The following is a 273174-nucleotide window of genomic DNA, read 5'->3' on the forward strand; positions in this document are numbered from 1 at the left end:
AGTGGACCGAATAAAGTGCAGGGCGCTGGACAGCAAACTGCAGACTAGGGCGCCCCAAGCCCGCACTCCCCACGGTGAAGTCAGCAAAGCAACCAGGGTCTGCCAGCGCAGAGGACCCGAGAAGCAGCAACAATGATCTCTTTTCTGCTCCCACCATTGCCAGCCCTAGCAGGAGTCCAGATTAGCTCCTGGGGTGTGTGTGCCTCTATGTACGTGTGTGTGTGTGTGTGTGTGTGTGTGTGTGATATTTCTTCCTGCCGCATAAGTGAGCCTGGATGCTTCAAGTAAGCAATGGTCATGCCATGCAAACAGCACAGTGAAAAGGGTAGTTTCTTTGGGAGTTGAGTGTGCACACAGAGTTTGTATCATGGGTCCAGGTGCAAACTTCCGGTTGTTCCCGTGGTTCATACCTGTTTTGTGAGGGGAATGGTCTTCCCTTGGGATATCAGCTCAAAGCTTATGGAGAGAAGGACTACACAGCTGTATGTTAGAGCCAGCAGCTCTGGGCATGGATGATTGGGCAAACCAAGTGAATTGCTTGAGGCTTCTGATGTGAAGGAAGAGACTGTGGACATAGGGATCCCAGGCCTGCAGAGTCAGAGTTCTGATTGCCTGCAGGGGCTGTGGGTGTTAGTGGAGCAGAAAGGTGCAGGGGCTGAGATGCCAGCTGCCTTCCCAAGACTATAGTAGGAGGGAGCAGAGAAGCACGTAGTGTGGCCCATCTTTGTTTCTGGCACGTCTTTCTGTCCAGACACCAGGCTACAGGGCAGACTTGATTCTTGCTCTTTAAAACCGCTTTAGCTATTCTAACTCTTTATATTTCCACTTCACTTTTTAAAAAGGTATATATATATACCCCTGGAAGTGCTAAAACTTTCTGTTTTCATTGGACAGTTTGCCTTCGTCATCTTCCAAATCAATACCTATGGATCTAACTCATTTAAATAACAGCAATAAACCAAAAAGCAAATTGACAATCTTGTGTTACGTGAATGCACTGAAAATGTACTTAACTGGTCCCTTGCCGTGTTTTCTAAATATTGTTATTACGTAATGCTGATGTCAACATTCTTAATATATATTTAGTTGCACAAATGTTCTCACACACCCGTTTTTTGTCACCTGGCTTTGCTTGGTAAAGACTAAAAGTCCAATTACATAGTCAAGTTTTCAGTCGTTTCCTTTATGGCTTCTGAGCCTTGTATTTTTGTGCTTTAGTAACATCTCAACTCTGAAATTACAGAATAAAACGTATTCCGTGCTTTTGTTCTTTCTGTTTTACTTTCACTGTTCCAGCTCACAGTTCACACAGCCCAGCCCCCTGCAGAATCTCCCTTGCTCAGGTTGGCCTGCGGCCCTGCAGTCTCGCGGGGAGGGCCTCTCCGCCGCGGCCTCCCGCTCTCCGCCCGCCCTCGTCTGCCGCCTGGGCCGCTCCGCGACGCCGCGTCGCGCTGTCCCGAGCGGGGAGTCCCCTCCGAGGCAGAGGCCCCGGGCGAGCTCGGGCGTTAGGGCGGTCGGCGCCGCTGCGGCCTGCCGGCGACTCGTCCCGGGGACACTCGAACCGGTTGTCGGGCGCCCCTGGCGGCCGCTTTCAGAGCGTTCCTGTCCTTCCGCGGCCTTCATAAGGACTGCTACTCAGCCGGCAAACGCGGTGCAGAGCTCCAGAGTCTGGCAGCACGGGCGGCGATAACAGCGGTGCTGCGGAGACCTGGGCCTGCTTGTTCCTGCTGAAGATTGGACCTGCAGTTCTGTGAGGCGGTCTCGTACCTCGGTGGTGGGTTGCCGCTTGTTCTGGTCGACCAGCATCTCTCCTCGTCCTTCCATCCGCGGGGCTTGGGAGCGCACAGGAAGAGGGTCTTCCGCGCCGGAGTGCCTGTGGCTCGGCGGCCAGGCTCCTGGGTCACCGTTAGGGGCGTTCGTCTCCCCTCCGCGGTCCTCCCGCTCCAGGCTCTGGGTCTTGGACAGCCTGGCCGAAGCCGTGCTCGCAGGGCTCGGCGAGCGCGCTTGGGCCCCGTCTCCGAACCTGGACGCGTCCTGCTCCCGCCAAAGTTGAACGTTTAGGCTTGCGTGGCGAGGACGGGCCGTGTATCTAGAAGCTGTGCGGCGATCCGAACGTTTCGTCCGCCTGGGGTACAGCTCGCGGCCAGGAGAGTGACGGTGCACCGCGCGGTGTCCTGGGTCCACATTTTCTTGTTTTCCCGCCTCGTCTGAGTAGCCGTGTGTCTCCGTCGGCAGACGGCGCAGGGTTCCCGCCTGCCGTCCCTGAATCCCGTGCGTCCTCCCCCGTAGTGGGGCCTTGCCGGAGGCGCGGAACAAAGCGTCGCTGGACTGCGCGCCCAGCCGGCACCGCGATCACCGGGCTCGCATCTCCCTGCGCCACGTCCTCGCCGCCTGGAGGCCCAGGTGCGCACCAGAGCCGGGCGGCGGGGTAAGCTGCTCCGGGACGGACGCTGTCGTGTCACCATACTCTGCGATCGTTCGTGAGCGGGCTTGCGTCTTCGCGGGGACCGCATGTAGTTTCTGCTGTTCTTGCGGGCTCGGGGGTTGTGTGAACCACACACGGGTCCCTCCCCGTGGGCGAGCAAGGAGGCCGCCCAACGCGCGGCTCTAGTCCTGCTCGGGCTCGGTGATCAGAGGCACCAAACAAGTGTTTGAGACCCAAAGAGTGGTCGGGGCCGTCCGCTGAGGGAACCAGGGTACGGACCCTGGCTCGGTCTTTGGTTCTGGAAGAGCCTCTGAACACAAGTGGACGGGAGGACGCTTAGGGGAGAGAAATGCAACCTGCGGCGAACTCGTAGGAAATGAGTGCAGTGGTGGTGCTGTACCTTCGCCCTGTGAGCAAAATTTGTCCAGGTAGCATTCATGCTGTTTGTTTGTAGCCGGCTGGTCACCACCAACAGGTCGACCAGGTGGCCAGACAACTTTGGTGCTTTCAATTTGGCTATACTGTAGGTTGTTGTGGATATGTCATACTAGGTTGTAGTAAATGAAGAATACTAAAATCTCCAATAATGAAAATTACTATTATGGTTATTACCATTGTGTGTAATTAGTGATAGTTTACCCACAAAATAGCTAGCTGCTCAGTTCAAGATGACCAAAGGAGTTTCAATATGTCTAAATATACGTTTGAAAGCAGAGGGAACTCCCTACAACCCACGAGGCCCTGCCCCATGCCCCGCAGCAACCATTCTGGAAATCCAGACCCCCAAATTCTGCAGCACTAGGCCTCACATTCTGGTCTTGGTCAGTGACTGTTTCCTCATTTATCCTTTCCAATTAGAAACAAATCGGCGGGAATATGTTCCTCTAAGCAATCCCTCGGGCGCCCCTGTTCCCGTCAGCCTGCCTCCAAATTCCCTACATCACAAGCTCTCAGCAGGACATGCCTTCCTTTTTTGCTACCACTCTTAAGTGTACCCCTTAAGGAAGTCCAGACACTCCTCCTTGAATTTAGAAGCAGAAATCACATTTCAAGAGAAAATTATACTTTTGAATCAATAGTTTAAAATCTAACCACACATTCCTTTGGAAGGAATGATGCTAAAGCTGAAACTCCAGTCCTTTGGCCACCTCATGCGAAGAGTTGACTCATTGGAAAAGACTCTGATGCTGGCAGGGATTGGGGGCAGGAGGAGAAGGGGACGACAGAGGATGAGAGGGCTAGATGGCATCACTGACTCGATGGATGTGAGTCTCAGTGAACTCCGGGAGTCGGTGATGGACAGGGAAGCATGGCGTGCTGCGATTCATGGGGTCACAAAGAGTCGGACACGACTGAGTGACTGAACTGAACTGATGAGATCAATGAATGTAATAATGTAACTCTAGATATGGAAAGAAGCAACAAGAGGGAATATTCTCCTGGGCCAAGAGGCTAGTAAGACAGGTATAGTCCTGAGACTTTTGCTACTTGCAATGTCTGGTCTAGTAACAGCATACAATGGCCTGTCAATGGAATCTTCATTAGACCTGAGACACAAGGGCCGTGAAATGCCCCCAAAGCATGGTCAAATATGTGGTTATGAAGGGACCCTGCTGACTGGAAGTTGGCACTTGCCAGCTGTCTCTACAAAGATTACATCGTGACCACTGCAAGCTGCTGACCTTGAAAGGAGTTCAAGGTGGAGATTAGAAATAAGGCACTCTGCTCTGGGAAAAACCCAGAAGAACCGGCCTTCAGGGAGTCGGATGTTTTCAGGTAAAGGTTTTTATGAGCCCAGCTTCTCACCTCTTCTTGCACCCAGAGAAACACTAATGTCATGACCCAATGTCTGGCCCTGGTTCTCCTGGCTAGCTCCTCGGGAGCTTTTCTGCTTCTCTCAATCTTTGGGCCATGTATCTTTAACTTTCTTGTTAAGTTTGTTTCTTCTAGAAAACAACAAATCTCCAAGTGATAGTTTCACAAGAATATTCCCTGGCCAACACCCAGATGACGCTGAAACGTGCCGCCTTATCGTTCCATGGACTCTCATCTCCCTCCGTAAATGCATCCTGGCAGAGAGCAGGCAAAGGGAACCTAGAGCCCCACAACGCCCCTCCAGCCTGAAGAAGCCAGAGTGGTCATCACCCCTTTCCCCTGAGACCGGGTTCCCAAATGCCTGAGAAGGGAAATAGGTAGATAATTAGACGTGAGCAGGGTACCAAAAGGGGCCAAAGAATTGGCCCTAATAATAGAGGAAGGAAGGTGGAGACCCAAGGACAGAAGAGCAGAGAAAACCAAGGGGGAACGAAATGCAGGAACAGAGAACCAGACCCTGATCGTCCTTCCCTCCCCCATGGTGTAACTACTAACGGATTTCAGGTCCTTCTGAGCAGTACAACCTGTCTCCCCTCCTAGCCCATAGGGAGAAGGTCTTTGCTTTACTCTCTGCCCTCCTTCTCATCCAATCAGCAATGACCCGCAAGACCCGTATCCTGCTCCCTGTACCCTGGGTATAAAATTGGACTAAGGGCCCCTGTTCAAAGACGGTTCTCTCTTGAGCTGGCCTGCTGTTCTAATAGCATCTCCCACGCTAAGAAACTTTATTTCCCTCTCACTCTGTCTCATGTCAGGAAATTCTTTTCCAACCAGCGCCAAGATCATGACAATTTTCCTTACTGTTGTTACAAAATACTGATTAAATTTTCCTATCTAAAATAGGAATGTCTGATTTACTTACAGGCATGACTATAACTGACACAGGAAACCCCACGAGGCTATCAGGGGATTTCTCAGAAGAAAACTACAGGCCAGGAGAGAGTAAAATGAAATATTCAGAGGGCAGAGCAATAAAAATTGCCAACCAGAAAAACTCTATTCACCAAGCTTATCCTTCAAATATGAAGGGAAAATAAAGATTTTCCTAAGGAAAAGCTGAGGGCGTTCATCACCACCAGATCTGCCTTGCAAAGAATGCTGAAGAAGTTCAAGCAGAATAAAAAAGATGCAAAGTAACACATGAACACACACAAAAGTATATAACACACTAGGTCAGGTAAAAATGTATAGTCAGATTTAGTTAATTCCAATTACTTAGAAGAATGGTATTAACAACTTCAAGTACAAAGGCTCAAGGAAAGGATGACTAAAAGTAACTACAGCTAATATACCTTATCACCAAACACACAGCATCAGAGAGAGAACCGGAACATCAGAACATTGCAGAGGAAGAGTTAAATGGCGGAGCCACTTTATTGGCTAAAAACGCCAGGTTGCCATCAGCACAAGACAAACTGTTTTAGGCATAAATTTTTAATGTAAGCTCCACGGTAACCACAGTAAAAATCTAGAGTAGATGCAAGGAATATAGAAAAGGGAAACAATACCCCAATGAAAAGCCACCAATTTACAAAAGTAGGCAGAAACAAAGGGAAAGGGAATCAATGGAGACAAAAAGCAACCAGAAAGCAATCACTCACATGGCAAGAGTCAGCTCTTATTATCAATACCCAGTGTAAATGGAAATAGAGTGGGTTCACCAATAAAAAGACACTGATGCTTAAAAAAAAAAGACCCAAGTATATGCTGTCTACAAGAAACTCACTTCAGCTTTAAGGATACACAAAGGCTCAAAGTGAGGGGATAGATAAAGGTATTTCACAGGAATGAAAACAGAAAGGAAGGCGGCATGCTGCTAAGTCGCTTCAGTCGTGTCCGACTCTGTGCAACCCCATAGACAGCAGCCTACCAGGCCCCTCCGTCCTTGGGATTCTCCAGGCAAGAACGCTGGAGTGGGTTGCCATTTCCTTCTCCAATGCATGAAAGTGAAAAGTCAAAGTGAAGTCGCTCAGTCGTGTCTGACTCTTAGCGACCCCATGGACTGCAGCCTACCAGGCTCCTCCGTCCATGGGAGTTTCCAGGCAAGAGTACTGGAGTGGGTTGCCATTGCCTTCTCTGGAAGGGGGGCATAGTAATTCTTATATCAGACAAAATAGACTTTAAGAAAAATGATAACAAACATCAAAGGAGGCCATTGTATGACAAAGGGTTAATACATGAAAAAGTATACACACACACACACACACACACACTTACATATGCAAATATATAAAACAACATTGGATCACCTAAGTATTTTAAGCAAATAATAACTGACCTATAGGAAAAAATAGACAACATTACAAAAATGAAGGGGGTTTCAACATCTCAGTCTTAGCAATGGATAGATCATCCAAACAGAAAATCAAGAATGACATGTTGGAATTAAACCAAACTTTAGACCAAATTAAATTAAGAGACATATATAGAACATTCCACCCAATGGAACCAGAATACACGTCTTCCCAGGTCTACACAAAACCTTCTCCTTGGACAGATAAGGTGATGGGCGGGACATGAGCAAGTTTAAGCAGAGGTCGTTGTTGTTGCAGATGCTGTTGTCACTCAGTGTGTCTGACTCTCTGAGACTCTGTCCATGGGATTTCCCAGGCAAGAGTCCTGGAGTGGGTTGCCATTTCCTTCTCCAGGGGATCTTCCTGACCCAGGCATCAAACCCAAATCTCTTGCATTGGCAGGTGGATTTTTTACCATCTGAGCCACCACAGAAGCCCCTAAGAAGTATATATTACATATATTACAAATAATTTTATTCCTTTAAAGACAGTGAAGTGCTGGCTTAAAATTATGCACAACCTACAAGTTTAGAGTTATGTTTTAAAAACAGGGAGACAGCACCTCAAGAAAACTGGAGGGGAGTGCTCTGAGGTGAGGGGGGAGCCAGGTTATATAGAAGTTTTGCACAAAGGGCAAGTAGTCAGAACATCAAAGATTATTGTTAATTAAAAGAAAGCCAGATATCTCAAGTGAATGAATTTAGCACTTTTCTATGTGTGGGAAGATGCAAGAGGCTGGCCTCACTGAAATCGTTCCTTTGATATGCATCTCAGCTGTTTGGGGACAGGATCCTGTGGTTTTGTCCTGGAAGGAATAGCAGCCTTTATTTATTTATTTGGCTGTGCCAAGACTGGGCTGTGGCACGTGGGACATGTTAGTTGTGGCATGTGGGACCTAATTCCCTGACCAGGGACAGAACCCAGGCCCCCTGCACTGGGGGCACAGTCTTAGTCTTGAAGTAGGATCTCATTTCCCCATCTAGGAAATGAACCCAGCTGCCAGTCCACCAGTGGCTAGAGGCCACAAGCTAAGTTCCTTGATTCTTACTCCATTTGAAAGCAAAAATGTTTCAAGGAGGCAAAAACTGCAGAACAGGTGCAAAGTTTTTTATATGGAGACACAGCGCAACACATAGGAGAGCACTCAGAAATAATTTATTTATGTCAGAAGCATGACAGTAACACACACTGGGAGAGGAGCACGGGTGTCCTGAATGGGGAGTGCAGTAAGAAGCTGATTTAAAATACTCGTATATGGAGAAGGAAATGGCAACCCATTCCAATGTTCTTGCCAGGAGAATCCCAGGGACGGGGGAGCCTGGTGGGCTTCCGTCTATGGGGCTGCACAGAGTCGGACATGACTGATGCGACTTGGCAGCAGCAGCAGCAGCAGACACAAAACATCACAACAGAAGTAAAGAGAAGAGATGCAAACTGAAACATATTTGAGAGTAAAAATTATATAACTGGAGATAAAAAGTAAGGTATGGACAGGAATGCCACCTACCTGTCTATTCTGGGCATCTGGGGGATGGTACTGACATTTCTGCAGGCTTTGGGGTAGATTACAATGTCATAAACTCAGTTCTGACCTGTTACCGTGAAGGTGGGAGTGGGACTTCCGTTTGTGTGTATCGTACACAACTCTCCTGAGATTCCTCTGGAGACCAGTGATAAAGCTACAGATACAGGCACGGCCATGTACTAGAAGGCAAGACGGAAGGCCACTATAGGCTCTGAGTCAGTGACTCGACACGCACCTTGGGTCCAGTGTCTTTCTAAACTTTTCACTATTACGCTTTGTGTATGGGCTCTATAAGTCTTCACTTTTGGCATAATATTAGATCAAATAAAGAAAAAAATAAGATCAGAAAAAAAAGAAAAAGAAAACACTCATATAGGAGTGTCCTGATATAGGGTCTTTGTTTAGATTTGGCCAATTACTTTGTTTCTTTTCTCACACCTGGCTGGTCCTTTGCCCCTAAGAGGCTTGTGCAAATTTCTGCTAATATGGATTCCACCACACAAGCCTGTAGGTGTATGTCCACACTTATGGGATGGGACTCCCTTCCCTTTCTGACCCTCAACAAGCCTTCCTGCACATGTGTGCACAGAGAAGTCCTCCTTGACCTAAGGAGTGGGCACTGTATCTCTACTTCAGCAGAGCTCAGTGTTTGCCACTAGCTTTGTCCTTGGAGTGTCTGGGTGAGAGCAAAGCTTCAACTTTACTCCCCTTGACAATCACCAGGTGTGCAGCCTGGGACCCATCTATATCCTACCGCATTTTCACATCTTGAGTTCCCCCAGGGCTCGCCATGGGGCATAGCTGCAGTCTGAAGGCTGCCAGAGGGCAGATAGTCTTTCCCTCCTGAGTCCCCTCAGGGCTTCACCAGCTCACCTTTGGCTGGTGGCTGCAATCACTGATGACTGTGAAATCATTTGTTACTGATATGGCAGGAAATATTCCATTTCTCAATGGGAAAGCAAAAGTATAATAAATTCTGATTCCTTAAAATATAAAACCTGTCGACTTAGCCACCATGAAGGATTTTAGCCCTTTTCTAGATACTAGGAGATACAAGAATTGGCCTTATAAACTTGACTCCTGAAAATATCTATCTGAAGACTTGTTCCACCAGTTTTTCCCAGAGCACAGGGGTCTTCATTTCTACTCTCCAGTCTGAACTGCTTTCAAGGGGTGTTGAAAATCAGCAGCTGCAGCAGCACATTATCTGATCCTTGTAGAGGTGGAAGGCAAGTGACCATTGCAAGTGCCAGTTTGCGGTTGACAAACCTAACATAGCGCGCTTTAATACATCTCTGCTTTACCTTTTCAGTATTTTCTCGACTACGTCCATGTGATATCTATGTCAGCTACAAATTGGCACTTGTGAGGAGCATTGGCCAGAGACTCACCTGCAACAGGGGATTTGCCAGCTGCCTCAGCGGAGATTGACCCTGTGTTGCTGAAGCTGTGGACCGTCAACTTCTGCTGAGGGGAACCTAGGGTGGAGAGCCAGGCACTCTGCTCCAGGGAAACTGCTGGAACAGGTCTTTTAGATAGTCAGATATTTTCAGGAACTGATTTCTTGATCCCAACTCTTACATTTCTTCATATCTAGAAAATCACTAAATCCCTTCATGGTGACATCAGCTCAGGACCAGCAGAAAACCTTTTGTAAAATAAGTGCTTGATTGCATTGAACTCCCCATTCACCAAAATCCTATATACTAACCTCCCCCTACTGCCTCTTTGGAGCAGTCTCTCAGAATTATCTCAGATACTGTCTCCTGGGCTCAGTCCTCGTTTTGCCCCAAATAAAATGTAGCTTGGCCACTGTCACATAGTGCGTATCTCCAGCTTTCTCAACGAGCTCTCTAATCTTTCCCATCCTGTTGCTTTCCTCTATTTCTTTGCATTGTTCAGTTAAGAGGATTTTCTTATCTCTCCTTTCTATTCTTTGGAACTCTGCATTCAGATGGGTATATCTTTACTTTTCTCTTTTGCCTTTCAATTCTCTTCTTTTCTCAGCTCTTTGTAAGGCCTCCTCTGACAACCACTTCTTTCTTTGGGGGATGGTTTTGGTCACTGCCTCCTGAAAAATTTTATGAACTTCTATCCATAGTTCTTCAGACACTCTATCAGACCTAAATCCCTTGAATTTATTTGTCACCTCCACTGTATACCATAGGGATTTGATTACATCATACCCAAATGTCCTAATGGTTTTCCCTACTTTCTTCAATTTAAGTTTGCATTTTGCAATAACGAGCTCATTATCTGAGCTGTAGTTAACTCCTGCTCTTGTTTTTGCTGACTGTATAGAGCTTTTCCATCTTTGGATGCAAAGAATATAATCAATCTGATTTTGGTATTGACCATCTGGTGATGTCCATATGTAGTCATCTCTTGTGTTGCTGGAAGAGGGTTTTTGCTATGACCAGCGCGTTCTCTTGGCAAAACTCTGTTAGCCTTTGCCCTGCTTCATTTTGTATTCCAAGACCAAACCTGTCTGTTACTCCAGGTATCTCTTGACTTCCTACTTTTGCATTCCAGTCACTACAAACAAAGCTAGTGGGGGTGATGGAATTCCAACTGAGCTATTTCAAATCCTAAAAGATGATGCTGTAAGAGTGCTGCACTCAATATGCCCCCCAAATTTAGAAAACTCAGCAGTGACCACAAGACTAGAAAAAGTCAGTTTTCATTCCAATCCCAAAGAAGGGCAATGCCAAAGAATGTTCAAACTACTGCACAATGGCACTTATTTCACATGCTAGCAAAGTAATGCTCAAAATTCTCCAAGCCAGCCTCAACAGTATGTGAACCAAGAACTTCCAGATGTTCAAGCTGGATTTAGAAAAGGCAGAGAAACAAGAGATCAAATTTCCAACATCTGTTGGATCAAAGAAAAAGCAAGAGAGTTCCAGAAAAGCATCTACTCCTGCTTTATTGACTACACCAAAGCCTCTCACTGTGTGGATCACAACAAAGTGTGGGAAATTCTTCAAGAGAGGGGAATACCAGATCCCGCTACTTGCCTCTTGACAAACCTGTATGCAGGTCAAGAAGCAACAGTTAGAACATGAAATGGAACCAACTGACTGGTTCAAAATTGGGATAGGAGTATGTCACGGTTGTATACTGTCACCCTGCTTATTTAACTTATATGCAGAATACATCATGCAAAATGCTGGGCTGGATGAATCACAAGCTGGAATCAAGATTGTCAGGAGAAATATCAATAACCTCAGATATGCAGATAACACCACCCTTATGGCAGAAAGCAAAGAGGAAAAAACGAGTCTCTTGATGAAGCTGAAAGAGGAGAGTGAAAAAAATTGGCTTAAAGCTCAACATGAAAAAAAATGATGATCATGGCATCTTCACTTCATGGCAAATAGAATGGAAAACAGACACGGTAACAGGCTTTATTTTCTTGGTTTCCAAAACCACTGTAGTTTGTTGACTGCAGCCATGAAATTAAAAGATGCTTGCTCCTTAGAAGAAAAGCTAGGATGAACCTAGACAGCATATTAAAAAGCAGAGAGACTTTGCCTACAAAGGTCCATATAGTCAAATCTGTGGTTTTCCCAGTAGTCGTGTATGGATGTGAGAGTTGGACAATAAAAAAGACTGAGCACAAAAGAATTGATGCCTTTGAACTGTTGTGCTGGAGGAGACTCTTGAGAGTCTCCTGGACAGCAAGGACATGAAACCAGTCAATCTGACAGGAAATCAACCCGGAATATTCACTGGAAGGACTGATGCTAAAGCTGAACCTCCAATGCTTTGGCCACCTGATGCAAAGAGCTGACTCATTAGAAAAGACCCTGATGCTAGGAAAGACTGAGGGCAGGAGGAGAAGGGGATGACGGAGGATGAGACAGTTGGATGGCATCATCAACTCAATGGACATAAGTTTGAGCAAACTTTGAAAGATGTTGAAGGACAGAGTGTGTGTACTTCATTCCATAGGGTCACAAAAGAGTCAGACACTACTGAGCGACTGAACAACAACCCCTATGATGAAAAGAACTTTTTTTTTTTTTCGTGTTAATTCTAGAAGGCCTTGTTCTTCTCTGGCATTAGTGGTTGGGGCACAGAGTTGAATTATTTTGATGCTGAATGGTTTGCCTTTGAAATGAACTGAAATCATTCTGTCATTTTTGAGATTGTACCCAAGTACTCCATTTCAGACTCTTTTCTTGACTTTGAGGACTACTCCATTTCTTCTAAGGGATTCTTGCCCATGGTAAAAAATATAATGGTCATCTGAATTAAATTCATCACAATCACAAATAACTGAAACAGAAGATGGAAGTGGAAAATCTATGGACTTTTAGCCATTTGAGAATAGGAGTCCAGAGTTAATGCCAAGGAATCAATAGACATCTGAAGCAATGGGATACAGCCGGCATACCTTGGAGCTTGTAAGGTAGGGAATCAAACTGTGCTTTTCCCTCATTTAGCAAATCTGTTGTAGCCCCGCATTCTGAGAAACAAACTCATTCAGAAGGACATTTCAGGGAGTCAGTTCAGTTCAGTCGCTCAGTTGTGTCCAACTCTTTGCGAGCCCGTGAACTGCAGCATGCCAGGCCTCCCTGTCCATAACCAACTCCCAAATCTACCCAAACCCATGTCCATTGAGTTGGTGATGCCATCCAACCATCACATCCTCTGTTGTCCCCTTTTCCTCCTGCCCTCAATCTTTCCTAGCATCAGGGTGTTTTCAAGTGACTCACCTCTTCGCATCATGTAGCCAAAGTATTGGAGTCTCAGCATCAACATCAGTCCTTCCAATGAGCACCCAGGACTGATCTCCTTTAGGATGGACTGGTTAGATCTCCTTGCAGTCCAAGGGACTCTCAGGGGTTTTTTTTCCAACACCACAGTTCAAAAGCATCAATTCTTCAGCACTCAGCTTTCTTTATAGTCCAACTCTCACCTCCATACATGAAGACTGGAAAAACCATAGCCTTGACTAGATGGATCTTTGTTGACAAAGTAATGTCTCTGCTTTTTAATAATGTTGTCTAGGTTGGTCATAACTTTCCTTCCAAGGAGTAAGCATCTTTTAATTTCACGGCTGCAATCACCATCTGTAGTGATTTTGGAGCCCATAAAAATAGTCAACCACTATTTTCACTGTTTCCCCATCTGTTTCCCATGAAGTGATGGGACCGGATGCCATGATCTTAGTTTTCTGAATGTTGAGCTTTAAGCCAACTTTTTCACTCTCCTCTTTCGCTTACATCAAGAGGCTTTTTAGTTCTTCTTCACTTTCTGCCATAAGGGTGGTGTCATCTGCATATCTGAGGTTATTGATATTTCTCCCAGCAATCTTGATTCCAGCTTGTGCTTCCTCCATCTCAGGGTTTCTCATGATATACTCTGCATATAAGTTAAATAAGCAGGGTGACAATATACAGCCTTGACATACTTCTTTTCCTATTTGGAACCAGTCTGTTGTTCCATGTCCAGTTCTAACTGTTGATTCCTGACTTGCATACAGGTTTCTCAAGGGCAGGTCAAGTGGTCTGGTATTCCCATCTGCTTCAGAATTTTCCACAGTTTATTGTGATCCACACAGTCAAAGTCTTCAGCATGCAGATAGTGGAGTGCAGTTTATTACACTGGCAGGCCCAAGGCACAGTCTCCTCTTAGCCAAGGACCCCGACCGACTTTTTTGAAAACCTTATATACCTTAAGTGTGAGTGAATGAAGTCGCTCAGTCGTGTCCGACTCTTTGCGACCACGTGGACTGTAGCCCCCCAGGCTCCTCCGTCCATGGGATTTTCCAGGCAAGAATACTGGAGTGGGTTGCAAGTGTACTCATCCCCAAATTCCTTAAACCTAGCCTGGAAAGTGTTAAAGGGAGATACAGTCAGGTTACAGCCATGATTCAAAATCAGAAGAGTCAGCTGGTTAGACATTGTAGCCTACACCAATGGGTGCCATAAAGCTTACAAAGGTGACCGACTATATAGGGGATTATTACAAGCCTTTTGGCAATGGGAAATCTTGGTATGGAATCTCATGTTTGTCAGTCTGGAAGGCCAGTTCAGCCAAAGGCATCTTATCCCCATGGCTACCAGGCACATAGTCCTGAGAGAGAAGACTCTTGAGAGTCCCTTGGACTGCAAGGAGATCCAACCAGTCCATCCTAAAGGAAATCATTCCTGAATATCCATTGGAAGGACTGATGCTGAAGCTGAAACTCCAATACTTTGGCCACCTGATGAGAAGAGCTGAGTCATTTGCAAAGACCCTGATGCTGGGAAAGATTGAGGGCAGGAGAGGATGACAGAGGATGAGATGGTTGGATGGCATCACTGACTCAATGGACATGGGTTTGGGCAGACTTCGTCTTGTCCTCAAGGCTGAGGGCGTGTCACCAGGCCCCCCTCCCACAATGAGCGTTTTCGAGATAGAATGGCACAAGGTGTGTCGTCCCCAGCCAGGAAACAATTGACATGAATACTGATCTGTTGAGCCATTAACAGCCCAAGGTTTGAGACAAAAGTAAGTCTCAAGCAGAACCGATTTGAAGAAAGTGAGATCCCAAAGCCAGTACATAGTTTCATTAGCATAGCTTAAGAAAAACATTTCCATAAGAAAACCGCATTGGTTAGCTCAAGGTTTGAGAAAAGTCAAGTTCAGAGGGAACCAGGTGTCCTCAACAGAGAAGGGAAAGGAGTCTGCCACTTGCAGTTCGTTTCTTCCTGCTGCTTTGGGACCTCTGGCCTTCCTACCCAGGCTGCTAACACTCTCAGTTGTTACCATTAGCACCACCTGGCAAGCTCTCTTCATTAACAGCCCAATACAAATAAAATAAAATGAGTTTCCAATAGCAAGCGATTCTTCTTGTTGATTTTCCTCCAGTCAGAGATTCTGGGACTCAGCAACCTTTAATTTGTGGATTTTCCATCCTCAACATGTGCTTTCAAATGCAGGCATGTTCCTTGGGCTTATTTCACTTCGTTGTAAAGGGGAAATGTATGGCACATCACGAGGCATGTTTTCATAGCCTGAGCGTACACACGGCAAATATCCCTTCCACATTCCATTTACTTGCTGGGAACCACTTCCATGTGAACCATCTGTCCTTAGGGCTCCAGAAAATGCGGGCCTTTCAGAGGCTGCAGGTGGGGCACCAGAAACAACTCCCCTTCGGAGCGGAGCCCTTGGTCCAGTGTCGGTGACTGTGCAGGGAGGCGGGCACGGGTGCGCTCGCTGTCCCTGGGCCTGCACATGCCCTCTGGCTGGTGCTGGGACAGGACAAGTGTCCTGGCCACTCCCGCTACAAGCTCGCCTGCCTCTGCCCACATCAGGAGCACAGGCCTCCTGAGACCACCCATGCCAACAACCCATCTATTGTTGCTGGAGTCAGAGAACACGTTTGCCTGTGCATGCGCTTATGCAGCTTTTTATCCAAGCCCTCTTGGTACAATTTGAAAACCAAAGCCTAGAAAGAGGCAGACTTGTCTGGAACACAGTATGTGAGCAGAAGCCAGTAGGAAAGTGAGGACCCCAGCTCCCTAAGCCAGTTCGCAGTCCTATCCATCATGCTTGGTTTGGAAGTGAGACCCTAAGTTCCTGGTGAACTCTACCAACCTGGCCCCACTTGGGCCATTACTCTCTCTGCATTTTCATGCTCACACAAGCAGGCACAAACAGAAATAGGGTCCACAGTGGGGACGATGTGAGATGGTAAAGGGAGAGAACACACCGTGTCAGGGCTGGGAGAGCAGGAAGGGCTGGAGGCAGGTCCGCCATGGAGCAGGGGCCTCCACACCCCGCTCCTGGCAACGGGCACTGCGTTCAGAAGTCCAAAGCGTGAGGGGGATTCTCCACGTTCCCCGAGTCCTGCCTGGGTGTGGGCCCTCTCCTCAGTGTTCTCCAGTGAACACGGTCTCAGTCCCACAGTCCACTTTTCTGGGCTGTTAAAACCAGGCTGAGCACACACTCCATTCCCCAGTATAGACGGTGCTACAAGACAGAGGGACTTGCTTTCCTTTCCTAAACATTGTGTGCTTGCTGTTGGGCCCCCCAAGCGTTCACTCAGTATGCTTGGGAAATCTGTCGACCTTGGTTCTCCACCATTGACCCCTGTGTCTGAGAGCTTGGAAAAATGCTTTCCACTCACAGAGGTCCCTCAGAGGAGAGAGGAGCTGAAGGAACAAGGGCTTGTGGTGAGCAGGAGAGGGCTCAGTTGTGGACCCAGAGTCAGGGTTCCAGAAAGAAGACCAGCCCTAACCGGATTCCAGAGGTTCTAATTTGAAAGTAGGGGGAAATTATTGCCCTGTCTGAGCCGAGGATGCAACATGAACGAACTAAACCCCAAAGAGAGGAGAGGAAATGACAAATGAGGAGATTCCTGGGTCTTTCCACAGCCTGCCTGAAGTACACTTTCACCTCGGGAACTCTGGAGAGCCTCCGCCTTGAAGACCTGAAAGAAGGTTCGGGTTAGTCCTGCAATGCTAGCGCGGGCCACCAGGAGGCACCCAGTCGGGGTTGCTGGCTGAGCTTTGCAGGAGCAACTGGAGAGAGAAAAAGGATGGTGGAGGTCATTCTGGCCATGCTCCCGCCTCAGAAACAGCACTCGCTTCCTAGTAAGAGTGATCATCTCAAGAGACCGACCTGGACAGAAGAGGAAGGGGAGCCCCAGGATCTTCACGTTTATTTACTCAGCCCCCAGGCTGTGAGAACTCACTCTATGCCAGGTGAGTCAGTGGTACAGAGAACAGTGCTGAAAATGACCAGCGGCCCGTCCTTTCAAGGAGCTCTCGGTTTGGAGTGAAGAAAGAGAAAAGTATGGAAGCCAGACAAGGGAAGGAAAAGAACAAGTGCTCTACTGAAAATAAAAAAGGGCTTTGTGAGGGAGGGCTTGGAGTCACTGGTCAAGAGGGTCTAAAAGGCCTTGCTGCGGTGACCAGGATGAAGGAAGGAGCTGGGCCTGCACAATTCTAGGAGAAGCACGTCTGAGAGCAGGCAGCCCTTACACAGAAACATGAAGGCAGAAGTGAGCTGCCCAGGTGAGGCTAGGAATGTTAGCGTTGCCTCTGGAGGGAGGCTGGTAGGAGATGGTGGTGAGTGGTGAAGTCAGTTCCTGGTTCCTGGTAGACGGTGCTTTCTGTTCCTCTCTGGCAGCATTACTCCAAGGCTGCACTAATAAACTTTGCCTATTAAACTCCTCACAGTCTGTGAGCTAGAAATGGCTTATGTGGGCGTTTCTGCCTCAAAGTCTCTTTGCTGCTGTGGTGGAGAACTCAGCTTATATTATTTTGGGGCTTCAAAATCATTGCAGATAGTGACTGTAGCCATGAAATTACAAGATGCTTGCTCCTTGGAAAAAGAGGTATGACTAATCAACTCAGCATATGAAAAAGCAAAGACAATACTTTGCCAACAAAGGTACTTTTAGTTAAGGCCATGGTTTCCCAATAGGCATGTATGAAAGAGAGAAATGGACTATAAAGAAAGCTGAGCGCAGAAGATCTGATGCTTGTGAACTGTGGTGTTGGAGAAGACTATTGAGAGCACCTTGGCTGCAAAGAGATCAAGCCAGTCCTTCAGAAAGCAGATGAGTCCTGGATGTTCACTGGAAGCACTGATACTGAAGGTAAAACTCCAATAAGTTGGACATCTGATGAATAGAACTGACTCATTTTAAAAGACCCTGATGTTGAGAAAAATTGAAGACAGGAAAAGAAGGAGACAACAGAGGATGAGATGGCAGGATGGTACCACCAACACAAAGGATATTAAACACACTAAATTCTGAGACTACGTATTGGATATGGAAGCCTGGCAAGTTCAGTACATGGGGTTGCAAAGAGAGGAATACGAGTTACCTACTGAACTGAAATGAACGAATTTCCCTCCTGGAGGAGGGTGACTGTTGCTTTCCTTCTCGGTGTGTAACATGTGTGTTTGTTTGCTCTCCTGTCCTGGATATTATGCTTCCCTTCCAGGACTATGGGGCTTTGACCGTCCACGGGTTTATCATAGTTGATGGGTTGATTCCGTTGATCTTTACTAGGAAAAAACGGCCCTGACGCCGCTCTCTTCCTTAGGCCATTTCACCCCTCAAATCTCCGAGTCACCCACCGCATTCCAGAACCCTACCGCTTTGTGCTTTATGATCCAAGTGCTCACAAACTTGCTGTCCTCTTGCCTCCTTCCCATGGCACGGAGAAGCGAGATCAGCCAGGATTTTTCTCTCTTTTGCACGGACTTCCACCAGCATAAGCCGAAATTCCCATTTCCTCTATCACGCCGCCCCAGTCGACATTCTTCTCCTTTTTCTCCTACTCCTTCTCCTCGTCATCCCCCTCCTGCTTCTCCTCCTCCTCCTCCTCCTTCTTCAGAGGGTGTGGATGGGGCAAGCAGTAAGTCCATTTGAGACGATGGGGCGGAGGAAAGATGCGTGGTGATGATGAGGGCGGACTGTGGGTGGCTCCGCTTCCTCGTGCAGGGCACGCTTGTTCGTGTTCTCGGGGGAGGATACTGCTCATCATTCTTTGTCCTCTCTACGTGCGGAGGGCATGGTGCGGCGTAGGTAGCCATGCGGGGGAAACAAGCCATCGGAACGTTCTCTGTGCCTTGCCACGCCGACTAGCGCAGTCAGGAGCCAGAGTTGGCCCTCGAGGTCGGAGATGTTCCATCGCAAATTCCCGGTCTGCCAAAGTTTGATGGAGGGTTTGGGGTTTGAAGCCATCAGCCAAGCCAAAGAAAGAAAAACGCAAGAGGTGGTCGATAAGGGGCCTCAGGTGCCCCTCCAGCGGGTCACGGGCCCATGAGGCAGTCGAGAAAGCAGCTAGGGGAGGACAGCTTCCCCACCGCCCCAGGCACTTTGGAGGCCGGCCGCATCTCCTCGCGTCCAGAGGCGTTTGCCCGGGGCCCAGCTGGATGAGACTGCCAGACAGGACGGGCAGAGTCGGAAGTCCAGTTGTCTTGCTATCACAATCTAGGGTAGGCTCGGGTCTTTCCTCAGTGCGGGGAGGACCTTTGCTTTCAGAAATGAACGTGGCGCGACATATCTCCACTCAGGCACCGGTGCGATGCTGGTGGAGAAGTTTCTTTGGGACTGGTTGGGTTGCCTTTCTCCCCTTGGCCTTCGTGTTGGTGCTGGTGGTGCTGGTGGTGCTGGTGGCGGTGCTCATGGCCTTGTGGATCGCTTCTCCTGTTTGGCACTTGGAGCTTCTCCAGCGTACTCCTTGCACCGGACATGGAGCCCCAGGGACCTTTGCGGACGAGCGTCGTGCCGGGGACGCGCGCATCCCCGCCTCATTCCTGCCGGACCCTCCGCCAAGTAGCACGAGGCCTCCCAAGGACAGACACCCATAAAGGCTGCTTGCCCGTCTTCTCCCCGGACGCCTCTCGACGTCTGGGCCATTTTCGAGAGCCTGACCGGCCGGAAGGAGACGGTTCATGGACCTGCACCCGCTCTTCCCTGCCCCCCGAAGGGCTCCCGAGATCTTCTCCTTGCTCGGCGGGCTGTGAGCGCTCTGTGAGGCGTCTCCAGGCCGCGTCACTCACCCGAGGCCAGCGGTGCGGCCAGGGAACGGAGACGGGGAACGAAAGGCAAACCCACACCCAAAGTCCCATCCCGAGAGGACTCTCCCACCCTCGCAGAAGTGGGAGGCCCTCGGACCGTGCCCAGGCCCGCTCATGCACCCCATCACCCCATCCTCTCCAGCGACTTCCCAGCAGAGCCAGCCCTCGAGAGCTCAGCCGCTCAGGCACGAGCCCGTCCCAAGTGAACACCGAGACCCCGGGCACACTCCAGGCCCCGCTTCTTCCCAGGAGGCTGCATCACGCACACGGCCGAGAGGAACTCGCTCCTCGTCGGAACTCTTGGTGCGTCACACAGGGCGTGCCGCACACAGCGTGTGCCTGGGCGTCTGCACGCATGTGCGTCAGAGCCGACCTACCGCCACAGCCCCAGAGACGGCCGCGGCTTCTTGTTCTTCCCCTTGGTGGCTCTGGCCCTCCCGCTGGCACAAGGGCCGTTGCCGACGTTCCTCGGCCCCGGAGGCGGGGTGTCCGTGCTGGGACGGTCGAGCCGCTCGTGCTCCTGTTGGGGCGGCGTGCGGTTTCTCCCTCCTCCGTGTTTGGACTGGTGAATCACGACCGCGCCGGCAGGCAGGGCAGACTGGACCTTCCGCAGCTCCAAGGCCGGCTTCGGTCGGCTGTGTCCTTGCAGGCGTCTCCACTGCTCTAAGCTCATCCCTTCGACCTCTGTGTCCCCCGGGGACTCCTCCGACCCAGGAGCTCTGCCGCTGGCGTCTCCTGCAGGCTGCCCGGGGTCTGTGGGGTCAGCCCCGACGGGGGCCGCTGCCCCTCCCCCAGCGCCCCCTTCCCACGCACCCTCCCGGGCGTAGAACAGGACGTAGGCGCTCTGGCTCAGGGCAGCGGTTTCGTCACAGGCGGTCACCTTGGCATCGTCCATCTTATACCATTGGCCGTTGCCCGCTCGGACGTAACAGAAGTAGTGTCCTCGCTCACAGCTCCACCCGGAGTGCACCAGCACGGCATAGAGCACGTAGCCCAGTGGCCCTGCCTTCCGCTCAGACGTGTAGGGCTGCAGGTCCAAGCACTGGGGATAGCGCACCTCCTGAGCCCTTTTGGCCCCGCTCACCGGTGTGAACCGCTTCAGCACCAGCACCAGGACCTGGGAGGTGCTGTGCAAAGTCAACCTCTTGGTGGCAGGCACCTTCCGGAGACAGACGCCACAGTCATAGGCATTGTCCGCGTCCAGCTTCTCGGGCTTCACCAGCTCTCTCAGAGCTTGCTCCACACTCTGAGCCGCCGTGATATCCAGGCTGATGTCCAGATAAGGGTCGAACGTGTCCGAGACACCGAGGCAGCGGAGACACTGGATCTGAGACCTCCAGGTCCCGCCGAAGATCTGACGGATGACGGTGGTGTCCTCGGAGGCATGGCCCGACGGCTGGGATGCACTCAAGCACCCTTGCTGCATGGCATTCAGAGTGAACACCAGAAACTCGTGGGCATCTTCCTGCTGGTGTCTGTGGAAGCCCGCCAGCAGGTCCTTGCGGGGCCGGATCACCTCTCCCGCGTGAAGGAGGGCTCGGGTCACGTGAGCTCGCATGGCACAGAGCGTGCAGGCGCTGCGGGCCGGACAGAGGGTGGCGTGCTGCTGGGACACCATCCAGCTGGCCAGGGGCGGCGTGTGGCTCAGACACTGCAGCGCCGCATTCACGTAGCAGGTGTTCCCCAGGTTCTGAAGCCCAGCCCCCACCCCCCACGGCCCCTTCCAACTCAGGGCGCCTTTCTGGCCAGGCGTCAGCCCTGCTGACCCAGGAGCCAAGTCACCCCGCTGGGGACGCCCAAGCGCCGGCGACGGCCCCTCAGGCACAGAGGGTCCCCGAAGGGCATCCGCACCAGCGGCGCTGGGCCCACAACCTTGCCCTCCGGGGAAGACGTCGAAGGGAGACGGACACACACCTCCCCCGTGCTCAGAAGCAGCCCCCGGGGCTCTGCACACAAGGCCCACGAGGGTTTCCATCTCCTACCTGCAGCTGCACGCCGACGCCTCCTTCCCTCAGACGGTCCGGCTCCAGAAAAGGGCCTGGGCCCCGCCCCCTCGGGCCTTTGGGGGCTTCCCCACAGCCCCACCCCCGCACGTGCAGGCTCCTCATTGGCTGAGGCGGCCGAGGGCGTGCCCACTCCCACTCCCGCCATCCAACCACCCACACTTTTCTCGGGGAATTCCCCTTGACGAGGCCCCACACGCACTTCCGACCTGACCCCCTGGACCAAAGGGCTCGGGATGCAAGTGATTCGGGGGCATTGGGCCTTCCAGCCTTGCCCGCTAGAGATTCACTGCGGGGCTTCCGAGTTCAGCACACAAATGCCGGCTGCACAGGACTTCCGTGGGCTCACCATTCACATCCTAACACACGTGTGGAAACATATGTCTGCCCACCGAACCTCTCCCCTTTAGGGGTCTCCCGACCCCAGACCCCTGCCTGAGGACAACCCCTCCCCGGACAACAATAAACCCTTGCCTCAACTTTGCGCTCCAGCGAGGTCCTCCCCAATTTCTATGCGTTCTCACTGGACACTCTTCTAGCGTTCAGGGTCCTAGCACCAAAAGATGCCAGCAGAGTGCCACATATGCTTTTCTCCCTTCAGGGCCGTTGCTCAAGACCCAAAGCGAGCTCATTTAGAAAGGCATAGGCTTCCTGCAACTTTGGATTCATTTCTGCAGCTCCTTTTCTCTCTCCGCTGCCCTTTTTTCTTCCTTTTCCTTCTTCCTTTATCATTTACTGTTTTTTTTTTTTTTTTTTCCCTGCTTGGTGGTTTTGGGTTTTATGAGTGGTTTTTTTTTTTTTTTTTTCCATTTATTTTTAAACTTTTTTTAAAAATTTTGTGTTCATTTTGTTATTTTTTTGTTGCTTTTATTCTCTTTCTCTCTTTTATATACACTAGTTGACTCATACAGTCGTCTTTCGAATTCCGGGGCTCAAAATGTGGTATAAATCAAGGTATAAAACAGGTTTCCCTCCTGGAGGAGGATGACTGTTGCTTTCCTTCTCGGTGTGTGACATGTGTGTTTGTTTGCTCTCCCGTCCTGGACATTATGCTTGCCTTCCAGGACTATGGGGGTTTGACCGTCCACAGGTTTACCATAGCTGGAGTGTTGATTCCGTTGGTCCTTACTAGGAAAGAAGGGCCCTGACCCCGTTTTCTTCCTTAGCCTATTGCACCCCTCCCACCTCCCGCTCCCCCCATCCCATCCTAGGAGCCTACCGCTTTGTGCTTTATGATCCAAGTGCTCACACCCTTGCTGTCCTCTTACCTCCTTCCCATGGCACAGAGAAGCGAGATCAGCCAGGATTTTTCTCTCTTTTGCACGGATTTCGCCCAGCATAAGGCCACCTTCCCATTCCCTCTGTCCCGCCACCCCAATCGACATTCTCCTCCTCCTCCTCCTCCTCCTCCTCCTCCTCCTCCTCCTCCTTCTTCAGAGGGTGTGGATGGGGCAAGCAGTAAGTCCATTTGAGACGATGGGGCGGAGGAAAGATGCGTGGTGATGATGAGGGCGGACTGTGGGTGGCTCCGCTTCCTCGTGCAGGGCACGCTTGTTCGTGTTCTCGGGGGAGGATACTGCTCATCATTCTTTGTCCTCTCTACGTGCGGAGGGCATGGTGCGGCGTAGGTAGCCATGCGGGGGAAACAAGCCATCGGAACGTTCTCTGTGCCTTGCCACGCCGACTAGCGCAGTCAGGAGCCAGAGTTGGCCCTCGAGGTCGGAGATGTTCCATCGCAAATTCCCGGTCTGCCAAAGTTTGATGGAGGGTTTGGGGTTTGAAGCCATCAGCCAAGCCAAAGAAAGAAAAACGCAAGAGGTGGTCGATAAGGGGCCTCAGGTGCCCCTCCAGCGGGTCACGGGCCCATGAGGCAGTCGAGAAAGCAGCTAGGGGAGGACAGCTTCCCCACCGCCCCAGGCACTTTGGAGGCCGGCCGCATCTCCTCGCGTCCAGAGGCGTTTGCCCGGGGCCCAGCTGGATGAGACTGCCAGACAGGACGGGCAGAGTCGGAAGTCCAGTTGTCTTGCTATCACAATCTAGGGTAGGCTCGGGTCTTTCCTCAGTGCGGGGAGGACCTTTGCTTTCAGAAATGAACGTGGCGCGACATATCTCCACTCAGGCACCGGTGCGATGCTGGTGGAGAAGTTTCTTTGGGACTGGTTGGGTTGCCTTTCTCCCCTTGGCCTTCGTGTTGGTGCTGGTGGTGCTGGTGGTGCTGGTGGCGGTGCTCATGGCCTTGTGGATCGCTTCTCCTGTTTGGCACTTGGAGCTTCTCCAGCGTACTCCTTGCACCGGACATGGAGCCCCAGGGACCTTTGCGGACGAGCGTCGTGCCGGGGACGCGCGCATCCCCGCCTCATTCCTGCCGGACCCTCCGCCAAGTAGCACGAGGCCTCCCAAGGACAGACACCCATAAAGGCTGCTTGCCCGTCTTCTCCCCGGACGCCTCTCGACGTCTGGGCCATTTTCGAGAGCCTGACCGGCCGGAAGGAGACGGTTCATGGACCTGCACCCGCTCTTCCCTGCCCCCCGAAGGGCTCCCGAGATCTTCTCCTTGCTCGGCGGGCTGTGAGCGCTCTGTGAGGCGTCTCCAGGCCGCGTCACTCACCCGAGGCCAGCGGTGCGGCCAGGGAACGGAGACGGGGAACGAAAGGCAAACCCACACCCAAAGTCCCATCCCGAGAGGACTCTCCCACCCTCGCAGAAGTGGGAGGCCCTCGGACCGTGCCCAGGCCCGCTCATGCACCCCATCACCCCATCCTCTCCAGCGACTTCCCAGCAGAGCCAGCCCTCGAGAGCTCAGCCGCTCAGGCACGAGCCCGTCCCAAGTGAACACCGAGACCCCGGGCACACTCCAGGCCCCGCTTCTTCCCAGGAGGCTGCATCACGCACACGGCCGAGAGGAACTCGCTCCTCGTCGGAACTCTTGGTGCGTCACACAGGGCGTGCCGCACACAGCGTGTGCCTGGGCGTCTGCACGCATGTGCGTCAGAGCCGACCTACCGCCACAGCCCCAGAGACGGCCGCGGCTTCTTGTTCTTCCCCTTGGTGGCTCTGGCCCTCCCGCTGGCACAAGGGCCGTTGCCGACGTTCCTCGGCCCCGGAGGCGGGGTGTCCGTGCTGGGACGGTCGAGCCGCTCGTGCTCCTGTTGGGGCGGCGTGCGGTTTCTCCCTCCTCCGGGTTTGGACTGGTGAATCACGACCGCGCCGGCAGGCAGGGCAGACTGGACCTTCCGCAGCTCCAAGGCCGGCTTCGGTCGGCTGTGTTCTTGCAGGCGTCTCCACTGCTCTAAGCTCATCCCTTCGACCTCTGTGTCCCCCGGGGACTCCTCCGACCCAGGAGCTCTGCCGCTGGCGTCTCCTGCAGGCTGCCCGGGGTCTGTGGGGTCAGCCCCGACGGGGGCCGCTGCCCCTCCCCCAGCGCCCCCTTCCCACGCACCCTCCCGGGCGTAGAACAGGACGTAGGCGCTCTGGCTCAGGGCAGCGGTCTCGTCACAGGCGGTCACCTTGGCATCGTCCATCTTATACCATTGGCCGTTGCCCGCTCGGACGTAACAGAAGTAGTGTCCTCGCTCACAGCTCCACCCGGAGTGCACCAGCACGGCATAGAGCACGTAGCCCAGTGGCCCTGCCTTCCGCTCAGACGTGTAGGGCTGCAGGTCCAAGCACTGGGGATAGCGCACCTCCTGAGCCCTTTTGGCCCCGCTCACCGGTGTGAACCGCTTCAGCACCAGCACCAGGACCTGGGAGGTGCTGTGCAAAGTCAACCTCTTGGTGGCAGGCACCTTCCGGAGACAGACGCCACAGTCATAGGCATTGTCCGCGTCCAGCTTCTCGGGCTTCACCAGCTCTCTCAGAGCTTGCTCCACACTCTGAGCCGCCGTGATATCCAGGCTGATGTCCAGATAAGGGTCGAACGTGTCCGAGACACCGAGGCAGCGGAGACACTGGATCTGAGACCTCCAGGTCCCGCCGAAGATCTGACGGATGACGGTGGTGTCCTCGGAGGCATGGCCCGACGGCTGGGATGCACTCAAGCACCCTTGCTGCATGGCATTCAGAGTGAACACCAGAAACTCGTGGGCATCTTCCTGCTGGTGTCTGTGGAAGCCCGCCAGCAGGTCCTTGCGGGGCCGGATCACCTCTCCCGCGTGAAGGAGGGCTCGGGTCACGTGAGCTCGCATGGCACAGAGCGTGCAGGCGCTGCGGGCCGGACAGAGGGTGGCGTGCTGCTGGGACACCATCCAGCTGGCCAGGGGCGGCGTGTGGCTCAGACACTGCAGCGCCGCATTCACGTAGCAGGTGTTCCCCAGGTTCTGAAGCCCAGCCCCCACCCCCCACGGCCCCTTCCAACTCAGGGCGCCTTTCTGGCCAGGCGTCAGCCCTGCTGACCCAGGAGCCAAGTCACCCCGCTGGGGACGCCCAAGCGCCGGCGACGGCCCCTCAGGCACAGAGGGTCCCCGAAGGGCATCCGCACCAGCGGCGCTGGGCCCACAACCTTGCCCTCCGGGGAAGACGTCGAAGGGAGACGGACACACACCTCCCCCGTGCTCAGAAGCAGCCCCCGGGGCTCTGCACACAAGGCCCACGAGGGTTTCCATCTCCTACCTGCAGCTGCACGCCGACGCCTCCTTCCCTCAGACGGTCCGGCTCCAGAAAAGGGCCTGGGCCCCGCCCCCTCGGGCCTTTGGGGGCTTCCCCACAGCCCCACCCCCGCACGTGCAGGCTCCTCATTGGCTGAGGCGGCCGAGGGCGTGCCCACTCCCACTCCCGCCATCCAACCACCCACACTTTTCTCGGGGAATTCCCCTTGACGAGGCCCCACACGCACTTCCGACCTGACCCCCTGGACCAAAGGGCTCGGGATGCAAGTGATTCGGGGGCATTGGGCCTTCCAGCCTTGCCCGCTAGAGATTCACTGCGGGGCTTCCGAGTTCAGCACACAAATGCCGGCTGCACAGGACTTCCGTGGGCTCACCATTCACATCCTAACACACGTGTGGAAACATATGTCTGCCCACCGAACCTCTCCCCTTTAGGGGTCTCCCGACCCCAGACCCCTGCCTGAGGACAACCCCTCCCCGGACAACAATAAACCCTTGCCTCAACTTTGCGCTCCAGCGAGGTCCTCCCCAATTTCTATGCGTTCTCACTGGACACTCTTCTAGCGTTCAGGGTCCTAGCACCAAAAGATGCCAGCAGAGTGCCACATATGCTTTTCTCCCTTCAGGGCCGTTGCTCAAGACCCAAAGCGAGCTCATTTAGAAAGGCATAGGCTTCCTGCAACTTTGGATTCATTTCTGCAGCTCCTTTTCTCTCTCCGCTGCCCTTTTTTCTTCCTTTTCCTTCTTCCTTTATCATTTACTGTTTTTTTTTTTTTTTTCCCTGCTTGGTGTTTTTGGGTTTTATGAGTGGTTTTTTTTTTTTTTTTTCCATTTATTTTTAAACTTTTTTTAAAAATTTTGTGTTCATTTTGTTATTTTTTTGTTGCTTTTATTCTCTTTCTCTCTTTTATATACACTAGTTGACTCATACAGTCGTCTTTCGAATTCCGGGGCTCAAAATGTGGTATAAATCAAGGTATAAAAAAGGTTTCCCTCCTGGAGGAGGATGACTGTTGCTTTCCTTCTCGGTGTGTGACATGTGTGTTTGTTTGCTCTCCCGTCCTGGACATTATGCTTGCCTTCCAGGACTATGGGGGTTTGACCGTCCACAGGTTTACCATAGCTGGAGTGTTGATTCCGTTGGTCCTTACTAGGAAAGAAGGGCCCTGACCCCGTTTTCTTCCTTAGCCTATTGCACCCCTCCCACCTCCCGCTCCCCCCATCCCATCCTAGGAGCCTACCGCTTTGTGCTTTATGATCCAAGTGCTCACACCCTTGCTGTCCTCTTACCTCCTTCCCATGGCACAGAGAAGCGAGATCAGCCAGGATTTTTCTCTCTTTTGCACGGATTTCGCCCAGCATAAGGCCACCTTCCCATTCCCTCTGTCCCGCCACCCCAATCGACATTCTCCTCCTCCTCCTCCTCCTCCTCCTCCTCCTCCTTCTTCAGAGGGTGTGGATGGGGCAAGCAGTAAGTCCATTTGAGACGATGGGGCGGAGGAAAGATGCGTGGTGATGATGAGGGCGGACTGTGGGTGGCTCCGCTTCCTCGTGCAGGGCACGCTTGTTCGTGTTCTCGGGGGAGGATACTGCTCATCATTCTTTGTCCTCTCTACGTGCGGAGGGCATGGTGCGGCGTAGGTAGCCATGCGGGGGAAACAAGCCATCGGAACGTTCTCTGTGCCTTGCCACGCCGACTAGCGCAGTCAGGAGCCAGAGTTGGCCCTCGAGGTCGGAGATGTTCCATCGCAAATTCCCGGTCTGCCAAAGTTTGATGGAGGGTTTGGGGTTTGAAGCCATCAGCCAAGCCAAAGAAAGAAAAACGCAAGAGGTGGTCGATAAGGGGCCTCAGGTGCCCCTCCAGCGGGTCACGGGCCCATGAGGCAGTCGAGAAAGCAGCTAGGGGAGGACAGCTTCCCCACCGCCCCAGGCACTTTGGAGGCCGGCCGCATCTCCTCGCGTCCAGAGGCGTTTGCCCGGGGCCCAGCTGGATGAGACTGCCAGACAGGACGGGCAGAGTCGGAAGTCCAGTTGTCTTGCTATCACAATCTAGGGTAGGCTCGGGTCTTTCCTCAGTGCGGGGAGGACCTTTGCTTTCAGAAATGAACGTGGCGCGACATATCTCCACTCAGGCACCGGTGCGATGCTGGTGGAGAAGTTTCTTTGGGACTGGTTGGGTTGCCTTTCTCCCCTTGGCCTTCGTGTTGGTGCTGGTGGTGCTGGTGGTGCTGGTGGCGGTGCTCATGGCCTTGTGGATCGCTTCTCCTGTTTGGCACTTGGAGCTTCTCCAGCGTACTCCTTGCACCGGACATGGAGCCCCAGGGACCTTTGCGGACGAGCGTCGTGCCGGGGACGCGCGCATCCCCGCCTCATTCCTGCCGGACCCTCCGCCAAGTAGCACGAGGCCTCCCAAGGACAGACACCCATAAAGGCTGCTTGCCCGTCTTCTCCCCGGACGCCTCTCGACGTCTGGGCCATTTTCGAGAGCCTGACCGGCCGGAAGGAGACGGTTCATGGACCTGCACCCGCTCTTCCCTGCCCCCCGAAGGGCTCCCGAGATCTTCTCCTTGCTCGGCGGGCTGTGAGCGCTCTGTGAGGCGTCTCCAGGCCGCGTCACTCACCCGAGGCCAGCGGTGCGGCCAGGGAACGGAGACGGGGAACGAAAGGCAAACCCACACCCAAAGTCCCATCCCGAGAGGACTCTCCCACCCTCGCAGAAGTGGGAGGCCCTCGGACCGTGCCCAGGCCCGCTCATGCACCCCATCACCCCATCCTCTCCAGCGACTTCCCAGCAGAGCCAGCCCTCGAGAGCTCAGCCGCTCAGGCACGAGCCCGTCCCAAGTGAACACCGAGACCCCGGGCACACTCCAGGCCCCGCTTCTTCCCAGGAGGCTGCATCACGCACACGGCCGAGAGGAACTCGCTCCTCGTCGGAACTCTTGGTGCGTCACACAGGGCGTGCCGCACACAGCGTGTGCCTGGGCGTCTGCACGCATGTGCGTCAGAGCCGACCTACCGCCACAGCCCCAGAGACGGCCGCGGCTTCTTGTTCTTCCCCTTGGTGGCTCTGGCCCTCCCGCTGGCACAAGGGCCGTTGCCCACGTTCCTCGGCCCCGGAGGCGGGGTGTCCGTGCTGGGACGGTCGAGCCGCTCGTGCTCCTGTTGGGGCGGCGTGCGGTTTCTCCCTCCTCCGTGTTTGGACTGGTGAATCACGACCGCGCCGGCAGGCAGGGCAGACTGGACCTTCCGCAGCTCCAAGGCCGGCTTCGGTCGGCTGTGTCCTTGCAGGCGTCTCCACTGCTCTAAGCTCATCCCTTCGACCTCTGTGTCCCCCGGGGACTCCTCCGACCCAGGAGCTCTGCCGCTGGCGTCTCCTGCAGGCTGCCCGGGGTCTGTGGGGTCAGCCCCGACGGGGGCCGCTGCCCCTCCCCCAGCGCCCCCTTCCCACGCACCCTCCCGGGCGTAGAACAGGACGTAGGCGCTCTGGCTCAGGGCAGCGGTCTCGTCACAGGCGGTCACCTTGGCATCGTCCATCTTATACCATTGGCCGTTGCCCGCTCGGACGTAACAGAAGTAGTGTCCTCGCTCACAGCTCCACCCGGAGTGCACCAGCACGGCATAGAGCACGTAGCCCAGTGGCCCTGCCTTCCGCTCAGACGTGTAGGGCTGCAGGTCCAAGCACTGGGGATAGCGCACCTCCTGAGCCCTTTTGGCCCCGCTCACCGGTGTGAACCGCTTCAGCACCAGCACCAGGACCTGGGAGGTGCTGTGCAAAGTCAACCTCTTGGTGGCAGGCACCTTCCGGAGACAGACGCCACAGTCATAGGCATTGTCCGCGTCCAGCTTCTCGGGCTTCACCAGCTCTCTCAGAGCTTGCTCCACACTCTGAGCCGCCGTGATATCCAGGCTGATGTCCAGATAAGGGTCGAACGTGTCCGAGACGCCGAGGCAGCGGAGACACTGGATCTGAGACCTCCAGGTCCCGCCGAAGATCTGACGGATGACGGTGGTGTCCTCGGAGGCATGGCCCGACGGCTGGGATGCACTCAAGCACCCTTGCTGCATGGCATTCAGAGTGAACACCAGAAACTCGTGGGCATCTTCCTGCTGGTGTCTGTGGAAGCCCGCCAGCAGGTCCTTGCGGGGCCGGATCACCTCTCCCGCGTGAAGGAGGGCTCGGGTCACGTGAGCTCGCATGGCACAGAGCGTGCAGGCGCTGCGGGCCGGACAGAGGGTGGCGTGCTGCTGGGACACCATCCAGCTGGCCAGGGGCGGCGTGTGGCTCAGACACTGCAGCGCCGCATTCACGTAGCAGGTGTTCCCCAGGTTCTGAAGCCCAGCCCCCACCCCCCACGGCCCCTTCCAACTCAGGGCGCCTTTCTGGCCAGGCGTCAGCCCTGCTGACCCAGGAGCCAAGTCACCCCGCTGGGGACGCCCAAGCGCCGGCGACGGCCCCTCAGGCACAGAGGGTCCCCGAAGGGCATCCGCACCAGCGGCGCTGGGCCCACAACCTTGCCCTCCGGGGAAGACGTCGAAGGGAGACGGACACACACCTCCCCCGTGCTCAGAAGCAGCCCCCGGGGCTCTGCACACAAGGCCCACGAGGGTTTCCATCTCCTACCTGCAGCTGCACGCCGACGCCTCCTTCCCTCAGACGGTCCGGCTCCAGAAAAGGGCCTGGGCCCCGCCCCCTCGGGCCTTTGGGGGCTTCCCCACAGCCCCACCCCCGCACGTGCAGGCTCCTCATTGGCTGAGGCGGCCGAGGGCGTGCCCACTCCCACTCCCGCCATCCAACCACCCACACTTTTCTCGGGGAATTCCCCTTGACGAGGCCCCACACGCACTTCCGACCTGACCCCCTGGACCAAAGGGCTCGGGATGCAAGTGATTCGGGGGCATTGGGCCTTCCAGCCTTGCCCGCTAGAGATTCACTGCGGGGCTTCCGAGTTCAGCACACAAATGCCGGCTGCACAGGACTTCCGTGGGCTCACCATTCACATCCTAACACACGTGTGGAAACATATGTCTGCCCACCGAACCTCTCCCCTTTAGGGGTCTCCCGACCCCAGACCCCTGCCTGAGGACAACCCCTCCCCGGACAACAATAAACCCTTGCCTCAACTTTGCGCTCCAGCGAGGTCCTCCCCAATTTCTATGCGTTCTCACTGGACACTCTTCTAGCGTTCAGGGTCCTAGCACCAAAAGATGCCAGCAGAGTGCCACATATGCTTTTCTCCCTTCAGGGCCGTTGCTCAAGACCCAAAGCGAGCTCATTTAGAAAGGCATAGGCTTCCTGCAACTTTGGATTCATTTCTGCAGCTCCTTTTCTCTCTCCGCTGCCCTTTTTTCTTCCTTTTCCTTCTTCCTTTATCATTTACTGTTTTTTTTTTTTTTTTCCCTGCTTGGTGTTTTTGGGTTTTATGAGTGGTTTTTTTTTTTTTTTTCCATTTATTTTTAAACTTTTTTTAAAAATTTTGTGTTCATTTTGTTATTTTTTTGTTGCTTTTATTCTCTTTCTCTCTTTTATATACACTAGTTGACTCATACAGTCGTCTTTCGAATTCCGGGGCTCAAAATGTGGTATAAATCAAGGTATAAAAAAGGTTTCCCTCCTGGAGGAGGATGACTGTTGCTTTCCTTCTCGGTGTGTGACATGTGTGTTTGTTTGCTCTCCCGTCCTGGACATTATGCTTGCCTTCCAGGACTATGGGGGTTTGACCGTCCACAGGTTTACCATAGCTGGAGTGTTGATTCCGTTGGTCCTTACTAGGAAAGAAGGGCCCTGACCCCGTTTTCTTCCTTAGCCTATTGCACCCCTCCCACCTCCCGCTCCCCCCATCCCATCCTAGGAGCCTACCGCTTTGTGCTTTATGATCCAAGTGCTCACACCCTTGCTGTCCTCTTACCTCCTTCCCATGGCACAGAGAAGCGAGATCAGCCAGGATTTTTCTCTCTTTTGCACGGATTTCGCCCAGCATAAGGCCACCTTCCCATTCCCTCTGTCCCGCCACCCCAATCGACATTCTCCTCCTCCTCCTCCTCCTCCTCCTCCTCCTCCTTCTTCAGAGGGTGTGGATGGGGCAAGCAGTAAGTCCATTTGAGACGATGGGGCGGAGGAAAGATGCGTGGTGATGATGAGGGCGGACTGTGGGTGGCTCCGCTTCCTCGTGCAGGGCACGCTTGTTCGTGTTCTCGGGGGAGGATACTGCTCATCATTCTTTGTCCTCTCTACGTGCGGAGGGCATGGTGCGGCGTAGGTAGCCATGCGGGGGAAACAAGCCATCGGAACGTTCTCTGTGCCTTGCCACGCCGACTAGCGCAGTCAGGAGCCAGAGTTGGCCCTCGAGGTCGGAGATGTTCCATCGCAAATTCCCGGTCTGCCAAAGTTTGATGGAGGGTTTGGGGTTTGAAGCCATCAGCCAAGCCAAAGAAAGAAAAACGCAAGAGGTGGTCGATAAGGGGCCTCAGGTGCCCCTCCAGCGGGTCACGGGCCCATGAGGCAGTCGAGAAAGCAGCTAGGGGAGGACAGCTTCCCCACCGCCCCAGGCACTTTGGAGGCCGGCCGCATCTCCTCGCGTCCAGAGGCGTTTGCCCGGGGCCCAGCTGGATGAGACTGCCAGACAGGACGGGCAGAGTCGGAAGTCCAGTTGTCTTGCTATCACAATCTAGGGTAGGCTCGGGTCTTTCCTCAGTGCGGGGAGGACCTTTGCTTTCAGAAATGAACGTGGCGCGACATATCTCCACTCAGGCACCGGTGCGATGCTGGTGGAGAAGTTTCTTTGGGACTGGTTGGGTTGCCTTTCTCCCCTTGGCCTTCGTGTTGGTGCTGGTGGTGCTGGTGGTGCTGGTGGCGGTGCTCATGGCCTTGTGGATCGCTTCTCCTGTTTGGCACTTGGAGCTTCTCCAGCGTACTCCTTGCACCGGACATGGAGCCCCAGGGACCTTTGCGGACGAGCGTCGTGCCGGGGACGCGCGCATCCCCGCCTCATTCCTGCCGGACCCTCCGCCAAGTAGCACGAGGCCTCCCAAGGACAGACACCCATAAAGGCTGCTTGCCCGTCTTCTCCCCGGACGCCTCTCGACGTCTGGGCCATTTTCGAGAGCCTGACCGGCCGGAAGGAGACGGTTCATGGACCTGCACCCGCTCTTCCCTGCCCCCCGAAGGGCTCCCGAGATCTTCTCCTTGCTCGGCGGGCTGTGAGCGCTCTGTGAGGCGTCTCCAGGCCGCGTCACTCACCCGAGGCCAGCGGTGCGGCCAGGGAACGGAGACGGGGAACGAAAGGCAAACCCACACCCAAAGTCCCATCCCGAGAGGACTCTCCCACCCTCGCAGAAGTGGGAGGCCCTCGGACCGTGCCCAGGCCCGCTCATGCACCCCATCACCCCATCCTCTCCAGCGACTTCCCAGCAGAGCCAGCCCTCGAGAGCTCAGCCGCTCAGGCACGAGCCCGTCCCAAGTGAACACCGAGACCCCGGGCACACTCCAGGCCCCGCTTCTTCCCAGGAGGCTGCATCACGCACACGGCCGAGAGGAACTCGCTCCTCGTCGGAACTCTTGGTGCGTCACACAGGGCGTGCCGCACACAGCGTGTGCCTGGGCGTCTGCACGCATGTGCGTCAGAGCCGACCTACCGCCACAGCCCCAGAGACGGCCGCGGCTTCTTGTTCTTCCCCTTGGTGGCTCTGGCCCTCCCGCTGGCACAAGGGCCGTTGCCGACGTTCCTCGGCCCCGGAGGCGGGGTGTCCGTGCTGGGACGGTCGAGCCGCTCGTGCTCCTGTTGGGGCGGCGTGCGGTTTCTCCCTCCTCCGTGTTTGGACTGGTGAATCACGACCGCGCCGGCAGGCAGGGCAGACTGGACCTTCCGCAGCTCCAAGGCCGGCTTCGGTCGGCTGTGTCCTTGCAGGCGTCTCCACTGCTCTAAGCTCATCCCTTCGACCTCTGTGTCCCCCGGGGACTCCTCCGACCCAGGAGCTCTGCCGCTGGCGTCTCCTGCAGGCTGCCCGGGGTCTGTGGGGTCAGCCCCGACGGGGGCCGCTGCCCCTCCCCCAGCGCCCCCTTCCCACGCACCCTCCCGGGCGTAGAACAGGACGTAGGCGCTCTGGCTCAGGGCAGCGGTCTCGTCACAGGCGGTCACCTTGGCATCGTCCATCTTATACCATTGGCCGTTGCCCGCTCGGACGTAACAGAAGTAGTGTCCTCGCTCACAGCTCCACCCGGAGTGCACCAGCACGGCATAGAGCACGTAGCCCAGTGGCCCTGCCTTCCGCTCAGACGTGTAGGGCTGCAGGTCCAAGCACTGGGGATAGCGCACCTCCTGAGCCCTTTTGGCCCCGCTCACCGGTGTGAACCGCTTCAGCACCAGCACCAGGACCTGGGAGGTGCTGTGCAAAGTCAACCTCTTGGTGGCAGGCACCTTCCGGAGACAGACGCCACAGTCATAGGCATTGTCCGCGTCCAGCTTCTCGGGCTTCACCAGCTCTCTCAGAGCTTGCTCCACACTCTGAGCCGCCGTGATATCCAGGCTGATGTCCAGATAAGGGTCGAACGTGTCCGAGACGCCGAGGCAGCGGAGACACTGGATCTGAGACCTCCAGGTCCCGCCGAAGATCTGACGGATGACGGTGGTGTCCTCGGAGGCATGGCCCGACGGCTGGGATGCACTCAAGCACCCTTGCTGCATGGCATTCAGAGTGAACACCAGAAACTCGTGGGCATCTTCCTGCTGGTGTCTGTGGAAGCCCGCCAGCAGGTCCTTGCGGGGCCGGATCACCTCTCCCGCGTGAAGGAGGGCTCGGGTCACGTGAGCTCGCATGGCACAGAGCGTGCAGGCGCTGCGGGCCGGACAGAGGGTGGCGTGCTGCTGGGACACCATCCAGCTGGCCAGGGGCGGCGTGTGGCTCAGACACTGCAGCGCCGCATTCACGTAGCAGGTGTTCCCCAGGTTCTGAAGCCCAGCCCCCACCCCCCACGGCCCCTTCCAACTCAGGGCGCCTTTCTGGCCAGGCGTCAGCCCTGCTGACCCAGGAGCCAAGTCACCCCGCTGGGGACGCCCAAGCGCCGGCGACGGCCCCTCAGGCACAGACGGTCCCCGAAGGGCATCCGCACCAGCGGCGCTGGGCCCACAACCTTGCCCTCCGGGGAAGACGTCGAAGGGAGACGGACACACACCTCCCCCGTGCTCAGAAGCAGCCCCCGGGGCTCTGCACACAAGGCCCACGAGGGTTTCCATCTCCTACCTGCAGCTGCACGCCGACGCCTCCTTCCCTCAGACGGTCCGGCTCCAGAAAAGGGCCTGGGCCCCGCCCCCTCGGGCCTTTGGGGGCTTCCCCACAGCCCCACCCCCGCACGTGCAGGCTCCTCATTGGCTGAGGCGGCCGAGGGCGTGCCCACTCCCACTCCCGCCATCCAACCACCCACACTTTTCTCGGGGAATTCCCCTTGACGAGGCCCCACACGCACTTCCGACCTGACCCCCTGGACCAAAGGGCTCGGGATGCAAGTGATTCGGGGGCATTGGGCCTTCCAGCCTTGCCCGCTAGAGATTCACTGCGGGGCTTCCGAGTTCAGCACACAAATGCCGGCTGCACAGGACTTCCGTGGGCTCACCATTCACATCCTAACACACGTGTGGAAACATATGTCTGCCCACCGAACCTCTCCCCTTTAGGGGTCTCCCGACCCCAGACCCCTGCCTGAGGACAACCCCTCCCCGGACAACAATAAACCCTTGCCTCAACTTTGCGCTCCAGCGAGGTCCTCCCCAATTTCTATGCGTTCTCACTGGACACTCTTCTAGCGTTCAGGGTCCTAGCACCAAAAGATGCCAGCAGAGTGCCACATATGCTTTTCTCCCTTCAGGGCCGTTGCTCAAGACCCAAAGCGAGCTCATTTAGAAAGGCATAGGCTTCCTGCAACTTTGGATTCATTTCTGCAGCTCCTTTTCTCTCTCCGCTGCCCTTTTTTCTTCCTTTTCCTTCTTCCTTTATCATTTACTGTTTTTTTTTTTTTTTTTTCCCTGCTTGGTGTTTTTGGGTTTTATGAGTGGTTTTTTTTTTTTTTTTTTCCATTTATTTTTAAACTTTTTTTAAAAATTTTGTGTTCATTTTGTTATTTTTTTGTTGCTTTTATTCTCTTTCTCTCTTTTATATACACTAGTTGACTCATACAGTCGTCTTTCGAATTCCGGGGCTCAAAATGTGGTATAAATCAAGGTATAAAAAAGGTTTCCCTCCTGGAGGAGGATGACTGTTGCTTTCCTTCTCGGTGTGTGACATGTGTGTTTGTTTGCTCTCCCGTCCTGGACATTATGCTTGCCTTCCAGGACTATGGGGGTTTGACCGTCCACAGGTTTACCATAGCTGGAGTGTTGATTCCGTTGGTCCTTACTAGGAAAGAAGGGCCCTGACCCCGTTTTCTTCCTTAGCCTATTGCACCCCTCCCACCTCCCGCTCCCCCCATCCCATCCTAGGAGCCTACCGCTTTGTGCTTTATGATCCAAGTGCTCACACCCTTGCTGTCCTCTTACCTCCTTCCCATGGCACAGAGAAGCGAGATCAGCCAGGATTTTTCTCTCTTTTGCACGGATTTCGCCCAGCATAAGGCCACCTTCCCATTCCCTCTGTCCCGCCACCCCAATCGACATTCTCCTCCTCCTCCTCCTCCTCCTCCTCCTCCTCCTTCTTCAGAGGGTGTGGATGGGGCAAGCAGTAAGTCCATTTGAGACGATGGGGCGGAGGAAAGATGCGTGGTGATGATGAGGGCGGACTGTGGGTGGCTCCGCTTCCTCGTGCAGGGCACGCTTGTTCGTGTTCTCGGGGGAGGATACTGCTCATCATTCTTTGTCCTCTCTACGTGCGGAGGGCATGGTGCGGCGTAGGTAGCCATGCGGGGGAAACAAGCCATCGGAACGTTCTCTGTGCCTTGCCACGCCGACTAGCGCAGTCAGGAGCCAGAGTTGGCCCTCGAGGTCGGAGATGTTCCATCGCAAATTCCCGGTCTGCCAAAGTTTGATGGAGGGTTTGGGGTTTGAAGCCATCAGCCAAGCCAAAGAAAGAAAAACGCAAGAGGTGGTCGATAAGGGGCCTCAGGTGCCCCTCCAGCGGGTCACGGGCCCATGAGGCAGTCGAGAAAGCAGCTAGGGGAGGACAGCTTCCCCACCGCCCCAGGCACTTTGGAGGCCGGCCGCATCTCCTCGCGTCCAGAGGCGTTTGCCCGGGGCCCAGCTGGATGAGACTGCCAGACAGGACGGGCAGAGTCGGAAGTCCAGTTGTCTTGCTATCACAATCTAGGGTAGGCTCGGGTCTTTCCTCAGTGCGGGGAGGACCTTTGCTTTCAGAAATGAACGTGGCGCGACATATCTCCACTCAGGCACCGGTGCGATGCTGGTGGAGAAGTTTCTTTGGGACTGGTTGGGTTGCCTTTCTCCCCTTGGCCTTCGTGTTGGTGCTGGTGGTGCTGGTGGTGCTGGTGGCGGTGCTCATGGCCTTGTGGATCGCTTCTCCTGTTTGGCACTTGGAGCTTCTCCAGCGTACTCCTTGCACCGGACATGGAGCCCCAGGGACCTTTGCGGACGAGCGTCGTGCCGGGGACGCGCGCATCCCCGCCTCATTCCTGCCGGACCCTCCGCCAAGTAGCACGAGGCCTCCCAAGGACAGACACCCATAAAGGCTGCTTGCCCGTCTTCTCCCCGGACGCCTCTCGACGTCTGGGCCATTTTCGAGAGCCTGACCGGCCGGAAGGAGACGGTTCATGGACCTGCACCCGCTCTTCCCTGCCCCCCGAAGGGCTCCCGAGATCTTCTCCTTGCTCGGCGGGCTGTGAGCGCTCTGTGAGGCGTCTCCAGGCCGCGTCACTCACCCGAGGCCAGCGGTGCGGCCAGGGAACGGAGACGGGGAACGAAAGGCAAACCCACACCCAAAGTCCCATCCCGAGAGGACTCTCCCACCCTCGCAGAAGTGGGAGGCCCTCGGACCGTGCCCAGGCCCGCTCATGCACCCCATCACCCCATCCTCTCCAGCGACTTCCCAGCAGAGCCAGCCCTCGAGAGCTCAGCCGCTCAGGCACGAGCCCGTCCCAAGTGAACACCGAGACCCCGGGCACACTCCAGGCCCCGCTTCTTCCCAGGAGGCTGCATCACGCACACGGCCGAGAGGAACTCGCTCCTCGTCGGAACTCTTGGTGCGTCACACAGGGCGTGCCGCACACAGCGTGTGCCTGGGCGTCTGCACGCATGTGCGTCAGAGCCGACCTACCGCCACAGCCCCAGAGACGGCCGCGGCTTCTTGTTCTTCCCCTTGGTGGCTCTGGCCCTCCCGCTGGCACAAGGGCCGTTGCCCACGTTCCTCGGCCCCGGAGGCGGGGTGTCCGTGCTGGGACGGTCGAGCCGCTCGTGCTCCTGTTGGGGCGGCGTGCGGTTTCTCCCTCCTCCGTGTTTGGACTGGTGAATCACGACCGCGCCGGCAGGCAGGGCAGACTGGACCTTCCGCAGCTCCAAGGCCGGCTTCGGTCGGCTGTGTCCTTGCAGGCGTCTCCACTGCTCTAAGCTCATCCCTTCGACCTCTGTGTCCCCCGGGGACTCCTCCGACCCAGGAGCTCTGCCGCTGGCGTCTCCTGCAGGCTGCCCGGGGTCTGTGGGGTCAGCCCCGACGGGGGCCGCTGCCCCTCCCCCAGCGCCCCCTTCCCACGCACCCTCCCGGGCGTAGAACAGGACGTAGGCGCTCTGGCTCAGGGCAGCGGTCTCGTCACAGGCGGTCACCTTGGCATCGTCCATCTTATACCATTGGCCGTTGCCCGCTCGGACGTAACAGAAGTAGTGTCCTCGCTCACAGCTCCACCCGGAGTGCACCAGCACGGCATAGAGCACGTAGCCCAGTGGCCCTGCCTTCCGCTCAGACGTGTAGGGCTGCAGGTCCAAGCACTGGGGATAGCGCACCTCCTGAGCCCTTTTGGCCCCGCTCACCGGTGTGAACCGCTTCAGCACCAGCACCAGGACCTGGGAGGTGCTGTGCAAAGTCAACCTCTTGGTGGCAGGCACCTTCCGGAGACAGACGCCACAGTCATAGGCATTGTCCGCGTCCAGCTTCTCGGGCTTCACCAGCTCTCTCAGAGCTTGCTCCACACTCTGAGCCGCCGTGATATCCAGGCTGATGTCCAGATAAGGGTCGAACGTGTCCGAGACGCCGAGGCAGCGGAGACACTGGATCTGAGACCTCCAGGTCCCGCCGAAGATCTGACGGATGACGGTGGTGTCCTCGGAGGCATGGCCCGACGGCTGGGATGCACTCAAGCACCCTTGCTGCATGGCATTCAGAGTGAACACCAGAAACTCGTGGGCATCTTCCTGCTGGTGTCTGTGGAAGCCCGCCAGCAGGTCCTTGCGGGGCCGGATCACCTCTCCCGCGTGAAGGAGGGCTCGGGTCACGTGAGCTCGCATGGCACAGAGCGTGCAGGCGCTGCGGGCCGGACAGAGGGTGGCGTGCTGCTGGGACACCATCCAGCTGGCCAGGGGCGGCGTGTGGCTCAGACACTGCAGCGCCGCATTCACGTAGCAGGTGTTCCCCAGGTTCTGAAGCCCAGCCCCCACCCCCCACGGCCCCTTCCAACTCAGGGCGCCTTTCTGGCCAGGCGTCAGCCCTGCTGACCCAGGAGCCAAGTCACCCCGCTGGGGACGCCCAAGCGCCGGCGACGGCCCCTCAGGCACAGAGGGTCCCCGAAGGGCATCCGCACCAGCGGCGCTGGGCCCACAACCTTGCCCTCCGGGGAAGACGTCGAAGGGAGACGGACACACACCTCCCCCGTGCTCAGAAGCAGCCCCCGGGGCTCTGCACACAAGGCCCACGAGGGTTTCCATCTCCTACCTGCAGCTGCACGCCGACGCCTCCTTCCCTCAGACGGTCCGGCTCCAGAAAAGGGCCTGGGCCCCGCCCCCTCGGGCCTTTGGGGGCTTCCCCACAGCCCCACCCCCGCACGTGCAGGCTCCTCATTGGCTGAGGCGGCCGAGGGCGTGCCCACTCCCACTCCCGCCATCCAACCACCCACACTTTTCTCGGGGAATTCCCCTTGACGAGGCCCCACACGCACTTCCGACCTGACCCCCTGGACCAAAGGGCTCGGGATGCAAGTGATTCGGGGGCATTGGGCCTTCCAGCCTTGCCCGCTAGAGATTCACTGCGGGGCTTCCGAGTTCAGCACACAAATGCCGGCTGCACAGGACTTCCGTGGGCTCACCATTCACATCCTAACACACGTGTGGAAACATATGTCTGCCCACCGAACCTCTCCCCTTTAGGGGTCTCCCGACCCCAGACCCCTGCCTGAGGACAACCCCTCCCCGGACAACAATAAACCCTTGCCTCAACTTTGCGCTCCAGCGAGGTCCTCCCCAATTTCTATGCGTTCTCACTGGACACTCTTCTAGCGTTCAGGGTCCTAGCACCAAAAGATGCCAGCAGAGTGCCACATATGCTTTTCTCCCTTCAGGGCCGTTGCTCAAGACCCAAAGCGAGCTCATTTAGAAAGGCATAGGCTTCCTGCAACTTTGGATTCATTTCTGCAGCTCCTTTTCTCTCTCCGCTGCCCTTTTTTCTTCCTTTTCCTTCTTCCTTTATCATTTACTGTTTTTTTTTTTTTTTTTTTCCCTGCTTGGTGTTTTTGGGTTTTATGAGTGGTTTTTTTTTTTTTTTTTTCCATTTATTTTTAAACTTTTTTTAAAAATTTTGTGTTCATTTTGTTATTTTTTTGTTGCTTTTATTCTCTTTCTCTCTTTTATATACACTAGTTGACTCATACAGTCGTCTTTCGAATTCCGGGGCTCAAAATGTGGTATAAATCAAGGTATAAAAAAGGTTTCCCTCCTGGAGGAGGATGACTGTTGCTTTCCTTCTCGGTGTGTGACATGTGTGTTTGTTTGCTCTCCCGTCCTGGACATTATGCTTGCCTTCCAGGACTATGGGGGTTTGACCGTCCACAGGTTTACCATAGCTGGAGTGTTGATTCCGTTGGTCCTTACTAGGAAAGAAGGGCCCTGACCCCGTTTTCTTCCTTAGCCTATTGCACCCCTCCCACCTCCCGCTCCCCCCATCCCATCCTAGGAGCCTACCGCTTTGTGCTTTATGATCCAAGTGCTCACACCCTTGCTGTCCTCTTACCTCCTTCCCATGGCACAGAGAAGCGAGATCAGCCAGGATTTTTCTCTCTTTTGCACGGATTTCGCCCAGCATAAGGCCACCTTCCCATTCCCTCTGTCCCGCCACCCCAATCGACATTCTCCTCCTCCTCCTCCTCCTCCTCCTCCTCCTCCTTCTTCAGAGGGTGTGGATGGGGCAAGCAGTAAGTCCATTTGAGACGATGGGGCGGAGGAAAGATGCGTGGTGATGATGAGGGCGGACTGTGGGTGGCTCCGCTTCCTCGTGCAGGGCACGCTTGTTCGTGTTCTCGGGGGAGGATACTGCTCATCATTCTTTGTCCTCTCTACGTGCGGAGGGCATGGTGCGGCGTAGGTAGCCATGCGGGGGAAACAAGCCATCGGAACGTTCTCTGTGCCTTGCCACGCCGACTAGCGCAGTCAGGAGCCAGAGTTGGCCCTCGAGGTCGGAGATGTTCCATCGCAAATTCCCGGTCTGCCAAAGTTTGATGGAGGGTTTGGGGTTTGAAGCCATCAGCCAAGCCAAAGAAAGAAAAACGCAAGAGGTGGTCGATAAGGGGCCTCAGGTGCCCCTCCAGCGGGTCACGGGCCCATGAGGCAGTCGAGAAAGCAGCTAGGGGAGGACAGCTTCCCCACCGCCCCAGGCACTTTGGAGGCCGGCCGCATCTCCTCGCGTCCAGAGGCGTTTGCCCGGGGCCCAGCTGGATGAGACTGCCAGACAGGACGGGCAGAGTCGGAAGTCCAGTTGTCTTGCTATCACAATCTAGGGTAGGCTCGGGTCTTTCCTCAGTGCGGGGAGGACCTTTGCTTTCAGAAATGAACGTGGCGCGACATATCTCCACTCAGGCACCGGTGCGATGCTGGTGGAGAAGTTTCTTTGGGACTGGTTGGGTTGCCTTTCTCCCCTTGGCCTTCGTGTTGGTGCTGGTGGTGCTGGTGGTGCTGGTGGCGGTGCTCATGGCCTTGTGGATCGCTTCTCCTGTTTGGCACTTGGAGCTTCTCCAGCGTACTCCTTGCACCGGACATGGAGCCCCAGGGACCTTTGCGGACGAGCGTCGTGCCGGGGACGCGCGCATCCCCGCCTCATTCCTGCCGGACCCTCCGCCAAGTAGCACGAGGCCTCCCAAGGACAGACACCCATAAAGGCTGCTTGCCCGTCTTCTCCCCGGACGCCTCTCGACGTCTGGGCCATTTTCGAGAGCCTGACCGGCCGGAAGGAGACGGTTCATGGACCTGCACCCGCTCTTCCCTGCCCCCCGAAGGGCTCCCGAGATCTTCTCCTTGCTCGGCGGGCTGTGAGCGCTCTGTGAGGCGTCTCCAGGCCGCGTCACTCACCCGAGGCCAGCGGTGCGGCCAGGGAACGGAGACGGGGAACGAAAGGCAAACCCACACCCAAAGTCCCATCCCGAGAGGACTCTCCCACCCTCGCAGAAGTGGGAGGCCCTCGGACCGTGCCCAGGCCCGCTCATGCACCCCATCACCCCATCCTCTCCAGCGACTTCCCAGCAGAGCCAGCCCTCGAGAGCTCAGCCGCTCAGGCACGAGCCCGTCCCAAGTGAACACCGAGACCCCGGGCACACTCCAGGCCCCGCTTCTTCCCAGGAGGCTGCATCACGCACACGGCCGAGAGGAACTCGCTCCTCGTCGGAACTCTTGGTGCGTCACACAGGGCGTGCCGCACACAGCGTGTGCCTGGGCGTCTGCACGCATGTGCGTCAGAGCCGACCTACCGCCACAGCCCCAGAGACGGCCGCGGCTTCTTGTTCTTCCCCTTGGTGGCTCTGGCCCTCCCGCTGGCACAAGGGCCGTTGCCGACGTTCTTCGGCCCCGGAGGCGGGGTGTCCGTGCTGGGACGGTCGAGCCGCTCGTGCTCCTGTTGGGGCGGCGTGCGGTTTCTCCCTCCTCCGGGTTTGGACTGGTGAATCACGACCGCGCCGGCAGGCAGGGCAGACTGGACCTTCCGCAGCTCCAAGGCCGGCTTCGGTCGGCTGTGTTCTTGCAGGCGTCTCCACTGCTCTAAGCTCATCCCTTCGACCTCTGTGTCCCCCGGGGACTCCTCCGACCCAGGAGCTCTGCCGCTGGCGTCTCCTGCAGGCTGCCCGGGGTCTGTGGGGTCAGCCCCGACGGGGGCCGCTGCCCCTCCCCCAGCGCCCCCTTCCCACGCACCCTCCCGGGCGTAGAACAGGACGTAGGCGCTCTGGCTCAGGGCAGCGGTCTCGTCACAGGCGGTCACCTTGGCATCGTCCATCTTATACCATTGGCCGTTGCCCGCTCGGACGTAACAGAAGTAGTGTCCTCGCTCACAGCTCCACCCGGAGTGCACCAGCACGGCATAGAGCACGTAGCCCAGTGGCCCTGCCTTCCGCTCAGACGTGTAGGGCTGCAGGTCCAAGCACTGGGGATAGCGCACCTCCTGAGCCCTTTTGGCCCCGCTCACCGGTGTGAACCGCTTCAGCACCAGCACCAGGACCTGGGAGGTGCTGTGCAAAGTCAACCTCTTGGTGGCAGGCACCTTCCGGAGACAGACGCCACAGTCATAGGCATTGTCCGCGTCCAGCTTCTCGGGCTTCACCAGCTCTCTCAGAGCTTGCTCCACACTCTGAGCCGCCGTGATATCCAGGCTGATGTCCAGATAAGGGTCGAACGTGTCCGAGACACCGAGGCAGCGGAGACACTGGATCTGAGACCTCCAGGTCCCGCCGAAGATCTGACGGATGACGGTGGTGTCCTCGGAGGCATGGCCCGACGGCTGGGATGCACTCAAGCACCCTTGCTGCATGGCATTCAGAGTGAACACCAGAAACTCGTGGGCATCTTCCTGCTGGTGTCTGTGGAAGCCCGCCAGCAGGTCCTTGCGGGGCCGGATCACCTCTCCCGCGTGAAGGAGGGCTCGGGTCACGTGAGCTCGCATGGCACAGAGCGTGCAGGCGCTGCGGGCCGGACAGAGGGTGGCGTGCTGCTGGGACACCATCCAGCTGGCCAGGGGCGGCGTGTGGCTCAGACACTGCAGCGCCGCATTCACGTAGCAGGTGTTCCCCAGGTTCTGAAGCCCAGCCCCCACCCCCCACGGCCCCTTCCAACTCAGGGCGCCTTTCTGGCCAGGCGTCAGCCCTGCTGACCCAGGAGCCAAGTCACCCCGCTGGGGACGCCCAAGCGCCGGCGACGGCCCCTCAGGCACAGAGGGTCCCCGAAGGGCATCCGCACCAGCGGCGCTGGGCCCACAACCTTGCCCTCCGGGGAAGACGTCGAAGGGAGACGGACACACACCTCCCCCGTGCTCAGAAGCAGCCCCCGGGGCTCTGCACACAAGGCCCACGAGGGTTTCCATCTCCTACCTGCAGCTGCACGCCGACGCCTCCTTCCCTCAGACGGTCCGGCTCCAGAAAAGGGCCTGGGCCCCGCCCCCTCGGGCCTTTGGGGGCTTCCCCACAGCCCCACCCCCGCACGTGCAGGCTCCTCATTGGCTGAGGCGGCCGAGGGCGTGCCCACTCCCACTCCCGCCATCCAACCACCCACACTTTTCTCGGGGAATTCCCCTTGACGAGGCCCCACACGCACTTCCGACCTGACCCCCTGGACCAAAGGGCTCGGGATGCAAGTGATTCGGGGGCATTGGGCCTTCCAGCCTTGCCCGCTAGAGATTCACTGCGGGGCTTCCGAGTTCAGCACACAAATGCCGGCTGCACAGGACTTCCGTGGGCTCACCATTCACATCCTAACACACGTGTGGAAACATATGTCTGCCCACCGAACCTCTCCCCTTTAGGGGTCTCCCGACCCCAGACCCCTGCCTGAGGACAACCCCTCCCCGGACAACAATAAACCCTTGCCTCAACTTTGCGCTCCAGCGAGGTCCTCCCCAATTTCTATGCGTTCTCACTGGACACTCTTCTAGCGTTCAGGGTCCTAGCACCAAAAGATGCCAGCAGAGTGCCACATATGCTTTTCTCCCTTCAGGGCCGTTGCTCAAGACCCAAAGCGAGCTCATTTAGAAAGGCATAGGCTTCCTGCAACTTTGGATTCATTTCTGCAGCTCCTTTTCTCTCTCCGCTGCCCTTTTTTCTTCCTTTTCCTTCTTCCTTTATCATTTACTGTTTTTTTTTTTTTTTTCCCTGCTTGGTGTTTTTGGGTTTTATGAGTGGTTTTTTTTTTTTTTTTTCCATTTATTTTTAAACTTTTTTTAAAAATTTTGTGTTCATTTTGTTATTTTTTTGTTGCTTTTATTCTCTTTCTCTCTTTTATATACACTAGTTGACTCATACAGTCGTCTTTCGAATTCCGGGGCTCAAAATGTGGTATAAATCAAGGTATAAAAAAGGTTTCCCTCCTGGAGGAGGATGACTGTTGCTTTCCTTCTCGGTGTGTGACATGTGTGTTTGTTTGCTCTCCCGTCCTGGACATTATGCTTGCCTTCCAGGACTATGGGGGTTTGACCGTCCACAGGTTTACCATAGCTGGAGTGTTGATTCCGTTGGTCCTTACTAGGAAAGAAGGGCCCTGACCCCGTTTTCTTCCTTAGCCTATTGCACCCCTCCCACCTCCCGCTCCCCCCATCCCATCCTAGGAGCCTACCGCTTTGTGCTTTATGATCCAAGTGCTCACACCCTTGCTGTCCTCTTACCTCCTTCCCATGGCACAGAGAAGCGAGATCAGCCAGGATTTTTCTCTCTTTTGCACGGATTTCGCCCAGCATAAGGCCACCTTCCCATTCCCTCTGTCCCGCCACCCCAATCGACATTCTCCTCCTCCTCCTCCTCCTCCTCCTCCTCCTCCTTCTTCAGAGGGTGTGGATGGGGCAAGCAGTAAGTCCATTTGAGACGATGGGGCGGAGGAAAGATGCGTGGTGATGATGAGGGCGGACTGTGGGTGGCTCCGCTTCCTCGTGCAGGGCACGCTTGTTCGTGTTCTCGGGGGAGGATACTGCTCATCATTCTTTGTCCTCTCTACGTGCGGAGGGCATGGTGCGGCGTAGGTAGCCATGCGGGGGAAACAAGCCATCGGAACGTTCTCTGTGCCTTGCCACGCCGACTAGCGCAGTCAGGAGCCAGAGTTGGCCCTCGAGGTCGGAGATGTTCCATCGCAAATTCCCGGTCTGCCAAAGTTTGATGGAGGGTTTGGGGTTTGAAGCCATCAGCCAAGCCAAAGAAAGAAAAACGCAAGAGGTGGTCGATAAGGGGCCTCAGGTGCCCCTCCAGCGGGTCACGGGCCCATGAGGCAGTCGAGAAAGCAGCTAGGGGAGGACAGCTTCCCCACCGCCCCAGGCACTTTGGAGGCCGGCCGCATCTCCTCGCGTCCAGAGGCGTTTGCCCGGGGCCCAGCTGGATGAGACTGCCAGACAGGACGGGCAGAGTCGGAAGTCCAGTTGTCTTGCTATCACAATCTAGGGTAGGCTCGGGTCTTTCCTCAGTGCGGGGAGGACCTTTGCTTTCAGAAATGAACGTGGCGCGACATATCTCCACTCAGGCACCGGTGCGATGCTGGTGGAGAAGTTTCTTTGGGACTGGTTGGGTTGCCTTTCTCCCCTTGGCCTTCGTGTTGGTGCTGGTGGTGCTGGTGGTGCTGGTGGCGGTGCTCATGGCCTTGTGGATCGCTTCTCCTGTTTGGCACTTGGAGCTTCTCCAGCGTACTCCTTGCACCGGACATGGAGCCCCAGGGACCTTTGCGGACGAGCGTCGTGCCGGGGACGCGCGCATCCCCGCCTCATTCCTGCCGGACCCTCCGCCAAGTAGCACGAGGCCTCCCAAGGACAGACACCCATAAAGGCTGCTTGCCCGTCTTCTCCCCGGACGCCTCTCGACGTCTGGGCCATTTTCGAGAGCCTGACCGGCCGGAAGGAGACGGTTCATGGACCTGCACCCGCTCTTCCCTGCCCCCCGAAGGGCTCCCGAGATCTTCTCCTTGCTCGGCGGGCTGTGAGCGCTCTGTGAGGCGTCTCCAGGCCGCGTCACTCACCCGAGGCCAGCGGTGCGGCCAGGGAACGGAGACGGGGAACGAAAGGCAAACCCACACCCAAAGTCCCATCCCGAGAGGACTCTCCCACCCTCGCAGAAGTGGGAGGCCCTCGGACCGTGCCCAGGCCCGCTCATGCACCCCATCACCCCATCCTCTCCAGCGACTTCCCAGCAGAGCCAGCCCTCGAGAGCTCAGCCGCTCAGGCACGAGCCCGTCCCAAGTGAACACCGAGACCCCGGGCACACTCCAGGCCCCGCTTCTTCCCAGGAGGCTGCATCACGCACACGGCCGAGAGGAACTCGCTCCTCGTCGGAACTCTTGGTGCGTCACACAGGGCGTGCCGCACACAGCGTGTGCCTGGGCGTCTGCACGCATGTGCGTCAGAGCCGACCTACCGCCACAGCCCCAGAGACGGCCGCGGCTTCTTGTTCTTCCCCTTGGTGGCTCTGGCCCTCCCGCTGGCACAAGGGCCGTTGCCCACGTTCCTCGGCCCCGGAGGCGGGGTGTCCGTGCTGGGACGGTCGAGCCGCTCGTGCTCCTGTTGGGGCGGCGTGCGGTTTCTCCCTCCTCCGTGTTTGGACTGGTGAATCACGACCGCGCCGGCAGGCAGGGCAGACTGGACCTTCCGCAGCTCCAAGGCCGGCTTCGGTCGGCTGTGTCCTTGCAGGCGTCTCCACTGCTCTAAGCTCATCCCTTCGACCTCTGTGTCCCCCGGGGACTCCTCCGACCCAGGAGCTCTGCCGCTGGCGTCTCCTGCAGGCTGCCCGGGGTCTGTGGGGTCAGCCCCGACGGGGGCCGCTGCCCCTCCCCCAGCGCCCCCTTCCCACGCACCCTCCCGGGCGTAGAACAGGACGTAGGCGCTCTGGCTCAGGGCAGCGGTCTCGTCACAGGCGGTCACCTTGGCATCGTCCATCTTATACCATTGGCCGTTGCCCGCTCGGACGTAACAGAAGTAGTGTCCTCGCTCACAGCTCCACCCGGAGTGCACCAGCACGGCATAGAGCACGTAGCCCAGTGGCCCTGCCTTCCGCTCAGACGTGTAGGGCTGCAGGTCCAAGCACTGGGGATAGCGCACCTCCTGAGCCCTTTTGGCCCCGCTCACCGGTGTGAACCGCTTCAGCACCAGCACCAGGACCTGGGAGGTGCTGTGCAAAGTCAACCTCTTGGTGGCAGGCACCTTCCGGAGACAGACGCCACAGTCATAGGCATTGTCCGCGTCCAGCTTCTCGGGCTTCACCAGCTCTCTCAGAGCTTGCTCCACACTCTGAGCCGCCGTGATATCCAGGCTGATGTCCAGATAAGGGTCGAACGTGTCCGAGACGCCGAGGCAGCGGAGACACTGGATCTGAGACCTCCAGGTCCCGCCGAAGATCTGACGGATGACGGTGGTGTCCTCGGAGGCATGGCCCGACGGCTGGGATGCACTCAAGCACCCTTGCTGCATGGCATTCAGAGTGAACACCAGAAACTCGTGGGCATCTTCCTGCTGGTGTCTGTGGAAGCCCGCCAGCAGGTCCTTGCGGGGCCGGATCACCTCTCCCGCGTGAAGGAGGGCTCGGGTCACGTGAGCTCGCATGGCACAGAGCGTGCAGGCGCTGCGGGCCGGACAGAGGGTGGCGTGCTGCTGGGACACCATCCAGCTGGCCAGGGGCGGCGTGTGGCTCAGACACTGCAGCGCCGCATTCACGTAGCAGGTGTTCCCCAGGTTCTGAAGCCCAGCCCCCACCCCCCACGGCCCCTTCCAACTCAGGGCGCCTTTCTGGCCAGGCGTCAGCCCTGCTGACCCAGGAGCCAAGTCACCCCGCTGGGGACGCCCAAGCGCCGGCGACGGCCCCTCAGGCACAGAGGGTCCCCGAAGGGCATCCGCACCAGCGGCGCTGGGCCCACAACCTTGCCCTCCGGGGAAGACGTCGAAGGGAGACGGACACACACCTCCCCCGTGCTCAGAAGCAGCCCCCGGGGCTCTGCACACAAGGCCCACGAGGGTTTCCATCTCCTACCTGCAGCTGCACGCCGACGCCTCCTTCCCTCAGACGGTCCGGCTCCAGAAAAGGGCCTGGGCCCCGCCCCCTCGGGCCTTTGGGGGCTTCCCCACAGCCCCACCCCCGCACGTGCAGGCTCCTCATTGGCTGAGGCGGCCGAGGGCGTGCCCACTCCCACTCCCGCCATCCAACCACCCACACTTTTCTCGGGGAATTCCCCTTGACGAGGCCCCACACGCACTTCCGACCTGACCCCCTGGACCAAAGGGCTCGGGATGCAAGTGATTCGGGGGCATTGGGCCTTCCAGCCTTGCCCGCTAGAGATTCACTGCGGGGCTTCCGAGTTCAGCACACAAATGCCGGCTGCACAGGACTTCCGTGGGCTCACCATTCACATCCTAACACACGTGTGGAAACATATGTCTGCCCACCGAACCTCTCCCCTTTAGGGGTCTCCCGACCCCAGACCCCTGCCTGAGGACAACCCCTCCCCGGACAACAATAAACCCTTGCCTCAACTTTGCGCTCCAGCGAGGTCCTCCCCAATTTCTATGCGTTCTCACTGGACACTCTTCTAGCGTTCAGGGTCCTAGCACCAAAAGATGCCAGCAGAGTGCCACATATGCTTTTCTCCCTTCAGGGCCGTTGCTCAAGACCCAAAGCGAGCTCATTTAGAAAGGCATAGGCTTCCTGCAACTTTGGATTCATTTCTGCAGCTCCTTTTCTCTCTCCGCTGCCCTTTTTTCTTCCTTTTCCTTCTTCCTTTATCATTTACTGTTTTTTTTTTTTTTTTCCCTGCTTGGTGTTTTTAGGTTTTATGAGTGGTTTTTTTTTTTTTTTTTTCCATTTATTTTTAAACTTTTTTTAAAAATTTTGTGTTCATTTTGTTATTTTTTTGTTGCTTTTATTCTCTTTCTCTCTTTTATATACACTAGTTGACTCATACAGTCATCTTTCGAATTCCGGGGCTCAAAATGTGGTATAAATCAAGGTATAAAAAAGGTTTCCCTCCTGGAGGAGGATGACTGTTGCTTTCCTTCTCGGTGTGTGACATGTGTGTTTGTTTGCTCTCCCGTCCTGGACATTATGCTTGCCTTCCAGGACTATGGGGGTTTGACCGTCCACAGGTTTACCATAGCTGGAGTGTTGATTCCGTTGGTCCTTACTAGGAAAGAAGGGCCCTGACCCCGTTTTCTTCCTTAGCCTATTGCACCCCTCCCACCTCCCGCTCCCCCCATCCCATCCTAGGAGCCTACCGCTTTGTGCTTTATGATCCAAGTGCTCACACCCTTGCTGTCCTCTTACCTCCTTCCCATGGCACAGAGAAGCGAGGTCAGCCAGGATTTTTCTCTCTTTTGCACGGATTTCGCCCAGCATAAGGCCACCTTCCCATTCCCTCTGTCCCGCCACCCCAATCGACATTCTCCTCCTCCTCCTCCTCCTCCTCCTCCTCCTCCTTCTTCAGAGGGTGTGGATGGGGCAAGCAGTAAGTCCATTTGAGACGATGGGGCGGAGGAAAGATGCGTGGTGATGATGAGGGCGGACTGTGGGTGGCTCCGCTTCCTCGTGCAGGGCACGCTTGTTCGTGTTCTCGGGGGAGGATACTGCTCATCATTCTTTGTCCTCTCTACGTGCGGAGGGCATGGTGCGGCGTAGGTAGCCATGCGGGGGAAACAAGCCATCGGAACGTTCTCTGTGCCTTGCCACGCCGACTAGCGCAGTCAGGAGCCAGAGTTGGCCCTCGAGGTCGGAGATGTTCCATCGCAAATTCCCGGTCTGCCAAAGTTTGATGGAGGGTTTGGGGTTTGAAGCCATCAGCCAAGCCAAAGAAAGAAAAACGCAAGAGGTGGTCGATAAGGGGCCTCAGGTGCCCCTCCAGCGGGTCACGGGCCCATGAGGCAGTCGAGAAAGCAGCTAGGGGAGGACAGCTTCCCCACCGCCCCAGGCACTTTGGAGGCCGGCCGCATCTCCTCGCGTCCAGAGGCGTTTGCCCGGGGCCCAGCTGGATGAGACTGCCAGACAGGACGGGCAGAGTCGGAAGTCCAGTTGTCTTGCTATCACAATCTAGGGTAGGCTCGGGTCTTTCCTCAGTGCGGGGAGGACCTTTGCTTTCAGAAATGAACGTGGCGCGACATATCTCCACTCAGGCACCGGTGCGATGCTGGTGGAGAAGTTTCTTTGGGACTGGTTGGGTTGCCTTTCTCCCCTTGGCCTTCGTGTTGGTGCTGGTGGTGCTGGTGGTGCTGGTGGCGGTGCTCATGGCCTTGTGGATCGCTTCTCCTGTTTGGCACTTGGAGCTTCTCCAGCGTACTCCTTGCACCGGACATGGAGCCCCAGGGACCTTTGCGGACGAGCGTCGTGCCGGGGACGCGCGCATCCCCGCCTCATTCCTGCCGGACCCTCCGCCAAGTAGCACGAGGCCTCCCAAGGACAGACACCCATAAAGGCTGCTTGCCCGTCTTCTCCCCGGACGCCTCTCGACGTCTGGGCCATTTTCGAGAGCCTGACCGGCCGGAAGGAGACGGTTCATGGACCTGCACCCGCTCTTCCCTGCCCCCCGAAGGGCTCCCGAGATCTTCTCCTTGCTCGGCGGGCTGTGAGCGCTCTGTGAGGCGTCTCCAGGCCGCGTCACTCACCCGAGGCCAGCGGTGCGGCCAGGGAACGGAGACGGGGAACGAAAGGCAAACCCACACCCAAAGTCCCATCCCGAGAGGACTCTCCCACCCTCGCAGAAGTGGGAGGCCCTCGGACCGTGCCCAGGCCCGCTCATGCACCCCATCACCCCATCCTCTCCAGCGACTTCCCAGCAGAGCCAGCCCTCGAGAGCTCAGCCGCTCAGGCACGAGCCCGTCCCAAGTGAACACCGAGACCCCGGGCACACTCCAGGCCCCGCTTCTTCCCAGGAGGCTGCATCACGCACACGGCCGAGAGGAACTCGCTCCTCGTCGGAACTCTTGGTGCGTCACACAGGGCGTGCCGCACACAGCGTGTGCCTGGGCGTCTGCACGCATGTGCGTCAGAGCCGACCTACCGCCACAGCCCCAGAGACGGCCGCGGCTTCTTGTTCTTCCCCTTGGTGGCTCTGGCCCTCCCGCTGGCACAAGGGCCGTTGCCGACGTTCCTCGGCCCCGGAGGCGGGGTGTCCGTGCTGGGACGGTCGAGCCGCTCGTGCTCCTGTTGGGGCGGCGTGCGGTTTCTCCCTCCTCCGTGTTTGGACTGGTGAATCACGACCGCGCCGGCAGGCAGGGCAGACTGGACCTTCCGCAGCTCCAAGGCCGGCTTCGGTCGGCTGTGTCCTTGCAGGCGTCTCCACTGCTCTAAGCTCATCCCTTCGACCTCTGTGTCCCCCGGGGACTCCTCCGACCCAGGAGCTCTGCCGCTGGCGTCTCCTGCAGGCTGCCCGGGGTCTGTGGGGTCAGCCCCGACGGGGGCCGCTGCCCCTCCCCCAGCGCCCCCTTCCCACGCACCCTCCCGGGCGTAGAACAGGACGTAGGCGCTCTGGCTCAGGGCAGCGGTTTCGTCACAGGCGGTCACCTTGGCATCGTCCATCTTATACCATTGGCCGTTGCCCGCTCGGACGTAACAGAAGTAGTGTCCTCGCTCACAGCTCCACCCGGAGTGCACCAGCACGGCATAGAGCACGTAGCCCAGTGGCCCTGCCTTCCGCTCAGACGTGTAGGGCTGCAGGTCCAAGCACTGGGGATAGCGCACCTCCTGAGCCCTTTTGGCCCCGCTCACCGGTGTGAACCGCTTCAGCACCAGCACCAGGACCTGGGAGGTGCTGTGCAAAGTCAACCTCTTGGTGGCAGGCACCTTCCGGAGACAGACGCCACAGTCATAGGCATTGTCCGCGTCCAGCTTCTCGGGCTTCACCAGCTCTCTCAGAGCTTGCTCCACACTCTGAGCCGCCGTGATATCCAGGCTGATGTCCAGATAAGGGTCGAACGTGTCCGAGACACCGAGGCAGCGGAGACACTGGATCTGAGACCTCCAGGTCCCGCCGAAGATCTGACGGATGACGGTGGTGTCCTCGGAGGCATGGCCCGACGGCTGGGATGCACTCAAGCACCCTTGCTGCATGGCATTCAGAGTGAACACCAGAAACTCGTGGGCATCTTCCTGCTGGTGTCTGTGGAAGCCCGCCAGCAGGTCCTTGCGGGGCCGGATCACCTCTCCCGCGTGAAGGAGGGCTCGGGTCACGTGAGCTCGCATGGCACAGAGCGTGCAGGCGCTGCGGGCCGGACAGAGGGTGGCGTGCTGCTGGGACACCATCCAGCTGGCCAGGGGCGGCGTGTGGCTCAGACACTGCAGCGCCGCATTCACGTAGCAGGTGTTCCCCAGGTTCTGAAGCCCAGCCCCCACCCCCCACGGCCCCTTCCAACTCAGGGCGCCTTTCTGGCCAGGCGTCAGCCCTGCTGACCCAGGAGCCAAGTCACCCCGCTGGGGACGCCCAAGCGCCGGCGACGGCCCCTCAGGCACAGAGGGTCCCCGAAGGGCATCCGCACCAGCGGCGCTGGGCCCACAACCTTGCCCTCCGGGGAAGACGTCGAAGGGAGACGGACACACACCTCCCCCGTGCTCAGAAGCAGCCCCCGGGGCTCTGCACACAAGGCCCACGAGGGTTTCCATCTCCTACCTGCAGCTGCACGCCGACGCCTCCTTCCCTCAGACGGTCCGGCTCCAGAAAAGGGCCTGGGCCCCGCCCCCTCGGGCCTTTGGGGGCTTCCCCACAGCCCCACCCCCGCACGTGCAGGCTCCTCATTGGCTGAGGCGGCCGAGGGCGTGCCCACTCCCACTCCCGCCATCCAACCACCCACACTTTTCTCGGGGAATTCCCCTTGACGAGGCCCCACACGCACTTCCGACCTGACCCCCTGGACCAAAGGGCTCGGGATGCAAGTGATTCGGGGGCATTGGGCCTTCCAGCCTTGCCCGCTAGAGATTCACTGCGGGGCTTCCGAGTTCAGCACACAAATGCCGGCTGCACAGGACTTCCGTGGGCTCACCATTCACATCCTAACACACGTGTGGAAACATATGTCTGCCCACCGAACCTCTCCCCTTTAGGGGTCTCCCGACCCCAGACCCCTGCCTGAGGACAACCCCTCCCCGGACAACAATAAACCCTTGCCTCAACTTTGCGCTCCAGCGAGGTCCTCCCCAATTTCTATGCGTTCTCACTGGACACTCTTCTAGCGTTCAGGGTCCTAGCACCAAAAGATGCCAGCAGAGTGCCACATATGCTTTTCTCCCTTCAGGGCCGTTGCTCAAGACCCAAAGCGAGCTCATTTAGAAAGGCATAGGCTTCCTGCAACTTTGGATTCATTTCTGCAGCTCCTTTTCTCTCTCCGCTGCCCTTTTTTCTTCCTTTTCCTTCTTCCTTTATCATTTACTGTTTTTTTTTTTTTTTTTCCCTGCTTGGTGTTTTTGGGTTTTATGAGTGGTTTTTTTTTTTTTTTTTCCATTTATTTTTAAACTTTTTTTAAAAATTTTGTGTTCATTTTGTTATTTTTTTGTTGCTTTTATTCTCTTTCTCTCTTTTATATACACTAGTTGACTCATACAGTCGTCTTTCGAATTCCGGGGCTCAAAATGTGGTATAAATCAAGGTATAAAAAAGGTTTCCCTCCTGGAGGAGGATGACTGTTGCTTTCCTTCTCGGTGTGTGACATGTGTGTTTGTTTGCTCTCCCGTCCTGGACATTATGCTTGCCTTCCAGGACTATGGGGGTTTGACCGTCCACAGGTTTACCATAGCTGGAGTGTTGATTCCGTTGGTCCTTACTAGGAAAGAAGGGCCCTGACCCCGTTTTCTTCCTTAGCCTATTGCACCCCTCCCACCTCCCGCTCCCCACATCCCATCCTAGGAGCCTACCGCTTTGTGCTTTATGATCCAAGTGCTCACACCCTTGCTGTCCTCTTACCTCCTTCCCATGGCACAGAGAAGCGAGATCAGCCAGGATTTTTCTCTCTTTTGCACGGATTTCGCCCAGCATAAGGCCACCTTCCCATTCCCTCTGTCCCGCCACCCCAATCGACATTCTCCTCCTCCTCCTCCTCCTCCTCCTCCTCCTTCTTCAGAGGGTGTGGATGGGGCAAGCAGTAAGTCCATTTGAGACGATGGGGCGGAGGAAAGATGCGTGGTGATGATGAGGGCGGACTGTGGGTGGCTCCGCTTCCTCGTGCAGGGCACGCTTGTTCGTGTTCTCGGGGGAGGATACTGCTCATCATTCTTTGTCCTCTCTACGTGCGGAGGGCATGGTGCGGCGTAGGTAGCCATGCGGGGGAAACAAGCCATCGGAACGTTCTCTGTGCCTTGCCACGCCGACTAGCGCAGTCAGGAGCCAGAGTTGGCCCTCGAGGTCGGAGATGTTCCATCGCAAATTCCCGGTCTGCCAAAGTTTGATGGAGGGTTTGGGGTTTGAAGCCATCAGCCAAGCCAAAGAAAGAAAAACGCAAGAGGTGGTCGATAAGGGGCCTCAGGTGCCCCTCCAGCGGGTCACGGGCCCATGAGGCAGTCGAGAAAGCAGCTAGGGGAGGACAGCTTCCCCACCGCCCCAGGCACTTTGGAGGCCGGCCGCATCTCCTCGCGTCCAGAGGCGTTTGCCCGGGGCCCAGCTGGATGAGACTGCCAGACAGGACGGGCAGAGTCGGAAGTCCAGTTGTCTTGCTATCACAATCTAGGGTAGGCTCGGGTCTTTCCTCAGTGCGGGGAGGACCTTTGCTTTCAGAAATGAACGTGGCGCGACATATCTCCACTCAGGCACCGGTGCGATGCTGGTGGAGAAGTTTCTTTGGGACTGGTTGGGTTGCCTTTCTCCCCTTGGCCTTCGTGTTGGTGCTGGTGGTGCTGGTGGTGCTGGTGGCGGTGCTCATGGCCTTGTGGATCGCTTCTCCTGTTTGGCACTTGGAGCTTCTCCAGCGTACTCCTTGCACCGGACATGGAGCCCCAGGGACCTTTGCGGACGAGCGTCGTGCCGGGGACGCGCGCATCCCCGCCTCATTCCTGCCGGACCCTCCGCCAAGTAGCACGAGGCCTCCCAAGGACAGACACCCATAAAGGCTGCTTGCCCGTCTTCTCCCCGGACGCCTCTCGACGTCTGGGCCATTTTCGAGAGCCTGACCGGCCGGAAGGAGACGGTTCATGGACCTGCACCCGCTCTTCCCTGCCCCCCGAAGGGCTCCCGAGATCTTCTCCTTGCTCGGCGGGCTGTGAGCGCTCTGTGAGGCGTCTCCAGGCCGCGTCACTCACCCGAGGCCAGCGGTGCGGCCAGGGAACGGAGACGGGGAACGAAAGGCAAACCCACACCCAAAGTCCCATCCCGAGAGGACTCTCCCACCCTCGCAGAAGTGGGAGGCCCTCGGACCGTGCCCAGGCCCGCTCATGCACCCCATCACCCCATCCTCTCCAGCGACTTCCCAGCAGAGCCAGCCCTCGAGAGCTCAGCCGCTCAGGCACGAGCCCGTCCCAAGTGAACACCGAGACCCCGGGCACACTCCAGGCCCCGCTTCTTCCCAGGAGGCTGCATCACGCACACGGCCGAGAGGAACTCGCTCCTCGTCGGAACTCTTGGTGCGTCACACAGGGCGTGCCGCACACAGCGTGTGCCTGGGCGTCTGCACGCATGTGCGTCAGAGCCGACCTACCGCCACAGCCCCAGAGACGGCCGCGGCTTCTTGTTCTTCCCCTTGGTGGCTCTGGCCCTCCCGCTGGCACAAGGGCCGTTGCCGACATTCTTCGGCCCCGGAGGCGGGGTGTCCGTGCTGGGACGGTCGAGCCGCTCGTGCTCCTGTTGGGGCGGCGTGCGGTTTCTCCCTCCTCCGTGTTTGGACTGGTGAATCACGACCGCGCCGGCAGGCAGGGCAGACTGGACCTTCCGCAGCTCCAAGGCCGGCTTCGGTCGGCTGTGTTCTTGCAGGCGTCTCCACTGCTCTAAGCTCATCCCTTCGACCTCTGTGTCCCCCGGGGACTCCTCCGACCCAGGAGCTCTGCCGCTGGCGTCTCCTGCAGGCTGCCCGGGGTCTGTGGGGTCAGCCCCGACGGGGGCCGCTGCCCCTCCCCCAGCGCCCCCTTCCCACGCACCCTCCCGGGCGTAGAACAGGACGTAGGCGCTCTGGCTCAGGGCAGCGGTCTCGTCACAGGCGGTCACCTTGGCATCGTCCATCTTATACCATTGGCCGTTGCCCGCTCGGACGTAACAGAAGTAGTGTCCTCGCTCACAGCTCCACCCGGAGTGCACCAGCACGGCATAGAGCACGTAGCCCAGTGGCCCTGCCTTCCGCTCAGACGTGTAGGGCTGCAGGTCCAAGCACTGGGGATAGCGCACCTCCTGAGCCCTTTTGGCCCCGCTCACCGGTGTGAACCGCTTCAGCACCAGCACCAGGACCTGGGAGGTGCTGTGCAAAGTCAACCTCTTGGTGGCAGGCACCTTCCGGAGACAGACGCCACAGTCATAGGCATTGTCCGCGTCCAGCTTCTCGGGCTTCACCAGCTCTCTCAGAGCTTGCTCCACACTCTGAGCCGCCGTGATATCCAGGCTGATGTCCAGATAAGGGTCGAACGTGTCCGAGACGCCGAGGCAGCGGAGACACTGGATCTGAGACCTCCAGGTCCCGCCGAAGATCTGACGGATGACGGTGGTGTCCTCGGAGGCATGGCCCGACGGCTGGGATGCACTCAAGCACCCTTGCTGCATGGCATTCAGAGTGAACACCAGAAACTCGTGGGCATCTTCCTGCTGGTGTCTGTGGAAGCCCGCCAGCAGGTCCTTGCGGGGCCGGATCACCTCTCCCGCGTGAAGGAGGGCTCGGGTCACGTGAGCTCGCATGGCACAGAGCGTGCAGGCGCTGCGGGCCGGACAGAGGGTGGCGTGCTGCTGGGACACCATCCAGCTGGCCAGGGGCGGCGTGTGGCTCAGACACTGCAGCGCCGCATTCACGTAGCAGGTGTTCCCCAGGTTCTGAAGCCCAGCCCCCACCCCCCACGGCCCCTTCCAACTCAGGGCGCCTTTCTGGCCAGGCGTCAGCCCTGCTGACCCAGGAGCCAAGTCACCCCGCTGGGGACGCCCAAGCGCCGGCGACGGCCCCTCAGGCACAGAGGGTCCCCGAAGGGCATCCGCACCAGCGGCGCTGGGCCCACAACCTTGCCCTCCGGGGAAGACGTCGAAGGGAGACGGACACACACCTCCCCCGTGCTCAGAAGCAGCCCCCGGGGCTCTGCACACAAGGCCCACGAGGGTTTCCATCTCCTACCTGCAGCTGCACGCCGATGCCTCCTTCCCTCAGACGGTCCGGCTCCAGAAAAGGGCCTGGGCCCCGCCCCCTCGGGCCTTTGGGGGCTTCCCCACAGCCCCACCCCCGCACGTGCAGGCTCCTCATTGGCTGAGGCGGCCGAGGGCGTGCCCACTCCCACTCCCGCCATCCAACCACCCACACTTTTCTCGGGGAATTCCCCTTGACGAGGCCCCACACGCACTTCCGACCTGACCCCCTGGACCAAAGGGCTCGGGATGCAAGTGATTCGGGGGCATTGGGCCTTCCAGCCTTGCCCGCTAGAGATTCACTGCGGGGCTTCCGAGTTCAGCACACAAATGCCGGCTGCACAGGACTTCCGTGGGCTCACCATTCACATCCTAACACACGTGTGGAAACATATGTCTGCCCACCGAACCTCTCCCCTTTAGGGGTCTCCCGACCCCAGACCCCTGCCTGAGGACAACCCCTCCCCGGACAACAATAAACCCTTGCCTCAACTTTGCGCTCCAGCGAGGTCCTCCCCAATTTCTATGCGTTCTCACTGGACACTCTTCTAGCGTTCAGGGTCCTAGCACCAAAAGATGCCAGCAGAGTGCCACATATGCTTTTCTCCCTTCAGGGCCGTTGCTCAAGACCCAAAGCGAGCTCATTTAGAAAGGCATAGGCTTCCTGCAACTTTGGATTCATTTCTGCAGCTCCTTTTCTCTCTCCGCTGCCCTTTTTTCTTCCTTTTCCTTCTTCCTTTATCATTTACTGTTTTTTTTTTTTTTTTCCCTGCTTGGTGGTTTTGGGTTTTATGAGTGGTTTTTTTTTTTTTTCCTTTATTTTTAAACTTTTTTTTTTAAATTTTGTGTTCATTTTGTTATTTTTTTGTTGCTTTTATTCTCTTTCTCTCTTTTATATACACTAGTTGACTCATACAGTCGTCTTTCGAATTCCGGGGCTCAAAATGCGGTATAAATCAAGGTATAAAAAAGGTTTCCCTCCTGGAGGAGGATGACTGTTGCTTTCCTTCTCGGTGTGTGACATGTGTGTTTGTTTGCTCTCCCGTCCTGGACATTATGCTTGCCTTCCAGGACTATGGGGGTTTGACCGTCCACAGGTTTACCATAGCTGGAGTGTTGATTCCGTTGGTCCTTACTAGGAAAGAAGGGCCCTGACCCCGTTTTCTTCCTTAGCCTATTGCACCCCTCCCACCTCCCGCTCCCCACATCCCATCCTAGGAGCCTACCGCTTTGTGCTTTATGATCCAAGTGCTCACACCCTTGCTGTCCTCTTACCTCCTTCCCATGGCACAGAGAAGCGAGATCAGCCAGGATTTTTCTCTCTTTTGCACGGATTTCGCCCAGCATAAGGCCACCTTCCCATTCCCTCTGTCCCGCCACCCCAATCGACATTCTCCTCCTCCTCCTCCTCCTCCTCCTCCTCCTTCTTCAGAGGGTGTGGATGGGGCAAGCAGTAAGTCCATTTGAGACGATGGGGCGGAGGAAAGATGCGTGGTGATGATGAGGGTGGACTGTGGGTGGCTCCGCTTCCTCGTGCAGGGCACGCTTGTTCGTGTTCTCGGGGGAGGATACTGCTCATCATTCTTTGTCCTCTCTACGTGCGGAGGGCATGGTGCGGCGTAGGTAGCCATGCGGGGGAAACAAGCCATCGGAACGTTCTCTGTGCCTTGCCACGCCGACTAGCGCAGTCAGGAGCCAGAGTTGGCCCTCGAGGTCGGAGATGTTCCATCGCAAATTCCCGGTCTGCCAAAGTTTGATGGAGGGTTTGGGGTTTGAAGCCATCAGCCAAGCCAAAGAAAGAAAAACGCAAGAGGTGGTCGATAAGGGGCCTCAGGTGCCCCTCCAGCGGGTCACGGGCCCATGAGGCAGTCGAGAAAGCAGCTAGGGGAGGACAGCTTCCCCACCGCCCCAGGCACTTTGGAGGCCGGCCGCATCTCCTCGCGTCCAGAGGCGTTTGCCCGGGGCCCAGCTGGATGAGACTGCCAGACAGGACGGGCAGAGTCGGAAGTCCAGTTGTCTTGCTATCACAATCTAGGGTAGGCTCGGGTCTTTCCTCAGTGCGGGGAGGACCTTTGCTTTCAGAAATGAACGTGGCGCGACATATCTCCACTCAGGCACCGGTGCGATGCTGGTGGAGAAGTTTCTTTGGGACTGGTTGGGTTGCCTTTCTCCCCTTGGCCTTCGTGTTGGTGCTGGTGGTGCTGGTGGTGCTGGTGGCGGTGCTCATGGCCTTGTGGATCGCTTCTCCTGTTTGGCACTTGGAGCTTCTCCAGCGTACTCCTTGCACCGGACATGGAGCCCCAGGGACCTTTGCGGACGAGCGTCGTGCCGGGGACGCGCGCATCCCCGCCTCATTCCTGCCGGACCCTCCGCCAAGTAGCACGAGGCCTCCCAAGGACAGACACCCATAAAGGCTGCTTGCCCGTCTTCTCCCCGGACGCCTCTCGACGTCTGGGCCATTTTCGAGAGCCTGACCGGCCGGAAGGAGACGGTTCATGGACCTGCACCCGCTCTTCCCTGCCCCCCGAAGGGCTCCCGAGATCTTCTCCTTGCTCGGCGGGCTGTGAGCGCTCTGTGAGGCGTCTCCAGGCCGCGTCACTCACCCGAGGCCAGCGGTGCGGCCAGGGAACGGAGACGGGGAACGAAAGGCAAACCCACACCCAAAGTCCCATCCCGAGAGGACTCTCCCACCCTCGCAGAAGTGGGAGGCCCTCGGACCGTGCCCAGGCCCGCTCATGCACCCCATCACCCCATCCTCTCCAGCGACTTCCCAGCAGAGCCAGCCCTCGAGAGCTCAGCCGCTCAGGCACGAGCCCGTCCCAAGTGAACACCGAGACCCCGGGCACACTCCAGGCCCCGCTTCTTCCCAGGAGGCTGCATCACGCACACGGCCGAGAGGAACTCGCTCCTCGTCGGAACTCTTGGTGCGTCACACAGGGCGTGCCGCACACAGCGTGTGCCTGGGCGTCTGCACGCATGTGCGTCAGAGCCGACCTACCGCCACAGCCCCAGAGACGGCCGCGGCTTCTTGTCCTTCCCCTTGGTGGCTCTGGCCCTCCCGCTGGCACAAGGGCCGTTGCCGACGTTCCTCGGCCCCGGAGGCGGGGTGTCCGTGCTGGGACGGTCGAGCCGCTCGTGCTCCTGTTGGGGCGGCGTGCGGTTTCTCCCTCCTCCGTGTTTGGACTGGTGAATCACGACCGCGCCGGCAGGCAGGGCAGACTGGACCTTCCGCAGCTCCAAGGCCGGCTTCGGTCGGCTGTGTCCTTGCAGGCGTCTCCACTGCTCTAAGCTCATCCCTTCGACCTCTGTGTCCCCCGGGGACTCCTCCGACCCAGGAGCTCTGCCGCTGGCGTCTCCTGCAGGCTGCCCGGGGTCTGTGGGGTCAGCCCCGACGGGGGCCGCTGCCCCTCCCCCAGCGCCCCCTTCCCACGCACCCTCCCGGGCGTAGAACAGGACGTAGGCGCTCTGGCTCAGGGCAGCGGTCTCGTCACAGGCGGTCACCTTGGCATCGTCCATCTTATACCATTGGCCGTTGCCCGCTCGGACGTAACAGAAGTAGTGTCCTCGCTCACAGCTCCACCCGGAGTGCACCAGCACGGCATAGAGCACGTAGCCCAGTGGCCCTGCCTTCCGCTCAGACGTGTAGGGCTGCAGGTCCAAGCACTGGGGATAGCGCACCTCCTGAGCCCTTTTGGCCCCGCTCACCGGTGTGAACCGCTTCAGCACCAGCACCAGGACCTGGGAGGTGCTGTGCAAAGTCAACCTCTTGGTGGCAGGCACCTTCCGGAGACAGACGCCACAGTCATAGGCATTGTCCGCGTCCAGCTTCTCGGGCTTCACCAGCTCTCTCAGAGCTTGCTCCACACTCTGAGCCGCCGTGATATCCAGGCTGATGTCCAGATAAGGGTCGAACGTGTCCGAGACACCGAGGCAGCGGAGACACTGGATCTGAGACCTCCAGGTCCCGCCGAAGATCTGACGGATGACGGTGGTGTCCTCGGAGGCATGGCCCGACGGCTGGGATGCACTCAAGCACCCTTGCTGCATGGCATTCAGAGTGAACACCAGAAACTCGTGGGCATCTTCCTGCTGGTGTCTGTGGAAGCCCGCCAGCAGGTCCTTGCGGGGCCGGATCACCTCTCCCGCGTGAAGGAGGGCTCGGGTCACGTGAGCTCGCATGGCACAGAGCGTGCAGGCGCTGCGGGCCGGACAGAGGGTGGCGTGCTGCTGGGACACCATCCAGCTGGCCAGGGGCGGCGTGTGGCTCAGACACTGCAGCGCCGCATTCACGTAGCAGGTGTTCCCCAGGTTCTGAAGCCCAGCCCCCACCCCCCACGGCCCCTTCCAACTCAGGGCGCCTTTCTGGCCAGGCGTCAGCCCTGCTGACCCAGGAGCCAAGTCACCCCGCTGGGGACGCCCAAGCGCCGGCGACGGCCCCTCAGGCACAGAGGGTCCCCGAAGGGCATCCGCACCAGCGGCGCTGGGCCCACAACCTTGCCCTCCGGGGAAGACGTCGAAGGGAGACGGACACACACCTCCCCCGTGCTCAGAAGCAGCCCCCGGGGCTCTGCACACAAGGCCCACGAGGGTTTCCATCTCCTACCTGCAGCTGCACGCCGACGCCTCCTTCCCTCAGACGGTCCGGCTCCAGAAAAGGGCCTGGGCCCCGCCCCCTCGGGCCTTTGGGGGCTTCCCCACAGCCCCACCCCCGCACGTGCAGGCTCCTCATTGGCTGAGGCGGCCGAGGGCGTGCCCACTCCCACTCCCGCCATCCAACCACCCACACTTTTCTCGGGGAATTCCCCTTGACGAGGCCCCACACGCACTTCCGACCTGACCCCCTGGACCAAAGGGCTCGGGATGCAAGTGATTCGGGGGCATTGGGCCTTCCAGCCTTGCCCGCTAGAGATTCACTGCGGGGCTTCCGAGTTCAGCACACAAATGCCGGCTGCACAGGACTTCCGTGGACTCACCATTCACATCCTAACACACGTGTGGAAACATATGTCTGCCCACCGAACCTCTCCCCTTTAGGGGTCTCCCGACCCCAGACCCCTGCCTGAGGACAACCCCTCCCCGGACAACAATAAACCCTTGCCTCAACTTTGCGCTCCAGCGAGGTCCTCCCCAATTTCTATGCGTTCTCACTGGACACTCTTCTAGCGTTCAGGGTCCTAGCACCAAAAGATGCCAGCAGAGTGCCACATATGCTTTTCTCCCTTCAGGGCCGTTGCTCAAGACCCAAAGCGAGCTCATTTAGAAAGGCATAGGCTTCCTGCAACTTTGGATTCATTTCTGCAGCTCCTTTTCTCTCTCCGCTGCCCTTTTTTCTTCCTTTTCCTTCTTCCTTTATCATTTACTGTTTTTTTTTTTTTTTCCCTGCTTGGTGGTTTTGGGTTTTATGAGTGGTTTTTTTTTTTTTTCCTTTATTTTTAAACTTTTTTTTTTAAATTTTGTGTTCATTTTGTTATTTTTTTGTTGCTTTTATTCTCTTTCTCTCTTTTATATACACTAGTTGACTCATACAGTCGTCTTTCGAATTCCGGGGCTCAAAATGCGGTATAAATCAAGGTATAAAAAAGGTTTCCCTCCTGGAGGAGGATGACTGTTGCTTTCCTTCTCGGTGTGTGACATGTGTGTTTGTTTGCTCTCCCGTCCTGGACATTATGCTTGCCTTCCAGGACTATGGGGGTTTGACCGTCCACAGGTTTACCATAGCTGGAGTGTTGATTCCGTTGGTCCTTACTAGGAAAGAAGGGCCCTGACCCCGTTTTCTTCCTTAGCCTATTGCACCCCTCCCACCTCCCGCTCCCCACATCCCATCCTAGGAGCCTACCGCTTTGTGCTTTATGATCCAAGTGCTCACACCCTTGCTGTCCTCTTACCTCCTTCCCATGGCACAGAGAAGCGAGATCAGCCAGGATTTTTCTCTCTTTTGCACGGATTTCGCCCAGCATAAGGCCACCTTCCCATTCCCTCTGTCCCGCCACCCCAATCGACATTCTCCTCCTCCTCCTCCTCCTCCTCCTCCTCCTCCTCCTCCTTCAGAGGGTGTGGATGGGGCAAGCAGTAAGTCCATTTGAGACGATGGGGCGGAGGAAAGATGCGTGGTGATGATGAGGGTGGACTGTGGGTGGCTCCGCTTCCTCGTGCAGGGCACGCTTGTTCGTGTTCTCGGGGGAGGATACTGCTCATCATTCTTTGTCCTCTCTACGTGCGGAGGGCATGGTGCGGCGTAGGTAGCCATGCGGGGGAAACAAGCCATCGGAACGTTCTCTGTGCCTTGCCACGCCGGCTAGCGCAGTCAGGAGCCAGAGTTGGCCCTCGAGGTCGGAGATGTTCCATCGCAAATTCCCGGTCTGCCAAAGTTTGATGGAGGGTTTGGGGTTTGAAGCCATCAGCCAAGCCAAAGAAAGAAAAACGCAAGAGGTGGTCGATAAGGGGCCTCAGGTGCCCCTCCAGCGGGTCACGGGCCCATGAGGCAGTCGAGAAAGCAGCTAGGGGAGGACAGCTTCCCCACCGCCCCAGGCACTTTGGAGGCCGGCCGCATCTCCTCGCGTCCAGAGGCGTTTGCCCGGGGCCCAGCTGGATGAGACTGCCAGACAGGACGGGCAGAGTCGGAAGTCCAGTTGTCTTGCTATCACAATCTAGGGTAGGCTCGGGTCTTTCCTCAGTGCGGGGAGGACCTTTGCTTTCAGAAATGAACGTGGCGCGACATATCTCCACTCAGGCACCGGTGCGATGCTGGTGGAGAAGTTTCTTTGGGACTGGTTGGGTTGCCTTTCTCCCCTTGGCCTTCGTGTTGGTGCTGGTGGTGCTGGTGGTGCTGGTGGCGGTGCTCATGGCCTTGTGGATCGCTTCTCCTGTTTGGCACTTGGAGCTTCTCCAGCGTACTCCTTGCACCGGACATGGAGCCCCAGGGACCTTTGCGGACGAGCGTCGTGCCGGGGACGCGCGCATCCCCGCCTCATTCCTGCCGGACCCTCCGCCAAGTAGCACGAGGCCTCCCAAGGACAGACACCCATAAAGGCTGCTTGCCCGTCTTCTCCCCGGACGCCTCTCGACGTCTGGGCCATTTTCGAGAGCCTGACCGGCCGGAAGGAGACGGTTCATGGACCTGCACCCGCTCTTCCCTGCCCCCCGAAGGGCTCCCGAGATCTTCTCCTTGCTCGGCGGGCTGTGAGCGCTCTGTGAGGCGTCTCCAGGCCGCGTCACTCACCCGAGGCCAGCGGTGCGGCCAGGGAACGGAGACGGGGAACGAAAGGCAAACCCACACCCAAAGTCCCATCCCGAGAGGACTCTCCCACCCTCGCAGAAGTGGGAGGCCCTCGGACCGTGCCCAGGCCCGCTCATGCACCCCATCACCCCATCCTCTCCAGCGACTTCCCAGCAGAGCCAGCCCTCGAGAGCTCAGCCGCTCAGGCACGAGCCCGTCCCAAGTGAACACCGAGACCCCGGGCACACTCCAGGCCCCGCTTCTTCCCAGGAGGCTGCATCACGCACACGGCCGAGAGGAACTCGCTCCTCGTCGGAACTCTTGGTGCGTCACACAGGGCGTGCCGCACACAGCGTGTGCCTGGGCGTCTGCACGCATGTGCGTCAGAGCCGACCTACCGCCACAGCCCCAGAGACGGCCGCGGCTTCTTGTCCTTCCCCTTGGTGGCTCTGGCCCTCCCGCTGGCACAAGGGCCGTTGCCGACGTTCCTCGGCCCCGGAGGCGGGGTGTCCGTGCTGGGACGGTCGAGCCGCTCGTGCTCCTGTTGGGGCGGCGTGCGGTTTCTCCCTCCTCCGTGTTTGGACTGGTGAATCACGACCGCGCCGGCAGGCAGGGCAGACTGGACCTTCCGCAGCTCCAAGGCCGGCTTCGGTCGGCTGTGTCCTTGCAGGCGTCTCCACTGCTCTAAGCTCATCCCTTCGACCTCTGTGTCCCCCGGGGACTCCTCCGACCCAGGAGCTCTGCCGCTGGCGTCTCCTGCAGGCTGCCCGGGGTCTGTGGGGTCAGCCCCGACGGGGGCCGCTGCCCCTCCCCCAGCGCCCCCTTCCCACGCACCCTCCCGGGCGTAGAACAGGACGTAGGCGCTCTGGCTCAGGGCAGCGGTCTCGTCACAGGCGGTCACCTTGGCATCGTCCATCTTATACCATTGGCCGTTGCCCGCTCGGACGTAACAGAAGTAGTGTCCTCGCTCACAGCTCCACCCGGAGTGCACCAGCACGGCATAGAGCACGTAGCCCAGTGGCCCTGCCTTCCGCTCAGACGTGTAGGGCTGCAGGTCCAAGCACTGGGGATAGCGCACCTCCTGAGCCCTTTTGGCCCCGCTCACCGGTGTGAACCGCTTCAGCACCAGCACCAGGACCTGGGAGGTGCTGTGCAAAGTCAACCTCTTGGTGGCAGGCACCTTCCGGAGACAGACGCCACAGTCATAGGCATTGTCCGCGTCCAGCTTCTCGGGCTTCACCAGCTCTCTCAGAGCTTGCTCCACACTCTGAGCCGCCGTGATATCCAGGCTGATGTCCAGATAAGGGTCGAACGTGTCCGAGACACCGAGGCAGCGGAGACACTGGATCTGAGACCTCCAGGTCCCGCCGAAGATCTGACGGATGACGGTGGTGTCCTCGGAGGCATGGCCCGACGGCTGGGATGCACTCAAGCACCCTTGCTGCATGGCATTCAGAGTGAACACCAGAAACTCGTGGGCATCTTCCTGCTGGTGTCTGTGGAAGCCCGCCAGCAGGTCCTTGCGGGGCCGGATCACCTCTCCCGCGTGAAGGAGGGCTCGGGTCACGTGAGCTCGCATGGCACAGAGCGTGCAGGCGCTGCGGGCCGGACAGAGGGTGGCGTGCTGCTGGGACACCATCCAGCTGGCCAGGGGCGGCGTGTGGCTCAGACACTGCAGCGCCGCATTCACGTAGCAGGTGTTCCCCAGGTTCTGAAGCCCAGCCCCCACCCCCCACGGCCCCTTCCAACTCAGGGCGCCTTTCTGGCCAGGCGTCAGCCCTGCTGACCCAGGAGCCAAGTCACCCCGCTGGGGACGCCCAAGCGCCGGCGACGGCCCCTCAGGCACAGAGGGTCCCCGAAGGGCATCCGCACCAGCGGCGCTGGGCCCACAACCTTGCCCTCCGGGGAAGACGTCGAAGGGAGACGGACACACACCTCCCCCGTGCTCAGAAGCAGCCCCCGGGGCTCTGCACACAAGGCCCACGAGGGTTTCCATCTCCTACCTGCAGCTGCACGCCGACGCCTCCTTCCCTCAGACGGTCCGGCTCCAGAAAAGGGCCTGGGCCCCGCCCCCTCGGGCCTTTGGGGGCTTCCCCACAGCCCCACCCCCGCACGTGCAGGCTCCTCATTGGCTGAGGCGGCCGAGGGCGTGCCCACTCCCACTCCCGCCATCCAACCACCCACACTTTTCTCGGGGAATTCCCCTTGACGAGGCCCCACACGCACTTCCGACCTGACCCCCTGGACCAAAGGGCTCGGGATGCAAGTGATTCGGGGGCATTGGGCCTTCCAGCCTTGCCCGCTAGAGATTCACTGCGGGGCTTCCGAGTTCAGCACACAAATGCCGGCTGCACAGGACTTCCGTGGACTCACCATTCACATCCTAACACACGTGTGGAAACATATGTCTGCCCACCGAACCTCTCCCCTTTAGGGGTCTCCCGACCCCAGACCCCTGCCTGAGGACAACCCCTCCCCGGACAACAATAAACCCTTGCCTCAACTTTGCGCTCCAGCGAGGTCCTCCCCAATTTCTATGCGTTCTCACTGGACACTCTTCTAGCGTTCAGGGTCCTAGCACCAAAAGATGCCAGCAGAGTGCCACATATGCTTTTCTCCCTTCAGGGCCGTTGCTCAAGACCCAAAGCGAGCTCATTTAGAAAGGCATAGGCTTCCTGCAACTTTGGATTCATTTCTGCAGCTCCTTTTCTCTCTCCGCTGCCCTTTTTTCTTCCTTTTCCTTCTTCCTTTATCATTTACTGTTTTTTTTTTTTTTTCCCTGCTTGGTGGTTTTGGGTTTTATGAGTGGTTTTTTTTTTTTTTCCTTTATTTTTAAACTTTTTTTTTTAAATTTTGTGTTCATTTTGTTATTTTTTTGTTGCTTTTATTCTCTTTCTCTCTTTTATATACACTAGTTGACTCATACAGTCGTCTTTCGAATTCCGGGGCTCAAAATGCGGTATAAATCAAGGTATAAAAAAGGTTTCCCTCCTGGAGGAGGATGACTGTTGCTTTCCTTCTCGGTGTGTGACATGTGTGTTTGTTTGCTCTCCCGTCCTGGACATTATGCTTGCCTTCCAGGACTATGGGGGTTTGACCGTCCACAGGTTTACCATAGCTGGAGTGTTGATTCCGTTGGTCCTTACTAGGAAAGAAGGGCCCTGACCCCGTTTTCTTCCTTAGCCTATTGCACCCCTCCCACCTCCCGCTCCCCACATCCCATCCTAGGAGCCTACCGCTTTGTGCTTTATGATCCAAGTGCTCACACCCTTGCTGTCCTCTTACCTCCTTCCCATGGCACAGAGAAGCGAGATCAGCCAGGATTTTTCTCTCTTTTGCACGGATTTCGCCCAGCATAAGGCCACCTTCCCATTCCCTCTGTCCCGCCACCCCAATCGACATTCTCCTCCTCCTCCTCCTCCTCCTCCTCCTCCTTCTTCAGAGGGTGTGGATGGGGCAAGCAGTAAGTCCATTTGAGACGATGGGGCGGAGGAAAGATGCGTGGTGATGATGAGGGTGGACTGTGGGTGGCTCCGCTTCCTCGTGCAGGGCACGCTTGTTCGTGTTCTCGGGGGAGGATACTGCTCATCATTCTTTGTCCTCTCTACGTGCGGAGGGCATGGTGCGGCGTAGGTAGCCATGCGGGGGAAACAAGCCATCGGAACGTTCTCTGTGCCTTGCCACGCCGGCTAGCGCAGTCAGGAGCCAGAGTTGGCCCTCGAGGTCGGAGATGTTCCATCGCAAATTCCCGGTCTGCCAAAGTTTGATGGAGGGTTTGGGGTTTGAAGCCATCAGCCAAGCCAAAGAAAGAAAAACGCAAGAGGTGGTCGATAAGGGGCCTCAGGTGCCCCTCCAGCGGGTCACGGGCCCATGAGGCAGTCGAGAAAGCAGCTAGGGGAGGACAGCTTCCCCACCGCCCCAGGCACTTTGGAGGCCGGCCGCATCTCCTCGCGTCCAGAGGCGTTTGCCCGGGGCCCAGCTGGATGAGACTGCCAGACAGGACGGGCAGAGTCGGAAGTCCAGTTGTCTTGCTATCACAATCTAGGGTAGGCTCGGGTCTTTCCTCAGTGCGGGGAGGACCTTTGCTTTCAGAAATGAACGTGGCGCGACATATCTCCACTCAGGCACCGGTGCGATGCTGGTGGAGAAGTTTCTTTGGGACTGGTTGGGTTGCCTTTCTCCCCTTGGCCTTCGTGTTGGTGCTGGTGGTGCTGGTGGCGGTGCTCATGGCCTTGTGGATCGCTTCTCCTGTTTGGCACTTGGAGCTTCTCCAGCGTACTCCTTGCACCGGACATGGAGCCCCAGGGACCTTTGCGGACGAGCGTCGTGCCGGGGACCCGCGCATCCCCGTCTCATTCCTGCCGGACCCTCCGCCAAGTAGCACGAGGCCTCCCAAGGACAGACACCCATAAAGGCTGCTTGCCCGTCTTCTCCCCGGACGCCTCTCGACGTCTGGGCCATTTTCGAGAGCCTGACCGGCCGGAAGGAGACGGTTCATGGACCTGCACCCGCTCTTCCCTGCCCCCCGAAGGGCTCCCGAGATCTTCTCCTTGCTCGGCGGGCTGTGAGCGCTCTGTGAGGCGTCTCCAGGCCGCGTCACTCACCCGAGGCCAGCGGTGCGGCCAGGGAACGGAGACGGGGAACGAAAGGCAAACCCACACCCAAAGTCCCATCCCGAGAGGACTCTCCCACCCTCGCAGAAGTGGGAGGCCCTCGGACCGTGCCCAGGCCCGCTCATGCACCCCATCACCCCATCCTCTCCAGCGACTTCCCAGCAGAGCCAGCCCTCGAGAGCTCAGCCGCTCAGGCACGAGCCCGTCCCAAGTGAACACCGAGACCCCGGGCACACTCCAGGCCCCGCTTCTTCCCAGGAGGCTGCATCACGCACACGGCCGAGAGGAACTCGCTCCTCGTCGGAACTCTTGGTGCGTCACACAGGGCGTGCCGCACACAGCGTGTGCCTGGGCGTCTGCACGCATGTGCGTCAGAGCCGACCTACCGCCACAGCCCCAGAGACGGCCGCGGCTTCTTGTTCTTCCCCTTGGTGGCTCTGGCCCTCCCGCTGGCACAAGGGCCGTTGCCGACGTTCTTCGGCCCCGGAGGCGGGGTGTCCGTGCTGGGACGGTCGAGCCGCTCGTGCTCCTGTTGGGGCGGCGTGCGGTTTCTCCCTCCTCCGTGTTTGGACTGGTGAATCACGACCGCGCCGGCAGGCAGGGCAGACTGGACCTTCCGCAGCTCCAAGGCCGGCTTCGGTCGGCTGTGTTCTTGCAGGCGTCTCCACTGCTCTAAGCTCATCCCTTCGACCTCTGTGTCCCCCGGGGACTCCTCCGACCCAGGAGCTCTGCCGCTGGCGTCTCCTGCAGGCTGCCCGGGGTCTGTGGGGTCAGCCCCGACGGGGGCCGCTGCCCCTCCCCCAGCGCCCCCTTCCCACGCACCCTCCCGGGCGTAGAACAGGACGTAGGCGCTCTGGCTCAGGGCAGCGGTCTCGTCACAGGCGGTCACCTTGGCATCGTCCATCTTATACCATTGGCCGTTGCCCGCTCGGACGTAACAGAAGTAGTGTCCTCGCTCACAGCTCCACCCGGAGTGCACCAGCACGGCATAGAGCACGTAGCCCAGTGGCCCTGCCTTCCGCTCAGACGTGTAGGGCTGCAGGTCCAAGCACTGGGGATAGCGCACCTCCTGAGCCCTTTTGGCCCCGCTCACCGGTGTGAACCGCTTCAGCACCAGCACCAGGACCTGGGAGGTGCTGTGCAAAGTCAACCTCTTGGTGGCAGGCACCTTCCGGAGACAGACGCCACAGTCATAGGCATTGTCCGCGTCCAGCTTCTCGGGCTTCACCAGCTCTCTCAGAGCTTGCTCCACACTCTGAGCCGCCGTGATATCCAGGCTGATGTCCAGATAAGGGTCGAACGTGTCCGAGACACCGAGGCAGCGGAGACACTGGATCTGAGACCTCCAGGTCCCGCCGAAGATCTGACGGATGACGGTGGTGTCCTCGGAGGCATGGCCCGACGGCTGGGATGCACTCAAGCACCCTTGCTGCATGGCATTCAGAGTGAACACCAGAAACTCGTGGGCATCTTCCTGCTGGTGTCTGTGGAAGCCCGCCAGCAGGTCCTTGCGGGGCCGGATCACCTCTCCCGCGTGAAGGAGGGCTCGGGTCACGTGAGCTCGCATGGCACAGAGCGTGCAGGCGCTGCGGGCCGGACAGAGGGTGGCGTGCTGCTGGGACACCATCCAGCTGGCCAGGGGCGGCGTGTGGCTCAGACACTGCAGCGCCGCATTCACGTAGCAGGTGTTCCCCAGGTTCTGAAGCCCAGCCCCCACCCCCCACGGCCCCTTCCAACTCAGGGCGCCTTTCTGGCCAGGCGTCAGCCCTGCTGACCCAGGAGCCAAGTCACCCCGCTGGGGACGCCCAAGCGCCGGCGACGGCCCCTCAGGCACAGAGGGTCCCCGAAGGGCATCCGCACCAGCGGCGCTGGGCCCACAACCTTGCCCTCCGGGGAAGACGTCGAAGGGAGACGGACACACACCTCCCCCGTGCTCAGAAGCAGCCCCCGGGGCTCTGCACACAAGGCCCACGAGGGTTTCCATCTCCTACCTGCAGCTGCACGCCGACGCCTCCTTCCCTCAGACGGTCCGGCTCCAGAAAAGGGCCTGGGCCCCGCCCCCTCGGGCCTTTGGGGGCTTCCCCACAGCCCCACCCCCGCACGTGCAGGCTCCTCATTGGCTGAGGCGGCCGAGGGCGTGCCCACTCCCACTCCCGCCATCCAACCACCCACACTTTTCTCGGGGAATTCCCCTTGACGAGGCCCCACACGCACTTCCGACCTGACCCCCTGGACCAAAGGGCTCGGGATGCAAGTGATTCGGGGGCATTGGGCCTTCCAGCCTTGCCCGCTAGAGATTCACTGCGGGGCTTCCGAGTTCAGCACACAAATGCCGGCTGCACAGGACTTCCGTGGGCTCACCATTCACATCCTAACACACGTGTGGAAACATATGTCTGCCCACCGAACCTCTCCCCTTTAGGGGTCTCCCGACCCCAGACCCCTGCCTGAGGACAACCCCTCCCCGGACAACAATAAACCCTTGCCTCAACTTTGCGCTCCAGCGAGGTCCTCCCCAATTTCTATGCGTTCTCACTGGACACTCTTCTAGCGTTCAGGGTCCTAGCACCAAAAGATGCCAGCAGAGTGCCACATATGCTTTTCTCCCTTCAGGGCCGTTGCTCAAGACCCAAAGCGAGCTCATTTAGAAAGGCATAGGCTTCCTGCAACTTTGGATTCATTTCTGCAGCTCCTTTTCTCTCTCCGCTGCCCTTTTTTCTTCCTTTTCCTTCTTCCTTTATCATTTACTGTTTTTTTTTTTTTCCCTGCTTGGTGTTTTTGGGTTTTATGAGTGGTTTTTTTTTTTTTTTTTTCCATTTATTTTTAAACTTTTTTTAAAAATTTTGTGTTCATTTTGTTATTTTTTTGTTGCTTTTATTCTCTTTCTCTCTTTTATATACACTAGTTGACTCATACAGTCGTCTTTCGAATTCCGGGGCTCAAAATGTGGTATAAATCAAGGTATAAAAAAGGTTTCCCTCCTGGAGGAGGATGACTGTTGCTTTCCTTCTCGGTGTGTGACATGTGTGTTTGTTTGCTCTCCCGTCCTGGACATTATGCTTGCCTTCCAGGACTATGGGGGTTTGACCGTCCACAGGTTTACTATAGCTGGAGTGTTGATTCCGTTGGTCCTTACTAGGAAAGAAGGGCCCTGACCCCGTTTTCTTCCTTAGCCTATTGCACCCCTCCCACCTCCCGCTCCCCCCATCCCATCCTAGGAGCCTACCGCTTTGTGCTTTATGATCCAAGTGCTCACACCCTTGCTGTCCTCTTACCTCCTTCCCATGGCACAGAGAAGCGAGATCAGCCAGGATTTTTCTCTCTTTTGCACGGATTTCACCCAGCATAAGGCCACCTTCCCATTCCCTCTGTCCCGCCACCCCAATCGACATTCTCCTCCTCCTCCTCCTCCTCCTCCTCCTCCTCCTCCTTCTTCAGAGGGTGTGGATGGGGCAAGCAGTAAGTCCATTTGAGACGATGGGGCGGAGGAAAGATGCGTGGTGATGATGAGGGCGGACTGTGGGTGGCTCCGCTTCCTCGTGCAGGGCACGCTTGTTCGTGTTCTCGGGGGAGGATACTGCTCATCATTCTTTGTCCTCTCTACGTGCGGAGGGCATGGTGCGGCGTAGGTAGCCATGCGGGGGAAACAAGCCATCGGAACGTTCTCTGTGCCTTGCCACGCCGACTAGCGCAGTCAGGAGCCAGAGTTGGCCCTCGAGGTCGGAGATGTTCCATCGCAAATTCCCGGTCTGCCAAAGTTTGATGGAGGGTTTGGGGTTTGAAGCCATCAGCCAAGCCAAAGAAAGAAAAACGCAAGAGGTGGTCGATAAGGGGCCTCAGGTGCCCCTCCAGCGGGTCACGGGCCCATGAGGCAGTCGAGAAAGCAGCTAGGGGAGGACAGCTTCCCCACCGCCCCAGGCACTTTGGAGGCCGGCCGCATCTCCTCGCGTCCAGAGGCGTTTGCCCGGGGCCCAGCTGGATGAGACTGCCAGACAGGACGGGCAGAGTCGGAAGTCCAGTTGTCTTGCTATCACAATCTAGGGTAGGCTCGGGTCTTTCCTCAGTGCGGGGAGGACCTTTGCTTTCAGAAATGAACGTGGCGCGACATATCTCCACTCAGGCACCGGTGCGATGCTGGTGGAGAAGTTTCTTTGGGACTGGTTGGGTTGCCTTTCTCCCCTTGGCCTTCGTGTTGGTGCTGGTGGTGCTGGTGGTGCTGGTGGCGGTGCTCATGGCCTTGTGGATCGCTTCTCCTGTTTGGCACTTGGAGCTTCTCCAGCGTACTCCTTGCACCGGACATGGAGCCCCAGGGACCTTTGCGGACGAGCGTCGTGCCGGGGACGCGCGCATCCCCGCCTCATTCCTGCCGGACCCTCCGCCAAGTAGCACGAGGCCTCCCAAGGACAGACACCCATAAAGGCTGCTTGCCCGTCTTCTCCCCGGACGCCTCTCGACGTCTGGGCCATTTTCGAGAGCTTGACCGGCCGGAAGGAGACGGTTCATGGACCTGCACCCGCTCTTCCCTGCCCCCCGAAGGGCTCCCGAGATCTTCTCCTTGCTCGGCGGGCTGTGAGCGCTCTGTGAGGCGTCTCCAGGCCGCGTCACTCACCCGAGGCCAGCGGTGCGGCCAGGGAACGGAGACGGGGAACGAAAGGCAAACCCACACCCAAAGTCCCATCCCGAGAGGACTCTCCCACCCTCGCAGAAGTGGGAGGCCCTCGGACCGTGCCCAGGCCCGCTCATGCACCCCATCACCCCATCCTCTCCAGCGACTTCCCAGCAGAGCCAGCCCTCGAGAGCTCAGCCGCTCAGGCACGAGCCCGTCCCAAGTGAACACCGAGACCCCGGGCACACTCCAGGCCCCGCTTCTTCCCAGGAGGCTGCATCACGCACACGGCCGAGAGGAACTCGCTCCTCGTCGGAACTCTTGGTGCGTCACACAGGGCGTGTCGCACACAGCGTGTGCCTGGGCGTCTGCACGCATGTGCGTCAGAGCCGACCTACCGCCACAGCCCCAGAGACGGCCGCGGCTTCTTGTTCTTCCCCTTGGTGGCTCTGGCCCTCCCGCTGGCACAAGGGCCGTTGCCGACGTTCTTCGGCCCCGGAGGCGGGGTGTCCGTGCTGGGACGGTCGAGCCGCTCGTGCTCCTGTTGGGGCGGCGTGCGGTTTCTCCCTCCTCCGTGTTTGGACTGGTGAATCACGACCGCGCCGGCAGGCAGGGCAGACTGGACCTTCCGCAGCTCCAAGGCCGGCTTCGGTCGGCTGTGTTCTTGCAGGCGTCTCCACTGCTCTAAGCTCATCCCTTCGACCTCTGTGTCCCCCGGGGACTCCTCCGACCCAGGAGCTCTGCCGCTGGCGTCTCCTGCAGGCTGCCCGGGGTCTGTGGGGTCAGCCCCGACGGGGGCCGCTGCCCCTCCCCCAGCGCCCCCTTCCCACGCACCCTCCCGGGCGTAGAACAGGACGTAGGCGCTCTGGCTCAGGGCAGCGGTCTCGTCACAGGCGGTCACCTTGGCATCGTCCATCTTATACCATTGGCCGTTGCCCGCTCGGACGTAACAGAAGTAGTGTCCTCGCTCACAGCTCCACCCGGAGTGCACCAGCACGGCATAGAGCACGTAGCCCAGTGGCCCTGCCTTCCGCTCAGACGTGTAGGGCTGCAGGTCCAAGCACTGGGGATAGCGCACCTCCGGAGCCCTTTTGGCCCCGCTCACCGGTGTGAACCGCTTCAGCACCAGCACCAGGACCTGGGAGGTGCTGTGCAAAGTCAACCTCTTGGTGGCAGGCACCTTCCGGAGACAGACGCCACAGTCATAGGCATTGTCCGCGTCCAGCTTCTCGGGCTTCACCAGCTCTCTCAGAGCTTGCTCCACACTCTGAGCCGCCGTGATATCCAGGCTGATGTCCAGATAAGGGTCGAACGTGTCCGAGACACCGAGGCAGCGGAGACACTGGATCTGAGACCTCCAGGTCCCGCCGAAGATCTGACGGATGACGGTGGTGTCCTCGGAGGCATGGCCCGACGGCTGGGATGCACTCAAGCACCCTTGCTGCATGGCATTCAGAGTGAACACCAGAAACTCGTGGGCATCTTCCTGCTGGTGTCTGTGGAAGCCCGCCAGCAGGTCCTTGCGGGGCCGGATCACCTCTCCCGCGTGAAGGAGGGCTCGGGTCACGTGAGCTCGCATGGCACAGAGCGTGCAGGCGCTGCGGGCCGGACAGAGGGTGGCGTGCTGCTGGGACACCATCCAGCTGGCCAGGGGCGGCGTGTGGCTCAGACACTGCAGCGCCGCATTCACGTAGCAGGTGTTCCCCAGGTTCTGAAGCCCAGCCCCCACCCCCCACGGCCCCTTCCAACTCAGGGCGCCTTTCTGGCCAGGCGTCAGCCCTGCTGACCCAGGAGCCAAGTCACCCCGCTGGGGACGCCCAAGCGCCGGCGACGGCCCCTCAGGCACAGAGGGTCCCCGAAGGGCATCCGCACCAGCGGCGCTGGGCCCACAACCTTGCCCTCCGGGGAAGACGTCGAAGGGAGACGGACACACACCTCCCCCGTGCTCAGAAGCAGCCCCCGGGGCTCTGCACACAAGGCCCACGAGGGTTTCCATCTCCTACCTGCAGCTGCACGCCGACGCCTCCTTCCCTCAGACGGTCCGGCTCCAGAAAAGGGCCTGGGCCCCGCCCCCTCGGGCCTTTGGGGGCTTCCCCACAGCCCCACCCCCGCACGTGCAGGCTCCTCATTGGCTGAGGCGGCCGAGGGCGTGCCCACTCCCACTCCCGCCATCCAACCACCCACACTTTTCTCGGGGAATTCCCCTTGACGAGGCCCCACACGCACTTCCGACCTGACCCCCTGGACCAAAGGGCTCGGGATGCAAGTGATTCGGGGGCATTGGGCCTTCCAGCCTTGCCCGCTAGAGATTCACTGCGGGGCTTCCGAGTTCAGCACACAAATGCCGGCTGCACAGGACTTCCGTGGACTCACCATTCACATCCTAACACACGTGTGGAAACATATGTCTGCCCACCGAACCTCTCCCCTTTAGGGGTCTCCCGACCCCAGACCCCTGCCTGAGGACAACCCCTCCCCGGACAACAATAAACCCTTGCCTCAACTTTGCGCTCCAGCGAGGTCCTCCCCAATTTCTATGCGTTCTCACTGGACACTCTTCTAGCGTTCAGGGTCCTAGCACCAAAAGATGCCAGCAGAGTGCCACATATGCTTTTCTCCCTTCAGGGCCGTTGCTCAAGACCCAAAGCGAGCTCATTTAGAAAGGCATAGGCTTCCTGCAACTTTGGATTCATTTCTGCAGCTCCTTTTCTCTCTCCGCTGCCCTTTTTTCTTCCTTTTCCTTCTTCCTTTATCATTTACTGTTTTTTTTTTTTTTTTCCCTGCTTGGTGTTTTTGGGTTTTATGAGTGGTTTTTTTTTTTTTTTTTCCATTTATTTTTAAACTTTTTTTAAAAATTTTGTGTTCATTTTGTTATTTTTTTGTTGCTTTTATTCTCTTTCTCTCTTTTATATACACTAGTTGACTCATACAGTCGTCTTTCGAATTCCGGGGCTCAAAATGTGGTATAAATCAAGGTATAAAAAAGGTTTCCCTCCTGGAGGAGGATGACTGTTGCTTTCCTTCTCGGTGTGTGACATGTGTGTTTGTTTGCTCTCCCGTCCTGGACATTATGCTTGCCTTCCAGGACTATGGGGGTTTGACCGTCCACAGGTTTACCATAGCTGGAGTGTTGATTCCGTTGGTCCTTACTAGGAAAGAAGGGCCCTGACCCCGTTTTCTTCCTTAGCCTATTGCACCCCTCCCACCTCCCGCTCCCCCCATCCCATCCTAGGAGCCTACCGCTTTGTGCTTTATGATCCAAGTGCTCACACCCTTGCTGTCCTCTTACCTCCTTCCCATGGCACAGAGAAGCGAGATCAGCCAGGATTTTTCTCTCTTTTGCACGGATTTCGCCCAGCATAAGGCCACCTTCCCATTCCCTCTGTCCCGCCACCCCAATCGACATTCTCCTCCTCCTCCTCCTCCTCCTCCTCCTCCTCCTTCTTCAGAGGGTGTGGATGGGGCAAGCAGTAAGTCCATTTGAGACGATGGGGCGGAGGAAAGATGCGTGGTGATGATGAGGGCGGACTGTGGGTGGCTCCGCTTCCTCGTGCAGGGCACGCTTGTTCGTGTTCTCGGGGGAGGATACTGCTCATCATTCTTTGTCCTCTCTACGTGCGGAGGGCATGGTGCGGCGTAGGTAGCCATGCGGGGGAAACAAGCCATCGGAACGTTCTCTGTGCCTTGCCACGCCGACTAGCGCAGTCAGGAGCCAGAGTTGGCCCTCGAGGTCGGAGATGTTCCATCGCAAATTCCCGGTCTGCCAAAGTTTGATGGAGGGTTTGGGGTTTGAAGCCATCAGCCAAGCCAAAGAAAGAAAAACGCAAGAGGTGGTCGATAAGGGGCCTCAGGTGCCCCTCCAGCGGGTCACGGGCCCATGAGGCAGTCGAGAAAGCAGCTAGGGGAGGACAGCTTCCCCACCGCCCCAGGCACTTTGGAGGCCGGCCGCATCTCCTCGCGTCCAGAGGCGTTTGCCCGGGGCCCAGCTGGATGAGACTGCCAGACAGGACGGGCAGAGTCGGAAGTCCAGTTGTCTTGCTATCACAATCTAGGGTAGGCTCGGGTCTTTCCTCAGTGCGGGGAGGACCTTTGCTTTCAGAAATGAACGTGGCGCGACATATCTCCACTCAGGCACCGGTGCGATGCTGGTGGAGAAGTTTCTTTGGGACTGGTTGGGTTGCCTTTCTCCCCTTGGCCTTCGTGTTGGTGCTGGTGGTGCTGGTGGTGCTGGTGGCGGTGCTCATGGCCTTGTGGATCGCTTCTCCTGTTTGGCACTTGGAGCTTCTCCAGCGTACTCCTTGCACCGGACATGGAGCCCCAGGGACCTTTGCGGACGAGCGTCGTGCCGGGGACGCGCGCATCCCCGCCTCATTCCTGCCGGACCCTCCGCCAAGTAGCACGAGGCCTCCCAAGGACAGACACCCATAAAGGCTGCTTGCCCGTCTTCTCCCCGGACGCCTCTCGACGTCTGGGCCATTTTCGAGAGCTTGACCGGCCGGAAGGAGACGGTTCATGGACCTGCACCCGCTCTTCCCTGCCCCCCGAAGGGCTCCCGAGATCTTCTCCTTGCTCGGCTGGCTGTGAGCGCTCTGTGAGGCGTCTCCAGGCCGCGTCACTCACCCGAGGCCAGCGGTGCGGCCAGGGAACGGAGACGGGGAACGAAAGGCAAACCCACACCCAAAGTCCCATCCCGAGAGGACTCTCCCACCCTCGCAGAAGTGGGAGGCCCTCGGACCGTGCCCAGGCCCGCTCATGCACCCCATCACCCCATCCTCTCCAGCGACTTCCCAGCAGAGCCAGCCCTCGAGAGCTCAGCCGCTCAGGCACGAGCCCGTCCCAAGTGAACACCGAGACCCCGGGCACACTCCAGGCCCCGCTTCTTCCCAGGAGGCTGCATCACGCACACGGCCGAGAGGAACTCGCTCCTCGTCGGAACTCTTGGTGCGTCACACAGGGCGTGCCGCACACAGCGTGTGCCTGGGCGTCTGCACGCATGTGCGTCAGAGCCGACCTACCGCCACAGCCCCAGAGACGGCCGCGGCTTCTTGTTCTTCCCCTTGGTGGCTCTGGCCCTCCCGCTGGCACAAGGGCCGTTGCCGACGTTCCTCGGCCCCGGAGGCGGGGTGTCCGTGCTGGGACGGTCGAGCCGCTCGTGCTCCTGTTGGGGCGGCGTGCGGTTTCTCCCTCCTCCGTGTTTGGACTGGTGAATCACGACCGCGCCGGCAGGCAGGGCAGACTGGACCTTCCGCAGCTCCAAGGCCGGCTTCGGTCGGCTGTGTTCTTGCAGGCGTCTCCACTGCTCTAAGCTCATCCCTTCGACCTCTGTGTCCCCCGGGGACTCCTCCGACCCAGGAGCTCTGCCGCTGGCGTCTCCTGCAGGCTGCCCGGGGTCTGTGGGGTCAGCCCCGACGGGGGCCGCTGCCCCTCCCCCAGCGCCCCCTTCCCACGCACCCTCCCGGGCGTAGAACAGGACGTAGGCGCTCTGGCTCAGGGCAGCGGTCTCGTCACAGGCGGTCACCTTGGCATCGTCCATCTTATACCATTGGCCGTTGCCCGCTCGGACGTAACAGAAGTAGTGTCCTCGCTCACAGCTCCACCCGGAGTGCACCAGCACGGCATAGAGCACGTAGCCCAGTGGCCCTGCCTTCCGCTCAGACGTGTAGGGCTGCAGGTCCAAGCACTGGGGATAGCGCACCTCCTGAGCCCTTTTGGCCCCGCTCACCGGTGTGAACCGCTTCAGCACCAGCACCAGGACCTGGGAGGTGCTGTGCAAAGTCAACCTCTTGGTGGCAGGCACCTTCCGGAGACAGACGCCACAGTCATAGGCATTGTCCGCGTCCAGCTTCTCGGGCTTCACCAGCTCTCTCAGAGCTTGCTCCACACTCTGAGCCGCCGTGATATCCAGGCTGATGTCCAGATAAGGGTCGAACGTGTCCGAGACACCGAGGCAGTGGAGACACTGGATCTGAGACCTCCAGGTCCCGCCGAAGATCTGACGGATGACGGTGGTGTCCTCGGAGGCATGGCCCGACGGCTGGGATGCACTCAAGCACCCTTGCTGCATGGCATTCAGAGTGAACACCAGAAACTCTTGGGCATCTTCCTGCTGGTGTCTGTGGAAGCCCGCCAGCAGGTCCTTGCGGGGCCGGATCACCTCTCCCGCGTGAAGGAGGGCTCGGGTCACGTGAGCTCGCATGGCACAGAGCGTGCAGGCGCTGCGGGCCGGACAGAGGGTGGCGTGCTGCTGGGACACCATCCAGCTGGCCAGGGGCGGCCTGTGGCTCAGACACTGCATCGCCGCATTCACGTAGCAGGTGTTCCCCAGGTTCTGAAGCCCAGCCCCCACCCCCCACGGCCCCTTCCAACTCAGGGCGCCTTTCTGGCCAGGCGTCAGCCCTGCTGACCCAGGAGCCAAGTCACCCCGCTGGGGACGCCCAAGCGCCGGCGACGGCCCCTCAGGCACAGAGGGTCCCCGAAGGGCATCCGCACCAGCGGCGCTGGGCCCACAACCTTGCCCTCCGGGGAAGACGTCGAAGGGAGACGGACACACACCTCCCCCGTGCTCAGAAGCAGCCCCCGGGGCTCTGCACACAAGGCCCACGAGGGTTTCCATCTCCTACCTGCAGCTGCACGCCGACGCCTCCTTCCCTCAGACGGTCCGGCTCCAGAAAAGGGCCTGGGCCCCGCCCCCTCGGGCCTTTGGGGGCTTCCCCACAGCCCCACCCCCGCACGTGCAGGCTCCTCATTGGCTGAGGCGGCCGAGGGCGTGCCCACTCCCACTCCCGCCATCCAACCACCCACACTTTTCTCGGGGAATTCCCCTTGACGAGGCCCCACACGCACTTCCGACCTGACCCCCTGGACCAAAGGGCTCGGGATGCAAGTGATTCGGGGGCATTGGGCCTTCCAGCCTTGCCCGCTAGAGATTCACTGCGGGGCTTCCGAGTTCAGCACACAAATGCCGGCTGCACAGGACTTCCGTGGGCTCACCATTCACATCCTAACACACGTGTGGAAACATATGTCTGCCCACCGAACCTCTCCCCTTTAGGGGTCTCCCGACCCCAGACCCCTGCCTGAGGACAACCCCTCCCCGGACAACAATAAACCCTTGCCTCAACTTTGCGCTCCAGCGAGGTCCTCCCCAATTTCTATGCGTTCTCACTGGACACTCTTCTAGCGTTCAGGGTCCTAGCACCAAAAGATGCCAGCAGAGTGCCACATATGCTTTTCTCCCTTCAGGGCCGTTGCTCAAGACCCAAAGCGAGCTCATTTAGAAAGGCATAGGCTTCCTGCAACTTTGGATTCATTTCTGCAGCTCCTTTTCTCTCTCCGCTGCCCTTTTTTCTTCCTTTTCCTTCTTCCTTTATCATTTACTGTTTTTTTTTTTTCCCTGCTTGGTGTTTTTGGGTTTTATGAGTGGTTTTTTTTTTTTTTTTTTCCATTTATTTTTAAACTTTTTTTAAAAATTTTGTGTTCATTTTGTTATTTTTTTGTTGCTTTTATTCTCTTTCTCTCTTTTATATACACTAGTTGACTCATACAGTCGTCTTTCGAATTCCGGGGCTCAAAATGTGGTATAAATCAAGGTATAAAAAAGGTTTCCCTCCTGGAGGAGGATGACTGTTGCTTTCCTTCTCGGTGTGTGACATGTGTGTTTGTTTGCTCTCCCGTCCTGGACATTATGCTTGCCTTCCAGGACTATGGGGGTTTGACCGTCCACAGGTTTACCATAGCTGGAGTGTTGATTCCGTTGGTCCTTACTAGGAAAGAAGGGCCCTGACCCCGTTTTCTTCCTTAGCCTATTGCACCCCTCCCACCTCCCGCTCCCCCCATCCCATCCTAGGAGCCTACCGCTTTGTGCTTTATGATCCAAGTGCTCACACCCTTGCTGTCCTCTTACCTCCTTCCCATGGCACAGAGAAGCGAGATCAGCCAGGATTTTTCTCTCTTTTGCACGGATTTCGCCCAGCATAAGGCCACCTTCCCATTCCCTCTGTCCCGCCACCCCAATCGACATTCTCCTCCTCCTCCTCCTCCTCCTCCTCCTCCTCCTTCTTCAGAGGGTGTGGATGGGGCAAGCAGTAAGTCCATTTGAGACGATGGGGCGGAGGAAAGATGCGTGGTGATGATGAGGGCGGACTGTGGGTGGCTCCGCTTCCTCGTGCAGGGCACGCTTGTTCGTGTTCTCGGGGGAGGATACTGCTCATCATTCTTTGTCCTCTCTACGTGCGGAGGGCATGGTGCGGCGTAGGTAGCCATGCGGGGGAAACAAGCCATCGGAACGTTCTCTGTGCCTTGCCACGCCGACTAGCGCAGTCAGGAGCCAGAGTTGGCCCTCGAGGTCGGAGATGTTCCATCGCAAATTCCCGGTCTGCCAAAGTTTGATGGAGGGTTTGGGGTTTGAAGCCATCAGCCAAGCCAAAGAAAGAAAAACGCAAGAGGTGGTCGATAAGGGGCCTCAGGTGCCCCTCCAGCGGGTCACGGGCCCATGAGGCAGTCGAGAAAGCAGCTAGGGGAGGACAGCTTCCCCACCGCCCCAGGCACTTTGGAGGCCGGCCGCATCTCCTCGCGTCCAGAGGCGTTTGCCCGGGGCCCAGCTGGATGAGACTGCCAGACAGGACGGGCAGAGTCGGAAGTCCAGTTGTCTTGCTATCACAATCTAGGGTAGGCTCGGGTCTTTCCTCAGTGCGGGGAGGACCTTTGCTTTCAGAAATGAACGTGGCGCGACATATCTCCACTCAGGCACCGGTGCGATGCTGGTGGAGAAGTTTCTTTGGGACTGGTTGGGTTGCCTTTCTCCCCTTGGCCTTCGTGTTGGTGCTGGTGGTGCTGGTGGTGCTGGTGGCGGTGCTCATGGCCTTGTGGATCGCTTCTCCTGTTTGGCACTTGGAGCTTCTCCAGCGTACTCCTTGCACCGGACATGGAGCCCCAGGGACCTTTGCGGACGAGCGTCGTGCTGGGGACGCGCGCATCCCCGCCTCATTCCTGCCGGACCCTCCGCCAAGTAGCACGAGGCCTCCCAAGGACAGACACCCATAAAGGCTGCTTGCCCGTCTTCTCCCCGGACGCCTCTCGACGTCTGGGCCATTTTCGAGAGCCTGACCGGCCGGAAGGAGACGGTTCATGGACCTGCACCCGCTCTTCCCTGCCCCCCGAAGGGCTCCCGAGATCTTCTCCTTGCTCGGCGGGCTGTGAGCGCTCTGTGAGGCGTCTCCAGGCCGCGTCACTCACCCGAGGCCAGCGGTGCGGCCAGGGAACGGAGACGGGGAACGAAAGGCAAACCCACACCCAAAGTCCCATCCCGAGAGGACTCTCCCACCCTCGCAGAAGTGGGAGGCCCTCGGACCGTGCCCAGGCCCGCTCATGCACCCCATCACCCCATCCTCTCCAGCGACTTCCCAGCAGAGCCAGCCCTCGAGAGCTCAGCCGCTCAGGCACGAGCCCGTCCCAAGTGAACACCGAGACCCCGGGCACACTCCAGGCCCCGCTTCTTCCCAGGAGGCTGCATCACGCACACGGCCGAGAGGAACTCGCTCCTCGTCGGAACTCTTGGTGCGTCACACAGGGCGTGCCGCACACAGCGTGTGCCTGGGCGTCTGCACGCATGTGCGTCAGAGCCGACCTACCGCCACAGCCCCAGAGACGGCCGCGGCTTCTTGTTCTTCCCCTTGGTGGCTCTGGCCCTCCCGCTGGCACAAGGGCCGTTGCCGACGTTCCTCGGCCCCGGAGGCGGGGTGTCCGTGCTGGGACGGTCGAGCCGCTCGTGCTCCTGTTGGGGCGGCGTGCGGTTTCTCCCTCCTCCGTGTTTGGACTGGTGAATCACGACCGCGCCGGCAGGCAGGGCAGACTGGACCTTCCGCAGCTCCAAGGCCGGCTTCGGTCGGCTGTGTTCTTGCAGGCGTCTCCACTGCTCTAAGCTCATCCCTTCGACCTCTGTGTCCCCCGGGGACTCCTCCGACCCAGGAGCTCTGCCGCTGGCGTCTCCTGCAGGCTGCCCGGGGTCTGTGGGGTCAGCCCCGACGGGGGCCGCTGCCCCTCCCCCAGCGCCCCCTTCCCACGCACCCTCCCGGGCGTAGAACAGGACGTAGGCGCTCTGGCTCAGGGCAGCGGTCTCGTCACAGGCGGTCACCTTGGCATCGTCCATCTTATACCATTGGCCGTTGCCCGCTCGGACGTAACAGAAGTAGTGTCCTCGCTCACAGCTCCACCCGGAGTGCACCAGCACGGCATAGAGCACGTAGCCCAGTGGCCCTGCCTTCCGCTCAGACGTGTAGGGCTGCAGGTCCAAGCACTGGGGATAGCGCACCTCCTGAGCCCTTTTGGCCCCGCTCACCGGTGTGAACCGCTTCAGCACCAGCACCAGGACCTGGGAGGTGCTGTGCAAAGTCAACCTCTTGGTGGCAGGCACCTTCCGGAGACAGACGCCACAGTCATAGGCATTGTCCGCGTCCAGCTTCTCGGGCTTCACCAGCTCTCTCAGAGCTTGCTCCACACTCTGAGCCGCCGTGATATCCAGGCTGATGTCCAGATAAGGGTCGAACGTGTCCGAGACACCGAGGCAGTGGAGACACTGGATCTGAGACCTCCAGGTCCCGCCGAAGATCTGACGGATGACGGTGGTGTCCTCGGAGGCATGGCCCGACGGCTGGGATGCACTCAAGCACCCTTGCTGCATGGCATTCAGAGTGAACACCAGAAACTCTTGGGCATCTTCCTGCTGGTGTCTGTGGAAGCCCGCCAGCAGGTCCTTGCGGGGCCGGATCACCTCTCCCGCGTGAAGGAGGGCTCGGGTCACGTGAGCTCGCATGGCACAGAGCGTGCAGGCGCTGCGGGCCGGACAGAGGGTGGCGTGCTGCTGGGACACCATCCAGCTGGCCAGGGGCGGCGTGTGGCTCAGACACTGCATCGCCGCATTCACGTAGCAGGTGTTCCCCAGGTTCTGAAGCCCAGCCCCCACCCCCCACGGCCCCTTCCAACTCAGGGCGCCTTTCTGGCCAGGCGTCAGCCCTGCTGACCCAGGAGCCAAGTCACCCCGCTGGGGACGCCCAAGCGCCGGCGACGGCCCCTCAGGCACAGAGGGTCCCCGAAGGGCATCCGCACCAGCGGCGCTGGGCCCACAACCTTGCCCTCCGGGGAAGACGTCGAAGGGAGACGGACACACACCTCCCCCGTGCTCAGAAGCAGCCCCCGGGGCTCTGCACACAAGGCCCACGAGGGTTTCCATCTCCTACCTGCAGCTGCACGCCGACGCCTCCTTCCCTCAGACGGTCCGGCTCCAGAAAAGGGCCTGGGCCCCGCCCCCTCGGGCCTTTGGGGGCTTCCCCACAGCCCCACCCCCGCACGTGCAGGCTCCTCATTGGCTGAGGCGGCCGAGGGCGTGCCCACTCCCACTCCCGCCATCCAACCACCCACACTTTTCTCGGGGAATTCCCCTTGACGAGGCCCCACACGCACTTCCGACCTGACCCCCTGGACCAAAGGGCTCGGGATGCAAGTGATTCGGGGGCATTGGGCCTTCCAGCCTTGCCCGCTAGAGATTCACTGCGGGGCTTCCGAGTTCAGCACACAAATGCCGGCTGCACAGGACTTCCGTGGGCTCACCATTCACATCCTAACACACGTGTGGAAACATATGTCTGCCCACCGAACCTCTCCCCTTTAGGGGTCTCCCGACCCCAGACCCCTGCCTGAGGACAACCCCTCCCCGGACAACAATAAACCCTTGCCTCAACTTTGCGCTCCAGCGAGGTCCTCCCCAATTTCTATGCGTTCTCACTGGACACTCTTCTAGCGTTCAGGGTCCTAGCACCAAAAGATGCCAGCAGAGTGCCACATATGCTTTTCTCCCTTCAGGGCCGTTGCTCAAGACCCAAAGCGAGCTCATTTAGAAAGGCATAGGCTTCCTGCAACTTTGGATTCATTTCTGCAGCTCCTTTTCTCTCTCCGCTGCCCTTTTTTCTTCCTTTTCCTTCTTCCTTTATCATTTACTGTTTTTTTTTTTTCCCTGCTTGGTGTTTTTGGGTTTTATGAGTGGTTTTTTTTTTTTTTTTCCATTTATTTTTAAACTTTTTAAAAAAATTTTGTGTTCATTTTGTTATTTTTTTGTTGCTTTTATTCTCTTTCTCTCTTTTATATACACTAGTTGACTCATACAGTCGTCTTTCGAATTCCGGGGCTCAAAATGTGGTATAAATCAAGGTATAAAAAAGGTTTCCCTCCTGGAGGAGGATGACTGTTGCTTTCCTTCTCGGTGTGTGACATGTGTGTTTGTTTGCTCTCCCGTCCTGGACATTATGCTTGCCTTCCAGGACTATGGGGGTTTGACCGTCCACAGGTTTACCATAGCTGGAGTGTTGATTCCGTTGGTCCTTACTAGGAAAGAAGGGCCCTGACCCCGTTTTCTTCCTTAGCCTATTGCACCCCTCCCACCTCCCGCTCCCCCCATCCCATCCTAGGAGCCTACCGCTTTGTGCTTTATGATCCAAGTGCTCACACCCTTGCTGTCCTCTTACCTCCTTCCCATGGCACAGAGAAGCGAGATCAGCCAGGATTTTTCTCTCTTTTGCACGGATTTCGCCCAGCATAAGGCCACCTTCCCATTCCCTCTGTCCCGCCACCCCAATCGACATTCTCCTCCTCCTCCTCCTCCTCCTCCTCCTCCTCCTCCTTCTTCAGAGGGTGTGGATGGGGCAAGCAGTAAGTCCATTTGAGACGATGGGGCGGAGGAAAGATGCGTGGTGATGATGAGGGCGGACTGTGGGTGGCTCCGCTTCCTCGTGCAGGGCACGCTTGTTCGTGTTCTCGGGGGAGGATACTGCTCATCATTCTTTGTCCTCTCTACGTACGGAGGGCATGGTGCGGCGTAGGTAGCCATGCGGGGGAAACAAGCCATCGGAACGTTCTCTGTGCCTTGCCACGCCGACTAGCGCAGTCAGGAGCCAGAGTTGGCCCTCGAGGTCGGAGATGTTCCATCGCAAATTCCCGGTCTGCCAAAGTTTGATGGAGGGTTTGGGGTTTGAAGCCATCAGCCAAGCCAAAGAAAGAAAAACGCAAGAGGTGGTCGATAAGGGGCCTCAGGTGCCCCTCCAGCGGGTCACGGGCCCATGAGGCAGTCGAGAAAGCAGCTAGGGGAGGACAGCTTCCCCACCGCCCCAGGCACTTTGGAGGCCGGCCGCATCTCCTCGCGTCCAGAGGCGTTTGCCCGGGGCCCAGCTGGATGAGACTGCCAGACAGGACGGGCAGAGTCGGAAGTCCAGTTGTCTTGCTATCACAATCTAGGGTAGGCTCGGGTCTTTCCTCAGTGCGGGGAGGACCTTTGCTTTCAGAAATGAACGTGGCGCGACATATCTCCACTCAGGCACCGGTGCGATGCTGGTGGAGAAGTTTCTTTGGGACTGGTTGGGTTGCCTTTCTCCCCTTGGCCTTCGTTTTGGTGCTGGTGGTGCTGGTGGTGCTGGTGGCGGTGCTCATGGCCTTGTGGATCGCTTCTCCTGTTTGGCACTTGGAGCTTCTCCAGCGTACTCCTTGCACCGGACATGGAGCCCCAGGGACCTTTGCGGACGAGCGTCGTGCCGGGGACGCGCGCATCCCCGCCTCATTCCTGCCGGACCCTCCGCCAAGTAGCACGAGGCCTCCCAAGGACAGACACCCATAAAGGCTGCTTGCCCGTCTTCTCCCCGGACGCCTCTCGACGTCTGGGCCATTTTCGAGAGCCTGACCGGCCGGAAGGAGACGGTTCATGGACCTGCACCCGCTCTTCCCTGCCCCCCGAAGGGCTCCCGAGATCTTCTCCTTGCTCGGCTGGCTGTGAGCGCTCTGTGAGGCGTCTCCAGGCCGCGTCACTCACCCGAGGCCAGCGGTGCGGCCAGGGAACGGAGACGGGGAACGAAAGGCAAACCCACACCCAAAGTCCCATCCCGAGAGGACTCTCCCACCCTCGCAGAAGTGGGAGGCCCTCGGACCGTGCCCAGGCCCGCTCATGCACCCCATCACCCCATCCTCTCCAGCGACTTCCCAGCAGAGCCAGCCCTCGAGAGCTCAGCCGCTCAGGCACGAGCCCGTCCCAAGTGAACACCGAGACCCCGGGCACACTCCAGGCCCCGCTTCTTCCCAGGAGGCTGCATCACGCACACGGCCGAGAGGAACTCGCTCCTCGTCGGAACTCTTGGTGCGTCACACAGGGCGTGCCGCACACAGCGTGTGCCTGGGCGTCTGCACGCATGTGCGTCAGAGCCGACCTACCGCCACAGCCCCAGAGACGGCCGCGGCTTCTTGTTCTTCCCCTTGGTGGCTCTGGCCCTCCCGCTGGCACAAGGGCCGTTGCCGACGTTCTTCGGCCCCGGAGGCGGGGTGTCCGTGCTGGGACGGTCGAGCCGCTCGTGCTCCTGTTGGGGCGGCGTGCGGTTTCTCCCTCCTCCGTGTTTGGACTGGTGAATCACGACCGCGCCGGCAGGCAGGGCAGACTGGACCTTCCGCAGCTCCAAGGCCGGCTTCGGTCGGCTGTGTTCTTGCAGGCGTCTCCACTGCTCTAAGCTCATCCCTTCGACCTCTGTGTCCCCCGGGGACTCCTCCGACCCAGGAGCTCTGCCGCTGGCGTCTCCTGCAGGCTGCCCGGGGTCTGTGGGGTCAGCCCCGACGGGGGCCGCTGCCCCTCCCCCAGCGCCCCCTTCCCACGCACCCTCCCGGGCGTAGAACAGGACGTAGGCGCTCTGGCTCAGGGCAGCGGTCTCGTCACAGGCGGTCACCTTGGCATCGTCCATCTTATACCATTGGCCGTTGCCCGCTCGGACGTAACAGAAGTAGTGTCCTCGCTCACAGCTCCACCCGGAGTGCACCAGCACGGCATAGAGCACGTAGCCCAGTGGCCCTGCCTTCCGCTCAGACGTGTAGGGCTGCAGGTGCAAGCACTGGGGATAGCGCACCTCCTGAGCCCTTTTGGCCCCGCTCACCGGTGTGAACCGCTTCAGCACCAGCACCAGGACCTGGGAGGTGCTGTGCAAAGTCAACCTCTTGGTGGCAGGCACCTTCCGGAGACAGACGCCACAGTCATAGGCATTGTCCGCGTCCAGCTTCTCGGGCTTCACCAGCTCTCTCAGAGCTTGCTCCACACTCTGAGCCGCCGTGATATCCAGGCTGATGTCCAGATAAGGGTCGAACGTGTCCGAGACGCCGAGGCAGCGGAGACACTGGATCTGAGACCTCCAGGTCCCGCCGAAGATCTGACGGATGACGGTGGTGTCCTCGGAGGCATGGCCCGACGGCTGGGATGCACTCAAGCACCCTTGCTGCATGGCATTCAGAGTGAACACCAGAAACTCGTGGGCATCTTCCTGCTGGTGTCTGTGGAAGCCCGCCAGCAGGTCCTTGCGGGGCCGGATCACCTCTCCCGCGTGAAGGAGGGCTCGGGTCACGTGAGCTCGCATGGCACAGAGCGTGCAGGCGCTGCGGGCCGGACAGAGGGTGGCGTGCTGCTGGGACACCATCCAGCTGGCCAGGGGCGGCGTGTGGCTCAGACACTGCAGCGCCGCATTCACGTAGCAGGTGTTCCCCAGGTTCTGAAGCCCAGCCCCCACCCCCCACGGCCCCTTCCAACTCAGGGCGCCTTTCTGGCCAGGCGTCAGCCCTGCTGACCCAGGAGCCAAGTCACCCCGCTGGGGACGCCCAAGCGCCGGCGACGGCCCCTCAGGCACAGAGGGTCCCCGAAGGGCATCCGCACCAGCGGCGCTGGGCCCACAACCTTGCCCTCCGGGGAAGACGTCGAAGGGAGACGGACACACACCTCCCCCGTGCTCAGAAGCAGCCCCCGGGGCTCTGCACACAAGGCCCACGAGGGTTTCCATCTCCTACCTGCAGCTGCACGCCGACGCCTCCTTCCCTCAGACGGTCCGGCTCCAGAAAAGGGCCTGGGCCCCGCCCCCTCGGGCCTTTGGGGGCTTCCCCACAGCCCCACCCCCGCACGTGCAGGCTCCTCATTGGCTGAGGCGGCCGAGGGCGTGCCCACTCCCACTCCCGCCATCCAACCACCCACACTTTTCTCGGGGAATTCCCCTTGACGAGGCCCCACACGCACTTCCGACCTGACCCCCTGGACCAAAGGGCTCGGGATGCAAGTGATTCGGGGGCATTGGGCCTTCCAGCCTTGCCCGCTAGAGATTCACTGCGGGGCTTCCGAGTTCAGCACACAAATGCCGGCTGCACAGGACTTCCGTGGGCTCACCATTCACATCCTAACACACGTGTGGAAACATATGTCTGCCCACCGAACCTCTCCCCTTTAGGGGTCTCCCGACCCCAGACCCCTGCCTGAGGACAACCCCTCCCCGGACAACAATAAACCCTTGCCTCAACTTTGCGCTCCAGCGAGGTCCTCCCCAATTTCTATGCGTTCTCACTGGACACTCTTCTAGCGTTCAGGGTCCTAGCACCAAAAGATGCCAGCAGAGTGCCACATATGCTTTTCTCCCTTCAGGGCCGTTGCTCAAGACCCAAAGCGAGCTCATTTAGAAAGGCATAGGCTTCCTGCAACTTTGGATTCATTTCTGCAGCTCCTTTTCTCTCTCCGCTGCCCTTTTTTCTTCCTTTTCCTTCTTCCTTTATCATTTACTGTTTTTTTTTTTTTCCCTGCTTGGTGTTTTTGGGTTTTATGAGTGGTTTTTTTTTTTTTTTTTCCATTTATTTTTAAACTTTTTAAAAAAATTTTGTGTTCATTTTGTTATTTTTTTGTTGCTTTTATTCTCTTTCTCTCTTTTATATACACTAGTTGACTCATACAGTCGTCTTTCGAATTCCGGGGCTCAAAATGTGGTATAAATCAAGGTATAAAAAAGGTTTCCCTCCTGGAGGAGGATGACTGTTGCTTTCCTTCTCGGTGTGTGACATGTGTGTTTGTTTGCTCTCCCGTCCTGGACATTATGCTTGCCTTCCAGGACTATGGGGGTTTGACCGTCCACAGGTTTACCATAGCTGGAGTGTTGATTCCGTTGGTCCTTACTAGGAAAGAAGGGCCCTGACCCCGTTTTCTTCCTTAGCCTATTGCACCCCTCCCACCTCCCGCTCCCCCCATCCCATCCTAGGAGCCTACCGCTTTGTGCTTTATGATCCAAGTGCTCACACCCTTGCTGTCCTCTTACCTCCTTCCCATGGCACAGAGAAGCGAGATCAGCCAGGATTTTTCTCTCTTTTGCACGGATTTCGCCCAGCATAAGGCCACCTTCCCATTCCCTCTGTCCCGCCACCCCAATCGACATTCTCCTCCTCCTCCTCCTCCTCCTCCTCCTCCTCCTTCTTCAGAGGGTGTGGATGGGGCAAGCAGTAAGTCCATTTGAGACGATGGGGCGGAGGAAAGATGCGTGGTGATGATGAGGGCGGACTGTGGGTGGCTCCGCTTCCTCGTGCAGGGCACGCTTGTTCGTGTTCTCGGGGGAGGATACTGCTCATCATTCTTTGTCCTCTCTACGTGCGGAGGGCATGGTGCGGCGTAGGTAGCCATGCGGGGGAAACAAGCCATCGGAACGTTCTCTGTGCCTTGCCACGCCGACTAGCGCAGTCAGGAGCCAGAGTTGGCCCTCGAGGTCGGAGATGTTCCATCGCAAATTCCCGGTCTGCCAAAGTTTGATGGAGGGTTTGGGGTTTGAAGCCATCAGCCAAGCCAAAGAAAGAAAAACGCAAGAGGTGGTCGATAAGGGGCCTCAGGTGCCCCTCCAGCGGGTCACGGGCCCATGAGGCAGTCGAGAAAGCAGCTAGGGGAGGACAGCTTCCCCACCGCCCCAGGCACTTTGGAGGCCGGCCGCATCTCCTCGCGTCCAGAGGCGTTTGCCCGGGGCCCAGCTGGATGAGACTGCCAGACAGGACGGGCAGAGTCGGAAGTCCAGTTGTCTTGCTATCACAATCTAGGGTAGGCTCGGGTCTTTCCTCAGTGCGGGGAGGACCTTTGCTTTCAGAAATGAACGTGGCGCGACATATCTCCACTCAGGCACCGGTGCGATGCTGGTGGAGAAGTTTCTTTGGGACTGGTTGGGTTGCCTTTCTCCCCTTGGCCTTCGTGTTGGTGCTGGTGGTGCTGGTGGTGCTGGTGGCGGTGCTCATGGCCTTGTGGATCGCTTCTCCTGTTTGGCACTTGGAGCTTCTCCAGCGTACTCCTTGCACCGGACATGGAGCCCCAGGGACCTTTGCGGACGAGCGTCGTGCTGGGGACGCGCGCATCCCCGCCTCATTCCTGCCGGACCCTCCGCCAAGTAGCACGAGGCCTCCCAAGGACAGACACCCATAAAGGCTGCTTGCCCGTCTTCTCCCCGGACGCCTCTCGACGTCTGGGCCATTTTCGAGAGCCTGACCGGCCGGAAGGAGACGGTTCATGGACCTGCACCCGCTCTTCCCTGCCCCCCGAAGGGCTCCCGAGATCTTCTCCTTGCTCGGCGGGCTGTGAGCGCTCTGTGAGGCGTCTCCAGGCCGCGTCACTCACCCGAGGCCAGCGGTGCGGCCAGGGAACGGAGACGGGGAACGAAAGGCAAACCCACACCCAAAGTCCCATCCCGAGAGGACTCTCCCACCCTCGCAGAAGTGGGAGGCCCTCGGACCGTGCCCAGGCCCGCTCATGCACCCCATCACCCCATCCTCTCCAGCGACTTCCCAGCAGAGCCAGCCCTCGAGAGCTCAGCCGCTCAGGCACGAGCCCGTCCCAAGTGAACACCGAGACCCCGGGCACACTCCAGGCCCCGCTTCTTCCCAGGAGGCTGCATCACGCACACGGCCGAGAGGAACTCGCTCCTCGTCGGAACTCTTGGTGCGTCACACAGGGCGTGCCGCACACAGCGTGTGCCTGGGCGTCTGCACGCATGTGCGTCAGAGCCGACCTACCGCCACAGCCCCAGAGACGGCCGCGGCTTCTTGTTCTTCCCCTTGGTGGCTCTGGCCCTCCCGCTGGCACAAGGGCCGTTGCCGACGTTCCTCGGCCCCGGAGGCGGGGTGTCCGTGCTGGGACGGTCGAGCCGCTCGTGCTCCTGTTGGGGCGGCGTGCGGTTTCTCCCTCCTCCGTGTTTGGACTGGTGAATCACGACCGCGCCGGCAGGCAGGGCAGACTGGACCTTCCGCAGCTCCAAGGCCGGCTTCGGTCGGCTGTGTTCTTGCAGGCGTCTCCACTGCTCTAAGCTCATCCCTTCGACCTCTGTGTCCCCCGGGGACTCCTCCGACCCAGGAGCTCTGCCGCTGGCGTCTCCTGCAGGCTGCCCGGGGTCTGTGGGGTCAGCCCCGACGGGGGCCGCTGCCCCTCCCCCAGCGCCCCCTTCCCACGCACCCTCCCGGGCGTAGAACAGGACGTAGGCGCTCTGGCTCAGGGCAGCGGTCTCGTCACAGGCGGTCACCTTGGCATCGTCCATCTTATACCATTGGCCGTTGCCCGCTCGGACGTAACAGAAGTAGTGTCCTCGCTCACAGCTCCACCCGGAGTGCACCAGCACGGCATAGAGCACGTAGCCCAGTGGCCCTGCCTTCCGCTCAGACGTGTAGGGCTGCAGGTGCAAGCACTGGGGATAGCGCACCTCCTGAGCCCTTTTGGCCCCGCTCACCGGTGTGAACCGCTTCAGCACCAGCACCAGGACCTGGGAGGTGCTGTGCAAAGTCAACCTCTTGGTGGCAGGCACCTTCCGGAGACAGACGCCACAGTCATAGGCATTGTCCGCGTCCAGCTTCTCGGGCTTCACCAGCTCTCTCAGAGCTTGCTCCACACTCTGAGCCGCCGTGATATCCAGGCTGATGTCCAGATAAGGGTCGAACGTGTCCGAGACACCGAGGCAGCGGAGACACTGGATCTGAGACCTCCAGGTCCCGCCGAAGATCTGACGGATGACGGTGGTGTCCTCGGAGGCATGGCCCGACGGCTGGGATGCACTCAAGCACCCTTGCTGCATGGCATTCAGAGTGAACACCAGAAACTCGTGGGCATCTTCCTGCTGGTGTCTGTGGAAGCCCGCCAGCAGGTCCTTGCGGGGCCGGATCACCTCTCCCGCGTGAAGGAGGGCTCGGGTCACGTGAGCTCGCATGGCACAGAGCGTGCAGGCGCTGCGGGCCGGACAGAGGGTGGCGTGCTGCTGGGACACCATCCAGCTGGCCAGGGGCGGCGTGTGGCTCAGACACTGCAGCGCCGCATTCACGTAGCAGGTGTTCCCCAGGTTCTGAAGCCCAGCCCCCACCCCCCACGGCCCCTTCCAACTCAGGGCGCCTTTCTGGCCAGGCGTCAGCCCTGCTGACCCAGGAGCCAAGTCACCCCGCTGGGGACGCCCAAGCGCCGGCGACGGCCCCTCAGGCACAGACGGTCCCCGAAGGGCATCCGCACCAGCGGCGCTGGGCCCACAACCTTGCCCTCCGGGGAAGACGTCGAAGGGAGACGGACACACACCTCCCCCGTGCTCAGAAGCAGCCCCCGGGGCTCTGCACACAAGGCCCACGAGGGTTTCCATCTCCTACCTGCAGCTGCACGCCGACGCCTCCTTCCCTCAGACGGTCCGGCTCCAGAAAAGGGCCTGGGCCCCGCCCCCTCGGGCCTTTGGGGGCTTCCCCACAGCCCCACCCCCGCACGTGCAGGCTCCTCATTGGCTGAGGCGGCCGAGGGCGTGCCCACTCCCACTCCCGCCATCCAACCACCCACACTTTTCTCGGGGAATTCCCCTTGACGAGGCCCCACACGCACTTCCGACCTGACCCCCTGGACCAAAGGGCTCGGGATGCAAGTGATTCGGGGGCATTGGGCCTTCCAGCCTTGCCCGCTAGAGATTCACTGCGGGGCTTCCGAGTTCAGCACACAAATGCCGGCTGCACAGGACTTCCGTGGACTCACCATTCACATCCTAACACACGTGTGGAAACATATGTCTGCCCACCGAACCTCTCCCCTTTAGGGGTCTCCCGACCCCAGACCCCTGCCTGAGGACAACCCCTCCCCGGACAACAATAAACCCTTGCCTCAACTTTGCGCTCCAGCGAGGTCCTCCCCAATTTCTATGCGTTCTCACTGGACACTCTTCTAGCGTTCAGGGTCCTAGCACCAAAAGATGCCAGCAGAGTGCCACATATGCTTTTCTCCCTTCAGGGCCGTTGCTCAAGACCCAAAGCGAGCTCATTTAGAAAGGCATAGGCTTCCTGCAACTTTGGATTCATTTCTGCAGCTCCTTTTCTCTCTCCGCTGCCCTTTTTTCTTCCTTTTCCTTCTTCCTTTATCATTTACTGTTTTTTTTTTTTTTTTTCACTGCTTGGTGTTTTTGGGTTTTATGAGTGGTTTTTTTTTTTTTTTCCATTTATTTTTAAACTTTTTTTAAAAATTTTGTGTTCATTTTGTTATTTTTTTGTTGCTTTTATTCTCTTTCTCTCTTTTATATACACTAGTTGACTCATACAGTCGTCTTTCGAATTCCGGGGCTCAAAATGTGGTATAAATCAAGGTATAAAAAAGGTTTCCCTCCTGGAGGAGGATGACTGTTGCTTTCCTTCTCGGTGTGTGACATGTGTGTTTGTTTGCTCTCCCGTCCTGGACATTATGCTTGCCTTCCAGGACTATGGGGGTTTGACCGTCCACAGGTTTACCATAGCTGGAGTGTTGATTCCGTTGGTCCTTACTAGGAAAGAAGGGCCCTGACCCCGTTTTCTTCCTTAGCCTATTGCACCCCTCCCACCTCCCGCTCCCCCCATCCCATCCTAGGAGCCTACCGCTTTGTGCTTTATGATCCAAGTGCTCACACCCTTGCTGTCCTCTTACCTCCTTCCCATGGCACAGAGAAGCGAGATCAGCCAGGATTTTTCTCTCTTTTGCACGGATTTCGCCCAGCATAAGGCCACCTTCCCATTCCCTCTGTCCCGCCACCCCAATCGACATTCTCCTCCTCCTCCTCCTCCTCCTCCTCCTCCTTCTTCAGAGGGTGTGGATGGGGCAAGCAGTAAGTCCATTTGAGACGATGGGGCGGAGGAAAGATGCGTGGTGATGATGAGGGCGGACTGTGGGTGGCTCCGCTTCCTCGTGCAGGGCACGCTTGTTCGTGTTCTCGGGGGAGGATACTGCTCATCATTCTTTGTCCTCTCTACGTGCGGAGGGCATGGTGCGGCGTAGGTAGCCATGCGGGGGAAACAAGCCATCGGAACGTTCTCTGTGCCTTGCCACGCCGACTAGCGCAGTCAGGAGCCAGAGTTGGCCCTCGAGGTCGGAGATGTTCCATCGCAAATTCCCGGTCTGCCAAAGTTTGATGGAGGGTTTGGGGTTTGAAGCCATCAGCCAAGCCAAAGAAAGAAAAACGCAAGAGGTGGTCGATAAGGGGCCTCAGGTGCCCCTCCAGCGGGTCACGGGCCCATGAGGCAGTCGAGAAAGCAGCTAGGGGAGGACAGCTTCCCCACCGCCCCAGGCACTTTGGAGGCCGGCCGCATCTCCTCGCGTCCAGAGGCGTTTGCCCGGGGCCCAGCTGGATGAGACTGCCAGACAGGACGGGCAGAGTCGGAAGTCCAGTTGTCTTGCTATCACAATCTAGGGTAGGCTCGGGTCTTTCCTCAGTGCGGGGAGGACCTTTGCTTTCAGAAATGAACGTGGCGCGACATATCTCCACTCAGGCACCGGTGCGATGCTGGTGGAGAAGTTTCTTTGGGACTGGTTGGGTTGCCTTTCTCCCCTTGGCCTTCGTTTTGGTGCTGGTGGTGCTGGTGGTGCTGGTGGCGGTGCTCATGGCCTTGTGGATCGCTTCTCCTGTTTGGCACTTGGAGCTTCTCCAGCGTACTCCTTGCACCGGACATGGAGCCCCAGGGACCTTTGCGGACGAGCGTCGTGCCGGGGACGCGCGCATCCCCGCCTCATTCCTGCCGGACCCTCCGCCAAGTAGCACGAGGCCTCCCAAGGACAGACACCCATAAAGGCTGCTTGCCCGTCTTCTCCCCGGACGCCTCTCGACGTCTGGGCCATTTTCGAGAGCCTGACCGGCCGGAAGGAGACGGTTCATGGACCTGCACCCGCTCTTCCCTGCCCCCCGAAGGGCTCCCGAGATCTTCTCCTTGCTCGGCTGGCTGTGAGCGCTCTGTGAGGCGTCTCCAGGCCGCGTCACTCACCCGAGGCCAGCGGTGCGGCCAGGGAACGGAGACGGGGAACGAAAGGCAAACCCACACCCAAAGTCCCATCCCGAGAGGACTCTCCCACCCTCGCAGAAGTGGGAGGCCCTCGGACCGTGCCCAGGCCCGCTCATGCACCCCATCACCCCATCCTCTCCAGCGACTTCCCAGCAGAGCCAGCCCTCGAGAGCTCAGCCGCTCAGGCACGAGCCCGTCCCAAGTGAACACCGAGACCCCGGGCACACTCCAGGCCCCGCTTCTTCCCAGGAGGCTGCATCACGCACACGGCCGAGAGGAACTCGCTCCTCGTCGGAACTCTTGGTGCGTCACACAGGGCGTGCCGCACACAGCGTGTGCCTGGGCGTCTGCACGCATGTGCGTCAGAGCCGACCTACCGCCACAGCCCCAGAGACGGCCGCGGCTTCTTGTTCTTCCCCTTGGTGGCTCTGGCCCTCCCGCTGGCACAAGGGCCGTTGCCGACGTTCCTCGGCCCCGGAGGCGGGGTGTCCGTGCTGGGACGGTCGAGCCGCTCGTGCTCCTGTTGGGGCGGCGTGCGGTTTCTCCCTCCTCCGTGTTTGGACTGGTGAATCACGACCGCGCCGGCAGGCAGGGCAGACTGGACCTTCCGCAGCTCCAAGGCCGGCTTCGGTCGGCTGTGTTCTTGCAGGCGTCTCCACTGCTCTAAGCTCATCCCTTCGACCTCTGTGTCCCCCGGGGACTCCTCCGACCCAGGAGCTCTGCCGCTGGCGTCTCCTGCAGGCTGCCCGGGGTCTGTGGGGTCAGCCCCGACGGGGGCCGCTGCCCCTCCCCCAGCGCCCCCTTCCCACGCACCCTCCCGGGCGTAGAACAGGACGTAGGCGCTCTGGCTCAGGGCAGCGGTCTCGTCACAGGCGGTCACCTTGGCATCGTCCATCTTATACCATTGGCCGTTGCCCGCTCGGACGTAACAGAAGTAGTGTCCTCGCTCACAGCTCCACCCGGAGTGCACCAGCACGGCATAGAGCACGTAGCCCAGTGGCCCTGCCTTCCGCTCAGACGTGTAGGGCTGCAGGTCCAAGCACTGGGGATAGCGCACCTCCTGAGCCCTTTTGGCCCCGCTCACCGGTGTGAACCGCTTCAGCACCAGCACCAGGACCTGGGAGGTGCTGTGCAAAGTCAACCTCTTGGTGGCAGGCACCTTCCGGAGACAGACGCCACAGTCATAGGCATTGTCCGCGTCCAGCTTCTCGGGCTTCACCAGCTCTCTCAGAGCTTGCTCCACACTCTGAGCCGCCGTGATATCCAGGCTGATGTCCAGATAAGGGTCGAACGTGTCCGAGACACCGAGGCAGCGGAGACACTGGATCTGAGACCTCCAGGTCCCGCCGAAGATCTGACGGATGACGGTGGTGTCCTCGGAGGCATGGCCCGACGGCTGGGATGCACTCAAGCACCCTTGCTGCATGGCATTCAGAGTGAACACCAGAAACTCGTGGGCATCTTCCTGCTGGTGTCTGTGGAAGCCCGCCAGCAGGTCCTTGCGGGGCCGGATCACCTCTCCCGCGTGAAGGAGGGCTCGGGTCACGTGAGCTCGCATGGCACAGAGCGTGCAGGCGCTGCGGGCCGGACAGAGGGTGGCGTGCTGCTGGGACACCATCCAGCTGGCCAGGGGCGGCGTGTGGCTCAGACACTGCAGCGCCGCATTCACGTAGCAGGTGTTCCCCAGGTTCTGAAGCCCAGCCCCCACCCCCCACGGCCCCTTCCAACTCAGGGCGCCTTTCTGGCCAGGCGTCAGCCCTGCTGACCCAGGAGCCAAGTCACCCCGCTGGGGACGCCCAAGCGCCGGCGACGGCCCCTCAGGCACAGAGGGTCCCCGAAGGGCATCCGCACCAGCGGCGCTGGGCCCACAACCTTGCCCTCCGGGGAAGACGTCGAAGGGAGACGGACACACACCTCCCCCGTGCTCAGAAGCAGCCCCCGGGGCTCTGCACACAAGGCCCACGAGGGTTTCCATCTCCTACCTGCAGCTGCACGCCGACGCCTCCTTCCCTCAGACGGTCCGGCTCCAGAAAAGGGCCTGGGCCCCGCCCCCTCGGGCCTTTGGGGGCTTCCCCACAGCCCCACCCCCGCACGTGCAGGCTCCTCATTGGCTGAGGCGGCCGAGGGCGTGCCCACTCCCACTCCCGCCATCCAACCACCCACACTTTTCTCGGGGAATTCCCCTTGACGAGGCCCCACACGCACTTCCGACCTGACCCCCTGGACCAAAGGGCTCGGGATGCAAGTGATTCGGGGGCATTGGGCCTTCCAGCCTTGCCCGCTAGAGATTCACTGCGGGGCTTCCGAGTTCAGCACACAAATGCCGGCTGCACAGGACTTCCGTGGGCTCACCATTCACATCCTAACACACGTGTGGAAACATATGTCTGCCCACCGAACCTCTCCCCTTTAGGGGTCTCCCGACCCCAGACCCCTGCCTGAGGACAACCCCTCCCCGGACAACAATAAACCCTTGCCTCAACTTTGCGCTCCAGCGAGGTCCTCCCCAATTTCTATGCGTTCTCACTGGACACTCTTCTAGCGTTCAGGGTCCTAGCACCAAAAGATGCCAGCAGAGTGCCACATATGCTTTTCTCCCTTCAGGGCCGTTGCTCAAGACCCAAAGCGAGCTCATTTAGAAAGGCATAGGCTTCCTGCAACTTTGGATTCATTTCTGCAGCTCCTTTTCTCTCTCCGCTGCCCTTTTTTCTTCCTTTTCCTTCTTCCTTTATCATTTACTGTTTTTTTTTTTTTCCCTGCTTGGTGTTTTTGGGTTTTATGAGTGGTTTTTTTTTTTTTTTTTTTCCATTTATTTTTAAACTTTTTAAAAAAATTTTGTGTTCATTTTGTTATTTTTTTGTTGCTTTTATTCTCTTTCTCTCTTTTATATACACTAGTTGACTCATACAGTCGTCTTTCGAATTCCGGGGCTCAAAATGTGGTATAAATCAAGGTATAAAAAAGGTTTCCCTCCTGGAGGAGGATGACTGTTGCTTTCCTTCTCGGTGTGTGACATGTGTGTTTGTTTGCTCTCCCGTCCTGGACATTATGCTTGCCTTCCAGGACTATGGGGGTTTGACCGTCCACAGGTTTACCATAGCTGGAGTGTTGATTCCGTTGGTCCTTACTAGGAAAGAAGGGCCCTGACCCCGTTTTCTTCCTTAGCCTATTGCACCCCTCCCACCTCCCGCTCCCCCCATCCCATCCTAGGAGCCTACCGCTTTGTGCTTTATGATCCAAGTGCTCACACCCTTGCTGTCCTCTTACCTCCTTCCCATGGCACAGAGAAGCGAGATCAGCCAGGATTTTTCTCTCTTTTGCACGGATTTCGCCCAGCATAAGGCCACCTTCCCATTCCCTCTGTCCCGCCACCCCAATCGACATTCTCCTCCTCCTCCTCCTCCTCCTCCTCCTCCTCCTTCTTCAGAGGGTGTGGATGGGGCAAGCAGTAAGTCCATTTGAGACGATGGGGCGGAGGAAAGATGCGTGGTGATGATGAGGGCGGACTGTGGGTGGCTCCGCTTCCTCGTGCAGGGCACGCTTGTTCGTGTTCTCGGGGGAGGATACTGCTCATCATTCTTTGTCCTCTCTACGTGCGGAGGGCATGGTGCGGCGTAGGTAGCCATGCGGGGGAAACAAGCCATCGGAACGTTCTCTGTGCCTTGCCACGCCGACTAGCGCAGTCAGGAGCCAGAGTTGGCCCTCGAGGTCGGAGATGTTCCATCGCAAATTCCCGGTCTGCCAAAGTTTGATGGAGGGTTTGGGGTTTGAAGCCATCAGCCAAGCCAAAGAAAGAAAAACGCAAGAGGTGGTCGATAAGGGGCCTCAGGTGCCCCTCCAGCGGGTCACGGGCCCATGAGGCAGTCGAGAAAGCAGCTAGGGGAGGACAGCTTCCCCACCGCCCCAGGCACTTTGGAGGCCGGCCGCATCTCCTCGCGTCCAGAGGCGTTTGCCCGGGGCCCAGCTGGATGAGACTGCCAGACAGGACGGGCAGAGTCGGAAGTCCAGTTGTCTTGCTATCACAATCTAGGGTAGGCTCGGGTCTTTCCTCAGTGCGGGGAGGACCTTTGCTTTCAGAAATGAACGTGGCGCGACATATCTCCACTCAGGCACCGGTGCGATGCTGGTGGAGAAGTTTCTTTGGGACTGGTTGGGTTGCCTTTCTCCCCTTGGCCTTCGTGTTGGTGCTGGTGGTGCTGGTGGTGCTGGTGGCGGTGCTCATGGCCTTGTGGATCGCTTCTCCTGTTTGGCACTTGGAGCTTCTCCAGCGTACTCCTTGCACCGGACATGGAGCCCCAGGGACCTTTGCGGACGAGCGTCGTGCCGGGGACGCGCGCATCCCCGCCTCATTCCTGCCGGACCCTCCGCCAAGTAGCACGAGGCCTCCCAAGGACAGACACCCATAAAGGCTGCTTGCCCGTCTTCTCCCCGGACGCCTCTCGACGTCTGGGCCATTTTCGAGAGCCTGACCGGCCGGAAGGAGACGGTTCATGGACCTGCACCCGCTCTTCCCTGCCCCCCGAAGGGCTCCCGAGATCTTCTCCTTGCTCGGCGGGCTGTGAGCGCTCTGTGAGGCGTCTCCAGGCCGCGTCACTCACCCGAGGCCAGCGGTGCGGCCAGGGAACGGAGACGGGGAACGAAAGGCAAACCCACACCCAAAGTCCCATCCCGAGAGGACTCTCCCACCCTCGCAGAAGTGGGAGGCCCTCGGACCGTGCCCAGGCCCGCTCATGCACCCCATCACCCCATCCTCTCCAGCGACTTCCCAGCAGAGCCAGCCCTCGAGAGCTCAGCCGCTCAGGCACGAGCCCGTCCCAAGTGAACACCGAGACCCCGGGCACACTCCAGGCCCCGCTTCTTCCCAGGAGGCTGCATCACGCACACGGCCGAGAGGAACTCGCTCCTCGTCGGAACTCTTGGTGCGTCACACAGGGCGTGCCGCACACAGCGTGTGCCTGGGCGTCTGCACGCATGTGCGTCAGAGCCGACCTACCGCCACAGCCCCAGAGACGGTCGCGGCTTCTTGTTCTTCCCCTTGGTGGCTCTGGCCCTCCCGCTGGCACAAGGGCCGTTGCCGACGTTCTTCGGCCCCGGAGGCGGGGTGTCCGTGCTGGGACGGTCGAGCCGCTCGTGCTCCTGTTGGGGCGGCGTGCGGTTTCTCCCTCCTCCGTGTTTGGACTGGTGAATCACGACCGCGCCGGCAGGCAGGGCAGACTGGACCTTCCGCAGCTCCAAGGCCGGCTTCGGTCGGCTGTGTTCTTGCAGGCGTCTCCACTGCTCTAAGCTCATCCCTTCGACCTCTGTGTCCCCCGGGGACTCCTCCGACCCAGGAGCTCTGCCGCTGGCGTCTCCTGCAGGCTGCCCGGGGTCTGTGGGGTCAGCCCCGACGGGGGCCGCTGCCCCTCCCCCAGCGCCCCCTTCCCACGCACCCTCCCGGGCGTAGAACAGGACGTAGGCGCTCTGGCTCAGGGCAGCGGTCTCGTCACAGGCGGTCACCTTGGCATCGTCCATCTTATACCATTGGCCGTTGCCCGCTCGGACGTAACAGAAGTAGTGTCCTCGCTCACAGCTCCACCCGGAGTGCACCAGCACGGCATAGAGCACGTAGCCCAGTGGCCCTGCCTTCCGCTCAGACGTGTAGGGCTGCAGGTCCAAGCACTGGGGATAGCGCACCTCCTGAGCCCTTTTGGCCCCGCTCACCGGTGTGAACCGCTTCAGCACCAGCACCAGGACCTGGGAGGTGCTGTGCAAAGTCAACCTCTTGGTGGCAGGCACCTTCCGGAGACAGACGCCACAGTCATAGGCATTGTCCGCGTCCAGCTTCTCGGGCTTCACCAGCTCTCTCAGAGCTTGCTCCACACTCTGAGCCGCCGTGATATCCAGGCTGATGTCCAGATAAGGGTCGAACGTGTCCGAGACACCGAGGCAGCGGAGACACTGGATCTGAGACCTCCAGGTCCCGCCGAAGATCTGACGGATGACGGTGGTGTCCTCGGAGGCATGGCCCGACGGCTGGGATGCACTCAAGCACCCTTGCTGCATGGCATTCAGAGTGAACACCAGAAACTCGTGGGCATCTTCCTGCTGGTGTCTGTGGAAGCCCGCCAGCAGGTCCTTGCGGGGCCGGATCACCTCTCCCGCGTGAAGGAGGGCTCGGGTCACGTGAGCTCGCATGGCACAGAGCGTGCAGGCGCTGCGGGCCGGACAGAGGGTGGCGTGCTGCTGGGACACCATCCAGCTGGCCAGGGGCGGCGTGTGGCTCAGACACTGCAGCGCCGCATTCACGTAGCAGGTGTTCCCCAGGTTCTGAAGCCCAGCCCCCACCCCCCACGGCCCCTTCCAACTCAGGGCGCCTTTCTGGCCAGGCGTCAGCCCTGCTGACCCAGGAGCCAAGTCACCCCGCTGGGGACGCCCAAGCGCCGGCGACGGCCCCTCAGGCACAGAGGGTCCCCGAAGGGCATCCGCACCAGCGGCGCTGGGCCCACAACCTTGCCCTCCGGGGAAGACGTCGAAGGGAGACGGACACACACCTCCCCCGTGCTCAGAAGCAGCCCCCGGGGCTCTGCACACAAGGCCCACGAGGGTTTCCATCTCCTACCTGCAGCTGCACGCCGACGCCTCCTTCCCTCAGACGGTCCGGCTCCAGAAAAGGGCCTGGGCCCCGCCCCCTCGGGCCTTTGGGGGCTTCCCCACAGCCCCACCCCCGCACGTGCAGGCTGCTCATTGGCTGAGGCGGCCGAGGGCGTGCCCACTCCCACTCCCGCCATCCAACCACCCACACTTTTCTCGGGGAATTCCCCTTGACGAGGCCCCACACGCACTTCCGACCTGACCCCCTGGACCAAAGGGCTCGGGATGCAAGTGATTCGGGGGCATTGGGCCTTCCAGCCTTGCCCGCTAGAGATTCACTGCGGGGCTTCCGAGTTCAGCACACAAATGCCGGCTGCACAGGACTTCCGTGGGCTCACCATTCACATCCTAACACACGTGTGGAAACATATGTCTGCCCACCGAACCTCTCCCCTTTAGGGGTCTCCCGACCCCAGACCCCTGCCTGAGGACAACCCCTCCCCGGACAACAATAAACCCTTGCCTCAACTTTGCGCTCCAGCGAGGTCCTCCCCAATTTCTATGCGTTCTCACTGGACACTCTTCTAGCGTTCAGGGTCCTAGCACCAAAAGATGCCAGCAGAGTGCCACATATGCTTTTCTCCCTTCAGGGCCGTTGCTCAAGACCCAAAGCGAGCTCATTTAGAAAGGCATAGGCTTCCTGCAACTTTGGATTCATTTCTGCAGCTCCTTTTCTCTCTCCGCTGCCCTTTTTTCTTCCTTTTCCTTCTTCCTTTATCATTTACTGTTTTTTTTTTTTTCCCTGCTTGGTGTTTTTGGGTTTTATGAGTGGTTTTTTTTTTTTTTTTCCATTTATTTTTAAACTTTTTAAAAAAATTTTGTGTTCATTTTGTTATTTTTTTGTTGCTTTTATTCTCTTTCTCTCTTTTATATACACTAGTTGACTCATACAGTCGTCTTTCGAATTCCGGGGCTCAAAATGTGGTATAAATCAAGGTATAAAAAAGGTTTCCCTCCTGGAGGAGGATGACTGTTGCTTTCCTTCTCGGTGTGTGACATGTGTGTTTGTTTGCTCTCCCGTCCTGGACATTATGCTTGCCTTCCAGGACTATGGGGGTTTGACCGTCCACAGGTTTACCATAGCTGGAGTGTTGATTCCGTTGGTCCTTACTAGGAAAGAAGGGCCCTGACCCCGTTTTCTTCCTTAGCCTATTGCACCCCTCCCACCTCCCGCTCCCCCCATCCCATCCTAGGAGCCTACCGCTTTGTGCTTTATGATCCAAGTGCTCACACCCTTGCTGTCCTCTTACCTCCTTCCCATGGCACAGAGAAGCGAGATCAGCCAGGATTTTTCTCTCTTTTGCACGGATTTCGCCCAGCATAAGGCCACCTTCCCATTCCCTCTGTCCCGCCACCCCAATCGACATTCTCCTCCTCCTCCTCCTCCTCCTCCTCCTCCTCCTTCTTCAGAGGGTGTGGATGGGGCAAGCAGTAAGTCCATTTGAGACGATGGGGCGGAGGAAAGATGCGTGGTGATGATGAGGGCGGACTGTGGGTGGCTCCGCTTCCTCGTGCAGGGCACGCTTGTTCGTGTTCTCGGGGGAGGATACTGCTCATCATTCTTTGTCCTCTCTACGTGCGGAGGGCATGGTGCGGCGTAGGTAGCCATGCGGGGGAAACAAGCCATCGGAACGTTCTCTGTGCCTTGCCACGCCGACTAGCGCAGTCAGGAGCCAGAGTTGGCCCTCGAGGTCGGAGATGTTCCATCGCAAATTCCCGGTCTGCCAAAGTTTGATGGAGGGTTTGGGGTTTGAAGCCATCAGCCAAGCCAAAGAAAGAAAAACGCAAGAGGTGGTCGATAAGGGGCCTCAGGTGCCCCTCCAGCGGGTCACGGGCCCATGAGGCAGTCGAGAAAGCAGCTAGGGGAGGACAGCTTCCCCACCGCCCCAGGCACTTTGGAGGCCGGCCGCATCTCCTCGCGTCCAGAGGCGTTTGCCCGGGGCCCAGCTGGATGAGACTGCCAGACAGGACGGGCAGAGTCGGAAGTCCAGTTGTCTTGCTATCACAATCTAGGGTAGGCTCGGGTCTTTCCTCAGTGCGGGGAGGACCTTTGCTTTCAGAAATGAACGTGGCGCGACATATCTCCACTCAGGCACCGGTGCGATGCTGGTGGAGAAGTTTCTTTGGGACTGGTTGGGTTGCCTTTCTCCCCTTGGCCTTCGTGTTGGTGCTGGTGGTGCTGGTGGTGCTGGTGGCGGTGCTCATGGCCTTGTGGATCGCTTCTCCTGTTTGGCACTTGGAGCTTCTCCAGCGTACTCCTTGCACCGGACATGGAGCCCCAGGGACCTTTGCGGACGAGCGTCGTGCCGGGGACGCGCGCATCCCCGCCTCATTCCTGCCGGACCCTCCGCCAAGTAGCACGAGGCCTCCCAAGGACAGACACCCATAAAGGCTGCTTGCCCGTCTTCTCCCCGGACGCCTCTCGACGTCTGGGCCATTTTCGAGAGCTTGACCGGCCGGAAGGAGACGGTTCATGGACCTGCACCCGCTCTTCCCTGCCCCCCGAAGGGCTCCCGAGATCTTCTCCTTGCTCGGCGGGCTGTGAGCGCTCTGTGAGGCGTCTCCAGGCCGCGTCACTCACCCGAGGCCAGCGGTGCGGCCAGGGAACGGAGACGGGGAACGAAAGGCAAACCCACACCCAAAGTCCCATCCCGAGAGGACTCTCCCACCCTCGCAGAAGTGGGAGGCCCTCGGACCGTGCCCAGGCCCGCTCATGCACCCCATCACCCCATCCTCTCCAGCGACTTCCCAGCAGAGCCAGCCCTCGAGAGCTCAGCCGCTCAGGCACGAGCCCGTCCCAAGTGAACACCGAGACCCCGGGCACACTCCAGGCCCCGCTTCTTCCCAGGAGGCTGCATCACGCACACGGCCGAGAGGAACTCGCTCCTCGTCGGAACTCTTGGTGCGTCACACAGGGCGTGCCGCACACAGCGTGTGCCTGGGCGTCTGCACGCATGTGCGTCAGAGCCGACCTACCGCCACAGCCCCAGAGACGGCCGCGGCTTCTTGTTCTTCCCCTTGGTGGCTCTGGCCCTCCCGCTGGCACAAGGGCCGTTGCCGACGTTCTTCGGCCCCGGAGGCGGGGTGTCCGTGCTGGGACGGTCGAGCCGCTCGTGCTCCTGTTGGGGCGGCGTGCGGTTTCTCCCTCCTCCGTGTTTGGACTGGTGAATCACGACCGCGCCGGCAGGCAGGGCAGACTGGACCTTCCGCAGCTCCAAGGCCGGCTTCGGTCGGCTGTGTTCTTGCAGGCGTCTCCACTGCTCTAAGCTCATCCCTTCGACCTCTGTGTCCCCCGGGGACTCCTCCGACCCAGGAGCTCTGCCGCTGGCGTCTCCTGCAGGCTGCCCGGGGTCTGTGGGGTCAGCCCCGACGGGGGCCGCTGCCCCTCCCCCAGCGCCCCCTTCCCACGCACCCTCCCGGGCGTAGAACAGGACGTAGGCGCTCTGGCTCAGGGCAGCGGTCTCGTCACAGGCGGTCACCTTGGCATCGTCCATCTTATACCATTGGCCGTTGCCCGCTCGGACGTAACAGAAGTAGTGTCCTCGCTCACAGCTCCACCCGGAGTGCACCAGCACGGCATAGAGCACGTAGCCCAGTGGCCCTGCCTTCCGCTCAGACGTGTAGGGCTGCAGGTCCAAGCACTGGGGATAGCGCACCTCCTGAGCCCTTTTGGCCCCGCTCACCGGTGTGAACCGCTTCAGCACCAGCACCAGGACCTGGGAGGTGCTGTGCAAAGTCAACCTCTTGGTGGCAGGCACCTTCCGGAGACAGACGCCACAGTCATAGGCATTGTCCGCGTCCAGCTTCTCGGGCTTCACCAGCTCTCTCAGAGCTTGCTCCACACTCTGAGCCGCCGTGATATCCAGGCTGATGTCCAGATAAGGGTCGAACGTGTCCGAGACACCGAGGCAGCGGAGACACTGGATCTGAGACCTCCAGGTCCCGCCGAAGATCTGACGGATGACGGTGGTGTCCTCGGAGGCATGGCCCGACGGCTGGGATGCACTCAAGCACCCTTGCTGCATGGCATTCAGAGTGAACACCAGAAACTCGTGGGCATCTTCCTGCTGGTGTCTGTGGAAGCCCGCCAGCAGGTCCTTGCGGGGCCGGATCACCTCTCCCGCGTGAAGGAGGGCTCGGGTCACGTGAGCTCGCATGGCACAGAGCGTGCAGGCGCTGCGGGCCGGACAGAGGGTGGCGTGCTGCTGGGACACCATCCAGCTGGCCAGGGGCGGCGTGTGGCTCAGACACTGCAGCGCCGCATTCACGTAGCAGGTGTTCCCCAGGTTCTGAAGCCCAGCCCCCACCCCCCACGGCCCCTTCCAACTCAGGGCGCCTTTCTGGCCAGGCGTCAGCCCTGCTGACCCAGGAGCCAAGTCACCCCGCTGGGGACGCCCAAGCGCCGGCGACGGCCCCTCAGGCACAGAGGGTCCCCGAAGGGCATCCGCACCAGCGGCGCTGGGCCCACAACCTTGCCCTCCGGGGAAGACGTCGAAGGGAGACGGACACACACCTCCCCCGTGCTCAGAAGCAGCCCCCGGGGCTCTGCACACAAGGCCCACGAGGGTTTCCATCTCCTACCTGCAGCTGCACGCCGACGCCTCCTTCCCTCAGACGGTCCGGCTCCAGAAAAGGGCCTGGGCCCCGCCCCCTCGGGCCTTTGGGGGCTTCCCCACAGCCCCACCCCCGCACGTGCAGGCTGCTCATTGGCTGAGGCGGCCGAGGGCGTGCCCACTCCCACTCCCGCCATCCAACCACCCACACTTTTCTCGGGGAATTCCCCTTGACGAGGCCCCACACGCACTTCCGACCTGACCCCCTGGACCAAAGGGCTCGGGATGCAAGTGATTCGGGGGCATTGGGCCTTCCAGCCTTGCCCGCTAGAGATTCACTGCGGGGCTTCCGAGTTCAGCACACAAATGCCGGCTGCACAGGACTTCCGTGGGCTCACCATTCACATCCTAACACACGTGTGGAAACATATGTCTGCCCACCGAACCTCTCCCCTTTAGGGGTCTCCCGACCCCAGACCCCTGCCTGAGGACAACCCCTCCCCGGACAACAATAAACCCTTGCCTCAACTTTGCGCTCCAGCGAGGTCCTCCCCAATTTCTATGCGTTCTCACTGGACACTCTTCTAGCGTTCAGGGTCCTAGCACCAAAAGATGCCAGCAGAGTGCCACATATGCTTTTCTCCCTTCAGGGCCGTTGCTCAAGACCCAAAGCGAGCTCATTTAGAAAGGCATAGGCTTCCTGCAACTTTGGATTCATTTCTGCAGCTCCTTTTCTCTCTCCGCTGCCCTTTTTTCTTCCTTTTCCTTCTTCCTTTATCATTTACTGTTTTTTTTTTTTTCCCTGCTTGGTGTTTTTGGGTTTTATGAGTGGTTTTTTTTTTTTTTTTCCATTTATTTTTAAACTTTTTAAAAAAATTTTGTGTTCATTTTGTTATTTTTTTGTTGCTTTTATTCTCTTTCTCTCTTTTATATACACTAGTTGACTCATACAGTCGTCTTTCGAATTCCGGGGCTCAAAATGTGGTATAAATCAAGGTATAAAAAAGGTTTCCCTCCTGGAGGAGGATGACTGTTGCTTTCCTTCTCGGTGTGTGACATGTGTGTTTGTTTGCTCTCCCGTCCTGGACATTATGCTTGCCTTCCAGGACTATGGGGGTTTGACCGTCCACAGGTTTACCATAGCTGGAGTGTTGATTCCGTTGGTCCTTACTAGGAAAGAAGGGCCCTGACCCCGTTTTCTTCCTTAGCCTATTGCACCCCTCCCACCTCCCGCTCCCCCCATCCCATCCTAGGAGCCTACCGCTTTGTGCTTTATGATCCAAGTGCTCACACCCTTGCTGTCCTCTTACCTCCTTCCCATGGCACAGAGAAGCGAGATCAGCCAGGATTTTTCTCTCTTTTGCACGGATTTCGCCCAGCATAAGGCCACCTTCCCATTCCCTCTGTCCCGCCACCCCAATCGACATTCTCCTCCTCCTCCTCCTCCTCCTCCTCCTCCTCCTCCTTCTTCAGAGGGTGTGGATGGGGCAAGCAGTAAGTCCATTTGAGACGATGGGGCGGAGGAAAGATGCGTGGTGATGATGAGGGCGGACTGTGGGTGGCTCCGCTTCCTCGTGCAGGGCACGCTTGTTCGTGTTCTCGGGGGAGGATACTGCTCATCATTCTTTGTCCTCTCTACGTGCGGAGGGCATGGTGCGGCGTAGGTAGCCATGCGGGGGAAACAAGCCATCGGAACGTTCTCTGTGCCTTGCCACGCCGACTAGCGCAGTCAGGAGCCAGAGTTGGCCCTCGAGGTCGGAGATGTTCCATCGCAAATTCCCGGTCTGCCAAAGTTTGATGGAGGGTTTGGGGTTTGAAGCCATCAGCCAAGCCAAAGAAAGAAAAACGCAAGAGGTGGTCGATAAGGGGCCTCAGGTGCCCCTCCAGCGGGTCACGGGCCCATGAGGCAGTCGAGAAAGCAGCTAGGGGAGGACAGCTTCCCCACCGCCCCAGGCACTTTGGAGGCCGGCCGCATCTCCTCGCGTCCAGAGGCGTTTGCCCGGGGCCCAGCTGGATGAGACTGCCAGACAGGACGGGCAGAGTCGGAAGTCCAGTTGTCTTGCTATCACAATCTAGGGTAGGCTCGGGTCTTTCCTCAGTGCGGGGAGGACCTTTGCTTTCAGAAATGAACGTGGCGCGACATATCTCCACTCAGGCACCGGTGCGATGCTGGTGGAGAAGTTTCTTTGGGACTGGTTGGGTTGCCTTTCTCCCCTTGGCCTTCGTGTTGGTGCTGGTGGTGCTGGTGGTGCTGGTGGCGGTGCTCATGGCCTTGTGGATCGCTTCTCCTGTTTGGCACTTGGAGCTTCTCCAGCGTACTCCTTGCACCGGACATGGAGCCCCAGGGACCTTTGCGGACGAGCGTCGTGCCGGGGACGCGCGCATCCCCGCCTCATTCCTGCCGGACCCTCCGCCAAGTAGCACGAGGCCTCCCAAGGACAGACACCCATAAAGGCTGCTTGCCCGTCTTCTCCCCGGACGCCTCTCGACGTCTGGGCCATTTTCGAGAGCTTGACCGGCCGGAAGGAGACGGTTCATGGACCTGCACCCGCTCTTCCCTGCCCCCCGAAGGGCTCCCGAGATCTTCTCCTTGCTCGGCGGGCTGTGAGCGCTCTGTGAGGCGTCTCCAGGCCGCGTCACTCACCCGAGGCCAGCGGTGCGGCCAGGGAACGGAGACGGGGAACGAAAGGCAAACCCACACCCAAAGTCCCATCCCGAGAGGACTCTCCCACCCTCGCAGAAGTGGGAGGCCCTCGGACCGTGCCCAGGCCCGCTCATGCACCCCATCACCCCATCCTCTCCAGCGACTTCCCAGCAGAGCCAGCCCTCGAGAGCTCAGCCGCTCAGGCACGAGCCCGTCCCAAGTGAACACCGAGACCCCGGGCACACTCCAGGCCCCGCTTCTTCCCAGGAGGCTGCATCACGCACACGGCCGAGAGGAACTCGCTCCTCGTCGGAACTCTTGGTGCGTCACACAGGGCGTGCCGCACACAGCGTGTGCCTGGGCGTCTGCACGCATGTGCGTCAGAGCCGACCTACCGCCACAGCCCCAGAGACGGCCGCGGCTTCTTGTTCTTCCCCTTGGTGGCTCTGGCCCTCCCGCTGGCACAAGGGCCGTTGCCGACGTTCTTCGGCCCCGGAGGCGGGGTGTCCGTGCTGGGACGGTCGAGCCGCTCGTGCTCCTGTTGGGGCGGCGTGCGGTTTCTCCCTCCTCCGTGTTTGGACTGGTGAATCACGACCGCGCCGGCAGGCAGGGCAGACTGGACCTTCCGCAGCTCCAAGGCCGGCTTCGGTCGGCTGTGTTCTTGCAGGCGTCTCCACTGCTCTAAGCTCATCCCTTCGACCTCTGTGTCCCCCGGGGACTCCTCCGACCCAGGAGCTCTGCCGCTGGTGTCTCCTGCAGGCTGCCCGGGGTCTGTGGGGTCAGCCCCGACGGGGGCCGCTGCCCCTCCCCCAGCGCCCCCTTCCCACGCACCCTCCCGGGCGTAGAACAGGACGTAGGCGCTCTGGCTCAGGGCAGCGGTCTCGTCACAGGCGGTCACCTTGGCATCGTCCATCTTATACCATTGGCCGTTGCCCGCTCGGACGTAACAGAAGTAGTGTCCTCGCTCACAGCTCCACCCGGAGTGCACCAGCACGGCATAGAGCACGTAGCCCAGTGGCCCTGCCTTCCGCTCAGACGTGTAGGGCTGCAGGTCCAAGCACTGGGGATAGCGCACCTCCTGAGCCCTTTTGGCCCCGCTCACCGGTGTGAACCGCTTCAGCACCAGCACCAGGACCTGGGAGGTGCTGTGCAAAGTCAACCTCTTGGTGGCAGGCACCTTCCGGAGACAGACGCCACAGTCATAGGCATTGTCCGCGTCCAGCTTCTCGGGCTTCACCAGCTCTCTCAGAGCTTGCTCCACACTCTGAGCCGCCGTGATATCCAGGCTGATGTCCAGATAAGGGTCGAACGTGTCCGAGACACCGAGGCAGCGGAGACACTGGATCTGAGACCTCCAGGTCCCGCCGAAGATCTGACGGATGACGGTGGTGTCCTCGGAGGCATGGCCCGACGGCTGGGATGCACTCAAGCACCCTTGCTGCATGGCATTCAGAGTGAACACCAGAAACTCGTGGGCATCTTCCTGCTGGTGTCTGTGGAAGCCCGCCAGCAGGTCCTTGCGGGGCCGGATCACCTCTCCCGCGTGAAGGAGGGCTCGGGTCACGTGAGCTCGCATGGCACAGAGCGTGCAGGCGCTGCGGGCCGGACAGAGGGTGGCGTGCTGCTGGGACACCATCCAGCTGGCCAGGGGCGGCGTGTGGCTCAGACACTGCAGCGCCGCATTCACGTAGCAGGTGTTCCCCAGGTTCTGAAGCCCAGCCCCCACCCCCCACGGCCCCTTCCAACTCAGGGCGCCTTTCTGGCCAGGCGTCAGCCCTGCTGACCCAGGAGCCAAGTCACCCCGCTGGGGACGCCCAAGCGCCGGCGACGGCCCCTCAGGCACAGAGGGTCCCCGAAGGGCATCCGCACCAGCGGCGCTGGGCCCACAACCTTGCCCTCCGGGGAAGACGTCGAAGGGAGACGGACACACACCTCCCCCGTGCTCAGAAGCAGCCCCCGGGGCTCTGCACACAAGGCCCACGAGGGTTTCCATCTCCTACCTGCAGCTGCACGCCGACGCCTCCTTCCCTCAGACGGTCCGGCTCCAGAAAAGGGCCTGGGCCCCGCCCCCTCGGGCCTTTGGGGGCTTCCCCACAGCCCCACCCCCGCACGTGCAGGCTGCTCATTGGCTGAGGCGGCCGAGGGCGTGCCCACTCCCACTCCCGCCATCCAACCACCCACACTTTTCTCGGGGAATTCCCCTTGACGAGGCCCCACACGCACTTCCGACCTGACCCCCTGGACCAAAGGGCTCGGGATGCAAGTGATTCGGGGGCATTGGGCCTTCCAGCCTTGCCCGCTAGAGATTCACTGCGGGGCTTCCGAGTTCAGCACACAAATGCCGGCTGCACAGGACTTCCGTGGGCTCACCATTCACATCCTAACACACGTGTGGAAACATATGTCTGCCCACCGAACCTCTCCCCTTTAGGGGTCTCCCGACCCCAGACCCCTGCCTGAGGACAACCCCTCCCCGGACAACAATAAACCCTTGCCTCAACTTTGCGCTCCAGCGAGGTCCTCCCCAATTTCTATGCGTTCTCACTGGACACTCTTCTAGCGTTCAGGGTCCTAGCACCAAAAGATGCCAGCAGAGTGCCACATATGCTTTTCTCCCTTCAGGGCCGTTGCTCAAGACCCAAAGCGAGCTCATTTAGAAAGGCATAGGCTTCCTGCAACTTTGGATTCATTTCTGCAGCTCCTTTTCTCTCTCCGCTGCCCTTTTTTCTTCCTTTTCCTTCTTCCTTTATCATTTACTGTTTTTTTTTTTTTCCCTGCTTGGTGTTTTTGGGTTTTATGAGTGGTTTTTTTTTTTTTTTTCCATTTATTTTTAAACTTTTTAAAAAAATTTTGTGTTCATTTTGTTATTTTTTTGTTGCTTTTATTCTCTTTCTCTCTTTTATATACACTAGTTGACTCATACAGTCGTCTTTCGAATTCCGGGGCTCAAAATGTGGTATAAATCAAGGTATAAAAAAGGTTTCCCTCCTGGAGGAGGATGACTGTTGCTTTCCTTCTCGGTGTGTGACATGTGTGTTTGTTTGCTCTCCCGTCCTGGACATTATGCTTGCCTTCCAGGACTATGGGGGTTTGACCGTCCACAGGTTTACCATAGCTGGAGTGTTGATTCCGTTGGTCCTTACTAGGAAAGAAGGGCCCTGACCCCGTTTTCTTCCTTAGCCTATTGCACCCCTCCCACCTCCCGCTCCCCCCATCCCATCCTAGGAGCCTACCGCTTTGTGCTTTATGATCCAAGTGCTCACACCCTTGCTGTCCTCTTACCTCCTTCCCATGGCACAGAGAAGCGAGATCAGCCAGGATTTTTCTCTCTTTTGCACGGATTTCGCCCAGCATAAGGCCACCTTCCCATTCCCTCTGTCCCGCCACCCCAATCGACATTCTCCTCCTCCTCCTCCTCCTCCTCCTCCTCCTCCTCCTTCTTCAGAGGGTGTGGATGGGGCAAGCAGTAAGTCCATTTGAGACGATGGGGCGGAGGAAAGATGCGTGGTGATGATGAGGGCGGACTGTGGGTGGCTCCGCTTCCTCGTGCAGGGCACGCTTGTTCGTGTTCTCGGGGGAGGATACTGCTCATCATTCTTTGTCCTCTCTACGTGCGGAGGGCATGGTGCGGCGTAGGTAGCCATGCGGGGGAAACAAGCCATCGGAACGTTCTCTGTGCCTTGCCACGCCGACTAGCGCAGTCAGGAGCCAGAGTTGGCCCTCGAGGTCGGAGATGTTCCATCGCAAATTCCCGGTCTGCCAAAGTTTGATGGAGGGTTTGGGGTTTGAAGCCATCAGCCAAGCCAAAGAAAGAAAAACGCAAGAGGTGGTCGATAAGGGGCCTCAGGTGCCCCTCCAGCGGGTCACGGGCCCATGAGGCAGTCGAGAAAGCAGCTAGGGGAGGACAGCTTCCCCACCGCCCCAGGCACTTTGGAGGCCGGCCGCATCTCCTCGCGTCCAGAGGCGTTTGCCCGGGGCCCAGCTGGATGAGACTGCCAGACAGGACGGGCAGAGTCGGAAGTCCAGTTGTCTTGCTATCACAATCTAGGGTAGGCTCGGGTCTTTCCTCAGTGCGGGGAGGACCTTTGCTTTCAGAAATGAACGTGGCGCGACATATCTCCACTCAGGCACCGGTGCGATGCTGGTGGAGAAGTTTCTTTGGGACTGGTTGGGTTGCCTTTCTCCCCTTGGCCTTCGTGTTGGTGCTGGTGGTGCTGGTGGTGCTGGTGGCGGTGCTCATGGCCTTGTGGATCGCTTCTCCTGTTTGGCACTTGGAGCTTCTCCAGCGTACTCCTTGCACCGGACATGGAGCCCCAGGGACCTTTGCGGACGAGCGTCGTGCCGGGGACGCGCGCATCCCCGCCTCATTCCTGCCGGACCCTCCGCCAAGTAGCACGAGGCCTCCCAAGGACAGACACCCATAAAGGCTGCTTGCCCGTCTTCTCCCCGGACGCCTCTCGACGTCTGGGCCATTTTCGAGAGCTTGACCGGCCGGAAGGAGACGGTTCATGGACCTGCACCCGCTCTTCCCTGCCCCCCGAAGGGCTCCCGAGATCTTCTCCTTGCTCGGCGGGCTGTGAGCGCTCTGTGAGGCGTCTCCAGGCCGCGTCACTCACCCGAGGCCAGCGGTGCGGCCAGGGAACGGAGACGGGGAACGAAAGGCAAACCCACACCCAAAGTCCCATCCCGAGAGGACTCTCCCACCCTCGCAGAAGTGGGAGGCCCTCGGACCGTGCCCAGGCCCGCTCATGCACCCCATCACCCCATCCTCTCCAGCGACTTCCCAGCAGAGCCAGCCCTCGAGAGCTCAGCCGCTCAGGCACGAGCCCGTCCCAAGTGAACACCAAGACCCCGGGCACACTCCAGGCCCCGCTTCTTCCCAGGAGGCTGCATCACGCACACGGCCGAGAGGAACTCGCTCCTCGTCGGAACTCTTGGTGCGTCACACAGGGCGTGCCGCACACAGCGTGTGCCTGGGCGTCTGCACGCATGTGCGTCAGAGCCGACCTACCGCCACAGCCCCAGAGACGGCCGCGGCTTCTTGTTCTTCCCCTTGGTGGCTCTGGCCCTCCCGCTGGCACAAGGGCCGTTGCCGACGTTCTTCGGCCCCGGAGGCGGGGTGTCCGTGCTGGGACGGTCGAGCCGCTCGTGCTCCTGTTGGGGCGGCGTGCGGTTTCTCCCTCCTCCGTGTTTGGACTGGTGAATCACGACCGCGCCGGCAGGCAGGGCAGACTGGACCTTCCGCAGCTCCAAGGCCGGCTTCGGTCGGCTGTGTTCTTGCAGGCGTCTCCACTGCTCTAAGCTCATCCCTTCGACCTCTGTGTCCCCCGGGGACTCCTCCGACCCAGGAGCTCTGCCGCTGGCGTCTCCTGCAGGCTGCCTGGGGTCTGTGGGGTCAGCCCCGACGGGGGCCGCTGCCCCTCCCCCAGCGCCCCCTTCCCACGCACCCTCCCGGGCGTAGAACAGGACGTAGGCGCTCTGGCTCAGGGCAGCGGTCTCGTCACAGGCGGTCACCTTGGCATCGTCCATCTTATACCATTGGCCGTTGCCCGCTCGGACGTAACAGAAGTAGTGTCCTCGCTCACAGCTCCACCCGGAGTGCACCAGCACGGCATAGAGCACGTAGCCCAGTGGCCCTGCCTTCCGCTCAGACGTGTAGGGCTGCAGGTCCAAGCACTGGGGATAGCGCACCTCCTGAGCCCTTTTGGCCCCGCTCACCGGTGTGAACCGCTTCAGCACCAGCACCAGGACCTGGGAGGTGCTGTGCAAAGTCAACCTCTTGGTGGCAGGCACCTTCCGGAGACAGACGCCACAGTCATAGGCATTGTCCGCGTCCAGCTTCTCGGGCTTCACCAGCTCTCTCAGAGCTTGCTCCACACTCTGAGCCGCCGTGATATCCAGGCTGATGTCCAGATAAGGGTCGAACGTGTCCGAGACACCGAGGCAGCGGAGACACTGGATCTGAGACCTCCAGGTCCCGCCGAAGATCTGACGGATGACGGTGGTGTCCTCGGAGGCATGGCCCGACGGCTGGGATGCACTCAAGCACCCTTGCTGCATGGCATTCAGAGTGAACACCAGAAACTCGTGGGCATCTTCCTGCTGGTGTCTGTGGAAGCCCGCCAGCAGGTCCTTGCGGGGCCGGATCACCTCTCCCGCGTGAAGGAGGGCTCGGGTCACGTGAGCTCGCATGGCACAGAGCGTGCAGGCGCTGCGGGCCGGACAGAGGGTGGCGTGCTGCTGGGACACCATCCAGCTGGCCAGGGGCGGCGTGTGGCTCAGACACTGCAGCGCCGCATTCACGTAGCAGGTGTTCCCCAGGTTCTGAAGCCCAGCCCCCACCCCCCACGGCCCCTTCCAACTCAGGGTGCCTTTCTGGCCAGGCGTCAGCCCTGCTGACCCAGGAGCCAAGTCACCCCGCTGGGGACGCCCAAGCGCCGGCGACGGCCCCTCAGGCACAGACGGTCCCCGAAGGGCATCCGCACCAGCGGCGCTGGGCCCACAACCTTGCCCTCCGGGGAAGACGTCGAAGGGAGACGGACACACACCTCCCCCGTGCTCAGAAGCAGCCCCCGGGGCTCTGCACACAAGGCCCACGAGGGTTTCCATCTCCTACCTGCAGCTGCACGCCGACGCCTCCTTCCCTCAGACGGTCCGGCTCCAGAAAAGGGCCTGGGCCCCGCCCCCTCGGGCCTTTGGGGGCTTCCCCACAGCCCCACCCCCGCACGTGCAGGCTCCTCATTGGCTGAGGCGGCCGAGGGCGTGCCCACTCCCACTCCCGCCATCCAACCACCCACACTTTTCTCGGGGAATTCCCCTTGACGAGGCCCCACACGCACTTCCGACCTGACCCCCTGGACCAAAGGGCTCGGGATGCAAGTGATTCGGGGGCATTGGGCCTTCCAGCCTTGCCCGCTAGAGATTCACTGCGGGGCTTCCGAGTTCAGCACACAAATGCCGGCTGCACAGGACTTCCGTGGGCTCACCATTCACATCCTAACACACGTGTGGAAACATATGTCTGCCCACCGAACCTCTCCCCTTTAGGGGTCTCCCGACCCCAGACCCCTGCCTGAGGACAACCCCTCCCCGGACAACAATAAACCCTTGCCTCAACTTTGCGCTCCAGCGAGGTCCTCCCCAATTTCTATGCGTTCTCACTGGACACTCTTCTAGCGTTCAGGGTCCTAGCACCAAAAGATGCCAGCAGAGTGCCACATATGCTTTTCTCCCTTCAGGGCCGTTGCTCAAGACCCAAAGCGAGCTCATTTAGAAAGGCATAGGCTTCCTGCAACTTTGGATTCATTTCTGCAGCTCCTTTTCTCTCTCCGCTGCCCTTTTTTCTTCCTTTTCCTTCTTCCTTTATCATTTACTGTTTTTTTTTTTTTCCCTGCTTGGTGTTTTTGGGTTTTATGAGTGGTTTTTTTTTTTTTTTTCCATTTATTTTTAAACTTTTAAAAAAAATTTTGTGTTCATTTTGTTATTTTTTTGTTGCTTTTATTCTCTTTCTCTCTTTTATATACACTAGTTGACTCATACAGTCGTCTTTCGAATTCCGGGGCTCAAAATGTGGTATAAATCAAGGTATAAAAAAGGTTTCCCTCCTGGAGGAGGATGACTGTTGCTTTCCTTCTCGGTGTGTGACATGTGTGTTTGTTTGCTCTCCCGTCCTGGACATTATGCTTGCCTTCCAGGACTATGGGGGTTTGACCGTCCACAGGTTTACCATAGCTGGAGTGTTGATTCCGTTGGTCCTTACTAGGAAAGAAGGGCCCTGACCCCGTTTTCTTCCTTAGCCTATTGCACCCCTCCCACCTCCCGCTCCCCCCATCCCATCCTAGGAGCCTACCGCTTTGTGCTTTATGATCCAAGTGCTCACACCCTTGCTGTCCTCTTACCTCCTTCCCATGGCACAGAGAAGCGAGATCAGCCAGGATTTTTCTCTCTTTTGCACGGATTTCGCCCAGCATAAGGCCACCTTCCCATTCCCTCTGTCCCGCCACCCCAATCGACATTCTCCTCCTCCTCCTCCTCCTCCTCCTCCTCCTCCTCCTTCTTCAGAGGGTGTGGATGGGGCAAGCAGTAAGTCCATTTGAGACGATGGGGCGGAGGAAAGATGCGTGGTGATGATGAGGGCGGACTGTGGGTGGCTCCGCTTCCTCGTGCAGGGCACGCTTGTTCGTGTTCTCGGGGGAGGATACTGCTCATCATTCTTTGTCCTCTCTACGTGCGGAGGGCATGGTGCGGCGTAGGTAGCCATGCGGGGGAAACAAGCCATCGGAACGTTCTCTGTGCCTTGCCACGCCGACTAGCGCAGTCAGGAGCCAGAGTTGGCCCTCGAGGTCGGAGATGTTCCATCGCAAATTCCCGGTCTGCCAAAGTTTGATGGAGGGTTTGGGGTTTGAAGCCATCAGCCAAGCCAAAGAAAGAAAAACGCAAGAGGTGGTCGATAAGGGGCCTCAGGTGCCCCTCCAGCGGGTCACGGGCCCATGAGGCAGTCGAGAAAGCAGCTAGGGGAGGACAGCTTCCCCACCGCCCCAGGCACTTTGGAGGCCGGCCGCATCTCCTCGCGTCCAGAGGCGTTTGCCCGGGGCCCAGCTGGATGAGACTGCCAGACAGGACGGGCAGAGTCGGAAGTCCAGTTGTCTTGCTATCACAATCTAGGGTAGGCTCGGGTCTTTCCTCAGTGCGGGGAGGACCTTTGCTTTCAGAAATGAACGTGGCGCGACATATCTCCACTCAGGCACCGGTGCGATGCTGGTGGAGAAGTTTCTTTGGGACTGGTTGGGTTGCCTTTCTCCCCTTGGCCTTCGTGTTGGTGCTGGTGGTGCTGGTGGTGCTGGTGGCGGTGCTCATGGCCTTGTGGATCGCTTCTCCTGTTTGGCACTTGGAGCTTCTCCAGCGTACTCCTTGCACCGGACATGGAGCCCCAGGGACCTTTGCGGACGAGCGTCGTGCCGGGGACGCGCGCATCCCCGCCTCATTCCTGCCGGACCCTCCGCCAAGTAGCACGAGGCCTCCCAAGGACAGACACCCATAAAGGCTGCTTGCCCGTCTTCTCCCCGGACGCCTCTCGACGTCTGGGCCATTTTCGAGAGCCTGACCGGCCGGAAGGAGACGGTTCATGGACCTGCACCCGCTCTTCCCTGCCCCCCGAAGGGCTCCCGAGATCTTCTCCTTGCTCGGCGGGCTGTGAGCGCTCTGTGAGGCGTCTCCAGGCCGCGTCACTCACCCGAGGCCAGCGGTGCGGCCAGGGAACGGAGACGGGGAACGAAAGGCAAACCCACACCCAAAGTCCCATCCCGAGAGGACTCTCCCACCCTCGCAGAAGTGGGAGGCCCTCGGACCGTGCCCAGGCCCGCTCATGCACCCCATCACCCCATCCTCTCCAGCGACTTCCCAGCAGAGCCAGCCCTCGAGAGCTCAGCCGCTCAGGCACGAGCCCGTCCCAAGTGAACACCGAGACCCCGGGCACACTCCAGGCCCCGCTTCTTCCCAGGAGGCTGCATCACGCACACGGCCGAGAGGAACTCGCTCCTCGTCGGAACTCTTGGTGCGTCACACAGGGCGTGCCGCACACAGCGTGTGCCTGGGCGTCTGCACGCATGTGCGTCAGAGCCGACCTACCGCCACAGCCCCAGAGACGGCCGCGGCTTCTTGTTCTTCCCCTTGGTGGCTCTGGCCCTCCCGCTGGCACAAGGGCCGTTGCCGACGTTCCTCGGCCCCGGAGGCGGGGTGTCCGTGCTGGGACGGTCGAGCCGCTCGTGCTCCTGTTGGGGCGGCGTGCGGTTTCTCCCTCCTCCGTGTTTGGACTGGTGAATCACGACCGCGCCGGCAGGCAGGGCAGACTGGACCTTCCGCAGCTCCAAGGCCGGCTTCGGTCGGCTGTGTTCTTGCAGGCGTCTCCACTGCTCTAAGCTCATCCCTTCGACCTCTGTGTCCCCCGGGGACTCCTCCGACCCAGGAGCTCTGCCGCTGGCGTCTCCTGCAGGCTGCCCGGGGTCTGTGGGGTCAGCCCCGACGGGGGCCGCTGCCCCTCCCCCAGCGCCCCCTTCCCACGCACCCTCCCGGGCGTAGAACAGGACGTAGGCGCTCTGGCTCAGGGCAGCGGTCTCGTCACAGGCGGTCACCTTGGCATCGTCCATCTTATACCATTGGCCGTTGCCCGCTCGGACGTAACAGAAGTAGTGTCCTCGCTCACAGCTCCACCCGGAGTGCACCAGCACGGCATAGAGCACGTAGCCCAGTGGCCCTGCCTTCCGCTCAGACGTGTAGGGCTGCAGGTGCAAGCACTGGGGATAGCGCACCTCCTGAGCCCTTTTGGCCCCGCTCACCGGTGTGAACCGCTTCAGCACCAGCACCAGGACCTGGGAGGTGCTGTGCAAAGTCAACCTCTTGGTGGCAGGCACCTTCCGGAGACAGACGCCACAGTCATAGGCATTGTCCGCGTCCAGCTTCTCGGGCTTCACCAGCTCTCTCAGAGCTTGCTCCACACTCTGAGCCGCCGTGATATCCAGGCTGATGTCCAGATAAGGGTCGAACGTGTCCGAGACACCGAGGCAGCGGAGACACTGGATCTGAGACCTCCAGGTCCCGCCGAAGATCTGACGGATGACGGTGGTGTCCTCGGAGGCATGGCCCGACGGCTGGGATGCACTCAAGCACCCTTGCTGCATGGCATTCAGAGTGAACACCAGAAACTCGTGGGCATCTTCCTGCTGGTGTCTGTGGAAGCCCGCCAGCAGGTCCTTGCGGGGCCGGATCACCTCTCCCGCGTGAAGGAGGGCTCGGGTCACGTGAGCTCGCATGGCACAGAGCGTGCAGGCGCTGCGGGCCGGACAGAGGGTGGCGTGCTGCTGGGACACCATCCAGCTGGCCAGGGGCGGCGTGTGGCTCAGACACTGCAGCGCCGCATTCACGTAGCAGGTGTTCCCCAGGTTCTGAAGCCCAGCCCCCACCCCCCACGGCCCCTTCCAACTCAGGGCGCCTTTCTGGCCAGGCGTCAGCCCTGCTGACCCAGGAGCCAAGTCACCCCGCTGGGGACGCCCAAGCGCCGGCGACGGCCCCTCAGGCACAGAGGGTCCCCGAAGGGCATCCGCACCAGCGGCGCTGGGCCCACAACCTTGCCCTCCGGGGAAGACGTCGAAGGGAGACGGACACACACCTCCCCCGTGCTCAGAAGCAGCCCCCGGGGCTCTGCACACAAGGCCCACGAGGGTTTCCATCTCCTACCTGCAGCTGCACGCCGACGCCTCCTTCCCTCAGACGGTCCGGCTCCAGAAAAGGGCCTGGGCCCCGCCCCCTCGGGCCTTTGGGGGCTTCCCCACAGCCCCACCCCCGCACGTGCAGGCTGCTCATTGGCTGAGGCGGCCGAGGGCGTGCCCACTCCCACTCCCGCCATCCAACCACCCACACTTTTCTCGGGGAATTCCCCTTGACGAGGCCCCACACGCACTTCCGACCTGACCCCCTGGACCAAAGGGCTCGGGATGCAAGTGATTCGGGGGCATTGGGCCTTCCAGCCTTGCCCGCTAGAGATTCACTGCGGGGCTTCCGAGTTCAGCACACAAATGCCGGCTGCACAGGACTTCCGTGGGCTCACCATTCACATCCTAACACACGTGTGGAAACATATGTCTGCCCACCGAACCTCTCCCCTTTAGGGGTCTCCCGACCCCAGACCCCTGCCTGAGGACAACCCCTCCCCGGACAACAATAAACCCTTGCCTCAACTTTGCGCTCCAGCGAGGTCCTCCCCAATTTCTATGCGTTCTCACTGGACACTCTTCTAGCGTTCAGGGTCCTAGCACCAAAAGATGCCAGCAGAGTGCCACATATGCTTTTCTCCCTTCAGGGCCGTTGCTCAAGACCCAAAGCGAGCTCATTTAGAAAGGCATAGGCTTCCTGCAACTTTGGATTCATTTCTGCAGCTCCTTTTCTCTCTCCGCTGCCCTTTTTTCTTCCTTTTCCTTCTTCCTTTATCATTTACTGTTTTTTTTTTTTTCCCTGCTTGGTGTTTTTGGGTTTTATGAGTGGTTTTTTTTTTTTTTTTCCATTTATTTTTAAACTTTTTAAAAAAATTTTGTGTTCATTTTGTTATTTTTTTGTTGCTTTTATTCTCTTTCTCTCTTTTATATACACTAGTTGACTCATACAGTCGTCTTTCGAATTCCGGGGCTCAAAATGTGGTATAAATCAAGGTATAAAAAAGGTTTCCCTCCTGGAGGAGGATGACTGTTGCTTTCCTTCTCGGTGTGTGACATGTGTGTTTGTTTGCTCTCCCGTCCTGGACATTATGCTTGCCTTCCAGGACTATGGGGGTTTGACCGTCCACAGGTTTACCATAGCTGGAGTGTTGATTCCGTTGGTCCTTACTAGGAAAGAAGGGCCCTGACCCCGTTTTCTTCCTTAGCCTATTGCACCCCTCCCACCTCCCGCTCCCCCCATCCCATCCTAGGAGCCTACCGCTTTGTGCTTTATGATCCAAGTGCTCACACCCTTGCTGTCCTCTTACCTCCTTCCCATGGCACAGAGAAGCGAGATCAGCCAGGATTTTTCTCTCTTTTGCACGGATTTCGCCCAGCATAAGGCCACCTTCCCATTCCCTCTGTCCCGCCACCCCAATCGACATTCTCCTCCTCCTCCTCCTCCTCCTCCTCCTCCTCCTCCTTCTTCAGAGGGTGTGGATGGGGCAAGCAGTAAGTCCATTTGAGACGATGGGGCGGAGGAAAGATGCGTGGTGATGATGAGGGCGGACTGTGGGTGGCTCCGCTTCCTCGTGCAGGGCACGCTTGTTCGTGTTCTCGGGGGAGGATACTGCTCATCATTCTTTGTCCTCTCTACGTGCGGAGGGCATGGTGCGGCGTAGGTAGCCATGCGGGGGAAACAAGCCATCGGAACGTTCTCTGTGCCTTGCCACGCCGACTAGCGCAGTCAGGAGCCAGAGTTGGCCCTCGAGGTCGGAGATGTTCCATCGCAAATTCCCGGTCTGCCAAAGTTTGATGGAGGGTTTGGGGTTTGAAGCCATCAGCCAAGCCAAAGAAAGAAAAACGCAAGAGGTGGTCGATAAGGGGCCTCAGGTGCCCCTCCAGCGGGTCACGGGCCCATGAGGCAGTCGAGAAAGCAGCTAGGGGAGGACAGCTTCCCCACCGCCCCAGGCACTTTGGAGGCCGGCCGCATCTCCTCGCGTCCAGAGGCGTTTGCCCGGGGCCCAGCTGGATGAGACTGCCAGACAGGACGGGCAGAGTCGGAAGTCCAGTTGTCTTGCTATCACAATCTAGGGTAGGCTCGGGTCTTTCCTCAGTGCGGGGAGGACCTTTGCTTTCAGAAATGAACGTGGCGCGACATATCTCCACTCAGGCACCGGTGCGATGCTGGTGGAGAAGTTTCTTTGGGACTGGTTGGGTTGCCTTTCTCCCCTTGGCCTTCGTGTTGGTGCTGGTGGTGCTGGTGGTGCTGGTGGCGGTGCTCATGGCCTTGTGGATCGCTTCTCCTGTTTGGCACTTGGAGCTTCTCCAGCGTACTCCTTGCACCGGACATGGAGCCCCAGGGACCTTTGCGGACGAGCGTCGTGCCGGGGACGCGCGCATCCCCGCCTCATTCCTGCCGGACCCTCCGCCAAGTAGCACGAGGCCTCCCAAGGACAGACACCCATAAAGGCTGCTTGCCCGTCTTCTCCCCGGACGCCTCTCGACGTCTGGGCCATTTTCGAGAGCTTGACCGGCCGGAAGGAGACGGTTCATGGACCTGCACCCGCTCTTCCCTGCCCCCCGAAGGGCTCCCGAGATCTTCTCCTTGCTCGGCGGGCTGTGAGCGCTCTGTGAGGCGTCTCCAGGCCGCGTCACTCACCCGAGGCCAGCGGTGCGGCCAGGGAACGGAGACGGGGAACGAAAGGCAAACCCACACCCAAAGTCCCATCCCGAGAGGACTCTCCCACCCTCGCAGAAGTGGGAGGCCCTCGGACCGTGCCCAGGCCCGCTCATGCACCCCATCACCCCATCCTCTCCAGCGACTTCCCAGCAGAGCCAGCCCTCGAGAGCTCAGCCGCTCAGGCACGAGCCCGTCCCAAGTGAACACCGAGACCCCGGGCACACTCCAGGCCCCGCTTCTTCCCAGGAGGCTGCATCACGCACACGGCCGAGAGGAACTCGCTCCTCGTCGGAACTCTTGGTGCGTCACACAGGGCGTGCCGCACACAGCGTGTGCCTGGGCGTCTGCACGCATGTGCGTCAGAGCCGACCTACCGCCACAGCCCCAGAGACGGCCGCGGCTTCTTGTTCTTCCCCTTGGTGGCTCTGGCCCTCCCGCTGGCACAAGGGCCGTTGCCGACGTTCTTCGGCCCCGGAGGCGGGGTGTCCGTGCTGGGACGGTCGAGCCGCTCGTGCTCCTGTTGGGGCGGCGTGCGGTTTCTCCCTCCTCCGTGTTTGGACTGGTGAATCACGACCGCGCCGGCAGGCAGGGCAGACTGGACCTTCCGCAGCTCCAAGGCCGGCTTCGGTCGGCTGTGTTCTTGCAGGCGTCTCCACTGCTCTAAGCTCATCCCTTCGACCTCTGTGTCCCCCGGGGACTCCTCCGACCCAGGAGCTCTGCCGCTGGCGTCTCCTGCAGGCTGCCCGGGGTCTGTGGGGTCAGCCCCGACGGGGGCCGCTGCCCCTCCCCCAGCGCCCCCTTCCCACGCACCCTCCCGGGCGTAGAACAGGACGTAGGCGCTCTGGCTCAGGGCAGCGGTCTCGTCACAGGCGGTCACCTTGGCATCGTCCATCTTATACCATTGGCCGTTGCCCGCTCGGACGTAACAGAAGTAGTGTCCTCGCTCACAGCTCCACCCGGAGTGCACCAGCACGGCATAGAGCACGTAGCCCAGTGGCCCTGCCTTCCGCTCAGACGTGTAGGGCTGCAGGTCCAAGCACTGGGGATAGCGCACCTCCTGAGCCCTTTTGGCCCCGCTCACCGGTGTGAACCGCTTCAGCACCAGCACCAGGACCTGGGAGGTGCTGTGCAAAGTCAACCTCTTGGTGGCAGGCACCTTCCGGAGACAGACGCCACAGTCATAGGCATTGTCCGCGTCCAGCTTCTCGGGCTTCACCAGCTCTCTCAGAGCTTGCTCCACACTCTGAGCCGCCGTGATATCCAGGCTGATGTCCAGATAAGGGTCGAACGTGTCCGAGACACCGAGGCAGCGGAGACACTGGATCTGAGACCTCCAGGTCCCGCCGAAGATCTGACGGATGACGGTGGTGTCCTCGGAGGCATGGCCCGACGGCTGGGATGCACTCAAGCACCCTTGCTGCATGGCATTCAGAGTGAACACCAGAAACTCGTGGGCATCTTCCTGCTGGTGTCTGTGGAAGCCCGCCAGCAGGTCCTTGCGGGGCCGGATCACCTCTCCCGCGTGAAGGAGGGCTCGGGTCACGTGAGCTCGCATGGCACAGAGCGTGCAGGCGCTGCGGGCCGGACAGAGGGTGGCGTGCTGCTGGGACACCATCCAGCTGGCCAGGGGCGGCGTGTGGCTCAGACACTGCAGCGCCGCATTCACGTAGCAGGTGTTCCCCAGGTTCTGAAGCCCAGCCCCCACCCCCCACGGCCCCTTCCAACTCAGGGCGCCTTTCTGGCCAGGCGTCAGCCCTGCTGACCCAGGAGCCAAGTCACCCCGCTGGGGACGCCCAAGCGCCGGCGACGGCCCCTCAGGCACAGACGGTCCCCGAAGGGCATCCGCACCAGCGGCGCTGGGCCCACAACCTTGCCCTCCGGGGAAGACGTCGAAGGGAGACGGACACACACCTCCCCCGTGCTCAGAAGCAGCCCCCGGGGCTCTGCACACAAGGCCCACGAGGGTTTCCATCTCCTACCTGCAGCTGCACGCCGACGCCTCCTTCCCTCAGACGGTCCGGCTCCAGAAAAGGGCCTGGGCCCCGCCCCCTCGGGCCTTTGGGGGCTTCCCCACAGCCCCACCCCCGCACGTGCAGGCTCCTCATTGGCTGAGGCGGCCGAGGGCGTGCCCACTCCCACTCCCGCCATCCAACCACCCACACTTTTCTCGGGGAATTCCCCTTGACGAGGCCCCACACGCACTTCCGACCTGACCCCCTGGACCAAAGGGCTCGGGATGCAAGTGATTCGGGGGCATTGGGCCTTCCAGCCTTGCCCGCTAGAGATTCACTGCGGGGCTTCCGAGTTCAGCACACAAATGCCGGCTGCACAGGACTTCCGTGGGCTCACCATTCACATCCTAACACACGTGTGGAAACATATGTCTGCCCACCGAACCTCTCCCCTTTAGGGGTCTCCCGACCCCAGACCCCTGCCTGAGGACAACCCCTCCCCGGACAACAATAAACCCTTGCCTCAACTTTGCGCTCCAGCGAGGTCCTCCCCAATTTCTATGCGTTCTCACTGGACACTCTTCTAGCGTTCAGGGTCCTAGCACCAAAAGATGCCAGCAGAGTGCCACATATGCTTTTCTCCCTTCAGGGCCGTTGCTCAAGACCCAAAGCGAGCTCATTTAGAAAGGCATAGGCTTCCTGCAACTTTGGATTCATTTCTGCAGCTCCTTTTCTCTCTCCGCTGCCCTTTTTTCTTCCTTTTCCTTCTTCCTTTATCATTTACTGTTTTTTTTTTTTTCCCTGCTTGGTGTTTTTGGGTTTTATGAGTGGTTTTTTTTTTTTTTTTCCATTTATTTTTAAACTTTTTAAAAAAATTTTGTGTTCATTTTGTTATTTTTTTGTTGCTTTTATTCTCTTTCTCTCTTTTATATACACTAGTTGACTCATACAGTCGTCTTTCGAATTCCGGGGCTCAAAATGTGGTATAAATCAAGGTATAAAAAAGGTTTCCCTCCTGGAGGAGGATGACTGTTGCTTTCCTTCTCGGTGTGTGACATGTGTGTTTGTTTGCTCTCCCGTCCTGGACATTATGCTTGCCTTCCAGGACTATGGGGGTTTGACCGTCCACAGGTTTACCATAGCTGGAGTGTTGATTCCGTTGGTCCTTACTAGGAAAGAAGGGCCCTGACCCCGTTTTCTTCCTTAGCCTATTGCACCCCTCCCACCTCCCGCTCCCCCCATCCCATCCTAGGAGCCTACCGCTTTGTGCTTTATGATCCAAGTGCTCACACCCTTGCTGTCCTCTTACCTCCTTCCCATGGCACAGAGAAGCGAGATCAGCCAGGATTTTTCTCTCTTTTGCACGGATTTCGCCCAGCATAAGGCCACCTTCCCATTCCCTCTGTCCCGCCACCCCAATCGACATTCTCCTCCTCCTCCTCCTCCTCCTCCTCCTCCTCCTTCTTCAGAGGGTGTGGATGGGGCAAGCAGTAAGTCCATTTGAGACGATGGGGCGGAGGAAAGATGCGTGGTGATGATGAGGGCGGACTGTGGGTGGCTCCGCTTCCTCGTGCAGGGCACGCTTGTTCGTGTTCTCGGGGGAGGATACTGCTCATCATTCTTTGTCCTCTCTACGTGCGGAGGGCATGGTGCGGCGTAGGTAGCCATGCGGGGGAAACAAGCCATCGGAACGTTCTCTGTGCCTTGCCACGCCGACTAGCGCAGTCAGGAGCCAGAGTTGGCCCTCGAGGTCGGAGATGTTCCATCGCAAATTCCCGGTCTGCCAAAGTTTGATGGAGGGTTTGGGGTTTGAAGCCATCAGCCAAGCCAAAGAAAGAAAAACGCAAGAGGTGGTCGATAAGGGGCCTCAGGTGCCCCTCCAGCGGGTCACGGGCCCATGAGGCAGTCGAGAAAGCAGCTAGGGGAGGACAGCTTCCCCACCGCCCCAGGCACTTTGGAGGCCGGCCGCATCTCCTCGCGTCCAGAGGCGTTTGCCCGGGGCCCAGCTGGATGAGACTGCCAGACAGGACGGGCAGAGTCGGAAGTCCAGTTGTCTTGCTATCACAATCTAGGGTAGGCTCGGGTCTTTCCTCAGTGCGGGGAGGACCTTTGCTTTCAGAAATGAACGTGGCGCGACATATCTCCACTCAGGCACCGGTGCGATGCTGGTGGAGAAGTTTCTTTGGGACTGGTTGGGTTGCCTTTCTCCCCTTGGCCTTCGTGTTGGTGCTGGTGGTGCTGGTGGTGCTGGTGGCGGTGCTCATGGCCTTGTGGATCGCTTCTCCTGTTTGGCACTTGGAGCTTCTCCAGCGTACTCCTTGCACCGGACATGGAGCCCCAGGGACCTTTGCGGACGAGCGTCGTGCCGGGGACGCGCGCATCCCCGCCTCATTCCTGCCGGACCCTCCGCCAAGTAGCACGAGGCCTCCCAAGGACAGACACCCATAAAGGCTGCTTGCCCGTCTTCTCCCCGGACGCCTCTCGACGTCTGGGCCATTTTCGAGAGCCTGACCGGCCGGAAGGAGACGGTTCATGGACCTGCACCCGCTCTTCCCTGCCCCCCGAAGGGCTCCCGAGATCTTCTCCTTGCTCGGCGGGCTGTGAGCGCTCTGTGAGGCGTCTCCAGGCCGCGTCACTCACCCGAGGCCAGCGGTGCGGCCAGGGAACGGAGACGGGGAACGAAAGGCAAACCCACACCCAAAGTCCCATCCCGAGAGGACTCTCCCACCCTCGCAGAAGTGGGAGGCCCTCGGACCGTGCCCAGGCCCGCTCATGCACCCCATCACCCCATCCTCTCCAGCGACTTCCCAGCAGAGCCAGCCCTCGAGAGCTCAGCCGCTCAGGCACGAGCCCGTCCCAAGTGAACACCGAGACCCCGGGCACACTCCAGGCCCCGCTTCTTCCCAGGAGGCTGCATCACGCACACGGCCGAGAGGAACTCGCTCCTCGTCGGAACTCTTGGTGCGTCACACAGGGCGTGCCGCACACAGCGTGTGCCTGGGCGTCTGCACGCATGTGCGTCAGAGCCGACCTACCGCCACAGCCCCAGAGACGGCCGCGGCTTCTTGTTCTTCCCCTTGGTGGCTCTGGCCCTCCCGCTGGCACAAGGGCCGTTGCCGACGTTCCTCGGCCCCGGAGGCGGGGTGTCCGTGCTGGGACGGTCGAGCCGCTCGTGCTCCTGTTGGGGCGGCGTGCGGTTTCTCCCTCCTCCGTGTTTGGACTGGTGAATCACGACCGCGCCGGCAGGCAGGGCAGACTGGACCTTCCGCAGCTCCAAGGCCGGCTTCGGTCGGCTGTGTTCTTGCAGGCGTCTCCACTGCTCTAAGCTCATCCCTTCGACCTCTGTGTCCCCCGGGGACTCCTCCGACCCAGGAGCTCTGCCGCTGGCGTCTCCTGCAGGCTGCCCGGGGTCTGTGGGGTCAGCCCCGACGGGGGCCGCTGCCCCTCCCCCAGCGCCCCCTTCCCACGCACCCTCCCGGGCGTAGAACAGGACGTAGGCGCTCTGGCTCAGGGCAGCGGTCTCGTCACAGGCGGTCACCTTGGCATCGTCCATCTTATACCATTGGCCGTTGCCCGCTCGGACGTAACAGAAGTAGTGTCCTCGCTCACAGCTCCACCCGGAGTGCACCAGCACGGCATAGAGCACGTAGCCCAGTGGCCCTGCCTTCCGCTCAGACGTGTAGGGCTGCAGGTCCAAGCACTGGGGATAGCGCACCTCCTGAGCCCTTTTGGCCCCGCTCACCGGTGTGAACCGCTTCAGCACCAGCACCAGGACCTGGGAGGTGCTGTGCAAAGTCAACCTCTTGGTGGCAGGCACCTTCCGGAGACAGACGCCACAGTCATAGGCATTGTCCGCGTCCAGCTTCTCGGGCTTCACCAGCTCTCTCAGAGCTTGCTCCACACTCTGAGCCGCCGTGATATCCAGGCTGATGTCCAGATAAGGGTCGAACGTGTCCGAGACACCGAGGCAGCGGAGACACTGGATCTGAGACCTCCAGGTCCCGCCGAAGATCTGACGGATGACGGTGGTGTCCTCGGAGGCATGGCCCGACGGCTGGGATGCACTCAAGCACCCTTGCTGCATGGCATTCAGAGTGAACACCAGAAACTCGTGGGCATCTTCCTGCTGGTGTCTGTGGAAGCCCGCCAGCAGGTCCTTGCGGGGCCGGATCACCTCTCCCGCGTGAAGGAGGGCTCGGGTCACGTGAGCTCGCATGGCACAGAGCGTGCAGGCGCTGCGGGCCGGACAGAGGGTGGCGTGCTGCTGGGACACCATCCAGCTGGCCAGGGGCGGCGTGTGGCTCAGACACTGCAGCGCCGCATTCACGTAGCAGGTGTTCCCCAGGTTCTGAAGCCCAGCCCCCACCCCCCACGGCCCCTTCCAACTCAGGGCGCCTTTCTGGCCAGGCGTCAGCCCTGCTGACCCAGGAGCCAAGTCACCCCGCTGGGGACTCCCAAGCGCCGGCGACGGCCCCTCAGGCACAGAGGGTCCCCGAAGGGCATCCGCACCAGCGGCGCTGGGCCCACAACCTTGCCCTCCGGGGAAGACGTCGAAGGGAGACGGACACACACCTCCCCCGTGCTCAGAAGCAGCCCCCGGGGCTCTGCACACAAGGCCCACGAGGGTTTCCATCTCCTACCTGCAGCTGCACGCCGACGCCTCCTTCCCTCAGACGGTCCGGCTCCAGAAAAGGGCCTGGGCCCCGCCCCCTCGGGCCTTTGGGGGCTTCCCCACAGCCCCACCCCCGCACGTGCAGGCTCCTCATTGGCTGAGGCGGCCGAGGGCGTGCCCACTCCCACTCCCGCCATCCAACCACCCACACTTTTCTCGGGGAATTCCCCTTGACGAGGCCCCACACGCACTTCCGACCTGACCCCCTGGACCAAAGGGCTCGGGATGCAAGTGATTCGGGGGCATTGGGCCTTCCAGCCTTGCCCGCTAGAGATTCACTGCGGGGCTTCCGAGTTCAGCACACAAATGCCGGCTGCACAGGACTTCCGTGGACTCACCATTCACATCCTAACACACGTGTGGAAACATATGTCTGCCCACCGAACCTCTCCCCTTTAGGGGTCTCCCGACCCCAGACCCCTGCCTGAGGACAACCCCTCCCCGGACAACAATAAACCCTTGCCTCAACTTTGCGCTCCAGCGAGGTCCTCCCCAATTTCTATGCGTTCTCACTGGACACTCTTCTAGCGTTCAGGGTCCTAGCACCAAAAGATGCCAGCAGAGTGCCACATATGCTTTTCTCCCTTCAGGGCCGTTGCTCAAGACCCAAAGCGAGCTCATTTAGAAAGGCATAGGCTTCCTGCAACTTTGGATTCATTTCTGCAGCTCCTTTTCTCTCTCCGCTGCCCTTTTTTCTTCCTTTTCCTTCTTCCTTTATCATTTACTGTTTTTTTTTTTTCCCTGCTTGGTGTTTTTGGGTTTTATGAGTGGTTTTTTTTTTTTTTTTCCATTTATTTTTAAACTTTTTAAAAAAATTTTGTGTTCATTTTGTTATTTTTTTGTTGCTTTTATTCTCTTTCTCTCTTTTATATACACTAGTTGACTCATACAGTCGTCTTTCGAATTCCGGGGCTCAAAATGTGGTATAAATCAAGGTATAAAAAAGGTTTCCCTCCTGGAGGAGGATGACTGTTGCTTTCCTTCTCGGTGTGTGACATGTGTGTTTGTTTGCTCTCCCGTCCTGGACATTATGCTTGCCTTCCAGGACTATGGGGGTTTGACCGTCCACAGGTTTACCATAGCTGGAGTGTTGATTCCGTTGGTCCTTACTAGGAAAGAAGGGCCCTGACCCCGTTTTCTTCCTTAGCCTATTGCACCCCTCCCACCTCCCGCTCCCCCCATCCCATCCTAGGAGCCTACCGCTTTGTGCTTTATGATCCAAGTGCTCACACCCTTGCTGTCCTCTTACCTCCTTCCCATGGCACAGAGAAGCGAGATCAGCCAGGATTTTTCTCTCTTTTGCACGGATTTCGCCCAGCATAAGGCCACCTTCCCATTCCCTCTGTCCCGCCACCCCAATCGACATTCTCCTCCTCCTCCTCCTCCTCCTCCTCCTCCTCCTCCTCCTCCTTCTTCAGAGGGTGTGGATGGGGCAAGCAGTAAGTCCATTTGAGACGATGGGGCGGAGGAAAGATGCGTGGTGATGATGAGGGCGGACTGTGGGTGGCTCCGCTTCCTCGTGCAGGGCACGCTTGTTCGTGTTCTCGGGGGAGGATACTGCTCATCATTCTTTGTCCTCTCTACGTGCGGAGGGCATGGTGCGGCGTAGGTAGCCATGCGGGGGAAACAAGCCATCGGAACGTTCTCTGTGCCTTGCCACGCCGACTAGCGCAGTCAGGAGCCAGAGTTGGCCCTCGAGGTCGGAGATGTTCCATCGCAAATTCCCGGTCTGCCAAAGTTTGATGGAGGGTTTGGGGTTTGAAGCCATCAGCCAAGCCAAAGAAAGAAAAACGCAAGAGGTGGTCGATAAGGGGCCTCAGGTGCCCCTCCAGCGGGTCACGGGCCCATGAGGCAGTCGAGAAAGCAGCTAGGGGAGGACAGCTTCCCCACCGCCCCAGGCACTTTGGAGGCCGGCCGCATCTCCTCGCGTCCAGAGGCGTTTGCCCGGGGCCCAGCTGGATGAGACTGCCAGACAGGACGGGCAGAGTCGGAAGTCCAGTTGTCTTGCTATCACAATCTAGGGTAGGCTCGGGTCTTTCCTCAGTGCGGGGAGGACCTTTGCTTTCAGAAATGAACGTGGCGCGACATATCTCCACTCAGGCACCGGTGCGATGCTGGTGGAGAAGTTTCTTTGGGACTGGTTGGGTTGCCTTTCTCCCCTTGGCCTTCGTGTTGGTGCTGGTGGTGCTGGTGGTGCTGGTGGCGGTGCTCATGGCCTTGTGGATCGCTTCTCCTGTTTGGCACTTGGAGCTTCTCCAGCGTACTCCTTGCACCGGACATGGAGCCCCAGGGACCTTTGCGGACGAGCGTCGTGCCGGGGACGCGCGCATCCCCGCCTCATTCCTGCCGGACCCTCCGCCAAGTAGCACGAGGCCTCCCAAGGACAGACACCCATAAAGGCTGCTTGCCCGTCTTCTCCCCGGACGCCTCTCGACGTCTGGGCCATTTTCGAGAGCCTGACCGGCCGGAAGGAGACGGTTCATGGACCTGCACCCGCTCTTCCCTGCCCCCCGAAGGGCTCCCGAGATCTTCTCCTTGCTCGGCGGGCTGTGAGCGCTCTGTGAGGCGTCTCCAGGCCGCGTCACTCACCCGAGGCCAGCGGTGCGGCCAGGGAACGGAGACGGGGAACGAAAGGCAAACCCACACCCAAAGTCCCATCCCGAGAGGACTCTCCCACCCTCGCAGAAGTGGGAGGCCCTCGGACCGTGCCCAGGCCCGCTCATGCACCCCATCACCCCATCCTCTCCAGCGACTTCCCAGCAGAGCCAGCCCTCGAGAGCTCAGCCGCTCAGGCACGAGCCCGTCCCAAGTGAACACCGAGACCCCGGGCACACTCCAGGCCCCGCTTCTTCCCAGGAGGCTGCATCACGCACACGGCCGAGAGGAACTCGCTCCTCGTCGGAACTCTTGGTGCGTCACACAGGGCGTGCCGCACACAGCGTGTGCCTGGGCGTCTGCACGCATGTGCGTCAGAGCCGACCTACCGCCACAGCCCCAGAGACGGCCGCGGCTTCTTGTTCTTCCCCTTGGTGGCTCTGGCCCTCCCGCTGGCACAAGGGCCGTTGCCGACGTTCTTCGGCCCCGGAGGCGGGGTGTCCGTGCTGGGACGGTCGAGCCGCTCGTGCTCCTGTTGGGGCGGCGTGCGGTTTCTCCCTCCTCCGGGTTTGGACTGGTGAATCACGACCGCGCCGGCAGGCAGGGCAGACTGGACCTTCCGCAGCTCCAAGGCCGGCTTCGGTCGGCTGTGTTCTTGCAGGCGTCTCCACTGCTCTAAGCTCATCCCTTCGACCTCTGTGTCCCCCGGGGACTCCTCCGACCCAGGAGCTCTGCCGCTGGCGTCTCCTGCAGGCTGCCCGGGGTCTGTGGGGTCAGCCCCGACGGGGGCCGCTGCCCCTCCCCCAGCGCCCCCTTCCCACGCACCCTCCCGGGCGTAGAACAGGACGTAGGCGCTCTGGCTCAGGGCAGCGGTCTCGTCACAGGCGGTCACCTTGGCATCGTCCATCTTATACCATTGGCCGTTGCCCGCTCGGACGTAACAGAAGTAGTGTCCTCGCTCACAGCTCCACCCGGAGTGCACCAGCACGGCATAGAGCACGTAGCCCAGTGGCCCTGCCTTCCGCTCAGACGTGTAGGGCTGCAGGTGCAAGCACTGGGGATAGCGCACCTCCTGAGCCCTTTTGGCCCCGCTCACCGGTGTGAACCGCTTCAGCACCAGCACCAGGACCTGGGAGGTGCTGTGCAAAGTCAACCTCTTGGTGGCAGGCACCTTCCGGAGACAGACGCCACAGTCATAGGCATTGTCCGCGTCCAGCTTCTCGGGCTTCACCAGCTCTCTCAGAGCTTGCTCCACACTCTGAGCCGCCGTGATATCCAGGCTGATGTCCAGATAAGGGTCGAACGTGTCCGAGACACCGAGGCAGCGGAGACACTGGATCTGAGACCTCCAGGTCCCGCCGAAGATCTGACGGATGACGGTGGTGTCCTCGGAGGCATGGCCCGACGGCTGGGATGCACTCAAGCACCCTTGCTGCATGGCATTCAGAGTGAACACCAGAAACTCGTGGGCATCTTCCTGCTGGTGTCTGTGGAAGCCCGCCAGCAGGTCCTTGCGGGGCCGGATCACCTCTCCCGCGTGAAGGAGGGCTCGGGTCACGTGAGCTCGCATGGCACAGAGCGTGCAGGCGCTGCGGGCCGGACAGAGGGTGGCGTGCTGCTGGGACACCATCCAGCTGGCCAGGGGCGGCGTGTGGCTCAGACACTGCAGCGCCGCATTCACGTAGCAGGTGTTCCCCAGGTTCTGAAGCCCAGCCCCCACCCCCCACGGCCCCTTCCAACTCAGGGCGCCTTTCTGGCCAGGCGTCAGCCCTGCTGACCCAGGAGCCAAGTCACCCCGCTGGGGACGCCCAAGCGCCGGCGACGGCCCCTCAGGCACAGACGGTCCCCGAAGGGCATCCGCACCAGCGGCGCTGGGCCCACAACCTTGCCCTCCGGGGAAGACGTCGAAGGGAGACGGACACACACCTCCCCCGTGCTCAGAAGCAGCCCCCGGGGCTCTGCACACAAGGCCCACGAGGGTTTCCATCTCCTACCTGCAGCTGCACGCCGACGCCTCCTTCCCTCAGACGGTCCGGCTCCAGAAAAGGGCCTGGGCCCCGCCCCCTCGGGCCTTTGGGGGCTTCCCCACAGCCCCACCCCCGCACGTGCAGGCTCCTCATTGGCTGAGGCGGCCGAGGGCGTGCCCACTCCCACTCCCGCCATCCAACCACCCACACTTTTCTCGGGGAATTCCCCTTGACGAGGCCCCACACGCACTTCCGACCTGACCCCCTGGACCAAAGGGCTCGGGATGCAAGTGATTCGGGGGCATTGGGCCTTCCAGCCTTGCCCGCTAGAGATTCACTGCGGGGCTTCCGAGTTCAGCACACAAATGCCGGCTGCACAGGACTTCCGTGGACTCACCATTCACATCCTAACACACGTGTGGAAACATATGTCTGCCCACCGAACCTCTCCCCTTTAGGGGTCTCCCGACCCCAGACCCCTGCCTGAGGACAACCCCTCCCCGGACAACAATAAACCCTTGCCTCAACTTTGCGCTCCAGCGAGGTCCTCCCCAATTTCTATGCGTTCTCACTGGACACTCTTCTAGCGTTCAGGGTCCTAGCACCAAAAGATGCCAGCAGAGTGCCACATATGCTTTTCTCCCTTCAGGGCCGTTGCTCAAGACCCAAAGCGAGCTCATTTAGAAAGGCATAGGCTTCCTGCAACTTTGGATTCATTTCTGCAGCTCCTTTTCTCTCTCCGCTGCCCTTTTTTCTTCCTTTTCCTTCTTCCTTTATCATTTACTGTTTTTTTTTTTTTCCCTGCTTGGTGTTTTTGGGTTTTATGAGTGGTTTTTTTTTTTTTTTTCCATTTATTTTTAAACTTTTTAAAAAAATTTTGTGTTCATTTTGTTATTTTTTTGTTGCTTTTATTCTCTTTCTCTCTTTTATATACACTAGTTGACTCATACAGTCGTCTTTCGAATTCCGGGGCTCAAAATGTGGTATAAATCAAGGTATAAAAAAGGTTTCCCTCCTGGAGGAGGATGACTGTTGCTTTCCTTCTCGGTGTGTGACATGTGTGTTTGTTTGCTCTCCCGTCCTGGACATTATGCTTGCCTTCCAGGACTATGGGGGTTTGACCGTCCACAGGTTTACCATAGCTGGAGTGTTGATTCCGTTGGTCCTTACTAGGAAAGAAGGGCCCTGACCCCGTTTTCTTCCTTAGCCTATTGCACCCCTCCCACCTCCCGCTCCCCCCATCCCATCCTAGGAGCCTACCGCTTTGTGCTTTATGATCCAAGTGCTCACACCCTTGCTGTCCTCTTACCTCCTTCCCATGGCACAGAGAAGCGAGATCAGCCAGGATTTTTCTCTCTTTTGCACGGATTTCGCCCAGCATAAGGCCACCTTCCCATTCCCTCTGTCCCGCCACCCCAATCGACATTCTCCTCCTCCTCCTCCTCCTCCTCCTCCTCCTCCTCCTCCTCCTTCTTCAGAGGGTGTGGATGGGGCAAGCAGTAAGTCCATTTGAGACGATGGGGCGGAGGAAAGATGCGTGGTGATGATGAGGGCGGACTGTGGGTGGCTCCGCTTCCTCGTGCAGGGCACGCTTGTTCGTGTTCTCGGGGGAGGATACTGCTCATCATTCTTTGTCCTCTCTACGTGCGGAGGGCATGGTGCGGCGTAGGTAGCCATGCGGGGGAAACAAGCCATCGGAACGTTCTCTGTGCCTTGCCACGCCGACTAGCGCAGTCAGGAGCCAGAGTTGGCCCTCGAGGTCGGAGATGTTCCATCGCAAATTCCCGGTCTGCCAAAGTTTGATGGAGGGTTTGGGGTTTGAAGCCATCAGCCAAGCCAAAGAAAGAAAAACGCAAGAGGTGGTCGATAAGGGGCCTCAGGTGCCCCTCCAGCGGGTCACGGGCCCATGAGGCAGTCGAGAAAGCAGCTAGGGGAGGACAGCTTCCCCACCGCCCCAGGCACTTTGGAGGCCGGCCGCATCTCCTCGCGTCCAGAGGCGTTTGCCCGGGGCCCAGCTGGATGAGACTGCCAGACAGGACGGGCAGAGTCGGAAGTCCAGTTGTCTTGCTATCACAATCTAGGGTAGGCTCGGGTCTTTCCTCAGTGCGGGGAGGACCTTTGCTTTCAGAAATGAACGTGGCGCGACATATCTCCACTCAGGCACCGGTGCGATGCTGGTGGAGAAGTTTCTTTGGGACTGGTTGGGTTGCCTTTCTCCCCTTGGCCTTCGTGTTGGTGCTGGTGGTGCTGGTGGTGCTGGTGGCGGTGCTCATGGCCTTGTGGATCGCTTCTCCTGTTTGGCACTTGGAGCTTCTCCAGCGTACTCCTTGCACCGGACATGGAGCCCCAGGGACCTTTGCGGACGAGCGTCGTGCCGGGGACGCGCGCATCCCCGCCTCATTCCTGCCGGACCCTCCGCCAAGTAGCACGAGGCCTCCCAAGGACAGACACCCATAAAGGCTGCTTGCCCGTCTTCTCCCCGGACGCCTCTCGACGTCTGGGCCATTTTCGAGAGCCTGACCGGCCGGAAGGAGACGGTTCATGGACCTGCACCCGCTCTTCCCTGCCCCCCGAAGGGCTCCCGAGATCTTCTCCTTGCTCGGCGGGCTGTGAGCGCTCTGTGAGGCGTCTCCAGGCCGCGTCACTCACCCGAGGCCAGCGGTGCGGCCAGGGAACGGAGACGGGGAACGAAAGGCAAACCCACACCCAAAGTCCCATCCCGAGAGGACTCTCCCACCCTCGCAGAAGTGGGAGGCCCTCGGACCGTGCCCAGGCCCGCTCATGCACCCCATCACCCCATCCTCTCCAGCGACTTCCCAGCAGAGCCAGCCCTCGAGAGCTCAGCCGCTCAGGCACGAGCCCGTCCCAAGTGAACACCGAGACCCCGGGCACACTCCAGGCCCCGCTTCTTCCCAGGAGGCTGCATCACGCACACGGCCGAGAGGAACTCGCTCCTCGTCGGAACTCTTGGTGCGTCACACAGGGCGTGCCGCACACAGCGTGTGCCTGGGCGTCTGCACGCATGTGCGTCAGAGCCGACCTACCGCCACAGCCCCAGAGACGGCCGCGGCTTCTTGTTCTTCCCCTTGGTGGCTCTGGCCCTCCCGCTGGCACAAGGGCCGTTGCCGACGTTCTTCGGCCCCGGAGGCGGGGTGTCCGTGCTGGGACGGTCGAGCCGCTCGTGCTCCTGTTGGGGCGGCGTGCGGTTTCTCCCTCCTCCGGGTTTGGACTGGTGAATCACGACCGCGCCGGCAGGCAGGGCAGACTGGACCTTCCGCAGCTCCAAGGCCGGCTTCGGTCGGCTGTGTTCTTGCAGGCGTCTCCACTGCTCTAAGCTCATCCCTTCGACCTCTGTGTCCCCCGGGGACTCCTCCGACCCAGGAGCTCTGCCGCTGGCGTCTCCTGCAGGCTGCCCGGGGTCTGTGGGGTCAGCCCCGACGGGGGCCGCTGCCCCTCCCCCAGCGCCCCCTTCCCACGCACCCTCCCGGGCGTAGAACAGGACGTAGGCGCTCTGGCTCAGGGCAGCGGTCTCGTCACAGGCGGTCACCTTGGCATCGTCCATCTTATACCATTGGCCGTTGCCCGCTCGGACGTAACAGAAGTAGTGTCCTCGCTCACAGCTCCACCCGGAGTGCACCAGCACGGCATAGAGCACGTAGCCCAGTGGCCCTGCCTTCCGCTCAGACGTGTAGGGCTGCAGGTGCAAGCACTGGGGATAGCGCACCTCCTGAGCCCTTTTGGCCCCGCTCACCGGTGTGAACCGCTTCAGCACCAGCACCAGGACCTGGGAGGTGCTGTGCAAAGTCAACCTCTTGGTGGCAGGCACCTTCCGGAGACAGACGCCACAGTCATAGGCATTGTCCGCGTCCAGCTTCTCGGGCTTCACCAGCTCTCTCAGAGCTTGCTCCACACTCTGAGCCGCCGTGATATCCAGGCTGATGTCCAGATAAGGGTCGAACGTGTCCGAGACACCGAGGCAGCGGAGACACTGGATCTGAGACCTCCAGGTCCCGCCGAAGATCTGACGGATGACGGTGGTGTCCTCGGAGGCATGGCCCGACGGCTGGGATGCACTCAAGCACCCTTGCTGCATGGCATTCAGAGTGAACACCAGAAACTCGTGGGCATCTTCCTGCTGGTGTCTGTGGAAGCCCGCCAGCAGGTCCTTGCGGGGCCGGATCACCTCTCCCGCGTGAAGGAGGGCTCGGGTCACGTGAGCTCGCATGGCACAGAGCGTGCAGGCGCTGCGGGCCGGACAGAGGGTGGCGTGCTGCTGGGACACCATCCAGCTGGCCAGGGGCGGCGTGTGGCTCAGACACTGCAGCGCCGCATTCACGTAGCAGGTGTTCCCCAGGTTCTGAAGCCCAGCCCCCACCCCCCACGGCCCCTTCCAACTCAGGGCGCCTTTCTGGCCAGGCGTCAGCCCTGCTGACCCAGGAGCCAAGTCACCCCGCTGGGGACGCCCAAGCGCCGGCGACGGCCCCTCAGGCACAGACGGTCCCCGAAGGGCATCCGCACCAGCGGCGCTGGGCCCACAACCTTGCCCTCCGGGGAAGACGTCGAAGGGAGACGGACACACACCTCCCCCGTGCTCAGAAGCAGCCCCCGGGGCTCTGCACACAAGGCCCACGAGGGTTTCCATCTCCTACCTGCAGCTGCACGCCGACGCCTCCTTCCCTCAGACGGTCCGGCTCCAGAAAAGGGCCTGGGCCCCGCCCCCTCGGGCCTTTGGGGGCTTCCCCACAGCCCCACCCCCGCACGTGCAGGCTCCTCATTGGCTGAGGCGGCCGAGGGCGTGCCCACTCCCACTCCCGCCATCCAACCACCCACACTTTTCTCGGGGAATTCCCCTTGACGAGGCCCCACACGCACTTCCGACCTGACCCCCTGGACCAAAGGGCTCGGGATGCAAGTGATTCGGGGGCATTGGGCCTTCCAGCCTTGCCCGCTAGAGATTCACTGCGGGGCTTCCGAGTTCAGCACACAAATGCCGGCTGCACAGGACTTCCGTGGACTCACCATTCACATCCTAACACACGTGTGGAAACATATGTCTGCCCACCGAACCTCTCCCCTTTAGGGGTCTCCCGACCCCAGACCCCTGCCTGAGGACAACCCCTCCCCGGACAACAATAAACCCTTGCCTCAACTTTGCGCTCCAGCGAGGTCCTCCCCAATTTCTATGCGTTCTCACTGGACACTCTTCTAGCGTTCAGGGTCCTAGCACCAAAAGATGCCAGCAGAGTGCCACATATGCTTTTCTCCCTTCAGGGCCGTTGCTCAAGACCCAAAGCGAGCTCATTTAGAAAGGCATAGGCTTCCTGCAACTTTGGATTCATTTCTGCAGCTCCTTTTCTCTCTCCGCTGCCCTTTTTTCTTCCTTTTCCTTCTTCCTTTATCATTTACTGTTTTTTTTTTTTCCCTGCTTGGTGTTTTTGGGTTTTATGAGTGGCTTTTTTTTTTTTTTCCATTTATTTTTAAACTTTTTAAAAAAATTTTGTGTTCATTTTGTTATTTTTTTGTTGCTTTTATTCTCTTTCTCTCTTTTATATACACTAGTTGACTCATACAGTCGTCTTTCGAATTCCGGGGCTCAAAATGTGGTATAAATCAAGGTATAAAAAAGGTTTCCCTCCTGGAGGAGGATGACTGTTGCTTTCCTTCTCGGTGTGTGACATGTGTGTTTGTTTGCTCTCCCGTCCTGGACATTATGCTTGCCTTCCAGGACTATGGGGGTTTGACCGTCCACAGGTTTACCATAGCTGGAGTGTTGATTCCGTTGGTCCTTACTAGGAAAGAAGGGCCCTGACCCCGTTTTCTTCCTTAGCCTATTGCACCCCTCCCACCTCCCGCTCCCCCCATCCCATCCTAGGAGCCTACCGCTTTGTGCTTTATGATCCAAGTGCTCACACCCTTGCTGTCCTCTTACCTCCTTCCCATGGCACAGAGAAGCGAGATCAGCCAGGATTTTTCTCTCTTTTGCACGGATTTCGCCCAGCATAAGGCCACCTTCCCATTCCCTCTGTCCCGCCACCCCAATCGACATTCTCCTCCTCCTCCTCCTCCTCCTCCTCCTCCTCCTCCTTCTTCAGAGGGTGTGGATGGGGCAAGCAGTAAGTCCATTTGAGACGATGGGGCGGAGGAAAGATGCGTGGTGATGATGAGGGCGGACTGTGGGTGGCTCCGCTTCCTCGTGCAGGGCACGCTTGTTCGTGTTCTCGGGGGAGGATACTGCTCATCATTCTTTGTCCTCTCTACGTGCGGAGGGCATGGTGCGGCGTAGGTAGCCATGCGGGGGAAACAAGCCATCGGAACGTTCTCTGTGCCTTGCCACGCCGACTAGCGCAGTCAGGAGCCAGAGTTGGCCCTCGAGGTCGGAGATGTTCCATCGCAAATTCCCGGTCTGCCAAAGTTTGATGGAGGGTTTGGGGTTTGAAGCCATCAGCCAAGCCAAAGAAAGAAAAACGCAAGAGGTGGTCGATAAGGGGCCTCAGGTGCCCCTCCAGCGGGTCACGGGCCCATGAGGCAGTCGAGAAAGCAGCTAGGGGAGGACAGCTTCCCCACCGCCCCAGGCACTTTGGAGGCCGGCCGCATCTCCTCGCGTCCAGAGGCGTTTGCCCGGGGCCCAGCTGGATGAGACTGCCAGACAGGACGGGCAGAGTCGGAAGTCCAGTTGTCTTGCTATCACAATCTAGGGTAGGCTCGGGTCTTTCCTCAGTGCGGGGAGGACCTTTGCTTTCAGAAATGAACGTGGCGCGACATATCTCCACTCAGGCACCGGTGCGATGCTGGTGGAGAAGTTTCTTTGGGACTGGTTGGGTTGCCTTTCTCCCCTTGGCCTTCGTGTTGGTGCTGGTGGTGCTGGTGGTGCTGGTGGCGGTGCTCATGGCCTTGTGGATCGCTTCTCCTGTTTGGCACTTGGAGCTTCTCCAGCGTACTCCTTGCACCGGACATGGAGCCCCAGGGACCTTTGCGGACGAGCGTCGTGCCGGGGACGCGCGCATCCCCGCCTCATTCCTGCCGGACCCTCCGCCAAGTAGCACGAGGCCTCCCAAGGACAGACACCCATAAAGGCTGCTTGCCCGTCTTCTCCCCGGACGCCTCTCGACGTCTGGGCCATTTTCGAGAGCCTGACCGGCCGGAAGGAGACGGTTCATGGACCTGCACCCGCTCTTCCCTGCCCCCCGAAGGGCTCCCGAGATCTTCTCCTTGCTCGGCGGGCTGTGAGCGCTCTGTGAGGCGTCTCCAGGCCGCGTCACTCACCCGAGGCCAGCGGTGCGGCCAGGGAACGGAGACGGGGAACGAAAGGCAAACCCACACCCAAAGTCCCATCCCGAGAGGACTCTCCCACCCTCGCAGAAGTGGGAGGCCCTCGGACCGTGCCCAGGCCCGCTCATGCACCCCATCACCCCATCCTCTCCAGCGACTTCCCAGCAGAGCCAGCCCTCGAGAGCTCAGCCGCTCAGGCACGAGCCCGTCCCAAGTGAACACCGAGACCCCGGGCACACTCCAGGCCCCGCTTCTTCCCAGGAGGCTGCATCACGCACACGGCCGAGAGGAACTCGCTCCTCGTCGGAACTCTTGGTGCGTCACACAGGGCGTGCCGCACACAGCGTGTGCCTGGGCGTCTGCACGCATGTGCGTCAGAGCCGACCTACCGCCACAGCCCCAGAGACGGCCGCGGCTTCTTGTTCTTCCCCTTGGTGGCTCTGGCCCTCCCGCTGGCACAAGGGCCGTTGCCGACGTTCTTCGGCCCCGGAGGCGGGGTGTCCGTGCTGGGACGGTCGAGCCGCTCGTGCTCCTGTTGGGGCGGCGTGCGGTTTCTCCCTCCTTCGTGTTTGGACTGGTGAATCACGACCGCGCCGGCAGGCAGGGCAGACTGGACCTTCCGCAGCTCCAAGGCCGGCTTCGGTCGGCTGTGTTCTTGCAGGCGTCTCCACTGCTCTAAGCTCATCCCTTCGACCTCTGTGTCCCCCGGGGACTCCTCCGACCCAGGAGCTCTGCCGCTGGCGTCTCCTGCAGGCTGCCCGGGGTCTGTGGGGTCAGCCCCGACGGGGGCCGCTGCCCCTCCCCCAGCGCCCCCTTCCCACGCACCCTCCCGGGCGTAGAACAGGACGTAGGCGCTCTGGCTCAGGGCAGCGGTCTCGTCACAGGCGGTCACCTTGGCATCGTCCATCTTATACCATTGGCCGTTGCCCGCTCGGACGTAACAGAAGTAGTGTCCTCGCTCACAGCTCCACCCGGAGTGCACCAGCACGGCATAGAGCACGTAGCCCAGTGGCCCTGCCTTCCGCTCAGACGTGTAGGGCTGCAGGTGCAAGCACTGGGGATAGCGCACCTCCTGAGCCCTTTTGGCCCCGCTCACCGGTGTGAACCGCTTCAGCACCAGCACCAGGACCTGGGAGGTGCTGTGCAAAGTCAACCTCTTGGTGGCAGGCACCTTCCGGAGACAGACGCCACAGTCATAGGCATTGTCCGCGTCCAGCTTCTCGGGCTTCACCAGCTCTCTCAGAGCTTGCTCCACACTCTGAGCCGCCGTGATATCCAGGCTGATGTCCAGATAAGGGTCGAACGTGTCCGAGACACCGAGGCAGCGGAGACACTGGATCTGAGACCTCCAGGTCCCGCCGAAGATCTGACGGATGACGGTGGTGTCCTCGGAGGCATGGCCCGACGGCTGGGATGCACTCAAGCACCCTTGCTGCATGGCATTCAGAGTGAACACCAGAAACTCGTGGGCATCTTCCTGCTGGTGTCTGTGGAAGCCCGCCAGCAGGTCCTTGCGGGGCCGGATCACCTCTCCCGCGTGAAGGAGGGCTCGGGTCACGTGAGCTCGCATGGCACAGAGCGTGCAGGCGCTGCGGGCCGGACAGAGGGTGGCGTGCTGCTGGGACACCATCCAGCTGGCCAGGGGCGGCGTGTGGCTCAGACACTGCAGCGCCGCATTCACGTAGCAGGTGTTCCCCAGGTTCTGAAGCCCAGCCCCCACCCCCCACGGCCCCTTCCAACTCAGGGCGCCTTTCTGGCCAGGCGTCAGCCCTGCTGACCCAGGAGCCAAGTCACCCCGCTGGGGACGCCCAAGCGCCGGCGACGGCCCCTCAGGCACAGAGGGTCCCCGAAGGGCATCCGCACCAGCGGCGCTGGGCCCACAACCTTGCCCTCCGGGGAAGACGTCGAAGGGAGACGGACACACACCTCCCCCGTGCTCAGAAGCAGCCCCCGGGGCTCTGCACACAAGGCCCACGAGGGTTTCCATCTCCTACCTGCAGCTGCACGCCGACGCCTCCTTCCCTCAGACGGTCCGGCTCCAGAAAAGGGCCTGGGCCCCGCCCCCTCGGGCCTTTGGGGGCTTCCCCACAGCCCCACCCCCGCACGTGCAGGCTGCTCATTGGCTGAGGCGGCCGAGGGCGTGCCCACTCCCACTCCCGCCATCCAACCACCCACACTTTTCTCGGGGAATTCCCCTTGACGAGGCCCCACACGCACTTCCGACCTGACCCCCTGGACCAAAGGGCTCGGGATGCAAGTGATTCGGGGGCATTGGGCCTTCCAGCCTTGCCCGCTAGAGATTCACTGCGGGGCTTCCGAGTTCAGCACACAAATGCCGGCTGCACAGGACTTCCGTGGGCTCACCATTCACATCCTAACACACGTGTGGAAACATATGTCTGCCCACCGAACCTCTCCCCTTTAGGGGTCTCCCGACCCCAGACCCCTGCCTGAGGACAACCCCTCCCCGGACAACAATAAACCCTTGCCTCAACTTTGCGCTCCAGCGAGGTCCTCCCCAATTTCTATGCGTTCTCACTGGACACTCTTCTAGCGTTCAGGGTCCTAGCACCAAAAGATGCCAGCAGAGTGCCACATATGCTTTTCTCCCTTCAGGGCCGTTGCTCAAGACCCAAAGCGAGCTCATTTAGAAAGGCATAGGCTTCCTGCAACTTTGGATTCATTTCTGCAGCTCCTTTTCTCTCTCCGCTGCCCTTTTTTCTTCCTTTTCCTTCTTCCTTTATCATTTACTGTTTTTTTTTTTTTCCCTGCTTGGTGTTTTTGGGTTTTATGAGTGGTTTTTTTTTTTTTTTTTTCCATTTATTTTTAAACTTTTTTTAAAAATTTTGTGTTCATTTTGTTATTTTTTTGTTGCTTTTATTCTCTTTCTCTCTTTTATATACACTAGTTGACTCATACAGTCGTCTTTCGAATTCCGGGGCTCAAAATGTGGTATAAATCAAGGTATAAAAAAGGTTTCCCTCCTGGAGGAGGATGACTGTTGCTTTCCTTCTCGGTGTGTGACATGTGTGTTTGTTTGCTCTCCCGTCCTGGACATTATGCTTGCCTTCCAGGACTATGGGGGTTTGACCGTCCACAGGTTTACCATAGCTGGAGTGTTGATTCCGTTGGTCCTTACTAGGAAAGAAGGGCCCTGACCCCGTTTTCTTCCTTAGCCTATTGCACCCCTCCCACCTCCCGCTCCCCCCATCCCATCCTAGGAGCCTACCGCTTTGTGCTTTATGATCCAAGTGCTCACACCCTTGCTGTCCTCTTACCTCCTTCCCATGGCACAGAGAAGCGAGATCAGCCAGGATTTTTCTCTCTTTTGCACGGATTTCGCCCAGCATAAGGCCACCTTCCCATTCCCTCTGTCCCGCCACCCCAATCGACATTCTCCTCCTCCTCCTCCTCCTCCTCCTCCTCCTCCTTCTTCAGAGGGTGTGGATGGGGCAAGCAGTAAGTCCATTTGAGACGATGGGGCGGAGGAAAGATGCGTGGTGATGATGAGGGCGGACTGTGGGTGGCTCCGCTTCCTCGTGCAGGGCACGCTTGTTCGTGTTCTCGGGGGAGGATACTGCTCATCATTCTTTGTCCTCTCTACGTGCGGAGGGCATGGTGCGGCGTAGGTAGCCATGCGGGGGAAACAAGCCATCGGAACGTTCTCTGTGCCTTGCCACGCCGACTAGCGCAGTCAGGAGCCAGAGTTGGCCCTCGAGGTCGGAGATGTTCCATCGCAAATTCCCGGTCTGCCAAAGTTTGATGGAGGGTTTGGGGTTTGAAGCCATCAGCCAAGCCAAAGAAAGAAAAACGCAAGAGGTGGTCGATAAGGGGCCTCAGGTGCCCCTCCAGCGGGTCACGGGCCCATGAGGCAGTCGAGAAAGCAGCTAGGGGAGGACAGCTTCCCCACCGCCCCAGGCACTTTGGAGGCCGGCCGCATCTCCTCGCGTCCAGAGGCGTTTGCCCGGGGCCCAGCTGGATGAGACTGCCAGACAGGACGGGCAGAGTCGGAAGTCCAGTTGTCTTGCTATCACAATCTAGGGTAGGCTCGGGTCTTTCCTCAGTGCGGGGAGGACCTTTGCTTTCAGAAATGAACGTGGCGCGACATATCTCCACTCAGGCACCGGTGCGATGCTGGTGGAGAAGTTTCTTTGGGACTGGTTGGGTTGCCTTTCTCCCCTTGGCCTTCGTGTTGGTGCTGGTGGTGCTGGTGGTGCTGGTGGCGGTGCTCATGGCCTTGTGGATCGCTTCTCCTGTTTGGCACTTGGAGCTTCTCCAGCGTACTCCTTGCACCGGACATGGAGCCCCAGGGACCTTTGCGGACGAGCGTCGTGCCGGGGACGCGCGCATCCCCGCCTCATTCCTGCCGGACCCTCCGCCAAGTAGCACGAGGCCTCCCAAGGACAGACACCCATAAAGGCTGCTTGCCCGTCTTCTCCCCGGACGCCTCTCGACGTCTGGGCCATTTTCGAGAGCTTGACCGGCCGGAAGGAGACGGTTCATGGACCTGCACCCGCTCTTCCCTGCCCCCCGAAGGGCTCCCGAGATCTTCTCCTTGCTCGGCGGGCTGTGAGCGCTCTGTGAGGCGTCTCCAGGCCGCGTCACTCACCCGAGGCCAGCGGTGCGGCCAGGGAACGGAGACGGGGAACGAAAGGCAAACCCACACCCAAAGTCCCATCCCGAGAGGACTCTCCCACCCTCGCAGAAGTGGGAGGCCCTCGGACCGTGCCCAGGCCCGCTCATGCACCCCATCACCCCATCCTCTCCAGCGACTTCCCAGCAGAGCCAGCCCTCGAGAGCTCAGCCGCTCAGGCACGAGCCCGTCCCAAGTGAACACCGAGACCCCGGGCACACTCCAGGCCCCGCTTCTTCCCAGGAGGCTGCATCACGCACACGGCCGAGAGGAACTCGCTCCTCGTCGGAACTCTTGGTGCGTCACACAGGGCGTGCCGCACACAGCGTGTGCCTGGGCGTCTGCACGCATGTGCGTCAGAGCCGACCTACCGCCACAGCCCCAGAGACGGCCGCGGCTTCTTGTTCTTCCCCTTGGTGGCTCTGGCCCTCCCGCTGGCACAAGGGCCGTTGCCGACGTTCTTCGGCCCCGGAGGCGGGGTGTCCGTGCTGGGACGGTCGAGCCGCTCGTGCTCCTGTTGGGGCGGCGTGCGGTTTCTCCCTCCTCCGTGTTTGGACTGGTGAATCACGACCGCGCCGGCAGGCAGGGCAGACTGGACCTTCCGCAGCTCCAAGGCCGGCTTCGGTCGGCTGTGTTCTTGCAGGCGTCTCCACTGCTCTAAGCTCATCCCTTCGACCTCTGTGTCCCCCGGGGACTCCTCCGACCCAGGAGCTCTGCCGCTGGCGTCTCCTGCAGGCTGCCCGGGGTCTGTGGGGTCAGCCCCGACGGGGGCCGCTGCCCCTCCCCCAGCGCCCCCTTCCCACGCACCCTCCCGGGCGTAGAACAGGACGTAGGCGCTCTGGCTCAGGGCAGCGGTCTCGTCACAGGCGGTCACCTTGGCATCGTCCATCTTATACCATTGGCCGTTGCCTGCTCGGACGTAACAGAAGTAGTGTCCTCGCTCACAGCTCCACCCGGAGTGCACCAGCACGGCATAGAGCACGTAGCCCAGTGGCCCTGCCTTCCGCTCAGACGTGTAGGGCTGCAGGTCCAAGCACTGGGGATAGCGCACCTCCTGAGCCCTTTTGGCCCCGCTCACCGGTGTGAACCGCTTCAGCACCAGCACCAGGACCTGGGAGGTGCTGTGCAAAGTCAACCTCTTGGTGGCAGGCACCTTCCGGAGACAGACGCCACAGTCATAGGCATTGTCCGCGTCCAGCTTCTCGGGCTTCACCAGCTCTCTCAGAGCTTGCTCCACACTCTGAGCCGCCGTGATATCCAGGCTGATGTCCAGATAAGGGTCGAACGTGTCCGAGACACCGAGGCAGCGGAGACACTGGATCTGAGACCTCCAGGTCCCGCCGAAGATCTGACGGATGACGGTGGTGTCCTCGGAGGCATGGCCCGACGGCTGGGATGCACTCAAGCACCCTTGCTGCATGGCATTCAGAGTGAACACCAGAAACTCGTGGGCATCTTCCTGCTGGTGTCTGTGGAAGCCCGCCAGCAGGTCCTTGCGGGGCCGGATCACCTCTCCCGCGTGAAGGAGGGCTCGGGTCACGTGAGCTCGCATGGCACAGAGCGTGCAGGCGCTGCGGGCCGGACAGAGGGTGGCGTGCTGCTGGGACACCATCCAGCTGGCCAGGGGCGGCGTGTGGCTCAGACACTGCAGCGCCGCATTCACGTAGCAGGTGTTCCCCAGGTTCTGAAGCCCAGCCCCCACCCCCCACGGCCCCTTCCAACTCAGGGCGCCTTTCTGGCCAGGCGTCAGCCCTGCTGACCCAGGAGCCAAGTCACCCCGCTGGGGACGCCCAAGCGCCGGCGACGGCCCCTCAGGCACAGAGGGTCCCCGAAGGGCATCCGCACCAGCGGCGCTGGGCCCACAACCTTGCCCTCCGGGGAAGACGTCGAAGGGAGACGGACACACACCTCCCCCGTGCTCAGAAGCAGCCCCCGGGGCTCTGCACACAAGGCCCACGAGGGTTTCCATCTCCTACCTGCAGCTGCACGCCGACGCCTCCTTCCCTCAGACGGTCCGGCTCCAGAAAAGGGCCTGGGCCCCGCCCCCTCGGGCCTTTGGGGGCTTCCCCACAGCCCCACCCCCGCACGTGCAGGCTCCTCATTGGCTGAGGCGGCCGAGGGCGTGCCCACTCCCACTCCCGCCATCCAACCACCCACACTTTTCTCGGGGAATTCCCCTTGACGAGGCCCCACACGCACTTCCGACCTGACCCCCTGGACCAAAGGGCTCGGGATGCAAGTGATTCGGGGGCATTGGGCCTTCCAGCCTTGCCCGCTAGAGATTCACTGCGGGGCTTCCGAGTTCAGCACACAAATGCCGGCTGCACAGGACTTCCGTGGGCTCACCATTCACATCCTAACACACGTGTGGAAACATATGTCTGCCCACCGAACCTCTCCCCTTTAGGGGTCTCCCGACCCCAGACCCCTGCCTGAGGACAACCCCTCCCCGGACAACAATAAACCCTTGCCTCAACTTTGCGCTCCAGCGAGGTCCTCCCCAATTTCTATGCGTTCTCACTGGACACTCTTCTAGCGTTCAGGGTCCTAGCACCAAAAGATGCCAGCAGAGTGCCACATATGCTTTTCTCCCTTCAGGGCCGTTGCTCAAGACCCAAAGCGAGCTCATTTAGAAAGGCATAGGCTTCCTGCAACTTTGGATTCATTTCTGCAGCTCCTTTTCTCTCTCCGCTGCCCTTTTTTCTTCCTTTTCCTTCTTCCTTTATCATTTACTGTTTTTTTTTTTTTCCCTGCTTGGTGTTTTTGGGTTTTATGAGTGGTTTTTTTTTTTTTTTTTTTCCATTTATTTTTAAACTTTTTAAAAAAATTTTGTGTTCATTTTGTTATTTTTTTGTTGCTTTTATTCTCTTTCTCTCTTTTATATACACTAGTTGACTCATACAGTCGTCTTTCGAATTCCGGGGCTCAAAATGTGGTATAAATCAAGGTATAAAAAAGGTTTCCCTCCTGGAGGAGGATGACTGTTGCTTTCCTTCTCGGTGTGTGACATGTGTGTTTGTTTGCTCTCCCGTCCTGGACATTATGCTTGCCTTCCAGGACTATGGGGGTTTGACCGTCCACAGGTTTACCATAGCTGGAGTGTTGATTCCGTTGGTCCTTACTAGGAAAGAAGGGCCCTGACCCCGTTTTCTTCCTTAGCCTATTGCACCCCTCCCACCTCCCGCTCCCCCCATCCCATCCTAGGAGCCTACCGCTTTGTGCTTTATGATCCAAGTGCTCACACCCTTGCTGTCCTCTTACCTCCTTCCCATGGCACAGAGAAGCGAGATCAGCCAGGATTTTTCTCTCTTTTGCACGGATTTCGCCCAGCATAAGGCCACCTTCCCATTCCCTCTGTCCCGCCACCCCAATCGACATTCTCCTCCTCCTCCTCCTCCTCCTCCTCCTCCTCCTTCTTCAGAGGGTGTGGATGGGGCAAGCAGTAAGTCCATTTGAGACGATGGGGCGGAGGAAAGATGCGTGGTGATGATGAGGGCGGACTGTGGGTGGCTCCGCTTCCTCGTGCAGGGCACGCTTGTTCGTGTTCTCGGGGGAGGATACTGCTCATCATTCTTTGTCCTCTCTACGTGCGGAGGGCATGGTGCGGCGTAGGTAGCCATGCGGGGGAAACAAGCCATCGGAACGTTCTCTGTGCCTTGCCACGCCGACTAGCGCAGTCAGGAGCCAGAGTTGGCCCTCGAGGTCGGAGATGTTCCATCGCAAATTCCCGGTCTGCCAAAGTTTGATGGAGGGTTTGGGGTTTGAAGCCATCAGCCAAGCCAAAGAAAGAAAAACGCAAGAGGTGGTCGATAAGGGGCCTCAGGTGCCCCTCCAGCGGGTCACGGGCCCATGAGGCAGTCGAGAAAGCAGCTAGGGGAGGACAGCTTCCCCACCGCCCCAGGCACTTTGGAGGCCGGCCGCATCTCCTCGCGTCCAGAGGCGTTTGCCCGGGGCCCAGCTGGATGAGACTGCCAGACAGGACGGGCAGAGTCGGAAGTCCAGTTGTCTTGCTATCACAATCTAGGGTAGGCTCGGGTCTTTCCTCAGTGCGGGGAGGACCTTTGCTTTCAGAAATGAACGTGGCGCGACATATCTCCACTCAGGCACCGGTGCGATGCTGGTGGAGAAGTTTCTTTGGGACTGGTTGGGTTGCCTTTCTCCCCTTGGCCTTCGTGTTGGTGCTGGTGGTGCTGGTGGTGCTGGTGGCGGTGCTCATGGCCTTGTGGATCGCTTCTCCTGTTTGGCACTTGGAGCTTCTCCAGCGTACTCCTTGCACCGGACATGGAGCCCCAGGGACCTTTGCGGACGAGCGTCGTGCTGGGGACGCGCGCATCCCCGCCTCATTCCTGCCGGACCCTCCGCCAAGTAGCACGAGGCCTCCCAAGGACAGACACCCATAAAGGCTGCTTGCCCGTCTTCTCCCCGGACGCCTCTCGACGTCTGGGCCATTTTCGAGAGCCTGACCGGCCGGAAGGAGACGGTTCATGGACCTGCACCCGCTCTTCCCTGCCCCCCGAAGGGCTCCCGAGATCTTCTCCTTGCTCGGCGGGCTGTGAGCGCTCTGTGAGGCGTCTCCAGGCCGCGTCACTCACCCGAGGCCAGCGGTGCGGCCAGGGAACGGAGACGGGGAACGAAAGGCAAACCCACACCCAAAGTCCCATCCCGAGAGGACTCTCCCACCCTCGCAGAAGTGGGAGGCCCTCGGACCGTGCCCAGGCCCGCTCATGCACCCCATCACCCCATCCTCTCCAGCGACTTCCCAGCAGAGCCAGCCCTCGAGAGCTCAGCCGCTCAGGCACGAGCCCGTCCCAAGTGAACACCGAGACCCCGGGCACACTCCAGGCCCCGCTTCTTCCCAGGAGGCTGCATCACGCACACGGCCGAGAGGAACTCGCTCCTCGTCGGAACTCTTGGTGCGTCACACAGGGCGTGCCGCACACAGCGTGTGCCTGGGCGTCTGCACGCATGTGCGTCAGAGCCGACCTACCGCCACAGCCCCAGAGACGGCCGCGGCTTCTTGTTCTTCCCCTTGGTGGCTCTGGCCCTCCCGCTGGCACAAGGGCCGTTGCCGACGTTCCTCGGCCCCGGAGGCGGGGTGTCCGTGCTGGGACGGTCGAGCCGCTCGTGCTCCTGTTGGGGCGGCGTGCGGTTTCTCCCTCCTCCGTGTTTGGACTGGTGAATCACGACCGCGCCGGCAGGCAGGGCAGACTGGACCTTCCGCAGCTCCAAGGCCGGCTTCGGTCGGCTGTGTTCTTGCAGGCGTCTCCACTGCTCTAAGCTCATCCCTTCGACCTCTGTGTCCCCCGGGGACTCCTCCGACCCAGGAGCTCTGCCGCTGGCGTCTCCTGCAGGCTGCCCGGGGTCTGTGGGGTCAGCCCCGACGGGGGCCGCTGCCCCTCCCCCAGCGCCCCCTTCCCACGCACCCTCCCGGGCGTAGAACAGGACGTAGGCGCTCTGGCTCAGGGCAGCGGTCTCGTCACAGGCGGTCACCTTGGCATCGTCCATCTTATACCATTGGCCGTTGCCCGCTCGGACGTAACAGAAGTAGTGTCCTCGCTCACAGCTCCACCCGGAGTGCACCAGCACGGCATAGAGCACGTAGCCCAGTGGCCCTGCCTTCCGCTCAGACGTGTAGGGCTGCAGGTGCAAGCACTGGGGATAGCGCACCTCCTGAGCCCTTTTGGCCCCGCTCACCGGTGTGAACCGCTTCAGCACCAGCACCAGGACCTGGGAGGTGCTGTGCAAAGTCAACCTCTTGGTGGCAGGCACCTTCCGGAGACAGACGCCACAGTCATAGGCATTGTCCGCGTCCAGCTTCTCGGGCTTCACCAGCTCTCTCAGAGCTTGCTCCACACTCTGAGCCGCCGTGATATCCAGGCTGATGTCCAGATAAGGGTCGAACGTGTCCGAGACACCGAGGCAGCGGAGACACTGGATCTGAGACCTCCAGGTCCCGCCGAAGATCTGACGGATGACGGTGGTGTCCTCGGAGGCATGGCCCGACGGCTGGGATGCACTCAAGCACCCTTGCTGCATGGCATTCAGAGTGAACACCAGAAACTCGTGGGCATCTTCCTGCTGGTGTCTGTGGAAGCCCGCCAGCAGGTCCTTGCGGGGCCGGATCACCTCTCCCGCGTGAAGGAGGGCTCGGGTCACGTGAGCTCGCATGGCACAGAGCGTGCAGGCGCTGCGGGCCGGACAGAGGGTGGCGTGCTGCTGGGACACCATCCAGCTGGCCAGGGGCGGCGTGTGGCTCAGACACTGCAGCGCCGCATTCACGTAGCAGGTGTTCCCCAGGTTCTGAAGCCCAGCCCCCACCCCCCACGGCCCCTTCCAACTCAGGGCGCCTTTCTGGCCAGGCGTCAGCCCTGCTGACCCAGGAGCCAAGTCACCCCGCTGGGGACGCCCAAGCGCCGGCGACGGCCCCTCAGGCACAGACGGTCCCCGAAGGGCATCCGCACCAGCGGCGCTGGGCCCACAACCTTGCCCTCCGGGGAAGACGTCGAAGGGAGACGGACACACACCTCCCCCGTGCTCAGAAGCAGCCCCCGGGGCTCTGCACACAAGGCCCACGAGGGTTTCCATCTCCTACCTGCAGCTGCACGCCGACGCCTCCTTCCCTCAGACGGTCCGGCTCCAGAAAAGGGCCTGGGCCCCGCCCCCTCGGGCCTTTGGGGGCTTCCCCACAGCCCCACCCCCGCACGTGCAGGCTCCTCATTGGCTGAGGCGGCCGAGGGCGTGCCCACTCCCACTCCCGCCATCCAACCACCCACACTTTTCTCGGGGAATTCCCCTTGACGAGGCCCCACACGCACTTCCGACCTGACCCCCTGGACCAAAGGGCTCGGGATGCAAGTGATTCGGGGGCATTGGGCCTTCCAGCCTTGCCCGCTAGAGATTCACTGCGGGGCTTCCGAGTTCAGCACACAAATGCCGGCTGCACAGGACTTCCGTGGACTCACCATTCACATCCTAACACACGTGTGGAAACATATGTCTGCCCACCGAACCTCTCCCCTTTAGGGGTCTCCCGACCCCAGACCCCTGCCTGAGGACAACCCCTCCCCGGACAACAATAAACCCTTGCCTCAACTTTGCGCTCCAGCGAGGTCCTCCCCAATTTCTATGCGTTCTCACTGGACACTCTTCTAGCGTTCAGGGTCCTAGCACCAAAAGATGCCAGCAGAGTGCCACATATGCTTTTCTCCCTTCAGGGCCGTTGCTCAAGACCCAAAGCGAGCTCATTTAGAAAGGCATAGGCTTCCTGCAACTTTGGATTCATTTCTGCAGCTCCTTTTCTCTCTCCGCTGCCCTTTTTTCTTCCTTTTCCTTCTTCCTTTATCATTTACTGTTTTTTTTTTTTTTTTTCACTGCTTGGTGTTTTTGGGTTTTATGAGTGGTTTTTTTTTTTTTTTCCATTTATTTTTAAACTTTTTTTAAAAATTTTGTGTTCATTTTGTTATTTTTTTGTTGCTTTTATTCTCTTTCTCTCTTTTATATACACTAGTTGACTCATACAGTCGTCTTTCGAATTCCGGGGCTCAAAATGTGGTATAAATCAAGGTATAAAAAAGGTTTCCCTCCTGGAGGAGGATGACTGTTGCTTTCCTTCTCGGTGTGTGACATGTGTGTTTGTTTGCTCTCCCGTCCTGGACATTATGCTTGCCTTCCAGGACTATGGGGGTTTGACCGTCCACAGGTTTACCATAGCTGGAGTGTTGATTCCGTTGGTCCTTACTAGGAAAGAAGGGCCCTGACCCCGTTTTCTTCCTTAGCCTATTGCACCCCTCCCACCTCCCGCTCCCCCCATCCCATCCTAGGAGCCTACCGCTTTGTGCTTTATGATCCAAGTGCTCACACCCTTGCTGTCCTCTTACCTCCTTCCCATGGCACAGAGAAGCGAGATCAGCCAGGATTTTTCTCTCTTTTGCACGGATTTCGCCCAGCATAAGGCCACCTTCCCATTCCCTCTGTCCCGCCACCCCAATCGACATTCTCCTCCTCCTCCTCCTCCTCCTCCTCCTCCTTCTTCAGAGGGTGTGGATGGGGCAAGCAGTAAGTCCATTTGAGACGATGGGGCGGAGGAAAGATGCGTGGTGATGATGAGGGCGGACTGTGGGTGGCTCCGCTTCCTCGTGCAGGGCACGCTTGTTCGTGTTCTCGGGGGAGGATACTGCTCATCATTCTTTGTCCTCTCTACGTGCGGAGGGCATGGTGCGGCGTAGGTAGCCATGCGGGGGAAACAAGCCATCGGAACGTTCTCTGTGCCTTGCCACGCCGACTAGCGCAGTCAGGAGCCAGAGTTGGCCCTCGAGGTCGGAGATGTTCCATCGCAAATTCCCGGTCTGCCAAAGTTTGATGGAGGGTTTGGGGTTTGAAGCCATCAGCCAAGCCAAAGAAAGAAAAACGCAAGAGGTGGTCGATAAGGGGCCTCAGGTGCCCCTCCAGCGGGTCACGGGCCCATGAGGCAGTCGAGAAAGCAGCTAGGGGAGGACAGCTTCCCCACCGCCCCAGGCACTTTGGAGGCCGGCCGCATCTCCTCGCGTCCAGAGGCGTTTGCCCGGGGCCCAGCTGGATGAGACTGCCAGACAGGACGGGCAGAGTCGGAAGTCCAGTTGTCTTGCTATCACAATCTAGGGTAGGCTCGGGTCTTTCCTCAGTGCGGGGAGGACCTTTGCTTTCAGAAATGAACGTGGCGCGACATATCTCCACTCAGGCACCGGTGCGATGCTGGTGGAGAAGTTTCTTTGGGACTGGTTGGGTTGCCTTTCTCCCCTTGGCCTTCGTTTTGGTGCTGGTGGTGCTGGTGGTGCTGGTGGCGGTGCTCATGGCCTTGTGGATCGCTTCTCCTGTTTGGCACTTGGAGCTTCTCCAGCGTACTCCTTGCACCGGACATGGAGCCCCAGGGACCTTTGCGGACGAGCGTCGTGCCGGGGACGCGCGCATCCCCGCCTCATTCCTGCCGGACCCTCCGCCAAGTAGCACGAGGCCTCCCAAGGACAGACACCCATAAAGGCTGCTTGCCCGTCTTCTCCCCGGACGCCTCTCGACGTCTGGGCCATTTTCGAGAGCCTGACCGGCCGGAAGGAGACGGTTCATGGACCTGCACCCGCTCTTCCCTGCCCCCCGAAGGGCTCCCGAGATCTTCTCCTTGCTCGGCTGGCTGTGAGCGCTCTGTGAGGCGTCTCCAGGCCGCGTCACTCACCCGAGGCCAGCGGTGCGGCCAGGGAACGGAGACGGGGAACGAAAGGCAAACCCACACCCAAAGTCCCATCCCGAGAGGACTCTCCCACCCTCGCAGAAGTGGGAGGCCCTCGGACCGTGCCCAGGCCCGCTCATGCACCCCATCACCCCATCCTCTCCAGCGACTTCCCAGCAGAGCCAGCCCTCGAGAGCTCAGCCGCTCAGGCACGAGCCCGTCCCAAGTGAACACCGAGACCCCGGGCACACTCCAGGCCCCGCTTCTTCCCAGGAGGCTGCATCACGCACACGGCCGAGAGGAACTCGCTCCTCGTCGGAACTCTTGGTGCGTCACACAGGGCGTGCCGCACACAGCGTGTGCCTGGGCGTCTGCACGCATGTGCGTCAGAGCCGACCTACCGCCACAGCCCCAGAGACGGCCGCGGCTTCTTGTTCTTCCCCTTGGTGGCTCTGGCCCTCCCGCTGGCACAAGGGCCGTTGCCGACGTTCCTCGGCCCCGGAGGCGGGGTGTCCGTGCTGGGACGGTCGAGCCGCTCGTGCTCCTGTTGGGGCGGCGTGCGGTTTCTCCCTCCTCCGTGTTTGGACTGGTGAATCACGACCGCGCCGGCAGGCAGGGCAGACTGGACCTTCCGCAGCTCCAAGGCCGGCTTCGGTCGGCTGTGTTCTTGCAGGCGTCTCCACTGCTCTAAGCTCATCCCTTCGACCTCTGTGTCCCCCGGGGACTCCTCCGACCCAGGAGCTCTGCCGCTGGCGTCTCCTGCAGGCTGCCCGGGGTCTGTGGGGTCAGCCCCGACGGGGGCCGCTGCCCCTCCCCCAGCGCCCCCTTCCCACGCACCCTCCCGGGCGTAGAACAGGACGTAGGCGCTCTGGCTCAGGGCAGCGGTCTCGTCACAGGCGGTCACCTTGGCATCGTCCATCTTATACCATTGGCCGTTGCCCGCTCGGACGTAACAGAAGTAGTGTCCTCGCTCACAGCTCCACCCGGAGTGCACCAGCACGGCATAGAGCACGTAGCCCAGTGGCCCTGCCTTCCGCTCAGACGTGTAGGGCTGCAGGTCCAAGCACTGGGGATAGCGCACCTCCTGAGCCCTTTTGGCCCCGCTCACCGGTGTGAACCGCTTCAGCACCAGCACCAGGACCTGGGAGGTGCTGTGCAAAGTCAACCTCTTGGTGGCAGGCACCTTCCGGAGACAGACGCCACAGTCATAGGCATTGTCCGCGTCCAGCTTCTCGGGCTTCACCAGCTCTCTCAGAGCTTGCTCCACACTCTGAGCCGCCGTGATATCCAGGCTGATGTCCAGATAAGGGTCGAACGTGTCCGAGACACCGAGGCAGCGGAGACACTGGATCTGAGACCTCCAGGTCCCGCCGAAGATCTGACGGATGACGGTGGTGTCCTCGGAGGCATGGCCCGACGGCTGGGATGCACTCAAGCACCCTTGCTGCATGGCATTCAGAGTGAACACCAGAAACTCGTGGGCATCTTCCTGCTGGTGTCTGTGGAAGCCCGCCAGCAGGTCCTTGCGGGGCCGGATCACCTCTCCCGCGTGAAGGAGGGCTCGGGTCACGTGAGCTCGCATGGCACAGAGCGTGCAGGCGCTGCGGGCCGGACAGAGGGTGGCGTGCTGCTGGGACACCATCCAGCTGGCCAGGGGCGGCGTGTGGCTCAGACACTGCAGCGCCGCATTCACGTAGCAGGTGTTCCCCAGGTTCTGAAGCCCAGCCCCCACCCCCCACGGCCCCTTCCAACTCAGGGCGCCTTTCTGGCCAGGCGTCAGCCCTGCTGACCCAGGAGCCAAGTCACCCCGCTGGGGACGCCCAAGCGCCGGCGACGGCCCCTCAGGCACAGAGGGTCCCCGAAGGGCATCCGCACCAGCGGCGCTGGGCCCACAACCTTGCCCTCCGGGGAAGACGTCGAAGGGAGACGGACACACACCTCCCCCGTGCTCAGAAGCAGCCCCCGGGGCTCTGCACACAAGGCCCACGAGGGTTTCCATCTCCTACCTGCAGCTGCACGCCGACGCCTCCTTCCCTCAGACGGTCCGGCTCCAGAAAAGGGCCTGGGCCCCGCCCCCTCGGGCCTTTGGGGGCTTCCCCACAGCCCCACCCCCGCACGTGCAGGCTCCTCATTGGCTGAGGCGGCCGAGGGCGTGCCCACTCCCACTCCCGCCATCCAACCACCCACACTTTTCTCGGGGAATTCCCCTTGACGAGGCCCCACACGCACTTCCGACCTGACCCCCTGGACCAAAGGGCTCGGGATGCAAGTGATTCGGGGGCATTGGGCCTTCCAGCCTTGCCCGCTAGAGATTCACTGCGGGGCTTCCGAGTTCAGCACACAAATGCCGGCTGCACAGGACTTCCGTGGGCTCACCATTCACATCCTAACACACGTGTGGAAACATATGTCTGCCCACCGAACCTCTCCCCTTTAGGGGTCTCCCGACCCCAGACCCCTGCCTGAGGACAACCCCTCCCCGGACAACAATAAACCCTTGCCTCAACTTTGCGCTCCAGCGAGGTCCTCCCCAATTTCTATGCGTTCTCACTGGACACTCTTCTAGCGTTCAGGGTCCTAGCACCAAAAGATGCCAGCAGAGTGCCACATATGCTTTTCTCCCTTCAGGGCCGTTGCTCAAGACCCAAAGCGAGCTCATTTAGAAAGGCATAGGCTTCCTGCAACTTTGGATTCATTTCTGCAGCTCCTTTTCTCTCTCCGCTGCCCTTTTTTCTTCCTTTTCCTTCTTCCTTTATCATTTACTGTTTTTTTTTTTTTCCCTGCTTGGTGTTTTTGGGTTTTATGAGTGGTTTTTTTTTTTTTTTTTTTCCATTTATTTTTAAACTTTTTAAAAAAATTTTGTGTTCATTTTGTTATTTTTTTGTTGCTTTTATTCTCTTTCTCTCTTTTATATACACTAGTTGACTCATACAGTCGTCTTTCGAATTCCGGGGCTCAAAATGTGGTATAAATCAAGGTATAAAAAAGGTTTCCCTCCTGGAGGAGGATGACTGTTGCTTTCCTTCTCGGTGTGTGACATGTGTGTTTGTTTGCTCTCCCGTCCTGGACATTATGCTTGCCTTCCAGGACTATGGGGGTTTGACCGTCCACAGGTTTACCATAGCTGGAGTGTTGATTCCGTTGGTCCTTACTAGGAAAGAAGGGCCCTGACCCCGTTTTCTTCCTTAGCCTATTGCACCCCTCCCACCTCCCGCTCCCCCCATCCCATCCTAGGAGCCTACCGCTTTGTGCTTTATGATCCAAGTGCTCACACCCTTGCTGTCCTCTTACCTCCTTCCCATGGCACAGAGAAGCGAGATCAGCCAGGATTTTTCTCTCTTTTGCACGGATTTCGCCCAGCATAAGGCCACCTTCCCATTCCCTCTGTCCCGCCACCCCAATCGACATTCTCCTCCTCCTCCTCCTCCTCCTCCTCCTCCTCCTCCTTCTTCAGAGGGTGTGGATGGGGCAAGCAGTAAGTCCATTTGAGACGATGGGGCGGAGGAAAGATGCGTGGTGATGATGAGGGCGGACTGTGGGTGGCTCCGCTTCCTCGTGCAGGGCACGCTTGTTCGTGTTCTCGGGGGAGGATACTGCTCATCATTCTTTGTCCTCTCTACGTGCGGAGGGCATGGTGCGGCGTAGGTAGCCATGCGGGGGAAACAAGCCATCGGAACGTTCTCTGTGCCTTGCCACGCCGACTAGCGCAGTCAGGAGCCAGAGTTGGCCCTCGAGGTCGGAGATGTTCCATCGCAAATTCCCGGTCTGCCAAAGTTTGATGGAGGGTTTGGGGTTTGAAGCCATCAGCCAAGCCAAAGAAAGAAAAACGCAAGAGGTGGTCGATAAGGGGCCTCAGGTGCCCCTCCAGCGGGTCACGGGCCCATGAGGCAGTCGAGAAAGCAGCTAGGGGAGGACAGCTTCCCCACCGCCCCAGGCACTTTGGAGGCCGGCCGCATCTCCTCGCGTCCAGAGGCGTTTGCCCGGGGCCCAGCTGGATGAGACTGCCAGACAGGACGGGCAGAGTCGGAAGTCCAGTTGTCTTGCTATCACAATCTAGGGTAGGCTCGGGTCTTTCCTCAGTGCGGGGAGGACCTTTGCTTTCAGAAATGAACGTGGCGCGACATATCTCCACTCAGGCACCGGTGCGATGCTGGTGGAGAAGTTTCTTTGGGACTGGTTGGGTTGCCTTTCTCCCCTTGGCCTTCGTGTTGGTGCTGGTGGTGCTGGTGGTGCTGGTGGCGGTGCTCATGGCCTTGTGGATCGCTTCTCCTGTTTGGCACTTGGAGCTTCTCCAGCGTACTCCTTGCACCGGACATGGAGCCCCAGGGACCTTTGCGGACGAGCGTCGTGCCGGGGACGCGCGCATCCCCGCCTCATTCCTGCCGGACCCTCCGCCAAGTAGCACGAGGCCTCCCAAGGACAGACACCCATAAAGGCTGCTTGCCCGTCTTCTCCCCGGACGCCTCTCGACGTCTGGGCCATTTTCGAGAGCTTGACCGGCCGGAAGGAGACGGTTCATGGACCTGCACCCGCTCTTCCCTGCCCCCCGAAGGGCTCCCGAGATCTTCTCCTTGCTCGGCGGGCTGTGAGCGCTCTGTGAGGCGTCTCCAGGCCGCGTCACTCACCCGAGGCCAGCGGTGCGGCCAGGGAACGGAGACGGGGAACGAAAGGCAAACCCACACCCAAAGTCCCATCCCGAGAGGACTCTCCCACCCTCGCAGAAGTGGGAGGCCCTCGGACCGTGCCCAGGCCCGCTCATGCACCCCATCACCCCATCCTCTCCAGCGACTTCCCAGCAGAGCCAGCCCTCGAGAGCTCAGCCGCTCAGGCACGAGCCCGTCCCAAGTGAACACCGAGACCCCGGGCACACTCCAGGCCCCGCTTCTTCCCAGGAGGCTGCATCACGCACACGGCCGAGAGGAACTCGCTCCTCGTCGGAACTCTTGGTGCGTCACACAGGGCGTGCCGCACACAGCGTGTGCCTGGGCGTCTGCACGCATGTGCGTCAGAGCCGACCTACCGCCACAGCCCCAGAGACGGCCGCGGCTTCTTGTTCTTCCCCTTGGTGGCTCTGGCCCTCCCGCTGGCACAAGGGCCGTTGCCGACGTTCTTCGGCCCCGGAGGCGGGGTGTCCGTGCTGGGACGGTCGAGCCGCTCGTGCTCCTGTTGGGGCGGCGTGCGGTTTCTCCCTCCTCCGTGTTTGGACTGGTGAATCACGACCGCGCCGGCAGGCAGGGCAGACTGGACCTTCCGCAGCTCCAAGGCCGGCTTCGGTCGGCTGTGTTCTTGCAGGCGTCTCCACTGCTCTAAGCTCATCCCTTCGACCTCTGTGTCCCCCGGGGACTCCTCCGACCCAGGAGCTCTGCCGCTGGTGTCTCCTGCAGGCTGCCCGGGGTCTGTGGGGTCAGCCCCGACGGGGGCCGCTGCCCCTCCCCCAGCGCCCCCTTCCCACGCACCCTCCCGGGCGTAGAACAGGACGTAGGCGCTCTGGCTCAGGGCAGCGGTCTCGTCACAGGCGGTCACCTTGGCATCGTCCATCTTATACCATTGGCCGTTGCCCGCTCGGACGTAACAGAAGTAGTGTCCTCGCTCACAGCTCCACCCGGAGTGCACCAGCACGGCATAGAGCACGTAGCCCAGTGGCCCTGCCTTCCGCTCAGACGTGTAGGGCTGCAGGTCCAAGCACTGGGGATAGCGCACCTCCTGAGCCCTTTTGGCCCCGCTCACCGGTGTGAACCGCTTCAGCACCAGCACCAGGACCTGGGAGGTGCTGTGCAAAGTCAACCTCTTGGTGGCAGGCACCTTCCGGAGACAGACGCCACAGTCATAGGCATTGTCCGCGTCCAGCTTCTCGGGCTTCACCAGCTCTCTCAGAGCTTGCTCCACACTCTGAGCCGCCGTGATATCCAGGCTGATGTCCAGATAAGGGTCGAACGTGTCCGAGACACCGAGGCAGCGGAGACACTGGATCTGAGACCTCCAGGTCCCGCCGAAGATCTGACGGATGACGGTGGTGTCCTCGGAGGCATGGCCCGACGGCTGGGATGCACTCAAGCACCCTTGCTGCATGGCATTCAGAGTGAACACCAGAAACTCGTGGGCATCTTCCTGCTGGTGTCTGTGGAAGCCCGCCAGCAGGTCCTTGCGGGGCCGGATCACCTCTCCCGCGTGAAGGAGGGCTCGGGTCACGTGAGCTCGCATGGCACAGAGCGTGCAGGCGCTGCGGGCCGGACAGAGGGTGGCGTGCTGCTGGGACACCATCCAGCTGGCCAGGGGCGGCGTGTGGCTCAGACACTGCAGCGCCGCATTCACGTAGCAGGTGTTCCCCAGGTTCTGAAGCCCAGCCCCCACCCCCCACGGCCCCTTCCAACTCAGGGCGCCTTTCTGGCCAGGCGTCAGCCCTGCTGACCCAGGAGCCAAGTCACCCCGCTGGGGACGCCCAAGCGCCGGCGACGGCCCCTCAGGCACAGAGGGTCCCCGAAGGGCATCCGCACCAGCGGCGCTGGGCCCACAACCTTGCCCTCCGGGGAAGACGTCGAAGGGAGACGGACACACACCTCCCCCGTGCTCAGAAGCAGCCCCCGGGGCTCTGCACACAAGGCCCACGAGGGTTTCCATCTCCTACCTGCAGCTGCACGCCGACGCCTCCTTCCCTCAGACGGTCCGGCTCCAGAAAAGGGCCTGGGCCCCGCCCCCTCGGGCCTTTGGGGGCTTCCCCACAGCCCCACCCCCGCACGTGCAGGCTGCTCATTGGCTGAGGCGGCCGAGGGCGTGCCCACTCCCACTCCCGCCATCCAACCACCCACACTTTTCTCGGGGAATTCCCCTTGACGAGGCCCCACACGCACTTCCGACCTGACCCCCTGGACCAAAGGGCTCGGGATGCAAGTGATTCGGGGGCATTGGGCCTTCCAGCCTTGCCCGCTAGAGATTCACTGCGGGGCTTCCGAGTTCAGCACACAAATGCCGGCTGCACAGGACTTCCGTGGGCTCACCATTCACATCCTAACACACGTGTGGAAACATATGTCTGCCCACCGAACCTCTCCCCTTTAGGGGTCTCCCGACCCCAGACCCCTGCCTGAGGACAACCCCTCCCCGGACAACAATAAACCCTTGCCTCAACTTTGCGCTCCAGCGAGGTCCTCCCCAATTTCTATGCGTTCTCACTGGACACTCTTCTAGCGTTCAGGGTCCTAGCACCAAAAGATGCCAGCAGAGTGCCACATATGCTTTTCTCCCTTCAGGGCCGTTGCTCAAGACCCAAAGCGAGCTCATTTAGAAAGGCATAGGCTTCCTGCAACTTTGGATTCATTTCTGCAGCTCCTTTTCTCTCTCCGCTGCCCTTTTTTCTTCCTTTTCCTTCTTCCTTTATCATTTACTGTTTTTTTTTTTTTCCCTGCTTGGTGTTTTTGGGTTTTATGAGTGGTTTTTTTTTTTTTTTTCCATTTATTTTTAAACTTTTTAAAAAAATTTTGTGTTCATTTTGTTATTTTTTTGTTGCTTTTATTCTCTTTCTCTCTTTTATATACACTAGTTGACTCATACAGTCGTCTTTCGAATTCCGGGGCTCAAAATGTGGTATAAATCAAGGTATAAAAAAGGTTTCCCTCCTGGAGGAGGATGACTGTTGCTTTCCTTCTCGGTGTGTGACATGTGTGTTTGTTTGCTCTCCCGTCCTGGACATTATGCTTGCCTTCCAGGACTATGGGGGTTTGACCGTCCACAGGTTTACCATAGCTGGAGTGTTGATTCCGTTGGTCCTTACTAGGAAAGAAGGGCCCTGACCCCGTTTTCTTCCTTAGCCTATTGCACCCCTCCCACCTCCCGCTCCCCCCATCCCATCCTAGGAGCCTACCGCTTTGTGCTTTATGATCCAAGTGCTCACACCCTTGCTGTCCTCTTACCTCCTTCCCATGGCACAGAGAAGCGAGATCAGCCAGGATTTTTCTCTCTTTTGCACGGATTTCGCCCAGCATAAGGCCACCTTCCCATTCCCTCTGTCCCGCCACCCCAATCGACATTCTCCTCCTCCTCCTCCTCCTCCTCCTCCTCCTCCTTCTTCAGAGGGTGTGGATGGGGCAAGCAGTAAGTCCATTTGAGACGATGGGGCGGAGGAAAGATGCGTGGTGATGATGAGGGCGGACTGTGGGTGGCTCCGCTTCCTCGTGCAGGGCACGCTTGTTCGTGTTCTCGGGGGAGGATACTGCTCATCATTCTTTGTCCTCTCTACGTGCGGAGGGCATGGTGCGGCGTAGGTAGCCATGCGGGGGAAACAAGCCATCGGAACGTTCTCTGTGCCTTGCCACGCCGACTAGCGCAGTCAGGAGCCAGAGTTGGCCCTCGAGGTCGGAGATGTTCCATCGCAAATTCCCGGTCTGCCAAAGTTTGATGGAGGGTTTGGGGTTTGAAGCCATCAGCCAAGCCAAAGAAAGAAAAACGCAAGAGGTGGTCGATAAGGGGCCTCAGGTGCCCCTCCAGCGGGTCACGGGCCCATGAGGCAGTCGAGAAAGCAGCTAGGGGAGGACAGCTTCCCCACCGCCCCAGGCACTTTGGAGGCCGGCCGCATCTCCTCGCGTCCAGAGGCGTTTGCCCGGGGCCCAGCTGGATGAGACTGCCAGACAGGACGGGCAGAGTCGGAAGTCCAGTTGTCTTGCTATCACAATCTAGGGTAGGCTCGGGTCTTTCCTCAGTGCGGGGAGGACCTTTGCTTTCAGAAATGAACGTGGCGCGACATATCTCCACTCAGGCACCGGTGCGATGCTGGTGGAGAAGTTTCTTTGGGACTGGTTGGGTTGCCTTTCTCCCCTTGGCCTTCGTGTTGGTGCTGGTGGTGCTGGTGGTGCTGGTGGCGGTGCTCATGGCCTTGTGGATCGCTTCTCCTGTTTGGCACTTGGAGCTTCTCCAGCGTACTCCTTGCACCGGACATGGAGCCCCAGGGACCTTTGCGGACGAGCGTCGTGCCGGGGACGCGCGCATCCCCGCCTCATTCCTGCCGGACCCTCCGCCAAGTAGCACGAGGCCTCCCAAGGACAGACACCCATAAAGGCTGCTTGCCCGTCTTCTCCCCGGACGCCTCTCGACGTCTGGGCCATTTTCGAGAGCTTGACCGGCCGGAAGGAGACGGTTCATGGACCTGCACCCGCTCTTCCCTGCCCCCCGAAGGGCTCCCGAGATCTTCTCCTTGCTCGGCGGGCTGTGAGCGCTCTGTGAGGCGTCTCCAGGCCGCGTCACTCACCCGAGGCCAGCGGTGCGGCCAGGGAACGGAGACGGGGAACGAAAGGCAAACCCACACCCAAAGTCCCATCCCGAGAGGACTCTCCCACCCTCGCAGAAGTGGGAGGCCCTCGGACCGTGCCCAGGCCCGCTCATGCACCCCATCACCCCATCCTCTCCAGCGACTTCCCAGCAGAGCCAGCCCTCGAGAGCTCAGCCGCTCAGGCACGAGCCCGTCCCAAGTGAACACCGAGACCCCGGGCACACTCCAGGCCCCGCTTCTTCCCAGGAGGCTGCATCACGCACACGGCCGAGAGGAACTCGCTCCTCGTCGGAACTCTTGGTGCGTCACACAGGGCGTGCCGCACACAGCGTGTGCCTGGGCGTCTGCACGCATGTGCGTCAGAGCCGACCTACCGCCACAGCCCCAGAGACGGCCGCGGCTTCTTGTTCTTCCCCTTGGTGGCTCTGGCCCTCCCGCTGGCACAAGGGCCGTTGCCGACGTTCTTCGGCCCCGGAGGCGGGGTGTCCGTGCTGGGACGGTCGAGCCGCTCGTGCTCCTGTTGGGGCGGCGTGCGGTTTCTCCCTCCTCCGTGTTTGGACTGGTGAATCACGACCGCGCCGGCAGGCAGGGCAGACTGGACCTTCCGCAGCTCCAAGGCCGGCTTCGGTCGGCTGTGTTCTTGCAGGCGTCTCCACTGCTCTAAGCTCATCCCTTCGACCTCTGTGTCCCCCGGGGACTCCTCCGACCCAGGAGCTCTGCCGCTGGCGTCTCCTGCAGGCTGCCCGGGGTCTGTGGGGTCAGCCCCGACGGGGGCCGCTGCCCCTCCCCCAGCGCCCCCTTCCCACGCACCCTCCCGGGCGTAGAACAGGACGTAGGCGCTCTGGCTCAGGGCAGCGGTCTCGTCACAGGCGGTCACCTTGGCATCGTCCATCTTATACCATTGGCCGTTGCCCGCTCGGACGTAACAGAAGTAGTGTCCTCGCTCACAGCTCCACCCGGAGTGCACCAGCACGGCATAGAGCACGTAGCCCAGTGGCCCTGCCTTCCGCTCAGACGTGTAGGGCTGCAGGTCCAAGCACTGGGGATAGCGCACCTCCTGAGCCCTTTTGGCCCCGCTCACCGGTGTGAACCGCTTCAGCACCAGCACCAGGACCTGGGAGGTGCTGTGCAAAGTCAACCTCTTGGTGGCAGGCACCTTCCGGAGACAGACGCCACAGTCATAGGCATTGTCCGCGTCCAGCTTCTCGGGCTTCACCAGCTCTCTCAGAGCTTGCTCCACACTCTGAGCCGCCGTGATATCCAGGCTGATGTCCAGATAAGGGTCGAACGTGTCCGAGACACCGAGGCAGCGGAGACACTGGATCTGAGACCTCCAGGTCCCGCCGAAGATCTGACGGATGACGGTGGTGTCCTCGGAGGCATGGCCCGACGGCTGGGATGCACTCAAGCACCCTTGCTGCATGGCATTCAGAGTGAACACCAGAAACTCGTGGGCATCTTCCTGCTGGTGTCTGTGGAAGCCCGCCAGCAGGTCCTTGCGGGGCCGGATCACCTCTCCCGCGTGAAGGAGGGCTCGGGTCACGTGAGCTCGCATGGCACAGAGCGTGCAGGCGCTGCGGGCCGGACAGAGGGTGGCGTGCTGCTGGGACACCATCCAGCTGGCCAGGGGCGGCGTGTGGCTCAGACACTGCAGCGCCGCATTCACGTAGCAGGTGTTCCCCAGGTTCTGAAGCCCAGCCCCCACCCCCCACGGCCCCTTCCAACTCAGGGCGCCTTTCTGGCCAGGCGTCAGCCCTGCTGACCCAGGAGCCAAGTCACCCCGCTGGGGACGCCCAAGCGCCGGCGACGGCCCCTCAGGCACAGACGGTCCCCGAAGGGCATCCGCACCAGCGGCGCTGGGCCCACAACCTTGCCCTCCGGGGAAGACGTCGAAGGGAGACGGACACACACCTCCCCCGTGCTCAGAAGCAGCCCCCGGGGCTCTGCACACAAGGCCCACGAGGGTTTCCATCTCCTACCTGCAGCTGCACGCCGACGCCTCCTTCCCTCAGACGGTCCGGCTCCAGAAAAGGGCCTGGGCCCCGCCCCCTCGGGCCTTTGGGGGCTTCCCCACAGCCCCACCCCCGCACGTGCAGGCTGCTCATTGGCTGAGGCGGCCGAGGGCGTGCCCACTCCCACTCCCGCCATCCAACCACCCACACTTTTCTCGGGGAATTCCCCTTGACGAGGCCCCACACGCACTTCCGACCTGACCCCCTGGACCAAAGGGCTCGGGATGCAAGTGATTCGGGGGCATTGGGCCTTCCAGCCTTGCCCGCTAGAGATTCACTGCGGGGCTTCCGAGTTCAGCACACAAATGCCGGCTGCACAGGACTTCCGTGGGCTCACCATTCACATCCTAACACACGTGTGGAAACATATGTCTGCCCACCGAACCTCTCCCCTTTAGGGGTCTCCCGACCCCAGACCCCTGCCTGAGGACAACCCCTCCCCGGACAACAATAAACCCTTGCCTCAACTTTGCGCTCCAGCGAGGTCCTCCCCAATTTCTATGCGTTCTCACTGGACACTCTTCTAGCGTTCAGGGTCCTAGCACCAAAAGATGCCAGCAGAGTGCCACATATGCTTTTCTCCCTTCAGGGCCGTTGCTCAAGACCCAAAGCGAGCTCATTTAGAAAGGCATAGGCTTCCTGCAACTTTGGATTCATTTCTGCAGCTCCTTTTCTCTCTCCGCTGCCCTTTTTTCTTCCTTTTCCTTCTTCCTTTATCATTTACTGTTTTTTTTTTTTTCCCTGCTTGGTGTTTTTGGGTTTTATGAGTGGTTTTTTTTTTTTTTTTCCATTTATTTTTAAACTTTTTAAAAAAATTTTGTGTTCATTTTGTTATTTTTTTGTTGCTTTTATTCTCTTTCTCTCTTTTATATACACTAGTTGACTCATACAGTCGTCTTTCGAATTCCGGGGCTCAAAATGTGGTATAAATCAAGGTATAAAAAAGGTTTCCCTCCTGGAGGAGGATGACTGTTGCTTTCCTTCTCGGTGTGTGACATGTGTGTTTGTTTGCTCTCCCGTCCTGGACATTATGCTTGCCTTCCAGGACTATGGGGGTTTGACCGTCCACAGGTTTACCATAGCTGGAGTGTTGATTCCGTTGGTCCTTACTAGGAAAGAAGGGCCCTGACCCCGTTTTCTTCCTTAGCCTATTGCACCCCTCCCACCTCCCGCTCCCCCCATCCCATCCTAGGAGCCTACCGCTTTGTGCTTTATGATCCAAGTGCTCACACCCTTGCTGTCCTCTTACCTCCTTCCCATGGCACAGAGAAGCGAGATCAGCCAGGATTTTTCTCTCTTTTGCACGGATTTCGCCCAGCATAAGGCCACCTTCCCATTCCCTCTGTCCCGCCACCCCAATCGACATTCTCCTCCTCCTCCTCCTCCTCCTCCTCCTCCTCCTCCTTCTTCAGAGGGTGTGGATGGGGCAAGCAGTAAGTCCATTTGAGACGATGGGGCGGAGGAAAGATGCGTGGTGATGATGAGGGCGGACTGTGGGTGGCTCCGCTTCCTCGTGCAGGGCACGCTTGTTCGTGTTCTCGGGGGAGGATACTGCTCATCATTCTTTGTCCTCTCTACGTGCGGAGGGCATGGTGCGGCGTAGGTAGCCATGCGGGGGAAACAAGCCATCGGAACGTTCTCTGTGCCTTGCCACGCCGACTAGCGCAGTCAGGAGCCAGAGTTGGCCCTCGAGGTCGGAGATGTTCCATCGCAAATTCCCGGTCTGCCAAAGTTTGATGGAGGGTTTGGGGTTTGAAGCCATCAGCCAAGCCAAAGAAAGAAAAACGCAAGAGGTGGTCGATAAGGGGCCTCAGGTGCCCCTCCAGCGGGTCACGGGCCCATGAGGCAGTCGAGAAAGCAGCTAGGGGAGGACAGCTTCCCCACCGCCCCAGGCACTTTGGAGGCCGGCCGCATCTCCTCGCGTCCAGAGGCGTTTGCCCGGGGCCCAGCTGGATGAGACTGCCAGACAGGACGGGCAGAGTCGGAAGTCCAGTTGTCTTGCTATCACAATCTAGGGTAGGCTCGGGTCTTTCCTCAGTGCGGGGAGGACCTTTGCTTTCAGAAATGAACGTGGCGCGACATATCTCCACTCAGGCACCGGTGCGATGCTGGTGGAGAAGTTTCTTTGGGACTGGTTGGGTTGCCTTTCTCCCCTTGGCCTTCGTGTTGGTGCTGGTGGTGCTGGTGGTGCTGGTGGCGGTGCTCATGGCCTTGTGGATCGCTTCTCCTGTTTGGCACTTGGAGCTTCTCCAGCGTACTCCTTGCACCGGACATGGAGCCCCAGGGACCTTTGCGGACGAGCGTCGTGCCGGGGACGCGCGCATCCCCGCCTCATTCCTGCCGGACCCTCCGCCAAGTAGCACGAGGCCTCCCAAGGACAGACACCCATAAAGGCTGCTTGCCCGTCTTCTCCCCGGACGCCTCTCGACGTCTGGGCCATTTTCGAGAGCTTGACCGGCCGGAAGGAGACGGTTCATGGACCTGCACCCGCTCTTCCCTGCCCCCCGAAGGGCTCCCGAGATCTTCTCCTTGCTCGGCGGGCTGTGAGCGCTCTGTGAGGCGTCTCCAGGCCGCGTCACTCACCCGAGGCCAGCGGTGCGGCCAGGGAACGGAGACGGGGAACGAAAGGCAAACCCACACCCAAAGTCCCATCCCGAGAGGACTCTCCCACCCTCGCAGAAGTGGGAGGCCCTCGGACCGTGCCCAGGCCCGCTCATGCACCCCATCACCCCATCCTCTCCAGCGACTTCCCAGCAGAGCCAGCCCTCGAGAGCTCAGCCGCTCAGGCACGAGCCCGTCCCAAGTGAACACCGAGACCCCGGGCACACTCCAGGCCCCGCTTCTTCCCAGGAGGCTGCATCACGCACACGGCCGAGAGGAACTCGCTCCTCGTCGGAACTCTTGGTGCGTCACACAGGGCGTGCCGCACACAGCGTGTGCCTGGGCGTCTGCACGCATGTGCGTCAGAGCCGACCTACCGCCACAGCCCCAGAGACGGCCGCGGCTTCTTGTTCTTCCCCTTGGTGGCTCTGGCCCTCCCGCTGGCACAAGGGCCGTTGCCGACGTTCTTCGGCCCCGGAGGCGGGGTGTCCGTGCTGGGACGGTCGAGCCGCTCGTGCTCCTGTTGGGGCGGCGTGCGGTTTCTCCCTCCTCCGTGTTTGGACTGGTGAATCACGACCGCGCCGGCAGGCAGGGCAGACTGGACCTTCCGCAGCTCCAAGGCCGGCTTCGGTCGGCTGTGTTCTTGCAGGCGTCTCCACTGCTCTAAGCTCATCCCTTCGACCTCTGTGTCCCCCGGGGACTCCTCCGACCCAGGAGCTCTGCCGCTGGTGTCTCCTGCAGGCTGCCCGGGGTCTGTGGGGTCAGCCCCGACGGGGGCCGCTGCCCCTCCCCCAGCGCCCCCTTCCCACGCACCCTCCCGGGCGTAGAACAGGACGTAGGCGCTCTGGCTCAGGGCAGCGGTCTCGTCACAGGCGGTCACCTTGGCATCGTCCATCTTATACCATTGGCCGTTGCCCGCTCGGACGTAACAGAAGTAGTGTCCTCGCTCACAGCTCCACCCGGAGTGCACCAGCACGGCATAGAGCACGTAGCCCAGTGGCCCTGCCTTCCGCTCAGACGTGTAGGGCTGCAGGTCCAAGCACTGGGGATAGCGCACCTCCTGAGCCCTTTTGGCCCCGCTCACCGGTGTGAACCGCTTCAGCACCAGCACCAGGACCTGGGAGGTGCTGTGCAAAGTCAACCTCTTGGTGGCAGGCACCTTCCGGAGACAGACGCCACAGTCATAGGCATTGTCCGCGTCCAGCTTCTCGGGCTTCACCAGCTCTCTCAGAGCTTGCTCCACACTCTGAGCCGCCGTGATATCCAGGCTGATGTCCAGATAAGGGTCGAACGTGTCCGAGACACCGAGGCAGCGGAGACACTGGATCTGAGACCTCCAGGTCCCGCCGAAGATCTGACGGATGACGGTGGTGTCCTCGGAGGCATGGCCCGACGGCTGGGATGCACTCAAGCACCCTTGCTGCATGGCATTCAGAGTGAACACCAGAAACTCGTGGGCATCTTCCTGCTGGTGTCTGTGGAAGCCCGCCAGCAGGTCCTTGCGGGGCCGGATCACCTCTCCCGCGTGAAGGAGGGCTCGGGTCACGTGAGCTCGCATGGCACAGAGCGTGCAGGCGCTGCGGGCCGGACAGAGGGTGGCGTGCTGCTGGGACACCATCCAGCTGGCCAGGGGCGGCGTGTGGCTCAGACACTGCAGCGCCGCATTCACGTAGCAGGTGTTCCCCAGGTTCTGAAGCCCAGCCCCCACCCCCCACGGCCCCTTCCAACTCAGGGCGCCTTTCTGGCCAGGCGTCAGCCCTGCTGACCCAGGAGCCAAGTCACCCCGCTGGGGACGCCCAAGCGCCGGCGACGGCCCCTCAGGCACAGAGGGTCCCCGAAGGGCATCCGCACCAGCGGCGCTGGGCCCACAACCTTGCCCTCCGGGGAAGACGTCGAAGGGAGACGGACACACACCTCCCCCGTGCTCAGAAGCAGCCCCCGGGGCTCTGCACACAAGGCCCACGAGGGTTTCCATCTCCTACCTGCAGCTGCACGCCGACGCCTCCTTCCCTCAGACGGTCCGGCTCCAGAAAAGGGCCTGGGCCCCGCCCCCTCGGGCCTTTGGGGGCTTCCCCACAGCCCCACCCCCGCACGTGCAGGCTGCTCATTGGCTGAGGCGGCCGAGGGCGTGCCCACTCCCACTCCCGCCATCCAACCACCCACACTTTTCTCGGGGAATTCCCCTTGACGAGGCCCCACACGCACTTCCGACCTGACCCCCTGGACCAAAGGGCTCGGGATGCAAGTGATTCGGGGGCATTGGGCCTTCCAGCCTTGCCCGCTAGAGATTCACTGCGGGGCTTCCGAGTTCAGCACACAAATGCCGGCTGCACAGGACTTCCGTGGGCTCACCATTCACATCCTAACACACGTGTGGAAACATATGTCTGCCCACCGAACCTCTCCCCTTTAGGGGTCTCCCGACCCCAGACCCCTGCCTGAGGACAACCCCTCCCCGGACAACAATAAACCCTTGCCTCAACTTTGCGCTCCAGCGAGGTCCTCCCCAATTTCTATGCGTTCTCACTGGACACTCTTCTAGCGTTCAGGGTCCTAGCACCAAAAGATGCCAGCAGAGTGCCACATATGCTTTTCTCCCTTCAGGGCCGTTGCTCAAGACCCAAAGCGAGCTCATTTAGAAAGGCATAGGCTTCCTGCAACTTTGGATTCATTTCTGCAGCTCCTTTTCTCTCTCCGCTGCCCTTTTTTCTTCCTTTTCCTTCTTCCTTTATCATTTACTGTTTTTTTTTTTTTCCCTGCTTGGTGTTTTTGGGTTTTATGAGTGGTTTTTTTTTTTTTTTTTCCATTTATTTTTAAACTTTTTAAAAAAATTTTGTGTTCATTTTGTTATTTTTTTGTTGCTTTTATTCTCTTTCTCTCTTTTATATACACTAGTTGACTCATACAGTCGTCTTTCGAATTCCGGGGCTCAAAATGTGGTATAAATCAAGGTATAAAAAAGGTTTCCCTCCTGGAGGAGGATGACTGTTGCTTTCCTTCTCGGTGTGTGACATGTGTGTTTGTTTGCTCTCCCGTCCTGGACATTATGCTTGCCTTCCAGGACTATGGGGGTTTGACCGTCCACAGGTTTACCATAGCTGGAGTGTTGATTCCGTTGGTCCTTACTAGGAAAGAAGGGCCCTGACCCCGTTTTCTTCCTTAGCCTATTGCACCCCTCCCACCTCCCGCTCCCCCCATCCCATCCTAGGAGCCTACCGCTTTGTGCTTTATGATCCAAGTGCTCACACCCTTGCTGTCCTCTTACCTCCTTCCCATGGCACAGAGAAGCGAGATCAGCCAGGATTTTTCTCTCTTTTGCACGGATTTCGCCCAGCATAAGGCCACCTTCCCATTCCCTCTGTCCCGCCACCCCAATCGACATTCTCCTCCTCCTCCTCCTCCTCCTCCTCCTCCTCCTCCTTCTTCAGAGGGTGTGGATGGGGCAAGCAGTAAGTCCATTTGAGACGATGGGGCGGAGGAAAGATGCGTGGTGATGATGAGGGCGGACTGTGGGTGGCTCCGCTTCCTCGTGCAGGGCACGCTTGTTCGTGTTCTCGGGGGAGGATACTGCTCATCATTCTTTGTCCTCTCTACGTGCGGAGGGCATGGTGCGGCGTAGGTAGCCATGCGGGGGAAACAAGCCATCGGAACGTTCTCTGTGCCTTGCCACGCCGACTAGCGCAGTCAGGAGCCAGAGTTGGCCCTCGAGGTCGGAGATGTTCCATCGCAAATTCCCGGTCTGCCAAAGTTTGATGGAGGGTTTGGGGTTTGAAGCCATCAGCCAAGCCAAAGAAAGAAAAACGCAAGAGGTGGTCGATAAGGGGCCTCAGGTGCCCCTCCAGCGGGTCACGGGCCCATGAGGCAGTCGAGAAAGCAGCTAGGGGAGGACAGCTTCCCCACCGCCCCAGGCACTTTGGAGGCCGGCCGCATCTCCTCGCGTCCAGAGGCGTTTGCCCGGGGCCCAGCTGGATGAGACTGCCAGACAGGACGGGCAGAGTCGGAAGTCCAGTTGTCTTGCTATCACAATCTAGGGTAGGCTCGGGTCTTTCCTCAGTGCGGGGAGGACCTTTGCTTTCAGAAATGAACGTGGCGCGACATATCTCCACTCAGGCACCGGTGCGATGCTGGTGGAGAAGTTTCTTTGGGACTGGTTGGGTTGCCTTTCTCCCCTTGGCCTTCGTGTTGGTGCTGGTGGTGCTGGTGGTGCTGGTGGCGGTGCTCATGGCCTTGTGGATCGCTTCTCCTGTTTGGCACTTGGAGCTTCTCCAGCGTACTCCTTGCACCGGACATGGAGCCCCAGGGACCTTTGCGGACGAGCGTCGTGCCGGGGACGCGCGCATCCCCGCCTCATTCCTGCCGGACCCTCCGCCAAGTAGCACGAGGCCTCCCAAGGACAGACACCCATAAAGGCTGCTTGCCCGTCTTCTCCCCGGACGCCTCTCGACGTCTGGGCCATTTTCGAGAGCTTGACCGGCCGGAAGGAGACGGTTCATGGACCTGCACCCGCTCTTCCCTGCCCCCCGAAGGGCTCCCGAGATCTTCTCCTTGCTCGGCGGGCTGTGAGCGCTCTGTGAGGCGTCTCCAGGCCGCGTCACTCACCCGAGGCCAGCGGTGCGGCCAGGGAACGGAGACGGGGAACGAAAGGCAAACCCACACCCAAAGTCCCATCCCGAGAGGACTCTCCCACCCTCGCAGAAGTGGGAGGCCCTCGGACCGTGCCCAGGCCCGCTCATGCACCCCATCACCCCATCCTCTCCAGCGACTTCCCAGCAGAGCCAGCCCTCGAGAGCTCAGCCGCTCAGGCACGAGCCCGTCCCAAGTGAACACCGAGACCCCGGGCACACTCCAGGCCCCGCTTCTTCCCAGGAGGCTGCATCACGCACACGGCCGAGAGGAACTCGCTCCTCGTCGGAACTCTTGGTGCGTCACACAGGGCGTGCCGCACACAGCGTGTGCCTGGGCGTCTGCACGCATGTGCGTCAGAGCCGACCTACCGCCACAGCCCCAGAGACGGCCGCGGCTTCTTGTTCTTCCCCTTGGTGGCTCTGGCCCTCCCGCTGGCACAAGGGCCGTTGCCGACGTTCTTCGGCCCCGGAGGCGGGGTGTCCGTGCTGGGACGGTCGAGCCGCTCGTGCTCCTGTTGGGGCGGCGTGCGGTTTCTCCCTCCTCCGTGTTTGGACTGGTGAATCACGACCGCGCCGGCAGGCAGGGCAGACTGGACCTTCCGCAGCTCCAAGGCCGGCTTCGGTCGGCTGTGTTCTTGCAGGCGTCTCCACTGCTCTAAGCTCATCCCTTCGACCTCTGTGTCCCCCGGGGACTCCTCCGACCCAGGAGCTCTGCCGCTGGCGTCTCCTGCAGGCTGCCTGGGGTCTGTGGGGTCAGCCCCGACGGGGGCCGCTGCCCCTCCCCCAGCGCCCCCTTCCCACGCACCCTCCCGGGCGTAGAACAGGACGTAGGCGCTCTGGCTCAGGGCAGCGGTCTCGTCACAGGCGGTCACCTTGGCATCGTCCATCTTATACCATTGGCCGTTGCCCGCTCGGACGTAACAGAAGTAGTGTCCTCGCTCACAGCTCCACCCGGAGTGCACCAGCACGGCATAGAGCACGTAGCCCAGTGGCCCTGCCTTCCGCTCAGACGTGTAGGGCTGCAGGTCCAAGCACTGGGGATAGCGCACCTCCTGAGCCCTTTTGGCCCCGCTCACCGGTGTGAACCGCTTCAGCACCAGCACCAGGACCTGGGAGGTGCTGTGCAAAGTCAACCTCTTGGTGGCAGGCACCTTCCGGAGACAGACGCCACAGTCATAGGCATTGTCCGCGTCCAGCTTCTCGGGCTTCACCAGCTCTCTCAGAGCTTGCTCCACACTCTGAGCCGCCGTGATATCCAGGCTGATGTCCAGATAAGGGTCGAACGTGTCCGAGACACCGAGGCAGCGGAGACACTGGATCTGAGACCTCCAGGTCCCGCCGAAGATCTGACGGATGACGGTGGTGTCCTCGGAGGCATGGCCCGACGGCTGGGATGCACTCAAGCACCCTTGCTGCATGGCATTCAGAGTGAACACCAGAAACTCGTGGGCATCTTCCTGCTGGTGTCTGTGGAAGCCCGCCAGCAGGTCCTTGCGGGGCCGGATCACCTCTCCCGCGTGAAGGAGGGCTCGGGTCACGTGAGCTCGCATGGCACAGAGCGTGCAGGCGCTGCGGGCCGGACAGAGGGTGGCGTGCTGCTGGGACACCATCCAGCTGGCCAGGGGCGGCGTGTGGCTCAGACACTGCAGCGCCGCATTCACGTAGCAGGTGTTCCCCAGGTTCTGAAGCCCAGCCCCCACCCCCCACGGCCCCTTCCAACTCAGGGTGCCTTTCTGGCCAGGCGTCAGCCCTGCTGACCCAGGAGCCAAGTCACCCCGCTGGGGACGCCCAAGCGCCGGCGACGGCCCCTCAGGCACAGACGGTCCCCGAAGGGCATCCGCACCAGCGGCGCTGGGCCCACAACCTTGCCCTCCGGGGAAGACGTCGAAGGGAGACGGACACACACCTCCCCCGTGCTCAGAAGCAGCCCCCGGGGCTCTGCACACAAGGCCCACGAGGGTTTCCATCTCCTACCTGCAGCTGCACGCCGACGCCTCCTTCCCTCAGACGGTCCGGCTCCAGAAAAGGGCCTGGGCCCCGCCCCCTCGGGCCTTTGGGGGCTTCCCCACAGCCCCACCCCCGCACGTGCAGGCTCCTCATTGGCTGAGGCGGCCGAGGGCGTGCCCACTCCCACTCCCGCCATCCAACCACCCACACTTTTCTCGGGGAATTCCCCTTGACGAGGCCCCACACGCACTTCCGACCTGACCCCCTGGACCAAAGGGCTCGGGATGCAAGTGATTCGGGGGCATTGGGCCTTCCAGCCTTGCCCGCTAGAGATTCACTGCGGGGCTTCCGAGTTCAGCACACAAATGCCGGCTGCACAGGACTTCCGTGGGCTCACCATTCACATCCTAACACACGTGTGGAAACATATGTCTGCCCACCGAACCTCTCCCCTTTAGGGGTCTCCCGACCCCAGACCCCTGCCTGAGGACAACCCCTCCCCGGACAACAATAAACCCTTGCCTCAACTTTGCGCTCCAGCGAGGTCCTCCCCAATTTCTATGCGTTCTCACTGGACACTCTTCTAGCGTTCAGGGTCCTAGCACCAAAAGATGCCAGCAGAGTGCCACATATGCTTTTCTCCCTTCAGGGCCGTTGCTCAAGACCCAAAGCGAGCTCATTTAGAAAGGCATAGGCTTCCTGCAACTTTGGATTCATTTCTGCAGCTCCTTTTCTCTCTCCGCTGCCCTTTTTTCTTCCTTTTCCTTCTTCCTTTATCATTTACTGTTTTTTTTTTTTTCCCTGCTTGGTGTTTTTGGGTTTTATGAGTGGTTTTTTTTTTTTTTTTCCATTTATTTTTAAACTTTTTAAAAAAATTTTGTGTTCATTTTGTTATTTTTTTGTTGCTTTTATTCTCTTTCTCTCTTTTATATACACTAGTTGACTCATACAGTCGTCTTTCGAATTCCGGGGCTCAAAATGTGGTATAAATCAAGGTATAAAAAAGGTTTCCCTCCTGGAGGAGGATGACTGTTGCTTTCCTTCTCGGTGTGTGACATGTGTGTTTGTTTGCTCTCCCGTCCTGGACATTATGCTTGCCTTCCAGGACTATGGGGGTTTGACCGTCCACAGGTTTACCATAGCTGGAGTGTTGATTCCGTTGGTCCTTACTAGGAAAGAAGGGCCCTGACCCCGTTTTCTTCCTTAGCCTATTGCACCCCTCCCACCTCCCGCTCCCCCCATCCCATCCTAGGAGCCTACCGCTTTGTGCTTTATGATCCAAGTGCTCACACCCTTGCTGTCCTCTTACCTCCTTCCCATGGCACAGAGAAGCGAGATCAGCCAGGATTTTTCTCTCTTTTGCACGGATTTCGCCCAGCATAAGGCCACCTTCCCATTCCCTCTGTCCCGCCACCCCAATCGACATTCTCCTCCTCCTCCTCCTCCTCCTCCTCCTCCTCCTCCTTCTTCAGAGGGTGTGGATGGGGCAAGCAGTAAGTCCATTTGAGACGATGGGGCGGAGGAAAGATGCGTGGTGATGATGAGGGCGGACTGTGGGTGGCTCCGCTTCCTCGTGCAGGGCACGCTTGTTCGTGTTCTCGGGGGAGGATACTGCTCATCATTCTTTGTCCTCTCTACGTGCGGAGGGCATGGTGCGGCGTAGGTAGCCATGCGGGGGAAACAAGCCATCGGAACGTTCTCTGTGCCTTGCCACGCCGACTAGCGCAGTCAGGAGCCAGAGTTGGCCCTCGAGGTCGGAGATGTTCCATCGCAAATTCCCGGTCTGCCAAAGTTTGATGGAGGGTTTGGGGTTTGAAGCCATCAGCCAAGCCAAAGAAAGAAAAACGCAAGAGGTGGTCGATAAGGGGCCTCAGGTGCCCCTCCAGCGGGTCACGGGCCCATGAGGCAGTCGAGAAAGCAGCTAGGGGAGGACAGCTTCCCCACCGCCCCAGGCACTTTGGAGGCCGGCCGCATCTCCTCGCGTCCAGAGGCGTTTGCCCGGGGCCCAGCTGGATGAGACTGCCAGACAGGACGGGCAGAGTCGGAAGTCCAGTTGTCTTGCTATCACAATCTAGGGTAGGCTCGGGTCTTTCCTCAGTGCGGGGAGGACCTTTGCTTTCAGAAATGAACGTGGCGCGACATATCTCCACTCAGGCACCGGTGCGATGCTGGTGGAGAAGTTTCTTTGGGACTGGTTGGGTTGCCTTTCTCCCCTTGGCCTTCGTGTTGGTGCTGGTGGTGCTGGTGGTGCTGGTGGCGGTGCTCATGGCCTTGTGGATCGCTTCTCCTGTTTGGCACTTGGAGCTTCTCCAGCGTACTCCTTGCACCGGACATGGAGCCCCAGGGACCTTTGCGGACGAGCGTCGTGCCGGGGACGCGCGCATCCCCGCCTCATTCCTGCCGGACCCTCCGCCAAGTAGCACGAGGCCTCCCAAGGACAGACACCCATAAAGGCTGCTTGCCCGTCTTCTCCCCGGACGCCTCTCGACGTCTGGGCCATTTTCGAGAGCCTGACCGGCCGGAAGGAGACGGTTCATGGACCTGCACCCGCTCTTCCCTGCCCCCCGAAGGGCTCCCGAGATCTTCTCCTTGCTCGGCGGGCTGTGAGCGCTCTGTGAGGCGTCTCCAGGCCGCGTCACTCACCCGAGGCCAGCGGTGCGGCCAGGGAACGGAGACGGGGAACGAAAGGCAAACCCACACCCAAAGTCCCATCCCGAGAGGACTCTCCCACCCTCGCAGAAGTGGGAGGCCCTCGGACCGTGCCCAGGCCCGCTCATGCACCCCATCACCCCATCCTCTCCAGCGACTTCCCAGCAGAGCCAGCCCTCGAGAGCTCAGCCGCTCAGGCACGAGCCCGTCCCAAGTGAACACCGAGACCCCGGGCACACTCCAGGCCCCGCTTCTTCCCAGGAGGCTGCATCACGCACACGGCCGAGAGGAACTCGCTCCTCGTCGGAACTCTTGGTGCGTCACACAGGGCGTGCCGCACACAGCGTGTGCCTGGGCGTCTGCACGCATGTGCGTCAGAGCCGACCTACCGCCACAGCCCCAGAGACGGCCGCGGCTTCTTGTTCTTCCCCTTGGTGGCTCTGGCCCTCCCGCTGGCACAAGGGCCGTTGCCGACGTTCCTCGGCCCCGGAGGCGGGGTGTCCGTGCTGGGACGGTCGAGCCGCTCGTGCTCCTGTTGGGGCGGCGTGCGGTTTCTCCCTCCTCCGTGTTTGGACTGGTGAATCACGACCGCGCCGGCAGGCAGGGCAGACTGGACCTTCCGCAGCTCCAAGGCCGGCTTCGGTCGGCTGTGTTCTTGCAGGCGTCTCCACTGCTCTAAGCTCATCCCTTCGACCTCTGTGTCCCCCGGGGACTCCTCCGACCCAGGAGCTCTGCCGCTGGCGTCTCCTGCAGGCTGCCCGGGGTCTGTGGGGTCAGCCCCGACGGGGGCCGCTGCCCCTCCCCCAGCGCCCCCTTCCCACGCACCCTCCCGGGCGTAGAACAGGACGTAGGCGCTCTGGCTCAGGGCAGCGGTCTCGTCACAGGCGGTCACCTTGGCATCGTCCATCTTATACCATTGGCCGTTGCCCGCTCGGACGTAACAGAAGTAGTGTCCTCGCTCACAGCTCCACCCGGAGTGCACCAGCACGGCATAGAGCACGTAGCCCAGTGGCCCTGCCTTCCGCTCAGACGTGTAGGGCTGCAGGTGCAAGCACTGGGGATAGCGCACCTCCTGAGCCCTTTTGGCCCCGCTCACCGGTGTGAACCGCTTCAGCACCAGCACCAGGACCTGGGAGGTGCTGTGCAAAGTCAACCTCTTGGTGGCAGGCACCTTCCGGAGACAGACGCCACAGTCATAGGCATTGTCCGCGTCCAGCTTCTCGGGCTTCACCAGCTCTCTCAGAGCTTGCTCCACACTCTGAGCCGCCGTGATATCCAGGCTGATGTCCAGATAAGGGTCGAACGTGTCCGAGACACCGAGGCAGCGGAGACACTGGATCTGAGACCTCCAGGTCCCGCCGAAGATCTGACGGATGACGGTGGTGTCCTCGGAGGCATGGCCCGACGGCTGGGATGCACTCAAGCACCCTTGCTGCATGGCATTCAGAGTGAACACCAGAAACTCGTGGGCATCTTCCTGCTGGTGTCTGTGGAAGCCCGCCAGCAGGTCCTTGCGGGGCCGGATCACCTCTCCCGCGTGAAGGAGGGCTCGGGTCACGTGAGCTCGCATGGCACAGAGCGTGCAGGCGCTGCGGGCCGGACAGAGGGTGGCGTGCTGCTGGGACACCATCCAGCTGGCCAGGGGCGGCGTGTGGCTCAGACACTGCAGCGCCGCATTCACGTAGCAGGTGTTCCCCAGGTTCTGAAGCCCAGCCCCCACCCCCCACGGCCCCTTCCAACTCAGGGCGCCTTTCTGGCCAGGCGTCAGCCCTGCTGACCCAGGAGCCAAGTCACCCCGCTGGGGACGCCCAAGCGCCGGCGACGGCCCCTCAGGCACAGAGGGTCCCCGAAGGGCATCCGCACCAGCGGCGCTGGGCCCACAACCTTGCCCTCCGGGGAAGACGTCGAAGGGAGACGGACACACACCTCCCCCGTGCTCAGAAGCAGCCCCCGGGGCTCTGCACACAAGGCCCACGAGGGTTTCCATCTCCTACCTGCAGCTGCACGCCGACGCCTCCTTCCCTCAGACGGTCCGGCTCCAGAAAAGGGCCTGGGCCCCGCCCCCTCGGGCCTTTGGGGGCTTCCCCACAGCCCCACCCCCGCACGTGCAGGCTGCTCATTGGCTGAGGCGGCCGAGGGCGTGCCCACTCCCACTCCCGCCATCCAACCACCCACACTTTTCTCGGGGAATTCCCCTTGACGAGGCCCCACACGCACTTCCGACCTGACCCCCTGGACCAAAGGGCTCGGGATGCAAGTGATTCGGGGGCATTGGGCCTTCCAGCCTTGCCCGCTAGAGATTCACTGCGGGGCTTCCGAGTTCAGCACACAAATGCCGGCTGCACAGGACTTCCGTGGGCTCACCATTCACATCCTAACACACGTGTGGAAACATATGTCTGCCCACCGAACCTCTCCCCTTTAGGGGTCTCCCGACCCCAGACCCCTGCCTGAGGACAACCCCTCCCCGGACAACAATAAACCCTTGCCTCAACTTTGCGCTCCAGCGAGGTCCTCCCCAATTTCTATGCGTTCTCACTGGACACTCTTCTAGCGTTCAGGGTCCTAGCACCAAAAGATGCCAGCAGAGTGCCACATATGCTTTTCTCCCTTCAGGGCCGTTGCTCAAGACCCAAAGCGAGCTCATTTAGAAAGGCATAGGCTTCCTGCAACTTTGGATTCATTTCTGCAGCTCCTTTTCTCTCTCCGCTGCCCTTTTTTCTTCCTTTTCCTTCTTCCTTTATCATTTACTGTTTTTTTTTTTTTCCCTGCTTGGTGTTTTTGGGTTTTATGAGTGGTTTTTTTTTTTTTTTTCCATTTATTTTTAAACTTTTTAAAAAAATTTTGTGTTCATTTTGTTATTTTTTTGTTGCTTTTATTCTCTTTCTCTCTTTTATATACACTAGTTGACTCATACAGTCGTCTTTCGAATTCCGGGGCTCAAAATGTGGTATAAATCAAGGTATAAAAAAGGTTTCCCTCCTGGAGGAGGATGACTGTTGCTTTCCTTCTCGGTGTGTGACATGTGTGTTTGTTTGCTCTCCCGTCCTGGACATTATGCTTGCCTTCCAGGACTATGGGGGTTTGACCGTCCACAGGTTTACCATAGCTGGAGTGTTGATTCCGTTGGTCCTTACTAGGAAAGAAGGGCCCTGACCCCGTTTTCTTCCTTAGCCTATTGCACCCCTCCCACCTCCCGCTCCCCCCATCCCATCCTAGGAGCCTACCGCTTTGTGCTTTATGATCCAAGTGCTCACACCCTTGCTGTCCTCTTACCTCCTTCCCATGGCACAGAGAAGCGAGATCAGCCAGGATTTTTCTCTCTTTTGCACGGATTTCGCCCAGCATAAGGCCACCTTCCCATTCCCTCTGTCCCGCCACCCCAATCGACATTCTCCTCCTCCTCCTCCTCCTCCTCCTCCTCCTCCTCCTTCTTCAGAGGGTGTGGATGGGGCAAGCAGTAAGTCCATTTGAGACGATGGGGCGGAGGAAAGATGCGTGGTGATGATGAGGGCGGACTGTGGGTGGCTCCGCTTCCTCGTGCAGGGCACGCTTGTTCGTGTTCTCGGGGGAGGATACTGCTCATCATTCTTTGTCCTCTCTACGTGCGGAGGGCATGGTGCGGCGTAGGTAGCCATGCGGGGGAAACAAGCCATCGGAACGTTCTCTGTGCCTTGCCACGCCGACTAGCGCAGTCAGGAGCCAGAGTTGGCCCTCGAGGTCGGAGATGTTCCATCGCAAATTCCCGGTCTGCCAAAGTTTGATGGAGGGTTTGGGGTTTGAAGCCATCAGCCAAGCCAAAGAAAGAAAAACGCAAGAGGTGGTCGATAAGGGGCCTCAGGTGCCCCTCCAGCGGGTCACGGGCCCATGAGGCAGTCGAGAAAGCAGCTAGGGGAGGACAGCTTCCCCACCGCCCCAGGCACTTTGGAGGCCGGCCGCATCTCCTCGCGTCCAGAGGCGTTTGCCCGGGGCCCAGCTGGATGAGACTGCCAGACAGGACGGGCAGAGTCGGAAGTCCAGTTGTCTTGCTATCACAATCTAGGGTAGGCTCGGGTCTTTCCTCAGTGCGGGGAGGACCTTTGCTTTCAGAAATGAACGTGGCGCGACATATCTCCACTCAGGCACCGGTGCGATGCTGGTGGAGAAGTTTCTTTGGGACTGGTTGGGTTGCCTTTCTCCCCTTGGCCTTCGTGTTGGTGCTGGTGGTGCTGGTGGTGCTGGTGGCGGTGCTCATGGCCTTGTGGATCGCTTCTCCTGTTTGGCACTTGGAGCTTCTCCAGCGTACTCCTTGCACCGGACATGGAGCCCCAGGGACCTTTGCGGACGAGCGTCGTGCCGGGGACGCGCGCATCCCCGCCTCATTCCTGCCGGACCCTCCGCCAAGTAGCACGAGGCCTCCCAAGGACAGACACCCATAAAGGCTGCTTGCCCGTCTTCTCCCCGGACGCCTCTCGACGTCTGGGCCATTTTCGAGAGCCTGACCGGCCGGAAGGAGACGGTTCATGGACCTGCACCCGCTCTTCCCTGCCCCCCGAAGGGCTCCCGAGATCTTCTCCTTGCTCGGCGGGCTGTGAGCGCTCTGTGAGGCGTCTCCAGGCCGCGTCACTCACCCGAGGCCAGCGGTGCGGCCAGGGAACGGAGACGGGGAACGAAAGGCAAACCCACACCCAAAGTCCCATCCCGAGAGGACTCTCCCACCCTCGCAGAAGTGGGAGGCCCTCGGACCGTGCCCAGGCCCGCTCATGCACCCCATCACCCCATCCTCTCCAGCGACTTCCCAGCAGAGCCAGCCCTCGAGAGCTCAGCCGCTCAGGCACGAGCCCGTCCCAAGTGAACACCGAGACCCCGGGCACACTCCAGGCCCCGCTTCTTCCCAGGAGGCTGCATCACGCACACGGCCGAGAGGAACTCGCTCCTCGTCGGAACTCTTGGTGCGTCACACAGGGCGTGCCGCACACAGCGTGTGCCTGGGCGTCTGCACGCATGTGCGTCAGAGCCGACCTACCGCCACAGCCCCAGAGACGGCCGCGGCTTCTTGTTCTTCCCCTTGGTGGCTCTGGCCCTCCCGCTGGCACAAGGGCCGTTGCCGACGTTCTTCGGCCCCGGAGGCGGGGTGTCCGTGCTGGGACGGTCGAGCCGCTCGTGCTCCTGTTGGGGCGGCGTGCGGTTTCTCCCTCCTCCGTGTTTGGACTGGTGAATCACGACCGCGCCGGCAGGCAGGGCAGACTGGACCTTCCGCAGCTCCAAGGCCGGCTTCGGTCGGCTGTGTTCTTGCAGGCGTCTCCACTGCTCTAAGCTCATCCCTTCGACCTCTGTGTCCCCCGGGGACTCCTCCGACCCAGGAGCTCTGCCGCTGGCGTCTCCTGCAGGCTGCCCGGGGTCTGTGGGGTCAGCCCCGACGGGGGCCGCTGCCCCTCCCCCAGCGCCCCCTTCCCACGCACCCTCCCGGGCGTAGAACAGGACGTAGGCGCTCTGGCTCAGGGCAGCGGTCTCGTCACAGGCGGTCACCTTGGCATCGTCCATCTTATACCATTGGCCGTTGCCCGCTCGGACGTAACAGAAGTAGTGTCCTCGCTCACAGCTCCACCCGGAGTGCACCAGCACGGCATAGAGCACGTAGCCCAGTGGCCCTGCCTTCCGCTCAGACGTGTAGGGCTGCAGGTCCAAGCACTGGGGATAGCGCACCTCCTGAGCCCTTTTGGCCCCGCTCACCGGTGTGAACCGCTTCAGCACCAGCACCAGGACCTGGGAGGTGCTGTGCAAAGTCAACCTCTTGGTGGCAGGCACCTTCCGGAGACAGACGCCACAGTCATAGGCATTGTCCGCGTCCAGCTTCTCGGGCTTCACCAGCTCTCTCAGAGCTTGCTCCACACTCTGAGCCGCCGTGATATCCAGGCTGATGTCCAGATAAGGGTCGAACGTGTCCGAGACACCGAGGCAGCGGAGACACTGGATCTGAGACCTCCAGGTCCCGCCGAAGATCTGACGGATGACGGTGGTGTCCTCGGAGGCATGGCCCGACGGCTGGGATGCACTCAAGCACCCTTGCTGCATGGCATTCAGAGTGAACACCAGAAACTCGTGGGCATCTTCCTGCTGGTGTCTGTGGAAGCCCGCCAGCAGGTCCTTGCGGGGCCGGATCACCTCTCCCGCGTGAAGGAGGGCTCGGGTCACGTGAGCTCGCATGGCACAGAGCGTGCAGGCGCTGCGGGCCGGACAGAGGGTGGCGTGCTGCTGGGACACCATCCAGCTGGCCAGGGGCGGCGTGTGGCTCAGACACTGCAGCGCCGCATTCACGTAGCAGGTGTTCCCCAGGTTCTGAAGCCCAGCCCCCACCCCCCACGGCCCCTTCCAACTCAGGGCGCCTTTCTGGCCAGGCGTCAGCCCTGCTGACCCAGGAGCCAAGTCACCCCGCTGGGGACGCCCAAGCGCCGGCGACGGCCCCTCAGGCACAGACGGTCCCCGAAGGGCATCCGCACCAGCGGCGCTGGGCCCACAACCTTGCCCTCCGGGGAAGACGTCGAAGGGAGACGGACACACACCTCCCCCGTGCTCAGAAGCAGCCCCCGGGGCTCTGCACACAAGGCCCACGAGGGTTTCCATCTCCTACCTGCAGCTGCACGCCGACGCCTCCTTCCCTCAGACGGTCCGGCTCCAGAAAAGGGCCTGGGCCCCGCCCCCTCGGGCCTTTGGGGGCTTCCCCACAGCCCCACCCCCGCACGTGCAGGCTCCTCATTGGCTGAGGCGGCCGAGGGCGTGCCCACTCCCACTCCCGCCATCCAACCACCCACACTTTTCTCGGGGAATTCCCCTTGACGAGGCCCCACACGCACTTCCGACCTGACCCCCTGGACCAAAGGGCTCGGGATGCAAGTGATTCGGGGGCATTGGGCCTTCCAGCCTTGCCCGCTAGAGATTCACTGCGGGGCTTCCGAGTTCAGCACACAAATGCCGGCTGCACAGGACTTCCGTGGGCTCACCATTCACATCCTAACACACGTGTGGAAACATATGTCTGCCCACCGAACCTCTCCCCTTTAGGGGTCTCCCGACCCCAGACCCCTGCCTGAGGACAACCCCTCCCCGGACAACAATAAACCCTTGCCTCAACTTTGCGCTCCAGCGAGGTCCTCCCCAATTTCTATGCGTTCTCACTGGACACTCTTCTAGCGTTCAGGGTCCTAGCACCAAAAGATGCCAGCAGAGTGCCACATATGCTTTTCTCCCTTCAGGGCCGTTGCTCAAGACCCAAAGCGAGCTCATTTAGAAAGGCATAGGCTTCCTGCAACTTTGGATTCATTTCTGCAGCTCCTTTTCTCTCTCCGCTGCCCTTTTTTCTTCCTTTTCCTTCTTCCTTTATCATTTACTGTTTTTTTTTTTTTCCCTGCTTGGTGTTTTTGGGTTTTATGAGTGGTTTTTTTTTTTTTTTTCCATTTATTTTTAAACTTTTTAAAAAAATTTTGTGTTCATTTTGTTATTTTTTTGTTGCTTTTATTCTCTTTCTCTCTTTTATATACACTAGTTGACTCATACAGTCGTCTTTCGAATTCCGGGGCTCAAAATGTGGTATAAATCAAGGTATAAAAAAGGTTTCCCTCCTGGAGGAGGATGACTGTTGCTTTCCTTCTCGGTGTGTGACATGTGTGTTTGTTTGCTCTCCCGTCCTGGACATTATGCTTGCCTTCCAGGACTATGGGGGTTTGACCGTCCACAGGTTTACCATAGCTGGAGTGTTGATTCCGTTGGTCCTTACTAGGAAAGAAGGGCCCTGACCCCGTTTTCTTCCTTAGCCTATTGCACCCCTCCCACCTCCCGCTCCCCCCATCCCATCCTAGGAGCCTACCGCTTTGTGCTTTATGATCCAAGTGCTCACACCCTTGCTGTCCTCTTACCTCCTTCCCATGGCACAGAGAAGCGAGATCAGCCAGGATTTTTCTCTCTTTTGCACGGATTTCGCCCAGCATAAGGCCACCTTCCCATTCCCTCTGTCCCGCCACCCCAATCGACATTCTCCTCCTCCTCCTCCTCCTCCTCCTCCTCCTCCTTCTTCAGAGGGTGTGGATGGGGCAAGCAGTAAGTCCATTTGAGACGATGGGGCGGAGGAAAGATGCGTGGTGATGATGAGGGCGGACTGTGGGTGGCTCCGCTTCCTCGTGCAGGGCACGCTTGTTCGTGTTCTCGGGGGAGGATACTGCTCATCATTCTTTGTCCTCTCTACGTGCGGAGGGCATGGTGCGGCGTAGGTAGCCATGCGGGGGAAACAAGCCATCGGAACGTTCTCTGTGCCTTGCCACGCCGACTAGCGCAGTCAGGAGCCAGAGTTGGCCCTCGAGGTCGGAGATGTTCCATCGCAAATTCCCGGTCTGCCAAAGTTTGATGGAGGGTTTGGGGTTTGAAGCCATCAGCCAAGCCAAAGAAAGAAAAACGCAAGAGGTGGTCGATAAGGGGCCTCAGGTGCCCCTCCAGCGGGTCACGGGCCCATGAGGCAGTCGAGAAAGCAGCTAGGGGAGGACAGCTTCCCCACCGCCCCAGGCACTTTGGAGGCCGGCCGCATCTCCTCGCGTCCAGAGGCGTTTGCCCGGGGCCCAGCTGGATGAGACTGCCAGACAGGACGGGCAGAGTCGGAAGTCCAGTTGTCTTGCTATCACAATCTAGGGTAGGCTCGGGTCTTTCCTCAGTGCGGGGAGGACCTTTGCTTTCAGAAATGAACGTGGCGCGACATATCTCCACTCAGGCACCGGTGCGATGCTGGTGGAGAAGTTTCTTTGGGACTGGTTGGGTTGCCTTTCTCCCCTTGGCCTTCGTGTTGGTGCTGGTGGTGCTGGTGGTGCTGGTGGCGGTGCTCATGGCCTTGTGGATCGCTTCTCCTGTTTGGCACTTGGAGCTTCTCCAGCGTACTCCTTGCACCGGACATGGAGCCCCAGGGACCTTTGCGGACGAGCGTCGTGCCGGGGACGCGCGCATCCCCGCCTCATTCCTGCCGGACCCTCCGCCAAGTAGCACGAGGCCTCCCAAGGACAGACACCCATAAAGGCTGCTTGCCCGTCTTCTCCCCGGACGCCTCTCGACGTCTGGGCCATTTTCGAGAGCCTGACCGGCCGGAAGGAGACGGTTCATGGACCTGCACCCGCTCTTCCCTGCCCCCCGAAGGGCTCCCGAGATCTTCTCCTTGCTCGGCGGGCTGTGAGCGCTCTGTGAGGCGTCTCCAGGCCGCGTCACTCACCCGAGGCCAGCGGTGCGGCCAGGGAACGGAGACGGGGAACGAAAGGCAAACCCACACCCAAAGTCCCATCCCGAGAGGACTCTCCCACCCTCGCAGAAGTGGGAGGCCCTCGGACCGTGCCCAGGCCCGCTCATGCACCCCATCACCCCATCCTCTCCAGCGACTTCCCAGCAGAGCCAGCCCTCGAGAGCTCAGCCGCTCAGGCACGAGCCCGTCCCAAGTGAACACCGAGACCCCGGGCACACTCCAGGCCCCGCTTCTTCCCAGGAGGCTGCATCACGCACACGGCCGAGAGGAACTCGCTCCTCGTCGGAACTCTTGGTGCGTCACACAGGGCGTGCCGCACACAGCGTGTGCCTGGGCGTCTGCACGCATGTGCGTCAGAGCCGACCTACCGCCACAGCCCCAGAGACGGCCGCGGCTTCTTGTTCTTCCCCTTGGTGGCTCTGGCCCTCCCGCTGGCACAAGGGCCGTTGCCGACGTTCCTCGGCCCCGGAGGCGGGGTGTCCGTGCTGGGACGGTCGAGCCGCTCGTGCTCCTGTTGGGGCGGCGTGCGGTTTCTCCCTCCTCCGTGTTTGGACTGGTGAATCACGACCGCGCCGGCAGGCAGGGCAGACTGGACCTTCCGCAGCTCCAAGGCCGGCTTCGGTCGGCTGTGTTCTTGCAGGCGTCTCCACTGCTCTAAGCTCATCCCTTCGACCTCTGTGTCCCCCGGGGACTCCTCCGACCCAGGAGCTCTGCCGCTGGCGTCTCCTGCAGGCTGCCCGGGGTCTGTGGGGTCAGCCCCGACGGGGGCCGCTGCCCCTCCCCCAGCGCCCCCTTCCCACGCACCCTCCCGGGCGTAGAACAGGACGTAGGCGCTCTGGCTCAGGGCAGCGGTCTCGTCACAGGCGGTCACCTTGGCATCGTCCATCTTATACCATTGGCCGTTGCCCGCTCGGACGTAACAGAAGTAGTGTCCTCGCTCACAGCTCCACCCGGAGTGCACCAGCACGGCATAGAGCACGTAGCCCAGTGGCCCTGCCTTCCGCTCAGACGTGTAGGGCTGCAGGTCCAAGCACTGGGGATAGCGCACCTCCTGAGCCCTTTTGGCCCCGCTCACCGGTGTGAACCGCTTCAGCACCAGCACCAGGACCTGGGAGGTGCTGTGCAAAGTCAACCTCTTGGTGGCAGGCACCTTCCGGAGACAGACGCCACAGTCATAGGCATTGTCCGCGTCCAGCTTCTCGGGCTTCACCAGCTCTCTCAGAGCTTGCTCCACACTCTGAGCCGCCGTGATATCCAGGCTGATGTCCAGATAAGGGTCGAACGTGTCCGAGACACCGAGGCAGCGGAGACACTGGATCTGAGACCTCCAGGTCCCGCCGAAGATCTGACGGATGACGGTGGTGTCCTCGGAGGCATGGCCCGACGGCTGGGATGCACTCAAGCACCCTTGCTGCATGGCATTCAGAGTGAACACCAGAAACTCGTGGGCATCTTCCTGCTGGTGTCTGTGGAAGCCCGCCAGCAGGTCCTTGCGGGGCCGGATCACCTCTCCCGCGTGAAGGAGGGCTCGGGTCACGTGAGCTCGCATGGCACAGAGCGTGCAGGCGCTGCGGGCCGGACAGAGGGTGGCGTGCTGCTGGGACACCATCCAGCTGGCCAGGGGCGGCGTGTGGCTCAGACACTGCAGCGCCGCATTCACGTAGCAGGTGTTCCCCAGGTTCTGAAGCCCAGCCCCCACCCCCCACGGCCCCTTCCAACTCAGGGCGCCTTTCTGGCCAGGCGTCAGCCCTGCTGACCCAGGAGCCAAGTCACCCCGCTGGGGACGCCCAAGCGCCGGCGACGGCCCCTCAGGCACAGAGGGTCCCCGAAGGGCATCCGCACCAGCGGCGCTGGGCCCACAACCTTGCCCTCCGGGGAAGACGTCGAAGGGAGACGGACACACACCTCCCCCGTGCTCAGAAGCAGCCCCCGGGGCTCTGCACACAAGGCCCACGAGGGTTTCCATCTCCTACCTGCAGCTGCACGCCGACGCCTCCTTCCCTCAGACGGTCCGGCTCCAGAAAAGGGCCTGGGCCCCGCCCCCTCGGGCCTTTGGGGGCTTCCCCACAGCCCCACCCCCGCACGTGCAGGCTCCTCATTGGCTGAGGCGGCCGAGGGCGTGCCCACTCCCACTCCCGCCATCCAACCACCCACACTTTTCTCGGGGAATTCCCCTTGACGAGGCCCCACACGCACTTCCGACCTGACCCCCTGGACCAAAGGGCTCGGGATGCAAGTGATTCGGGGGCATTGGGCCTTCCAGCCTTGCCCGCTAGAGATTCACTGCGGGGCTTCCGAGTTCAGCACACAAATGCCGGCTGCACAGGACTTCCGTGGACTCACCATTCACATCCTAACACACGTGTGGAAACATATGTCTGCCCACCGAACCTCTCCCCTTTAGGGGTCTCCCGACCCCAGACCCCTGCCTGAGGACAACCCCTCCCCGGACAACAATAAACCCTTGCCTCAACTTTGCGCTCCAGCGAGGTCCTCCCCAATTTCTATGCGTTCTCACTGGACACTCTTCTAGCGTTCAGGGTCCTAGCACCAAAAGATGCCAGCAGAGTGCCACATATGCTTTTCTCCCTTCAGGGCCGTTGCTCAAGACCCAAAGCGAGCTCATTTAGAAAGGCATAGGCTTCCTGCAACTTTGGATTCATTTCTGCAGCTCCTTTTCTCTCTCCGCTGCCCTTTTTTCTTCCTTTTCCTTCTTCCTTTATCATTTACTGTTTTTTTTTTTTCCCTGCTTGGTGTTTTTGGGTTTTATGAGTGGTTTTTTTTTTTTTTTTCCATTTATTTTTAAACTTTTTAAAAAAATTTTGTGTTCATTTTGTTATTTTTTTGTTGCTTTTATTCTCTTTCTCTCTTTTATATACACTAGTTGACTCATACAGTCGTCTTTCGAATTCCGGGGCTCAAAATGTGGTATAAATCAAGGTATAAAAAAGGTTTCCCTCCTGGAGGAGGATGACTGTTGCTTTCCTTCTCGGTGTGTGACATGTGTGTTTGTTTGCTCTCCCGTCCTGGACATTATGCTTGCCTTCCAGGACTATGGGGGTTTGACCGTCCACAGGTTTACCATAGCTGGAGTGTTGATTCCGTTGGTCCTTACTAGGAAAGAAGGGCCCTGACCCCGTTTTCTTCCTTAGCCTATTGCACCCCTCCCACCTCCCGCTCCCCCCATCCCATCCTAGGAGCCTACCGCTTTGTGCTTTATGATCCAAGTGCTCACACCCTTGCTGTCCTCTTACCTCCTTCCCATGGCACAGAGAAGCGAGATCAGCCAGGATTTTTCTCTCTTTTGCACGGATTTCGCCCAGCATAAGGCCACCTTCCCATTCCCTCTGTCCCGCCACCCCAATCGACATTCTCCTCCTCCTCCTCCTCCTCCTCCTCCTCCTCCTCCTCCTCCTTCTTCAGAGGGTGTGGATGGGGCAAGCAGTAAGTCCATTTGAGACGATGGGGCGGAGGAAAGATGCGTGGTGATGATGAGGGCGGACTGTGGGTGGCTCCGCTTCCTCGTGCAGGGCACGCTTGTTCGTGTTCTCGGGGGAGGATACTGCTCATCATTCTTTGTCCTCTCTACGTGCGGAGGGCATGGTGCGGCGTAGGTAGCCATGCGGGGGAAACAAGCCATCGGAACGTTCTCTGTGCCTTGCCACGCCGACTAGCGCAGTCAGGAGCCAGAGTTGGCCCTCGAGGTCGGAGATGTTCCATCGCAAATTCCCGGTCTGCCAAAGTTTGATGGAGGGTTTGGGGTTTGAAGCCATCAGCCAAGCCAAAGAAAGAAAAACGCAAGAGGTGGTCGATAAGGGGCCTCAGGTGCCCCTCCAGCGGGTCACGGGCCCATGAGGCAGTCGAGAAAGCAGCTAGGGGAGGACAGCTTCCCCACCGCCCCAGGCACTTTGGAGGCCGGCCGCATCTCCTCGCGTCCAGAGGCGTTTGCCCGGGGCCCAGCTGGATGAGACTGCCAGACAGGACGGGCAGAGTCGGAAGTCCAGTTGTCTTGCTATCACAATCTAGGGTAGGCTCGGGTCTTTCCTCAGTGCGGGGAGGACCTTTGCTTTCAGAAATGAACGTGGCGCGACATATCTCCACTCAGGCACCGGTGCGATGCTGGTGGAGAAGTTTCTTTGGGACTGGTTGGGTTGCCTTTCTCCCCTTGGCCTTCGTGTTGGTGCTGGTGGTGCTGGTGGTGCTGGTGGCGGTGCTCATGGCCTTGTGGATCGCTTCTCCTGTTTGGCACTTGGAGCTTCTCCAGCGTACTCCTTGCACCGGACATGGAGCCCCAGGGACCTTTGCGGACGAGCGTCGTGCCGGGGACGCGCGCATCCCCGCCTCATTCCTGCCGGACCCTCCGCCAAGTAGCACGAGGCCTCCCAAGGACAGACACCCATAAAGGCTGCTTGCCCGTCTTCTCCCCGGACGCCTCTCGACGTCTGGGCCATTTTCGAGAGCCTGACCGGCCGGAAGGAGACGGTTCATGGACCTGCACCCGCTCTTCCCTGCCCCCCGAAGGGCTCCCGAGATCTTCTCCTTGCTCGGCGGGCTGTGAGCGCTCTGTGAGGCGTCTCCAGGCCGCGTCACTCACCCGAGGCCAGCGGTGCGGCCAGGGAACGGAGACGGGGAACGAAAGGCAAACCCACACCCAAAGTCCCATCCCGAGAGGACTCTCCCACCCTCGCAGAAGTGGGAGGCCCTCGGACCGTGCCCAGGCCCGCTCATGCACCCCATCACCCCATCCTCTCCAGCGACTTCCCAGCAGAGCCAGCCCTCGAGAGCTCAGCCGCTCAGGCACGAGCCCGTCCCAAGTGAACACCGAGACCCCGGGCACACTCCAGGCCCCGCTTCTTCCCAGGAGGCTGCATCACGCACACGGCCGAGAGGAACTCGCTCCTCGTCGGAACTCTTGGTGCGTCACACAGGGCGTGCCGCACACAGCGTGTGCCTGGGCGTCTGCACGCATGTGCGTCAGAGCCGACCTACCGCCACAGCCCCAGAGACGGCCGCGGCTTCTTGTTCTTCCCCTTGGTGGCTCTGGCCCTCCCGCTGGCACAAGGGCCGTTGCCGACGTTCCTCGGCCCCGGAGGCGGGGTGTCCGTGCTGGGACGGTCGAGCCGCTCGTGCTCCTGTTGGGGCGGCGTGCGGTTTCTCCCTCCTCCGTGTTTGGACTGGTGAATCACGACCGCGCCGGCAGGCAGGGCAGACTGGACCTTCCGCAGCTCCAAGGCCGGCTTCGGTCGGCTGTGTTCTTGCAGGCGTCTCCACTGCTCTAAGCTCATCCCTTCGACCTCTGTGTCCCCCGGGGACTCCTCCGACCCAGGAGCTCTGCCGCTGGCGTCTCCTGCAGGCTGCCCGGGGTCTGTGGGGTCAGCCCCGACGGGGGCCGCTGCCCCTCCCCCAGCGCCCCCTTCCCACGCACCCTCCCGGGCGTAGAACAGGACGTAGGCGCTCTGGCTCAGGGCAGCGGTCTCGTCACAGGCGGTCACCTTGGCATCGTCCATCTTATACCATTGGCCGTTGCCCGCTCGGACGTAACAGAAGTAGTGTCCTCGCTCACAGCTCCACCCGGAGTGCACCAGCACGGCATAGAGCACGTAGCCCAGTGGCCCTGCCTTCCGCTCAGACGTGTAGGGCTGCAGGTGCAAGCACTGGGGATAGCGCACCTCCTGAGCCCTTTTGGCCCCGCTCACCGGTGTGAACCGCTTCAGCACCAGCACCAGGACCTGGGAGGTGCTGTGCAAAGTCAACCTCTTGGTGGCAGGCACCTTCCGGAGACAGACGCCACAGTCATAGGCATTGTCCGCGTCCAGCTTCTCGGGCTTCACCAGCTCTCTCAGAGCTTGCTCCACACTCTGAGCCGCCGTGATATCCAGGCTGATGTCCAGATAAGGGTCGAACGTGTCCGAGACACCGAGGCAGCGGAGACACTGGATCTGAGACCTCCAGGTCCCGCCGAAGATCTGACGGATGACGGTGGTGTCCTCGGAGGCATGGCCCGACGGCTGGGATGCACTCAAGCACCCTTGCTGCATGGCATTCAGAGTGAACACCAGAAACTCGTGGGCATCTTCCTGCTGGTGTCTGTGGAAGCCCGCCAGCAGGTCCTTGCGGGGCCGGATCACCTCTCCCGCGTGAAGGAGGGCTCGGGTCACGTGAGCTCGCATGGCACAGAGCGTGCAGGCGCTGCGGGCCGGACAGAGGGTGGCGTGCTGCTGGGACACCATCCAGCTGGCCAGGGGCGGCGTGTGGCTCAGACACTGCAGCGCCGCATTCACGTAGCAGGTGTTCCCCAGGTTCTGAAGCCCAGCCCCCACCCCCCACGGCCCCTTCCAACTCAGGGCGCCTTTCTGGCCAGGCGTCAGCCCTGCTGACCCAGGAGCCAAGTCACCCCGCTGGGGACGCCCAAGCGCCGGCGACGGCCCCTCAGGCACAGAGGGTCCCCGAAGGGCATCCGCACCAGCGGCGCTGGGCCCACAACCTTGCCCTCCGGGGAAGACGTCGAAGGGAGACGGACACACACCTCCCCCGTGCTCAGAAGCAGCCCCCGGGGCTCTGCACACAAGGCCCACGAGGGTTTCCATCTCCTACCTGCAGCTGCACGCCGACGCCTCCTTCCCTCAGACGGTCCGGCTCCAGAAAAGGGCCTGGGCCCCGCCCCCTCGGGCCTTTGGGGGCTTCCCCACAGCCCCACCCCCGCACGTGCAGGCTGCTCATTGGCTGAGGCGGCCGAGGGCGTGCCCACTCCCACTCCCGCCATCCAACCACCCACACTTTTCTCGGGGAATTCCCCTTGACGAGGCCCCACACGCACTTCCGACCTGACCCCCTGGACCAAAGGGCTCGGGATGCAAGTGATTCGGGGGCATTGGGCCTTCCAGCCTTGCCCGCTAGAGATTCACTGCGGGGCTTCCGAGTTCAGCACACAAATGCCGGCTGCACAGGACTTCCGTGGGCTCACCATTCACATCCTAACACACGTGTGGAAACATATGTCTGCCCACCGAACCTCTCCCCTTTAGGGGTCTCCCGACCCCAGACCCCTGCCTGAGGACAACCCCTCCCCGGACAACAATAAACCCTTGCCTCAACTTTGCGCTCCAGCGAGGTCCTCCCCAATTTCTATGCGTTCTCACTGGACACTCTTCTAGCGTTCAGGGTCCTAGCACCAAAAGATGCCAGCAGAGTGCCACATATGCTTTTCTCCCTTCAGGGCCGTTGCTCAAGACCCAAAGCGAGCTCATTTAGAAAGGCATAGGCTTCCTGCAACTTTGGATTCATTTCTGCAGCTCCTTTTCTCTCTCCGCTGCCCTTTTTTCTTCCTTTTCCTTCTTCCTTTATCATTTACTGTTTTTTTTTTTTTCCCTGCTTGGTGTTTTTGGGTTTTATGAGTGGTTTTTTTTTTTTTTTTTCCATTTATTTTTAAACTTTTTAAAAAAATTTTGTGTTCATTTTGTTATTTTTTTGTTGCTTTTATTCTCTTTCTCTCTTTTATATACACTAGTTGACTCATACAGTCGTCTTTCGAATTCCGGGGCTCAAAATGTGGTATAAATCAAGGTATAAAAAAGGTTTCCCTCCTGGAGGAGGATGACTGTTGCTTTCCTTCTCGGTGTGTGACATGTGTGTTTGTTTGCTCTCCCGTCCTGGACATTATGCTTGCCTTCCAGGACTATGGGGGTTTGACCGTCCACAGGTTTACCATAGCTGGAGTGTTGATTCCGTTGGTCCTTACTAGGAAAGAAGGGCCCTGACCCCGTTTTCTTCCTTAGCCTATTGCACCCCTCCCACCTCCCGCTCCCCCCATCCCATCCTAGGAGCCTACCGCTTTGTGCTTTATGATCCAAGTGCTCACACCCTTGCTGTCCTCTTACCTCCTTCCCATGGCACAGAGAAGCGAGATCAGCCAGGATTTTTCTCTCTTTTGCACGGATTTCGCCCAGCATAAGGCCACCTTCCCATTCCCTCTGTCCCGCCACCCCAATCGACATTCTCCTCCTCCTCCTCCTCCTCCTCCTCCTCCTCCTCCTTCTTCAGAGGGTGTGGATGGGGCAAGCAGTAAGTCCATTTGAGACGATGGGGCGGAGGAAAGATGCGTGGTGATGATGAGGGCGGACTGTGGGTGGCTCCGCTTCCTCGTGCAGGGCACGCTTGTTCGTGTTCTCGGGGGAGGATACTGCTCATCATTCTTTGTCCTCTCTACGTGCGGAGGGCATGGTGCGGCGTAGGTAGCCATGCGGGGGAAACAAGCCATCGGAACGTTCTCTGTGCCTTGCCACGCCGACTAGCGCAGTCAGGAGCCAGAGTTGGCCCTCGAGGTCGGAGATGTTCCATCGCAAATTCCCGGTCTGCCAAAGTTTGATGGAGGGTTTGGGGTTTGAAGCCATCAGCCAAGCCAAAGAAAGAAAAACGCAAGAGGTGGTCGATAAGGGGCCTCAGGTGCCCCTCCAGCGGGTCACGGGCCCATGAGGCAGTCGAGAAAGCAGCTAGGGGAGGACAGCTTCCCCACCGCCCCAGGCACTTTGGAGGCCGGCCGCATCTCCTCGCGTCCAGAGGCGTTTGCCCGGGGCCCAGCTGGATGAGACTGCCAGACAGGACGGGCAGAGTCGGAAGTCCAGTTGTCTTGCTATCACAATCTAGGGTAGGCTCGGGTCTTTCCTCAGTGCGGGGAGGACCTTTGCTTTCAGAAATGAACGTGGCGCGACATATCTCCACTCAGGCACCGGTGCGATGCTGGTGGAGAAGTTTCTTTGGGACTGGTTGGGTTGCCTTTCTCCCCTTGGCCTTCGTGTTGGTGCTGGTGGTGCTGGTGGTGCTGGTGGCGGTGCTCATGGCCTTGTGGATCGCTTCTCCTGTTTGGCACTTGGAGCTTCTCCAGCGTACTCCTTGCACCGGACATGGAGCCCCAGGGACCTTTGCGGACGAGCGTCGTGCCGGGGACGCGCGCATCCCCGCCTCATTCCTGCCGGACCCTCCGCCAAGTAGCACGAGGCCTCCCAAGGACAGACACCCATAAAGGCTGCTTGCCCGTCTTCTCCCCGGACGCCTCTCGACGTCTGGGCCATTTTCGAGAGCTTGACCGGCCGGAAGGAGACGGTTCATGGACCTGCACCCGCTCTTCCCTGCCCCCCGAAGGGCTCCCGAGATCTTCTCCTTGCTCGGCGGGCTGTGAGCGCTCTGTGAGGCGTCTCCAGGCCGCGTCACTCACCCGAGGCCAGCGGTGCGGCCAGGGAACGGAGACGGGGAACGAAAGGCAAACCCACACCCAAAGTCCCATCCCGAGAGGACTCTCCCACCCTCGCAGAAGTGGGAGGCCCTCGGACCGTGCCCAGGCCCGCTCATGCACCCCATCACCCCATCCTCTCCAGCGACTTCCCAGCAGAGCCAGCCCTCGAGAGCTCAGCCGCTCAGGCACGAGCCCGTCCCAAGTGAACACCGAGACCCCGGGCACACTCCAGGCCCCGCTTCTTCCCAGGAGGCTGCATCACGCACACGGCCGAGAGGAACTCGCTCCTCGTCGGAACTCTTGGTGCGTCACACAGGGCGTGCCGCACACAGCGTGTGCCTGGGCGTCTGCACGCATGTGCGTCAGAGCCGACCTACCGCCACAGCCCCAGAGACGGCCGCGGCTTCTTGTTCTTCCCCTTGGTGGCTCTGGCCCTCCCGCTGGCACAAGGGCCGTTGCCGACGTTCTTCGGCCCCGGAGGCGGGGTGTCCGTGCTGGGACGGTCGAGCCGCTCGTGCTCCTGTTGGGGCGGCGTGCGGTTTCTCCCTCCTCCGTGTTTGGACTGGTGAATCACGACCGCGCCGGCAGGCAGGGCAGACTGGACCTTCCGCAGCTCCAAGGCCGGCTTCGGTCGGCTGTGTTCTTGCAGGCGTCTCCACTGCTCTAAGCTCATCCCTTCGACCTCTGTGTCCCCCGGGGACTCCTCCGACCCAGGAGCTCTGCCGCTGGCGTCTCCTGCAGGCTGCCCGGGGTCTGTGGGGTCAGCCCCGACGGGGGCCGCTGCCCCTCCCCCAGCGCCCCCTTCCCACGCACCCTCCCGGGCGTAGAACAGGACGTAGGCGCTCTGGCTCAGGGCAGCGGTCTCGTCACAGGCGGTCACCTTGGCATCGTCCATCTTATACCATTGGCCGTTGCCCGCTCGGACGTAACAGAAGTAGTGTCCTCGCTCACAGCTCCACCCGGAGTGCACCAGCACGGCATAGAGCACGTAGCCCAGTGGCCCTGCCTTCCGCTCAGACGTGTAGGGCTGCAGGTCCAAGCACTGGGGATAGCGCACCTCCTGAGCCCTTTTGGCCCCGCTCACCGGTGTGAACCGCTTCAGCACCAGCACCAGGACCTGGGAGGTGCTGTGCAAAGTCAACCTCTTGGTGGCAGGCACCTTCCGGAGACAGACGCCACAGTCATAGGCATTGTCCGCGTCCAGCTTCTCGGGCTTCACCAGCTCTCTCAGAGCTTGCTCCACACTCTGAGCCGCCGTGATATCCAGGCTGATGTCCAGATAAGGGTCGAACGTGTCCGAGACACCGAGGCAGCGGAGACACTGGATCTGAGACCTCCAGGTCCCGCCGAAGATCTGACGGATGACGGTGGTGTCCTCGGAGGCATGGCCCGACGGCTGGGATGCACTCAAGCACCCTTGCTGCATGGCATTCAGAGTGAACACCAGAAACTCGTGGGCATCTTCCTGCTGGTGTCTGTGGAAGCCCGCCAGCAGGTCCTTGCGGGGCCGGATCACCTCTCCCGCGTGAAGGAGGGCTCGGGTCACGTGAGCTCGCATGGCACAGAGCGTGCAGGCGCTGCGGGCCGGACAGAGGGTGGCGTGCTGCTGGGACACCATCCAGCTGGCCAGGGGCGGCGTGTGGCTCAGACACTGCAGCGCCGCATTCACGTAGCAGGTGTTCCCCAGGTTCTGAAGCCCAGCCCCCACCCCCCACGGCCCCTTCCAACTCAGGGCGCCTTTCTGGCCAGGCGTCAGCCCTGCTGACCCAGGAGCCAAGTCACCCCGCTGGGGACGCCCAAGCGCCGGCGACGGCCCCTCAGGCACAGACGGTCCCCGAAGGGCATCCGCACCAGCGGCGCTGGGCCCACAACCTTGCCCTCCGGGGAAGACGTCGAAGGGAGACGGACACACACCTCCCCCGTGCTCAGAAGCAGCCCCCGGGGCTCTGCACACAAGGCCCACGAGGGTTTCCATCTCCTACCTGCAGCTGCACGCCGACGCCTCCTTCCCTCAGACGGTCCGGCTCCAGAAAAGGGCCTGGGCCCCGCCCCCTCGGGCCTTTGGGGGCTTCCCCACAGCCCCACCCCCGCACGTGCAGGCTCCTCATTGGCTGAGGCGGCCGAGGGCGTGCCCACTCCCACTCCCGCCATCCAACCACCCACACTTTTCTCGGGGAATTCCCCTTGACGAGGCCCCACACGCACTTCCGACCTGACCCCCTGGACCAAAGGGCTCGGGATGCAAGTGATTCGGGGGCATTGGGCCTTCCAGCCTTGCCCGCTAGAGATTCACTGCGGGGCTTCCGAGTTCAGCACACAAATGCCGGCTGCACAGGACTTCCGTGGGCTCACCATTCACATCCTAACACACGTGTGGAAACATATGTCTGCCCACCGAACCTCTCCCCTTTAGGGGTCTCCCGACCCCAGACCCCTGCCTGAGGACAACCCCTCCCCGGACAACAATAAACCCTTGCCTCAACTTTGCGCTCCAGCGAGGTCCTCCCCAATTTCTATGCGTTCTCACTGGACACTCTTCTAGCGTTCAGGGTCCTAGCACCAAAAGATGCCAGCAGAGTGCCACATATGCTTTTCTCCCTTCAGGGCCGTTGCTCAAGACCCAAAGCGAGCTCATTTAGAAAGGCATAGGCTTCCTGCAACTTTGGATTCATTTCTGCAGCTCCTTTTCTCTCTCCGCTGCCCTTTTTTCTTCCTTTTCCTTCTTCCTTTATCATTTACTGTTTTTTTTTTTTTCCCTGCTTGGTGTTTTTGGGTTTTATGAGTGGTTTTTTTTTTTTTTTTCCATTTATTTTTAAACTTTTTAAAAAAATTTTGTGTTCATTTTGTTATTTTTTTGTTGCTTTTATTCTCTTTCTCTCTTTTATATACACTAGTTGACTCATACAGTCGTCTTTCGAATTCCGGGGCTCAAAATGTGGTATAAATCAAGGTATAAAAAAGGTTTCCCTCCTGGAGGAGGATGACTGTTGCTTTCCTTCTCGGTGTGTGACATGTGTGTTTGTTTGCTCTCCCGTCCTGGACATTATGCTTGCCTTCCAGGACTATGGGGGTTTGACCGTCCACAGGTTTACCATAGCTGGAGTGTTGATTCCGTTGGTCCTTACTAGGAAAGAAGGGCCCTGACCCCGTTTTCTTCCTTAGCCTATTGCACCCCTCCCACCTCCCGCTCCCCCCATCCCATCCTAGGAGCCTACCGCTTTGTGCTTTATGATCCAAGTGCTCACACCCTTGCTGTCCTCTTACCTCCTTCCCATGGCACAGAGAAGCGAGATCAGCCAGGATTTTTCTCTCTTTTGCACGGATTTCGCCCAGCATAAGGCCACCTTCCCATTCCCTCTGTCCCGCCACCCCAATCGACATTCTCCTCCTCCTCCTCCTCCTCCTCCTCCTCCTCCTTCTTCAGAGGGTGTGGATGGGGCAAGCAGTAAGTCCATTTGAGACGATGGGGCGGAGGAAAGATGCGTGGTGATGATGAGGGCGGACTGTGGGTGGCTCCGCTTCCTCGTGCAGGGCACGCTTGTTCGTGTTCTCGGGGGAGGATACTGCTCATCATTCTTTGTCCTCTCTACGTGCGGAGGGCATGGTGCGGCGTAGGTAGCCATGCGGGGGAAACAAGCCATCGGAACGTTCTCTGTGCCTTGCCACGCCGACTAGCGCAGTCAGGAGCCAGAGTTGGCCCTCGAGGTCGGAGATGTTCCATCGCAAATTCCCGGTCTGCCAAAGTTTGATGGAGGGTTTGGGGTTTGAAGCCATCAGCCAAGCCAAAGAAAGAAAAACGCAAGAGGTGGTCGATAAGGGGCCTCAGGTGCCCCTCCAGCGGGTCACGGGCCCATGAGGCAGTCGAGAAAGCAGCTAGGGGAGGACAGCTTCCCCACCGCCCCAGGCACTTTGGAGGCCGGCCGCATCTCCTCGCGTCCAGAGGCGTTTGCCCGGGGCCCAGCTGGATGAGACTGCCAGACAGGACGGGCAGAGTCGGAAGTCCAGTTGTCTTGCTATCACAATCTAGGGTAGGCTCGGGTCTTTCCTCAGTGCGGGGAGGACCTTTGCTTTCAGAAATGAACGTGGCGCGACATATCTCCACTCAGGCACCGGTGCGATGCTGGTGGAGAAGTTTCTTTGGGACTGGTTGGGTTGCCTTTCTCCCCTTGGCCTTCGTGTTGGTGCTGGTGGTGCTGGTGGTGCTGGTGGCGGTGCTCATGGCCTTGTGGATCGCTTCTCCTGTTTGGCACTTGGAGCTTCTCCAGCGTACTCCTTGCACCGGACATGGAGCCCCAGGGACCTTTGCGGACGAGCGTCGTGCCGGGGACGCGCGCATCCCCGCCTCATTCCTGCCGGACCCTCCGCCAAGTAGCACGAGGCCTCCCAAGGACAGACACCCATAAAGGCTGCTTGCCCGTCTTCTCCCCGGACGCCTCTCGACGTCTGGGCCATTTTCGAGAGCCTGACCGGCCGGAAGGAGACGGTTCATGGACCTGCACCCGCTCTTCCCTGCCCCCCGAAGGGCTCCCGAGATCTTCTCCTTGCTCGGCGGGCTGTGAGCGCTCTGTGAGGCGTCTCCAGGCCGCGTCACTCACCCGAGGCCAGCGGTGCGGCCAGGGAACGGAGACGGGGAACGAAAGGCAAACCCACACCCAAAGTCCCATCCCGAGAGGACTCTCCCACCCTCGCAGAAGTGGGAGGCCCTCGGACCGTGCCCAGGCCCGCTCATGCACCCCATCACCCCATCCTCTCCAGCGACTTCCCAGCAGAGCCAGCCCTCGAGAGCTCAGCCGCTCAGGCACGAGCCCGTCCCAAGTGAACACCGAGACCCCGGGCACACTCCAGGCCCCGCTTCTTCCCAGGAGGCTGCATCACGCACACGGCCGAGAGGAACTCGCTCCTCGTCGGAACTCTTGGTGCGTCACACAGGGCGTGCCGCACACAGCGTGTGCCTGGGCGTCTGCACGCATGTGCGTCAGAGCCGACCTACCGCCACAGCCCCAGAGACGGCCGCGGCTTCTTGTTCTTCCCCTTGGTGGCTCTGGCCCTCCCGCTGGCACAAGGGCCGTTGCCGACGTTCCTCGGCCCCGGAGGCGGGGTGTCCGTGCTGGGACGGTCGAGCCGCTCGTGCTCCTGTTGGGGCGGCGTGCGGTTTCTCCCTCCTCCGTGTTTGGACTGGTGAATCACGACCGCGCCGGCAGGCAGGGCAGACTGGACCTTCCGCAGCTCCAAGGCCGGCTTCGGTCGGCTGTGTTCTTGCAGGCGTCTCCACTGCTCTAAGCTCATCCCTTCGACCTCTGTGTCCCCCGGGGACTCCTCCGACCCAGGAGCTCTGCCGCTGGCGTCTCCTGCAGGCTGCCCGGGGTCTGTGGGGTCAGCCCCGACGGGGGCCGCTGCCCCTCCCCCAGCGCCCCCTTCCCACGCACCCTCCCGGGCGTAGAACAGGACGTAGGCGCTCTGGCTCAGGGCAGCGGTCTCGTCACAGGCGGTCACCTTGGCATCGTCCATCTTATACCATTGGCCGTTGCCCGCTCGGACGTAACAGAAGTAGTGTCCTCGCTCACAGCTCCACCCGGAGTGCACCAGCACGGCATAGAGCACGTAGCCCAGTGGCCCTGCCTTCCGCTCAGACGTGTAGGGCTGCAGGTCCAAGCACTGGGGATAGCGCACCTCCTGAGCCCTTTTGGCCCCGCTCACCGGTGTGAACCGCTTCAGCACCAGCACCAGGACCTGGGAGGTGCTGTGCAAAGTCAACCTCTTGGTGGCAGGCACCTTCCGGAGACAGACGCCACAGTCATAGGCATTGTCCGCGTCCAGCTTCTCGGGCTTCACCAGCTCTCTCAGAGCTTGCTCCACACTCTGAGCCGCCGTGATATCCAGGCTGATGTCCAGATAAGGGTCGAACGTGTCCGAGACACCGAGGCAGCGGAGACACTGGATCTGAGACCTCCAGGTCCCGCCGAAGATCTGACGGATGACGGTGGTGTCCTCGGAGGCATGGCCCGACGGCTGGGATGCACTCAAGCACCCTTGCTGCATGGCATTCAGAGTGAACACCAGAAACTCGTGGGCATCTTCCTGCTGGTGTCTGTGGAAGCCCGCCAGCAGGTCCTTGCGGGGCCGGATCACCTCTCCCGCGTGAAGGAGGGCTCGGGTCACGTGAGCTCGCATGGCACAGAGCGTGCAGGCGCTGCGGGCCGGACAGAGGGTGGCGTGCTGCTGGGACACCATCCAGCTGGCCAGGGGCGGCGTGTGGCTCAGACACTGCAGCGCCGCATTCACGTAGCAGGTGTTCCCCAGGTTCTGAAGCCCAGCCCCCACCCCCCACGGCCCCTTCCAACTCAGGGCGCCTTTCTGGCCAGGCGTCAGCCCTGCTGACCCAGGAGCCAAGTCACCCCGCTGGGGACGCCCAAGCGCCGGCGACGGCCCCTCAGGCACAGAGGGTCCCCGAAGGGCATCCGCACCAGCGGCGCTGGGCCCACAACCTTGCCCTCCGGGGAAGACGTCGAAGGGAGACGGACACACACCTCCCCCGTGCTCAGAAGCAGCCCCCGGGGCTCTGCACACAAGGCCCACGAGGGTTTCCATCTCCTACCTGCAGCTGCACGCCGACGCCTCCTTCCCTCAGACGGTCCGGCTCCAGAAAAGGGCCTGGGCCCCGCCCCCTCGGGCCTTTGGGGGCTTCCCCACAGCCCCACCCCCGCACGTGCAGGCTCCTCATTGGCTGAGGCGGCCGAGGGCGTGCCCACTCCCACTCCCGCCATCCAACCACCCACACTTTTCTCGGGGAATTCCCCTTGACGAGGCCCCACACGCACTTCCGACCTGACCCCCTGGACCAAAGGGCTCGGGATGCAAGTGATTCGGGGGCATTGGGCCTTCCAGCCTTGCCCGCTAGAGATTCACTGCGGGGCTTCCGAGTTCAGCACACAAATGCCGGCTGCACAGGACTTCCGTGGACTCACCATTCACATCCTAACACACGTGTGGAAACATATGTCTGCCCACCGAACCTCTCCCCTTTAGGGGTCTCCCGACCCCAGACCCCTGCCTGAGGACAACCCCTCCCCGGACAACAATAAACCCTTGCCTCAACTTTGCGCTCCAGCGAGGTCCTCCCCAATTTCTATGCGTTCTCACTGGACACTCTTCTAGCGTTCAGGGTCCTAGCACCAAAAGATGCCAGCAGAGTGCCACATATGCTTTTCTCCCTTCAGGGCCGTTGCTCAAGACCCAAAGCGAGCTCATTTAGAAAGGCATAGGCTTCCTGCAACTTTGGATTCATTTCTGCAGCTCCTTTTCTCTCTCCGCTGCCCTTTTTTCTTCCTTTTCCTTCTTCCTTTATCATTTACTGTTTTTTTTTTTTCCCTGCTTGGTGTTTTTGGGTTTTATGAGTGGTTTTTTTTTTTTTTTTCCATTTATTTTTAAACTTTTTAAAAAAATTTTGTGTTCATTTTGTTATTTTTTTGTTGCTTTTATTCTCTTTCTCTCTTTTATATACACTAGTTGACTCATACAGTCGTCTTTCGAATTCCGGGGCTCAAAATGTGGTATAAATCAAGGTATAAAAAAGGTTTCCCTCCTGGAGGAGGATGACTGTTGCTTTCCTTCTCGGTGTGTGACATGTGTGTTTGTTTGCTCTCCCGTCCTGGACATTATGCTTGCCTTCCAGGACTATGGGGGTTTGACCGTCCACAGGTTTACCATAGCTGGAGTGTTGATTCCGTTGGTCCTTACTAGGAAAGAAGGGCCCTGACCCCGTTTTCTTCCTTAGCCTATTGCACCCCTCCCACCTCCCGCTCCCCCCATCCCATCCTAGGAGCCTACCGCTTTGTGCTTTATGATCCAAGTGCTCACACCCTTGCTGTCCTCTTACCTCCTTCCCATGGCACAGAGAAGCGAGATCAGCCAGGATTTTTCTCTCTTTTGCACGGATTTCGCCCAGCATAAGGCCACCTTCCCATTCCCTCTGTCCCGCCACCCCAATCGACATTCTCCTCCTCCTCCTCCTCCTCCTCCTCCTCCTCCTCCTCCTCCTTCTTCAGAGGGTGTGGATGGGGCAAGCAGTAAGTCCATTTGAGACGATGGGGCGGAGGAAAGATGCGTGGTGATGATGAGGGCGGACTGTGGGTGGCTCCGCTTCCTCGTGCAGGGCACGCTTGTTCGTGTTCTCGGGGGAGGATACTGCTCATCATTCTTTGTCCTCTCTACGTGCGGAGGGCATGGTGCGGCGTAGGTAGCCATGCGGGGGAAACAAGCCATCGGAACGTTCTCTGTGCCTTGCCACGCCGACTAGCGCAGTCAGGAGCCAGAGTTGGCCCTCGAGGTCGGAGATGTTCCATCGCAAATTCCCGGTCTGCCAAAGTTTGATGGAGGGTTTGGGGTTTGAAGCCATCAGCCAAGCCAAAGAAAGAAAAACGCAAGAGGTGGTCGATAAGGGGCCTCAGGTGCCCCTCCAGCGGGTCACGGGCCCATGAGGCAGTCGAGAAAGCAGCTAGGGGAGGACAGCTTCCCCACCGCCCCAGGCACTTTGGAGGCCGGCCGCATCTCCTCGCGTCCAGAGGCGTTTGCCCGGGGCCCAGCTGGATGAGACTGCCAGACAGGACGGGCAGAGTCGGAAGTCCAGTTGTCTTGCTATCACAATCTAGGGTAGGCTCGGGTCTTTCCTCAGTGCGGGGAGGACCTTTGCTTTCAGAAATGAACGTGGCGCGACATATCTCCACTCAGGCACCGGTGCGATGCTGGTGGAGAAGTTTCTTTGGGACTGGTTGGGTTGCCTTTCTCCCCTTGGCCTTCGTGTTGGTGCTGGTGGTGCTGGTGGTGCTGGTGGCGGTGCTCATGGCCTTGTGGATCGCTTCTCCTGTTTGGCACTTGGAGCTTCTCCAGCGTACTCCTTGCACCGGACATGGAGCCCCAGGGACCTTTGCGGACGAGCGTCGTGCCGGGGACGCGCGCATCCCCGCCTCATTCCTGCCGGACCCTCCGCCAAGTAGCACGAGGCCTCCCAAGGACAGACACCCATAAAGGCTGCTTGCCCGTCTTCTCCCCGGACGCCTCTCGACGTCTGGGCCATTTTCGAGAGCCTGACCGGCCGGAAGGAGACGGTTCATGGACCTGCACCCGCTCTTCCCTGCCCCCCGAAGGGCTCCCGAGATCTTCTCCTTGCTCGGCGGGCTGTGAGCGCTCTGTGAGGCGTCTCCAGGCCGCGTCACTCACCCGAGGCCAGCGGTGCGGCCAGGGAACGGAGACGGGGAACGAAAGGCAAACCCACACCCAAAGTCCCATCCCGAGAGGACTCTCCCACCCTCGCAGAAGTGGGAGGCCCTCGGACCGTGCCCAGGCCCGCTCATGCACCCCATCACCCCATCCTCTCCAGCGACTTCCCAGCAGAGCCAGCCCTCGAGAGCTCAGCCGCTCAGGCACGAGCCCGTCCCAAGTGAACACCGAGACCCCGGGCACACTCCAGGCCCCGCTTCTTCCCAGGAGGCTGCATCACGCACACGGCCGAGAGGAACTCGCTCCTCGTCGGAACTCTTGGTGCGTCACACAGGGCGTGCCGCACACAGCGTGTGCCTGGGCGTCTGCACGCATGTGCGTCAGAGCCGACCTACCGCCACAGCCCCAGAGACGGCCGCGGCTTCTTGTTCTTCCCCTTGGTGGCTCTGGCCCTCCCGCTGGCACAAGGGCCGTTGCCGACGTTCTTCGGCCCCGGAGGCGGGGTGTCCGTGCTGGGACGGTCGAGCCGCTCGTGCTCCTGTTGGGGCGGCGTGCGGTTTCTCCCTCCTCCGGGTTTGGACTGGTGAATCACGACCGCGCCGGCAGGCAGGGCAGACTGGACCTTCCGCAGCTCCAAGGCCGGCTTCGGTCGGCTGTGTTCTTGCAGGCGTCTCCACTGCTCTAAGCTCATCCCTTCGACCTCTGTGTCCCCCGGGGACTCCTCCGACCCAGGAGCTCTGCCGCTGGCGTCTCCTGCAGGCTGCCCGGGGTCTGTGGGGTCAGCCCCGACGGGGGCCGCTGCCCCTCCCCCAGCGCCCCCTTCCCACGCACCCTCCCGGGCGTAGAACAGGACGTAGGCGCTCTGGCTCAGGGCAGCGGTCTCGTCACAGGCGGTCACCTTGGCATCGTCCATCTTATACCATTGGCCGTTGCCCGCTCGGACGTAACAGAAGTAGTGTCCTCGCTCACAGCTCCACCCGGAGTGCACCAGCACGGCATAGAGCACGTAGCCCAGTGGCCCTGCCTTCCGCTCAGACGTGTAGGGCTGCAGGTGCAAGCACTGGGGATAGCGCACCTCCTGAGCCCTTTTGGCCCCGCTCACCGGTGTGAACCGCTTCAGCACCAGCACCAGGACCTGGGAGGTGCTGTGCAAAGTCAACCTCTTGGTGGCAGGCACCTTCCGGAGACAGACGCCACAGTCATAGGCATTGTCCGCGTCCAGCTTCTCGGGCTTCACCAGCTCTCTCAGAGCTTGCTCCACACTCTGAGCCGCCGTGATATCCAGGCTGATGTCCAGATAAGGGTCGAACGTGTCCGAGACACCGAGGCAGCGGAGACACTGGATCTGAGACCTCCAGGTCCCGCCGAAGATCTGACGGATGACGGTGGTGTCCTCGGAGGCATGGCCCGACGGCTGGGATGCACTCAAGCACCCTTGCTGCATGGCATTCAGAGTGAACACCAGAAACTCGTGGGCATCTTCCTGCTGGTGTCTGTGGAAGCCCGCCAGCAGGTCCTTGCGGGGCCGGATCACCTCTCCCGCGTGAAGGAGGGCTCGGGTCACGTGAGCTCGCATGGCACAGAGCGTGCAGGCGCTGCGGGCCGGACAGAGGGTGGCGTGCTGCTGGGACACCATCCAGCTGGCCAGGGGCGGCGTGTGGCTCAGACACTGCAGCGCCGCATTCACGTAGCAGGTGTTCCCCAGGTTCTGAAGCCCAGCCCCCACCCCCCACGGCCCCTTCCAACTCAGGGCGCCTTTCTGGCCAGGCGTCAGCCCTGCTGACCCAGGAGCCAAGTCACCCCGCTGGGGACGCCCAAGCGCCGGCGACGGCCCCTCAGGCACAGACGGTCCCCGAAGGGCATCCGCACCAGCGGCGCTGGGCCCACAACCTTGCCCTCCGGGGAAGACGTCGAAGGGAGACGGACACACACCTCCCCCGTGCTCAGAAGCAGCCCCCGGGGCTCTGCACACAAGGCCCACGAGGGTTTCCATCTCCTACCTGCAGCTGCACGCCGACGCCTCCTTCCCTCAGACGGTCCGGCTCCAGAAAAGGGCCTGGGCCCCGCCCCCTCGGGCCTTTGGGGGCTTCCCCACAGCCCCACCCCCGCACGTGCAGGCTCCTCATTGGCTGAGGCGGCCGAGGGCGTGCCCACTCCCACTCCCGCCATCCAACCACCCACACTTTTCTCGGGGAATTCCCCTTGACGAGGCCCCACACGCACTTCCGACCTGACCCCCTGGACCAAAGGGCTCGGGATGCAAGTGATTCGGGGGCATTGGGCCTTCCAGCCTTGCCCGCTAGAGATTCACTGCGGGGCTTCCGAGTTCAGCACACAAATGCCGGCTGCACAGGACTTCCGTGGACTCACCATTCACATCCTAACACACGTGTGGAAACATATGTCTGCCCACCGAACCTCTCCCCTTTAGGGGTCTCCCGACCCCAGACCCCTGCCTGAGGACAACCCCTCCCCGGACAACAATAAACCCTTGCCTCAACTTTGCGCTCCAGCGAGGTCCTCCCCAATTTCTATGCGTTCTCACTGGACACTCTTCTAGCGTTCAGGGTCCTAGCACCAAAAGATGCCAGCAGAGTGCCACATATGCTTTTCTCCCTTCAGGGCCGTTGCTCAAGACCCAAAGCGAGCTCATTTAGAAAGGCATAGGCTTCCTGCAACTTTGGATTCATTTCTGCAGCTCCTTTTCTCTCTCCGCTGCCCTTTTTTCTTCCTTTTCCTTCTTCCTTTATCATTTACTGTTTTTTTTTTTTTCCCTGCTTGGTGTTTTTGGGTTTTATGAGTGGTTTTTTTTTTTTTTTTCCATTTATTTTTAAACTTTTTAAAAAAATTTTGTGTTCATTTTGTTATTTTTTTGTTGCTTTTATTCTCTTTCTCTCTTTTATATACACTAGTTGACTCATACAGTCGTCTTTCGAATTCCGGGGCTCAAAATGTGGTATAAATCAAGGTATAAAAAAGGTTTCCCTCCTGGAGGAGGATGACTGTTGCTTTCCTTCTCGGTGTGTGACATGTGTGTTTGTTTGCTCTCCCGTCCTGGACATTATGCTTGCCTTCCAGGACTATGGGGGTTTGACCGTCCACAGGTTTACCATAGCTGGAGTGTTGATTCCGTTGGTCCTTACTAGGAAAGAAGGGCCCTGACCCCGTTTTCTTCCTTAGCCTATTGCACCCCTCCCACCTCCCGCTCCCCCCATCCCATCCTAGGAGCCTACCGCTTTGTGCTTTATGATCCAAGTGCTCACACCCTTGCTGTCCTCTTACCTCCTTCCCATGGCACAGAGAAGCGAGATCAGCCAGGATTTTTCTCTCTTTTGCACGGATTTCGCCCAGCATAAGGCCACCTTCCCATTCCCTCTGTCCCGCCACCCCAATCGACATTCTCCTCCTCCTCCTCCTCCTCCTCCTCCTCCTCCTCCTCCTCCTTCTTCAGAGGGTGTGGATGGGGCAAGCAGTAAGTCCATTTGAGACGATGGGGCGGAGGAAAGATGCGTGGTGATGATGAGGGCGGACTGTGGGTGGCTCCGCTTCCTCGTGCAGGGCACGCTTGTTCGTGTTCTCGGGGGAGGATACTGCTCATCATTCTTTGTCCTCTCTACGTGCGGAGGGCATGGTGCGGCGTAGGTAGCCATGCGGGGGAAACAAGCCATCGGAACGTTCTCTGTGCCTTGCCACGCCGACTAGCGCAGTCAGGAGCCAGAGTTGGCCCTCGAGGTCGGAGATGTTCCATCGCAAATTCCCGGTCTGCCAAAGTTTGATGGAGGGTTTGGGGTTTGAAGCCATCAGCCAAGCCAAAGAAAGAAAAACGCAAGAGGTGGTCGATAAGGGGCCTCAGGTGCCCCTCCAGCGGGTCACGGGCCCATGAGGCAGTCGAGAAAGCAGCTAGGGGAGGACAGCTTCCCCACCGCCCCAGGCACTTTGGAGGCCGGCCGCATCTCCTCGCGTCCAGAGGCGTTTGCCCGGGGCCCAGCTGGATGAGACTGCCAGACAGGACGGGCAGAGTCGGAAGTCCAGTTGTCTTGCTATCACAATCTAGGGTAGGCTCGGGTCTTTCCTCAGTGCGGGGAGGACCTTTGCTTTCAGAAATGAACGTGGCGCGACATATCTCCACTCAGGCACCGGTGCGATGCTGGTGGAGAAGTTTCTTTGGGACTGGTTGGGTTGCCTTTCTCCCCTTGGCCTTCGTGTTGGTGCTGGTGGTGCTGGTGGTGCTGGTGGCGGTGCTCATGGCCTTGTGGATCGCTTCTCCTGTTTGGCACTTGGAGCTTCTCCAGCGTACTCCTTGCACCGGACATGGAGCCCCAGGGACCTTTGCGGACGAGCGTCGTGCCGGGGACGCGCGCATCCCCGCCTCATTCCTGCCGGACCCTCCGCCAAGTAGCACGAGGCCTCCCAAGGACAGACACCCATAAAGGCTGCTTGCCCGTCTTCTCCCCGGACGCCTCTCGACGTCTGGGCCATTTTCGAGAGCCTGACCGGCCGGAAGGAGACGGTTCATGGACCTGCACCCGCTCTTCCCTGCCCCCCGAAGGGCTCCCGAGATCTTCTCCTTGCTCGGCGGGCTGTGAGCGCTCTGTGAGGCGTCTCCAGGCCGCGTCACTCACCCGAGGCCAGCGGTGCGGCCAGGGAACGGAGACGGGGAACGAAAGGCAAACCCACACCCAAAGTCCCATCCCGAGAGGACTCTCCCACCCTCGCAGAAGTGGGAGGCCCTCGGACCGTGCCCAGGCCCGCTCATGCACCCCATCACCCCATCCTCTCCAGCGACTTCCCAGCAGAGCCAGCCCTCGAGAGCTCAGCCGCTCAGGCACGAGCCCGTCCCAAGTGAACACCGAGACCCCGGGCACACTCCAGGCCCCGCTTCTTCCCAGGAGGCTGCATCACGCACACGGCCGAGAGGAACTCGCTCCTCGTCGGAACTCTTGGTGCGTCACACAGGGCGTGCCGCACACAGCGTGTGCCTGGGCGTCTGCACGCATGTGCGTCAGAGCCGACCTACCGCCACAGCCCCAGAGACGGCCGCGGCTTCTTGTTCTTCCCCTTGGTGGCTCTGGCCCTCCCGCTGGCACAAGGGCCGTTGCCGACGTTCTTCGGCCCCGGAGGCGGGGTGTCCGTGCTGGGACGGTCGAGCCGCTCGTGCTCCTGTTGGGGCGGCGTGCGGTTTCTCCCTCCTCCGGGTTTGGACTGGTGAATCACGACCGCGCCGGCAGGCAGGGCAGACTGGACCTTCCGCAGCTCCAAGGCCGGCTTCGGTCGGCTGTGTTCTTGCAGGCGTCTCCACTGCTCTAAGCTCATCCCTTCGACCTCTGTGTCCCCCGGGGACTCCTCCGACCCAGGAGCTCTGCCGCTGGCGTCTCCTGCAGGCTGCCCGGGGTCTGTGGGGTCAGCCCCGACGGGGGCCGCTGCCCCTCCCCCAGCGCCCCCTTCCCACGCACCCTCCCGGGCGTAGAACAGGACGTAGGCGCTCTGGCTCAGGGCAGCGGTCTCGTCACAGGCGGTCACCTTGGCATCGTCCATCTTATACCATTGGCCGTTGCCCGCTCGGACGTAACAGAAGTAGTGTCCTCGCTCACAGCTCCACCCGGAGTGCACCAGCACGGCATAGAGCACGTAGCCCAGTGGCCCTGCCTTCCGCTCAGACGTGTAGGGCTGCAGGTGCAAGCACTGGGGATAGCGCACCTCCTGAGCCCTTTTGGCCCCGCTCACCGGTGTGAACCGCTTCAGCACCAGCACCAGGACCTGGGAGGTGCTGTGCAAAGTCAACCTCTTGGTGGCAGGCACCTTCCGGAGACAGACGCCACAGTCATAGGCATTGTCCGCGTCCAGCTTCTCGGGCTTCACCAGCTCTCTCAGAGCTTGCTCCACACTCTGAGCCGCCGTGATATCCAGGCTGATGTCCAGATAAGGGTCGAACGTGTCCGAGACACCGAGGCAGCGGAGACACTGGATCTGAGACCTCCAGGTCCCGCCGAAGATCTGACGGATGACGGTGGTGTCCTCGGAGGCATGGCCCGACGGCTGGGATGCACTCAAGCACCCTTGCTGCATGGCATTCAGAGTGAACACCAGAAACTCGTGGGCATCTTCCTGCTGGTGTCTGTGGAAGCCCGCCAGCAGGTCCTTGCGGGGCCGGATCACCTCTCCCGCGTGAAGGAGGGCTCGGGTCACGTGAGCTCGCATGGCACAGAGCGTGCAGGCGCTGCGGGCCGGACAGAGGGTGGCGTGCTGCTGGGACACCATCCAGCTGGCCAGGGGCGGCGTGTGGCTCAGACACTGCAGCGCCGCATTCACGTAGCAGGTGTTCCCCAGGTTCTGAAGCCCAGCCCCCACCCCCCACGGCCCCTTCCAACTCAGGGCGCCTTTCTGGCCAGGCGTCAGCCCTGCTGACCCAGGAGCCAAGTCACCCCGCTGGGGACGCCCAAGCGCCGGCGACGGCCCCTCAGGCACAGACGGTCCCCGAAGGGCATCCGCACCAGCGGCGCTGGGCCCACAACCTTGCCCTCCGGGGAAGACGTCGAAGGGAGACGGACACACACCTCCCCCGTGCTCAGAAGCAGCCCCCGGGGCTCTGCACACAAGGCCCACGAGGGTTTCCATCTCCTACCTGCAGCTGCACGCCGACGCCTCCTTCCCTCAGACGGTCCGGCTCCAGAAAAGGGCCTGGGCCCCGCCCCCTCGGGCCTTTGGGGGCTTCCCCACAGCCCCACCCCCGCACGTGCAGGCTCCTCATTGGCTGAGGCGGCCGAGGGCGTGCCCACTCCCACTCCCGCCATCCAACCACCCACACTTTTCTCGGGGAATTCCCCTTGACGAGGCCCCACACGCACTTCCGACCTGACCCCCTGGACCAAAGGGCTCGGGATGCAAGTGATTCGGGGGCATTGGGCCTTCCAGCCTTGCCCGCTAGAGATTCACTGCGGGGCTTCCGAGTTCAGCACACAAATGCCGGCTGCACAGGACTTCCGTGGACTCACCATTCACATCCTAACACACGTGTGGAAACATATGTCTGCCCACCGAACCTCTCCCCTTTAGGGGTCTCCCGACCCCAGACCCCTGCCTGAGGACAACCCCTCCCCGGACAACAATAAACCCTTGCCTCAACTTTGCGCTCCAGCGAGGTCCTCCCCAATTTCTATGCGTTCTCACTGGACACTCTTCTAGCGTTCAGGGTCCTAGCACCAAAAGATGCCAGCAGAGTGCCACATATGCTTTTCTCCCTTCAGGGCCGTTGCTCAAGACCCAAAGCGAGCTCATTTAGAAAGGCATAGGCTTCCTGCAACTTTGGATTCATTTCTGCAGCTCCTTTTCTCTCTCCGCTGCCCTTTTTTCTTCCTTTTCCTTCTTCCTTTATCATTTACTGTTTTTTTTTTTTCCCTGCTTGGTGTTTTTGGGTTTTATGAGTGGCTTTTTTTTTTTTTTCCATTTATTTTTAAACTTTTTAAAAAAATTTTGTGTTCATTTTGTTATTTTTTTGTTGCTTTTATTCTCTTTCTCTCTTTTATATACACTAGTTGACTCATACAGTCGTCTTTCGAATTCCGGGGCTCAAAATGTGGTATAAATCAAGGTATAAAAAAGGTTTCCCTCCTGGAGGAGGATGACTGTTGCTTTCCTTCTCGGTGTGTGACATGTGTGTTTGTTTGCTCTCCCGTCCTGGACATTATGCTTGCCTTCCAGGACTATGGGGGTTTGACCGTCCACAGGTTTACCATAGCTGGAGTGTTGATTCCGTTGGTCCTTACTAGGAAAGAAGGGCCCTGACCCCGTTTTCTTCCTTAGCCTATTGCACCCCTCCCACCTCCCGCTCCCCCCATCCCATCCTAGGAGCCTACCGCTTTGTGCTTTATGATCCAAGTGCTCACACCCTTGCTGTCCTCTTACCTCCTTCCCATGGCACAGAGAAGCGAGATCAGCCAGGATTTTTCTCTCTTTTGCACGGATTTCGCCCAGCATAAGGCCACCTTCCCATTCCCTCTGTCCCGCCACCCCAATCGACATTCTCCTCCTCCTCCTCCTCCTCCTCCTCCTCCTCCTCCTTCTTCAGAGGGTGTGGATGGGGCAAGCAGTAAGTCCATTTGAGACGATGGGGCGGAGGAAAGATGCGTGGTGATGATGAGGGCGGACTGTGGGTGGCTCCGCTTCCTCGTGCAGGGCACGCTTGTTCGTGTTCTCGGGGGAGGATACTGCTCATCATTCTTTGTCCTCTCTACGTGCGGAGGGCATGGTGCGGCGTAGGTAGCCATGCGGGGGAAACAAGCCATCGGAACGTTCTCTGTGCCTTGCCACGCCGACTAGCGCAGTCAGGAGCCAGAGTTGGCCCTCGAGGTCGGAGATGTTCCATCGCAAATTCCCGGTCTGCCAAAGTTTGATGGAGGGTTTGGGGTTTGAAGCCATCAGCCAAGCCAAAGAAAGAAAAACGCAAGAGGTGGTCGATAAGGGGCCTCAGGTGCCCCTCCAGCGGGTCACGGGCCCATGAGGCAGTCGAGAAAGCAGCTAGGGGAGGACAGCTTCCCCACCGCCCCAGGCACTTTGGAGGCCGGCCGCATCTCCTCGCGTCCAGAGGCGTTTGCCCGGGGCCCAGCTGGATGAGACTGCCAGACAGGACGGGCAGAGTCGGAAGTCCAGTTGTCTTGCTATCACAATCTAGGGTAGGCTCGGGTCTTTCCTCAGTGCGGGGAGGACCTTTGCTTTCAGAAATGAACGTGGCGCGACATATCTCCACTCAGGCACCGGTGCGATGCTGGTGGAGAAGTTTCTTTGGGACTGGTTGGGTTGCCTTTCTCCCCTTGGCCTTCGTGTTGGTGCTGGTGGTGCTGGTGGTGCTGGTGGCGGTGCTCATGGCCTTGTGGATCGCTTCTCCTGTTTGGCACTTGGAGCTTCTCCAGCGTACTCCTTGCACCGGACATGGAGCCCCAGGGACCTTTGCGGACGAGCGTCGTGCCGGGGACGCGCGCATCCCCGCCTCATTCCTGCCGGACCCTCCGCCAAGTAGCACGAGGCCTCCCAAGGACAGACACCCATAAAGGCTGCTTGCCCGTCTTCTCCCCGGACGCCTCTCGACGTCTGGGCCATTTTCGAGAGCCTGACCGGCCGGAAGGAGACGGTTCATGGACCTGCACCCGCTCTTCCCTGCCCCCCGAAGGGCTCCCGAGATCTTCTCCTTGCTCGGCGGGCTGTGAGCGCTCTGTGAGGCGTCTCCAGGCCGCGTCACTCACCCGAGGCCAGCGGTGCGGCCAGGGAACGGAGACGGGGAACGAAAGGCAAACCCACACCCAAAGTCCCATCCCGAGAGGACTCTCCCACCCTCGCAGAAGTGGGAGGCCCTCGGACCGTGCCCAGGCCCGCTCATGCACCCCATCACCCCATCCTCTCCAGCGACTTCCCAGCAGAGCCAGCCCTCGAGAGCTCAGCCGCTCAGGCACGAGCCCGTCCCAAGTGAACACCGAGACCCCGGGCACACTCCAGGCCCCGCTTCTTCCCAGGAGGCTGCATCACGCACACGGCCGAGAGGAACTCGCTCCTCGTCGGAACTCTTGGTGCGTCACACAGGGCGTGCCGCACACAGCGTGTGCCTGGGCGTCTGCACGCATGTGCGTCAGAGCCGACCTACCGCCACAGCCCCAGAGACGGCCGCGGCTTCTTGTTCTTCCCCTTGGTGGCTCTGGCCCTCCCGCTGGCACAAGGGCCGTTGCCGACGTTCTTCGGCCCCGGAGGCGGGGTGTCCGTGCTGGGACGGTCGAGCCGCTCGTGCTCCTGTTGGGGCGGCGTGCGGTTTCTCCCTCCTTCGTGTTTGGACTGGTGAATCACGACCGCGCCGGCAGGCAGGGCAGACTGGACCTTCCGCAGCTCCAAGGCCGGCTTCGGTCGGCTGTGTTCTTGCAGGCGTCTCCACTGCTCTAAGCTCATCCCTTCGACCTCTGTGTCCCCCGGGGACTCCTCCGACCCAGGAGCTCTGCCGCTGGCGTCTCCTGCAGGCTGCCCGGGGTCTGTGGGGTCAGCCCCGACGGGGGCCGCTGCCCCTCCCCCAGCGCCCCCTTCCCACGCACCCTCCCGGGCGTAGAACAGGACGTAGGCGCTCTGGCTCAGGGTAGCGGTCTCGTCACAGGCGGTCACCTTGGCATCGTCCATCTTATACCATTGGCCGTTGCCCGCTCGGACGTAACAGAAGTAGTGTCCTCGCTCACAGCTCCACCCGGAGTGCACCAGCACGGCATAGAGCACGTAGCCCAGTGGCCCTGCCTTCCGCTCAGACGTGTAGGGCTGCAGGTGCAAGCACTGGGGATAGCGCACCTCCTGAGCCCTTTTGGCCCCGCTCACCGGTGTGAACCGCTTCAGCACCAGCACCAGGACCTGGGAGGTGCTGTGCAAAGTCAACCTCTTGGTGGCAGGCACCTTCCGGAGACAGACGCCACAGTCATAGGCATTGTCCGCGTCCAGCTTCTCGGGCTTCACCAGCTCTCTCAGAGCTTGCTCCACACTCTGAGCCGCCGTGATATCCAGGCTGATGTCCAGATAAGGGTCGAACGTGTCCGAGACACCGAGGCAGCGGAGACACTGGATCTGAGACCTCCAGGTCCCGCCGAAGATCTGACGGATGACGGTGGTGTCCTCGGAGGCATGGCCCGACGGCTGGGATGCACTCAAGCACCCTTGCTGCATGGCATTCAGAGTGAACACCAGAAACTCGTGGGCATCTTCCTGCTGGTGTCTGTGGAAGCCCGCCAGCAGGTCCTTGCGGGGCCGGATCACCTCTCCCGCGTGAAGGAGGGCTCGGGTCACGTGAGCTCGCATGGCACAGAGCGTGCAGGCGCTGCGGGCCGGACAGAGGGTGGCGTGCTGCTGGGACACCATCCAGCTGGCCAGGGGCGGCGTGTGGCTCAGACACTGCAGCGCCGCATTCACGTAGCAGGTGTTCCCCAGGTTCTGAAGCCCAGCCCCCACCCCCCACGGCCCCTTCCAACTCAGGGCGCCTTTCTGGCCAGGCGTCAGCCCTGCTGACCCAGGAGCCAAGTCACCCCGCTGGGGACGCCCAAGCGCCGGCGACGGCCCCTCAGGCACAGAGGGTCCCCGAAGGGCATCCGCACCAGCGGCGCTGGGCCCACAACCTTGCCCTCCGGGGAAGACGTCGAAGGGAGACGGACACACACCTCCCCCGTGCTCAGAAGCAGCCCCCGGGGCTCTGCACACAAGGCCCACGAGGGTTTCCATCTCCTACCTGCAGCTGCACGCCGACGCCTCCTTCCCTCAGACGGTCCGGCTCCAGAAAAGGGCCTGGGCCCCGCCCCCTCGGGCCTTTGGGGGCTTCCCCACAGCCCCACCCCCGCACGTGCAGGCTGCTCATTGGCTGAGGCGGCCGAGGGCGTGCCCACTCCCACTCCCGCCATCCAACCACCCACACTTTTCTCGGGGAATTCCCCTTGACGAGGCCCCACACGCACTTCCGACCTGACCCCCTGGACCAAAGGGCTCGGGATGCAAGTGATTCGGGGGCATTGGGCCTTCCAGCCTTGCCCGCTAGAGATTCACTGCGGGGCTTCCGAGTTCAGCACACAAATGCCGGCTGCACAGGACTTCCGTGGGCTCACCATTCACATCCTAACACACGTGTGGAAACATATGTCTGCCCACCGAACCTCTCCCCTTTAGGGGTCTCCCGACCCCAGACCCCTGCCTGAGGACAACCCCTCCCCGGACAACAATAAACCCTTGCCTCAACTTTGCGCTCCAGCGAGGTCCTCCCCAATTTCTATGCGTTCTCACTGGACACTCTTCTAGCGTTCAGGGTCCTAGCACCAAAAGATGCCAGCAGAGTGCCACATATGCTTTTCTCCCTTCAGGGCCGTTGCTCAAGACCCAAAGCGAGCTCATTTAGAAAGGCATAGGCTTCCTGCAACTTTGGATTCATTTCTGCAGCTCCTTTTCTCTCTCCGCTGCCCTTTTTTCTTCCTTTTCCTTCTTCCTTTATCATTTACTGTTTTTTTTTTTTTCCCTGCTTGGTGTTTTTGGGTTTTATGAGTGGTTTTTTTTTTTTTTTTTTCCATTTATTTTTAAACTTTTTTTAAAAATTTTGTGTTCATTTTGTTATTTTTTTGTTGCTTTTATTCTCTTTCTCTCTTTTATATACACTAGTTGACTCATACAGTCGTCTTTCGAATTCCGGGGCTCAAAATGTGGTATAAATCAAGGTATAAAAAAGGTTTCCCTCCTGGAGGAGGATGACTGTTGCTTTCCTTCTCGGTGTGTGACATGTGTGTTTGTTTGCTCTCCCGTCCTGGACATTATGCTTGCCTTCCAGGACTATGGGGGTTTGACCGTCCACAGGTTTACCATAGCTGGAGTGTTGATTCCGTTGGTCCTTACTAGGAAAGAAGGGCCCTGACCCCGTTTTCTTCCTTAGCCTATTGCACCCCTCCCACCTCCCGCTCCCCCCATCCCATCCTAGGAGCCTACCGCTTTGTGCTTTATGATCCAAGTGCTCACACCCTTGCTGTCCTCTTACCTCCTTCCCATGGCACAGAGAAGCGAGATCAGCCAGGATTTTTCTCTCTTTTGCACGGATTTCGCCCAGCATAAGGCCACCTTCCCATTCCCTCTGTCCCGCCACCCCAATCGACATTCTCCTCCTCCTCCTCCTCCTCCTCCTCCTCCTCCTTCTTCAGAGGGTGTGGATGGGGCAAGCAGTAAGTCCATTTGAGACGATGGGGCGGAGGAAAGATGCGTGGTGATGATGAGGGCGGACTGTGGGTGGCTCCGCTTCCTCGTGCAGGGCACGCTTGTTCGTGTTCTCGGGGGAGGATACTGCTCATCATTCTTTGTCCTCTCTACGTGCGGAGGGCATGGTGCGGCGTAGGTAGCCATGCGGGGGAAACAAGCCATCGGAACGTTCTCTGTGCCTTGCCACGCCGACTAGCGCAGTCAGGAGCCAGAGTTGGCCCTCGAGGTCGGAGATGTTCCATCGCAAATTCCCGGTCTGCCAAAGTTTGATGGAGGGTTTGGGGTTTGAAGCCATCAGCCAAGCCAAAGAAAGAAAAACGCAAGAGGTGGTCGATAAGGGGCCTCAGGTGCCCCTCCAGCGGGTCACGGGCCCATGAGGCAGTCGAGAAAGCAGCTAGGGGAGGACAGCTTCCCCACCGCCCCAGGCACTTTGGAGGCCGGCCGCATCTCCTCGCGTCCAGAGGCGTTTGCCCGGGGCCCAGCTGGATGAGACTGCCAGACAGGACGGGCAGAGTCGGAAGTCCAGTTGTCTTGCTATCACAATCTAGGGTAGGCTCGGGTCTTTCCTCAGTGCGGGGAGGACCTTTGCTTTCAGAAATGAACGTGGCGCGACATATCTCCACTCAGGCACCGGTGCGATGCTGGTGGAGAAGTTTCTTTGGGACTGGTTGGGTTGCCTTTCTCCCCTTGGCCTTCGTGTTGGTGCTGGTGGTGCTGGTGGTGCTGGTGGCGGTGCTCATGGCCTTGTGGATCGCTTCTCCTGTTTGGCACTTGGAGCTTCTCCAGCGTACTCCTTGCACCGGACATGGAGCCCCAGGGACCTTTGCGGACGAGCGTCGTGCCGGGGACGCGCGCATCCCCGCCTCATTCCTGCCGGACCCTCCGCCAAGTAGCACGAGGCCTCCCAAGGACAGACACCCATAAAGGCTGCTTGCCCGTCTTCTCCCCGGACGCCTCTCGACGTCTGGGCCATTTTCGAGAGCTTGACCGGCCGGAAGGAGACGGTTCATGGACCTGCACCCGCTCTTCCCTGCCCCCCGAAGGGCTCCCGAGATCTTCTCCTTGCTCGGCGGGCTGTGAGCGCTCTGTGAGGCGTCTCCAGGCCGCGTCACTCACCCGAGGCCAGCGGTGCGGCCAGGGAACGGAGACGGGGAACGAAAGGCAAACCCACACCCAAAGTCCCATCCCGAGAGGACTCTCCCACCCTCGCAGAAGTGGGAGGCCCTCGGACCGTGCCCAGGCCCGCTCATGCACCCCATCACCCCATCCTCTCCAGCGACTTCCCAGCAGAGCCAGCCCTCGAGAGCTCAGCCGCTCAGGCACGAGCCCGTCCCAAGTGAACACCGAGACCCCGGGCACACTCCAGGCCCCGCTTCTTCCCAGGAGGCTGCATCACGCACACGGCCGAGAGGAACTCGCTCCTCGTTGGAACTCTTGGTGCGTCACACAGGGCGTGCCGCACACAGCGTGTGCCTGGGCGTCTGCACGCATGTGCGTCAGAGCCGACCTACCGCCACAGCCCCAGAGACGGCCGCGGCTTCTTGTTCTTCCCCTTGGTGGCTCTGGCCCTCCCGCTGGCACAAGGGCCGTTGCCGACGTTCTTCGGCCCCGGAGGCGGGGTGTCCGTGCTGGGACGGTCGAGCCGCTCGTGCTCCTGTTGGGGCGGCGTGCGGTTTCTCCCTCCTCCGTGTTTGGACTGGTGAATCACGACCGCGCCGGCAGGCAGGGCAGACTGGACCTTCCGCAGCTCCAAGGCCGGCTTCGGTCGGCTGTGTTCTTGCAGGCGTCTCCACTGCTCTAAGCTCATCCCTTCGACCTCTGTGTCCCCCGGGGACTCCTCCGACCCAGGAGCTCTGCCGCTGGCGTCTCCTGCAGGCTGCCCGGGGTCTGTGGGGTCAGCCCCGACGGGGGCCGCTGCCCCTCCCCCAGCGCCCCCTTCCCACGCACCCTCCCGGGCGTAGAACAGGACGTAGGCGCTCTGGCTCAGGGCAGCGGTCTCGTCACAGGCGGTCACCTTGGCATCGTCCATCTTATACCATTGGCCGTTGCCTGCTCGGACGTAACAGAAGTAGTGTCCTCGCTCACAGCTCCACCCGGAGTGCACCAGCACGGCATAGAGCACGTAGCCCAGTGGCCCTGCCTTCCGCTCAGACGTGTAGGGCTGCAGGTCCAAGCACTGGGGATAGCGCACCTCCTGAGCCCTTTTGGCCCCGCTCACCGGTGTGAACCGCTTCAGCACCAGCACCAGGACCTGGGAGGTGCTGTGCAAAGTCAACCTCTTGGTGGCAGGCACCTTCCGGAGACAGACGCCACAGTCATAGGCATTGTCCGCGTCCAGCTTCTCGGGCTTCACCAGCTCTCTCAGAGCTTGCTCCACACTCTGAGCCGCCGTGATATCCAGGCTGATGTCCAGATAAGGGTCGAACGTGTCCGAGACACCGAGGCAGCGGAGACACTGGATCTGAGACCTCCAGGTCCCGCCGAAGATCTGACGGATGACGGTGGTGTCCTCGGAGGCATGGCCCGACGGCTGGGATGCACTCAAGCACCCTTGCTGCATGGCATTCAGAGTGAACACCAGAAACTCGTGGGCATCTTCCTGCTGGTGTCTGTGGAAGCCCGCCAGCAGGTCCTTGCGGGGCCGGATCACCTCTCCCGCGTGAAGGAGGGCTCGGGTCACGTGAGCTCGCATGGCACAGAGCGTGCAGGCGCTGCGGGCCGGACAGAGGGTGGCGTGCTGCTGGGACACCATCCAGCTGGCCAGGGGCGGCGTGTGGCTCAGACACTGCAGCGCCGCATTCACGTAGCAGGTGTTCCCCAGGTTCTGAAGCCCAGCCCCCACCCCCCACGGCCCCTTCCAACTCAGGGCGCCTTTCTGGCCAGGCGTCAGCCCTGCTGACCCAGGAGCCAAGTCACCCCGCTGGGGACGCCCAAGCGCCGGCGACGGCCCCTCAGGCACAGAGGGTCCCCGAAGGGCATCCGCACCAGCGGCGCTGGGCCCACAACCTTGCCCTCCGGGGAAGACGTCGAAGGGAGACGGACACACACCTCCCCCGTGCTCAGAAGCAGCCCCCGGGGCTCTGCACACAAGGCCCACGAGGGTTTCCATCTCCTACCTGCAGCTGCACGCCGACGCCTCCTTCCCTCAGACGGTCCGGCTCCAGAAAAGGGCCTGGGCCCCGCCCCCTCGGGCCTTTGGGGGCTTCCCCACAGCCCCACCCCCGCACGTGCAGGCTCCTCATTGGCTGAGGCGGCCGAGGGCGTGCCCACTCCCACTCCCGCCATCCAACCACCCACACTTTTCTCGGGGAATTCCCCTTGACGAGGCCCCACACGCACTTCCGACCTGACCCCCTGGACCAAAGGGCTCGGGATGCAAGTGATTCGGGGGCATTGGGCCTTCCAGCCTTGCCCGCTAGAGATTCACTGCGGGGCTTCCGAGTTCAGCACACAAATGCCGGCTGCACAGGACTTCCGTGGGCTCACCATTCACATCCTAACACACGTGTGGAAACATATGTCTGCCCACCGAACCTCTCCCCTTTAGGGGTCTCCCGACCCCAGACCCCTGCCTGAGGACAACCCCTCCCCGGACAACAATAAACCCTTGCCTCAACTTTGCGCTCCAGCGAGGTCCTCCCCAATTTCTATGCGTTCTCACTGGACACTCTTCTAGCGTTCAGGGTCCTAGCACCAAAAGATGCCAGCAGAGTGCCACATATGCTTTTCTCCCTTCAGGGCCGTTGCTCAAGACCCAAAGCGAGCTCATTTAGAAAGGCATAGGCTTCCTGCAACTTTGGATTCATTTCTGCAGCTCCTTTTCTCTCTCCGCTGCCCTTTTTTCTTCCTTTTCCTTCTTCCTTTATCATTTACTGTTTTTTTTTTTTTTCCCTGCTTGGTGTTTTTGGGTTTTATGAGTGGTTTTTTTTTTTTTTTTTTTTCCATTTATTTTTAAACTTTTTAAAAAAATTTTGTGTTCATTTTGTTATTTTTTTGTTGCTTTTATTCTCTTTCTCTCTTTTATATACACTAGTTGACTCATACAGTCGTCTTTCGAATTCCGGGGCTCAAAATGTGGTATAAATCAAGGTATAAAAAAGGTTTCCCTCCTGGAGGAGGATGACTGTTGCTTTCCTTCTCGGTGTGTGACATGTGTGTTTGTTTGCTCTCCCGTCCTGGACATTATGCTTGCCTTCCAGGACTATGGGGGTTTGACCGTCCACAGGTTTACCATAGCTGGAGTGTTGATTCCGTTGGTCCTTACTAGGAAAGAAGGGCCCTGACCCCGTTTTCTTCCTTAGCCTATTGCACCCCTCCCACCTCCCGCTCCCCCCATCCCATCCTAGGAGCCTACCGCTTTGTGCTTTATGATCCAAGTGCTCACACCCTTGCTGTCCTCTTACCTCCTTCCCATGGCACAGAGAAGCGAGATCAGCCAGGATTTTTCTCTCTTTTGCACGGATTTCGCCCAGCATAAGGCCACCTTCCCATTCCCTCTGTCCCGCCACCCCAATCGACATTCTCCTCCTCCTCCTCCTCCTCCTCCTCCTCCTCCTTCTTCAGAGGGTGTGGATGGGGCAAGCAGTAAGTCCATTTGAGACGATGGGGCGGAGGAAAGATGCGTGGTGATGATGAGGGCGGACTGTGGGTGGCTCCGCTTCCTCGTGCAGGGCACGCTTGTTCGTGTTCTCGGGGGAGGATACTGCTCATCATTCTTTGTCCTCTCTACGTGCGGAGGGCATGGTGCGGCGTAGGTAGCCATGCGGGGGAAACAAGCCATCGGAACGTTCTCTGTGCCTTGCCACGCCGACTAGCGCAGTCAGGAGCCAGAGTTGGCCCTCGAGGTCGGAGATGTTCCATCGCAAATTCCCGGTCTGCCAAAGTTTGATGGAGGGTTTGGGGTTTGAAGCCATCAGCCAAGCCAAAGAAAGAAAAACGCAAGAGGTGGTCGATAAGGGGCCTCAGGTGCCCCTCCAGCGGGTCACGGGCCCATGAGGCAGTCGAGAAAGCAGCTAGGGGAGGACAGCTTCCCCACCGCCCCAGGCACTTTGGAGGCCGGCCGCATCTCCTCGCGTCCAGAGGCGTTTGCCCGGGGCCCAGCTGGATGAGACTGCCAGACAGGACGGGCAGAGTCGGAAGTCCAGTTGTCTTGCTATCACAATCTAGGGTAGGCTCGGGTCTTTCCTCAGTGCGGGGAGGACCTTTGCTTTCAGAAATGAACGTGGCGCGACATATCTCCACTCAGGCACCGGTGCGATGCTGGTGGAGAAGTTTCTTTGGGACTGGTTGGGTTGCCTTTCTCCCCTTGGCCTTCGTGTTGGTGCTGGTGGTGCTGGTGGTGCTGGTGGCGGTGCTCATGGCCTTGTGGATCGCTTCTCCTGTTTGGCACTTGGAGCTTCTCCAGCGTACTCCTTGCACCGGACATGGAGCCCCAGGGACCTTTGCGGACGAGCGTCGAGCCGGGGACGCGCGCATCCCCGCCTCATTCCTGCCGGACCCTCCGCCAAGTAGCACGAGGCCTCCCAAGGACAGACACCCATAAAGGCTGCTTGCCCGTCTTCTCCCCGGACGCCTCTCGACGTCTGGGCCATTTTCGAGAGCCTGACCGGCCGGAAGGAGACGGTTCATGGACCTGCACCCGCTCTTCCCTGCCCCCCGAAGGGCTCCCGAGATCTTCTCCTTGCTCGGCTGGCTGTGAGCGCTCTGTGAGGCGTCTCCAGGCCGCGTCACTCACCCGAGGCCAGCGGTGCGGCCAGGGAACGGAGACGGGGAACGAAAGGCAAACCCACACCCAAAGTCCCATCCCGAGAGGACTCTCCCACCCTCGCAGAAGTGGGAGGCCCTCGGACCGTGCCCAGGCCCGCTCATGCACCCCATCACCCCATCCTCTCCAGCGACTTCCCAGCAGAGCCAGCCCTCGAGAGCTCAGCCGCTCAGGCACGAGCCCGTCCCAAGTGAACACCGAGACCCCGGGCACACTCCAGGCCCCGCTTCTTCCCAGGAGGCTGCATCACGCACACGGCCGAGAGGAACTCGCTCCTCGTCGGAACTCTTGGTGCGTCACACAGGGCGTGCCGCACACAGCGTGTGCCTGGGCGTCTGCACGCATGTGCGTCAGAGCCGACCTACCGCCACAGCCCCAGAGACGGCCGCGGCTTCTTGTTCTTCCCCTTGGTGGCTCTGGCCCTCCCGCTGGCACAAGGGCCGTTGCCCACGTTCTTCGGCCCCGGAGGCGGGGTGTCCGTGCTGGGACGGTCGAGCCGCTCGTGCTCCTGTTGGGGCGGCGTGCGGTTTCTCCCTCCTCCGTGTTTGGACTGGTGAATCACGACCGCGCCGGCAGGCAGGGCAGACTGGACCTTCCGCAGCTCCAAGGCCGGCTTCGGTCGGCTGTGTTCTTGCAGGCGTCTCCACTGCTCTAAGCTCATCCCTTCGACCTCTGTGTCCCCCGGGGACTCCTCCGACCCAGGAGCTCTGCCGCTGGCGTCTCCTGCAGGCTGCCCGGGGTCTGTGGGGTCAGCCCCGACGGGGGCCGCTGCCCCTCCCCCAGCGCCCCCTTCCCACGCACCCTCCCGGGCGTAGAACAGGACGTAGGCGCTCTGGCTCAGGGTAGCGGTCTCGTCACAGGCGGTCACCTTGGCATCGTCCATCTTATACCATTGGCCGTTGCCCGCTCGGACGTAACAGAAGTAGTGTCCTCGCTCACAGCTCCACCCGGAGTGCACCAGCACGGCATAGAGCACGTAGCCCAGTGGCCCTGCCTTCCGCTCAGACGTGTAGGGCTGCAGGTGCAAGCACTGGGGATAGCGCACCTCCTGAGCCCTTTTGGCCCCGCTCACCGGTGTGAACCGCTTCAGCACCAGCACCAGGACCTGGGAGGTGCTGTGCAAAGTCAACCTCTTGGTGGCAGGCACCTTCCGGAGACAGACGCCACAGTCATAGGCATTGTCCGCGTCCAGCTTCTCGGGCTTCACCAGCTCTCTCAGAGCTTGCTCCACACTCTGAGCCGCCGTGATATCCAGGCTGATGTCCAGATAAGGGTCGAACGTGTCCGAGACACCGAGGCAGCGGAGACACTGGATCTGAGACCTCCAGGTCCCGCCGAAGATCTGACGGATGACGGTGGTGTCCTCGGAGGCATGGCCCGACGGCTGGGATGCACTCAAGCACCCTTGCTGCATGGCATTCAGAGTGAACACCAGAAACTCGTGGGCATCTTCCTGCTGGTGTCTGTGGAAGCCCGCCAGCAGGTCCTTGCGGGGCCGGATCACCTCTCCCGCGTGAAGGAGGGCTCGGGTCACGTGAGCTCGCATGGCACAGAGCGTGCAGGCGCTGCGGGCCGGACAGAGGGTGGCGTGCTGCTGGGACACCATCCAGCTGGCCAGGGGCGGCGTGTGGCTCAGACACTGCAGCGCCGCATTCACGTAGCAGGTGTTCCCCAGGTTCTGAAGCCCAGCCCCCACCCCCCACGGCCCCTTCCAACTCAGGGCGCCTTTCTGGCCAGGCGTCAGCCCTGCTGACCCAGGAGCCAAGTCACCCCGCTGGGGACGCCCAAGCGCCGGCGACGGCCCCTCAGGCACAGAGGGTCCCCGAAGGGCATCCGCACCAGCGGCGCTGGGCCCACAACCTTGCCCTCCGGGGAAGACGTCGAAGGGAGACGGACACACACCTCCCCCGTGCTCAGAAGCAGCCCCCGGGGCTCTGCACACAAGGCCCACGAGGGTTTCCATCTCCTACCTGCAGCTGCACGCCGACGCCTCCTTCCCTCAGACGGTCCGGCTCCAGAAAAGGGCCTGGGCCCCGCCCCCTCGGGCCTTTGGGGGCTTCCCCACAGCCCCACCCCCGCACGTGCAGGCTGCTCATTGGCTGAGGCGGCCGAGGGCGTGCCCACTCCCACTCCCGCCATCCAACCACCCACACTTTTCTCGGGGAATTCCCCTTGACGAGGCCCCACACGCACTTCCGACCTGACCCCCTGGACCAAAGGGCTCGGGATGCAAGTGATTCGGGGGCATTGGGCCTTCCAGCCTTGCCCGCTAGAGATTCACTGCGGGGCTTCCGAGTTCAGCACACAAATGCCGGCTGCACAGGACTTCCGTGGGCTCACCATTCACATCCTAACACACGTGTGGAAACATATGTCTGCCCACCGAACCTCTCCCCTTTAGGGGTCTCCCGACCCCAGACCCCTGCCTGAGGACAACCCCTCCCCGGACAACAATAAACCCTTGCCTCAACTTTGCGCTCCAGCGAGGTCCTCCCCAATTTCTATGCGTTCTCACTGGACACTCTTCTAGCGTTCAGGGTCCTAGCACCAAAAGATGCCAGCAGAGTGCCACATATGCTTTTCTCCCTTCAGGGCCGTTGCTCAAGACCCAAAGCGAGCTCATTTAGAAAGGCATAGGCTTCCTGCAACTTTGGATTCATTTCTGCAGCTCCTTTTCTCTCTCCGCTGCCCTTTTTTCTTCCTTTTCCTTCTTCCTTTATCATTTACTGTTTTTTTTTTTTTCCCTGCTTGGTGTTTTTGGGTTTTATGAGTGGTTTTTTTTTTTTTTTTTCCATTTATTTTTAAACTTTTTAAAAAAATTTTGTGTTCATTTTGTTATTTTTTTGTTGCTTTTATTCTCTTTCTCTCTTTTATATACACTAGTTGACTCATACAGTCGTCTTTCGAATTCCGGGGCTCAAAATGTGGTATAAATCAAGGTATAAAAAAGGTTTCCCTCCTGGAGGAGGATGACTGTTGCTTTCCTTCTCGGTGTGTGACATGTGTGTTTGTTTGCTCTCCCGTCCTGGACATTATGCTTGCCTTCCAGGACTATGGGGGTTTGACCGTCCACAGGTTTACCATAGCTGGAGTGTTGATTCCGTTGGTCCTTACTAGGAAAGAAGGGCCCTGACCCCGTTTTCTTCCTTAGCCTATTGCACCCCTCCCACCTCCCGCTCCCCCCATCCCATCCTAGGAGCCTACCGCTTTGTGCTTTATGATCCAAGTGCTCACACCCTTGCTGTCCTCTTACCTCCTTCCCATGGCACAGAGAAGCGAGATCAGCCAGGATTTTTCTCTCTTTTGCACGGATTTCGCCCAGCATAAGGCCACCTTCCCATTCCCTCTGTCCCGCCACCCCAATCGACATTCTCCTCCTCCTCCTCCTCCTCCTCCTCCTCCTCCTACTCCTCCTCCTCCTTCTTCAGAGGGTGTGGATGGGGCAAGCAGTAAGTCCATTTCAGACGATGGGGCGGAGGAAAGATGCGTGGTGATGATGAGGGCGGACTGTGGGTGGCTCCGCTTCCTCGTGCAGGGCACGCTTGTTCGTGTTCTCGGGGGAGGATACTGCTCATCATTCTTTGTCCTCTCTACGTGCGGAGGGCATGGTGCGGCGTAGGTAGCCATGCGGGGGAAACAAGCCATCGGAACGTTCTCTGTGCCTTGCCACGCCGACTAGCGCAGTCAGGAGCCAGAGTTGGCCCTCGAGGTCGGAGATGTTCCATCGCAAATTCCCGGTCTGCCAAAGTTTGATGGAGGGTTTGGGGTTTGAAGCCATCAGCCAAGCCAAAGAAAGAAAAACGCAAGAGGTGGTCGATAAGGGGCCTCAGGTGCCCCTCCAGCGGGTCACGGGCCCATGAGGCAGTCGAGAAAGCAGCTAGGGGAGGACAGCTTCCCCACCGCCCCAGGCACTTTGGAGGCCGGCCGCATCTCCTCGCGTCCAGAGGCGTTTGCCCGGGGCCCAGCTGGATGAGACTGCCAGACAGGACGGGCAGAGTCGGAAGTCCAGTTGTCTTGCTATCACAATCTAGGGTAGGCTCGGGTCTTTCCTCAGTGCGGGGAGGACCTTTGCTTTCAGAAATGAACGTGGCGCGACATATCTCCACTCAGGCACCGGTGCGATGCTGGTGGAGAAGTTTCTTTGGGACTGGTTGGGTTGCCTTTCTCCCCTTGGCCTTCGTGTTGGTGCTGGTGGTGCTGGTGGTGCTGGTGGCGGTGCTCATGGCCTTGTGGATCGCTTCTCCTGTTTGGCACTTGGAGCTTCTCCAGCGTACTCCTTGCACCGGACATGGAGCCCCAGGGACCTTTGCGGACGAGCGTCGTGCCGGGGACGCGCGCATCCCCGCCTCATTCCTGCCGGACCCTCCGCCAAGTAGCACGAGGCCTCCCAAGGACAGACACCCATAAAGGCTGCTTGCCCGTCTTCTCCCCGGACGCCTCTCGACGTCTGGGCCATTTTCGAGAGCCTGACCGGCCGGAAGGAGACGGTTCATGGACCTGCACCCGCTCTTCCCTGCCCCCCGAAGGGCTCCCGAGATCTTCTCCTTGCTCGGCGGGCTGTGAGCGCTCTGTGAGGCGTCTCCAGGCCGCGTCACTCACCCGAGGCCAGCGGTGCGGCCAGGGAACGGAGACGGGGAACGAAAGGCAAACCCACACCCAAAGTCCCATCCCGAGAGGACTCTCCCACCCTCGCAGAAGTGGGAGGCCCTCGGACCGTGCCCAGGCCCGCTCATGCACCCCATCACCCCATCCTCTCCAGCGACTTCCCAGCAGAGCCAGCCCTCGAGAGCTCAGCCGCTCAGGCACGAGCCCGTCCCAAGTGAACACCGAGACCCCGGGCACACTCCAGGCCCCGCTTCTTCCCAGGAGGCTGCATCACGCACACGGCCGAGAGGAACTCGCTCCTCGTCGGAACTCTTGGTGCGTCACACAGGGCGTGCCGCACACAGCGTGTGCCTGGGCGTCTGCACGCATGTGCGTCAGAGCCGACCTACCGCCACAGCCCCAGAGACGGCCGCGGCTTCTTGTTCTTCCCCTTGGTGGCTCTGGCCCTCCCGCTGGCACAAGGGCCGTTGCCCACGTTCTTCGGCCCCGGAGGCGGGGTGTCCGTGCTGGGACGGTCGAGCCGCTCGTGCTCCTGTTGGGGCGGCGTGCGGTTTCTCCCTCCTCCGGGTTTGGACTGGTGAATCACGACCGCGCCGGCAGGCAGGGCAGACTGGACCTTCCGCAGCTCCAAGGCCGGCTTCGGTCGGCTGTGTTCTTGCAGGCGTCTCCACTGCTCTAAGCTCATCCCTTCGACCTCTGTGTCCCCCGGGGACTCCTCCGACCCAGGAGCTCTGCCGCTGGCGTCTCCTGCAGGCTGCCCGGGGTCTGTGGGGTCAGCCCCGACGGGGGCCGCTGCCCCTCCCCCAGCGCCCCCTTCCCACGCACCCTCCCGGGCGTAGAACAGGACGTAGGCGCTCTGGCTCAGGGCAGCGGTCTCGTCACAGGCGGTCACCTTGGCATCGTCCATCTTATACCATTGGCCGTTGCCCGCTCGGACGTAACAGAAGTAGTGTCCTCGCTCACAGCTCCACCCGGAGTGCACCAGCACGGCATAGAGCACGTAGCCCAGTGGCCCTGCCTTCCGCTCAGACGTGTAGGGCTGCAGGTCCAAGCACTGGGGATAGCGCACCTCCTGAGCCCTTTTGGCCCCGCTCACCGGTGTGAACCGCTTCAGCACCAGCACCAGGACCTGGGAGGTGCTGTGCAAAGTCAACCTCTTGGTGGCAGGCACCTTCCGGAGACAGACGCCACAGTCATAGGCATTGTCCGCGTCCAGCTTCTCGGGCTTCACCAGCTCTCTCAGAGCTTGCTCCACACTCTGAGCCGCCGTGATATCCAGGCTGATGTCCAGATAAGGGTCGAACGTGTCCGAGACACCGAGGCAGCGGAGACACTGGATCTGAGACCTCCAGGTCCCGCCGAAGATCTGACGGATGACGGTGGTGTCCTCGGAGGCATGGCCCGACGGCTGGGATGCACTCAAGCACCCTTGCTGCATGGCATTCAGAGTGAACACCAGAAACTCGTGGGCATCTTCCTGCTGGTGTCTGTGGAAGCCCGCCAGCAGGTCCTTGCGGGGCCGGATCACCTCTCCCGCGTGAAGGAGGGCTCGGGTCACGTGAGCTCGCATGGCACAGAGCGTGCAGGCGCTGCGGGCCGGACAGAGGGTGGCGTGCTGCTGGGACACCATCCAGCTGGCCAGGGGCGGCGTGTGGCTCAGACACTGCAGCGCCGCATTCACGTAGCAGGTGTTCCCCAGGTTCTGAAGCCCAGCCCCCACCCCCCACGGCCCCTTCCAACTCAGGGCGCCTTTCTGGCCAGGCGTCAGCCCTGCTGACCCAGGAGCCAAGTCACCCCGCTGGGGACGCCCAAGCGCCGGCGACGGCCCCTCAGGCACAGACGGTCCCCGAAGGGCATCCGCACCAGCGGCGCTGGGCCCACAACCTTGCCCTCCGGGGAAGACGTCGAAGGGAGACGGACACACACCTCCCCCGTGCTCAGAAGCAGCCCCCGGGGCTCTGCACACAAGGCCCACGAGGGTTTCCATCTCCTACCTGCAGCTGCACGCCGACGCCTCCTTCCCTCAGACGGTCCGGCTCCAGAAAAGGGCCTGGGCCCCGCCCCCTCGGGCCTTTGGGGGCTTCCCCACAGCCCCACCCCCGCACGTGCAGGCTGCTCATTGGCTGAGGCGGCCGAGGGCGTGCCCACTCCCACTCCCGCCATCCAACCACCCACACTTTTCTCGGGGAATTCCCCTTGACGAGGCCCCACACGCACTTCCGACCTGACCCCCTGGACCAAAGGGCTCGGGATGCAAGTGATTCGGGGGCATTGGGCCTTCCAGCCTTGCCCGCTAGAGATTCACTGCGGGGCTTCCGAGTTCAGCACACAAATGCCGGCTGCACAGGACTTCCGTGGGCTCACCATTCACATCCTAACACACGTGTGGAAACATATGTCTGCCCACCGAACCTCTCCCCTTTAGGGGTCTCCCGACCCCAGACCCCTGCCTGAGGACAACCCCTCCCCGGACAACAATAAACCCTTGCCTCAACTTTGCGCTCCAGCGAGGTCCTCCCCAATTTCTATGCGTTCTCACTGGACACTCTTCTAGCGTTCAGGGTCCTAGCACCAAAAGATGCCAGCAGAGTGCCACATATGCTTTTCTCCCTTCAGGGCCGTTGCTCAAGACCCAAAGCGAGCTCATTTAGAAAGGCATAGGCTTCCTGCAACTTTGGATTCATTTCTGCAGCTCCTTTTCTCTCTCCGCTGCCCTTTTTTCTTCCTTTTCCTTCTTCCTTTATCATTTACTGTTTTTTTTTTTTTCCCTGCTTGGTGTTTTTGGGTTTTATGAGTGGTTTTTTTTTTTTTTTTCCATTTATTTTTAAACTTTTTAAAAAAATTTTGTGTTCATTTTGTTATTTTTTTGTTGCTTTTATTCTCTTTCTCTCTTTTATATACACTAGTTGACTCATACAGTCGTCTTTCGAATTCCGGGGCTCAAAATGTGGTATAAATCAAGGTATAAAAAAGGTTTCCCTCCTGGAGGAGGATGACTGTTGCTTTCCTTCTCGGTGTGTGACATGTGTGTTTGTTTGCTCTCCCGTCCTGGACATTATGCTTGCCTTCCAGGACTATGGGGGTTTGACCGTCCACAGGTTTACCATAGCTGGAGTGTTGATTCCGTTGGTCCTTACTAGGAAAGAAGGGCCCTGACCCCGTTTTCTTCCTTAGCCTATTGCACCCCTCCCACCTCCCGCTCCCCCCATCCCATCCTAGGAGCCTACCGCTTTGTGCTTTATGATCCAAGTGCTCACACCCTTGCTGTCCTCTTACCTCCTTCCCATGGCACAGAGAAGCGAGATCAGCCAGGATTTTTCTCTCTTTTGCACGGATTTCGCCCAGCATAAGGCCACCTTCCCATTCCCTCTGTCCCGCCACCCCAATCGACATTCTCCTCCTCCTCCTCCTCCTCCTCCTCCTCCTCCTACTCCTTCTTCAGAGGGTGTGGATGGGGCAAGCAGTAAGTCCATTTCAGACGATGGGGCGGAGGAAAGATGCGTGGTGATGATGAGGGCGGACTGTGGGTGGCTCCGCTTCCTCGTGCAGGGCACGCTTGTTCGTGTTCTCGGGGGAGGATACTGCTCATCATTCTTTGTCCTCTCTACGTGCGGAGGGCATGGTGCGGCGTAGGTAGCCATGCGGGGGAAACAAGCCATCGGAACGTTCTCTGTGCCTTGCCACGCCGACTAGCGCAGTCAGGAGCCAGAGTTGGCCCTCGAGGTCGGAGATGTTCCATCGCAAATTCCCGGTCTGCCAAAGTTTGATGGAGGGTTTGGGGTTTGAAGCCATCAGCCAAGCCAAAGAAAGAAAAACGCAAGAGGTGGTCGATAAGGGGCCTCAGGTGCCCCTCCAGCGGGTCACGGGCCCATGAGGCAGTCGAGAAAGCAGCTAGGGGAGGACAGCTTCCCCACCGCCCCAGGCACTTTGGAGGCCGGCCGCATCTCCTCGCGTCCAGAGGCGTTTGCCCGGGGCCCAGCTGGATGAGACTGCCAGACAGGACGGGCAGAGTCGGAAGTCCAGTTGTCTTGCTATCACAATCTAGGGTAGGCTCGGGTCTTTCCTCAGTGCGGGGAGGACCTTTGCTTTCAGAAATGAACGTGGCGCGACATATCTCCACTCAGGCACCGGTGCGATGCTGGTGGAGAAGTTTCTTTGGGACTGGTTGGGTTGCCTTTCTCCCCTTGGCCTTCGTGTTGGTGCTGGTGGTGCTGGTGGTGCTGGTGGCGGTGCTCATGGCCTTGTGGATCGCTTCTCCTGTTTGGCACTTGGAGCTTCTCCAGCGTACTCCTTGCACCGGACATGGAGCCCCAGGGACCTTTGCGGACGAGCGTCGTGCCGGGGACGCGCGCATCCCCGCCTCATTCCTGCCGGACCCTCCGCCAAGTAGCACGAGGCCTCCCAAGGACAGACACCCATAAAGGCTGCTTGCCCGTCTTCTCCCCGGACGCCTCTCGACGTCTGGGCCATTTTCGAGAGCCTGACCGGCCGGAAGGAGACGGTTCATGGACCTGCACCCGCTCTTCCCTGCCCCCCGAAGGGCTCCCGAGATCTTCTCCTTGCTCGGCGGGCTGTGAGCGCTCTGTGAGGCGTCTCCAGGCCGCGTCACTCACCCGAGGCCAGCGGTGCGGCCAGGGAACGGAGACGGGGAACGAAAGGCAAACCCACACCCAAAGTCCCATCCCGAGAGGACTCTCCCACCCTCGCAGAAGTGGGAGGCCCTCGGACCGTGCCCAGGCCCGCTCATGCACCCCATCACCCCATCCTCTCCAGCGACTTCCCAGCAGAGCCAGCCCTCGAGAGCTCAGCCGCTCAGGCACGAGCCCGTCCCAAGTGAACACCGAGACCCCGGGCACACTCCAGGCCCCGCTTCTTCCCAGGAGGCTGCATCACGCACACGGCCGAGAGGAACTCGCTCCTCGTCGGAACTCTTGGTGCGTCACACAGGGCGTGCCGCACACAGCGTGTGCCTGGGCGTCTGCACGCATGTGCGTCAGAGCCGACCTACCGCCACAGCCCCAGAGACGGCCGCGGCTTCTTGTTCTTCCCCTTGGTGGCTCTGGCCCTCCCGCTGGCACAAGGGCCGTTGCCCACGTTCTTCGGCCCCGGAGGCGGGGTGTCCGTGCTGGGACGGTCGAGCCGCTCGTGCTCCTGTTGGGGCGGCGTGCGGTTTCTCCCTCCTCCGGGTTTGGACTGGTGAATCACGACCGCGCCGGCAGGCAGGGCAGACTGGACCTTCCGCAGCTCCAAGGCCGGCTTCGGTCGGCTGTGTTCTTGCAGGCGTCTCCACTGCTCTAAGCTCATCCCTTCGACCTCTGTGTCCCCCGGGGACTCCTCCGACCCAGGAGCTCTGCCGCTGGCGTCTCCTGCAGGCTGCCCGGGGTCTGTGGGGTCAGCCCCGACGGGGGCCGCTGCCCCTCCCCCAGCGCCCCCTTCCCACGCACCCTCCCGGGCGTAGAACAGGACGTAGGCGCTCTGGCTCAGGGCAGCGGTCTCGTCACAGGCGGTCACCTTGGCATCGTCCATCTTATACCATTGGCCGTTGCCCGCTCGGACGTAACAGAAGTAGTGTCCTCGCTCACAGCTCCACCCGGAGTGCACCAGCACGGCATAGAGCACGTAGCCCAGTGGCCCTGCCTTCCGCTCAGACGTGTAGGGCTGCAGGTCCAAGCACTGGGGATAGCGCACCTCCTGAGCCCTTTTGGCCCCGCTCACCGGTGTGAACCGCTTCAGCACCAGCACCAGGACCTGGGAGGTGCTGTGCAAAGTCAACCTCTTGGTGGCAGGCACCTTCCGGAGACAGACGCCACAGTCATAGGCATTGTCCGCGTCCAGCTTCTCGGGCTTCACCAGCTCTCTCAGAGCTTGCTCCACACTCTGAGCCGCCGTGATATCCAGGCTGATGTCCAGATAAGGGTCGAACGTGTCCGAGACACCGAGGCAGCGGAGACACTGGATCTGAGACCTCCAGGTCCCGCCGAAGATCTGACGGATGACGGTGGTGTCCTCGGAGGCATGGCCCGACGGCTGGGATGCACTCAAGCACCCTTGCTGCATGGCATTCAGAGTGAACACCAGAAACTCGTGGGCATCTTCCTGCTGGTGTCTGTGGAAGCCCGCCAGCAGGTCCTTGCGGGGCCGGATCACCTCTCCCGCGTGAAGGAGGGCTCGGGTCACGTGAGCTCGCATGGCACAGAGCGTGCAGGCGCTGCGGGCCGGACAGAGGGTGGCGTGCTGCTGGGACACCATCCAGCTGGCCAGGGGCGGCGTGTGGCTCAGACACTGCAGCGCCGCATTCACGTAGCAGGTGTTCCCCAGGTTCTGAAGCCCAGCCCCCACCCCCCACGGCCCCTTCCAACTCAGGGCGCCTTTCTGGCCAGGCGTCAGCCCTGCTGACCCAGGAGCCAAGTCACCCCGCTGGGGACGCCCAAGCGCCGGCGACGGCCCCTCAGGCACAGACGGTCCCCGAAGGGCATCCGCACCAGCGGCGCTGGGCCCACAACCTTGCCCTCCGGGGAAGACGTCGAAGGGAGACGGACACACACCTCCCCCGTGCTCAGAAGCAGCCCCCGGGGCTCTGCACACAAGGCCCACGAGGGTTTCCATCTCCTACCTGCAGCTGCACGCCGACGCCTCCTTCCCTCAGACGGTCCGGCTCCAGAAAAGGGCCTGGGCCCCGCCCCCTCGGGCCTTTGGGGGCTTCCCCACAGCCCCACCCCCGCACGTGCAGGCTGCTCATTGGCTGAGGCGGCCGAGGGCGTGCCCACTCCCACTCCCGCCATCCAACCACCCACACTTTTCTCGGGGAATTCCCCTTGACGAGGCCCCACACGCACTTCCGACCTGACCCCCTGGACCAAAGGGCTCGGGATGCAAGTGATTCGGGGGCATTGGGCCTTCCAGCCTTGCCCGCTAGAGATTCACTGCGGGGCTTCCGAGTTCAGCACACAAATGCCGGCTGCACAGGACTTCCGTGGGCTCACCATTCACATCCTAACACACGTGTGGAAACATATGTCTGCCCACCGAACCTCTCCCCTTTAGGGGTCTCCCGACCCCAGACCCCTGCCTGAGGACAACCCCTCCCCGGACAACAATAAACCCTTGCCTCAACTTTGCGCTCCAGCGAGGTCCTCCCCAATTTCTATGCGTTCTCACTGGACACTCTTCTAGCGTTCAGGGTCCTAGCACCAAAAGATGCCAGCAGAGTGCCACATATGCTTTTCTCCCTTCAGGGCCGTTGCTCAAGACCCAAAGCGAGCTCATTTAGAAAGGCATAGGCTTCCTGCAACTTTGGATTCATTTCTGCAGCTCCTTTTCTCTCTCCGCTGCCCTTTTTTCTTCCTTTTCCTTCTTCCTTTATCATTTACTGTTTTTTTTTTTTTCCCTGCTTGGTGTTTTTGGGTTTTATGAGTGGTTTTTTTTTTTTTTTTTCCATTTATTTTTAAACTTTTTAAAAAAATTTTTGTGTTCATTTTGTTATTTTTTTGTTGCTTTTATTCTCTTTCTCTCTTTTATATACACTAGTTGACTCATACAGTCGTCTTTCGAATTCCGGGGCTCAAAATGTGGTATAAATCAAGGTATAAAAAAGGTTTCCCTCCTGGAGGAGGATGACTGTTGCTTTCCTTCTCGGTGTGTGACATGTGTGTTTGTTTGCTCTCCCGTCCTGGACATTATGCTTGCCTTCCAGGACTATGGGGGTTTGACCGTCCACAGGTTTACCATAGCTGGAGTGTTGATTCCGTTGGTCCTTACTAGGAAAGAAGGGCCCTGACCCCGTTTTCTTCCTTAGCCTATTGCACCCCTCCCACCTCCTGCTCCCCCCATCCCATCCTAGGAGCCTACCGCTTTGTGCTTTATGATCCAAGTGCTCACACCCTTGCTGTCCTCTTACCTCCTTCCCATGGCACAGAGAAGCGAGATCAGCCAGGATTTTTCTCTCTTTTGCACGGATTTCGCCCAGCATAAGGCCACCTTCCCATTCCCTCTGTCCCGCCACCCCAATCGACATTCTCCTCCTCCTCCTCCTCCTCCTCCTCCTCCTCCTCCTTCTTCAGAGGGTGTGGATGGGGCAAGCAGTAAGTCCATTTGAGACGATGGGGCGGAGGAAAGATGCGTGGTGATGATGAGGGCGGACTGTGGGTGGCTCCGCTTCCTCGTGCAGGGCACGCTTGTTCGTGTTCTCGGGGGAGGATACTGCTCATCATTCTTTGTCCTCTCTACGTGCGGAGGGCATGGTGCGGCGTAGGTAGCCATGCGGGGGAAACAAGCCATCGGAACGTTCTCTGTGCCTTGCCACGCCGACTAGCGCAGTCAGGAGCCAGAGTTGGCCCTCGAGGTCGGAGATGTTCCATCGCAAATTCCCGGTCTGCCAAAGTTTGATGGAGGGTTTGGGGTTTGAAGCCATCAGCCAAGCCAAAGAAAGAAAAACGCAAGAGGTGGTCGATAAGGGGCCTCAGGTGCCCCTCCAGCGGGTCACGGGCCCATGAGGCAGTCGAGAAAGCAGCTAGGGGAGGACAGCTTCCCCACCGCCCCAGGCACTTTGGAGGCCGGCCGCATCTCCTCGCGTCCAGAGGCGTTTGCCCGGGGCCCAGCTGGATGAGACTGCCAGACAGGACGGGCAGAGTCGGAAGTCCAGTTGTCTTGCTATCACAATCTAGGGTAGGCTCGGGTCTTTCCTCAGTGCGGGGAGGACCTTTGCTTTCAGAAATGAACGTGGCGCGACATATCTCCACTCAGGCACCGGTGCGATGCTGGTGGAGAAGTTTCTTTGGGACTGGTTGGGTTGCCTTTCTCCCCTTGGCCTTCGTGTTGGTGCTGGTGGTGCTGGTGGTGCTGGTGGCGGTGCTCATGGCCTTGTGGATCGCTTCTCCTGTTTGGCACTTGGAGCTTCTCCAGCGTACTCCTTGCACCGGACATGGAGCCCCAGGGACCTTTGCGGACGAGCGTCGTGCCGGGGACGCGCGCATCCCCGCCTCATTCCTGCCGGACCCTCCGCCAAGTAGCACGAGGCCTCCCAAGGACAGACACCCATAAAGGCTGCTTGCCCGTCTTCTCCCCGGACGCCTCTCGACGTCTGGGCCATTTTCGAGAGCCTGACCGGCCGGAAGGAGACGGTTCATGGACCTGCACCCGCTCTTCCCTGCCCCCCGAAGGGCTCCCGAGATCTTCTCCTTGCTCGGCGGGCTGTGAGCGCTCTGTGAGGCGTCTCCAGGCCGCGTCACTCACCCGAGGCCAGCGGTGCGGCCAGGGAACGGAGACGGGGAACGAAAGGCAAACCCACACCCAAAGTCCCATCCCGAGAGGACTCTCCCACCCTCGCAGAAGTGGGAGGCCCTCGGACCGTGCCCAGGCCCGCTCATGCACCCCATCACCCCATCCTCTCCAGCGACTTCCCAGCAGAGCCAGCCCTCGAGAGCTCAGCCGCTCAGGCACGAGCCCGTCCCAAGTGAACACCGAGACCCCGGGCACACTCCAGGCCCCGCTTCTTCCCAGGAGGCTGCATCACGCACACGGCCGAGAGGAACTCGCTCCTCGTCGGAACTCTTGGTGCGTCACACAGGGCGTGCCGCACACAGCGTGTGCCTGGGCGTCTGCACGCATGTGCGTCAGAGCCGACCTACCGCCACAGCCCCAGAGACGGCCGCGGCTTCTTGTTCTTCCCCTTGGTGGCTCTGGCCCTCCCGCTGGCACAAGGGCCGTTGCCGACGTTCTTCGGCCCCGGAGGCGGGGTGTCCGTGCTGGGACGGTCGAGCCGCTCGTGCTCCTGTTGGGGCGGCGTGCGGTTTCTCCCTCCTCCGTGTTTGGACTGGTGAATCACGACCGCGCCGGCAGGCAGGGCAGACTGGACCTTCCGCAGCTCCAAGGCCGGCTTCGGTCGGCTGTGTTCTTGCAGGCGTCTCCACTGCTCTAAGCTCATCCCTTCGACCTCTGTGTCCCCCGGGGACTCCTCCGACCCAGGAGCTCTGCCGCTGGCGTCTCCTGCAGGCTGCCCGGGGTCTGTGGGGTCAGCCCCGACGGGGGCCGCTGCCCCTCCCCCAGCGCCCCCTTCCCACGCACCCTCCCGGGCGTAGAACAGGACGTAGGCGCTCTGGCTCAGGGCAGCGGTCTCGTCACAGGCGGTCACCTTGGCATCGTCCATCTTATACCATTGGCCGTTGCCTGCTCGGACGTAACAGAAGTAGTGTCCTCGCTCACAGCTCCACCCGGAGTGCACCAGCACGGCATAGAGCACGTAGCCCAGTGGCCCTGCCTTCCGCTCAGACGTGTAGGGCTGCAGGTCCAAGCACTGGGGATAGCGCACCTCCTGAGCCCTTTTGGCCCCGCTCACCGGTGTGAACCGCTTCAGCACCAGCACCAGGACCTGGGAGGTGCTGTGCAAAGTCAACCTCTTGGTGGCAGGCACCTTCCGGAGACAGACGCCACAGTCATAGGCATTGTCCGCGTCCAGCTTCTCGGGCTTCACCAGCTCTCTCAGAGCTTGCTCCACACTCTGAGCCGCCGTGATATCCAGGCTGATGTCCAGATAAGGGTCGAACGTGTCCGAGACGCCGAGGCAGCGGAGACACTGGATCTGAGACCTCCAGGTCCCGCCGAAGATCTGACGGATGACGGTGGTGTCCTCGGAGGCATGGCCCGACGGCTGGGATGCACTCAAGCACCCTTGCTGCATGGCATTCAGAGTGAACACCAGAAACTCGTGGGCATCTTCCTGCTGGTGTCTGTGGAAGCCCGCCAGCAGGTCCTTGCGGGGCCGGATCACCTCTCCCGCGTGAAGGAGGGCTCGGGTCACGTGAGCTCGCATGGCACAGAGCGTGCAGGCGCTGCGGGCCGGACAGAGGGTGGCGTGCTGCTGGGACACCATCCAGCTGGCCAGGGGCGGCGTGTGGCTCAGACACTGCAGCGCCGCATTCACGTAGCAGGTGTTCCCCAGGTTCTGAAGCCCAGCCCCCACCCCCCACGGCCCCTTCCAACTCAGGGCGCCTTTCTGGCCAGGCGTCAGCCCTGCTGACCCAGGAGCCAAGTCACCCCGCTGGGGACGCCCAAGCGCCGGCGACGGCCCCTCAGGCACAGACGGTCCCCGAAGGGCATCCGCACCAGCGGCGCTGGGCCCACAACCTTGCCCTCCGGGGAAGACGTCGAAGGGAGACGGACACACACCTCCCCCGTGCTCAGAAGCAGCCCCCGGGGCTCTGCACACAAGGCCCACGAGGGTTTCCATCTCCTACCTGCAGCTGCACGCCGACGCCTCCTTCCCTCAGACGGTCCGGCTCCAGAAAAGGGCCTGGGCCCCGCCCCCTCGGGCCTTTGGGGGCTTCCCCACAGCCCCACCCCCGCACGTGCAGGCTCCTCATTGGCTGAGGCGGCCGAGGGCGTGCCCACTCCCACTCCCGCCATCCAACCACCCACACTTTTCTCGGGGAATTCCCCTTGACGAGGCCCCACACGCACTTCCGACCTGACCCCCTGGACCAAAGGGCTCGGGATGCAAGTGATTCGGGGGCATTGGGCCTTCCAGCCTTGCCCGCTAGAGATTCACTGCGGGGCTTCCGAGTTCAGCACACAAATGCCGGCTGCACAGGACTTCCGTGGGCTCACCATTCACATCCTAACACACGTGTGGAAACATATGTCTGCCCACCGAACCTCTCCCCTTTAGGGGTCTCCCGACCCCAGACCCCTGCCTGAGGACAACCCCTCCCCGGACAACAATAAACCCTTGCCTCAACTTTGCGCTCCAGCGAGGTCCTCCCCAATTTCTATGCGTTCTCACTGGACACTCTTCTAGCGTTCAGGGTCCTAGCACCAAAAGATGCCAGCAGAGTGCCACATATGCTTTTCTCCCTTCAGGGCCGTTGCTCAAGACCCAAAGCGAGCTCATTTAGAAAGGCATAGGCTTCCTGCAACTTTGGATTCATTTCTGCAGCTCCTTTTCTCTCTCCGCTGCCCTTTTTTCTTCCTTTTCCTTCTTCCTTTATCATTTACTGTTTTTTTTTTTTTCCCTGCTTGGTGTTTTTGGGTTTTATGAGTGGTTTTTTTTTTTTTTTTTTTCCATTTATTTTTAAACTTTTTAAAAAAATTTTGTGTTCATTTTGTTATTTTTTTGTTGCTTTTATTCTCTTTCTCTCTTTTATATACACTAGTTGACTCATACAGTCGTCTTTCGAATTCCGGGGCTCAAAATGTGGTATAAATCAAGGTATAAAAAAGGTTTCCCTCCTGGAGGAGGATGACTGTTGCTTTCCTTCTCGGTGTGTGACATGTGTGTTTGTTTGCTCTCCCGTCCTGGACATTATGCTTGCCTTCCAGGACTATGGGGGTTTGACCGTCCACAGGTTTACCATAGCTGGAGTGTTGATTCCGTTGGTCCTTACTAGGAAAGAAGGGCCCTGACCCCGTTTTCTTCCTTAGCCTATTGCACCCCTCCCACCTCCCGCTCCCCCCATCCCATCCTAGGAGCCTACCGCTTTGTGCTTTATGATCCAAGTGCTCACACCCTTGCTGTCCTCTTACCTCCTTCCCATGGCACAGAGAAGCGAGATCAGCCAGGATTTTTCTCTCTTTTGCACGGATTTCGCCCAGCATAAGGCCACCTTCCCATTCCCTCTGTCCCGCCACCCCAATCGACATTCTCCTCCTCCTCCTCCTCCTCCTCCTCCTCCTCCTCCTCCTTCTTCAGAGGGTGTGGATGGGGCAAGCAGTAAGTCCATTTGAGACGATGGGGCGGAGGAAAGATGCGTGGTGATGATGAGGGCGGACTGTGGGTGGCTCCGCTTCCTCGTGCAGGGCACGCTTGTTCGTGTTCTCGGGGGAGGATACTGCTCATCATTCTTTGTCCTCTCTACGTGCGGAGGGCATGGTGCGGCGTAGGTAGCCATGCGGGGGAAACAAGCCATCGGAACGTTCTCTGTGCCTTGCCACGCCGACTAGCGCAGTCAGGAGCCAGAGTTGGCCCTCGAGGTCGGAGATGTTCCATCGCAAATTCCCGGTCTGCCAAAGTTTGATGGAGGGTTTGGGGTTTGAAGCCATCAGCCAAGCCAAAGAAAGAAAAACGCAAGAGGTGGTCGATAAGGGGCCTCAGGTGCCCCTCCAGCGGGTCACGGGCCCATGAGGCAGTCGAGAAAGCAGCTAGGGGAGGACAGCTTCCCCACCGCCCCAGGCACTTTGGAGGCCGGCCGCATCTCCTCGCGTCCAGAGGCGTTTGCCCGGGGCCCAGCTGGATGAGACTGCCAGACAGGACGGGCAGAGTCGGAAGTCCAGTTGTCTTGCTATCACAATCTAGGGTAGGCTCGGGTCTTTCCTCAGTGCGGGGAGGACCTTTGCTTTCAGAAATGAACGTGGCGCGACATATCTCCACTCAGGCACCGGTGCGATGCTGGTGGAGAAGTTTCTTTGGGACTGGTTGGGTTGCCTTTCTCCCCTTGGCCTTCGTGTTGGTGCTGGTGGTGCTGGTGGTGCTGGTGGCGGTGCTCATGGCCTTGTGGATCGCTTCTCCTGTTTGGCACTTGGAGCTTCTCCAGCGTACTCCTTGCACCGGACATGGAGCCCCAGGAACCTTTGCGGACGAGCGTCGAGCCGGGGACGCGCGCATCCCCGCCTCATTCCTGCCGGACCCTCCGCCAAGTAGCACGAGGCCTCCCAAGGACAGACACCCATAAAGGCTGCTTGCCCGTCTTCTCCCCGGACGCCTCTCGACGTCTGGGCCATTTTCGAGAGCCTGACCGGCCGGAAGGAGACGGTTCATGGACCTGCACCCGCTCTTCCCTGCCCCCCGAAGGGCTCCCGAGATCTTCTCCTTGCTCGGCTGGCTGTGAGCGCTCTGTGAGGCGTCTCCAGGCCGCGTCACTCACCCGAGGCCAGCGGTGTGGCCAGGGAACGGAGACGGGGAACGAAAGGCAAACCCACACCCAAAGTCCCATCCCGAGAGGACTCTCCCACCCTCGCAGAAGTGGGAGGCCCTCGGACCGTGCCCAGGCCCGCTCATGCACCCCATCACCCCATCCTCTCCAGCGACTTCCCAGCAGAGCCAGCCCTCGAGAGCTCAGCCGCTCAGGCACGAGCCCGTCCCAAGTGAACACCGAGACCCCGGGCACACTCCAGGCCCCGCTTCTTCCCAGGAGGCTGCATCACGCACACGGCCGAGAGGAACTCGCTCCTCGTCGGAACTCTTGGTGCGTCACACAGGGCGTGCCGCACACAGCGTGTGCCTGGGCGTCTGCACGCATGTGCGTCAGAGCCGACCTACCGCCACAGCCCCAGAGACGGCCGCGGCTTCTTGTTCTTCCCCTTGGTGGCTCTGGCCCTCCCGCTGGCACAAGGGCCGTTGCCCACGTTCTTCGGCCCCGGAGGCGGGGTGTCCGTGCTGGGACGGTCGAGCCGCTCGTGCTCCTGTTGGGGCGGCGTGCGGTTTCTCCCTCCTCCGTGTTTGGACTGGTGAATCACGACCGCGCCGGCAGGCAGGGCAGACTGGACCTTCCGCAGCTCCAAGGCCGGCTTCGGTCGGCTGTGTTCTTGCAGGCGTCTCCACTGCTCTAAGCTCATCCCTTCGACCTCTGTGTCCCCCGGGGACTCCTCCGACCCAGGAGCTCTGCCGCTGGCGTCTCCTGCAGGCTGCCCGGGGTCTGTGGGGTCAGCCCCGACGGGGGCCGCTGCCCCTCCCCCAGCGCCCCCTTCCCACGCACCCTCCCGGGCGTAGAACAGGACGTAGGCGCTCTGGCTCAGGGCAGCGGTCTCGTCACAGGCGGTCACCTTGGCATCGTCCATCTTATACCATTGGCCGTTGCCCGCTCGGACGTAACAGAAGTAGTGTCCTCGCTCACAGCTCCACCCGGAGTGCACCAGTACGGCATAGAGCACGTAGCCCAGTGGCCCTGCCTTCCGCTCAGACGTGTAGGGCTGCAGGTCCAAGCACTGGGGATAGCGCACCTCCTGAGCCCTTTTGGCCCCGCTCACCGGTGTGAACCGCTTCAGCACCAGCACCAGGACCTGGGAGGTGCTGTGCAAAGTCAACCTCTTGGTGGCAGGCACCTTCCGGAGACAGACGCCACAGTCATAGGCATTGTCCGCGTCCAGCTTCTCGGGCTTCACCAGCTCTCTCAGAGCTTGCTCCACACTCTGAGCCGCCGTGATATCCAGGCTGATGTCCAGATAAGGGTCGAACGTGTCCGAGACACCGAGGCAGCGGAGACACTGGATCTGAGACCTCCAGGTCCCGCCGAAGATCTGACGGATGACGGTGGTGTCCTCGGAGGCATGGCCCGACGGCTGGGATGCACTCAAGCACCCTTGCTGCATGGCATTCAGAGTGAACACCAGAAACTCGTGGGCATCTTCCTGCTGGTGTCTGTGGAAGCCCGCCAGCAGGTCCTTGCGGGGCCGGATCACCTCTCCCGCGTGAAGGAGGGCTCGGGTCACGTGAGCTCGCATGGCACAGAGCGTGCAGGCGCTGCGGGCCGGACAGAGGGTGGCGTGCTGCTGGGACACCATCCAGCTGGCCAGGGGCGGCGTGTGGCTCAGACACTGCAGCGCCGCATTCACGTAGCAGGTGTTCCCCAGGTTCTGAAGCCCAGCCCCCACCCCCCACGGCCCCTTCCAACTCAGGGCGCCTTTCTGGCCAGGCGTCAGCCCTGCTGACCCAGGAGCCAAGTCACCCCGCTGGGGACGCCCAAGCGCCGGCGACGGCCCCTCAGGCACAGAGGGTCCCCGAAGGGCATCCGCACCAGCGGCGCTGGGCCCACAACCTTGCCCTCCGGGGAAGACGTCGAAGGGAGACGGACACACACCTCCCCCGTGCTCAGAAGCAGCCCCCGGGGCTCTGCACACAAGGCCCACGAGGGTTTCCATCTCCTACCTGCAGCTGCACGCCGACGCCTCCTTCCCTCAGACGGTCCGGCTCCAGAAAAGGGCCTGGGCCCCGCCCCCTCGGGCCTTTGGGGGCTTCCCCACAGCCCCACCCCCGCACGTGCAGGCTCCTCATTGGCTGAGGCGGCCGAGGGCGTGCCCACTCCCACTCCCGCCATCCAACCACCCACACTTTTCTCGGGGAATTCCCCTTGACGAGGCCCCACACGCACTTCCGACCTGACCCCCTGGACCAAAGGGCTCGGGATGCAAGTGATTCGGGGGCATTGGGCCTTCCAGCCTTGCCCGCTAGAGATTCACTGCGGGGCTTCCGAGTTCAGCACACAAATGCCGGCTGCACAGGACTTCCGTGGGCTCACCATTCACATCCTAACACACGTGTGGAAACATATGTCTGCCCACCGAACCTCTCCCCTTTAGGGGTCTCCCGACCCCAGACCCCTGCCTGAGGACAACCCCTCCCCGGACAACAATAAACCCTTGCCTCAACTTTGCGCTCCAGCGAGGTCCTCCCCAATTTCTATGCGTTCTCACTGGACACTCTTCTAGCGTTCAGGGTCCTAGCACCAAAAGATGCCAGCAGAGTGCCACATATGCTTTTCTCCCTTCAGGGCCGTTGCTCAAGACCCAAAGCGAGCTCATTTAGAAAGGCATAGGCTTCCTGCAACTTTGGATTCATTTCTGCAGCTCCTTTTCTCTCTCCGCTGCCCTTTTTTCTTCCTTTTCCTTCTTCCTTTATCATTTACTGTTTTTTTTTTTTTCCCTGCTTGGTGTTTTTGGGTTTTATGAGTGGTTTTTTTTTTTTTTTTTCCATTTATTTTTAAACTTTTTAAAAAAATTTTGTGTTCATTTTGTTATTTTTTTGTTGCTTTTATTCTCTTTCTCTCTTTTATATACACTAGTTGACTCATACAGTCGTCTTTCGAATTCCGGGGCTCAAAATGTGGTATAAATCAAGGTATAAAAAAGGTTTCCCTCCTGGAGGAGGATGACTGTTGCTTTCCTTCTCGGTGTGTGACATGTGTGTTTGTTTGCTCTCCCGTCCTGGACATTATGCTTGCCTTCCAGGACTATGGGGGTTTGACCGTCCACAGGTTTACCATAGCTGGAGTGTTGATTCCGTTGGTCCTTACTAGGAAAGAAGGGCCCTGACCCCGTTTTCTTCCTTAGCCTATTGCACCCCTCCCACCTCCCGCTCCCCCCATCCCATCCTAGGAGCCTACCGCTTTGTGCTTTATGATCCAAGTGCTCACACCCTTGCTGTCCTCTTACCTCCTTCCCATGGCACAGAGAAGCGAGATCAGCCAGGATTTTTCTCTCTTTTGCACGGATTTCGCCCAGCATAAGGCCACCTTCCCATTCCCTCTGTCCCGCCACCCCAATCGACATTCTCCTCCTCCTCCTCCTCCTCCTCCTCCTCCTCCTACTCCTCCTCCTCCTTCTTCAGAGGGTGTGGATGGGGCAAGCAGTAAGTCCATTTCAGACGATGGGGCGGAGGAAAGATGCGTGGTGATGATGAGGGCGGACTGTGGGTGGCTCCGCTTCCTCGTGCAGGGCACGCTTGTTCGTGTTCTCGGGGGAGGATACTGCTCATCATTCTTTGTCCTCTCTACGTGCGGAGGGCATGGTGCGGCGTAGGTAGCCATGCGGGGGAAACAAGCCATCGGAACGTTCTCTGTGCCTTGCCACGCCGACTAGCGCAGTCAGGAGCCAGAGTTGGCCCTCGAGGTCGGAGATGTTCCATCGCAAATTCCCGGTCTGCCAAAGTTTGATGGAGGGTTTGGGGTTTGAAGCCATCAGCCAAGCCAAAGAAAGAAAAACGCAAGAGGTGGTCGATAAGGGGCCTCAGGTGCCCCTCCAGCGGGTCACGGGCCCATGAGGCAGTCGAGAAAGCAGCTAGGGGAGGACAGCTTCCCCACCGCCCCAGGCACTTTGGAGGCCGGCCGCATCTCCTCGCGTCCAGAGGCGTTTGCCCGGGGCCCAGCTGGATGAGACTGCCAGACAGGACGGGCAGAGTCGGAAGTCCAGTTGTCTTGCTATCACAATCTAGGGTAGGCTCGGGTCTTTCCTCAGTGCGGGGAGGACCTTTGCTTTCAGAAATGAACGTGGCGCGACATATCTCCACTCAGGCACCGGTGCGATGCTGGTGGAGAAGTTTCTTTGGGACTGGTTGGGTTGCCTTTCTCCCCTTGGCCTTCGTGTTGGTGCTGGTGGTGCTGGTGGTGCTGGTGGCGGTGCTCATGGCCTTGTGGATCGCTTCTCCTGTTTGGCACTTGGAGCTTCTCCAGCGTACTCCTTGCACCGGACATGGAGCCCCAGGGACCTTTGCGGACGAGCGTCGTGCCGGGGACGCGCGCATCCCCGCCTCATTCCTGCCGGACCCTCCGCCAAGTAGCACGAGGCCTCCCAAGGACAGACACCCATAAAGGCTGCTTGCCCGTCTTCTCCCCGGACGCCTCTCGACGTCTGGGCCATTTTCGAGAGCCTGACCGGCCGGAAGGAGACGGTTCATGGACCTGCACCCGCTCTTCCCTGCCCCCCGAAGGGCTCCCGAGATCTTCTCCTTGCTCGGCGGGCTGTGAGCGCTCTGTGAGGCGTCTCCAGGCCGCGTCACTCACCCGAGGCCAGCGGTGCGGCCAGGGAACGGAGACGGGGAACGAAAGGCAAACCCACACCCAAAGTCCCATCCCGAGAGGACTCTCCCACCCTCGCAGAAGTGGGAGGCCCTCGGACCGTGCCCAGGCCCGCTCATGCACCCCATCACCCCATCCTCTCCAGCGACTTCCCAGCAGAGCCAGCCCTCGAGAGCTCAGCCGCTCAGGCACGAGCCCGTCCCAAGTGAACACCGAGACCCCGGGCACACTCCAGGCCCCGCTTCTTCCCAGGAGGCTGCATCACGCACACGGCCGAGAGGAACTCGCTCCTCGTCGGAACTCTTGGTGCGTCACACAGGGCGTGCCGCACACAGCGTGTGCCTGGGCGTCTGCACGCATGTGCGTCAGAGCCGACCTACCGCCACAGCCCCAGAGACGGCCGCGGCTTCTTGTTCTTCCCCTTGGTGGCTCTGGCCCTCCCGCTGGCACAAGGGCCGTTGCCCACGTTCTTCGGCCCCGGAGGCGGGGTGTCCGTGCTGGGACGGTCGAGCCGCTCGTGCTCCTGTTGGGGCGGCGTGCGGTTTCTCCCTCCTCCGGGTTTGGACTGGTGAATCACGACCGCGCCGGCAGGCAGGGCAGACTGGACCTTCCGCAGCTCCAAGGCCGGCTTCGGTCGGCTGTGTTCTTGCAGGCGTCTCCACTGCTCTAAGCTCATCCCTTCGACCTCTGTGTCCCCCGGGGACTCCTCCGACCCAGGAGCTCTGCCGCTGGCGTCTCCTGCAGGCTGCCCGGGGTCTGTGGGGTCAGCCCCGACGGGGGCCGCTGCCCCTCCCCCAGCGCCCCCTTCCCACGCACCCTCCCGGGCGTAGAACAGGACGTAGGCGCTCTGGCTCAGGGCAGCGGTCTCGTCACAGGCGGTCACCTTGGCATCGTCCATCTTATACCATTGGCCGTTGCCCGCTCGGACGTAACAGAAGTAGTGTCCTCGCTCACAGCTCCACCCGGAGTGCACCAGCACGGCATAGAGCACGTAGCCCAGTGGCCCTGCCTTCCGCTCAGACGTGTAGGGCTGCAGGTCCAAGCACTGGGGATAGCGCACCTCCTGAGCCCTTTTGGCCCCGCTCACCGGTGTGAACCGCTTCAGCACCAGCACCAGGACCTGGGAGGTGCTGTGCAAAGTCAACCTCTTGGTGGCAGGCACCTTCCGGAGACAGACGCCACAGTCATAGGCATTGTCCGCGTCCAGCTTCTCGGGCTTCACCAGCTCTCTCAGAGCTTGCTCCACACTCTGAGCCGCCGTGATATCCAGGCTGATGTCCAGATAAGGGTCGAACGTGTCCGAGACACCGAGGCAGCGGAGACACTGGATCTGAGACCTCCAGGTCCCGCCGAAGATCTGACGGATGACGGTGGTGTCCTCGGAGGCATGGCCCGACGGCTGGGATGCACTCAAGCACCCTTGCTGCATGGCATTCAGAGTGAACACCAGAAACTCGTGGGCATCTTCCTGCTGGTGTCTGTGGAAGCCCGCCAGCAGGTCCTTGCGGGGCCGGATCACCTCTCCCGCGTGAAGGAGGGCTCGGGTCACGTGAGCTCGCATGGCACAGAGCGTGCAGGCGCTGCGGGCCGGACAGAGGGTGGCGTGCTGCTGGGACACCATCCAGCTGGCCAGGGGCGGCGTGTGGCTCAGACACTGCAGCGCCGCATTCACGTAGCAGGTGTTCCCCAGGTTCTGAAGCCCAGCCCCCACCCCCCACGGCCCCTTCCAACTCAGGGCGCCTTTCTGGCCAGGCGTCAGCCCTGCTGACCCAGGAGCCAAGTCACCCCGCTGGGGACGCCCAAGCGCCGGCGACGGCCCCTCAGGCACAGACGGTCCCCGAAGGGCATCCGCACCAGCGGCGCTGGGCCCACAACCTTGCCCTCCGGGGAAGACGTCGAAGGGAGACGGACACACACCTCCCCCGTGCTCAGAAGCAGCCCCCGGGGCTCTGCACACAAGGCCCACGAGGGTTTCCATCTCCTACCTGCAGCTGCACGCCGACGCCTCCTTCCCTCAGACGGTCCGGCTCCAGAAAAGGGCCTGGGCCCCGCCCCCTCGGGCCTTTGGGGGCTTCCCCACAGCCCCACCCCCGCACGTGCAGGCTGCTCATTGGCTGAGGCGGCCGAGGGCGTGCCCACTCCCACTCCCGCCATCCAACCACCCACACTTTTCTCGGGGAATTCCCCTTGACGAGGCCCCACACGCACTTCCGACCTGACCCCCTGGACCAAAGGGCTCGGGATGCAAGTGATTCGGGGGCATTGGGCCTTCCAGCCTTGCCCGCTAGAGATTCACTGCGGGGCTTCCGAGTTCAGCACACAAATGCCGGCTGCACAGGACTTCCGTGGGCTCAGCATTCACATCCTAACACACGTGTGGAAACATATGTCTGCCCACCGAACCTCTCCCCTTTAGGGGTCTCCCGACCCCAGACCCCTGCCTGAGGACAACCCCTCCCCGGACAACAATAAACCCTTGCCTCAACTTTGCGCTCCAGCGAGGTCCTCCCCAATTTCTATGCGTTCTCACTGGACACTCTTCTAGCGTTCAGGGTCCTAGCACCAAAAGATGCCAGCAGAGTGCCACATATGCTTTTCTCCCTTCAGGGCCGTTGCTCAAGACCCAAAGCGAGCTCATTTAGAAAGGCATAGGCTTCCTGCAACTTTGGATTCATTTCTGCAGCTCCTTTTCTCTCTCCGCTGCCCTTTTTTCTTCCTTTTCCTTCTTCCTTTATCATTTACTGTTTTTTTTTTTTTTCCCTGCTTGGTGTTTTTGGGTTTTATGAGTGGTTTTTTTTTTTTTTTTTTCCATTTATTTTTAAACTTTTTAAAAAAATTTTTGTGTTCATTTTGTTATTTTTTTGTTGCTTTTATTCTCTTTCTCTCTTTTATATACACTAGTTGACTCATACAGTCGTCTTTCGAATTCCGGGGCTCAAAATGTGGTATAAATCAAGGTATAAAAAAGGTTTCCCTCCTGGAGGAGGATGACTGTTGCTTTCCTTCTCGGTGTGTGACATGTGTGTTTGTTTGCTCTCCCGTCCTGGACATTATGCTTGCCTTCCAGGACTATGGGGGTTTGACCGTCCACAGGTTTACCATAGCTGGAGTGTTGATTCCGTTGGTCCTTACTAGGAAAGAAGGGCCCTGACCCCGTTTTCTTCCTTAGCCTATTGCACCCCTCCCACCTCCCGCTCCCCCCATCCCATCCTAGGAGCCTACCGCTTTGTGCTTTATGATCCAAGTGCTCACACCCTTGCTGTCCTCTTACCTCCTTCCCATGGCACAGAGAAGCGAGATCAGCCAGGATTTTTCTCTCTTTTGCACGGATTTCGCCCAGCATAAGGCCACCTTCCCATTCCCTCTGTCCCGCCACCCCAATCGACATTCTCCTCCTCCTCCTCCTCCTCCTCCTCCTCCTCCTCCTTCTTCAGAGGGTGTGGATGGGGCAAGCAGTAAGTCCATTTGAGACGATGGGGCGGAGGAAAGATGCGTGGTGATGATGAGGGCGGACTGTGGGTGGCTCCGCTTCCTCGTGCAGGGCACGCTTGTTCGTGTTCTCGGGGGAGGATACTGCTCATCATTCTTTGTCCTCTCTACGTGCGGAGGGCATGGTGCGGCGTAGGTAGCCATGCGGGGGAAACAAGCCATCGGAACGTTCTCTGTGCCTTGCCACGCCGACTAGCGCAGTCAGGAGCCAGAGTTGGCCCTCGAGGTCGGAGATGTTCCATCGCAAATTCCCGGTCTGCCAAAGTTTGATGGAGGGTTTGGGGTTTGAAGCCATCAGCCAAGCCAAAGAAAGAAAAACGCAAGAGGTGGTCGATAAGGGGCCTCAGGTGCCCCTCCAGCGGGTCACGGGCCCATGAGGCAGTCGAGAAAGCAGCTAGGGGAGGACAGCTTCCCCACCGCCCCAGGCACTTTGGAGGCCGGCCGCATCTCCTCGCGTCCAGAGGCGTTTGCCCGGGGCCCAGCTGGATGAGACTGCCAGACAGGACGGGCAGAGTCGGAAGTCCAGTTGTCTTGCTATCACAATCTAGGGTAGGCTCGGGTCTTTCCTCAGTGCGGGGAGGACCTTTGCTTTCAGAAATGAACGTGGCGCGACATATCTCCACTCAGGCACCGGTGCGATGCTGGTGGAGAAGTTTCTTTGGGACTGGTTGGGTTGCCTTTCTCCCCTTGGCCTTCGTGTTGGTGCTGGTGGTGCTGGTGGTGCTGGTGGCGGTGCTCATGGCCTTGTGGATCGCTTCTCCTGTTTGGCACTTGGAGCTTCTCCAGCGTACTCCTTGCACCGGACATGGAGCCCCAGGAACCTTTGCGGACGAGCGTCGTGCCGGGGACGCGCGCATCCCCGCCTCATTCCTGCCGGACCCTCCGCCAAGTAGCACGAGGCCTCCCAAGGACAGACACCCATAAAGGCTGCTTGCCCGTCTTCTCCCCGGACGCCTCTCGACGTCTGGGCCATTTTCGAGAGCCTGACCGGCCGGAAGGAGACGGTTCATGGACCTGCACCCGCTCTTCCCTGCCCCCCGAAGGGCTCCCGAGATCTTCTCCTTGCTCGGCTGGCTGTGAGCGCTCTGTGAGGCGTCTCCAGGCCGCGTCACTCACCCGAGGCCAGCGGTGCGGCCAGGGAACGGAGACGGGGAACGAAAGGCAAACCCACACCCAAAGTCCCATCCCGAGAGGACTCTCCCACCCTCGCAGAAGTGGGAGGCCCTCGGACCGTGCCCAGGCCCGCTCATGGACCCCATCACCCCATCCTCTCCAGCGACTTCCCAGCAGAGCCAGCCCTCGAGAGCTCAGCCGCTCAGGCACGAGCCCGTCCCAAGTGAACACCGAGACCCCGGGCACACTCCAGGCCCCGCTTCTTCCCAGGAGGCTGCATCACGCACACGGCCGAGAGGAACTCGCTCCTCGTCAGAACTCTTGGTGCGTCACACAGGGCGTGCCGCAAACAGCGTGTGCCTGGGCGTCTGCACGCATGTGCGTCAGAGCCGACCTACCGCCACAGCCCCAGAGACGGCCGCGGCTTCTTGTTCTTCCCCTTGGTGGCTCTGGCCCTCCCGCTGGCACAAGGGCCGTTGCCGACGTTCCTCGGCCCCGGAGGCGGGGTGTCCGTGCTGGGACGGTCGAGCCGCTCGTGCTCCTGTTGGGGCGGCGTGCGGTTTCTCCCTCCTCCGGGTTTGGACTGGTGAATCACGACCGCGCCGGCAGGCAGGGCAGACTGGACCTTCCGCAGCTCCAAGGCCGGCTTCGGTCGGCTGTGTTCTTGCAGGCGTCTCCACTGCTCTAAGCTCATCCCTTCGACCTCTGTGTCCCCCGGGGACTCCTCCGACCCAGGAGCTCTGCCGCTGGCGTCTCCTGCAGGCTGCCCGGGGTCTGTGGGGTCAGCCCCGACGGGGGCCGCTGCCCCTCCCCCAGCGCCCCCTTCCCACGCACCCTCCCGGGCGTAGAACAGGACGTAGGCGCTCTGGCTCAGGGCAGCGGTCTCGTCACAGGCGGTCACCTTGGCATCGTCCATCTTATACCATTGGCCGTTGCCCGCTCGGACGTAACAGAAGTAGTGTCCTCGCTCACAGCTCCACCCGGAGTGCACCAGCACGGCATAGAGCACGTAGCCCAGTGGCCCTGCCTTCCGCTCAGACGTGTAGGGCTGCAGGTCCAAGCACTGGGGATAGCGCACCTCCTGAGCCCTTTTGGCCCCGCTCACCGGTGTGAACCGCTTCAGCACCAGCACCAGGACCTGGGAGGTGCTGTGCAAAGTCAACCTCTTGGTGGCAGGCACCTTCCGGAGACAGACGCCACAGTCATAGGCATTGTCCGCGTCCAGCTTCTCGGGCTTCACCAGCTCTCTCAGAGCTTGCTCCACACTCTGAGCCGCCGTGATATCCAGGCTGATGTCCAGATAAGGGTCGAACGTGTCCGAGACACCGAGGCAGCGGAGACACTGGATCTGAGACCTCCAGGTCCCGCCGAAGATCTGACGGATGACGGTGGTGTCCTCGGAGGCATGGCCCGACGGCTGGGATGCACTCAAGCACCCTTGCTGCATGGCATTCAGAGTGAACACCAGAAACTCGTGGGCATCTTCCTGCTGGTGTCTGTGGAAGCCCGCCAGCAGGTCCTTGCGGGGCCGGATCACCTCTCCCGCGTGAAGGAGGGCTCGGGTCACGTGAGCTCGCATGGCACAGAGCGTGCAGGCGCTGCGGGCCGGACAGAGGGTGGCGTGCTGCTGGGACACCATCCAGCTGGCCAGGGGCGGCGTGTGGCTCAGACACTGCAGCGCCGCATTCACGTAGCAGGTGTTCCCCAGGTTCTGAAGCCCAGCCCCCACCCCCCACGGCCCCTTCCAACTCAGGGCGCCTTTCTGGCCAGGCGTCAGCCCTGCTGACCCAGGAGCCAAGTCACCCCGCTGGGGACGCCCAAGCGCCGGCGACGGCCCCTCAGGCACAGACGGTCCCCGAAGGGCATCCGCACCAGCGGCGCTGGGCCCACAACCTTGCCCTCCGGGGAAGACGTCGAAGGGAGACGGACACACACCTCCCCCGTGCTCAGAAGCAGCCCCCGGGGCTCTGCACACAAGGCCCACGAGGGTTTCCATCTCCTACCTGCAGCTGCACGCCGACGCCTCCTTCCCTCAGACGGTCCGGCTCCAGAAAAGGGCCTGGGCCCCGCCCCCTCGGGCCTTTGGGGGCTTCCCCACAGCCCCACCCCCGCACGTGCAGGCTGCTCATTGGCTGAGGCGGCCGAGGGCGTGCCCACTCCCACTCCCGCCATCCAACCACCCACACTTTTCTCGGGGAATTCCCCTTGACGAGGCCCCACACGCACTTCCGACCTGACCCCCTGGACCAAAGGGCTCGGGATGCAAGTGATTCGGGGGCATTGGGCCTTCCAGCCTTGCCCGCTAGAGATTCACTGCGGGGCTTCCGAGTTCAGCACACAAATGCCGGCTGCACAGGACTTCCGTGGGCTCACCATTCACATCCTAACACACGTGTGGAAACATATGTCTGCCCACCGAACCTCTCCCCTTTAGGGGTCTCCCGACCCCAGACCCCTGCCTGAGGACAACCCCTCCCCGGACAACAATAAACCCTTGCCTCAACTTTGCGCTCCAGCGAGGTCCTCCCCAATTTCTATGCGTTCTCACTGGACACTCTTCTAGCGTTCAGGGTCCTAGCACCAAAAGATGCCAGCAGAGTGCCACATATGCTTTTCTCCCTTCAGGGCCGTTGCTCAAGACCCAAAGCGAGCTCATTTAGAAAGGCATAGGCTTCCTGCAACTTTGGATTCATTTCTGCAGCTCCTTTTCTCTCTCCGCTGCCCTTTTTTCTTCCTTTTCCTTCTTCCTTTATCATTTACTGTTTTTTTTTTTTTCCCTGCTTGGTGTTTTTGGGTTTTATGAGTGGTTTTTTTTTTTTTTTTTCCATTTATTTTTAAACTTTTTAAAAAAATTTTGTGTTCATTTTGTTATTTTTTTGTTGCTTTTATTCTCTTTCTCTCTTTTATATACACTAGTTGACTCATACAGTCGTCTTTCGAATTCCGGGGCTCAAAATGTGGTATAAATCAAGGTATAAAAAAGGTTTCCCTCCTGGAGGAGGATGACTGTTGCTTTCCTTCTCGGTGTGTGACATGTGTGTTTGTTTGCTCTCCCGTCCTGGACATTATGCTTGCCTTCCAGGACTAAGGGGGTTTGACCGTCCACAGGTTTACCATAGCTGGAGTGTTGATTCCGTTGGGCCTTACTAGGAAAGAAGGGCCCTGACCCCGTTTTCTTCCTTAGCCTATTGCACCCCTCCCACCTCCCGCTCCCCCCATCCCATCCTAGGAGCCTACCGCTTTGTGCTTTATGATCCAAGTGCTCACACCCTTGCTGTCCTCTTACCTCCTTCCCATGGCACAGAGAAGCGAGATCAGCCAGGATTTTTCTCTCTTTTGCACGGATTTCGCCCAGCATAAGGCCACCTTCCCATTCCCTCTGTCCCGCCACCCCAATCGACATTCTCCTCCTCCTCCTCCTCCTCCTCCTCCTCCTCCTCCTTCTTCAGAGGGTGTGGATAGGGCAAGCAGTAAGTCCATTTGAGACGATGGGGCGGAGGAAAGATGCGTGGTGATGATGAGGGCGGACTGTGGGTGGCTCCGCTTCCTCGTGCAGGGCACGCTTGTTCGTGTTCTCGGGGGAGGATACTGCTCATCATTCTTTGTCCTCTCTACGTGCGGAGGGCATGGTGCGGCGTAGGTAGCCATGCGGGGGAAACAAGCCATCGGAACGTTCTCTGTGCCTTGCCACGCCGACTAGCGCAGTCAGGAGCCAGAGTTGGCCCTCGAGGTCGGAGATGTTCCATCGCAAATTCCCGGTCTGCCAAAGTTTGATGGAGGGTTTGGGGTTTGAAGCCATCAGCCAAGCCAAAGAAAGAAAAACGCAAGAGGTGGTCGATAAGGGGCCTCAGGTGCCCCTCCAGCGGGTCACGGGCCCATGAGGCAGTCGAGAAAGCAGCTAGGGGAGGACAGCTTCCCCACCGCCCCAGGCACTTTGGAGGCCGGCCGCATCTCCTCGCGTCCAGAGGCGTTTGCCCGGGGCCCAGCTGGATGAGACTGCCAGACAGGACGGGCAGAGTCGGAAGTCCAGTTGTCTTGCTATCACAATCTAGGGTAGGCTCGGGTCTTTCCTCAGTGCGGGGAGGACCTTTGCTTTCAGAAATGAACGTGGCGCGACATATCTCCACTCAGGCACCGGTGCGATGCTGGTGGAGAAGTTTCTTTGGGACTGGTTGGGTTGCCTTTCTCCCCTTGGCCTTCGTGTTGGTGCTGGTGGTGCTGGTGGTGCTGGTGGCGGTGCTCATGGCCTTGTGGATCGCTTCTCCTGTTTGGCACTTGGAGCTTCTCCAGCGTACTCCTTGCACCGGACATGGAGCCCCAGGGACCTTTGCGGACGAGCGTCGTGCCGGGGACGCGCGCATCCCCGCCTCATTCCTGCCGGACCCTCCGCCAAGTAGCACGAGGCCTCCCAAGGACAGACACCCATAAAGGCTGCTTGCCCGTCTTCTCCCCGGACGCCTCTCGACGTCTGGGCCATTTTCGAGAGCTTGACCGGCCGGAAGGAGACGGTTCATGGACCTGCACCCGCTCTTCCCTGCCTCCCGAAGGGCTCCCGAGATCTTCTCCTTGCTCGGCGGGCTGTGAGCGCTCTGTGAGGCGTCTCCAGGCCGCGTCACTCACCCGAGGCCAGCGGTGCGGCCAGGGAACGGAGACGGGGAACGAAAGGCAAACCCACACCCAAAGTCCCATCCCGAGAGGACTCTCCCACCCTCGCAGAAGTGGGAGGCCCTCGGACCGTGCCCAGGCCCGCTCATGCACCCCATCACCCCATCCTCTCCAGCGACTTCCCAGCAGAGCCAGCCCTCGAGAGCTCAGCCGCTCAGGCACGAGCCCGTCCCAAGTGAACACCGAGACCCCGGGCACACTCCAGGCCCCGCTTCTTCCCAGGAGGCTGCATCACGCACACGGCCGAGAGGAACTCGCTCCTCGTCGGAACTCTTGGTGCGTCACACAGGGCGTGCCGCACACAGCGTGTGCCTGGGCGTCTGCACGCATGTGCGTCAGAGCCGACCTACCGCCGCAGCCCCAGAGACGGCCGCGGCTTCTTGTTCTTCCCCTTGGTGGCTCTGGCCCTCCCGCTGGCACAAGGGCCGTTGCCGACGTTCTTCGGCCCCGGAGGCGGGGTGTCCGTGCTGGGACGGTCGAGCCGCTCGTGCTCCTGTTGGGGCGGCGTGCGGTTTCTCCCTCCTCCGTGTTTGGACTGGTGAATCACGACCGCGCCGGCAGGCAGGGCAGACTGGACCTTCCGCAGCTCCAAGGCCGGCTTCGGTCGGCTGTGTTCTTGCAGGCGTCTCCACTGCTCTAAGCTCATCCCTTCGACCTCTGTGTCCCCCGGGGACTCCTCCGACCCAGGAGCTCTGCCGCTGGCGTCTCCTGCAGGCTGCCCGGGGTCTGTGGGGTCAGCCCCGACGGGGGCCGCTGCCCCTCCCCCAGCGCCCCCTTCCCACGCACCCTCCCGGGCGTAGAACAGGACGTAGGCGCTCTGGCTCAGGGCAGCGGTCTCGTCACAGGCGGTCACCTTGGCATCGTCCATCTTATACCATTGGCCGTTGCCCGCTCGGACGTAACAGAAGTAGTGTCCTCGCTCACAGCTCCACCCGGAGTGCACCAGCACGGCATAGAGCACGTAGCCCAGTGGCCCTGCCTTCCGCTCAGACGTGTAGGGCTGCAGGTCCAAGCACTGGGGATAGCGCACCTCCTGAGCCCTTTTGGCCCCGCTCACCGGTGTGAACCGCTTCAGCACCAGCACCAGGACCTGGGAGGTGCTGTGCAAAGTCAACCTCTTGGTGGCAGGCACCTTCCGGAGACAGACGCCACAGTCATAGGCATTGTCCGCGTCCAGCTTCTCGGGCTTCACCAGCTCTCTCAGAGCTTGCTCCACACTCTGAGCCGCCGTGATATCCAGGCTGATGTCCAGATAAGGGTCGAACGTGTCCGAGACACCGAGGCAGCGGAGACACTGGATCTGAGACCTCCAGGTCCCGCCGAAGATCTGACGGATGACGGTGGTGTCCTCGGAGGCATGGCCCGACGGCTGGGATGCACTCAAGCACCCTTGCTGCATGGCATTCAGAGTGAACACCAGAAACTCGTGGGCATCTTCCTGCTGGTGTCTGTGGAAGCCCGCCAGCAGGTCCTTGCGGGGCCGGATCACCTCTCCCGCGTGAAGGAGGGCTCGGGTCACGTGAGCTCGCATGGCACAGAGCGTGCAGGCGCTGCGGGCCGGACAGAGGGTGGCGTGCTGCTGGGACACCATCCAGCTGGCCAGGGGCGGCGTGTGGCTCAGACACTGCAGCGCCGCATTCACGTAGCAGGTGTTCCCCAGGTTCTGAAGCCCAGCCCCCACCCCCCACGGCCCCTTCCAACTCAGGGCGCCTTTCTGGCCAGGCGTCAGCCCTGCTGACCCAGGAGCCAAGTCACCCCGCTGGGGACGCCCAAGCGCCGGCGACGGCCCCTCAGGCACAGACGGTCCCCAAAGGGCATCCGCACCAGCGGCGCTGGGCCCACAACCTTGCCCTCCGGGGAAGACGTCGAAGGGAGACGGACACACACCTCCCCCGTGCTCAGAAGCAGCCCCCGGGGCTCTGCACACAAGGCCCACGAGGGTTTCCATCTCCTACCTGCAGCTGCACGCCGACGCCTCCTTCCCTCAGACGGTCCGGCTCCAGAAAAGGGCCTGGGCCCCGCCCCCTCGGGCCTTTGGGGGCTTCCCCACAGCCCCACCCCCGCACGTGCAGGCTGCTCATTGGCTGAGGCGGCCGAGGGCGTGCCCACTCCCACTCCCGCCATCCAACCACCCACACTTTTCTCGGGGAATTCCCCTTGACGAGGCCCCACACGCACTTCCGACCTGACCCCCTGGACCAAAGGGCTCGGGATGCAAGTGATTCGGGGGCATTGGGCCTTCCAGCCTTGCCCGCTAGAGATTCACTGCGGGGCTTCCGAGTTCAGCACACAAATGCCGGCTGCACAGGACTTCCGTGGGCTCACCATTCACATCCTAACACACGTGTGGAAACATATGTCTGCCCACCGAACCTCTCCCCTTTAGGGGTCTCCCGACCCCAGACCCCTGCCTGAGGACAACCCCTCCCCGGACAACAATAAACCCTTGCCTCAACTTTGCGCTCCAGCGAGGTCCTCCCCAATTTCTATGCGTTCTCACTGGACACTCTTCTAGCGTTCAGGGTCCTAGCACCAAAAGATGCCAGCAGAGTGCCACATATGCTTTTCTCCCTTCAGGGCCGTTGCTCAAGACCCAAAGCGAGCTCATTTAGAAAGGCATAGGCTTCCTGCAACTTTGGATTCATTTCTGCAGCTCCTTTTCTCTCTCCGCTGCCCTTTTTTCTTCCTTTTCCTTCTTCCTTTATCATTTACTGTTTTTTTTTTTTTCCCTGCTTGGTGTTTTTGGGTTTTATGAGTGGTTTTTTTTTTTTTTTTCCATTTATTTTTAAACTTTTTAAAAAAATTTTGTGTTCATTTTGTTATTTTTTTGTTGCTTTTATTCTCTTTCTCTCTTTTATATACACTAGTTGACTCATACAGTCGTCTTTCGAATTCCGGGGCTCAAAATGTGGTATAAATCAAGGTATAAAAAAGGTTTCCCTCCTGGAGGAGGATGACTGTTGCTTTCCTTCTCGGTGTGTGACATGTGTGTTTGTTTGCTCTCCCGTCCTGGACATTATGCTTGCCTTCCAGGACTATGGGGGTTTGACCGTCCACAGGTTTACCATAGCTGGAGTGTTGATTCCGTTGGTCCTTACTAGGAAAGAAGGGCCCTGACCCCGTTTTCTTCCTTAGCCTATTGCACCCCTCCCACCTCCCGCTCCCCCCATCCCATCCTAGGAGCCTACCGCTTTGTGCTTTATGATCCAAGTGCTCACACCCTTGCTGTCCTCTTACCTCCTTCCCATGGCACAGAGAAGCGAGATCAGCCAGGATTTTTCTCTCTTTTGCACGGATTTCGCCCAGCATAAGGCCACCTTCCCATTCCCTCTGTCCCGCCACCCCAATCGACATTCTCCTCCTCCTCCTCCTCCTCCTCCTCCTCCTCCTCCTCCTCCTCCTTCAGAGGGTGTGGATGGGGCAAGCAGTAAGTCCATTTGAGACGATGGGGCGGAGGAAAGATGCGTGGTGATGATGAGGGCGGACTGTGGGTGGCTCCGCTTCCTCGTGCAGGGCACGCTTGTTCGTGTTCTCGGGGGAGGATACTGCTCATCATTCTTTGTCCTCTCTACGTGCGGAGGGCATGGTGCGGCGTAGGTAGCCATGCGGGGGAAACAAGCCATCGGAACGTTCTCTGTGCCTTGCCACGCCGACTAGCGCAGTCAGGAGCCAGAGTTGGCCCTCGAGGTCGGAGATGTTCCATCGCAAATTCCCGGTCTGCCAAAGTTTGATGGAGGGTTTGGGGTTTGAAGCCATCAGCCAAGCCAAAGAAAGAAAAACGCAAGAGGTGGTCGATAAGGGGCCTCAGGTGCCCCTCCAGCGGGTCACGGGCCCATGAGGCAGTCGAGAAAGCAGCTAGGGGAGGACAGCTTCCCCACCGCCCCAGGCACTTTGGAGGCCGGCCGCATCTCCTCGCGTCCAGAGGCGTTTGCCCGGGGCCCAGCTGGATGAGACTGCCAGACAGGACGGGCAGAGTCGGAAGTCCAGTTGTCTTGCTATCACAATCTAGGGTAGGCTCGGGTCTTTCCTCAGTGCGGGGAGGACCTTTGCTTTCAGAAATGAACGTGGCGCGACATATCTCCACTCAGGCACCGGTGCGATGCTGGTGGAGAAGTTTCTTTGGGACTGGTTGGGTTGCCTTTCTCCCCTTGGCCTTCGTGTTGGTGCTGGTGGTGCTGGTGGTGCTGGTGGCGGTGCTCATGGCCTTGTGGATCGCTTCTCCTGTTTGGCACTTGGAGCTTCTCCAGCGTACTCCTTGCACCGGACATGGAGCCCCAGGAACCTTTGCGGACGAGCGTCGTGCCGGGGACGCGCGCATCCCCGCCTCATTCCTGCCGGACCCTCCGCCAAGTAGCACGAGGCCTCCCAAGGACAGACACCCATAAAGGCTGCTTGCCCGTCTTCTCCCCGGACGCCTCTCGACGTCTGGGCCATTTTCGAGAGCCTGACCGGCCGGAAGGAGACGGTTCATGGACCTGCACCCGCTCTTCCCTGCCCCCCGAAGGGCTCCCGAGATCTTCTCCTTGCTCGGCGGGCTGTGAGCGCTCTGTGAGGCGTCTCCAGGCCGCGTCACTCACCCGAGGCCAGCGGTGCGGCCAGGGAACGGAGACGGGGAACGAAAGGCAAACCCACACCCAAAGTCCCATCCCGAGAGGACTCTCCCACCCTCGCAGAAGTGGGAGGCCCTCGGACCGTGCCCAGGCCCGCTCATGCACCCCATCACCCCATCCTCTCCAGCGACTTCCCAGCAGAGCCAGCCCTCGAGAGCTCAGCCGCTCAGGCACGAGCCCGTCCCAAGTGAACACCGAGACCCCGGGCACACTCCAGGCCCCGCTTCTTCCCAGGAGGCTGCATCACGCACACGGCCGAGAGGAACTCGCTCCTCGTCGGAACTCTTGGTGCGTCACACAGGGCGTGCCGCACACAGCGTGTGCCTGGGCGTCTGCACGCATGTGCGTCAGAGCCGACCTACCGCCACAGCCCCAGAGACGGCCGCGGCTTCTTGTTCTTCCCCTTGGTGGCTCTGGCCCTCCCGCTGGCACAAGGGCCGTTGCCCACGTTCTTCGGCCCCGGAGGCGGGGTGTCCGTGCTGGGACGGTCGAGCCGCTCGTGCTCCTGTTGGGGCGGCGTGCGGTTTCTCCCTCCTCCGTGTTTGGACTGGTGAATCACGACCGCGCCGGCAGGCAGGGCAGACTGGACCTTCCGCAGCTCCAAGGCCGGCTTCGGTCGGCTGTGTTCTTGCAGGCGTCTCCACTGCTCTAAGCTCATCCCTTCGACCTCTGTGTCCCCCGGGGACTCCTCCGACCCAGGAGCTCTGCCGCTGGCGTCTCCTGCAGGCTGCCCGGGGTCTGTGGGGTCAGCCCCGACGGGGGCCGCTGCCCCTCCCCCAGCGCCCCCTTCCCACGCACCCTCCCGGGCGTAGAACAGGACGTAGGCGCTCTGGCTCAGGGCAGCGGTCTCGTCACAGGCGGTCACCTTGGCATCGTCCATCTTATACCATTGGCCGTTGCCCGCTCGGACGTAACAGAAGTAGTGTCCTCGCTCACAGCTCCACCCGGAGTGCACCAGCACGGCATAGAGCACGTAGCCCAGTGGCCCTGCCTTCCGCTCAGACGTGTAGGGCTGCAGGTCCAAGCACTGGGGATAGCGCACCTCCTGAGCCCTTTTGGCCCCGCTCACCGGTGTGAACCGCTTCAGCACCAGCACCAGGACCTGGGAGGTGCTGTGCAAAGTCAACCTCTTGGTGGCAGGCACCTTCCGGAGACAGACGCCACAGTCATAGGCATTGTCCGCGTCCAGCTTCTCGGGCTTCACCAGCTCTCTCAGAGCTTGCTCCACACTCTGAGCCGCCGTGATATCCAGGCTGATGTCCAGATAAGGGTCGAACGTGTCCGAGACACCGAGGCAGCGGAGACACTGGATCTGAGACCTCCAGGTCCCGCCGAAGATCTGACGGATGACGGTGGTGTCCTCGGAGGCATGGCCCGACGGCTGGGATGCACTCAAGCACCCTTGCTGCATGGCATTCAGAGTGAACACCAGAAACTCGTGGGCATCTTCCTGCTGGTGTCTGTGGAAGCCCGCCAGCAGGTCCTTGCGGGGCCGGATCACCTCTCCCGCGTGAAGGAGGGCTCGGGTCACGTGAGCTCGCATGGCACAGAGCGTGCAGGCGCTGCGGGCCGGACAGAGGGTGGCGTGCTGCTGGGACACCATCCAGCTGGCCAGGGGCGGCGTGTGGCTCAGACACTGCAGCGCCGCATTCACGTAGCAGGTGTTCCCCAGGTTCTGAAGCCCAGCCCCCACCCCCCACGGCCCCTTCCAACTCAGGGCGCCTTTCTGGCCAGGCGTCAGCCCTGCTGACCCAGGAGCCAAGTCACCCCGCTGGGGACGCCCAAGCGCCGGCGACGGCCCCTCAGGCACAGAGGGTCCCCGAAGGGCATCCGCACCAGCGGCGCTGGGCCCACAACCTTGCCCTCCGGGGAAGACGTCGAAGGGAGACGGACACACACCTCCCCCGTGCTCAGAAGCAGCCCCCGGGGCTCTGCACACAAGGCCCACGAGGGTTTCCATCTCCTACCTGCAGCTGCACGCCGACGCCTCCTTCCCTCAGACGGTCCGGCTCCAGAAAAGGGCCTGGGCCCCGCCCCCTCGGGCCTTTGGGGGCTTCCCCACAGCCCCACCCCCGCACGTGCAGGCTGCTCATTGGCTGAGGCGGCCGAGGGCGTGCCCACTCCCACTCCCGCCATCCAACCACCCACACTTTTCTCGGGGAATTCCCCTTGACGAGGCCCCACACGCACTTCCGACCTGACCCCCTGGACCAAAGGGCTCGGGATGCAAGTGATTCGGGGGCATTGGGCCTTCCAGCCTTGCCCGCTAGAGATTCACTGCGGGGCTTCCGAGTTCAGCACACAAATGCCGGCTGCACAGGACTTCCGTGGGCTCACCATTCACATCCTAACACACGTGTGGAAACATATGTCTGCCCACCGAACCTCTCCCCTTTAGGGGTCTCCCGACCCCAGACCCCTGCCTGAGGACAACCCCTCCCCGGACAACAATAAACCCTTGCCTCAACTTTGCGCTCCAGCGAGGTCCTCCCCAATTTCTATGCGTTCTCACTGGACACTCTTCTAGCGTTCAGGGTCCTAGCACCAAAAGATGCCAGCAGAGTGCCACATATGCTTTTCTCCCTTCAGGGCCGTTGCTCAAGACCCAAAGCGAGCTCATTTAGAAAGGCATAGGCTTCCTGCAACTTTGGATTCATTTCTGCAGCTCCTTTTCTCTCTCCGCTGCCCTTTTTTCTTCCTTTTCCTTCTTCCTTTATCATTTACTGTTTTTTTTTTTTTCCCTGCTTGGTGTTTTTGGGTTTTATGAGTGGTTTTTTTTTTTTTTTCCATTTATTTTTAAACTTTTTAAAAAAATTTTGTGTTCATTTTGTTATTTTTTTGTTGCTTTTATTCTCTTTCTCTCTTTTATATACACTAGTTGACTCATACAGTCGTCTTTCGAATTCCGGGGCTCAAAATGTGGTATAAATCAAGGTATAAAAAAGGTTTCCCTCCTGGAGGAGGATGACTGTTGCTTTCCTTCTCGGTGTGTGACATGTGTGTTTGTTTGCTCTCCCGTCCTGGACATTATGCTTGCCTTCCAGGACTATGGGGGTTTGACCGTCCACAGGTTTACCATAGCTGGAGTGTTGATTCCGTTGGTCCTTACTAGGAAAGAAGGGCCCTGACCCCGTTTTCTTCCTTAGCCTATTGCACCCCTCCCACCTCCCGCTCCCCCCATCCCATCCTAGGAGCCTACCGCTTTGTGCTTTATGATCCAAGTGCTCACACCCTTGCTGTCCTCTTACCTCCTTCCCATGGCACAGAGAAGCGAGATCAGCCAGGATTTTTCTCTCTTTTGCACGGATTTCGCCCAGCATAAGGCCACCTTCCCATTCCCTCTGTCCCGCCACCCCAATCGACATTCTCCTCCTCCTCCTCCTCCTCCTCCTCCTCCTCCTTCTTCAGAGGGTGTGGATGGGGCAAGCAGTAAGTCCATTTGAGACGATGGGGCGGAGGAAAGATGCGTGGTGATGATGAGGGCGGACTGTGGGTGGCTCCGCTTCCTCGTGCAGGGCACGCTTGTTCGTGTTCTCGGGGGAGGATACTGCTCATCATTCTTTGTCCTCTCTACGTGCGGAGGGCATGGTGCGGCGTAGGTAGCCATGCGGGGGAAACAAGCCATCGGAACGTTCTCTGTGCCTTGCCACGCCGACTAGCGCAGTCAGGAGCCAGAGTTGGCCCTCGAGGTCGGAGATGTTCCATCGCAAATTCCCGGTCTGCCAAAGTTTGATGGAGGGTTTGGGGTTTGAAGCCATCAGCCAAGCCAAAGAAAGAAAAACGCAAGAGGTGGTCGATAAGGGGCCTCAGGTGCCCCTCCAGCGGGTCACGGGCCCATGAGGCAGTCGAGAAAGCAGCTAGGGGAGGACAGCTTCCCCACCGCCCCAGGCACTTTGGAGGCCGGCCGCATCTCCTCGCGTCCAGAGGCGTTTGCCCGGGGCCCAGCTGGATGAGACTGCCAGACAGGACGGGCAGAGTCGGAAGTCCAGTTGTCTTGCTATCACAATCTAGGGTAGGCTCGGGTCTTTCCTCAGTGCGGGGAGGACCTTTGCTTTCAGAAATGAACGTGGCGCGACATATCTCCACTCAGGCACCGGTGCGATGCTGGTGGAGAAGTTTCTTTGGGACTGGTTGGGTTGCCTTTCTCCCCTTGGCCTTCGTGTTGGTGCTGGTGGTGCTGGTGGTGCTGGTGGCGGTGCTCATGGCCTTGTGGATCGCTTCTCCTGTTTGGCACTTGGAGCTTCTCCAGCGTACTCCTTGCACCGGACATGGAGCCCCAGGAACCTTTGCGGACGAGCGTCGTGCCGGGGACGCGCGCATCCCCGCCTCATTCCTGCCGGACCCTCCGCCAAGTAGCACGAGGCCTCCCAAGGACAGACACCCATAAAGGCTGCTTGCCCGTCTTCTCCCCGGACGCCTCTCGACGTCTGGGCCATTTTCGAGAGCCTGACCGGCCGGAAGGAGACGGTTCATGGACCTGCACCCGCTCTTCCCTGCCCCCCGAAGGGCTCCCGAGATCTTCTCCTTGCTCGGCGGGCTGTGAGCGCTCTGTGAGGCGTCTCCAGGCCGCGTCACTCACCCGAGGCCAGCGGTGCGGCCAGGGAACGGAGACGGGGAACGAAAGGCAAACCCACACCCAAAGTCCCATCCCGAGAGGACTCTCCCACCCTCGCAGAAGTGGGAGGCCCTCGGACCGTGCCCAGGCCCGCTCATGCACCCCATCACCCCATCCTCTCCAGCGACTTCCCAGCAGAGCCAGCCCTCGAGAGCTCAGCCGCTCAGGCACGAGCCCGTCCCAAGTGAACACCGAGACCCCGGGCACACTCCAGGCCCCGCTTCTTCCCAGGAGGCTGCATCACGCACACAGCCGAGAGGAACTCGCTCCTCGTCGGAACTCTTGGTGCGTCACACAGGGCGTGCCGCACACAGCGTGTGCCTGGGCGTCTGCACGCATGTGCGTCAGAGCCGACCTACCGCCATAGCCCCAGAGACGGCCGCGGCTTCTTGTTCTTCCCCTTGGTGGCTCTGGCCCTCCCGCTGGCACAAGGGCCGTTGCCGACGTTCTTCGGCCCCGGAGGCGGGGTGTCCGTGCTGGGACGGTCGAGCCGCTCGTGCTCCTGTTGGGGCGGCGTGCGGTTTCTCCCTCCTCCGTGTTTGGACTGGTGAATCACGACCGCGCCGGCAGGCAGGGCAGACTGGACCTTCCGCAGCTCCAAGGCCGGCTTCGGTCGGCTGTGTTCTTGCAGGCGTCTCCACTGCTCTAAGCTCATCCCTTCGACCTCTGTGTCCCCCGGGGACTCCTCCGACCCAGGAGCTCTGCCGCTGGCGTCTCCTGCAGGCTGCCCGGGGTCTGTGGGGTCAGCCCCGACGGGGGCCGCTGCCCCTCCCCCAGCGCCCCCTTCCCACGCACCCTCCCGGGCGTAGAACAGGACGTAGGCGCTCTGGCTCAGGGCAGCGGTCTCGTCACAGGCGGTCACCTTGGCATCGTCCATCTTATACCATTGGCCGTTGCCCGCTCGGACGTAACAGAAGTAGTGTCCTCGCTCACAGCTCCACCCGGAGTGCACCAGCACGGCATAGAGCACGTAGCCCAGTGGCCCTGCCTTCCGCTCAGACGTGTAGGGCTGCAGGTGCAAGCACTGGGGATAGCGCACCTCCTGAGCCCTTTTGGCCCCGCTCACCGGTGTGAACCGCTTCAGCACCAGCACCAGGACCTGGGAGGTGCTGTGCAAAGTCAACCTCTTGGTGGCAGGCACCTTCCGGAGACAGACGCCACAGTCATAGGCATTGTCCGCGTCCAGCTTCTCGGGCTTCACCAGCTCTCTCAGAGCTTGCTCCACACTCTGAGCCGCCGTGATATCCAGGCTGATGTCCAGATAAGGGTCGAACGTGTCCGAGACACCGAGGCAGCGGAGACACTGGATCTGAGACCTCCAGGTCCCGCCGAAGATCTGACGGATGACGGTGGTGTCCTCGGAGGCATGGCCCGACGGCTGGGATGCACTCAAGCACCCTTGCTGCATGGCATTCAGAGTGAACACCAGAAACTCGTGGGCATCTTCCTGCTGGTGTCTGTGGAAGCCCGCCAGCAGGTCCTTGCGGGGCCGGATCACCTCTCCCGCGTGAAGGAGGGCTCGGGTCACGTGAGCTCGCATGGCACAGAGCGTGCAGGCGCTGCGGGCCGGACAGAGGGTGGCGTGCTGCTGGGACACCATCCAGCTGGCCAGGGGCGGCGTGTGGCTCAGACACTGCAGCGCCGCATTCACGTAGCAGGTGTTCCCCAGGTTCTGAAGCCCAGCCCCCACCCCCCACGGCCCCTTCCAACTCAGGGCGCCTTTCTGGCCAGGCGTCAGCCCTGCTGACCCAGGAGCCAAGTCACCCCGCTGGGGACGCCCAAGCGCCGGCGACGGCCCCTCAGGCACAGACGGTCCCCGAAGGGCATCCGCACCAGCGGCGCTGGGCCCACAACCTTGCCCTCCGGGGAAGACGTCGAAGGGAGACGGACACACACCTCCCCCGTGCTCAGAAGCAGCCCCCGGGGCTCTGCACACAAGGCCCACGAGGGTTTCCATCTCCTACCTGCAGCTGCACGCCGACGCCTCCTTCCCTCAGACGGTCCGGCTCCAGAAAAGGGCCTGGGCCCCGCCCCCTCGGGCCTTTGGGGGCTTCCCCACAGCCCCACCCCCGCACGTGCAGGCTCCTCATTGGCTGAGGCGGCCGAGGGCGTGCCCACTCCCACTCCCGCCATCCAACCACCCACACTTTTCTCGGGGAATTCCCCTTGACGAGGCCCCACACGCACTTCCGACCTGACCCCCTGGACCAAAGGGCTCGGGATGCAAGTGATTCGGGGGCATTGGGCCTTCCAGCCTTGCCCGCTAGAGATTCACTGCGGGGCTTCCGAGTTCAGCACACAAATGCCGGCTGCACAGGACTTCCGTGGGCTCACCATTCACATCCTAACACACGTGTGGAAACATATGTCTGCCCACCGAACCTCTCCCCTTTAGGGGTCTCCCGACCCCAGACCCCTGCCTGAGGACAACCCCTCCCCGGACAACAATAAACCCTTGCCTCAACTTTGCGCTCCAGCGAGGTCCTCCCCAATTTCTATGCGTTCTCACTGGACACTCTTCTAGCGTTCAGGGTCCTAGCACCAAAAGATGCCAGCAGAGTGCCACATATGCTTTTCTCCCTTCAGGGCCGTTGCTCAAGACCCAAAGCGAGCTCATTTAGAAAGGCATAGGCTTCCTGCAACTTTGGATTCATTTCTGCAGCTCCTTTTCTCTCTCCGCTGCCCTTTTTTCTTCCTTTTCCTTCTTCCTTTATCATTTACTGTTTTTTTTTTTCCCTGCTTGGTGTTTTTGGGTTTTATGAGTGGTGTTTTTTTTTTTTTTTTTCCATTTATTTTTAAACTTTTTAAAAAAATTTTGTGTTCATTTTGTTATTTTTTTGTTGCTTTTATTCTCTTTCTCTCTTTTATATACACTAGTTGACTCATACAGTCGTCTTTCGAATTCCGGGGCTCAAAATGTGGTATAAATCAAGGTATAAAAAAGGTTTCCCTCCTGGAGGAGGATGACTGTTGCTTTCCTTCTCGGTGTGTGACATGTGTGTTTGTTTGCTCTCCCGTCCTGGACATTATGCTTGCCTTCCAGGACTATGGGGGTTTGACCGTCCACAGGTTTACCATAGCTGGAGTGTTGATTCCGTTGGTCCTTACTAGGAAAGAAGGGCCCTGACCCCGTTTTCTTCCTTAGCCTATTGCACCCCTCCCACCTCCCGCTCCCCCCATCCCATCCTAGGAGCCTACCGCTTTGTGCTTTATGATCCAAGTGCTCACACCCTTGCTGTCCTCTTACCTCCTTCCCATGGCACAGAGAAGCGAGATCAGCCAGGATTTTTCTCTCTTTTGCACGGATTTCGCCCAGCATAAGGCCACCTTCCCATTCCCTCTGTCCCGCCACCCCAATCGACATTCTCCTCCTCCTCCTCCTCCTCCTCCTCCTCCTCCTCCTTCTTCAGAGGGTGTGGATGGGGCAAGCAGTAAGTCCATTTGAGACGATGGGGCGGAGGAAAGATGCGTGGTGATGATGAGGGCGGACTGTGGGTGGCTCCGCTTCCTCGTGCAGGGCACGCTTGTTCGTGTTCTCGGGGGAGGATACTGCTCATCATTCTTTGTCCTCTCTACGTGCGGAGGGCATGGTGCGGCGTAGGTAGCCATGCGGGGGAAACAAGCCATCGGAACGTTCTCTGTGCCTTGCCACGCCGACTAGCGCAGTCAGGAGCCAGAGTTGGCCCTCGAGGTCGGAGATGTTCCATCGCAAATTCCCGGTCTGCCAAAGTTTGATGGAGGGTTTGGGGTTTGAAGCCATCAGCCAAGCCAAAGAAAGAAAAACGCAAGAGGTGGTCGATAAGGGGCCTCAGGTGCCCCTCCAGCGGGTCACGGGCCCATGAGGCAGTCGAGAAAGCAGCTAGGGGAGGACAGCTTCCCCACCGCCCCAGGCACTTTGGAGGCCGGCCGCATCTCCTCGCGTCCAGAGGCGTTTGCCCGGGGCCCAGCTGGATGAGACTGCCAGACAGGACGGGCAGAGTCGGAAGTCCAGTTGTCTTGCTATCACAATCTAGGGTAGGCTCGGGTCTTTCCTCAGTGCGGGGAGGACCTTTGCTTTCAGAAATGAACGTGGCGCGACATATCTCCACTCAGGCACCGGTGCGATGCTGGTGGAGAAGTTTCTTTGGGACTGGTTGGGTTGCCTTTCTCCCCTTGGCCTTCGTGTTGGTGCTGGTGGTGCT

General features: G+C 59.8%; 2 protein-coding genes across 2 annotated transcripts; both read right to left on the reverse strand.

The window, feature by feature from the left end:
* Positions 1–9285: 9285 nt before the first annotated feature.
* LOC147374748 (uncharacterized) lies at positions 9286–118908 on the reverse strand. Its single transcript, XM_086394578.1, has 4 exons — positions 117404–118908; positions 112788–113732; positions 9511–9597; positions 9286–9332 (listed from the first exon to the last, which is right to left on the reverse strand). Exons 1-4 carry the CDS (start codon positions 118563–118565, stop codon positions 9286–9288), a joined length of 2241 nt encoding a protein of 746 aa, XP_086250704.1. The 5' UTR covers positions 118566–118908.
* LOC147374749 (uncharacterized) lies at positions 118569–178576 on the reverse strand. Its single transcript, XM_086394579.1, has 5 exons — positions 177415–178576; positions 172798–173742; positions 163569–164513; positions 131245–132193; positions 118569–118578 (listed from the first exon to the last, which is right to left on the reverse strand). Exons 1-5 carry the CDS (start codon positions 178574–178576, stop codon positions 118569–118571), a joined length of 4011 nt encoding a protein of 1336 aa, XP_086250705.1.
* Between the last annotated feature and the right edge of the window lie 94598 nt (positions 178577–273174).

This window comes from Bos grunniens, chromosome 3 (assembly GCF_055505025.1).
Source record: "Bos grunniens cultivar Pamir isolate PY7600 chromosome 3, Bosgru_T2T1.0, whole genome shotgun sequence".
In the NCBI taxonomy this organism is placed as follows: Eukaryota; Metazoa; Chordata; class Mammalia; order Artiodactyla; family Bovidae; genus Bos; species Bos grunniens.

What these genes read in the sequence shown, in the direction of transcription:
- LOC147374748 (XM_086394578.1), bottom strand. Translation starts at nt 118,565, where the DNA reads ATGGAAACCCTCGTGGGCCTTGTGTGCAGAGCCCCGGGGGCTGCTTCT. An exon ending in CCTGTTCTACGCCCGGGAGG is followed by an intron (nt 113,733 to 117,403) that starts GTGCGTGGGAAG and finishes CTGGGTCAGCAG; the next exon opens with GGCTGACGCCTGGCCAGAAA. An exon ending in CCTGTTCTACGCCCGGGAGG is followed by an intron (nt 9,598 to 112,787) that starts GTGCGTGGGAAG and finishes TCTCCACCCTAG; the next exon opens with GTTCCCCTCAGCAGAAGTTG.
- LOC147374749 (XM_086394579.1), bottom strand. Translation starts at nt 178,576, where the DNA reads ATGGAAACCCTCGTGGGCCTTGTGTGCAGAGCCCCGGGGGCTGCTTCT. An exon ending in CCTGTTCTACGCCCGGGAGG is followed by an intron (nt 173,743 to 177,414) that starts GTGCGTGGGAAG and finishes CTGGGTCAGCAG; the next exon opens with GGCTGACGCCTGGCCAGAAA. An exon ending in CCTGTTCTACGCCCGGGAGG is followed by an intron (nt 164,514 to 172,797) that starts GTGCGTGGGAAG and finishes CTGGGTCAGCAG; the next exon opens with GGCTGACGCCTGGCCAGAAA.